General features: G+C 38.9%; 2 protein-coding genes, 1 long non-coding RNA gene and 1 pseudogene across 10 annotated transcripts; 3 read left to right on the top strand and 1 right to left on the bottom strand.

Moving 5' to 3' along the window:
* The first annotated feature begins 30,596 nt into the window (after nt 1–30,596).
* On the top strand, nt 30,597–31,438 carry LOC128869778 (putative nuclease HARBI1; annotated as a pseudogene).
* A 284-nt stretch (nt 31,439–31,722) lies between these two features.
* On the bottom strand, nt 31,723–32,613 carry LOC128869147 (uncharacterized). Its single transcript, XM_054111638.1, has 3 exons — nt 32,510–32,613; nt 31,924–32,428; nt 31,723–31,843 (listed from the first exon to the last, which is right to left on the bottom strand). The coding sequence occupies exons 1-2, from the start codon at nt 32,553–32,555 to the stop codon at nt 31,941–31,943; spliced, it is 534 nt and encodes a 177-aa protein (XP_053967613.1). The 5' UTR covers nt 32,556–32,613; the 3' UTR covers nt 31,723–31,843; nt 31,924–31,940.
* A 59,557-nt stretch (nt 32,614–92,170) lies between these two features.
* Nucleotides 92,171–270,906, top strand: LOC128870431 (phosphatidylinositol 5-phosphate 4-kinase type-2 alpha). Of its 8 annotated transcripts, XR_008455373.1 has the most exons (10): nt 92,171–92,493; nt 92,580–92,677; nt 103,946–104,195; nt 104,448–104,578; nt 104,635–104,803; nt 109,618–109,769; nt 109,829–109,923; nt 140,436–140,500; nt 238,145–238,382; nt 269,963–270,906. XR_008455373.1 is itself a non-coding variant. In XM_054113057.1 (9 exons), the coding sequence occupies exons 1-9, from the start codon at nt 92,359–92,361 to the stop codon at nt 216,291–216,293; spliced, it is 1,152 nt and encodes a 383-aa protein (XP_053969032.1). In that variant the 5' UTR covers nt 92,171–92,358; the 3' UTR covers nt 216,294–216,308. The 8 variants fall into 8 exon arrangements, 7 of the variants coding, with proteins under 7 accessions (XP_053969032.1, XP_053969031.1, XP_053969028.1 ...); XM_054113057.1 differs by lacking the exons at nt 238,145–238,382; nt 269,963–270,906 and adding an exon at nt 216,237–216,308; XM_054113056.1 differs by lacking the exons at nt 238,145–238,382; nt 269,963–270,906 and adding an exon at nt 205,618–205,698.
* Nucleotides 216,614–218,064, top strand: LOC128870432 (uncharacterized). The gene is made up of 5 exons (XR_008455374.1): nt 216,614–216,999; nt 217,054–217,133; nt 217,190–217,275; nt 217,332–217,417; nt 217,474–218,064. It is a non-coding gene; the product is annotated as an uncharacterized LOC128870432 (long non-coding RNA).
* Nucleotides 270,907–288,358: the final 17,452 nt, after the last annotated feature.

The raw sequence follows: 288,358 nt of genomic DNA, 5'->3' as shown, positions 1-288,358 counted from the left end.
CGATGGACAATATTTTGAATATTAAATTTGTAACCATTTTACGTCAATAAAGTTTCAAATTTCGAAAAAAAACCGCACGAACTTATTCATAGTCCTTTGTATCTGAATATTTTGGCGGCCACCGTAGTCGAATGGATTGGTGCGCGACCACCATTCGGAATTCAAAGAGAACGTAGTTTCGAATCTCGGTGAAAGACCAAAATGACGAAAAAGTTTTTTCTAATTGCGGTCGCCCTCGGCAGGCAATGGCAAACCTCCGAGTGTATTCTGCCATGAAAAAGCTCCTGTTAAAAAATGTCTGCCGTTCGGAGCCGGAAATTGTAGGTCCCTCCATTTGTAGAACAACATTAAGACGCACGCCACTAATAGGAGGAGAAGCTGGGCCAAACACCCAAGAAGGGTGTACGTGCCAATTATATAAATATATCTGAATATTTTCCATTTTGATTTCAATTATTATACTTAATCTCAAAACTTGTACAAACAAATTGTAATTTAAATGAATAAAATAACTTTTTCTTATCTTGGATTAGCGATAAGGATAAAAAAGGAATCAAAGGTAATCTGCTTAAACATTTTTTCGAAACTATCCCCCTTCGCTCTTCTTATCTCCTTACTATATTTAGTTAGCAGACTTGTACGTTTATCCAAGGACCCGGTGCGTGTGGCCTTATTAAAAAAACTACGAATCACTTGGAGTTTCTCCGACCACGTGCTGGTTTGCCTTCCTCTTTGTTCTCAGGACAGCTGCTCTCGAAGGCAACAGTGATAGAGCTGTTGAATCTGATCACACTTTTTTCCAACTCCATATAGTTAATAATTGTAGGAAGGTCTCTTGTGCTAGGTAAATTTAGCCTAGCAGATTCTTAAATTTATCCTGCCCGTATTAATGGGGTTCCGTTTAAAAGGTTAGGTGGGTTTGAAAATATAAAAACATCGAATTTTGTTTTGTCTCATTAAATAGTACAGTATGTTTAAAATACTCTCCTAAAATTTTAAGTCGATCCGAGTAAAATTCTAAGAGATAGACCCTTCAGAAGTTCCGCCCATTAGGCCACGTCAGTTAAGCGCATCGCTTTAAGCGTGTTTATCTCAAAACTCCATTTTTTAAGTCGGTGGACACGATATCTCGAAAAGTTATCAAGCGATTTAGTTCAAATTTTGTACAAATCTTTGAAATAACATTATCTAGTTATTGAACGAAGGATTTTCTTTTTTTAATTACAACTATTTCTTTTTGAGCCAATGTATGTCGAAAATTTCAGTAAAAAATGTGTTTTTTGGTTCAAAGCCTGTCAAAAATTCAAATTTTGATTTTTTTTTGCTTCGTACAACAACGAGATTTATCCATGTACTAACTAAATCCGTTTGGTTTTTTGATTTTAGATGAACCAATAATGAGTTATGCTGTCCACGGCAAGAGCATTTTTTTTTTGAGACGTGAAGGAAGATGAGGTACCAACGGCTGAGTTTTCGAAAATTTTAAATAAAAATTTCACAAAATACTGTTTATATATGTATCTTAGATATAGTGAATTGTTTAAATAAAATAATAAGGTTGACCAAAAAGTTTTGCTGTATTTCCGCAAGCTTGTCTTTGCAAGCGCGTAGTTCTAGTTGTATTCGTCGCATCGGTTCACGCTAGAGCTTTTTGGAAAGCTCTTTTCACGTTCTAATACGTGTTTGATTAATTGTTGTTTGCTTTTAGTCGTTCGTGAGTTATAGCGTCGCAAACATGGAGCAAAATAAAGAGAAAATACGGCATATTTTACAGTACTACTACGATAAAGGTATGATTTTATATACTAAATAAAAAATTGTCAAAATCTTCTTTTTTTCAACCTCTGAAACCCACCTAACCCCTTAAGATTCTCATGAGTGGACTCTGCCCCCAGTTCGAACTTGACGATTCTCTGGTCAGACAGCGAGCGCTCGGAGGAAATCTCCCAATCGGAGACTAGATATTCAGCCAGTCTTTTACTTGGGGTCGCAAGAACTTGCAGTTTATTTTTGGTAACAAGTCATGGTAGACATATTTTAAAACATCACAATTTAACGGTAGGCCCAGGAAATATTTAGTTTAGTCGGAAAGGGTCCTGGGAAAGAGGGGTGTTAGTTGAGTAGGTTTAAGTGTGCACGTGAAGAGGTGATTAGTGTCTTGTGGGATATATTCACATGCTGGACTTATGATGAATATGTTAGAGTCTATTCTGTAAAGGTAGTGGGTTATTTTATATATTTATTCACTTTCAGAGATTCTTACAGACTACTAGACTAATTAAATATTCTAAATAAATAAATTTTGAAGTTGTACGAGTATTACATTTAAATTAAAGTCAGTAAATTTGGAATATTTATTGTGTAATCGAATGCATCTTGATAACTTCTATCAAATCAGTTTTCTATCTAGTTATTGGAGTTTGGATAACGCGAACTTTTTGAAATTTTTTTGCGCTTATTATATTTTATTTTAATAAGTTAAGTAGTACGGATTCCAAATTATACAGCAATAATCTAGGAGGTTTCCTATCAACGAAACAAATAACGCTGTTAAAGTACAATAATTGGATGAAAAATCCCCGGAGTTGCGAAGTACTTTAGGAACTTTATGGTCTACGTGCATTAAAAAAGTTAGTTTAGGCTCAACTCATGTTAAAAAAAATTTGAGAGGATTTTGATATCTTACCCTTAAGGGGTTATATACCTTGTGAGCCCGAAAAAATGGACGATTGGCATAATTTTTTTAAAATATGTCTTAGAACTTTTATTCGAATAAGGCATATATCATACTGAAGGATAACTCTCGAAGAATACATTTTGGTGCTTTTATTTTAAAAAATTTTATTATTTATTGTTGATATCGCCCCTCCCCCGAAAAGCCCTTTTTTAGAAGAGGCTTGCGGTGATCACGGGAGCGCTTGAACAACTCAACTGAAATCAAAATAATTAAGTGATTATTGTAGAAAAATGTTTTTTACTGAATCTGAACGGTTTATTTACCAAAAAAAATGTTTTTTCAATATGAAAACAGCTTTGCACCAAAAAAACGGTTTTGAGGGGCTGAAAAATTAAAAAAAAATTAATTCCAGCGAACTATGCAAATATTTTTGAAAAGTGAACCGTTCAGATTCCCAAGGTTGTGCAAATCGGTCAAATAGTTTTTGATAAATAATGATCACCGAGACGGTAATTTTCAAAAAAACACGACTTCGAGTTAATAGCGTGTAAAGTTTTGCGTACACTTCATTTATGGATAAGGTCGTACGCTTCCACGGTCTGTAACTTTCGTTCTAGTGCTCAGATCTTTATGATATTTTGAATTTATATTTTTAAGGTGATGTACTTTTAGAATATGCCATAAAAATTTTTTCGAGTTTTTAGTTTAACACAAGGGTTATAACCCCTTAATACCGAAGGCAGCGAGTTTATTAATATCATAATCTACTTCGTCGAAGGCTTTGAAAAAAAAAAAACTGTATAAATAATATCAATAATTATAATAAGCTATTGCAGTAAGATTGGTGCAAGTACATTTTAGAGGCATAAATCCATACTCTCTTTTCGATTTAGGGGAGGAGCATAACATGTAGCTTTTCAATGAAAAATAAGAGAAACACGATCGATACACTTAAATTGCCAATATAGGTTGGAAAAAAAGAGACTATTTTAATTTTATTTCAAGCATTACTAATATTTAAAACAAAAAAGCACTTTAACTCGAAAAAACGTTGGAAAATTACATTTGCGTCTTAATAGTTGATTGTTGATTTAGCAACTTTATAAACCCTGTCAGTGCGATGTACTCGTAGTTACCGGCCGTCTTCGCCTAACTCATCTAACGGTAGGTTCAATAGGTTGGGTACAAAGGGAGAGGGGTGTTAGGCGAGTAGGTTGGATAAGGCATGTAAATACGTTGTTAGTGTCGTGCGGTGTTTCTTCACATGCTGGACATATAATATGTTCGGTATGTCAGGGTCTATTCTGAATAAGTAGGATAAGTGGCCTAGAACGTTATTGGGCCAAAGTTACGCGTGTCTCACGAGGCAGATGAAGGTCTTCGTCTGCAAATGGTTGGACTCCGATAACCGCATTCGAGGGTCGGGAGTTAAGGAAGGTGGTAAGTGTCTACCGATAAATGCCGTTTAATGGTTGTATAATGTCCGTTCCAGTGATTGTAGTTGTGTTTTTTCCTGGATCTTGTCAGTGTAGTTGAAGAGATAGCTCCTGACATGCCTGGGAGCTGGCTCAGGCTGTAGCAAATGTTTGCTTCCTAGAAGAAATTGCGTTGTGAAAGTGTTGCTGGGAGGGTATCAGGAAGCATCCCGTAATTGTCTTGATTGCAGTATTCTGACATGTCTGTAGCTTTATCCACTGCGTATCACTGATGTCAGGCGACCAGACAGGTCCAGCATAATACAGCAACATTTTTTGGCTTTGCACGAAGTACTGCCGGCAAGCGATTTGAGGACCTTTTTGTGGATTTGGACCTTAGTAGCAATTGCGGTTGTGGGCGCAGAAAAAGAGAGCAAACTATCAAAGGTGACGCCCAAACTTTTGGGGTTGTTTACTGTCGGTATTGGTGTGTCGTCGACTTTTACCTTTCGTTGTAGTTTCACCTTCTTCGTCCAGGTAGTAAAGAGGGTTGGAGAAAGGCCTGTGAGATAATCGTTCACTTTGGAACACAAGCCATCGATGTCGTTGCCTAACGCAATTACTAAACAATTGTCAGCATAGGAACCAAGTCAGACTCCCTCTGGTGATTGGGGCAGTTTCTATATATAGAAGTTGAAACGCACGCAAACGTGGGACACCTTGCTTTATTCTCCTCTGTTTTGAGTTTTGGTATCGAAAGATGGCTTACGAATGCCGACCACACAAATAGTTCGCAGACCACCTCTTTAGTCCCGGCGCCGCGGTCGACTGCATGATATAATCTAGCAGCGTGAAGTGCGCTCTGCGGAATCCATGCTGATGTGTGTCTGAGTTAGGTGTATCGTGTAGAGTGGAAATAGGACGGCCTCAAAAGTCTGCACTACTAGGGGAAAGAAGTTATCGCCGTGGTTAGGGGGCAGCAGCTGCAATCACTTTGCGGAATGCGCGTCTGATTGCATCGAACCGATGTGGTGCTTGGGTGGAGTCGTCTTTAGTAAAAGCCGCAGAAGAATACTTCGGGTCCAGGGTTAGGCTCAATGCCAGCCCTTTGTTATTCAAATGTAACAAAAATAGCTTAACCCTTTTTAAGGCAGAGGCGATATATTTACCACCTACAAAAACTTTGTTTATCTTTTTATGTAAGTTATCAAAGGAGTCCTAATTTGTTGTACTGGCAACTAAGAAGGTCTGGTTTATTATTACAAAAAAAAATGACGTTTGTGTGACATACTTTTTCTTGGCGCCACTAGCTGCCAAAAATTGCGGTAATTTTGAAAGAAAATTTGTTACTCCGTGAATCTTCATATTTTTTTTTTGAAAGGAGGTAAGAAACTGTTTTTTTATTATGTATTTATGTTTATTCTACAAGTTGTTTACTATACCTTACAAGTTACTATCGTATTTAGATGTGAGAAGACTTTTTACTCGGTGGGAAAAATATTCCCGCTGCCCGTGGCGTGTTATGTACATTTGTTGAACTAGTTCCTTCTTTTCTTAGATTTTCATGAAAAATGCCGCGCTATTTGAATGAAAATGATATTGAGCAGATGTTGGTGAGTGGAGAAAATGAGTCATGGGGGAAGGTTTTCTGGACATCCAGGCCAGATCCCGATGAATTTGATAAGGTGACAATAAAGCCTCGGTATTTATTGAATAAGAGAGCACGTCCAGTAGCGCATTTCAAAAAGTTTTTTAGTGATGAAGTCTTCGATTTGATTGTTACTCAGACAAACTTGTATGTGGAGCAGCAAAATATAAAAAATTGGCAGCCTGTTGACACACAGGAAATTAGTGCTTTTTTAGGCATTCTCATTATAATGGGTTATCATATTCTTCCACATATCAATTTATATTGGTCATCGGATCCTGGATTTCCTGTGAATGAAATAGCTGAAGTTATGCCAGTAAAACGCTTCAAGAAAATTTTAGAGACTTTGCATTTGAACGATAATAGTCAACAACCAAGTAGAGAAGATGTAAATTTTGATAAATTCTATAAAATTCGTCCTCTTATATCTTTACTTAGTCAATCATTTCAAAGCAATGCCTTCAATTCCTCTTCCCAAAGTATCGATGAGAGCATGATACTATTCAAAGGAAGGTCCAGTTTGAAGCAGTACATGCCGCTAAGGCCCATAAAAAGGGGCTATAAAGTGTGGTGCTGTTGTGAAAGTAGCACAGGGTACTTGTATAACTATGAAATTTATACAGGTAAAACAGGACAAGGAACAGAAGAGGCTCTAGGGGCTAATGTCGTAAAGAAATTGTCAAGTAAATTAGCACAAGAAGATTTCAAGTCTCATGTTACATTCGATAACTTTTTTTGCGATTTTTCTCTCATGCAGTACTTGTATGAAAAAAATATTTATGCCACTGGAACAGTAAGAAGAAATAGAGCAATTTTGCCTAACATAATAAAAAATAACACAAAAAGAAACGGCAGAAACAAAAGCCTAAAGTTGAAAAAAGGTGAATTCAAGTGGAGAACTAAACAAGATGTAGCATTTACTGTGTGGCAAAATACTAAAGTGGAAGTAATAACTGTACAAAGAACGCAAAAAAATGGCACCAGGGAAGCTGTAAGTTGTCCTATGGTTGTGAAAGAATACACCAAAAGAATGGGTGGTGTCGACCGTTTTGACCAAATGAAGGGGACGTATGCTATCGGAGGAGAAGTAAACGCTGGTGGTTGCGGATATTCTACTTCTTGGTGGACGCAAGTTTGACAAACTCTTTCATTTTATATTACCTAACGTCGAGAGAAGAACAGCTTACCAACTTAGAATTTCGGGTGGCTGTTGCCAGAGGATTGATATAGCAGCAGAAAAAGAAAATCAAGCTTGCCTACATATATCTGCAAGAAATCACGCATAGCAAGCCCAGAGGTATATCAAAAAACTGTAAATGCTGTACCTGAAGAACTGCGGTTTGTAAACGTAGGTGACCATAGGCCAGTAGAGTTGGAGACTTACCGACGCTGTAAATTGTGGAGCACAAAGGTCAAAGATAAGCGTAGCAAAATAAAATGCAGCAAGTGTAATGTCCCTCTTTGCATCACGCCTTGTTTTGCACAATTTCATAGAAAATAATGGCCTCAAATTCAGCTTGCATGTGGCTCTGTTGACGGGCAGTGGGAATATTTTTACCACCTATTTTTCCAAAACTTCCGAAATAATTAGTGTTTTTCTTTTAAGTTTATTTTTGTTATATAAATAAAAATATGCCAAAAATGTAAGCGCAAGTTATTTTATTACTCTGAATCCTTCTGCCTTATAAAGGGTTAAGATTTCATAGTATTGCACCTAGCAAAGCTAGCAAGGAATATTTTTCGATATAATTAATTGATAACATATACACAATTAAAATTGTAGAACATAACTATAACGCGTTGGCCACTAAGTCTCGAGGCTTGGTTTTTCGTAGTCTTTTTGTGTATATGGCTTCTCTAAAAATTTGAAATTTTAAAAGGTCGAGCCAAGGAGCACCAGGAGATTTGGGGGCTCCTAAAACACTCAGGCTAAAGAGCCCATTGTATTTATAGCTCTGGAAAGGGGGGTAGATAGTCAAGGAGGGAAGGAGAAAAGTATCAGAGATAGAGATAGGAAAGAATAGAGACAGAGATAGAGATAGTTAGTCCTGTGAGAATTTTCCAGATTCTTTGGCAAATCTGTAAATATCCTCCAGTTTTAGAGAACGAATATTACTCATTCTCATGACATCGCCGCGCTCTAGCAAAGGCAGGACACTCACAGAAAAAGTGCTCAGTGCTATCCGCCTCCTCCAAGCATGACAGGCATACCGGGTCCTCGATGATTCCAATGGTGGTCATATGCTGACCCCATGGGTTGTGTCCTGTAATGATGCCGACCATCAACCGAATGTCTTTCCTTCTAAGTTTTAGTAGAAAGTTTGACAGTTTTCTAGACCGGACCATCGCTCTTTATGTAGATTGCCTACATAATCGTTGATCCAATTCTTGATTCCTGCGGGACTGATTCCGATTATTGGCTCTGGCCCCTGTGGGGGCACCGCTGATCCACGGTTGGCCAATTCGTCGGCAATTTCGTTTCCTTGAACACCGGAGTGTCCCGGAACCCATATAAGTATAAGCCTGTTTTGTCTTGCGACAGAATTAAGCTTCTTCTTACATTCTTGAACAATCTTTGAGGTTTGCTTCGCGTTCTCCAGGGCCTTCAACGCAGCCTGACTGTCACTGAAGACACCAATCTGTTTCCCGCTCCATCTCCTCTCGATTATCCATTCGGCTACTTATAGGATGGCAAAAACTTCTGTTTGGAAAACAGTTGCCATTCCCCCCATAGCATAGTGATACTTATTACTATCGTTTAAGTACCATCCGGCTCCAGACCCTATTTCAGTCTTGGACCCATCGGTAAAGAAAATATCCGTCAGACCTCCCTGCATGCATTCTGGATCGCTCCATTGCTCTGACATCAAATTTCTTTCCAAATGAAACTGTGGGTATCAGGTCATCTTTAGGTGCCAAAAACAGTGGATACTGCTCCGACAGCAACTGAAAGATTTCTCTGTGTCCCGAAGTTCCATCTTCGTGCCAGAAACCATATTTATAGAGTCTACACATTGCTTTTATTGCTTCCTGTTGTATCTTAAGATCCAGGGGGAGCAAATCAAGCATAGCATTTAGGGCATCACCAGAGGTTGTACTCATGGCACCCGTGATGCATAAACATACACTTCTTTGCAGCCTGTATAGTTCCCGGATTGTGGACTTAACCATGCTCCGTCGCCACCAGACTACAGAAGCGTAAGTGATGATTGGTCTGATTAGTGCCGTGTATATCCATAGGACCACAGCAGGTTTCAGACCCCAAGTTTTGCCAAATGCTCTACGGCATTGCTGAAAAATCTTCAATGCACAATTCACCTTCAGTGAAACGTGTGTCTCCCAAGTCAGCTTCTTATCCAAGATTACTCCCAGATATTTAACTTCGTTGGAAAGACCAAGTGTCACACCTTTCAGTGTTGGAAGACTGAGTCCATCCAATTTCCGTTTTCTCGTAAACAAGACTATGGTTGTTTTGTTCGGATTAACGGAAAGACCTTGTCTCATGCACCAATCATCGATTTTGTCAAGAATCCTCTGCACTTTCGTGCAAAGCCTCCTTAAGGATTTATCCGATGTTAGCGCACAGACGTCGTCCGCATATGCTTGGATGTGAAAGCCGAGTTCCTGCATCTCCACTAATAGGGAGTCTACGACGAAGCAAAACAGCAGCGGAGAAAGAACACCCACTTGGGGACATCCTTGCTTGGCCCTGACTGTGATTTGCTCGTCATCGCTCCCACCAGCAGTTAACAGCCTCTCAGAGAGCATGGAGTATATCCATTTTATAATGGCTTGATTAACTCCGTGTCGTTCGGCAGAAGAACATATCGAGCCGAAAGTGGCATTATCAAAAGCCCCCTCAATGTCCACGAACACACCCATTGTGTATTCGTCAGCTTCCAGCCCAGCTTCAATCTTGCTAACAAGATCGTGTAAGGCTGATTCACATGATTTTCCACTCTGGTAAGCGTGCTGATTTCTACTAAGTGGACTTCTCGGCAATACCCCCACTCGAATATGTTTCTCCACCACTCGTTCCAGACTTTTCAACATGAACGATGTCAAACTGATTGGTCTAAAACTTTTTGCTAGGGAATAGTCATCTTTTCCTGGTTTCGGAATGAATACTACTCTTACGCGTCGCCATTGGGATGGTATATAACCAAATGCAAGACAGGCTGTGAAGATCCTTTTCAGGGCCTCAATCAGCCTGTCTCCTCCTTTTTTAAGGATTGCTGGATATATTCCGTCAGGTCCAGGGGACTTAAAGTTCTCAAAGGAAGATAAGGAAAACCTTATCGATTCCCTTGTCACTATCCGACTAGCAATATACCAGCTGTACCTAGAGGTTCCACCGTTGCTACCGTTATTGTTCATGCCACTCTCTGCTCTCTGTTTCGAGTAGAGCATTAAACGTTTCCCGATTTGGAAATGGTGTATGAACCAACAGGTTTTCGAATGGAATCCAGCCTTACTGAGCGGTCTAAATGAAGGACCTTGCAAAGTCTCGCTGTTTCCCTCATTTCTTCGACGTTACTGCAGAAATTTCTATAGGATTCAAGTTTGGTTTTCCGTACTTTTTTCTTATATTCTCTCTGTGTAAGTCGATGATTAGCCCAGTCCTCTTCTCTTTTGGTCTTCAAGGCCTTATTAAGAAGTTTCCTGGACCGTACATGAAGCTTCGACAGTTCAGGGTTCCACCAAGGAACCGCTTTCCCCTGTCTGCTTTGCCTGAGTGGGCACAGTTCCTCAAAGCAATTGATTAAAGTACCTTCTAATTTCTTAGTAGCATCTTCAATCATTTCTGTTGATTTGAGTTTTTTCAGGTTTGGTAATCGCTCTGTCACAAGCTCACCATACCTGTCCCAGTCCACATTTCGAGGATTCCTACCGGAAGGTATTGATATTGTGTCAATTCCCAATCGGAAAGAGAGTCCTCTTCCAAAACTCGCCATCGGTTGATTTGATTTCCAACTGACCTATTGGTAAGTGTTAAATCAATCACCTCTTGTCTCCTTCTGGTCACAAAAGTTGGTTTGTTACCAGTGTTTTGAATGACCAAATCGGATGACAGAAAAAAACCCGGTAACTTGAGACCTCTGGGGTTGCATTTGCTGCTTCCCCACACAATGCTCTGTGAATTTGCATCACAGCCCTCAATTAGCCCCAGATTATTGGATTCTGCGTACTTGACCACTTCTCTTAGCTCCCTCGAAGGAGGTGGCTGTAAAGAGTCGTAGGGTATGTAGGCCGAAACTATGATAGCTTCGACACTGTTCCCACTTTTCAAGTACTTTATTTTTGCAGCAATGATATCTCCGGAGCATAGCTCTTTTAACATCGTGTGTTCGATCAACCTCGGCATGATAATACATGTTCGCGGTCTCACATTCCCTTCACAATGAAGTATTTGTCCCCACGATTAAGCACTTAGACCACAGATACGCTTGTGACATACCCATGGTTCTTGTATAAGTATTATGTGTGGGTTTGTTTGCAGTTTTGCATGCCTACGGCACAAGAGAGCCGTAGACGCCTTGCTATGCTGCAGATTTATCTGTGTAAATATTACTTCAGTCATGAGACTGAGTATATTTACGCTTTGTCCTCCACCTTATCCTGGACACGGAACTGGATCCGCCCCAGATGTAGGTGAGGACGGCACCCGTACTTCGACTTAAGAACCTTGAGGGACCCAAGATCGATACCCAGTACCAGCTGGGAACCCGCCTCCGAAGTGGTAGCGGATTTCTGCCTGGTGCACGAGTATACTCTCCAGAGAGTCGTGTCAAGATCCTTATTCTGAACACGGATGCGTTCGAGGAGTTCTGCTGAATTACAGGAAGGACCAGGAATCCAGACACTCGCTCGTACCAGCCTTTCTTTGCTACTCTCAACAAGAATAAACTTGCTGTTTTCGCAGGCTGGAATCTTTGCTATCGCTTTTTCTAGCCATTCTCGGGAAATAGCATTGGAACAGTGCACCTTTACGATGCCGTCCACCACGCTTTTCCCCTCGAAAGTCGGCGCGTCTTTCGACTCACCGATAGCTTTCCAAAGATAGCTGTCAAGATAGTCTTGTTGCCCTTTGGACAGTAGACCATCTTGTTTGTCGGTATGTATCTCCACCGTCATTGCCTTTGCTGCCATTCTCGCGAATGATTCGACAGACGTTGACGGAAGAGTGTCATTCGACATTTAAGGTCCCTTAGCCTCTGCCTTGTCAGGCAAAGGTTTGTCTGCCTTGGATTGGGTCTCTCGACTTTCCTGTTCTTTGCCTTTCTCCTCTTCCCAGTCGTTGGCACAGACCCCGTTTCGTTTCCGGAAGAGCGCAGCGCTACAGAGGAATCCTTTGTTCTGCCAAGCTTTCCCGTTTCCGTTACAGGTGTCGCAGTTGACGGAGCTTGAGTCTTTGCCTTAGCTAGTGCTTCGGCTTGCCTCGCCTTCTGTCTTTTTCGTTTGATCTGCCTTGCGGTTAGACCAACACCTGTGTTCGACTCTCCATTAACTTCGGTCTTTTTACCGGTACTTACCTGATTCACACCAGGTTTAACCGTTGTCAAAGACTTACTCGGTACCAGAGATCCGTCTGAGTCTACTGAGAGATTGTCCGCCATCTCCACATCCTCCACAACTTGTTCAGTTGCTTCAGATCGTTTCGACGACGGTATATCGCTCACACTCACTCGGATCTCCATTGGCATAGCCAATGTGCCATGTTTCACCACTAGTAGTGCGCTTCCTCCGGAACCCTGGGTGTCAGTTCCGGTCATAGGGGAATGTGGGGCTCGGGCCTGCACATCCGATGCCGGAGCCGTCGATTGCTCGACGGGAGGATTTCCCGAAAGTGGGTTACCTCGTGCAGAGAGATCCATGGTTAGCCTCCACATTGCAAGAGAGAAATGCATTTTATACCTCCTACCAGGTTGTCGGTACGGTACTCTCCACATAGTACTTGGGTGGCCACCAATTCCGCCGTTCCGCGGATGAGTGGATACCCAATTCCTATATGGAGCTACCCTCTTAGTTCGTGGTAAGTTAATCTCCCTAGCATGGGGTTAACTCACCACTTAAGCCTCATCCCCGCGGCAAGGAGACCAACATGACAAGGTATGGCAATGATGGCTTCTCCAAGTATTGACCATACCTCTGGGCACCTTATTTTTTGCTGTTTGATGCATTCCATACTGGCTTTAAAACTTGATTCGAAAGAAGTAATTTGTTTTGTATTGACAGTTTAGAGTTTCTGCCAATCAACCATTTAAGCTTTTTTGATTTTATGTCAATTTTGTTTGCTTTTATTTTAACATTTCCACCCATTTTAGCCTGATGCCCAATGTCATTCCTTAGTATTTAGCAGTGTTACTATAGGGTACTGTAACGGAGGATGTTTTCACCGGATAATAAGTAATCTTCTTACTGGTGAAGTCAACGTGTACTCTCGTTTAGTTTAAAGTTCCAGGTTTTAGTCCACATTATAATTTCATCTACCGGTGCTTGTAACTTCCGATTTGAATCGTGCTAGTTGTCGCCAACAGCTGGTATACATGTGTCAGTAAACATGGCTAATCTGCTTGTAGTAAAAACTGGTAAGTCTGCTGTATAGGGTAAATATAATACTGGTTCAAGAATGCTGCCTTGAGGTACACCCGCTTCGATTTTTTTAATGGTTGAGTAAGCCTGATTTCGTTTTATTCGAAAATACCTATCAGCAATATATGATTCGAGTAACTCGGTGTATTGATATGGCAACATCGGTTTTAGTTTGCAAATCAAGTCTTCATGCCACACTTTTTCGAATGCCTGAGCTACATCAAGAAATATTGTTGAACAAACTTGGTTGTTTTCTATAGCTTCTTCAGTGGTGTATATTAAACGATGTATCTGATCGATCGTGGAATATTAGTTGCTTATATTCAATTATGGTATTTTATTATGCTTTAGGCATTTGGAAAATAATTTTTTAGCAAACCGGCTGTGATTAATTAACCTGGACTTTTCTTTAATTTTAACTTTGAAATTTCCTTGGCGACATCATCAATTGTAAAATTTTCAATTTCAAGAGATTCTTGGACAGTGGGAGGAGGAGAGAAACTGTTTTCCTTTTCATCTGGTTTAAAGATGTTTTGAAGGCGTTGTGTGAATAACTCGGCCTTATCCAGATCGCTTTTTGCCCATGCTTGGTTATCACTAAGATGTTTGATTGGGGGATTGTGCAAGAATGGTCATTTCATGCAAGCCAAAGTTTTCCAGAGTGAGTAATCCGAAGTTTTCCTCGCAGATAAGTTTCACAGTTTTGTATTTAATGTTTTATTTTGGTGCTCTTGTTTTTGTTGCATTTCATCTCTTTGACCAACCTGTTTAATTCAGTTTTAAGAGATGGAGACCTGATTGTCTGCAATTTTTTCTAATTTTTCTATTATTAGTTGGAAATCTGTGTTGATAAATTTTTCGCTCAGTTAATGGAGTACTCAACCATGCAACATGTTGAATCTGTGTTGTCAACTTAGCTGTTTCGTCTTCAATTTCGTCGACATTGCTGATTTTGTTTGAAGTTTTTATATAGATGTCCAGTTTGCTTTTAAAAAATTTCAAATCTGTGAGTTTGTTTGAGAGATATGAATTCAATGATTCTGGTTTCATGAATATTGGCGAGTGGTCGGAGTTAAGATCTAAGCCATCTTCTAGAATTGTTATGTTATATGAAATTTTCTTTACTATAAAGAAGCCAATCAGATCTGCAGTTCTATTAACGTCTGATCGCCAGGAATTAGGATTGCCTGTTGAAAATACTTCCTATCCACATTCTTGTGTGGCTTTCTATAATTCCCAACCTTTAGTTGTTGTTAACCACAATCCCCAGTTCACATGTATCGCGTTGAAATCGCCGCCAATAATATATTAATTTAATTGCAACAGATGTTGCTTGAAACTCTGATGTGCTAAATTTTTCTTCTTCATGTTGTTCAATTTTTTTTTTTATGATAATAGCACTCCCGCCTCTTGCATTATTAAACGGATGATTTGATCAATACACATTACACCCTTTGAGGTCTACATAAGTTTGGGTAGTTAAATGAGTTTCAGATTTCAAACAAATATCAATTTTCTACTCTGTAAGTAAGAGCTTGAGCTCATCTTTGTGTTTAATGATGCCATTAGCGTTCCAGGCCATTGTCTTTATCTTATTTTGGGAATGTCAGTATGTTATTGAAATTTGCATCCTAGTTAGCACTATGTCATTTGATATTTTTCAGTCGAGCTTATCATTATACTCTATGGCACCATATTTCAAAGGCATCTAGTCGGTGTATGCTTGCAGTTTTCAACGTCCACGCCTCGCATTCCTATAACAGTTTCGACCATACATAGCATTTTAAAAATCGTGTCCTTAATTTAGCAGTTTCTATTCCACCGCTTATTTCATGCGTATTTGAAGTTTATTACTCTTTCTATTGTTTTATTTCCCATAGTTTGTCTCGCATTTGACTAGTCTCTACCGCTTTTATTTACAATAATTAAGCTAGTTTTTTCGATAACTCCCGCTGGTGGTTGGGGGAGCTTCGAGATGTAGAAGTTGAACAGAAAGGGAGAAAGGATACCACCCTGCGGTATACCTTGCTTAATCTTCCTCTGCTTTGATGTTTGATCTCGAAAAATCACTGACGAGTGACGACCGCTCAGGTAGTTTGCGGACCACCTCTTCAGCCCTGGCGGGAGTGTCGACTGATAAATATCAGCTAGTAGCGTGGAATGGCTGACTGTGTCGCAAGCCTTCTTCAGGTCCAACGCTACTAGGACAGCCCTCTCGCAGGGGCGGTTTTGGTTAAGCCCGCGGTTTATTTGGGCGTTAATGGCGGTGAGTGCAGTGGTGGTGCTGTGCACTCGTCGCAATCCGTGCTGATGTGGGGCTGGGGCCAGGTGTGTCGTGTAGAGTAGGAGTAGGAGGGCTTCAAGTGTCTTCACTACTGGGGAAAGGAGAGTTATCGCCCGATAAGACTCCCCTTGGTTGGCGGGTTTCCCAGGTTTCAGTAGTGGGACCATTCTCCCTGCTTTCCACTTGTCAGGGATGATGAGAGTGGCCAGGGACAAATTGAGGACCCTTGTGAGGAATCCTACTCCCAGGGGCCCAGATGCTTCAGCATCAGCGCGTTTAATCCGTCAGGGCCAATTTCTTTTGATGGGGGATGGCCGCCTGAACTTCTTCGCAGGAGCAAGCAAATGGCGGACTGTTGTATTGTGAGGATGCAAAATAAGTTTCCGGTTGAAGTAGCTCGCGCATCTCTTCGGGTCCGACGAAGTACAACCGTTGAAGGTGATAGCCACCTTGTCGTTGTGCTTCGTCGGGTTCGACAGGGACCTAACGGTGGACCAGAGCTTACTCACCCCAGAGGTGAGGTAACAGGTCTTCAGGTGCTCAACCCACTTGGCCCGCTTATGTTGATTTAGTTGCCGGATCTCCAAATTGAGATCCCTTATGCGGGGATCCCCGGGATCGGCCTGGCGTAGGTGGTCACGCTCGTTTGCTAAACTGGCTGCTTCGGCTGGGAAATGAGGATGGATGTCCTTATAACTTCCAGCTGGAATGAAGCGCGCCGCAGCAGCTGTGATCATCTTGCGGAATGCGCATTCGCCCACGCGCACATCAGTGGGCCTTTGCCTTTCATTTGATCTATTTTGCGTTCTACGCGACCGACGACCAATATCATTTCTTCGCGGACGTGGCATTTCTAAAATAAAGCGATGAAAATATAAGTAATATAAATTTCTTTTTTCTATTGTTGAAATTAAATTTCTAATTCTTTTGGCCGCATAAGTTGATTTCAAATAAGTTAAAACAAAATAATTGAAAAGTAATGAATTTAATCAAAAAAACATGAAAAACTCACAATGTGCATTACAATCGCTAACAACAACAACGAAACCACCATTTATTAATAGGACTATGAATAAGTTCGTGCGGTTTTTTTTCGAAATTTGAAACTTTATTGACGTAAAATGGTTACAAATTTAATATTCAAAATATTGTCCATCGCTTACTACTACTTTTTCCCATCTTTCTGGCAATTCACGGATTCCCTTTGTGAAAAATTCGGTCGGTTTTGCCGCAATCCACGAATCGATCCATTTTTTGACTTCATCGTAATTACGGAAGTGCTGGTCAGCCAGGCCATGTTGCATCGATCGGAAGAGATAGTAATCGGATGGCGCAAGGTCTGGACTATACGGCGGGTGGGGTAGGACATCCCATTTGAGCGTTTCTAAGTATGTTTTGACCACTTGTGCTGCATGTGGCCGAGCATTGTCATGTTGCAAAATAACTTTGTCGTGTCTATCGGCGTATTGCGGCCGTTTTTCTCGCAGTGCTCGGCTCAAACGCATCAATTGTCGTCGGTAGACATTCCCCGTAATCGTTTCATTCGGTTTCAGTAGCTCATAATACACAACACCCAGCTGGTCCCACCAGATACACAGCATAACCTTCAGGCCATAAATATTCTGCGCCGACGTCGATGTTGAAGCATGGCCAGGGTATCCATACGTTGCCCGACGTTTTGGATTGTCGTAATGGACCCACTTTTCATCGCCAGTCACAATTCGATGCAAAAAACCCTTTCTTTTGTGCCGTTGAAGCAGTTGTTCGCATGCCATAAAACGGCGTTCAACGTCTCTTGGCTTCAATTCATACGGCACCCAATGGCCTACCTTTCGGATCATTCCCATGGCTTTTAAACGTTTGGAAATGGTTGATTGATCAACTCCCAAAGTTTTTGCAACCTCTTCTTGCGTTTGAGCCGGATCTTGATCGAGCAATTCCTCCAATTCGGTATCCATGAACTTTGGCGGCGCACCCTCGCGTTCTTCGTCTTCCAAGCCAAAATCACCACTTTTAAAGCGTGCAAACCACTTCTGGCACGTTCGCTCAGATAGAGCATGCTCACCATAAACTTCCACCAAGATACGATGACTTTCGGCTGCTTTTTTCTTCATATTAAAATAATGAAGAAGAATTCCCCGCAAAAACACATTATTTGGCACGAAATTCGACATTTTCAAGTGTGGTAAAAATATTGTTGTTTACGCTTCAAATAAAAAACTTATACTGACGTTTGTGCCTTACGACAGTAGCTCTCCAATGAATGTTTGGAAATGTGGATCGATGGAATAATAATCAAGTTACGCCATCTGTTGTAAAACCGCACGAACTTATTCATAGTCCTATTATTTTCACTGATTATTAAAATTTTCCACACAATATATTTTATTTTTATAAATTTTTTCCCAAAAAAAAAACAACAATGAAAACGCACTTTAAAATTGTTGAGCACTCACCAAATGGTTTTGATACAGCTGATTATGTTGACCTCAGTATATCCAGTAAACAAACTGTGGTGAAAGTCCTTTATAAGGACCAAGTTTATAGTGGTGAAGTTTTAAGTACAACACAATTTTCTGTACTTTGGCAAAAATAAAGTAATCTTTAGTAATCATAAAAAAAAGTTACAAATTTTAGAGAAATTTCTTAAAGAAAAACTAATACATACATTTACTTGAATAAGTAAACACCAAAAGTATACTAAAAGGACTATTTAATGCGTTGTTTGATACAAATTTATATTATTGCTCAAAACCCTCTGCGCGCTGTCGCTGTCTTTTTGTTTCTGTATCGCATCGCGGTGAATTCACGTTTTTCAGAAAGTTGGCAACAGAAGAAAATTGAAGAAAGTACATATTTTGCTCATATTTGCTATTTTAGTTGTTAAATGAAAATGTGGCTTTGAAACTGCTTACACTCACAAAATAATCCAACTCTTTTAAACACACATACAAATATAATTATTTATTTTGGTTTTTCCACTCGTCAAAGCAGCACATAAGGTTGCATTATTTAATTATTACCTAACACTAACTTGTTCTCTTTTAACAATGATAATATTACTATGTGAAATCAAGTAAATATGCATTTTTGTATTATATCCTGAACATTTGTCTTCAGCCCTATACCAATGCTCGAACACTTGGAGCATGAATTTTACAGAAGTATTGTAACAGAAATCCCTGAGAGCGCTATTTTAGTTATACCTGCTTTTAGGCATTTATCTCGTAAACGTATGTTTGCCCATATAAAATTGTCTACCTAAATGCATGAAAAAAGTGTTAGCATAACTTTTTCGAGTATATGTACATACAGGAGGATTTATTTTTTACATTTTGCTCGTCGTCTTTCGCGTTTTCTTTTCTTGGTTTTAGACATTCACCACAAAAAAATTACTCAAACCCATGAACAAAGTTATACTAATAGAAACCTGATCTTAATACTCGAGCTACCATCAAAATGACACATTTTATTTTTTAAAAGAACATTTATGGCGACTGTCGATCCATATTGATGGATTTCAAAAAATGTATGGATTCAACCGCTGCATAATTTCGTATATTTTAAATCCATCTAAACTTTTACATTTGCGCATTCATATATATGTATTTAACATTTAATTTAAGTAAACGTTTCAACATTTGTCCAAAAACTTTGAACTTCGAAAAAAAGAGGAAATGGAATCAAATATATTTAACGAATTTTTAATTATTTTATCTAAATCATAAAACGTTCGAGCTTCATGCTCCAAATATTTTTCCAGTTTAAAAAAAAGCAATGTGCTTTGATGCCGCGTCACGCATGCATAAAAAGGAAAGAAAAGAGAGGGCAACTATTGCGTTACGAATAATACAGTCGCATACGTCACTCGACATCGAAACAATGTTATTTATGTCTGTGTATATTCTATTCATTTGCGTGTATTCTCATTCCGTATACGTAATGCCCGTATAAGGGAAACACGCAAATATTGTATTTTTCACACTTACACAATGCACGCATACTTTTACCGATTTCTTTAAAACTTCACATAAACTATCTATGGACCAATACCAATGATCTGTGAAAGTTCGATTGAAATCGGTGAATGCGTTTAGGCGTGAATCGGCGACTAGCGAACACAAAAAAACGTCTCCATTTTTATATATAAGATTTCTTTATTCCTTATTTAAGCGCTTTGGCATAAACAATATTTTTTGTTTTTCTATTTGTTTTTGAGTAAATATATTACGTTGTTGGCTTCCCAACACGTGAACAGCCAACGTATAGTTGACCATGGGTGAATACTGGTTCTTCTAAATGCATCCCGCATATTTCTAAAGTTTGCTCTTGTGATTTATTGATAGTTATTGCAAATGCTAAACGAATGGGCAGTTGCAAACGCTTGTATTCAAATGGCAATTCAGGTGGAGTCATTGGTATTCTCGGTATTAGAACGTCTTCATTCTTGAATTTGCCAATTAAAATAGTTGCTTCGATAACATTATTCATCAATCAAGTCTAGTTCCGTTACATAATTTTAGATGATTAATATTCCGAAGCATAATAATGGTTGCACCAACTTTTAATTGCAAATAATATGGCGGAAATCCAGATATATCCAATAAATTCAAAAATTCGGTTGGATAGTTAACTACTTGATCTTGGTCGATAATTGTGTCAACAGGCCGGTATACAACAGTATCACCAGGTATTTTATCCGAGATATCTGCATTTATCTCCTTAACATCTTTATTCGTACCAGCTAATATAGCTCGTTCACTTAGCCAATTGTCATTCTTGTAATTTTGTGTTATGTCGGGAAAAACCTTTTGCACCAAATCGCCCTTTGATTCTGCTATTTGACAAAAATGATCTGGAAATTCAAATAAGCCATTATCATCAATAGGAATTTGTTCATTGCCAATTTGTAACCACTGCTTTGAAAAAACTTCAGCACTTGAATCATTTTGGAGTTGAACGCGAACATTTGTGTTTAGTGTTAATTTCGTCACATATCGCCACAAATTAGATGCTTTCAAGCACGCATTCAATTCATCAGCTGGGGTTGATCGCGGAATAACGGGTAACGTTTGTCTAAAATCACCAGTTAATAAAATCAATTCTTCATTAACTTGTAAGTTTCATTTGAACATTCGGATTTCACATTAAATTCTCAAATTTCGTAAGAAATTATTCACTGTTCCAAAATCCACTCCAAAAAAACTCAAAAAAAATTTGTACACTTTGCACTTACGTCTTCTCCTTATGGCGTCCAAATCAAAAGGAATATTGACACATTGTAACTCACACTGTCAATTTGACAGTTCAGTTCCGCCCCAAGAGTTAAAAAAGTAAACGACATTACGGCTGGTTCAAAAGAACGCTGTACGCGTTGCCAGTGTTCCGAATTACAACCAAACTTTACGAAACCCATTTTCAATACTTACTTAACAATGTGTGTAAGTTTAGTTTAATTCGGTGCAAAAACACGGCGGGTCCACGTTTTGGCATATATTTCGAGACCCTAGTCATCAAAAGGTATGAAAATTACATCGTATTAAAGCACTTATTAACAGCTTTCATTTGATACCCATATTGTACATATACAACCAAAGGTTACCCGGGTCCACGTTTTGACCTTTATCTCGAGATCCCAGTCACGGAGCGGCATGAAAAATACTCTGTACTAAAGCATTCACCAACAGCTTCAATTTGATATCCATATTATACAAACACATCCTAGGGTCCACGTTTTGGTCTCCATCTCGAGACCCTAGTCACGGAGCGGCATGAAAAATACTCTGAACTAAAGCATTCACCAACAGCTTCAATTTGATATCCATATTATACAAACACATCCTAGGGTCCACGTTTTGGTCTCCATCTCGAGACCCTAGTCACGGAGCGGCATGAAAAATACTCTGAACTAAAGCATTCACCAACAGCTTCCATTTGATACCCATATTGTACATACACATCCGAAGGTTACCCGCGTCCACGTTTTGACCTATATCTCGAACCGTATCCACCAATGGTATCCAAACTATACGGAAACCATCTTCAATACCTTCTTAACAATGTGTGTAAGTTTGGTTTAATTCGGTGCAAAGACACGGCCGGTTAGCGAACACACACAAAAAGTTGACTTTATTTTATATATGTATAAGACTAGCAAACCCGGCCCGCTTCGCTGGGCACACTAAAATAGAATAGATATCGTTTAGAACAGAAAAGATATGGTTTTCATATTATTTATTTCTTTATTCTTTATTCAAGCGACTTGGCATAAACAATATTTTTTGTTTTTCTATTTGTTTTTGAGTAAATATATAATGTTGTTGGCTTCCCAACACGTGAACAGCCAACGTATAGTTGACCATGGGTGAATACTGGTTCTTCTAAATTCATCCCGCATATTTCTAAAGTTTGCCCTTGTGATTTATTGATAGTTATTGCAAATGCTAAACGAATGGGCGGTTGCAAACGCTTGAATTCAAATGGCAATTCAGGTGGAATCATTGGAATTCTTGGTATTAGAAATAGTTGCTTGGATAACATTATTCATCAATCGTTTGACTACTTCATTTTGTTCTTGACGTTCTTCTGATGTCGCGTTATTCCGGGAATTTCTCATGCGCCTATTATTAATTGTCGAACGACCAATATGATTACGTGATTGTCTTGGCATTTGTACTATAATAAACATGATTGTAATTATGGTATTCTGAGATTTTAAAACATGTTTTTTTTTTCAATTTTGTGGATTATATTTTCGATGCATATGTGTTTAAAAGCCCAAGTCCACATGGTCAGGATTATTTTATTTTGTTATGATTTTCTTAAACCATCTCTTTTCTTCTGAAAATTGTTGACAATTTGCATGATAAGACTATTAATTTTTTCATCAAAGTTTCGGATTTTTCGTGGTCTTCTTTTTCATCCTTTAACAATTTCTTTTGTTTTTTCATTTTTTTTTTACCATTTTTTTCACTCATGGCGTATCGTAGCTTATCGCATATGAACCGAAAAACTAAATCCACAAAACATAATTTCATTTGAACATTCGGATTTCACATTAAATTCTCAAATTTTTCAAAATTCACAAAAAATGTTTACACTTTGCACTTAGGTCTTCTCCTTATGGCGTCCAAATCAGAAAGAAATATTGACACATTGTAACTCACACTGTCAATTTGACAGTTCAGTTCCGCCCCAAGAGTTAAAAAAGTAAACGTCATTATGGCTGGTTCAAGAGAACGCTGTACGCGTTGCCGGTGTTCCGAATTACAACCAAACTTTACGAAACCCATTTTCAATACTTACTTAACAATGTGTGTAAGTTTGGTTTAATTCGGTGCAAAGACACGTCGTGTCCACGTTTTGGCATATATTTCGAGACCCTAGTCATCAAAAGGTACGAAAATTACACCGTATTAAAGCACTTATCAACAGCTTTCATTTGATACCCATATTGTACATACACAACCAAAGGTTACCCGGGTCCACGTTTTGACCTATATCTCGAGACCCCAGCCACGGAGCGGCATGAAAAAAACTCTGTACTAAAGCATTCACCAAAAGCTTACATTTGATATCCATATTGTACAAACACATCCTAGGGCTACCCGGGTCCACGTTTTGGCCTATATCTCGAGACCGTAATCACGAAACGGTATAAAAACTACCCTATACTATAGAAATCATCAACAGCTTCCATTTGATACCCATATTGTACACACACATTCCAGGGTTACCCGGGTCCCCGTTTTGGCCTATCTCTCGAGACCCTGGTATCCGACTCTTAAAATTTCAAAACAAAAACATTCTCCACATGTGTCTCTTCAATGTGGCAAAGTTTGGTTAAAATCGGTTGAGCCATTCTCCGTAAAGTTCATCACAACGCGAAAAACGGCTCAATTTTTATATATATAGAGTATCCTATATTACTTCTAACACCTCCAAAAACATGTGTACAAAGTTTCATAATAATCGGTTAAGTAATTTTTGCGGGAAAGCGTAACAAACAAACTTACATTCACATTTATAATATTAGTAGGGATATAAGATAAGATTTCAGATGGCAAGCGGAAAGAAACATTTAACCTGGACGGAGAAAGACGAGCAGCCGCTAGTATTAATACACGACCGAAATTTCATTAATTGTTTTGATATTGCAGAGCAGTTTGAGAAATAGCAATGCATTTTTTTTTAATAAGTTATTATGTTTTAGTATCAGTGGATCTAATACCTGTATTTGTCGCCTGTGATCCATCCTTTACTGACAAAACTATCCAGTAAACAAATCAGCTCTTCATTAATCCTCATGAAATCTCTGTCATTCTACAATACTAATCAAAATTACCTGCGCCAGTAATCCCTATTAATGCAGCCGTCTGTCTAAGCTATAAGATAGAACGAAAAATTTCGTCAAAAGCTTTGGAAAAGTTAGTTATCGATATCATAATATGTATTCTAGATATGTAGCGGAACTGAGACTCCTCGCAATCTTCTTAAATACAGTCAAAAATTCGTCAACCGACTTTGCTTCTGAAATGAAATTCAAATGTATTTTTTTCTTTTCAGTCTTTATCGACGCTAACTTGTACAATGTAAAGGCGTTTCCAATTGGAGGTGTAATTTTTATACTTAAAGAAAAATGCTATTTTTTAGTATAAATGATCGGATGTTTATTGCATTATAAAAGAAGAAGGTATGCCGTTAATAGTGGAAAATAACATCAGGCAAATGACCACCCCGACCACGCTTACAGGACAATATCCTTTTCATGAAATTTTCCATAACCGAATTGCGAAGTGGCTGCCCTATGTCCTCGAAAGCCTCACGAATTCCATCTTTGAGGTCTTGAATCGACCCTGGGCTATTCTCTTTCTCGTGGCCCCGAAGAAAAAAGTCGCAAGGTGTTAAATCACAAGAGCTCGGTGGCCAATTGTGATCACCTCTTCGAGAGATAACACGGTCCGGAAACATTTCCCGTAAAAGATCAACGGTTTCGTTGCTTGTGTGGCACGTAGCGCCATCTTGTTGACGTTTCCCAGATCAATACCATCCGATTCCAGCACTAAAAATCGTTAATCATCTCTCGACAGCGATAGATAACACCTGTTTTTGCCCTGTCTAGTGCACCGTATCCCACCCCCAATCTCTCGTCACAGGAGCAATCCCTTGCAGCACGTTTGCTCCAAATACTTCTCTTCAGGGCTGGTGTCGAACCGAACCCTGGACAAGAGGTATTTGACAGCTGCATCTGCCACAAACGGCTCCACCCGAACTCCACCTCGGTTAGGAGCAATAAGTGCAACGGTGGTGCCATCTTAAGATCTGTTCAGGCCTTAAGACTCAAAGGGAGTGGTCCACAAGATATGTGGCCACGTGTTGCTCCCGCCACCAGGCGGCCCCTGCCTCAACGGCGCTACCATCCTCAGTGCCGGCACTTCAAACTGCCGCCACCAACAAAACCTCAACGGTAAGGAGCCCTCAGGCGCAACACAACTCCCCCACTGAGCCATAACCCTCCTGCTCCTACCCCAGTGCGGGGACAAACCAGCAGCTCTTGGTCCCCAGAACCGTCTGCTCCGTGTGTCAGACCAGGGTCCCTCGGAACCTGACAACAGTCCAGTGCAGTTCTTGCAATGGCTGGTACCACTTTCAAAGGTGGTCTGGCCTGAACACCACCCGTGAGTGGACACGCGACTTCGTTGCCCCCTGCTGCAGAGCTCTGCACCCGCAACCGCCCCTGCGACGCGGTCGTCCGTCAACGTCAGCACAGCAGGACCAACGCAGACAACCCCACGCGTCCCTCACCCGCCGAGTTACGATCACACTCCCGAGGAGTTTTAAACTCTTACAACTGAACTGCAACGGACTTACGAGCAAGGTCGACGAGATAGTTGACTTCATGAGCCGACACAGTGTCAAAATAGCTGCGGTTCAAGAGGCAAAACCGCACCTTGATTACCAGGGACGGCTACAACGTGGACAGAAAGGATCGCGAGCGAGAACACGGTGGAGGCTTAGCGTTTATAGTCCACCATACAGTGCAGTATCGTCTCATCGATGAAGGCATCGACCGCAGAGACAGGGCCTTAGAATGTCAAGGGATAGCTGTCTGGTCAGGCGATGCCGAGCTCGAAATCTATAATATTTACATACCCCCTGTCACCTGCTGCCCGGCAGGGTATCACCCTGATATTGGTGCGCTTGGCGACCTATGCTATCACTTGCATCAGACCACTTGCCCATTATCATCTCGATCGAGAAACCTGCCGACTTTGTTTCCGCGGATCACCGGTCATACATCAACTTCAACAAAGCTGATTGGACCAGATTCGCAGAATTTACTGAAGACATCTTCGCCACTCTCCCCATCCCCACCGATGTGCGCACAGGCGAACGCGCATTCCGCAAGTCGGTCACAGCGACCGCGGTTCGCTTCATTCCCGCTGGAAGGATCCGGGACATTCGTCCTAATTTCTCAGCTGAAGCAGCTGTTCTGGCGAACGAGCGTGATCGCCTACGCCAGGCCGATCCCGGGGATCCCCGCATAAAGGATCTCAATTTGGAGATACGGCAACTGGTAACCCGAAATAAGCGGAACAAATGGGAAGAGCATTTGAAGTCCTGCAACTTCACCTCTGGTGAAAGCAAGCTCTGGTCCACCGTAAGGTCCCTGTCGAACCCGACGAAGCACAACGGCACTGTGGATATCACCTTCAGCGGTCGTGCTTAATCGGATCCGAAAAGATGCGCGAGCTATCTTAACCGGCTACTTATTCTGCATCTTCCGGCCGACAGATCCAAACGTAGTGCTACCAGACGGCTGCACAAACTGACATACAACAGTGCGCCACTTGCTTTCTCCAGGGATGATGTTCAGGGCGCCATCAAACTCATGAAAACATCCAAAGCCATTGGCCCTGACGGACTAAACATGCTGATGCTGAAAAAGCTGGGTCCATTGGGAGTAGAATATCTCACCAAGGTCTTCAACTAGTCTTCGGCCACTCTCATCATTCCTGATATGTGGAAATTAGGGAGAGTGGTCCCACTACTGAAACCTGGGAAGTCCGCCAAGGGGAATCTTATCGTCCGATAACTAACACTTAAAGCCCTCCTACTCTCACTTTTCACGAAACACCTGGCCCCAGCCCCACATCAGCACGGTTTCCGTCGAGTGCATAGCACCACCACTGCACTCACCGCCATAAACGTCCAGACAAACCGCGGGCTTAACCAAAACCGCCCCTGCGAGAGGACTGTCTTAGTAGCGTTGGACCTGAAGAAGGCTTTCGACTCAGTCAGCCATTCCACGCTGCTAGATGATGTTTATCAGTCGACACACTTTTAGTTGAGTATTCACCTGCATTCTTTTGTTTTCATATTGGTCAACTAAGTTTTTCCATGCTTGTATGAAACCAGCTTCTCTATTTGCTTCTCGTGCTTCGCTTCGGGTGTTTCGGTTGAAGTGGAAGAGTCTTTCCACGTTACTTATCCTTGGTTCTGGTACTTGTAACTCTGCCTTGTTCCCAGTAACTAACAAGCCACGCTGTTCTAACTCTTTCTTAAGCTGTTGCACTTCGAGTTCGCCTAACTTTGCCATTTTCACGATCATGTCCTTGGGACATAATTCAATAATCCCAGTTCTGTCAGCAATTGTTACAAATTTACTTACGTTAAAATTCAAAGAAATCTCTTACAATATCTCTGTTAGTTCGATCACTATATTGTTGAATAAACCACAAAAAATAATGGTAACACACTTGCTTTACCTTATTTCCATCACTTTACTTTTAAATGTACACGTTCAGCTATTACTTTTCGTTTTTTCGATGACAAGTTCAACTATCTAATTGAGAACCCTATGCGCATGCACCTCGGCTTATATAATATATAATGAGCTTAATAGCTATCGTAGTTTCAATATCTGGTAGCTCGTATCTTTTGGCGAGTTCTGTTGTAGCAACAGCTGTCGTCTTCATCTAATTCATATAACGGTAGACCCAGAAAGCGTGCACTGCAGTCGGTTCCCAAAACCTCGCGATTGTAACACTATTATTAAATTGAGCGTGTGAACATAAAGAAAATTGATTAAGCATTAAAATTAAACAAACAAAGGAAAATATTGCCATTAGTTTGTGACTTCTATTTAGCAATCTAATGATTGAAGCCAGATGAAATATAAAGATACATTTGTCTGAAGTGGAATTGTAGCATAAGGTCCCATAAAATAGGATCTTAAAAATGGCAAAATTGAGTGAAATTAAGATTCTGCAACTTAACAAGTTGAGCTGCGATCACGGCTGCGCGAGACTATGGGGCAGAGGACGTCAATGTAGACTACGACCAAAGTGGAAGAGAAGTCATAGCGTCCAGAATCATCACCTTGAACGTGCTGATGGCTGCACTATCAGAAATGTCGTCAGGAATATCATTGCAAATATCATATACCATCAATATCATTAACATTCGTACTGTGTGTATCGGACGTGCTTTACTGTCGATCCGTGTTTATAAAAGATTTTTCAACGAATTCAGAGTGCATTATTGCTAAAAAAGAGATAAAGCATCATAGCAAATTGCATATAAACAGCAAATTGCGTCATCAAGTGAAAATCGATAAACCAAATCATATTTAAATTAAAAAAAAAAAAGAAAACTAAAACCAAACAATGTGGCTAATAAAATAAATATGATACGTTACCCCCCTGGGAAAGAACTTGATCAACAAGTGAGACTAAAACTTTTACTCCGCAAAGAGTAACGCTTCAAGCCGATAACTCAAATGCGTAGTACAAAACGGATCAAAAGCAAACGGGTCAATGCAGTTAGATCCCACAAGCTTCAAAAACAGTATCCGCTCTACATTATCACAATGTAGCGCAGAGAGTATGAGTTATACTGATTCCACTACCAAACCAAATTTATCAATCACCAACAATTTATTCAGCTCCTGTTCTTCAAATGATACAACAACAACAACTGCCTCAGCACAACTTACAGCTAGCAACCCATTTGCCTAGCTCTACGTAATCCGCTACAATAAAAGATCAACCTATAACTAAAAGAGAAACTCACCTATAAAGATCTGAACCTCGAATACCATTAACAAGAAACTTATAGCGTTTTCTTTCCTACATGAAAATGTTGCCCTGTGCTGCCACTTTCGAATTTTGTGTTCTTTTGTAAAATGAATGCAATCTTCCCAAGGGGCAGCTTTATCGTTTCTCCAAGGGCAAACCTAAAAAAATGTGAAAGTGCAACATTTCTTGCCCTCTCTGGTATCGACGGTGGAGATAATTGCCCTATTAATCAGCTGATCAGTAACAAAAGTAGCCCCTTATTTGACTCTTTCTTGCTCACATTAATCGGCTGTGTCCGAGCCGCACAGATAAAGTCTACACATTTTTGACATTTCATTTTAGCAGTCGTGAATTGAAAAAGCGAAAATTTAGATTATACATAGAACTATTAAAATATTGTAGCTGCCCGTGATATTTGCAAATTGAAATTAGTAAAATCAGTAAAAGAAATTGTATTTTGTCTGGTAAATGTGTTTGCGCGAAAATATTGAGTTTACACATAGTTACCTCCATACAAATAATTGGTGTCATAGGTGGAAGAACATTGTTAGCCGGGAAATGGAAAAACGGTACTTGATTTTAGCAAACAGTTTAATAAATGACCTCCTGGAGTCGTCGTCCTCTTCTTCAGATGACGAGGAACTCGGCGTACTTTTAAATCCAAAAATTAACTGCTTACGCGTAAATGACTTTGCAAATGAAGTAGTCAACTTGTACACAGGCCGCGAGGTAATTTTTTCATAGGTGCACGGTTTAGTTTTCGCATACCAAGTTTCAGGAAAGATGCATACTATGAAGAATGGTGTTAACGCTTTTTCTTTTTTCTGGGTTGAGTTTCTTGAAGATCTCTCGCCCATTTCCGCTTACCGCTCTCAAACTAGTGGGCAAAATATTAGACACCATTTCAATAATTCTGTTCAGTGCTTGTTTATATACTGTATGTTTTTATAATTTATTAACATTTACAGTTTAAGGCGGAAGTCTTCTGTGACAAGGGAAAAAACAGGCTTATTTTCCGGATTTTATTTCTAACAAAATATTGCTCGTACATAAAATCTATTTAAACTCTTATCTTTATTATATATTTAAGTTTTTGAAAAAAAAATTTTAAGTCAAAATATTCAAAATGGCCGCTGTGGCACTTCTGCAAGCGCAGGTCCGCTTTTCTTAGGTGCCTAAACGGTGTACATGAAATCTTACGTTTCGGTGATCTAAAACAAAAAAAACAAAATATTGTTATCATATACATAGTATTGACTCTCGTCTGACGTAGGATTATGTCGATAAAAAATTTTGGCGTTGAAAAAAAAATTCTTGAAATTTTTTTCTTTTTTTTACTATTGTTTATAACAATTTAACAAATAACGATATCAAAAAAATCCTATGTCAGACGAGAGACACTATTACAGAGAATATATAATTAAATTTTTAAGCTGATTCATTTATCAGAACTCGAGATATCGTGTACACCGTATACAAAAACTTAGTTTCGAGAAAAATGCGTTTAAAGTTTCAGTATAGCAGGTACGCGCTTTGGAGCGCTTCGGGAAAAGGTCGAAATTTCAATGAAGAAAAATTTAGCCAGCTGTAACACATATTGTACCTTATTTAAGAGGGTTCAAAGTATTTTTTAAGCTAATAAAAAAAAAATCGATTTTTTGAAAAATTCACAGTAGACTTCCCCCTTAAACAAAATTTTCACATTGAGCGTGAAAGTGCGAATGATTTAATCGCAAAATACACAAACAGCTCGTACTATATAAGGAGGAGCTATGAAGGAGGGAGACCACAAGCAACGCCAAACACACACGTGTTATTGTTTTTATGGTAACAATGGAATGACTCCAATGTGTGTGAATTTAATTCATATAATTTTCTTATGTAGGTTTTGCTGCAATAAAACTACCTACAGGTTAGCAACCTGTTTAATGTGTCATATTCTTGTGCCCATAACGTGATAAACAATGTTCTGTCGTTTCTGGTTGGACTTTCACCAGACATCATAAAATTCCCTCAAAGTGCTACTGAAAAAGAGATTATATCAAATGAGTTTGCGGCAATCTCTGGTTTTCCTAACGTATTAGGCTGCTTTGACGGAACCTACATTTCGACAAGGGCGCCGAAAAAAAAAAATCGTTCAACCTATATAAATAGGCATGACACAATTGCCATGACTATGAAGGGTATATGTGATGCAAATATAAAATGTTAGGATGTTTTCACTGGCGTGGCGAGTAAAGTGTACGACTCGCGTGTGTTGAAGTTATCTTTCATTGGTAAAGAACTTCCAAAGCTATGTTTACCAAAATATCATGTGTTAGGGGATTCTGCATATCCGATCCGAAATTATTTGGTTACGCCGTATAGGGATTACGGGAATTTAACTAAGCAAGAAAAGAGATACAATTACAAATTTAGTCAAACACGGGTCCGAATTGAAAACGCCTTTGGATTGTTAAAATGTCGTTTCCGGCAACTTATGCGATTAGATTTTCATGAAGAATTTTATACTAGCATGCTGCGTACTTCATAATATTTGCATAGACAAACAAGATTTTATAGAGAAAAAAGAATACTGCGTTGATCCTGCTTCCGTTCAGGAACAACATTTTCCTTTCGAAGTAAGCGACACTGTTCTTACTGAGCTGGGCGAAATTAAAAGAAGCCAAATAAAGTCATTTTTTTGACATGTTTTTTTAAAGTAAGTACCTAAATTTGTTTATGAAACTCGGAAATTTTCTACTTAGCAACATTGAATAGGTTAGTTCAAAAACAGTAAATGTTAAAAATTAACGTTCCGAGGAAATCAAAAAATTATTTTTAACTTCGTTCGGCATTTCCCCTTATTTGTACAATATTAACAGCTAAGTAACGTTTTAAGGCCAGTCAATGAAGAGACCAAATATGTAAAATTTTGGACTAGCACAGTTTTCGAACGCACTAATTGCACACATCTCGTACCTTGAAAGAAACTTCAATAAATATTAAAAAACTACTTTTTCTTTTGTTTTATATATTGTATTTATTGAAAATAAGGCAGATCATAATTATTTGCTTCGAGCAGGTACAAAGTAAAAAATAAATAGGCGAAACGTTGGACCAGGAACGAAAGGCACTTCCTCCCATTTTATACTAAATTACAGAAGCCTGCAAAACCAAAATATTTCAATTAACATTTAATGCATCATAAGCAGCATACACAATTCAAACCGGCTTTAATAACTTACCTCACACGCCCACAGCTTCAAGCTGGTTTGTTTTCACTGATGCACTTTTCCAAAAGGCTTTCGATTCTTGCAGCTTTCTCCATTTTTTCCTTGTGTCGCTTCTCTCTGGCTTCCTCCTTCGTAGCAGCAATTTCTAACATATTTTCTTGCAGCGTTTTTTTCTTTCTTTGCTTTTGTACGAGCTCTTTTTTTATTATACATTGGCTACTTATTTTTACAGCCGGCTCAATGGAATCATCTATTTTGCATGTTTTTTCGAGCTCTTCTTCAAACTGTAGCTTTTGGCGTTTTGCACCTGAGGTCCTGTTATTTTCCACCGCCACTTTTTTACGTTTCATTATGGTCTTATACCTTTCTTCACACTGCTTCCAACTTTTCCCATCGAACTCTGCACCAATTTTCATCCACATGTCCTTTTTTGTCTTTAACTGCTTGAAGGGACCAATGTCCGGCAAATAGGAGGCGTATTTATCCAGCAGAAGTCTCGTTTCGCCTTCCGTCCATACTACCAAAAAGGATCGTTTAAATAATTAGCATTTTTCACTTTTTCACATTTGATAGAAAAGTCAAGACATTCTCATTTTACCTGTAACTGTTTTGCTGCTAATAGGACTTTCCTCATTAGCTAGCATTCCTTTATTTTTTTATTTTAAACTGTCCACCAAAAATTTCTGCAATTCGTTGTCCGATTAGCGCGCGAAAAAACAGCTGATTGCATTTCAGGGTTACAGTTTGTGTTCTTTTATAAATGTGAAGGGCTGCACTAAACCTTAAAAATGGAGGCAGTTTTACAGGGTGAAGTGCGACTTTGAAAAACTTTTGCACGTCGGCATGGCAACATTTTTGCGTAGAAACGAAAACGCTATTAAGAAAACATCAACCCTGAGCCAAAGTACCAAATTACTGGATGAGTGGAACTTCTACAAACAAATTTGCAACATTAGATGTGAATGATGAATACAACTTACTTAAACTCCAACCAGTGGGCAAATTAACGATACTCTGTCACAAAATTTAAATAAAGACGATAAAGAAAAATAATAATAAGCGTCCTCCAATATATCTTCAAGGTGTAATCTTCTATAGTATTATTTTAAAACATGGCGCTTATTCTGACTAAACTACGATATGTACAGATATGAAAAATATATCAAAAGAAAGGTTTTGATGAGCATATTTCCGGAAAATTATAAAACCTAAAATTGGTTAATTTGTTCATGAAATATTTGCGTATAAAGTTATCAAAATTTTCATATTGATAACAGCGATGTCTATGCAAAGCGGGATGACACACAAATATACGCATATATATGAGTACGTTTGCTTTGTTTAGCTCTCTTTCTAATGAGCACAGCATTGTATACATTTGGACTATCAATAATTGTTTTGTTTTGTTCTCTTTACTAATAAATATGTATTCATGAACATAGTCCCAACGGGTGCAGCGAATTTTTTTCAAAATTTTGTTGTGATGGCAATAATTGGTATGAATTGACAATTGACTTGAAATTTGTCAATTCACTTAAAGCAACGGTAACAGTGTAAATTGGAAAGAGTTTTGGACAGACGCAAAATAGAATTTATTTTAAGAAAAAAGTACATCAATATTTAATTTTAAAATATGCCCAGAGGACGACCAAGAAGAGTTCGTAGAAGAGTTCCTACTTTAAGTGGAAGAATAGAGCAGGTAAGTAAGTGATAAATGTTTGAAACGTCACGTATTGGATATGATTGGTAGAAGCATCCACTTTTGTTTTCGTTCATATATGGTACAATTGAACTACAATATATAAACGTATGTATGTATTTAAAAATTTTGTGTGCGTTTGATCCTTTTTGCAAAACTCAAAATTTTAAATAGTTTTAAAAAATGAGGAGAAAGAGACAAATTAGTTATTTATTTGATACTATTTCAAAGGGAAACTGTATTTGGGCTATTCTCAGACAAATTTTATAGTAATAGACGGTGCCCAACGCCATTTAAAAGAACACTATTACCCATCAAATCAACGAACTTTTTGACACAGATATACATTTTTAAGTGTTTTTTTTCTTTGTATTGTATTCTATGTGTGTACATGTATATTTTTATGTATGCAGCCATTATCAAATCATATATGAATATGAACTTTCAAAATTTTTTTTACCATTCTTCTTAAAATTTTTTAAAACGTAAAAATCTGTGAAAAAAAGTGTCTCATATGCTGTTTACTTTCCGTGGGAAAAAAGCCCACCCGATTTTCGGGGGTTACATACTAGTACATATATATATATATTGTAAAAACATTAAAGAGGGCTTTAAATGAAGTAGGAAATAACAGGTTCACTCTTAAAAGCTTAGCAAATAATGAAGTTCGTGTTCAAGCAGAAAAAACTATTTGACCAATTACATACACCACATGCCAAGAGCGAAATTGTATTCATTTAGGCCAAAAAGTGAAAGGGACTTAAAGTAGTTTTACGTTACATGCAGCACTCTACAGACCAAGAAGAAATCAAAAATGGACTAAACTAAGTACTTAACATTACTAACATAATACAAAAAACAACTAAAAACTACTCATTATTTTTCATTGGACTTCAAGCAAGAGATAACAACAATTATAATATAAGCAAGCTAATGAACTGCATAGTCATCTTTGAGGCACCACACCATAAGTGCACCATTTCACAGTGCACGAAATGCTAGAGATCAGTATGTGTGAAATACGCTGTTAGACATCTTACTATAGAATGCAAAAACTCAATAAAGCAAGTTAAATGTGCGTTATGTGGAGGTAACCACTCCACTATTTACAAAGGATGCTAAATTTATAAAGCTCTTACAATCCAAAGATGTCCACCTCTGCGTAATAAAGAAGCAGCAATAAATCAGCAATAAGACACATAAACAACTCCCGCATTAGACGCCGTATCTTCTATTCACGACACTAGGAATCTATCTCCTCCATTTAATGCCCTTTCTGGCATATAATAACCTCGGATCAATATGATAATTATATAAAGGTGCTAAACAATAGATTTATTGCAGCTGGAGATCTTAATGCAAAAAACACTCACCAATAAAAAAGGACGTATTCTCATTAACGCAATTAGTAAAAGCAATTGCAGGTTTTTGAGTACCCGAGAACCTACCAACTGACACAAAGAAAAGTCCAGACTTGATAGATTTTTACATAACCAAAAACATAAGCTATAACCAATTAAAGTTCAGTCATGCTGCAGTCATGCATAATTTTCATCTAACCGGCGTAAATACTTACTTGACTAGGTAAGTGATATTAAATCTATAAATACATCACTTCGCATTTTTAATGACAGAACCAACTGTACAGAGTTCCGCCATCAAATTGATGATCAACTTATACCTAATCTTATATTAAAATCGCATCTTGCCATTATACACTTCAACGACGTAATCCTACACGCAGGGATCAGATCGGCACCAAAGCAAGAAAATAGATCCAATACAGCAGCCATTTATATTAAAAGAAAAACAAATTTCTGAAAAGAAAATGTTAAGAAAAAGATGGCAAAAAATTGGATCACCTGACGACAAACGAACACTAAAATTAATTAAAACTAAAGAAAATCGAAATTTTTTTGAAGAACCTGACTCCTAATCAAGATACAAACTACTCTTTATGAAAATGAACTAAAACATTTAAGCTCGAAACAAAACATCAATGGGCAGAATGAAAATCAACAACCAGAACCACTTCTATTCTGATTTTATAAAAATAAAAAGACGTATTCGTCGTATGAAATAATAACTTTCATAAAAAAGGAATAAAACATAAAAAACTCCCTGATGTTGTGACATGATAACAAGAAAAGCATTAGCGGAGCTACCAACCAAGGCACATATATTTTTCCGATACGTTTTTAATGCAATATATCGCTTACAATGCTTTCCTGTAGAAAGTTATAGAGATTATTGCATTGCTGGCACCGGATAAAGACCCAGCTTACTACCGACAATATCAAAAATTGCTGAAAAATTACTTCATGATCGACTATGTTAAAGTTTGGACAAAAAAACTATACCTTTTTCAAAAATTTGAATTAAAAAAACACTCACAAAATAAGAACTATAAAAACAAACGCAGTTAAGGAATGGTTTGATAACTGGTGCCCAAAAATAAACAAGGACACAACCGTATAGGTCATATTTACTACCAAAACAAAATTGACTGCAGTTTTCGTTAAAATAAATGGCAAAGTACTTACAATAGAACCAATCGCTAAATTCACTTGGACTCGAAACTATATTGGAATTACCACATCAAGCAAAAAGTGAAACAAATAATAGAAAAACTTCGACAACTTCATTGGTTAGTCTGCACAAAATCTATACTCAATATAAAAAACAACCTTTTGCTATACAAAACTATGATTAAACCAATCTTGCCATATGGACTACAGGCGTGGGTAGACTCATATAGCAGAAATCCAACGACAACAAGCGAGGACCTTTCGAATTTCGACCATGTCTGACAAATACATGAGAAATTATGATATCAATAGAACTTTTAATACAGCAAAAGAATCAACAAATTTCTAGAAAGGGAAATAAAAACTAAAGAACGTCTAAAGAGACCTAATGATTGATATAAAAATAAAAATATTATTGTTGCTGTTAAATTGTAGTTCTGTAAAATAAATACTGTACTGTATTGTATATTATTCAAACTATTATGGAGTTGGTACGTGACTACCATTCGAAATTCGGAGAGAAGTAGGTTCATGTCTCCGGGAAACACCAAAATGAAGAAAACATCTTTTCTAATAGCGGTCGCCCCTCGGCAGGCAATGGCAAATCCCAGAGTGTATTTCTGCCATGAAAAAGCTCCTCATAAAAAAAATATCTGCCCTTCGGAGTCGGCTTGAAATTGTAGGTCTCTCTATTTTGAAACATCAAGACACACGCCGCAAATAGGAGGAGGAGCTCGTCCAAACACCCAAAAAGGGTGTAAGCGCCAATTATATATAAGTTTATGTATGTAAATAAATAGGCTGTATGAACTTTAAGATCTCACTTTTTAGCTAATACAACGATTCAACCGCAGTTTATTGTGGAGTATGTATTTGTGTTGGGTTTGCATACATTTTAAGGAGTTATATACAGTTATAAGCCAAAAAAAAGCAAGTTTTCCAGAGTTTTTTCTGAAAAAACTTTTGAATTTATTGTTTATCTTTTAACTGAATTTTAAAACTTAGTATTAGTAAAAATATTTATTTGGCAAGGAACTACAGCTGATCTCCGGAGTTCCTCTCAAAACAGACGTTTTGCGGTGACCACTATATCTCTGAACTAAATATATATATATAATTGGCGCGTACAGTCCTTTTGGGTGTTTGGCGGAGCTCATCCTCCTATTTGATGTGTGCATCTTGATGTTGTTCCACAAATGGAGAGACCTGCAGTTTCAAGCCGATTCCGAACGGCAGAGATTTTTCATGGCAGAAATACACTCGGAGGCTTGCCGTTGCCTGCTTCATTTTGGTGTTTCACCGAGATTCGAACCAACGTTCTCTCTGTGAATGGCAGTCACGCACCAACCCATTCGGATACGGTGCCCGCCACTGGAACTGGATCCTCTGAAATTAAAAAACCAAACAGATTTCGAAATCATGTTAAATCTAGTAATTAATCGAAGGAATAAACCAACTCAATTTTTTTGATAAAATGGAGGTTTCTAAACAAAACAAATCCGATTTCGACCAAATTTTCGGCATTAAATTGTTTATAAAAAGTTATAAAATTATAAATTATGCAAAATTGTTAAGAAAAAATCTTCGATTAGCCGTTTTCGAGTAATGTTGGTCACCGACTTTGAAACTTCGAAAATATTCACCGGAACGATAGTAAATTTTCTGTATTTATTCTTAAATATAGGAAGTTTTCATCCCAGGCTTTATACATCTTTTCATTGGGGCGGATTTTTAAGTGGCGGGTCCCAAACCCAGCGCTCTCCTGGGATGCTTCGGCTTCTCACGTTGGCTCACTCCCGAACGGGTGTTCAGAAGCTACGCAAAGGATACTTGGGTTAGTCCCGAAAGATGTGAGATACTTGAACCATATGCAGAAGAATCGTCCTGGTCACTCCCAAGTGAATTGCGATCAATAACTTTCACCACTTGCGTGGACTTCAACATAGGGAACCATGCTCCAACGACGGTGATCTGGTGACTGACATCCAGAGCATACTTAAATTGTGGAGGGAACACTTCTCGATATCCCAATCGTTGACGACGGAATTGTCGTTCCGCTACCCAACCATGACGAGGTGAGAATAGCTATAACGCGGCGACAGAACAACAAACCCGCGGGCGCCGACAGACTGTTGGCTGAGCTATTCAAACATGGTGGTGAGGAGCTGGTAAGGTGCATGCATCAGCTTCTATGCAAAATATGGTTGGATGAAAGCATGTCTGTCGATTGGAATTTAAGTATGCCCTGTCTAATCCTTAAGAAGGGCAATCCTGCAATCTGTGCCCACTACAGCGGGAATAGTCTTTTAAGTACCGCCTATAAGGTTCTAGCGAGCGTATTGTGTGAGAGGCTGAAGCTCATCATCAATCAACTGATTGGACCTTACAAATTTGGCTTTAAACCTGGAATTTTGGAAAAGACCCATGAAAGAAGAATCGACACACACCATCTTTTCGTCGATTCAGAACTTAATCGCTCAGGATGATATTGACACCATCGGCCTTAACAACCGCTCTGTTAGTTCTGCCTTCTCCAAGGCAAGGTGAATGGGTCTTGTGGTGAACGAGGACAAAACAGTTCCTCCAGTGCAGTACAGACTTCGTTTATTTAGAAACCAGCATTAACACCGATAACAATGTCAGCCTGGAAATCCGACGTAGAATCTCTCTTGCCAACAAGTGCTACTTTGGACTAAGTAGGCAAACGAGTAGTTAAGTCCTATCTCGACGAACAAAACTCTCAGCATGCCCGTCCTAACGTATGGCGCAGAAGCGTGGACGATGACAACATCTGATGAAGCGAAGCTTGGAGTGTTTGAGAGAAAGATTCTGCGTAAGATTTTTGGACCTTTGCACGTTGGCGACGGCGAATATCGCAGGCGATGGAGCGATGAGCTGTATGAGCTTTACGACGACATGGACATAGCGTAGCGAATAAAGATCCAGCGGCTTCGCTGGTTATGTCCTGTCGTCCGAATGGATACAAACGCTCTGGCTCTGAAAGTATTTGATGCGGTACCAGCTGGTGGTAGCAGAGGAAGAGGAAAATCAGGTGGAGAAGGACTTGGCTTCATTTCGTGTCTCCAACTGGCGCCGGTTAGAATGAAACGACTGGCGTGCTTTGTTAAACTCGGCCAAAATCGCGTAAGCGGTTATCGCGGCAATTAAAAAAAAATTCTTAAATATATGTACATACAGAAAAAAAATCGATTGTTTGAAAATTCTAACTATATGTAACCCCTTAATATTAAATGGTGGGAATAGTGATAATTTCCGTGATTTTCGCCCTCTTGTTATTGGATTCTTATCGAAACGGCGGAACAGGGTTTCCCAGCTTGTCTATCGAAACACTTAGACAGGCTGCCGTGTTCGTAATTTAGATAAACGTACTTACGCAAGAATGAAACAAATGTATTTTTGTAAATTTTCTTACGTTAAAATCAAAATAAATCTCTTACAATAACTCCTTTGAGTTCGATTACTAGATTACACCTTATTTAACTTAACACTTTACTTTAAATGTTCACGTTCAACTTAAGACTGAGTCGCTGTATTACTTTAGTTTATTCACTGAGAAATTCAACTATTTAACTTATGTGCACGCACCCCGACTTATATACATGTGCTTAAAAACTATCTATCTGGCAGCTCGTATCTTCAGGTTGTTCTAGCAGTTATCTTAACTCCGTCTGTGCGATGTAGTCACCTGTCGTCTTCGTATAACTCAGGTTTTTGTTTCGGCATCTCGTTCGCTATTGTTGCCAGCAGGTTCGCGAAACTTCGTCATTCAACAGTATTATAGTTTAAACACAATTTCCATGAACCGCTCCGAGGAAACTGTTAAAACTCTCTCACACTTTGGGTTTGGCTGTGATAGATACGTATTATTATACTGTCGAATTTTTCGCAGATTCTTTTAAATCTCACTTTGTAAATCATAATAATAGTGTGGGCTCGTCTTTTTGCAAAGCTGCATATTAGGCTTTGGATCACTCTCCAAAACTGAATCTGATAAAATAAATGCCACTTATGTCTCTAAAATATAATTTTACTAGTGTATGCGCTTATTTTTTGAATCACTTCATTTCATCCTCTTGTAATATTTTCAATATTTCCCTACCTACTGGTATTTTTATCGATCGCTGGGAGATGGCGTATATCAATCCGGTATATGAATCATTCCTCAACCCCAAAAACTTATCTTTTCCATCCTTACTCCTGCACAATAGTCAGCGCATTATTTGCATTGTGACTGCTAAAACAAACAAAAACAAAGAAAAACACACAGTTACACATTGCATTAGTGGCGCTAGTAAGAGAAAGCGGGCAACAGCGGTAATAGCGCAGACACACCAAGCGGAAACTCCTACCCAGCGAGCATCCTGAAAACTGTTATTTCCACGCTATTCGATTTGTCCGAATTCAATACATGACTTTCAGAGATAAGAATACAGCACGACCGTTCCAGGGTTTCTTCCATGCAACATTGTGGAGATTATCATTCGTTGTCCCCTCAACGTTGTAATCGTTGACTTCAAGTCACCGAAGAAGCCCGCGACCAATTTTCGGCATCCTTTTGATCGCTACCGAGAAAAATAAACCTAGTCTCTGCCTCAGAAAATTAATACCATAATTGCGTTTAAGAAACTATTTCTTTGGTTCCATGAGCTGGAACCTCTCGTTTACCTCTCGTTGCTGCCATGGAAGTGCCACTACAAAAATTGATGCGCCCTTGCAAGCGACTTGACAAGACAGGTGAAAGGATGGAGACCTTCGTAGCGCTAAAAATTACATTAATGGTTTTTGCGATTAAGTAGGCGCAGTTCGTCAGTAGCACGTGAACAGCAGTTGGGTACAGCTGGGATTTAATTCGCAGAAGCTTACACCAACAGAGAAACGTTTAGATGCTGAACTCACTTACTTATAACTGGTCCAAAGTCAGCTTCCGGGTACGAGCGTCAAGATTATCTGCAACGACAATACTTCGTCATACGTCCAGGAGGTTTACCTACAAGTGTTATTCATTATCTTTCACGGCTTGGCACATACTGGGGCGATGGCAACTATCAAACTTATCTCAAAAAGCTTGGAGTAGTGAAGAGCGAGCGCGGGTTCGTAGTTGTCCAGAATGCCGGCATTGCAAGATATCGCCGCGCACGAACTAAAACAATTTTTGGCGTCTGGGAAACGTTTTGAACATGTTAATGTCATTAATGGGCCATGGACGGCCCATTTGTCCACTCGAGGAGTATACATTATTGTTGACTTGTGTTGATCGTTTTTCAAGATGGTTGGAAGTTATCCCTTTAGCAGATATGACGGCAGATATAACGGTTGAATAAGAACGCACTTCGCATTATTACGGATGAAAAACATCAGTTCGAGAGCGTTTTGTTTAAAAAAGTAGGGAGGTGTTAAAAATATTCATACAGTATGCTCACCCGTTACAAGTGTACGTTAGCATCGAGTGTTGATGGCATCAGATGTCACGCAGTCGGCCCGAGCTAGATTGACGTCCTATCCTTCTTTCTTTTAGGATGACGAATAGGCGCAGAGATGCTCTACGGGCAATGTATTTCGTTTACCCAGTAATTTCCTGAACCCCGGCAATAGTACACCGATTGACGACCAGAGTTTCATAGAGAGTTAGCGACAAAATGTTGAAATGGCTAGGCCGACGCGAACTTAATAGCATGGAAAGCCAGTCGTTTTCCTGCCGAAATACTCATTTATCTAGAACCATGTTTTTTTATGTGATTACAGTATTCACAAGCCATTAAGGGCGCAGTACGAGAGGCCATATCTTGTCCTTAACAGGTACCCCAAGATGCATACAATATTAATCGGATCAAGGCAAGTAACGGTGCCCATTGACAAGCTTAAACCGGCTCAGTTCTCTAAGGGCGAGTTAGCAACGATACAACAATATACGCAGTGGCTCTGGTTGCCTTTATCCCATGCTAGGTCTTGAAGCGGGGGCGGTATAGTAACATTACATTCCACCGTTATGGTGGCAACATAACAGGGTCCAGTGAAAGGACAAAGCTCTTGTGATAGAACAGGAACCAACTTCACTCTTTCAACACATTTTTTACTTACGAGAAAACTGGAATGTTCTTCGGGTAATGATTCATTTTTATTTGTTAATTTGGGAATTAACAAAGAAAGATACAGGCATAATTTCTACACACGCATAACAGTCTGCCAAACTAATTCAATATATGAGTATGGCATCTTAGTGATTGAATATTTTATATTCCCTTTGGCTGGCCACAAAATTTCTGTAATCTCAAAGATCTAATTTGGTATTCCTAAAAGACAAGGTGCTTTGAAAATAATTGGTGGTATACAATTTTAAGTATAGAGATTAAGACGATAATGTGCGTGCTTTATTGCTGCCGCTTAAATTTTTGAGAATGCTGCTGAAGTGATCATTGGCTAGATATAAGTTCAGATAGCTTCGGTTACGTAGACTGTACCGTACTGTCGTGGGAATGTGAAGATAATTTTTTAGCGCAGGGATCAGCAACACGTGGCCTTTAAACATGTTTATGCGGCCTGCCAAGCATTTTTAAAATTGCATTTATTTTATCGATTTTCTCCCATCAATATATTGTTATAAACTTAATTATAATAAACTGGTAATACATACTAAACCGAAACATATTTATGTGACGAATTACTCACTTGTCCGCCAATTGTTCAAACACTGAATGTAATACGAACGCGCCGCGTCTGTCCTTGTTTGTGATTGCTTCTGTCATACAATCAGTCGGACTGCTAATCTTATAACTAGCAATTTTTGCGTTTCTTGAAAGGAGTGAGTGCAATATTATTATCAAAACGGTAATATTACAGTTTGTTATTCAAAATTAAGCTTTCCTACATTTTTTTTTAGTTTTTAAATTTTTAATCCGTAAAAGCATGTCGGAAAAGCATACAAAAAAAGAAAGGATGCGGATAAGCGCAGGGATTTGCAAGAGAAATGGAAATTTCATTATTTTTTCAGTTTTGGCACAAACAAAGCGGTATCGCTCAGAGATTGTGTTGATATTATCGTGGTATATTTTTTCGTGGTATTAGCACCAAATTTAATATTCCTGAAGAATTGTGTTGACTGACTCCAATGCAAGGAACTACAACTGGCAAAGAACTGTGCGAAGAACTAAAATCTGTGTTGAAACATTTTTCAATTTTATAAGTATTAGAAAAGATTATTGGTGTATTGACAGATGGAGCACGAGCAATGTCAAGCATGAAGTTTGGAGTATCGGGAAGGCTATTTCAAGACATTAAGAAAGTCACAGGGAGGGAAATAACCACTGCATAATTCACTAGCAAATTTGTGAGCGAGTTTGCCAAATGTCCCAGTACTCGTGAACTAATCAGTTTTATAAAGTCGCGCGATTTAATAATCTTCGTATTGAAAACTACAAAAAATGTATTTTTAAGTCTGTCCGTATGTTGGATCAGAACGTTCTTTTATTTATTATTTTCTTCAACAACTTATTGCTAGGAATATATAGTGACAAAAGACGTTGTATGTGAGGTTTACATTTATACTAATGATAAGCTACAAATAAAGTGAAGCTATAGATAAGGCGGAGTTACAGAGCAAGTAAACTTTGTACTAATGCTAAGTTACAAACAAAGTGAACTTTGTACTAATGCTAAGTTAGAGATAAAGTGAAGCTTTAATAGTTGTGGCATGATGTCATGCTACAAAATTATGTTGTACTGTTGTTGAACCAGAGATAGGGATGGTGTTATGATGTTTACGTTTAGAGTATTAACTCCGTCCTCCTTTCGAAAGATTAACCGTCCTCTGTTAAACTATACTTATCGCATCCTTTCTGATAAGATGTCCCATGCCTTGTTGTTTAAGTATTAGTTCATATTGTAGCTGTATTTTTTCTTAAAGTTTGATTTTCTTGAGTTGTATATACATATTATACATTTTGTTTAGGAACCGTATGGTTAATATTATTGAGCATATATTGTATAAAAATAAGTATTAGGGTGTTTCTTATTGGGTGTTCCTCAAATGGGATTATAAATTTGTGTAGTTTTTGAATATTACAATATTAAATTCATATTGTGACTAGGATTGAAATAATTCTATTATTTCTATTTGTTCAATACATCTGGATTGTATGAACTCTTTGATTTCATTATCTTGGTTAAATAGGATTTTATTGTCTAGATTAATGGTAGTTGGAAATTGTACGAGATATGTTCCAACGATGGTTTTATTGTTCACAGTGTGCGTTCCATCTATTATTATATATCCATGTTTTAGAATAATTATTGGTTCTTTATTTTCCTCAGTAGAATTACAGTTCCCTGTATTAGTGTTGACTAATGGATACGCACAATTGTTTCTTCTTTGTTTCTTGCATATATAATATATTATATTTGCTAAAATTATTTTTGCACTTATTTATTCTTTGAAATGTTTTGTCACATGAGGCTATAAGTGAGTTTAGTTCGAGTTTTCCATGTCGATAAGATAAAGATGTGACGTCAAAGATTTCACATTGATGTATTATAATTGGATATTTGTAGATGATTACAAAGGTTTTCCCATATCATCCTATGTGTACTGTTGAGTATTCTACATATTTATCTATTATAGGTATTTGTATTTTCTCGGATTTAATTATTTTTTCAACCAATTCAATATTTATTGCAGCAGAATAAAAGTTTCCGTTTCTTGCAAAATTAATGGGGGTGGTTGATGTTCAAGGGTTTTGGAGTTAAAATATTCAATACGTTTTTCAGAGTTTGAATTTATCACTCCTTGTGCGTTATTGTTTTCTATTATTTCATTCAGTGTTTGTTGTACTATTCCTCTCGGAATTCACAGAGAGAACGTACAGTTAGTAACATAAATAAGTATACAGGAACTTGATTTATGGAATTGTTTGACGCTAAAGCTTTCCTTAATATATAATAAAAATATTTTACTCATGGTAATTGTGTACTCCCAGTTGGTTGGTTGGTTAGAGTGGTGATTCATCCAGAATCCAACTAGCGCTTCCGCACCATTTTGTTGCCACATCCTCGTTACCAAATTGTTTAACAGTTATTTGCAGCAGGACTATATCCAGTCTGTGCGGTTTAGGAACCTTATTAGGTTGTTGACGTCTAAGCCAAACAGTTGCTCGAGACTCTCGAACAGCGGTTTGCCCAGGGTTAACATTCTGTCTTTCCATAGGGCAGGGCATTCACAGAGGAAATGGAAGATTGTTTCTTTTTTCTCTGGTTGTTTACAACTATGACAGTATGTGTTGTGAGGGATGCCCATTTTGGCAACTTCTTCTCCGATAGACCAGAAGCCAGTTATGACTGCCGTAAGTCTACAGGTGTCCCGTCGTTTTATGTTTATTAATGTCGACGATTGCTTGAGGTTGTAGGTGGGCCATAACGTTCCGCTGATTTTGCATTTCGTCTGGTCTCTCCATCTACAATCTGCAATTCGAAGGTATTTTAGGGAAATTGCATTCTTGATCGCACCTAGTGGAGTGAATACTGGTGCTGCAAGAGCGCTATTCATGGCAGACCCCCCTCTTGCCAGTTCATCGGCTTTTTCGTTACCTTCTATGTTCCGGTGTCCCCGGACCCAAATTAAGGTTACTTTATGGTTTTCACTCAAGGTGGTGAGGCTATTCGTATTTTGCTTCACCACTTTAGAGGTTGTTGTAGCTGAGTCCAGTGCCTGGATTACAGCTTGGCTATCCGAAAGAATAGCGATACTACCCTTAAAAGAGAATTCCGTGATTAGTAGCCTACAAGCTTCCCCAATTGCCATTACCTCCGCCTGGAAGACACTGCTGGTATTAGGGAGACGCGCAGATTTTTCAATTCCAAGTCTATGCGAGTATATACCAGCTCCAACAACACAATCTATTTTACTGCCATCTGTATAGACTGTAGTATCGAAGTTCTTTAGACAGAATCCCTTATTCCATTTTTCCTTAGATGGAAAGAGAGTGGCAAAATTCCTATTGAAAGTTACCATCGGGACGATGTAGTCAGTCCTCACCGTGGTTAACTGAGCTTGTCGCAATAATAGACTATCGTGACCATAAGTTTTTTCTTTCCAGCGACACGCTTCATTTAACCTAAATGAACTCACGCTTGCCGTCTTCTTTATATGTAGGTCTATTGGAACAACGTTTGTCAGTGCACTGAGAGCCTCTGTCTAATCCTTAAGAAGGGCAATCCTGCAATCTGTGCCCACTACAGCGGGAATAGTCTTTTAAATACCGCCTATAAGGTTCTAGCGAGCGTATTGTGTGAGAGGCTGAAGCTCATCATCAATCAACTGATTGGACCTTACAAATTTGGCTTTAAACCTGGAATTTTGGAAAAGACCCATGAAAGAAGAATCGACACACACCATCTTTTCGTCGATTCAGAACTTAATCGCTCAGGATGATATTGGCACCATCGGCCTTAACAACCGCTCTGTTAGTTCTGCCTTCTCCAAGGCAAGGTGAATGGGTCTTGTGGTGAACGAGGACAAAACAGTTCCTCCAGTGCAGTACAGACTTCGTTTATTTAGAAACCAGCATTAACACCGATAACAATGTCAGCCTGGAAATCCGACGTAGAATCTCTCTTGCCAACAAGTGCTACTTTGGACTAAGTAGGCAAACGAGTAGTTAAGTCCTATCTCGACGAACAAAACTCTCAGCATGCCCGTCCTAACGTATGGCGCAGAAGCGTGGACGATGACAACATCTGATGAAGCGAAGCTTGGAGTGTTTGAGAGAAAGATTCTGCGTAAGATTTTTGGACCTTTGCACGTTGGCGACGGCGAATATCGCAGGCGATGGAGCGATGAGCTGTATGAGCTTTACGACGACATGGACATAGCGCAGCGAATAAAGATCCAGCGGCTTCGCTGGTTATGTCCTGTCGTCCGAATGGATACAAACGCTCTGGCTCTGAAAGTATTTGATGCGGTACCAGCTGGTGGTAGCAGAGGAAGAGGAAAATCAGGTGGAGAAGGACTTGGCTTCATTTCGTGTCTCCAACTGGCGCCGGTTAGAATGAAACGACTGGCGTGCTTTGTTAAACTCGGCCAAAATCGCGTAAGCGGTTATCGCGGCAATTAAAAAAAAAATTCTTAAATATATGTACATACAGAAAAAAAATCGATTGTTTGAAAATTCTAACTATATGTAACCCCTTAATATTAAATGGTGGGAATAGTGATAATTTCCGTGATTTTCGCCCTCTTGTTATTGGATTCTTATCGAAACGGCGGAACAGGGTTTCCCAGCTTGTCTATCGAAACACTTAGACAGGCTGCCGCGTTCGTAATTTAGATATACGTACTTACGCAAGAATGAAACAAATGTATTTTTGTAAATTTTCTTACGTTAAAATCAAAATAAATCTCTTACAATAACTCCTTTGAGTTCGATTACTAGATTACACCTTATTTAACTTAACACTTTACTTTAAATGTTCACGTTCAACTTAAGACTGAGTCGCTGTATTACTTTAGTTTATTCACTGAGAAATTCAACTATTTAACTTATGTGCACGCACCCCGACTTATATACATGTGCTTAAAAACTATCTATCTGGCAGCTCGTATCTTCTGGTTGTTCTAGCAGTTATCTTAACCCCGTCTGTGCGATGTAGTCACCTGTCGTCTTCGTATAACTCAGGTTTTTGTTTCGGCATCTCGTTCGCTATAGTTGCCAGCAGGTTCGCGAAACTTCGTCATTCAACAGTATTATAGTTTAAACACAATTTCCATGAACCGCTCCGAGGAAACTGTTAAAACTCTCTCACACTTTGGGTTTGGCTGTGATGGATACGTATTATTATACTGTCGAATTTTTCGCAGATTCTTTTAAATCTCACTTTGTAAATCATAATAATAGTGTGGGCTCGTCTTTTTGCAAAGCTGCATATTAGGCTTTGGATCACTCTCCAAAACTGAATCTGATAAAATAAATGCCACTTATGTCTCTAAAATATAATTTTACTAGTGTATGCGCTTATTTTTTGAATCACTTCATTTCATCCTCTTGTAATATTTTCAATATTTCCCTACCTACTGGTATTTTTATCGATCGCTGGGAGATGGCGTATATTAATCCGGTATATGAATCATTCCTCAACCCCAAAAACTTATCTTTTCCATCCTTACTCCCGCACAATAGTCAGCGCATTATTTGCATTGTGACTGCTAAAACAAACAAAAACAAAGAAAAACACACAGTTACACATTGCATTAGTGGCGCTAGTAAGAGAAAGCGGGCAACAGCGGTAATAGCGCAGACACATCAAGCGGAAACTCCTACCCAGCGAGCATCCTGAAAACTGTTATTTCCACGCTATTCGATTTGTCCGAATTCAATACATGACTTTCAGAGATAAGAATACAGCACGACCGTTCCAGGGTTTCTTCCATGCAACATTGTGGAGATTATCATTCGTTGTCCCCTCAACGTTGTAATCGTTGACTTCAAGTCACCGAAGAAGCCCGCGACCCATTTTCGGCATCCTTTTGATCGCTACCGAGAAAAATAAACCTAGTCTCTGCCTCAGAAAATTAATACCATAATTGCGTTTAAGAAACTATTTCTTTGGTTCCATGAGCTGGAACCTCTCGTTTACCTCTCGTTGCTGCCATGGAAGTGCCACTACAAAAATTGATGCGCCCTTGCAAGCGACTTGACAAGACAGGTGAAAGGATGGAGACCTTCGTAGCGCTAAAAATTACATTAATGGTTTTTGCGATTAAGTAGGCGCAGTTCGTCAGTAGCACGTGAACAGCAGTTGGGTACAGCTGGGATTTAATTCGCAGAAGCTTACACCAACAGAGAAACGTTTAGATGCTGAACTCACTTACTTATAACTGGTCCAAAGTCAGCTTCCGGGTACGAGCGTCAAGATTATCTGCAACGACAATACTTCGTCATACGTCCAGGAGGTTTACCTACAAGTGTTATTCATTATCTTTCACGGCTTGGCACATACTGGGGCGATGGCAACTATCAAACTTATCTCAAAAAGCTTGGAGTAGTGAAGAGCGAGCGCGGGTTCGTAGTTGTCCAGAATGCCGGCATTGCAAGATATCGCCGCGCACGAACTAAAACAATTTTTGGCGTCTGGGAAACGTTTTGAACATGTTAATGTCATTAATGGGCCATGGACGGCCCATTTGTCCACTCGAGGAGTATACATTATTGTTGACTTGTGTTGATCGTTTTTCAAGATGGTTGGAAGTTATCCCTTTAGCAGATATGACGGCAGATATAACGGTTGAATAAGAACGCACTTCGCATTATTCCGGATGAAAAACATCAGTTCGAGAGCGTTTTGTTTAAAAAAGTAGGGAGGTGTTAAAAATATTCATACAGTATGCTCACCCGTTACAAGTGTACGTTAGCATCGAGTGTTGATGGCATCAGATGTCACGCAGTCGGCCCGAGCTAGATTGACGTCCTATCCTTCTTTCTTTTAGGATGACGAATAGGCGCAGAGATGCTCTACGGGCAATGTATTTCGTTTACCCAGTAATTTCCTGAACCCCGGCAATAGTACACCGATTGACGACCAGAGTTTCATAGAGGGTTAGCGACAAAATGTTGAAATGGCTAGGCCGACGCGAACTTAATAGCATGGAAAGCCAGTCGTTTTCCTGCCGAAATACTCATTTATCTAGAACCATGTTTTTTTATGTGATTACAGTATTCACAAGCCATTAAGGGCGCAGTACGAGAGGCCATATCTTGTCCTTAACAGGTACCCCAAGATGCATACAATATTAATCGGATCAAGGCAAGTAACGGTGCCCATTGACAAGCTTAAACCGGCTCAGTTCTCTAAGGGCGAGTTAGCAACGATACAACAATATACGCAGTGGCTCTGGTTGCCTTTATCCCATGCTAGGTCTTGAAGCGGGGGCGGTATAGTAACATTACATTCCACCGTTATGGTGGCAACATAACAGGGTCCAGTGAAAGGACAAAGCTCTTGTGATAGAACAGGAACCAACTTCACTCTTTCAACACATTTTTTACTTACGAGAAAACTGGAATGTTCTTCGGGTAATGATTCATTTTTATTTGTTAATTTGGGAATTAACAAAGAAAGATACAGGCATAATTTCTACACACGCATAACAGTCTGCCAAACTAATTCAATATATGAGTATGGCATCTTCTTCTTCTTAATTGGCGCTATAACTGCTTACGCGATTTTGGCCGAGTTTAGCAAAGCGCGCCAGTCGTTTCTTTCTCGTGCTAACCGGCGCCAGTTGGACACACCAAGTGAAGCCAAGTCCTTCTCCACCTGATCTTTCCAACGCAGAGGAGGCCGCCCTCTTCCTCTGCTACCACCAGCTGGTACCGCATCGAATACTTTCAAAGCCGGAGCGTTTGTATCCATTCGGACGACATGGCCCAGCCAACGTAGCCGCTGGATCTTTATTCGCTGCGCTATGTCTATGTCGTCGTAAAGCTCATACAGCTCATCGTTCCATCGTCTGCGGTATTCGCCATTGCCAACGTGCAAAGGTCCAAAAATCTTACGCAGAATCTTTCTCTCGAACACCCCAAGCGTCGCTTCATCGGATGTTGTCATCGTCCAAGCTTCTGCGCCATACGTTAGGACGGGCATGATGAGAGTCTTGTAGAGTGTTAGTTTTGTTCGTCGAGAGAGGACTTTACTGCTCAGTTGCCCACTTAGTCCAAAGTAGCACTTGTTGGCAAGAGAGATTCTACGTTGGATTTCAAGGCTGACATTGTTATCGGTGTTAATGCTGGTTCCTAAATAGACGAAGTCTTTTACAACCTCGAAATTATAACTGTCTACAGTGACGTGAGTGCCGATACGCGAGTGCGCCGACTGTTTGTTTGAAGACAGGAGGTACTTCGTTTTGTCCTCGTTCACCACCAGACCCATTCGCTTTGCCTCTTTATCCAGTTTGGAGAAGGCAGAACTAACAGCGCGGTTGTTAAGGCCGATGATGTCAATATCATCGGCATACGCCAACAATTGTACGCTCTTATAAAATATTGTGCCTGAGCGATTAAGTTCTGCGGCTCGTACGATGCTCTCCAACATCAGGTTAAAGAAGTCACACGACAGCGAGTCACCCTGTCTGAAACCTCTTTTGGTATCAAACGGCTCGGAGAGGTCCTTCCCAATTCTGACGGCGCTGCTGGTGTTGAGCAACGTCATCTTACATAGCCGTATTAGTTTTGCGGGGATACCAAATTCAGACATCGCGGCATACAGGTAACTCCTTTCCGTACTGTCGAATGCAGCTTTGAAGTCGACGAAAAGATGGTGTGTGTCGATTCTCCTTTCATGAGTCTTTTCCAAGATTTGGCGTATTGAGAATATTTGGTCGATGGTAGACTTTCCAGGTCTGAAGCCACACTGATAAGGTCCAATCAGTTGGTTGACGGTGGGCTTCAGCCTTTCACACAATACGCTCGCTAGAACCTTATAGGCGATATTTAGAAGACTAATCCCGCGGTAATTGGCACAAATTGCAGGATCGCCCTTCTTATGGATTGGGCAGAGCACACTTAAATTCCAATCGGCAGGCATGCTTTCATCCGACCATATTTTGCATAGAAGCTGATGCATGCACCTTACCAGCTCCTCGCCGCCATGTTTGAATAGCTCACCCGGCAGTCCGTCGGCGCCCGCGGCTTTGTTGTTCTTTAGCCGCGTTATCGCTATTCTCACCTCGTCATGATCGGGCAGCGGAACGACAATTCCGTCGTCAACGATTGGGGTATCGGGATCTTCACTTTCGCGGTGACATGCGCAGCTGTCACTGTTTAATAAGTTCGAGAAGTGTTCCCTCCATAATTTAAGATTGCTCTGTACGTCAGTCACCAGTTCGCCGTCTTTGTTCTTACAGGAAAACGCCCCGGTCTTAAAACCTTCTGTAAGCCGCCGAACTTTCTGGTAGAATTTTCGGGCGTTGTTCCTGTTGGCCAGCATCTCAAGCTCTTCGCACTCACGTATTTCGGCCTCTCGTTTCTTCTTTCGGATAATACGTCTCTCTTCCTTTTTCAGCTCTCTGTAGCGATCCCACATGGCTCGCGTTGCGCCCGATCGCAGCGTGGCTCTATAGGCGGCATCCTTTCTTTCTGCGGCAGCATGACATTCCTCGTCGTACCAATTGTTTTTTCGGGCTCGCCGGAATCCGATTTCTTCTTCGGCGGCGGTACGTAGAGAACGAGAAATGTTGCTCCATTGTTCGTGGATGCCGGTTTGTTGGGCAGTACTCTCTGAGAGCAGGAGTGAGAGTCAAGTGGCGAATCTTCTGGCTGTCTGTTGTGATTGCAGCTTTTCGATGTCGAACATTCTTTGCGTAGGTAGATGCACGTTTTTTGCTGCACAGAGGCGTGTGCGCAGTTTGGCTGCAACAAGGTAGTGATCCGAGTCGATGTTGGGCCCTCGGATCGTACGTACATCTAATACACTAGAAGCGTGTCTTCCATCTATCACAACATGATCGATCTGGTTTCGTGTTTTTCGATCAGGAGACAGCCAGGTGGCTTGGTGAATCTTCTTATGCTGGAATCTGGTGCTGCAGACTACCATGTTTCGGGCCCCGGCGAAGTCGATCAGCCTCTGTCCGTTACCGGATGTTTCGTTGTGCAGGCTGAATTTTCCGACTGTGGGACCAAAAATTCCCTCCTTGCCCACCCTGGCGTTGAAGTCGCCAAGCACGATTTTTATGTCGTGGCGGGGGCAGCGCTCATAGGAGCGTTCTAGGCGCTCATAGAAAGAATCTTTGGTCGCATCGTCCTTCTCTTCCGTCGGGGCGTGGGCGCAAATTAGCGATATGTTAAAAAAACGGGCTTCGATGCGGATTGTTGCGAGACGCTCGTCCACCGGAGTGAACGACAGTACTTGGCGACGAAGTCTCTCTCCCACAACAAATCCGAATACCGAATTTGCGCTCCTTTACATGGCAGCTGTAGTAGACGTCGCAAGGTCCTATGGTTTTCTTACCTTGCCCCGTCCATCGCATCTCTTGGATGGCGGTGATGTCAGCCTTTACTCTCACGAGGACATCAACCAGCCGGGCAGAGGCACCTTCCCCATTAAGGGACCGGACATTCCAGGTGCATGCCCTCAAATCATATTCCTTATTTCGTTTGCAGGGGTCGTCATCAGTAAAGGGAGGTCTCATCCGAGGCTTTTTCAAACTTTTCATTGGGGGCGATTTTTAAGTGGCGGGTCCCAAACCCAACGCACAACCAGCTATCCTGGAATGTTTCGCCTTCTCACGTTAGCTCACTCCCGAACGGGTGTTCGGAAGCTACCCAGAGGATACGTGGGCTAATCCCGGCCGTTGTGAGCTGCTTGAACCATATGCAGAAGAATCGTCCTGGCCATTCCCAAGTGAATGGCGATCAGTAACTTTCCCCACTTGCGTGGACTTCTACACATGGAACCATGGCATCTTAGTGATTGAATATTTTATATTCCCTTTGGCTGGCCACAAAATTTCTGTAATCTCAAAGATCTAATTTGGTATTCCTAAAAGACAAGGTGCTTTGAAAATAATTGGTGGTATACAATTTTAAGTATAGAGATTAAGACGATAATGTGCGTGCTTTATTGCTGCCGCTTAAATTTTTGAGAATGCTGCTGAAGTGATCATTGGCTAGATATAAGTTCAGATAGCTTCGGTTACGTAGACTGTACCGTACTGTCGTGGGAATGTGAAGATAATTTTTTAGCGCAGGGATCAGCAACACGTGGCCTTTAAACATGTTTATGCGGCCTGCCAAGCATTTTTAAAATTGCATTTATTTTATCGATTTTCTCCCATCAATATATTGTTATAAACTTAATTATAATAAACTGGTAATACATACTAAACCGAAACATATTTATGTGACGAATTACTCACTTGTCCGCCAATTGTTCAAACACTGAATGTAATACGAACGCGCCGCGTCTGTCCTTGTTTGTGATTGCTTCTGTCATACAATCAGTCGGACTGCTAATCTTATAACTAGCAATTTTTGCGTTTCTTGAAAGGAGTGAGTGCAATATTATTATCAAAACGGTAATATTACAGTTTGTTATTCAAAATTAAGCTTTCCTACATTTTTTTTTAGTTTTTAAATTTTTAATCCGTAAAAGCATGTCGGAAAAGCATACAAAAAAAGAAAGGATGCGGATAAGCGCAGGGATTTGCAAGAGAAATGGAAATTTCATTATTTTTTCAGTTTTGGCACAAACAAAGCGGTATCGCTCAGAGATTGTGTTGATATTATCGTGGTATATTTTTTCGTGGTATTAGCACCAAATTTAATATTCCTGAAGAATTGTGTTGACTGACTCCAATGCAAGGAACTACAACTGGCAAAGAACTGTGCGAAGAACTAAAATCTGTGTTGAAACATTTTTCAATTTTATAAGTATTAGAAAAGATTATTGGTGTATTGACAGATGGAGCACGAGCAATGTCAAGCATGAAGTTTGGAGTATCGGGAAGGCTATTTCAAGACATTAAGAAAGTCACAGGGAGGGAAATAACCACTGCATAATTCACTAGCAAATTTGTGAGCGAGTTTGCCAAATGTCCCAGTACTCGTGAACTAATCAGTTTTATAAAGTCGCGCGATTTAATAATCTTCGTATTGAAAACTACAAAAAATGTATTTTTAAGTCTGTCCGTATGTTGGATCAGAACGTTCTTTTATTTATTATTTTCTTCAACAACTTATTGCTAGGAATATATAGTGACAAAAGACGTTGTATGTGAGGTTTACATTTATACTAATGATAAGCTACAAATAAAGTGAAGCTATAGATAAGGCGGAGTTACAGAGCAAGTAAACTTTGTACTAATGCTAAGTTACAAACAAAGTGAACTTTGTACTAATGCTAAGTTAGAGATAAAGTGAAGCTTTAATAGTTGTGGCATGATGTCATGCTACAAAATTATGTTGTACTGTTGTTGAACCAGAGATAGGGATGGTGTTATGATGTTTACGTTTAGAGTATTAACTCCGTCCTCCTTTCGAAAGATTAACCGTCCTCTGTTAAACTATACTTATCGCATCCTTTCTGATAAGATGTCCCATGCCTTGTTGTTTAAGTATTAGTTCATATTGTAGCTGTATTTTTTCTTAAAGTTTGATTTTCTTGAGTTGTATATACATATTATACATTTTGTTTAGGAACCGTATGGTTAATATTATTGAGCATATATTGTATAAAAATAAGTATTAGGGTGTTTCTTATTGGGTGTTCCTCAAATGGGATTATAAATTTGTGTAGTTTTTGAATATTACAATATTAAATTCATATTGTGACTAGGATTGAAATAATTCTATTATTTCTATTTGTTCAATACATCTGGATTGTATGAACTCTTTGATTTCATTATCTTGGTTAAATAGGATTTTATTGTCTAGATTAATGGTAGTTGGAAATTGTACGAGATATGTTCCAACGATGGTTTTATTGTTCACAGTGTGCGTTCCATCTATTATTATATATCCATGTTTTAGAATAATTATTGGTTCTTTATTTTCCTCAGTAGAATTACAGTTCCCTGTATTAGTGTTGACTAATGGATACGTACAATTGTTTCTTCTTTGTTTCTTGCATATATAATATATTATATTTGCTAAAATTATTTTTGCACTTATTTATTCTTTGAAATGTTTTGTCACATGAGGCTATAAGTGAGTTTAGTTCGAGTTTTCCATGTCGATAAGATAAAGATGTGACGTCAAAGATTTCACATTGATTTATTATAATTGGATATTTGTAGATGATTACAAAGGTTTTCCCATATCATCCTATGTGTACTGTTGAGTATTCTACATATTTATCTATTATAGGTATTTGTATTTTCTCGGATTTAATTATTTTTTCAACCAATTCAATATTTATTGCAGCAGAATAAAAGTTTCCGTTTCTTGCAAAATTAATGGGGGTGGTTGATGTTCAAGGGTTTTGGAGTTAAAATATTCAATACGTTTTTCAGAGTTTGAATTTATCACTCCTTGTGCGTTATTGTTTTCTATTATTTCATTCAGTGTTTGTTGTACTATTCCTCTCGGAATTCACAGAGAGAACGTACAGTTAGTAACATAAATAAGTATACAGGAACTTGATTTATGGAATTGTTTGACGCTAAAGCTTTCCTTAATATATAATAAAAATATTTTACTCATGGTAATTGTGTACTCCCAGTTGGTTGGTTGGTTAGAGTGGTGATTCATCCAGAATCCAACTAGCGCTTCCGCACCATTTTGTTGCCACATCCTCGTTACCAAATTGTTTAACAGTTATTTGCAGCAGGACTATATCCAGTCTGTGCGGTTTAGGAACCTTATTAGGTTGTTGACGTCTAAGCCAAACAGTTGCTCGAGACTCTCGAACAGCGGTTTGCCCAGGGTTAACATTCTGTCTTTCCATAGGGCAGGGCATTCACAGAGGAAATGGAAGATTGTTTCTTTTTTCTCTGGTTGGTTGTTTACAACTATGACAGTATGTGTTGTGAGGGATGCCCATTTTGGCAACTTGTTCTCCGATAGACCAGAAGCCAGTTATGACTGCCGTAAGTCTACAGGTGTCCCGTCGTTTTATGTTTATTAATGTCGACGATTGCTTGAGGTTGTAGGTGGGCCATAACGTTCCGCTGATTTTGCATTTCGTCTGGTCTCTCCATCTACAATCTGCAATTCGAAGGTATTTTAGGGAAATTGCATTCTTGATCGCACCTAGTGGAGTGAATACTGGTGCTGCAAGAGCGCTATTCATGGCAGACCCCCCTCTTGCCAGTTCATCGGCTTTTTCGTTACCTTCTATGTTCCGGTGTCCCCGGACCCAAATTAAGGTTACTTTATGGTTTTCACTCAAGGTGGTGAGGCTATTCGTATTTTGCTTCACCACTTTAGAGGTTGTTGTAGCTGAGTCCAGTGCCTGGATTACAGCTTGGCTATCCGAAAGAATAGCGATACTACCCTTAAAAGAGAATTCCGTGATTAGTAGCCTACAAGCTTCCCCAATTGCCATTACCTCCGCCTGGAAGACACTGCTGGTATTAGGGAGACGCGCAGATTTTTCAATTCCAAGTCTATGCGAGTATATACCAGCTCCAACAACACAATCTATTTTACTGCCATCTGTATAGACTGTAGTATCGAAGTTCTTTAGACAGAATCCCTTATTCCATTTTTCCTTAGATGGAAAGAGAGTGGCAAAATTCCTATTGAAAGTTACCATCGGGACGATGTAGTCAGTCCTCACCGTGGTTAACTGAGCTTGTCGCAATAATAGACTATCGTGACCATAAGTTTTTTCTTTCCAGCGACACGCTTCATTTAACCTAAATGAACTCACGCTTGCCGTCTTCTTTATATGTAGGTCTATTGGAACAACGTTTGTCAGTGCACTGAGAGCCTCTGTCTAATCCTTAAGAAGGGCAATCCTGCAATCTGTGCCCACTACAGCGGGAATAGTCTTTTAAATACCGCCTATAAGGTTCTAGCGAGCGTATTGTGTGAGAGGCTGAAGCTCATCATCAATCAACTGATTGGACCTTACAAATTTGGCTTTAAACCTGGAATTTTGGAAAAGACCCATGAAAGAAGAATCGACACACACCATCTTTTCGTCGATTCAGAACTTAATCGCTCAGGATGATATTGGCACCATCGGCCTTAACAACCGCTCTGTTAGTTCTGCCTTCTCCAAGGCAAGGTGAATGGGTCTTGTGGTGAACGAGGACAAAACAGTTCCTCCAGTGCAGTACAGACTTCATTTATTTAGAAACCAGCATTAACACCGATAACAATGTCAGCCTGGAAATCCGACGTAGAATCTCTCTTGCCAACAAGTGCTACTTTGGACTAAGTAGGCAAACGAGTAGTTAAGTCCTATCTCGACGAACAAAACTCTCAGCATGCCCGTCCTAACGTATGGCGCAGAAGCGTGGACGATGACAACATCTGATGAAGCGAAGCTTGGAGTGTTTGAGAGAAAGATTCTGCGTAAGATTTTTGGACCTTTGCACGTTGGCGACGGCGAATATCGCAGGCGATGGAGCGATGAGCTGTATGAGCTTTACGACGACATGGACATAGCGCAGCGAATAAAGATCCAGCGGCTTCGCTGGTTATGTCCTGTCGTCCGAATGGATACAAACGCTCTGGCTCTGAAAGTATTTGATGCGGTACCAGCTGGTGGTAGCAGAGGAAGAGGAAAATCAGGTGGAGAAGGACTTGGCTTCATTTCGTGTCTCCAACTGGCGCCGGTTAGAATGAAACGACTGGCGTGCTTTGTTAAACTCGGCCAAAATCGCGTAAGCGGTTATCGCGGCAATTAAAAAAAAAATTCTTAAATATATGTACATACAGAAAAAAAATCGATTGTTTGAAAATTCTAACTATATCTAACCCCTTAATATTAAATGGTGGGAATAGTGCTAATTTCCGTGATTTTCGCCCTCTTGTTATTGGATTCTTATCGAAACGGCGGAACAGGGTTTCCCAGCTTGTCTATCGAAACACTTAGACAGGCTGCCGCGTTCGTAATTTAGATATACGTACTTACGCAAGAATGAAACAAATGTATTTTTGTAAATTTTCTTACGTTAAAATCAAAATAAATCTCTTACAATAACTCCTTTGAGTTCGATTACTAGATTACACCTTATTTAACTTAACACTTTACTTTAAATGTTCACGTTCAACTTAAGACTGAGTCGCTGTATTACTTTAGTTTATTCACTGAGAAATTCAACTATTTAACTTATGTGCACGCACCCCGACTTATATACATGTGCTTAAAAACTATCTATCTGGCAGCTCGTATCTTCTGGTTGTTCTAGCAGTTATCTTAACCCCGTCTGTGCGATGTAGTCACCTGTCGTCTTCGTATAACTCAGGTTTTTGTTTCGGCATCTCGTTCGCTATTGTTGCCAGCAGGTTCGCGAAACTTCGTCATTCAACAGTATTATAGTTTAAACACAATTTCCATGAACCGCTCCGAGGAAACTGTTAAAACTCTCTCACACTTTGGGTTTGGCTGTGATGGATACGTATTATTATACTGTCGAATTTTTCGCAGATTCTTTTAAATCTCACTTTGTAAATCATAATAATAGTGTGGGCTCGTCTTTTTGCAAAGCTGCATATTAGGCTTTGGATCACTCTCCAAAACTGAATCTGATAAAATAAATGCCACTTATGTCTCTAAAATATAATTTTACTAGTGTATGCGCTTATTTTTTGAATCACTTCATTTCATCCTCTTGTAATATTTTCAATATTTCCCTACCTACTGGTATTTTTATCGATCGCTGGGAGATGGCGTATATTAATCCGGTATATGAATCATTCCTCAACCCCAAAAACTTATCTTTTCCATCCTTACTCCCGCACAATAGTCAGCGCATTATTTGCATTGTGACTGCTAAAACAAACAAAAACAAAGAAAAACACACAGTTACACATTGCATTAGTGGCGCTAGTAAGAGAAAGCGGGCAACAGCGGTAATAGCGCAGACACACCAAGCGGAAACTCCTACCCAGCGAGCATCCTGAAAACTGTTATTTCCACGCTATTCGATTTGTCCGAATTCAATACATGACTTTCAGAGATAAGAATACAGCACGACCGTTCCAGGGTTTCTTCCATGCAACATTGTGGAGATTATCATTCGTTGTCCCCTCAACGTTGTAATCGTTGACTTCAAGTCACCGAAGAAGCCCGCGACCCATTTTCGGCATCCTTTTGATCGCTACCGAGAAAAATAAACCTAGTCTCTGCCTCAGAAAATTAATACCATAATTGCGTTTAAGAAACTATTTCTTTGGTTCCATGAGCTGGAACCTCTCGTTTACCTCTCGTTGCTGCCATGGAAGTGCCACTACAAAAATTGATGCGCCCTTGCAAGCGACTTGACAAGACAGGTGAAAGGATGGAGACCTTCGTAGCGCTAAAAATTACATTAATGGTTTTTGCGATTAAGTAGGCGCAGTTCGTCAGTAGCACGTGAACAGCAGTTGGGTACAGCTGGGATTTAATTCGCAGAAGCTTACACCAACAGAGAAACGTTTAGATGCTGAACTCACTTACTTATAACTGGTCCAAAGTCAGCTTCCGGGTACGAGCGTCAAGATTATCTGCAACGACAATACTTCGTCATACGTCCAGGAGGTTTACCTACAAGTGTTATTCATTATCTTTCACGGCTTGGCACATACTGGGGCGATGGCAACTATCAAACTTATCTCAAAAAGCTTGGAGTAGTGAAGAGCGAGCGCGGGTTCGTAGTTGTCCAGAATGCCGGCATTGCAAGATATCGCCGCGCACGAACTAAAACAATTTTTGGCGTCTGGGAAACGTTTTGAACATGTTAATGTCATTAATGGGCCATGGACGGCCCATTTGTCCACTCGAGGAGTATACATTATTGTTGGCTTGTGTTGATCGTTTTTCAAGATGGTTGGAAGTTATCCCTTTAGCAGATATGACGGCAGATATAACGGTTGAATAAGAACGCACTTCGCATTATTACGGATGAAAAACATCAGTTCGAGAGCGTTTTGTTTAAAAAAGTAGGGAGGTGTTAAAAATATTCATACAGTATGCTCACCCGTTACAAGTGTACGTTAGCATCGAGTGTTGATGGCATCAGATGTCACGCAGTCGGCCCGAGCTAGATTGACGTCCTATCCTTCTTTCTTTTAGGATGACGAATAGGCGCAGAGATGCTCTACGGGCAATGTATTTCGTTTACCCAGTAATTTCCTGAACCCCGGCAATAGTACACCGATTGACGACCAGAGTTTCATAGAGGGTTAGCGACAAAATGTTGAAATGGCTAGGCCGACGCGAACTTAATAGCATGGAAAGCCAGTCGTTTTCCTGCCGAAATACTCATTTATCTAGAACCATGTTTTTTTATGTGATTACAGTATTCACAAGCCATTAAGGGCGCAGTACGAGAGGCCATATCTTGTCCTTAACAGGTACCCCAAGATGCATACAATATTAATCGGATCAAGGCAAGTAACGGTGCCCATTGACAAGCTTAAACCGGCTCAGTTCTCTAAGGGCGAGTTAGCAACGATACAACAATATACGCAGTGGCTCTGGTTGCCTTTATCCCATGCTAGGTCTTGAAGCGGGGACGGTATAGTAACATTACATTCCACCGTTATGGTGGCAACATAACAGGGTCCAGTGAAAGGACAAAGCTCTTGTGATAGAACAGGAACCAACTTCACTCTTTCAACACATTTTTTACTTACGAGAAAACTGGAATGTTCTTCGGGTAATGATTCATTTTTATTTGTTAATTTGGGAATTAACAAAGAAAGATACAGGCATAATTTCTACACACGCATAACAGTCTGCCAAACTAATTCAATATATGAGTATGGCATCTTAGTGATTGAATATTTTATATTCCCTTTGGCTGGCCACAAAATTTCTGTAATCTCAAAGATCTAATTTGGTATTCCTAAAAGACAAGGTGCTTTGAAAATAATTGGTGGTATACAATTTTAAGTATAGAGATTAAGACGATAATGTGCGTGCTTTATTGCTGCCGCTTAAATTTTTGAGAATGCTGCTGAAGTGATCATTGGCTAGATATAAGTTCAGATAGCTTCGGTTACGTAGACTATACCGTACTGTCGTGGGAATGTGAAGATAATTTTTTAGCGCAGGGATCAGCAACACGTGGCCTTTAAACATGTTTATGCGGCCTGCCAAGCATTTTTAAAATTGCATTTATTTTATCGATTTTCTCCCATCAATATATTGTTATAAACTTAATTATAATAAACTGGTAATACATATTTAAACCGAAACATATTTATGTGACGAATTACTCACTTGTCCGCCAATTGTTCAAACACTGAATGTAATACGAACGCGCCGCGTCTGTCCTTGTTTGTGATTGCTTCTGTCATACAATCAGTCGGACTGCTAATCTTATAACTAGCAATTTTTGCGTTTCTTGAAAGGAGTGAGTGCAATATTATTATCAAAACGGTAATATTACAGTTTGTTATTCAAAATTAAGCTTTCCTACATTTTTTTTTAGTTTTTAAATTTTTAATCCGTAAAAGCATGTCGGAAAAGCATACAAAAAAAGAAAGGATGCGGATAAGCGCAGGGATTTGCAAGAGAAATGGAAATTTCATTATTTTTTCAGTTTTGGCACAAACAAAGCGGTATCGCTCAGAGATTGTGTTGATATTATCGTGGTATATTTTTTCGTGGTATTAGCACCAAATTTAATATTCCTGAAGAATTGTGTTGACTGACTCCAATGCAAGGAACTACAACTGGCAAAGAACTGTGCGAAGAACTAAAATCTGTGTTGAAACATTTTTCAATTTTATAAGTATTAGAAAAGATTATTGGTGTATTGACAGATGGAGCACGAGCAATGTCAAGCATGAAGTTTGGAGTATCGGGAAGGCTATTTCAAGACATTAAGAAAGTCACAGGGAGGGAAATAACCACTGCATAATTCACTAGCAAATTTGTGAGCGAGTTTGCCAAATGTCCCAGTACTCGTGAACTAATCAGTTTTATAAAGTCGCGCGATTTAATAATCTTCGTATTGAAAACTACAAAAAATGTATTTTTAAGTCTGTCGGTATGTTGGATCAGAACGTTCTTTTATTTATTATTTTCTTCAACAACTTATTGCTAGGAATATATAGTGACAAAAGACGTTGTATGTGAGGTTTACATTTATACTAATGATAAGCTACAAATAAAGTGAAGCTATAGATAAGGCGGAGTTACAAAGCAAGTAAACTTTGTACTAATGCTAAGTTACAAACAAAGTGAACTTTGTACTAATGCTAAGTTAGAGATAAAGTGAAGCTTTAATAGTTGTGGCATGATGTCATGCTACAAAATTATGTTGTACTGTTGTTGAACCAGAGATAGGGATGGTGTTATGATGTTTACGTTTAGAGTATTAACTCCGTCCTCCTTTCGAAAGATTAACCGTCCTCTCTTAAACTATACTTATCGCATCCTTTCTGATAAGATGTCCCATGCCTTGTTGTTTAAGTATTAGTTCATATTGTAGCTGTATTTTTTCTTAAAGTTTGATTTTCTTGAGTTGTATATACATATTATACATTTTGTTTAGGAACCGTATGGTTAATATTATTGAGCATATATTGTATAAAAATAAGTATTAGGGTGTTTCTTATTGGGTGTTCCTCAAATGGGATTATAAATTTGTGTAGTTTTTGAATATTACAATATTAAATTCATATTGTGACTAGGATTGAAATAATTCTATTATTTCTATTTGTTCAATACATCTGGATTGTATGAACTCTTTGATTTCATTATCTTGGTTAAATAGGATTTTATTGTCTAGATTAATGGTAGTTGGAAATTGTACGAGATATGTTCCAACGATGGTTTTATTGTTCACAGTGTGCGTTCCATCTATTATTATATATCCATGTTTTAGAATAATTATTGGTTCTTTATTTTCCTCAGTAGAATTACAGTTCCCTGTATTAGTGTTGACTAATGGATACGTACAATTGTTTCTTCTTTGTTTCTTGCATATATAATATATTATATTTGCTAAAATTATTTTTGCACTTATTTATTCTTTGAAATGTTTTGTCACATGAGGCTATAAGTGAGTTTAGTTCGAGTTTTCCATGTCGATAAGATAAAGATGTGACGTCAAAGATTTCACATTGATTTATTATAATTGGATATTTGTAGATGATTACAAAGGTTTTCCCATATCATCCTATGTGTACTGTTGAGTATTCTACATATTTATCTATTATAGGTATTTGTATTTTCTCGGATTTAATTATTTTTTCAACCAATTCAATATTTATTGCAGCAGAATAAAAGTTTCCGTTTCTTGCAAAATTAATGGGGGTGGTTGATGTTCAAGGGTTTTGGAGTTAAAATATTCAATACGTTTTTCAGAGTTTGAATTTATCACTCCTTGTGCGTTATTGTTTTCTATTATTTCATTCAGTGTTTGTTGTACTATTCCTCTCGGAATTCACAGAGAGAACGTACAGTTAGTAACATAAATAAGTATACAGGAACTTGATTTATGGAATTGTTTGACGCTAAAGCTTTCCTTAATATATAATAAAAATATTTTACTCATGGTAATTGTGTACTCCCAGTTGGTTGGTTGGTTAGAGTGGTGATTCATCCAGAATCCAACTAGCGCTTCCGCACCATTTTGTTGCCACATCCTCGTTACCAAATTGTTTAACAGTTATTTGCAGCAGGACTATATCCAGTCTGTGCGGTTTAGGAACCTTATTAGGTTGTTGACGTCTAAGCCAAACAGTTGCTCGAGACTCTCGAACAGCGGTTTGCCCAGGGTTAACATTCTGTCTTTCCATAGGGCAGGGCATTCACAGAGGAAATGGAAGATTGTTTCTTTTTTCTCTGGTTGGTTGTTTACAACTATGACAGTATGTGTTGTGAGGGATGCCCATTTTGGCAACTTCTTCTCCGATAGACCAGAAGCCAGTTATGACTGCCGTAAGTCTACAGGTGTCCCGTCGTTTTTTGTTTATTAATGTCGACGATTGCTTGAGGTTGTAGGTGGGCCATAACGTTCCGCTGATTTTGCATTTCGTCTGGTCTCTCCATCTACAATCTGCAATTCGAAGGTATTTTAGGGAAATTGCATTCTTGATCGCACCTAGTGGAGTGAATACTGGTGCTGCAAGAGCGCTATTCATGGCAGACCCCCCTCTTGCCAGTTCATCGGCTTTTTCGTTACCTTCTATGTTCCGGTGTCCCCGGACCCAAATTAAGGTTACTTTATGGTTTTCACTCAAGGTGGTGAGGCTATTCGTATTTTGCTCCACCACTTTAGAGGTTGTTGTAGCTGAGTCCAGTGCCTGGATTACAGCTTGGCTATCCGAAAGAATAGCGATACTACCCTTAAAAGAGAATTCCGTGATTAGTAGCCTACAAGCTTCCCCAATTGCCATTACCTCCGCCTGGAAGACACTGCTGGTATTAGGGAGACGCGCAGATTTTTCAATTCCAAGTCTATGCGAGTATATACCAGCTCCAACAACACAATCTATTTTACTGTCATCTGTATAGACTGTAGTATCGAAGTTCTTTAGAGAGAATCCCTTATTCCATTCTTCCTTAGATGGAAAGAGAGTGGCAAAATTCCTATTGAAAGTTACCATCGGGACGATGTAGTCAGTCCTCACCGTGGTTAACTGAGCTTGTCGCAATAATAGACTATCGTGACCATAAGTTTTTTCTTTCCAGCGACACGCTTCATTTAACCTAAATGAACTCACGCTTGCCGTCTTCTTTATATGTAGGTCTATTGGAACAACGTTTGTCAGTGCACTGAGAGCCTCTGTCTAATCCTTAAGAAGGGCAATCCTGCAATCTGTGCCCACTACAGCGGGAATAGTCTTTTAAATACCGCCTATAAGGTTCTAGCGAGCGTATTGTGTGAGAGGCTGAAGCTCATCATCAATCAACTGATTGGACCTTACAAATTTGGCTTTAAACCTGGAATTTTGGAAAAGACCCATGAAAGAAGAATCGACACACACCATCTTTTCGTCGATTCAGAACTTAATCGCTCAGGATGATATTGGCACCATCGGCCTTAACAACCGCTCTGTTAGTTCTGCCTTCTCCAAGGCAAGGTGAATGGGTCTTGTGGTGAACGAGGACAAAACAGTTCCTCCAGTGCAGTACAGACTTCGTTTATTTAGAAACCAGCATTAACACCGATAACAATGTCAGCCTGGAAATCCGACGTAGAATCTCTCTTGCCAACAAGTGCTACTTTGGACTAAGTAGGCAAACGAGTAGTTAAGTCCTATCTCGACGAACAAAACTCTCAGCATGCCCGTCCTAACGTATGGCGCAGAAGCGTGGACGATGACAACATCTGATGAAGCGAAGCTTGGAGTGTTTGAGAGAAAGATTCTGCGTAAGATTTTTGGACCTTTGCACGTTGGCGACGGCGAATATCGCAGGCGATGGAGCGATGAGCTGTATGAGCTTTACGACGACATGGACATAGCGCAGCGAATAAAGATCCAGCGGCTTCGCTGGTTATGTCCTGTCGTCCGAATGGATACAAACGCTCTGGCTCTGAAAGTATTTGATGCGGTACCAGCTGGTGGTAGCAGAGGAAGAGGAAAATCAGGTGGAGAAGGACTTGGCTTCATTTCGTGTCTCCAACTGGCGCCGGTTAGAATGAAACGACTGGCGTGCTTTGTTAAACTCGGCCAAAATCGCGTAAGCGGTTATCGCGGCAATTAAAAAAAAAATTCTTAAATATATGTACATACAGAAAAAAAATCGATTGTTTGAAAATTCTAACTATATGTAACCCCTTAATATTAAATGGTGGGAATAGTGATAATTTCCGTGATTTTCGCCCTCTTGTTATTGGATTCTTATCGAAACGGCGGAACAGGGTTTCCCAGCTTGTCTATCGAAACACTTAGACAGGCTGCCGCGTTCGTAATTTAGATATACGTACTTACGCAAGAATGAAACAAATGTATTTTTGTAAATTTTCTTACGTTAAAATCAAAATAAATCTCTTACAATAACTCCTTTGAGTTCGATTACTAGATTACACCTTATTTAACTTAACACTTTACTTTAAATGTTCACGTTCAACTTAAGACTGAGTCGCTGTATTACTTTAGTTTATTCACTGAGAAATTCAACTATTTAACTTATGTGCACGCACCCCGACTTATATACATGTGCTTAAAAACTATCTATCTGGCAGCTCGTATCTTCTGGTTGTTCTAGCAGTTATCTTAACCCCGTCTGTGCGATGTAGTCACCTGTCGTCTTCGTATAACTCAGGTTTTTGTTTCGGCATCTCGTTCGCTATAGTTGCCAGCAGGTTCGCGAAACTTCGTCATTCAACAGTATTATAGTTTAAACACAATTTCCATGAACCGCTCCGAGGAAACTGTTAAAACTCTCTCACACTTTGGGTTTGGCTGTGATGGATACGTATTATTATACTGTCGAATTTTTCGCAGATTCTTTTAAATCTCACTTTGTAAATCATAATAATAGTGTGGGCTCGTCTTTTTGCAAAGCTGCATATTAGGCTTTGGATCACTCTCCAAAACTGAATCTGATAAAATAAATGCCACTTATGTCTCTAAAATATAATTTTACTAGTGTATGCGCTTATTTTTTGAATCACTTCATTTCATCCTCTTGTAATATTTTCAATATTTCCCTACCTACTGGTATTTTTATCGATCGCTGGGAGATGGCGTATATCAATCCGGTATATGAATCATTCCTCAACCCCAAAAACTTATCTTTTCCATCCTTACTCCTGCACAATAGTCAGCGCATTATTTGCATTGTGACTGCTAAAACAAACAAAAACAAAGAAAAACACACAGTTACACATTGCATTAGTGGCGCTAGTAAGAGAAAGCGGGCAACAGCGGTAATAGCGCAGACACACCAAGCGGAAACTCCTACCCAGCGAGCATCCTGAAAACTGTTATTTCCACGCTATTCGATTTGTCCGAATTCAATACATGACTTTCAGAGATAAGAATACAGCACGACCGTTCCAGGGTTTCTTCCATGCAACATTGTGGAGATTATCATTCGTTGTCCCCTCAACGTTGTAATCGTTGACTTCAAGTCACCGAAGAAGCCCGCGACCCATTTTCGGCATCCTTTTGATCGCTACCGAGAAAAATAAACCTAGTCTCTGCCTCAGAAAATTAATACCATAATTGCGTTTAAGAAACTATTTCTTTGGTTCCATGAGCTGGAACCTCTCGTTTACCTCTCGTTGCTGCCATGGAAGTGCCACTACAAAAATTGATGCGCCCTTGCAAGCGACTTGACAAGACAGGTGAAAGGATGGAGACCTTCGTAGCGCTAAAAATTACATTAATGGTTTTTGCGATTAAGTAGGCGCAGTTCGTCAGTAGCACGTGAACAGCAGTTGGGTACAGCTGGGATTTAATTCGCAGAAGCTTACACCAACAGAGAAACGTTTAGATGCTGAACTCACTTACTTATAACTGGTCCAAAGTCAGCTTCCGGGTACGAGCGTCAAGATTATCTGCAACGACAATACTTCGTCATACGTCCAGGAGGTTTACCTACAAGTGTTATTCATTATCTTTCACGGCTTGGCACATACTGGGGCGATGGCAACTATCAAACTTATCTCAAAAAGCTTGGAGTAGTGAAGAGCGAGCGCGGGTTCGTAGTTGTCCAGAATGCCGGCATTGCAAGATATCGCCGCGCACGAACTAAAACAATTTTTGGCGTCTGGGAAACGTTTTGAACATGTTAATGTCATTAATGGGCCATGAACGGCCCATTTGTCCACTCGAGGAGTATACATTATTGTTGACTTGTGTTGATCGTTTTTCAAGATGGTTGGAAGTTATCCCTTTAGCAGATATGACGGCAGATATAACGGTTGAATAAGAACGCACTTCGCATTATTACGGATGAAAAACATCAGTTCGAGAGCGTTTTGTTTAAAAAAGTAGGGAGGTGTTAAAAATATTCATACAGTATGCTCACCCGTTACAAGTGTACGTTAGCATCGAGTGTTGATGGCATCAGATGTCACGCAGTCGGCCCGAGCTAGATTGACGTCCTATCCTTCTTTCTTTTAGGATGACGAATAGGCGCAGAGATGCTCTACGGGCAATGTATTTCGTTTACCCAGTAATTTCCTGAACCCCGGCAATAGTACACCGATTGACGACCAGAGTTTCATAGAGGGTTAGCGACAAAATGTTGAAATGGCTAGGCCGACGCGAACTTAATAGCATGGAAAGCCAGTCGTTTTCCTGCCGAAATACTCATTTATCTAGAACCATGTTTTTTTATGTGATTACAGTATTCACAAGCCATTAAGGGCGCAGTACGAGAGGCCATATCTTGTCCTTAACAGGTACCCCAAGATGCATACAATATTAATCGGATCAAGGCAAGTAACGGTGCCCATTGACAAGCTTAAACCGGCTCAGTTCTCTAAGGGCGAGTTAGCAACGATACAACAATATACGCAGTGGCTCTGGTTGCCTTTATCCCATGCTAGGTCTTGAAGCGGGGACGGTATAGTAACATTACATTCCACCGTTATGGTGGCAACATAACAGGGTCCAGTGAAAGGACAAAGCTCTTGTGATAGAACAGGAACCAACTTCACTCTTTCAACACATTTTTTACTTACGAGAAAACTGGAATGTTCTTCGGGTAATGATTCATTTTTATTTGTTAATTTGGGAATTAACAAAGAAAGATACAGGCATAATTTCTACAAACGCATAACAGTCTGCCAAACTAATTCAATATATGAGTATGGCATCTTAGTGATTGAATATTTTATATTCCCTTTGGCTGGCCACAAAATTTCTGTAATCTCAAAGATCTAATTTGGTATTCCTAAAAGACAAGGAGCTTTGAAAATAATTGGTGGTATACAATTTTAAGTATAGAGATTAAGACGATAATGTGCGTGCTTTATTGCTGCCGCTTAAATTTTTGAGAATGCTGCTGAAGTGATCATTGGCTAGATATAAGTTCAGATAGCTTCGGTTACGTAGACTATACCGTACTGTCGTGGGAATGTGAAGATAATTTTTTAGCGCAGGGATCAGCAACACGTGGCCTTTAAACATGTTTATGCGGCCTGCCAAGCATTTTTAAAATTGCATTTATTTTATCGATTTTCTCCCATCAATATATTGTTATAAACTTAATTATAATAAACTGGTAATACATACTAAACCGAAACATATTTATGTGACGAATTACTCACTTGTCCGCCAATTGTTCAAACACTGAATGTAATACGAACGCGCCGCGTCTGTCCTTGTTTGTGATTGCTTCTGTCATACAATCAGTCGGACTGCTAATCTTATAACTAGCAATTTTTGCGTTTCTTGAAAGGAGTGAGTGCAATACAGTGAAATTCCTTATAACCGGACACTCACCGTCGCAGTGTTTTTGTCCGGCTATGGGAGATGTCCGCTTATAAGGGATGAAGTCACAAAATATATACCACACATATGAATTATATTGTACATAGTTTATTTAAGAAATTTTTGGAAGTAAAGAATATTTGCATACTTTAGTATTACATATAAATACGTATATGTACATATAGCGATTAAGTACAATACATTGTACAAGTCTTTACATTTCAATACTAGTTTGATTGAAAAAATTAGGTAATGCTTGATTGCTTTAATTTAAAATGTTCATTTTCAAAGTGACTCTCGATATTTTTAATGTGCTGAAAAGCTACATAGTCATTTTTTGCATATTGTTTCAAGCCCGCAACAAGTTTTAAAGCCTCATCCTATGATGTTATAGGCTCACTTATTTCTTCTGAAAATTCATCTTCTGAATCACTTATGTCCATAGTATCATCTTGTTGGTCAAATTGAACTTCTATATTGTTGTCCTCAGTGAAAACATTTTGATCCATTTGGAGAAAACCTTTGAACGCAACCATTCGCATGCAACTGACTTAACAAACTGAAACTACTCTTAATTTAAAACACAGGACTTGAATGAGTGTATACATGTTAAAAGGGGAATCACCTGTTTCATTTTTATAATGAACAACAAAGCTTGCTTGTGATATTTTTGAATTTTGTCCGTTTATGAGAAATTTTTTTATGAAAATGGTTTGAAATACCTTGTCCGCGTCCGGTTATTAGAGTGTCCGTTTATTAGGATGATATTTGTATGAAAAAATGAATGAAAAACCTGTGTGCCCAAAATTTGTCCGGTTATTGGAGCTGTCCGGTTATAAGGACTGTCCGTAATGGGGAATTTCACTGTATTATTATCAAAACGGTAATATTACAGTTTGTTATTCAAAATTAAGCTTTCCTACATTTTTTTTTAGTTTTTAAATTTTTAATCCGTAAAAGCATGTCGGAAAAGCATACAAAAAAAGAAAGGATGCGGATAAGCGCAGGGATTTGCAAGAGAAATGGAAATTTCATTATTTTTTCAGTTTTGGCACAAACAAAGCGGTATCGCTCAGAGATTGTGTTGATATTATCGTGGTATATTTTTTCGTGGTATTAGCACCAAATTTAATATTCCTGAAGAATTGTGTTGACTGACTCCAATGCAAGGAGCTACAACTGGCAAAGAACTGTGCGAAGAACTAAAATCTGTGTTGAAACATTTTTCAATTTTATAAGTATTATAAAAGATTATTGGTGTATTGACAGATGGAGCACGAGCAATGTCAAGCATGAAGTTTGGAGTATCGGGAAGGCTATTTCAAGACATTAAGAAAGTCACAGGGAGGGAAATAACCACTGCATAATTCACTAGCAAATTTGTGAGCGAGTTTGCCAAATGTCCCAGTACTCGTGAACTAATCAGTTTTATAAAGTCGCGCGATTTAATAATCTTCGTATTGAAAACTACAAAAAATGTATTTTTAAGTCTGTCCGTATGTTGGATCAGAACGTTCTTTTATTTATTATTTTCTTCAACAACTTATTGCTAGGAATATATAGTGACAAAAGACGTTGTATGTGAGGTTTACATTTATACTAATGATAAGCTACAAATAAAGTGAAGCTATAGATAAGGCGGAGTTACAGAGCAAGTAAACTTTGTACTAATGCTAAGTTACAAACAAAGTGAACTTTGTACTAATGCTAAGTTAGAGATAAAGTGAAGCTTTAATAGTTGTGGCATGATGTCATGCTACAAAATTATGTTGTACTGTTGTTGAACCAGAGATAGGGATGGTGTTATGATGTTTACGTTTAGAGTATTAACTCCGTCCTCCTTTCGAAAGATTAACCGTCCTCTCTTAAACTATACTTATCGCATCCTTTCTGATAAGATGTCCCATGCCTTGTTGTTTAAGTATTAGTTCATATTGTAGCTGTATTTTTTCTTATTCTTTGAAATGTTTTGTCACATTAGGCTATAAGTGAGTTTAGTTCGAGTTTTCCATGTCGATAAGATAAAGATGTGACGTCAAAGATTTCACATTGATTTATTATAATTGGATATTTGTAGATGATTACAAAGGTTTTCCCATATCATCCTATGTGTACTGTTGAGTATTCTACATATTTATCTATTATAGGTATTTGTATTTTCTCGGATTTAATTATTTTTTCAACCAATTCAATATTTATTGCAGCAGAATAAAAGTTTCCGTTTCTTGCAAAATTAATGGGGGTGGTTGATGTTCAAGGGTTTTGGAGTTAAAATATTCAATACGTTTTTCAGAGTTTGAATTTATCACTCCTTGTGCGTTATTGTTTTCTATTATTTCATTCAGTGTTTGTTGTACTATTCCTCTCGGAATTCACAGAGAGAACGTACAGTTAGTAACATAAATAAGTACACAGGAACTTGATTTATGGAATTGTTTGACGCTAAAGCTTTCCTTAATATATAATAAAAATATTTTACTCATGGTAATTGTGTACTCCCAGTTGGTTGGTTGGTTAGAGTGGTGATTCATCCAGAATCCAACTAGCGCTTCCGCACCATTTTGTTGCCACATCCTCGTTACCAAATTGTTTAACAGTTATTTGCAGCAGGACTATAACCAGTCTGTGCGGTTTAGGAACCTTATTAGGTTGTTGACGTCTAAGCCAAACAGTTGCTCGAGACTCTCGAACAGCGGTTTGCCCAGGGTTAACATTCTGTCTTTCCATAGGGCAGGGCATTCACAGAGGAAATGGAAGATTGTTTCTTTTTTCTCTGGTTGTTTACAACTATGACAGTATGTGTTGTGAGGGATGCCCATTTTGGCAACTTGTTCTCCGATAGACCAGAAGCCAGTTATGACTGCCGTAAGTCTACAGGTGTCCCGTCGTTTTATGTTTATTAATGTCGACGATTGCTTGAGGTTGTAGGTGGGCCATAACGTTCCGCTGATTTTGCATTTCGTCTGGTCTCTCCATCTACAATCTGCAATTCGAAGGTATTTTAGGGAAATTGCATTCTTGATCGCACCTAGTGGAGTGAATACTGGTGCTGCAAGAGCGCTATTCATGGCAGACCCCCCTCTTGCCAGTTCATCGGCTTTTTCGTTACCTTCTATGTTCCGGTGTCCCCGGACCCAAATTAAGGTTACTTTATGGTTTTCACTCAAGGTGGTGAGGCTATTCGTATTTTGCTTCACCACTTTAGAGGTTGTTGTAGCTGAGTCCAGTGCCTGGATTACAGCTTGGCTATCCGAAAGAATAGCGATACTACCCTTAAAAGAGAATTCCGTGATTAGTAGCCTACAAGCTTCCCCAATTGCCATTACCTCCGCCTGGAAGACACTGCTGGTATTAGGGAGACGCGCAGATTTTTCAATTCCAAGTCTATGCGAGTATATACCAGCTCCAACAACACAATCTATTTTACTGCCATCTGTATAGACTGTAGTATCGAAGTTCTTTAGAGAGAATCCCTTATTCCATTTTTCCTTAGATGGAAAGAGAGTGGCAAAATTCCTATTGAAAGTTACCATCGGGACGATGTAGTCAGTCCTCACCGTGGTTAACTGAGCTTGTCGCAATAATAGACTATCGTGACCATAAGTTTTTTCTTTCCAGCGACACGCTTCATTTAACCTAAATGAACTCACGCTTGCCGTCTTCTTTATATGTAGGTCTATTGGAACAACGTTTGTCAGTGCACTGAGAGCCTCTGTCTAATCCTTAAGAAGGGCAATCCTGCAATCTGTGCCCACTACAGCGGGAATAGTCTTTTAAATACCGCCTATAAGGTTCTAGCGAGCGTATTGTGTGAGAGGCTGAAGCTCATCATCAATCAACTGATTGGACCTTACAAATTTGGCTTTAAACCTGGAATTTTGGAAAAGACCCATGAAAGAAGAATCGACACACACCATCTTTTCGTCGATTCAGAACTTAATCGCTCAGGATGATATTGGCACCATCGGCCTTAACAACCGCTCTGTTAGTTCTGCCTTCTCCAAGGCAAGGTGAATGGGTCTTGTGGTGAACGAGGACAAAACAGTTCCTCCAGTGCAGTACAGACTTCATTTATTTAGAAACCAGCATTAACACCGATAACAATGTCAGCCTGGAAATCCGACGTAGAATCTCTCTTGCCAACAAGTGCTACTTTGGACTAAGTAGGCAAACGAGTAGTTAAGTCCTATCTCGACGAACAAAACTCTCAGCATGCCCGTCCTAACGTATGGCGCAGAAGCGTGGACGATGACAACATCTGATGAAGCGAAGCTTGGAGTGTTTGAGAGAAAGATTCTGCGTAAGATTTTTGGACCTTTGCACGTTGGCGACGGCGAATATCGCAGGCGATGGAGCGATGAGCTGTATGAGCTTTACGACGACATGGACATAGCGCAGCGAATAAAGATCCAGCGGCTTCGCTGGTTATGTTCTGTCGTCCGAATGGATACAAACGCTCTGGCTCTGAAAGTATTTGATGCGGTACCAGCTGGTGGTAGCAGAGGAAGAGGAAAATCAGGTGGAGAAGGACTTGGCTTCATTTCGTGTCTCCAACTGGCGCCGGTTAGAATGAAACGACTGGCGTGCTTTGTTAAACTCGGCCAAAATCGCGTAAGCGGTTATCGCGGCAATTAAAAAAAAAATTCTTAAATATATGTACATACAGAAAAAAAATCGATTGTTTGAAAATTCTAACTATATGTAACCCCTTAATATTAAATGGTGGGAATAGTGATAATTTCCGTGATTTTCGCCCTCTTGTTATTGGATTCTTATCGAAACGGCGGAACAGGGTTTCCCAGCTTGTCTATCGAAACACTTAGACAGGCTGCCGCGTTCGTAATTTAGATATACGTACTTACGCAAGAATGAAACAAATGTATTTTTGTAAATTTTCTTACGTTAAAATCAAAATAAATCTCTTACAATAACTCCTTTGAGTTCGATTACTAGATTACACCTTATTTAACTTAACACTTTACTTTAAATGTTCACGTTCAACTTAAGACTGAGTCGCTGTATTACTTTAGTTTATTCACTGAGAAATTCAACTATTTAACTTATGTGCACGCACCCCGACTTATATACATGTGCTTAAAAACTATCTATCTGGCAGCTCGTATCTTCTGGTTGTTCTAGCAGTTATCTTAACCCCGTCTGTGCGATGTAGTCACCTGTCGTCTTCGTATAACTCAGGTTTTTGTTTCGGCATCTCGTTCGCTATTGTTGCCAGCAGGTTCGCGAAACTTCGTCATTCAACAGTATTATAGTTTAAACACAATTTCCATGAACCGCTCCGAGGAAACTGTTAAAACTCTCTCACACTTTGGGTTTGGCTGTGATGGATACGTATTATTATACTGTCGAATTTTTCGCAGATTCTTTTAAATCTCACTTTGTAAATCATAATAATAGTGTGGGCTCGTCTTTTTGCAAAGCTGCATATTAGGCTTTGGATCACTCTCCAAAACTGAATCTGATAAAATAAATGCCACTTATGTCTCTAAAATATAATTTTACTAGTGTATGCGCTTATTTTTTGAATCACTTCATTTCATCCTCTTGTAATATTTTCAATATTTCCCTACCTACTGGAATTTTTATCGATCGCTGGGAGATGGCGTATATCAATCCGGTATATGAATCATTCCTCAACCCCAAAAACTTATCTTTTCCATCCTTACTCCCGCACAATAGTCAGCGCATTATTTGCATTGTGACTGCTAAAACAAACAAAAACAAAGAAAAACACACAGTTACACATTGCATTAGTGGCGCTAGTAAGAGAAAGCGGGCAACAGCGGTAATAGCGCAGACACACCAAGCGGAAACTCCTACCCAGCGAGCATCCTGAAAACTGTTATTTCCACGCTATTCGATTTGTCCGAATTCAATACATGACTTTCAGAGATAAGAATACAGCACGACCGTTCCAGGGTTTCTTCCATGCAACATTGTGGAGATTATCATTCGTTGTCCCCTCAACGTTGTAATCGTTGACTTCAAGTCACCGAAGAAGCCCGCGACCCATTTTCGGCATCCTTTTGATCGCTACCGAGAAAAATAAACCTAGTCTCTGCCTCAGAAAATTAATACCATAATTGCGTTTAAGAAACTATTTCTTTGGTTCCATGAGCTGGAACCTCTCGTTTACCTCTCGTTGCTGCCATGGAAGTGCCACTACAAAAATTGATGCGCCCTTGCAAGCGACTTGACAAGACAGGTGAAAGGATGGAGACCTTCGTAGCGCTAAAAATTACATTAATGGTTTTTGCGATTAAGTAGGCGCAGTTCGTCAGTAGCACGTGAACAGCAGTTGGGTACAGCTGGGATTTAATTCGCAGAAGCTTACACCAACAGAGAAACGTTTAGATGCTGAACTCACTTACTTATAACTGGTCCAAAGTCAGCTTCCGGGTACGAGCGTCAAGATTATCTGCAACGACAATACTTCGTCATACGTCCAGGAGGTTTACCTACAAGTGTTATTCATTATCTTTCACGGCTTGGCACATAATGGGGCGATGGCAACTATCAAACTTATCTCAAAAAGCTTGGAGTAGTGAAGAGCGAGCGCGGGTTCGTAGTTGTCCAGAATGCCGGCATTGCAAGATATCGCCGCGCACGAACTAAAACAATTTTTGGCGTCTGGGAAACGTTTTGAACATGTTAATGTCATTAATGGGCCATGAACGGCCCATTTGTCCACTCGAGGAGTATACATTATTGTTGACTTGTGTTGATCGTTTTTCAAGATGGTTGGAAGTTATCCCTTTAGCAGATATGACGGCAGATATAACGGTTGAATAAGAACGCACTTCGCATTATTACGGATGAAAAACATCAGTTCGAGAGCGTTTTGTTTAAAAAAGTAGGGAGGTGTTAAAAATATTCATACAGTATGCTCACCCGTTACAAGTGTACGTTAGCATCGAGTGTTGATGGCATCAGATGTCACGCAGTCGGCCCGAGCTAGATTGACGTCCTATCCTTCTTTCTTTTAGGATGACGAATAGGCGCAGAGATGCTCTACGGGCAATGTATTTCGTTTACCCAGTAATTTCCTGAACCCCGGCAATAGTACACCGATTGACGACCAGAGTTTCATAGAGGGTTAGCGACAAAATGTTGAAATGGCTAGGCCGACGCGAACTTAATAGCATGGAAAGCCAGTCGTTTTCCTGCCGAAATACTCATTTATCTAGAACCATGTTTTTTTATGTGATTACAGTATTCACAAGCCATTAAGGGCGCAGTACGAGAGGCCATATCTTGTCCTTAACAGGTACCCCAAGATGCATACAATATTAATCGGATCAAGGCAAGTAACGGTGCCCATTGACAAGGTTAAACCGGCTCAGTTCTCTAAGGGCGAGTTAGCAACGATACAACAATATACGCAGTGGCTCTGGTTGCCTTTATCCCATGCTAGGTCTTGAAGCGGGGGCGGTATAGTAACATTACATTCCACCGTTATGGTGGCAACATAACAGGGTCCAGTGAAAGGACAAAGCTCTTGTGATAGAACAGGAACCAACTTCACTCTTTCAACACATTTTTTACTTACGAGAAAACTGGAATGTTCTTCGGGTAATGATTCATTTTTATTTGTTAATTTGGGAATTAACAAAGAAAGATACAGGCATAATTTCTACACACGCATAACAGTCTGCCAAACTAATTCAATATATGAGTATGGCATCTTAGTGATTGAATATTTTATATTCCCTTTGGCTGGCCACAAAATTTCTGTAATCTCAAAGATCTAATTTGGTATTCCTAAAAGACAAGGAGCTTTGAAAATAATTGGTGGTATACAATTTTAAGTATAGAGATTAAGACGATAATGTGCGTGCTTTATTGCTGCCGCTTAAATTTTTGAGAATGCTGCTGAAGTGATCATTGGCTAGATATAAGTTCAGATAGCTTCGGTTACGTAGACTGTACCGTACTGTCGTGGGAATGTGAAGATAATTTTTTAGCGCAGGGATCAGCAACACGTGGCCTTTAAACATGTTTATGCGGCCTGCCAAGCATTTTTAAAATTGCATTTATTTTATCGATTTTCTCCCATCAATATATTGTTATAAACTTAATTATAATAAACTGGTAATACATACTAAACCGAAACATATTTATGTGACGAATTACTCACTTGTCCGCCAATTGTTCAAACACTGAATGTAATACGAACGCGCCGCGTCTGTCCTTGTTTGTGATTGCTTCTGTCATACAATCAGTCGGACTGCTAATCTTATAACTAGCAATTTTTGCGTTTCTTGAAAGGAGTGAGTGCAATATTATTATCAAAACGGTAATATTACAGTTTGTTATTCAAAATTAAGCTTTCCTACATTTTTTTTTAGTTTTTAAATTTTTAATCCGTAAAAGCATGTCGGAAAAGCATACAAAAAAAGAAAGGATGCGGATAAGCGCAGGGATTTGCAAGAGAAATGGAAATTTCATTATTTTTTCAGTTTTGGCACAAACAAAGCGGTATCGCTCAGAGATTGTGTTGATATTATCGTGGTATATTTTTTCGTGGTATTAGCACCAAATTTAATATTCCTGAAGAATTGTGTTGACTGACTCCAATGCAAGGAACTACAACTGGCAAAGAACTGTGCGAAGAACTAAAATCTGTGTTGAAACATTTTTCAATTTTATAAGTATTAGAAAAGATTATTGGTATATTGACAGATGGAGCACGAGCAATGTCAAGCATGAAGTTTGGAGTATCGGGAAGGCTATTTCAAGACATTAAGAAAGTCACAGGGAGGGAAATAACCACTGCATAATTCACTAGCAAATTTGTGAGCGAGTTTGCCAAATGTCCCAGTACTCGTGAACTAATCAGTTTTATAAAGTCGCGCGATTTAATAATCTTCGTATTGAAAACTACAAAAAATGTATTTTTAAGTCTGTCCGTATGTTGGATCAGAACGTTCTTTTATTTATTATTTTCTTCAACAACTTATTGCTAGGAATATATAGTGACAAAAGACGTTGTATGTGAGGTTTACATTTATACTAATGATAAGCTACAAATAAAGTGAAGCTATAGATAAGGCGGAGTTACAGAGCAAGTAAACTTTGTACTAATGCTAAGTTACAAACAAAGTGAACTTTGTACTAATGCTAAGTTAGAGATAAAGTGAAGCTTTAATAGTTGTGGCATGATGTCATGCTACAAAATTATGTTGTACTGTTGTTGAACCAGAGATAGGGATGGTGTTATGATGTTTACGTTTAGAGTATTAACTCCGTCCTCCTTTCGAAAGATTAACCGTCCTCTCTTAAACTATACTTATCGCATCCTTTCTGATAAGATGTCCCATGCCTTGTTGTTTAAGTATTAGTTCATATTGTAGCTGTATTTTTTCTTAAAGTTTGATTTTCTTGAGTTGTATATACATATTATACATTTTGTTTAGGAACCGTATGGTTAATATTATTGAGCATATATTGTATAAAAATAAGTATTAGGGTGTTTCTTATTGGGTGTTCCTCAAATGGGATTATAAATTTGTGTAGTTTTTGAATATTACAATATTAAATTCATATTGTGACTAGGATTGAAATAATTCTATTATTTCTATTTGTTCAATACATCTGGATTGTATGAACTCTTTGATTTCATTATCTTGGTTAAATAGGATTTTATTGTCTAGATTAATGGTAGTTGGAAATTGTACGAGATATGTTCCAACGATGGTTTTATTGTTCACAGTGTGCGTTCCATCTATTATTATATATCCATGTTTTAGAATAATTATTGGTTCTTTATTTTCCTCAGTAGAATTACAGTTCCCTGTATTAGTGTTGACTAATGGATACGTACAATTGTTTCTTCTTTGTTTCTTGCATATATAATATATTATATTTGCTAAAATTATTTTTGCACTTATTTATTCTTTGAAATGTTTTGTCACATGAGGCTATAAGTGAGTTTAGTTCGAGTTTTCCATGTCGATAAGATAAAGATGTGACGTCAAAGATTTCACATTGATTTATTATAATTGGATATTTGTAGATGATTACAAAGGTTTTCCCATATCATCCTATGTGTACTGTTGAGTATTCTACATATTTATCTATTATAGGTATTTGTATTTTCTCGGATTTAATTATTTTTTCAACCAATTCAATATTTATTGCAGCAGAATAAAAGTTTCCGTTTCTTGCAAAATTAATGGGGGTGGTTGATGTTCAAGGGTTTTGGAATTAAAATATTCAATACGTTTTTCAGAGTTTGAATTTATCACTACTTGTGCGTTATTGTTTTCTATTATTTTATTCAGTGTTTGTTGTACTATATGTCAATCAGGTCATCAAGGCTTCTTTTAATTTTTCTGTTTATGAGTTGATTTTTGAATGTTTCTATTCGGTTTGTTAGTGCTAAATCTGCGGTATGGTTTCTTGTTTCAGCATTGCTTTTATTTCGTTGTATGGTTTAAGTATTTTCGTCAAATTAATCATATGGAATAAATAGCATTCATCCTTGTAGACAAAGGATTGATCCGTCTCGGTGGGTATATATTTTTTTATTTTTTAGGTCAGTTAGCTCCTGTTCTTTCATGGTCTGCATTATGCATAGGAGTATCAGTAGTTTCAACATTTTGTCTGATGTTATCTTTGTGTATAATCTTCCCCCGGGTTGTTAAGATTGTGTCCTCACGATCTTCTTTTACTTGATGTTGGATGTATCTCTTTGTATATTTATCTCTTCGACTGCTTTTCTCATATATTATTTGGGCTGGGATGTATGTTTTTTGTTGTCTATTTTTGTTATGATATTTTAACATTTTGTCCTGTTTTTCTTGGATTTTCTGTTTTATTTTAGGATACTTACTTCTGTCAAAAATATGTTGAGGGGTTTTTCGTTTGTTACCGAGTGTATTGTTTTGTTGTATTCCTTTACTGCTTGCAATATTTCTTCTTCTACACTGGTTTATTTTTCGCTTGCTATAGACCGCGCGCGTTCCAGTAGTATTGAATGTAAGCGTTCGCCTTCAGCGTTTGATGTTTGGTGTTCGTGCATGCTCGGCAATATTTGTGTGATTACTTCCTCAACTATTTCATGAATGTTGCTTTTAAAAGAGGTTGTATATCATTCCATGTGCGTGACTACCTCTCGGAATTCACAGAGAGAACGTACAGGAACTTGATTTATGGAATTGTTTGACGCTAACGCTTTCCTTAATATATAATAAAAATATTTTACTCATGGTAATTGTGTACTCCCAGTTAATTGGTTGGTTAGAGTGGTGATTCATCCAGAATCCAACTAGCGCTTCCGCACCATTTTGTTGCCACATCCTCGTTACCAAATTGTTTAACAGTTATTTGCAGCAGGACTATATCCAGTCTGTGCGGTTTAGGAACCTTATTAGGTTGTTGACGTCTAAGCCAAACAGTTGCTCGAGACTCTCGAACAGCGGTTTGCCCAGGGTTAACATTCTGTCTTTACATAGGGCAGGGCATTCACAGAGGAAATGGAAGATTGTTTCTTTTTTCTCTGGTTGTTTACAACTATGACAGTATGTGTTGTGAGGGATGCCCATTTTGGCAACTTGTTCTCCGATAGACCAGAAGCCAGTTATGACTGCCGTAAGTCTACAGGTGTCCCGTCGTTTTATGTTTATTAATGTCGACGATTGCTTGAGGTTGTAGGTGGGCCATAACGTTCCGCTGATTTTGCATTTCGTCTGGTCTCTCCATCTACAATCTGCAATTCGAAGGTATTTTAGGGAAATTGCATTCTTGACCCCACCTAGTGGAGTGAATACTGGTGCTGCAAGAGCGCTATTCATGGCAGACCCCCCTCTTGCCAGTTCATCGGCTTTTTCGTTACATTCTATGTTCCGGTGTCCCCGGACCCAAATTAAGGTTACTTTATGGTTTTCACTCAAGGTGGTGAGGCTATTCGTATTTTGCTCCACCACTTTAGAGGTTGTTGTAGCCGAGTCCTGTGCCTGGATTACAGCTTGGCTATCCGAAAGAATAGCGATACTACCCTTAAAAGAGAATTCCGTGATTAGTAGCCTACAAGCTTCCCCAATTGCCATTACCTCCGCCTGGAAGACACTGCTGGTATTAGGGAGACGCGCAGATTTTTCAATCGTGACCATAAGTTTTTTCTTTCCAGCGACACGCTTCATTTAACCTAAATGAACTCACGCTTGCCGTCTTCTTTATATGTAGGTCTATTGGAACAACGTTTGTCAGTGCACTGAGAGCCTCTCTAGGACATGATCTGATTGCACCGACCGTTATTGCAGCATCTCTAGTACCGAGTAAGTCTTTGACAACGGTTAAACCGGGTGCGAATCAGAAAAGTACCGGAAAAAAGGCTGAAGTTATTGGAGACTCGAACGCAGGACGACAATGGACGGCATTGTAAAAGAGTTTCAGTGCTTTTCCCGAGAATGGCCGGAAAAGGAGATAGCAAAAGGGGAACTAAGAAAAGTAATTAAGTATGCAGAATCCAACAATCTGGGTATAATATTGGGCTGTGACGCAAATTCACAGAACATTTTATGGGAAAGCAGCAAATGCAACCCCAGAGTCCTCAAGTTACTGGATTTTATCCTGTCATCTGATTTGGTCATTCAAGACTTGTTACCAGTGTCTCAGTTTTGTGACTAAAAGAAGACAAGAGGTGATTGATTTAACACTTACCAATAGGCCAGTTGGCCGCCCTAGCAGAATGGGTTGGTGCGTGATTACCATTCGGAACTCAGAGAGAGAACGTGGGTTCGAATCTCGATGAAACACCAAAATTAAGAAAAAGTTTTTTCTAATAGCGGTCGCCCCTCGGCAGGCAATAGCAAACCTTTTTCTGCCATGAAAAAGCTCCTCATAAAAATATCTGCCGTTCTGATGTTTCTGCTGAATGTACTGATTCGTTGAAGCTGTTGAAGATTTGTCTTGTTAGTGCGTCTGCTACAACATTCTCGTGTCCAGGTTTATATTTGAGTGTTGTTCCGTATTCTTCCATTTTGTTTTTTCATCTTTTTAGTTTTGCGTTTGGATTTTTTTCAGAGATGGAGAAAATTAATGACTGGTAGAATGTGTAAATTGTTAAGTCTGCTATGCCGTATAGACAGATACTATAGCTAGCACTTCTTTTTCATTTCTTGAGTAGTTTTGTTCAGTTTGACTAAGTGTCCGTGATATGCAGGCGATGGGGTTTTTCGTTGGCTCAAGACTGCTCCTATTGCGTAGTTGTTAGCGTCAGTTTGAGGTCGAATCCTGTTTGTTTTTTTAGTTTATTTTTAATGTTTCTACCATTTTAAGTGTTTCTTCATCAAGTTCTATGTTTCCTGTTGAACTCTCGTTCTTTAAAATGTTGCCATTTTCACCGCGTAAATAAATGGCTAAAGGTTTGCATATTTGTGCAAAATTTTTTACAAATCTTCTATGGTATCGGGCTAGGCCCAATAATGATCTGAGTGCTTTCAAGTTCGTTGGCTCTTTGTATCTCTCGATCAGCTCTATTTTTTTTTGTTCTACAGTTATTCTTCCATTTTTTATTATGTGCCCTAGGAATTCAGTTAGCTTTTGTAAAATAATTACATTTTTCTTCTAAGATCTCCATGTTGGCTCTGTGTAGTGTTTGTACTATATTGGTGATGTCTTTCACGCGTTGCTCAGGTGTGGCTGAGTATATCAGAATATCATCTATATATACATATGCACATATACCAATGAAGGGTCTCTGCGGTCACTGCGGCCCAAACCATTACTTGCGTTGGGAAATTGCTTCGAGTGGCCATACATAGGCTCAAATTCTCATATGAGCGTTCGGTCAAGTAAACAAGATCGTTTTGAGTGTTTATGAACTGCTCAATTCGGAAATTGTTTTCATCAGAAAACACAATGTTAGGAAATTCGCCACGTTCGTGCAAGCGCAACAACTCCTTTGCTTATTCGCACCGAACTTTTTTTGCTGGGGTGAAAGATCGTGTGCTTTTTGGAACTTGTAAGCCTTGTCCTTGAGGTCATTTTTCAATATGCGTCGAATGCTGTCTTGCGATATTTTCAGTTCTTTGGCCTTTTTTTCCACTTCGACATGGATTTCGTTCAAGTCGAGCCTTCACTTTCCGAACCATTTCTGGCGTTGTTGCTGCTTTTTTTGGTCCACCTCCATAGCGTTTTGCAATGCTACCAGTATCATTGTAGCGTTTTATAGTGCAATACACAATCATTTTATTCACTTTGATGTGACTGAGCTTACGAACAATGGCTGGTTGTGATTTTCCAGCCAAATATAACGCAATCACACTATTACGTTTGAATTCCATCACAGAAAAAAAAAATTCAACAAAACTGACACGCAAATGCTTTTGATGGCTTATATAAATATTGAACTGTCATTAGAACAATTTTGACGTTGATGTCATGAGCTGTTTTACAGATACAAGTTGAAGTTGGTAACACTTCATATCTTTCACCCTGTAATAGAATACTTGAGTAGATTCACTTAAGCCTTTACTTTCTTGAAATTATTTTCTCCTAATATTATATAGAAATCTTTAAGTTAATCTATTTCTAATAATTAAATTTCATGTCCTATTAGGTTAATTTTTCTTTTGTGTGTTATTATTGAGCTACCATTTGCTCGGTAAAATGCTTTTAAAATATTTATAATATTTTTTCACATAACTACTTGTGGCACCTTTATCTATGAATATATTCACGGGCTTACCATCTGGTGCTGTCCTTAGGAGTGTGGGTAATCCGTGATGCTTCAGAATCGCTGGCTGGTTCATTGTATAGCGACTGTGCCTTGTTCTTCTGAAAGTTGATTGATTCGTTCCCGTTTGGTTAGTTGCTGAAATGATTCCTCTCGATTTCTTTTTTTGAGGAATGTATGTATTGATTGAGTTGATTCCCTATGAAGGGATTTTAAAATGCTGAACGTGGTGGTGGCTTTGAATGTTAGGTAGGGCTCCTGAATTGTGCAGATGATGAGTCTACTTCCATGGCTTTTGGTGCACGTGGTTGGAATTGGTTTCTTTGGAGGTCTCCATTGTGGTTTTGTCGCGCTGACCTCATTCTTGGTATGAATTCAAGTTGATGATACTGTGAGTCGTGCTGCATTGTTCATGCTATTCCGGATGCTTCTGTTAGGCTAGTAAAACTGCGAGAGTAAAGAGCGTTTTTTGTGTACACCCTTTTTGGGTATTTGGCCGAGCTCCTCCACCTCCGACTCCGAACGGCAGATATTTTTATGAGGAGCTTTTTCATGGCAGAAATATACTCGGAGGTTTGCCATTGGCTGCCGAGGGGCGACCGCTATTAGAAAAGTGTTTTTATTAATTTTGGTTTCACCGAGATTCGAACCAACTTTCTCTCTGTGAATTCCGAATGGTAATCACGCACCAACCCATTCGGCTACGGCGGCCGCCGCTCAATATATGTAGTTATGAATATTCCAACTACCTTTCACTGTACTTCTTTACTTAGAGCGTTGACAACGTACTCATTTTTGTGCGCCATTTAGATTTTTTAGAGAGCAAAATTTAATGACTGGTTGAGCTCGTCGTAGTATGCATGAAGTTGTAGGTTTTTTTGTCTCACTTTCATCACTTGAAAAAGAAAGTACGTACAGTGGTCGTTGATCGGTGTATGAATCATCTAGTCTTTTGATGATTGCTTCAAAGTTATGTTTAGTGTCGGTATTGATTAGGATTTGGGCTACTCGTCCTGTAATTTTTCCTCTTACCGTTATGAGGGCTTAGGTGAAGATGTTGTCTATTTGGAACTGCTTTATGGTGTCCATTAAGGTGCATGCTATTTTTCTCCAGCTTCGGTACTCATGGTAGTCTCCAATAAATGTATGTAATGTTTTGAATATATTTAGGTCTACTTCCTGCGGTGTATTACAATAGCATATCTGCTCCTGGATTTCTTCCAATACTAGCTTTATTAATCTTTTTTGTAGGTTGGTAACCAATTCCTGTAGGGCTGTGATTTCTGCTTGCGATGTCATTTTAATTATTATTTATTACTTTTTATATTTTTGTATAGGATTTATATCCTCCTTTATTTTATGAGACTATATTTCTTTGAGCGACCGATATAGGATTTTATTAACTAAATCGTTTTTTAGGTGGCCGGCCCGCGTTGGGCGCCAATTAATACTCTTCGTATTGAAAAATACAAAAAATATATTTTTTAGTTCTGTTTCATCTTGCATGATGGCGTGCTACAATATTATGTTATTCTGTTGTTGAGCCAGAGATAGAGATGGTGTTATCATGTTTATGGTTAGGGTATTAGCTCACGCGTTAAATCACCGTGAATGAAACTGAAAATGGAGACATGGTTTTTAATACTGAAGAACGTTGGCTTAGTAGAGTTACAATGCTAAAAAGAGTATACAATTTAAAAAGGGGTATACAATCGTTCTTGGATATAAAGAGATACATATGCCTTTCCTCATTTTGGTGATAAAGAGTGGATGTGCGATTTTGGGTTTCTTATCGATGTGATTCAGCATCTCATTAGTATCGAACTTCAAGGCAAAGAACAGTTACTTCACAATTTATATGATAAAATTCAGGGCTTTGGAAACAGCAAAAAAACACGTTACTACTTCTCAAAAATACGCGTAATATGTAGACATTTTAAAAAATTTCCGCTTTTGATAAAAAATGCAAAGCGAATGATGCTTCGGTTCGGAAGTACGTATGTTTCCGAATAAATATTCTTCACCATAAAATTAATCAAAAATGACCACCGATGTACAATTATAAAGCTGCTTTCGTGTAGATACTTCATCAATTCCGGCTGATATTGATCAGCTTGTATCGAAAAAACAGGGTTAAATTTCTCATTAAAAATTTGAAGAAAATTCCTTTTTGTTGTTTATTGGTATTTTGCATTATACTTTGTATAAGAAATCTTTACTCGTTTAATGTTATATTTTTTTACTCTATTGTTTACTATAACTTAAGTGTTGTGAATTATTAATAAGTATTATTTTATGTGCGCCCTTCAAAAAAATTTAAGATTTAAATTAGTCCGTTGGTCAAAAAGGTTACTCATCCCTATTTTAGCATATTTTTTAATATACATATTTATTTATTATTACTATTGCTTTGGATAGGAACTAGTACGAAAGACACCATATGCCTCTTTTTTTAACACGCTTTTATTAGCTCGGGTTGTATGTATGTATGTATGAATGAATGTAACGGAATCTTTGAGCTTAATTTTCACTGGCTTCTAATAATTTGATCGACTTGGAATTTTGCCTACCTATCAAGGACCAATGACAATGCAATAATTTGAGAAAAGTTTTCCATTATCCTTATTAGGATTGCCAGGACTAATATTTTCTTTTTTAGATCTTCTGTAGAAGAGTAAGAAAGACAGAGCTAACGCGCGGTCTGCGCATGCCTGCACTCACCGAGCTACTCTTACTAATTTCGGGAGTCTACGACTTACTCTTTCGAATTCGAACTTGCTCGGGCACGCGGCACTGCAGTACGAATAGAAGGCTAAAACGTTTTCAGGGTAGTTGCATTCTCACTTTGTATAGTCTTTACACATGCGTAGATACTACAAGTCTCATACACGCAAATTTACTCTATTCAATTTTCATATAAGATGAAATAATTTTCATATAAGATGTAATTTTGTTAATTACTATAAAATAATCAAAACATAAATTTTGAAATTATTTTACGGAACAAAATTTTGGCAAGTAAAGAAGGAATTTATCATGACCATAAATTCATTTATAAAATTTTATCGATTAAAGTACAATTCACAACAAAAATGAACTAAAAAAACCAAACTGGAACTTTACATCTCGTTTTGATTGTGTCAATATAATCCACGGTCTCCTTTTTCTGTGCTGAGAGTATCTATTCTGTGTCAAGGCCAATGCTGGCCTATCTTTGGACATATAGTCGGTAAAGAAGGAATTAAATATAACAAAATTAAATCGGACTATAAATCACTGACTAAACGAAAACAATAATTTTCATTCAGAAAAACAAGGCTCGACCTTCAATAAATGATCTATGTATATGGGAAAAAGTATGTAACATATTGATTATGTCAGTATATTTAGTTGTTACCTCTCCGTTTCAGGAGTGGGGTAGCCGTTTCTCAGGCTCCCTCCACGAAGTAAGTTCTTCATCCCGATTATTTCTTTATCACGGCCGATAACTGCATAGCTTTACACTCACAGTCGATAAGAAAGGAATTAAATATAACACGAATATATCGAATCATTAATTCACTGACTGCAATGATAACAATAATTTTCATTCATAATAAAAAATAGTTAAAAAAAAAACTAAAAAACACGCTTTTTTTGCTAATCGAACTAAAAAGTAGAAAATAAAAAATAGTTAAAAAAAAAACTGAAAAACACGCTTTTATTGCTAATCGAACTAAAAAGTAGAAAATAAATTTTAATGACAAAGAGACTTATAATGAAGTAATAGCAAATCGAACGATCAGTCATAGTCAACTACCTCAGAACAGAATTATAACAAAAATTAAGATACAAATAGAATAATTCAAATTAGAGTTAAAAGCGTGACTCTGAGCTGGATTCTCTGAAATTAAAAAACCAAACAGATTTCTTTAAACTAATGTTAAATCTAGTAATTATTCGAAGAAATAAACAAACTACATTTTTTTCACAAAATGGAGGTTTCTCAAAAAAAAAAATGGATTTCCGACCAAAATTCGGCCTTAAATTGTTTATAAAAAAATAATATTTGTCGGTGAGAAAAAATCTTGGATTAATTACTAAAAAATACATTTAAGTAGCTCGTTTTAAAATTTGAGACTAATCGGTTTAGCCGTTTTCGAGTAATGTTGGTCACCGACTTTGAAAACACCATTTTGAGAAAAACGCGTTTAAAGTTTGAAAAGCATTTTCAAGCACTCTGAAAGGACTTTCGAAATTTGCGTGTAACTTCGAAAATATTCACCGGAACGATATTAAATTTTCTGTGTGTATTTTTAAATATATGCACATTAAAAAATACAATATATAAGAAATCGATTTTTCTTAATTCTAACCGTATTTAACCCCTTTTTTGTAGAAATGAAGAGATGTAACGCCTTTACAGAACGTTCTTCACCAAACCATTACGGATGGTGGCCACGCTGAAGCCTTACAACAACATTTCTTGCGTCTGCAGAAGTTTTAGCATACACTTTGTCGTTTTGCTTATTAAAAACGTTCTACAGTGAAAATTTTCTCATCTGTGAAAAAAATATTTTCGTGAAGCTGCTGTTTGTAACTTCAGACGTTTGGGAAAATGATCGTGCGGTAAACAAACGTTCCCAAAATATTAAGTTTTTCTCAGTAATTCGTTGCACTTTTACTACACGTATGTAATGCAATCACTGTAGGGCCATTATATCTAGCTCCCCACTTCAGTGTTAACAAGCGAAATTTGCCACTAAACTGAGTATAATTTATGAGTAGACAATACATGCGAACAAAAACAAAAATACGGAACTTTTTGCTGTGAATTTGTTCTCTCCGTATGCATTGTAAAATTTGTCACAGAATTTATGGCAAAACTAAGAACAAGAGTGAAACAAATAATGCCAGAATTGCGTAATACAAAATTTAAAATTATCTAATGCACCACAAAAGCGCGCGCGTGTCGTCAGTATTAGAAATTGATCTAAGTATTTTACAACCTTTTGTTTTTTCATTCCAAAAAACATTATTAAAAACAGAAACTTTCTGATCACTGGTAAACCAGAAATGACGGACCAAACCAAATTAATGCGTGAGTGCAAGGTGTCCATCCGAAAAGTGGACTACTCAATGTGTCGGAGGGCTGGCAAAATTTTGTAATAGCGCCCGAGAAGATAGCAAATACCGGGCTGCAAGAGTTCGAATAATAGTAAAAAAAGATAATTAGATATTTATAGAATTTTAAAATGATAAAGAGGAAAAATATAATTGTTCAATTTTCATTTATTTGGGATGGATACGTATGATTAGTCAAGTGTGATTTGAAATTACATCAATCGTGAATTGCCGAACATGATGAATATTAATTTCATCATTGACTACAAAAAAGTATTAGGGTGAGAAGTATGTGTTCAAATTGTCGAGAAAATTCATAAGTTAGAGATACAGTGAGTCAATAAAGTTTAAGTACACACATCAGTCAGATAAAAAAATTCATATGTTTCATTCAATTTACATAAAAATTTATTAGAGCTTGTATATTTCACATTGTAAATAAAGTAAGGAACATAAAATCATTCTTTTCAATTCATTACATACTAGCTTTAAAAAATAATAAACAAAAAACTTTGCACTATCGTGATTTCACATAAAAAAAGTTTAAGTACACTTTATAAATAATATTAAAAAAAGAACAAAAACAAAAAGCGTGGAATAAATTAATATTTTGTTGGTCCTCCACCTGCATCGATAACAGCTTGTAAGCGTCTACGCATGCTTCTCACTAACCTTTTAGTGTCATTTTCTGCGATTTTGCCCCACTCCTCTGATAACGCATTTTTAAGCGATCCCTTTGAGGTTATATTATGTTTCCAAATTCTTTTTTCTAACAAATCCCAGACATGTTCAATGGGATTTAGGTCCGGTGATTGTGGGGGAGTATGCAGTTGTTTGCAGTTGTAAAGGAGCCATTCCTTAACTAAATATGACGCGTGCTTGGGGTCGTTATCCTGCTGAAAAAGAAATGTATTTTCATCGAGCCCCCAATCGCGTTGCACTTTGCTTAAGGTTGCTGCGTAAAATGCTTAGATATGAATGCTTATCCATAGTAGTTTCAATAAAGACCATTTTACCCACACCAGCTGCCGCCATACACAGTTTGACAGTCGGTATTAAATTTTTTATCTGCTTCTCCTCATTAGGCTTTCTCCATATTTTCGTCGCTCCATCCGGTCCATAAATATTATATTTCGATTCATCGCTAAATAATACGTTATCCCAAAAGGAATCTGGCTTTTCTAAGTGCTCCTTTGCAAAATCCAAACGTTTTTTTTTATTAATAGGTGATATTAGAGGTTTTCTACGTGGAACTCTTCCATTGTAACCAGCTTTATGAAGTACATTTCTAATGGTCTGAGGATTGACGCTTGTTGCAGTTCCTTGTAGCAATTCATCACGTATTTTTGGAGCAGATTTTTTGGGATCAGCTTTGATGGCATTCAAAATATATCTCTCTTCCCGTTCGGAAAATTTTTTTGGGCGACCAGAACGTGGTTTCCTTTGCACATTTCCATTGCTGTTGTGAAAGTTAATAATATTTTGTACGCTAGAATGTGTTTTTCCAACAATTCTTCCAATTTCACGCAATGATTTTTTTCCAAATACAATTTGATGATCAGTTTTCTTATTTCCATCGATATTTCTTTACCTTTTCCCATTTCGTCCACTTTGAACTAGGGCCTGTACAAATTATCAATAATAAAATGCTTCAAACGCATTTCTACACTTGTTTGCTAAAGCTCAAACAAATTTAAATCCGTTATTTTTACAAAAACAACAACGCAGCAATACATATTTGCGTGTTGTACTTAAACTTTTTTTGCGTAATTTTAGCGCTCATTGAGGGTTATTTTACGTATGCATCTAAAATGTATAACGGGAACAACAAAAAAAACCGGTTTTCATGACAACAATGTACTCTTTTAATGATACAAAGATATTGCATGAAGTTTTTTTTAACATAACTATGATAATTCTTAGTGTTTGTAAGAAATAACAAGGTGTACTTAAACTTTATTGACTCACTGTATATGTAAAATCACATGTTTAAAAATGCCTCCATCAGGGCTTTCACTTCACAGTGGCATTAAGAATGTGATAGGAGCTTTGCTCCGATAATTGTCGAATATTTCTATCATCAGTGACTATGATATGATCGGTCAAATTACTGTCATGGATGTTGCAGGCTAGTTACGTTTTTTTTTTTAATATTTTATGAAACTCATTACATTTATTTAATATTTGGCTTGAATTTTCCATTCGAACTAATTTCTGTGTTCTTTTTCAGAATTTTTCAGGTCAAATTTTTTAAATTTACCATACCCACATTAAGTTCAGCATTTCTACGATCTAAGAAATATACGGAATAGGCCCAATTTTTTACGAATAAAAATTTGATGTGGCACTTTCGACCAAAAGGACAAATACGGCGTAAAATCGATTAAACAATTTCAAACTAAGACTCCCTTGGATAGCATGGACAAGAAAATGTCTTCTTCGCAGCCGCGTATTTTGAAAAAGAAACATTTCCGCGTAAAACATCAAAAAGTAAAGCTTTTTAGAGCTAATGAACCGATTTTAAGTGTTTTCATGTGGGGTATTAATCATACGGTAAGAATCACCGCTATTTTTCCACACATCTTTGTTATATTTTCTATTAATGTTCTCTTTGTATTTGACATTTCACACAATTCTAGATAAATGAACTAAGTCATGTTAATATTCCTGTGATGCTTTTGCCGGATGATTTTCGAGCATATTCAAAAATCAAAGTTGATAATCACCTGTTTAATAAGTATGTAAAAAGCTTAATTGTAAATATTCATCCTGATTTCCTGTTTCCTACAGCTCTGATATGTATATTTTTATATTGCAATTAGTAATCAAACGATTTAACTGACATAATTATTAAATTAATATCTTTTTAAGCCAGGAACTAGTAATCGATTATAACACTAGTGAACAAAATTGTGTTTTTTAAAGGGTTCCGATATATTTTTGCGCGCTGTCACAATTCTGGATTTAAAAACAATTACATCGGATTTTGAGTCAACGACCCCAAAAATCCCCCAGTAGTTATTTTTATAAGCTAAGCTCATAATAATTCGCAATTACATCGTAATCACAGCACCTTGAAGTGTTAACCCCATATCACTCAAAGTCTTTTCTTTTTTTTTAAAAAAAACCCCGTTTTATAGAAATTCACACAAATTTTTTTCAAAACCATGACGGACACTTTGGACCTGAGTGTTCCGCGCACAAAAATACATCGGAAACCATTTTTAACAAAACAAAAACCCATCTAGACCTGCGTAATTAAAAATAATCAAAAAACAATCATGATTTCTTCAAATTAGCAGAAATAATAAAAAAAAAATATCAAAAGATATAATTTGATTGCTATTAATTTTCCCTCTTTATTTGCCTTTGAAACATAGGGCTGCTTGAGGTCTCAGTTGTAGAACAATTTTCTTTTCTCTAAATCCAAATCCGACATGCAAGTAATACAAATTTCTTTCTATTAAACTTCATTTCCCTTGTCGGCTGTTAATGCTGAGCGGGTTAACAGAAATGATTGGATCGGTGTCTTCACCTGAATATCTAACTCCCTAACTGCCAACACCTCATGTGGACTGCCGTGTGACTCTAATAGCCGGATCAGCGATTCTCACGATGTCGGACTTCTTGTGCTTGGTATTGCTTACACGCGCTTACGTTACTTTAGCTGCGCTTCTTATTTTTTGCTTTTGTTGTGGGTTGCGCTGCGTTTATATTATTTAGTTTAGGTTGTTTTAGCTGTCTATTGCTGTAGCATGTTAACTATTCTCCCGTTAGAATAGGAGACGTCCACGGATTTCTTAATAACGTGCTTAATACTGCAACGTTAACGTTTCATTTCCGGCGCGTGTTGATAATGTTGGCTAATATGGTGACAAAAAAAAAAAAACAATTGTAAAGGTGTAAACTGTAAAGGGCGCACATAAATAATACTTATTAATAATTTACAAAACTTTAGTTATAATAAACAGTAGAATGAAAAAATTAAAAAAATAAAATTAAAAAAATAAAGATTACATATGCAAAGTTCAATGCAAAATAAAAATTAACAAGAAAAACGAACTTACTATGAAATGTTTAATGACAAATTTAGCACTTTTCGATTCAAAGTGATCAATATCAGCCGGAATTGATGAAGTAGTCAATGTTTACTGAAAAACAATACATTTTTTAAATCTCATCACTAATTAACAATATTGGATTTATTCCTTGTTGATAACAGTTTAAATAGGTATCCAGTGTCGAGCTCATGTTTCTTCGGTGAATTATTTATTCTGTTTACGGTGTCAGTTAACAGGTTTGTTTTAACTTGGAGCTGGCTATTAATGTAAGTGTTTAAAGTTGGTTGAAGTAATTGAGATCCCGCTACGTATTTGAGGGCGGGATTGCAACTTCTCCATCCGATATAAGGATATAAACTGTGTCAGTATAATATACAATTGCCGCAAATAGGGACTGTGGTTCCCAAATCCGTTTCCAATACTTTTCCTGTGTATAGTTTATGTAACTCTATTAAATTTTACCTGGCTTAAGAATTTTTGTTTGCCTATTTCTAGAACGGTAACTTAGTGCAGAGTTTTACGCTTTGACTAGGCTGTTTTTAATTTCGTCCAGATATTCGGATTTTGATATTTTGGGGGCCGCCGTAGCTGAATGGGTAAATATCGAAATATTGCAATGATCTTTTACCAAATATTTAATTGTGATAGAATTTAGCGATTCGACAGTATCATAAACAAGGCTTTCAGTGTATTTGAAGAAACTCATAATTTGGGTCAACAGCTCCTTTAAATCGACGGTTGACCTAGAGGCAATGGACTGAACTACAGCAAATTTTGAAAATTTTTCGAAGCAAGTTAAGTAATGTTTATAGTCCGTTGAAAAATACCCAGATGTAGAATTTCTCCAGGCTTGGTATTGATTGGCGTTGTTTTTGTTGTGTTATGCAGATCACTGGTCGTCTTCGTTTAGCTCATCTACGGTACCCAGAACGTAATTGTGCCAAGGTTACCCGACACTCTCGGGTTAGCTGGGGCTCTTCGTCTGCTATAGGTGGTGGTTGGACTCTGATAACGGCATTCGGCGGTCGGGAGCTTAAGAAAGTAATAAGTGTCTCCCAATGAATGCCGTTTATAGTCTGTATGTACACTGTCCGGCCCAGTAATTGTCTATCTGTTTTGTCCTGGATCTCGCCGCCGTAATTGAAAAGGTTCCTAAAAGCTAACTGCCGAAGGTAACTATCAATATGTTGGGGTTATTAACAGTCGGTATTGGTGTGTCGTCGACCTTTACCTTAAGTTACAGTTTGACCTCCTTTGTCCAGGTGGTAAAGAGGATCGCCGTGGTCTTCGTGGGTGAAAGTTGTAGATTCCTCGCGGTGAAGAAGCGAGAAAGACAGGTGAGGTAGTTGTTCAATTTGGCACACAGGCCCTTGTTGTTGTTGTTTTAACAGCATAGGTAGCCCTGTCAGTGTAGGCACATCATCGTTCGTCTTCGTCTAGCTCATCTAGGGGTAGGCCCAGGAAACATGCTGTTTCGACAGGTTGGGTCCAGAGGGAGAGGGGGGTTAGATGAGTCGGTTTAATGGTGCATGTGAAGAGGTGGTTAGTGTCGTGCGGGGTACCTTCACATGCCGGACCTGTGTTTGGTATGTCGGGGTCGATTGTGGATATGTAAGAGTTTAACCTGCTACAGTATTCAGAACGTAGCTGTGCCAGTGTTACACGAGTCTCACGGGGAAGCTGGAGCTCTTCGTCTGCAATAGGTGGTGGTTGGACTCCGATTACGGCATTCACAGGACGGGAGTTCATGAAGGTGGTAACGGTCTCCCGGTGAATGTCGCTTATTGACTGTCTAAATACTGTCCGGTCCAGTGGGTTTTTGTCAGTTTTGTCCTGGATTTCGTCAGCGTAGTCTAGGAGGTGTCTCCTGACGTGCCTAGGAGGCGGCTCAGGCTGAAGCAAGTGTCTGCAGGAGTGAAACCTACGGTAACATCCAAGCAGGAACTGCTTGCTGAGCAGTTTGTTATGCTCCACTACTGGGAGCATTTGTGCCTCGTTGTGAAGATGTTGGATGGGTGACATCAGGAGGCACCCGGTCGCTGTCCGAATGGCGGTATTTTGACAAGTCTGTAGCTTTGTCCACTGCGAATCACTAGTTCCAGGCGACCAGAGAGGCGCAGCACAGTTTAGAACCGGCCAGCCAATTGCCTTAAATGTCGAAAGCAACAGTTCTTTGTCTTTGCCCCAAGTGCTGCCGGCCAGCGACTTGAGGACCTTGTTGCGATTTTGGACTTTAGTGGCAATTGCGGTTGTGTGCGCAGAGAGAGAAAGCAAGCTGTCAAAGGTTACACCCAAAATTTTGGGGTTATTTACCGTCGGAATTGGTGTACCATCGACTTTTACCTTAAGGGACAGCTTGACCTCCTTTGTCCAGGTGGTAAAGAGGGTCGCCGTGGACTTGGTGGGGGAGAGTTGGAGATTCCTCGCAGTGAAAAAGCGAGAAAGGTCGGTGAGGTAGTTTTTCACTTTGGAACACAGGCCATCGATGTCATTGCCCGACGCCATTATCGTCCAGTCGTGAGCGTATGAGATCAGGGAAACTCCCGCTGGTGGTTGGGGGAGCTTCAAGATGTAGAAATTGAACAGCAAGGGAGAAAGGACACCACCCTGCGGTACACCTTGTTTAATCTTTCTCTGCTTTGACGTTTGATCTCGAAATATCACTGACGAGTGCCGACCGCTCAGATAGTTCGCGGACCACCTCTTCAGCCCTGGCGGGAGTGTCGACTGATAAATATCATCTAGTAGCGTGGAGTGGCTGACTGTATCGAAAGCCTTCTTCAAGTCCAACGCTACTAGGACAGTCCTCTCGCAGGGGCGGTTTTGGTTAAGCCCGCGATTTATCTGGGCGTTTATGGCGGTGAGTGCAGTGGTGGTGCTGTGCACTCTTCGGAAACCGTGCTGATGTAGGGCTGGGGCCAGGTGTTTCGTGTAGAGTGGGAGTAGGGGGGCTTCAAGTGTCTTCACTACTGGGGAAAGGAGAGTTATCGGCCGATAAGACTCCCCTGCTTTCCACTTGTCAGGGCTGATGAGATTGGCCAGGGACAGATTGAAAACCCAAGTGAGGAATCCTACTCCCAGGGGTCCCAGATGCTTCAGCATCAGCGCGTTTAAACCGTCAGGGCCAATGGCTTTCGATGATTTCGACTTGTTGATGGCCCGTGAACCTCATCACCGGAGAAAGTAAGTGGCGCACTGTCGTTTGTCAGTTTGTGCAGCCTTTTGGTAGCACGACGTTTGGTTCTGTCGCCCGGAGGATGCAGTATTAAAAGCCGGCTAAAATAGCTCGCGCATCTCTTCGGGTCCGACGAAGTACAACCGTTTAATGTGATAGCCACCTTGTCGTTGTGCTTCGTCGGGTTTGACAGGGACCTGACGGTGGACCAGAGCTTACTCACCCCAGAGGTGAGGTTACAGGTCTTCAGGTGCTCAACCCATTTAGTCCGCTTATGCTGATTTACCAGTTACCGGATCTCCAAATTGAGATCCCTTATGCGGGGATCCCCGGGATCGGCCTGGCGTAGGTGGTCACGCTCGTTTGCTAAACTGGCTGCTTCGGCTGGGAAATGAAGACGGATGTCCTATAGCTTCCAGCTGGAATGAAGCGAGCCGCAGCAGCTGTGAGCACCTTGTGGAATGCGCGTTCGCCTACGCGCACATCAGTGGGGATGGGAAGAGCAGCGAAGGTGTCCTCGGTGAATTCCGTGAAGCCGGCCCAATTAGCTTTTTTAAAATTAAATTAGGATCGCCTCGGGGGCGGTAGTGGGTGCAGAGCTCTGCAGCAATACGTGGCCACATACCGTGTGGACAACTCCCTATGTGACTTAAGACCAGAGCAGGTCTTAAGGTGGCTCCACCCGTTACACTTGTTACACCTAACCGAGGTGGAGTTCGGGTGAAGCCGTTTGTGGCAGACGCAGCAGTAGAATATTTCTGGCCCAAGGTTGGATTCGATTCCAGCCCTGAGGAGAAGCATTTGGGGCAGGATTGCTGCGAGAGTTTGCTCCTGTGACGTAAGGGGTGGGATGATGTGTGTTTCACTAGACAGGGCTAGTATACTGGGGCGGCAGCCCTTGGGAAAAACCCGAGTCATTCCGGTGCGTAGAACCGGCTGCCATGGGAATGTGGCCCTCAATGTCATTGCCCGACGCCATTATCGTGCAGTCGTCGGCGTAGGAGACCAGGGACTCCCTCTGGTGGCTGGGGGAGCTTCGAGATACAGAAGTTGAAAAGCAAGGGTGAAAGGACACCAACCTGCGGACTCCTTGCTTTCTCTTCCTCTGTTTAGAGATTTGGTCTCGAAATATTACTGACGAATGCAGATAGCTCGTGGACCACGTCTTCAGCCCTGTCGGGATTGTCGACTGTAAAATTTCATCTACTAGCGTGGAGTGGCTAATAGTGGCGAAAGCCTTCTTCAGGTCCAGCGCTACTAGGACAGTCCTCTCGCAGGGGCGGTTTTGGTTAAGCCCGCGGTTTATCTGGGTGTTAATGACGGTGAGTGCCGTGGTGGTGCTATGCACTCGACGGAAACCGTGCTGATGTGGGGCTGGGGCCAGGTGTTTCGTGTAGAGTGAGAGTAGGAGGGCTTTAAGTGTGAGTTATCGGACGATAAGATTCCCCTTGGTTGGCGGATTTCCCAGGTTTCAGTAGTGGGACCACTCTCCCTAATTTCCACATATCAGGAATGATGAGAGTGGCCGAAGACTAGTTGAAGACCTTGGTGAGATATTCTACTCCCAATGGACCCAGCTTTTTCAGCATCAGCATGTTTAGTCCGTCAGGGCCAATCGCTTTGGATGGTTTCATGAGTTTGATAGCCCCCTGAACCTCATCGCTGGAGAAAGCAAGTGGCACACTGTTGTATGTCAGTTTGTGCAGCCGTCTGGTAGCACTACGTTTGGATCGTCGGCCGGAGGATGCGGAATTAATAGCCGGTTAAGATAGCTCGCGCATCTTTTCGGATCCGATGAAGCACGACCGCTGAAGGTGATATCCACCGTGTCGTTGTGCTTCGTCGGGTTCGACAGGGACCTTTCGGTGAACCAGAGCTTGCTCACACCAGAGGTGAAGTTGCAGGACTTCAAATGCTCTTCCCATTTGTTCCGCTTATTTCGGGTTACCAGTTACCGTATCTCCAAATTAAGATCCCTTTTGCGTTCGCCAGAACAGCTGCTTTAGCTGAGAAATTAGGACGAATGTCCCGGATCGTTCCAGTGGGTATGAAGCGAACCGCGGCCGCTGTGACCGCCTTGTGGAATGCGCGTTCGCCTGCGCGCACATCGGTGGGGATGGGGAGAGCGGCGAAGATGTCTTCAGTAAATTCTGCGAATCTGGTCCAATCAGCTTTGTTGAAGTTGATGTATGACCGCTGATCCGCGGAAACAAATTCGGCAGGTCTCTCAATCGAGATGATAATAGGCAAGTTTTTTGATGCAAGGGATAGCATAGGTCACTAGGTTGTGCTATTTGTCAGGCCAGCGCCAGCAATTGTGATGTCAGGCGAAATGCTGCAATTGCCCACTACCTGGGTGGGGGCATTGTTGTTGACTGTGCTGAGTCGGTTTTCATCTCTGATGAATGTACCACTTTCAGGGTGATATATTGCTGGGCAACAGGATACAGGTGGTATATATATGTTAAACATTTCGAGTTCGGCATCGCCTGACCAGACAGCTATAGCTTGACGTTCTAAGATGCTAAGATGATCGATAAGTCGATACTGCACTGTGTGGTGAACTATAAACTAGGCTTGCACCGCTGTCTCGCTTGTGATCCTTTCTTGCGCGTTATAGCCATCCTTGGTAATCAGGAAAGAGCTAGCGGGCAGTTTTGTCTCTTGGACCGTAGGTATTTTGATTCCATGCCGACTCTTGAAGTCGACTATCTCATCTATCTTCCTCATGAGTCCGTTCCAGTTAAGTTGAAGGAGCTTGAAGCTCCTCGGGAGTATTGTCGTAAGCGGTGTGTGAGGGACGCGTGTGGTTGTCTGTCTGCTGTTGCGTGTCCATTCACGTTTAGTGCGCAGACCAGAGCACCGCCGAAAGTGCCACCAGCCATTGCAAGAATTACACTTAACCGATTTCAGGTTACGAGGAACCCTGGTCTGACACACGGAACAGACTGTGCGGAAGACCAAGAGCTGCTGGTTTGTCCCCGCACTCGGATTGGAGCAGGAGGGTTGTGAGTCTGAGTTGTGGTGCAGTTTGCATTTGGATAATAATTGTTATAATTTTTTAATTTGTATCACCACTTTCAAGAACAATTTGATTTCCGAATGGGTTGATCAGGTTCCGTAGAGTCTAGGCGTCTGATTAAGACAAGGTTTCAAACTGTTTATATGTTGCCTTGATAATGCTTCAGCGACAACGTTTTCTTTGCATGTCTTGTAATGACACTTAAGGAAAAACTCTTCCACGAATTCTTTTTACCACTTAATTGAAAAGGTAAGTTTGAGGCCTTGTCTATCAGAACATATACATATATATGTATATATATGTATAATTGACGCTTGCAGCCTTTTTGAGTGTTCAACCAAGCTCCTCCTCCTATTTGTGGCGTGCGTCTCGATGTTGGCGAACGGTAGATATTTTTTATGAGGGGCTTTTTCATGGCAGAAATACACTTGGAGCTTTGCCATTGCCTGCCGAGGGGCGAGCGGTATTACAAAAAACTTTTTCTTAATTTTGGTGTTTCACCGCGATTCGAACCCGCTTACTCCGAATCCCGAATGGTACTCACGCGCAAACCCATTAGGCTACGGCGGTAGAGCTTAATCTTAAATAAAGCGCCTACAGTAACTAGACTAGCCTAAAAAGGAACACAATGCGTGGAGTGTTCTCGAAACCTTTACTTTATCCTTTGTTGTTCTAATACCATCTTTCGAAATAACAAATCCTTGCAATTCAACCTCCGACTTAAAAATATCGGTGTTTTCTGAAAAAACTCATATGCTAGTTAAATACAATTTTTCAAGCACTCGGCTGACGTCCTGTAAGTAAGTTTCGTACTCATTGGGAAATATGATAATGTCATCTATATAAAAGTGACATGTTTCCCGATTTTCTTTCTCAGTACGTCGCACACTGGGGATTTTGCGGAAAAAAGTCAAATTTGCAACATACCACCTACGCACTGTTTAATGGTATTTCTAAATTCCAGAATAGAACCAACAATAAAATCAAAAAGAATTACTAAACTCCTACTTACAGTTTTTGTTTTATAGATATGTCAAAAGTATAATTTTTTTATGGTATTGAACTGACTAAGAAAAAACTTCACAGCCCAAGGTGGTTTTTTTTCCTTTTGCTTGAGCCGACTTCGAATTTTTTATTTTTCATTTAGGGTACGATATTTTTATATATTTTAGCCGGAAGAACAAAGGCTGTGAAGCATTTGATTATTTATTTATAATTAATTTTACGAAAAAAAAAAAAAAAATCATATTCCTTCATATTGTTGTATCTGCAAGTTGAGCTACATTTACCTACGGTCAGAAACTAGTATCAACGTGTTGCTTAATAGCGTCTCTTTCAGTTTTAATCAATTGCAGGTGCCACCAGGTGCCACCAGGCGCCACTGATTATTTTTTGGCAATGATAATAACTAAACGCTTTCTAGTGTGTGCATAATGATAACGAAACACTTTTAATTTTGTTTTGACATTTTAAGGGTAATTCAGAATTATGAACTTACATGTATCCTGTGCGTAAATATTTGCTGGATTATATTACAAAAAAAAAAAAAAAAAAAAAAAAATTTATGAAAAAAAAATTTATGAAAAAAATATTTTTTAAAGAAATAGTTTTTAAGCATGTTCTCTTCATACACAAATATATACAACTTCGTTAGCAGTAAAAATGTAAATATTTTTTGGGATGTATACTTTTTTCCGCATCTCTGTACAAAAATCCCCAGTGTGCGTCGTCAATAGCTCACTGAAAGATGCTCGGCCTCGGAGCTAATCAAAAATGGATGAGAAATAGGTTTTATACCCTTCCAGTTTACAGCTTTTACATAATTTTTCGATGCACCCTTGTATACCAGAAATTTTAGTTCCTTCCTTCCTTCTTTCGAATGTCCTGGCATCCCGAATGGTAGCAGGGATTTACTTCTAAAAATTAATCTCGTCGGATATTTCCACAGGGTCTGAACTCTTGTTGTAATGTTGCACCAGTCGGCATCCTCATAATTCTCGGTTGACGGACATTGATCTAAATGGTTTATAAGGTGTATTTTGTTATTATTAAAGCGATCACTATCGCGTTGCCTTTTTTGTGCTAGTTGCATGCCGAAGCCTTTCGAGTATTGATTTCCAAAGGCTGTTCTATGTTTATGAGGGAAAAGCTCGAGGGATAGAAGGAGTAAACTGCGATGAAACTACTAGCGGTGTGGGAAGATCGTTGGACCTATCATTTCGTTGTGCGGCCCGGAGTACTAAGGAGTACTCTACCTACAGTTTCATGCTAAAAGTAATTATTTCCTCGCAGTTAAGTAATTAAATCCTTGGTTCCAGCAGGCGAAAATGGCGTTGTTTACTTCTTTGATTGGTGTTCCTCAGGTTTCTTTATATTAAACTGTATTTCCCCTGCTGTTAATGCTAAGCGAGCTAAGAGAACTGACTCACTAACTGCCAACACCTCACGTGCTCTGCCCGTGACTCTACTTAGCTGGATAAGCGATTCAGCGCTTCCATTGTTAGTCTACGTTACTTGACCAGATTTCTAGATGACCAGATGTTCTATAACATGAGGCCACTTTTAAAGTGAAGAGCAGACCCCTTTTGCAGTCGCCTGCTCTGAACTTCGGGAGGCCTTAGCTTCTGAAGCTAGCATTGCCATTACTGCAGTAGTGTTGACTCCGATTTATTTATTTATACAAAATAGAAAACTCTATTTTAAGATTCATAATTTTAACTACTATGTCAAGGCAGTGTAAATTTATCAGAGACGATGTTAAATGAATTTTAACGAATTGTTTCACGAATATGTTAATTTGAAAATAACTCGAATTTCAGATGGTGAATATGGTGTGAGTACTGAGCAAGTTTCTCCCAACAAAGACAGCATGAGAAATTTTAATCTAAAATCAGCGATTCATCGACAGCTAAGAATATTACGAGTTATTAAAAAAAGCTGCCTTGTTGAAAGCCTTTTTTCTTTTACGGAAGTGCTCCAAACGTCATTTCTTAACCGACTTTGTTTTCGAAAATTCCGTATTATAAAAACGGAATGATATTTTTGAAGGCTTATTAATATAGATTTTATGTAGGCTTTATATAATTCTGTATTCTATATGACTATAGTTAAAAATAATCAATAAAAATCGCTATTTCCGGAAAAACTATTGCCTTATTGTTTTTGATGCCGCCGTAGCCGAATGGATTGGTGCGTGATTACCATTCGGAATTCACAGAGAGAACGTTGGTTCGAATCTCGGTGAAACCAAAATTAATGAAAACATTTTTCTAATAGCGGTCGCCCCTCGGCAGCCAATGGCAAACCTCCGAGTGTATTTCTGCCCTGAAAAAGCTCCTCATAAAAATATCTGCCGTTCGGAGTCGACTTGAAGCTGTAGGTCCCTCCATTTGTGGAACAATATCAAGACGCACACCACAAATAGGAAGAGGAGCTCGGCTAAACACCCAAAAAGGGTGTACGCGCCAATTATACAATATATATATTTATATATATTGTTTTTGATTAAATCATATTTTTTTCTTTCAATGGTTAATAATCATGATTACTTTTTGATTTTTTTAAATTACATATGGTTATTGATCATTAAAAGGCAGAGATCATGTCAATTAATCAATGACCAGATTGGTAAACAAAATTTTTAATAGGTAGTCATTACAATTAATAATAATTATTTTCCACATATTGCGGAACAACTAATCTCCCAAATATTACTATAAAGGGTGTGATTAACTGCTATGATTACAGGGAAAACATGCCGTCACACTTTAAAGTCAAAGAATACTGCCCTTTGGTATTTCGGAATTTGCGTGAAAGGTTTAGCGTTGATGACGTTGATTACCGCGAATCATTAACTCGTTCTCAGCCTGTACGCATTGAGTCATCCGGAAAATCTGGTGCACAATTCTACCAAAGCTATGATAAATTTTTCATAATTAAAAGCTTGACATCCGAGGAAATTGAGCGTATGCATGCGTTCTTAAAACAATATCATCCCGTAAGTGTTGTTATTTTAACAGGAAATATAAAATACATACATATGTATTAAAAACATATCATAAAAGTAATCAGTTTACATAAACCATTTACTTCGATTCTACAGAAACTAAACGTTTCTTCCGACTTTAGTTCGCTGTGATTATATTCGAAAACAGTAACAAAAAGATGTTAATACTACATTTGTATTTCATAAATTTCAATTGATTATGTTTATTTTACATTTTTTGTAATATGTTTGTCTACTTTTTAGTATGTCGTAGAGAAGCATGGCAAAACTCTCTTACCGCAGTATTTAGGTATGTATAGGATAACTGTTGAGAGCGGGCAGTATTATTTTGTGGTTATGCGTAACGTATTCAGTTCACATCTAACGATTCACAAGTAAGTTTAAAATTTCACTAATAATACTTTAGTGTAAAACTACTACTATTTTCCAGAAAATTTGATTTAAAAGGCAGTACGGTTGATCGCGAGGCATCTGAAAAAGAGTTAGAAAAACATTTGCCTACGTATAAAGACAATGATTTTATAAAGCAAAAAATCAAAATTGAAATTGGGGAAGAAACAAAAAAAAAATTATTGGACACGTTGTCAAGTGACGTTGATGTAAGTAACAAGGTCTAAACTTTCCATTATGGCCACAAACTATTTGGGATGGGGGCGTCTCACCATCCATAATGTGTTGTGGACTACCGATTTTCTTTTCTTCAGTTGCATGTTCATTACAAACAATTTATTTTCAATATTTATTTCTAAGACATAGAAAACAATGAACACGTTTTATTCCATCTTTTGTTGTGAACTTTTTACATTTTTTTTTCTATTTCAGCTGCAACACCACAAGCCGAAAAGCTCGTGGTAAGGTTGGAACGAGTTTATCTTCCTTTAGCAAACGTTGTCTCATGTTTGGTTCAGCAAATTTTTGTCCAAGATTTAATATAATATAAAGACCTTTCTTCGAGATGAGCTTGAAAGTTTCCATTCAGGGTTCTTCTATGTAAGGATTATAAATGCATTTAGGGCATATTTATAAATATTCTAAACGGTCAACATGCAGTTCGTTTGCCACATGAGTTAAGTTTGTCACTATGGTCTATTGCTGTTTTAATTCCATTATAGTCCATAAATATAATAAGCTTGAAATAAACTTCATTAGAAACAAAATTGTCTGCATGTTCAAAAGACAGTTATATATGTGAAAGAAAATATCGAAGAATACTCCTTCCGATTTGTTATAATTTCAATTCGTTGGATCTGTCCGTTTTGTATTTTCTGACAGTATATTTTTTGTAAGAAATAACTCTGCCAGATCATAATTTGAGAAAAAATTATCAGTAGTTATGCCCCTCCAAATACAAACAAAGGCTCAGCGAGTTCTTTAACAATACGTGCACTATTATGTGTTCCTACAATTCAACTAGGAAGCTTTCCCGTATACATCTGCAGATTGTACAAATATGACGCTTTCATATCAGCAGCAACCCAATTTGCATACCATATATTTCCAATTTTTATTTTATGTTTTGCCGAAATGGACATCTTCCGCACAATTGTACCACGTAATTGTTTATCGATAGAATTGAATGACTTTCGCCAATTGTCTTCAAAAATATCCCAGATTTCTCGTATGACAGCTAACTCTAGTACTGTTACAAATACCCTTAGAAAGAAAGCACCCCTTCAGTTTCTACTTCCCAGTTTTTGTTTTACCTCTTGGGATATTCTCTATTGCACTTATCAAATACTCTTTTGGCTTCTGCGTTAGAACGCAAACGTATTTTCTCTTTCATCATTGGTGTTATAAGATTACTGAATATATCATCAATCTCGATTGTAGTACTCATGTACTTGTTGGCGGCCGGCGTAGCCGATTGAGTTGGTGCACGACTACCGTTCGGAAGACGACGTAGGTTCGAAACTCAGTAAAACACCAAAATGAAGAAAAAGTTTTTTCTAATAGCGGACGCCCCTCGGCAGGCAATGGCAAACCTCCAAGTTTATTTCTGCCTTGAAAAAGCTCCTCATAAAAAATATTTCACATTAAAAGTCGGCTTAAAACTGTAGGTCCCTCCATTTGTTGAACAACATCATGACGCACTCCACAGATAAGAGGAGGAGCTCAGCCTAATACCCAAAAATGATGTATAGTATATATATATATATATATATATATATATATATATACATATACATATACATATATATATATATACATATACATATATATATATATACATATACATATATATATATATACATATACATATATGTATAAATGTATATATATACTCATGCAACTAGTTACTCGTGGAGTTAAGTTCACAATATTGCAAACAGGGTCCGGCACTTGAAGTGAAAGCAATTAAAAAGGCCATAAATGTAGTTTGGAAAATTACTTTTGCTCGATATGACCACCTTTTGCCTTGACTATTGCCTTGAGACGGTCCAGAAATGAATCGCAAGCTGCCCGAATGTGACTTGCAGGTATTTTGGCCCACTCACGGACTATGACTTTTTTCAGCGCCTCGAAACTGGTAAATCTTTTAGTTCGGACCTTGCTCTCAAAACTCGCCCCAGGAGAATAATCCATCGGATTCGCGTCTGGTGGATTTTGCGAGCCATTGTGTGGACGTTATGAAGTTCAGAACGTTGTTTTTTTAGCTATTCCTGGTTCACTCGAGTGAGACGGTGCCGAGTCCTGTTGAAACGTTCATAGTTTGCCACCAAAATGTTTGTTTGCCCCCGGCTTCAAAACAACTTTCACAATACTTTCCCAATAATATTTCGCATTTAACTGACGCCAGGCTCGATGAAAACGATTGGAGAGCGCCCATCTGCGGTTACACCGGCTTAAACCGTTACCTGTGACGGGTACTGCCTGCTCACTAGACAGGGCTAGTTGTCGGTGGCGCATTTCGCAAGGTGCCCACAGCTGCTGCGGCTCGCCTCATTCCCGCTGGAAGGCTCAAGGAAATCCGTCCCAATTTCCCAGCCGAAGCAGCCAGTTTAGCAAACGAGCGTGACCTTCTACGCCAGATCGATCCCGGGGAGACCCGGCAACTGGTAAACCAACATAAGCGGACCAAATGCACCTAAGCACCTGAAGACCTGTAAGCTCTGGTCCACCGTTAGGTCTTTGTCGAACCCGACGAAGCACACAGACAAGGTGGCGATCACCCTCAACGGTTGTACTTCGTCGGACCCGAAGCGACGCGCGCTATTTTAGCCGACTTTTTACACTGCATCCTCCGGCCGACAGAGCCAAGCGTCGTGCCACCACGCGGCTGCACAAACTGACTAATGACAGTGCCCCACTTGCTTTCTTCAGCGATGAGGTTCAGAGGGCCACCAATAAATCAAAATCATCAAAAGCCATTGGCCCCGACGGCCTGAACGTGCTGATGCTGAAGCACCTGGAACCATTGGGAGTAGGATTTCTCACAAGGGTCTTCAATCTGTCCTTAGCCACTCTCATTATCGCTGACAAGTGGAAAGCAAGGAGAGTGGTCCCACTACTGAAACCTGGGAAACCCGCCAACCAAGGGGAATCTTATTGCCCGATAACTCCTTTACCCAGTAGTGAAGACACTTGAATCCCTCCCACTCTCACTCTTTACGAAATACCTGGTCCCAGCCCCACATCAGCATGGTTTCCGTCGAGTGCATAGCACCACCACAGCACTCACAGGACTGTCCTAGTAGCGTTGGACCTGAACAAAGCTTTCGATAGAGTCAGCCATTCCACGCTACTAGATGAAATTTATCAATCGACACTCCCGCCGGGGCTGAAGAGAGGTAGTTCGCCAACTATCAGAGCGGTCGACACTCGTCAGTGATTTTTCGTGACAGAGGAAGATTAAGCAAGGTGCTTCGCAGGGTGGTGTCCTTTCACCCTTCCTGTTCAACTTCCACATCTCGAAACTCCCCCAGCCACCAGAGGGAGTTTTCTTGGTCACATACGCTGACGACTGCATGATAATGGCGTCGGGAAATGACGTCGATGGCCTGTGCTCTAAAGTGAACAACTGCCTCACCGAACTTTCTCGCTTTTTCAGTGCGAGGAATCTCTAACTTTCCCCCACAAAGTCCACGGCGACCCTCTTTACCACCTGGACAAATGAGGTCAAGCTGTCCCTTGAGGTAAAAGTCAGCGACACACCAATTCCGACGGTAATCAATCCCAAAATTTTGGGTGTAACCGTAACCTTCGACAGTTTGCTCTCCTTCTCAGCGCAGACAACCGCAATTGCCACTAAAGTCCAACATCGCAACAAGGTCCTCAAATCGCTTGCCGGCAGCACTTGGGGCAAAGACAAAGAATTGTTGCGCCTGTCTGGTCACCTGGAACTAGTGACACGCTGTGGATAAAGCTTCAGACATGGCAAAACACTGCCATTCGGACAGCGACGGGCTGCCTCCTTATGTTCCCATTACAACACCTTTACAACGAGGCCAATATGCTACCTGTAATGGAGCATAAAAAACTGCACCCCAAATGGGACCCCGAACGACAAGAACCGCATTTTCACATGCCTTTTAAAACCCACTCATCAGACACCCCTCTCCCTCTAGACCCAACGTGGCGAAGCAGCATGTTTCCTGGGCCTACCTTTAGGTGAGCCTGACGTAGACGACTGATGATATACTCTGTACTGACGGGGCTTTTTTTACTGCTACAACAACAACAACAACGGGCGCTGCCTGGTAGCCAATCGATGACTCAAATTCTCGTATGTGCGGTCGGTCAAATAAACCCAATCGTTTTGGTAGTTTAAGAATTGCGCAATTTGAAAAATTTTCTCGTCAGAAAACACAATGTTTGGAAATTAACCGCTTGTGGCCAAACGAAGCAACTCTTTCGCTCTCTCAAGACTGCCTTGTTGCTGCCTTCGTGCGCTTTTTGGATCTTGTAAGACTTGACTTAGAGATAATTTTTAGTATGCGGCGGATGCTACGGCCAGATATTTTCAGTTCTTTCGCCATTTGATTTGCACTTCGTCGGGGATCTCGCTTCTTCACTTTTTAAACCATTTCACGTGACGGTGCAGTCTTTTGATGACTACCTAAACGTGTAACGAGAGAAAGAAGTCATTTACGAAGTTATTGAAGGAAAACTAACCTTAAGGGACCTAAAGTCCCCAACTCCGTACTCTAAGGGTTAAAGTAAGAGTAAGAGGCGTGTGTAATAGGGCATTATTTGGAAGCTATATTAGTTCTTAAAGATAATTTATAAAAAATACCATAAATCAAGAGGCTATTTGACTACATTTGTGTGTAATAATTTACACATAATTTAATTTGGTTCAGTCACCTCGGCATAATGAGAAAATTTGTGTGGCTATAATGGAAAGCTCACACGTAACTAGTTCTTACATTTTAAAGTAATTTTAATAAGCAATGCATTTTTTTAATAAATAAAGCTCCTAACAAAGTTACACATAATGGATTATTCGCTCCTAGTTGGTATACATGACTGTGTACGTGCCGAAGAAGAAGCTTTGCAAGGGGAAAACTCTCAAGTGACTGGACGAAGCGAAAATAGCGAAAGCGAGGAATGTGATAGTGGAGAAAGGTAAAATCAATAAGCGTTATTTCCTATTCTCAAATACACAACGCATGTCATCATTACAGATGGACTTATAATACACCGCCTGATTCACCGCGAGGCGCACAATATAAAGAAGTAGTCTATGAAGTTGACATCTATGCCATTCCAAGTATTGAAGGTAACAATGAAATCTTGTTCAGTTATATTTTGGATAAATCAGCTCTGAGCATGAGGTTCGTTTGGGCGGGCTTTTTTTGAAAAAATTTCATCTCGCGGCCATATTCAGCAAATATTCCCCCACTTCTATCTACATGCCATTAAACCATCTCGATCTTTTCCTGAATCGAATCAGTCACAGATCACATCTTCTTCATCTGTAGCCGCCAGGCTATGTGACGAATATTCCTGTTTCACGTTAGTAGTTCAAAGCCATATATTTGTTTTCTAGAGCCTCAGTAAATTCCACGTTCTTGGTCCATCGGCTAAAATGAATATGACACTTTGTAGATGTCCAGATAAGTCCATCCATCTGCTTTTAATAGTGGTTCTAACCGTACTCACGAAACCCAACGAAGCTATCTATTTGGATTCGATTTACCAAATCTTGCCTTCAGTTTTTTACCTGGAAAGTCGTTTGCTTCCTTATTTTCCGATGCCACCGGTACCGGTGTGATAATTATAATTGTCGCAATATACTAATGTTTGATTCACAATGATCCTTATACTTGAATTGATTTACATAGCGGGATTTACCAAAACTCCTCCTGCGAGGGGTCAGTGCTAGTAGCGTTAGACCAATCGAATAAAGTTACCCATTCCACGCTACTAAGTGATATTCAACAATAAACTTTGCCGCTGGTAGTGAAGAGGTCGTCCGCACATTACCTGTCTGGTCGAAACTCGTCCGTGACATTTCTTCCGTGCTTCCTCAACGTGGTTTTTTTTGATCTTGGTGTCCTCGGTGAATTCCGTGAAGCCGGCCCAATTAGCTTTTTTAAAGTTAAAGTAGAACCGCTGATTCGCGGAAACAAAGTCGCCAGGTCTCTCAATTGAGACGATAATGGGCATATGGTCTGATGCAAGCGATAGCATAGGTCGCCACGTTATGCTATTTATCAGACCCGCGCTAGCTATTGTTAGGTCAGACGAGCTGCTGCAATTGCCCACTACCCCTGTGGGGGCGTCGTCGTTCTGCTCTGCCAGTTGCTGTCCCCTACGATCATTTGGCAGGCTTGAATGCCAAAGATCGTGATGCGCATTGAAGTCACCTACAACCAATCGGTTTTCACCTCTGATGAGCGCACCTATATCAGGGTGATATCCTGCCGGGCAGCAGGTGACATGGGGTATATATATGTTAAATATTTCGAGCTCGGAATCGCCTGGCCGGACAGCTATGCCTTGACATTCTAAGGTGCTGTCCCTGCGGTCGATTCCTTCATCGATAAGACGATACTGTGCAGTGTGGTGGACTATAAACGCTAGGCCACTACCGTTGTCTCGCTCGCGATCGTGTCTGTGCACGTTATAGCCATCCCTGGTGATCCGAGATGACCTGGCGTGCAGTTTTGTTTCTTGGATCGCAGCTATTTTGATACTGTGGCGGCTCATAAAGTCAACTATCTCGTCGACCTTACTCGTAAGTCCGTTGCAGTTGAATTGGAGAAGCTTGAAGGTTCTCGGTGAGGTCTGTGTGATTCGGGGGTTGAGGGACGCGTGGGGTTGTCGACGTTGGACCTGCTGCGCAATCCACTGTGGTTGTTGCGGCCTGATGGTGGTGGGCGGCCGCGCCTCCGGGGGCGGTAGTGGGTGCAGAGATCTGCAGCAGGGAGCAACGTAGACAGTTGTCCACTCACGGCTGGTGCGCAGGCCGGAACACCTCCAAAAACGGCACCAGCCATTGCAATAATTGCACTGGACTGATACCAGATTCCGAGGAGGAGTTCGGGTGAAGCCGTTTGTGGCAGACGCAGCAGTATAATACTTCTGGCCCGGGGTTGGTTCGCTTCCAGCCCTGAGGAGAAGCATTTGGAGCAGGATTGCTGCGAGAGTTTGCTCCTGTGACGTAAGGGGTGGGATGATGTGTGTTTCACTAGACAGGGCTAGTATACTGGGGCGGCAACACTTGGTCGGGAAAAACCCGAGTCATTCCGGTACGTAGAACCGGCTGCCACGGGAATGCTATTCTCACGTCGTCATGGTCGGGTAGCGGAACGACAATTCCGTCGTCATCAATTGGGGTAACGGGATCTTCACATTCTCTGTGACATGCGCAGCTGTCACTGTTTAACAGGTTCGAAAAGTGTTCCTCCATAATTAAAGATTGCTCTGTACGTCAGTCACCAGTTCGCCGTCTTTGTTCTTACAGGAAAACGCACAGTCTTAAAACCTTCTGTAAGCCGCCGAACTTTCTGGTAGAATTTTCGGGCGTTGTGCCTGTTGGCCAGCATATCAAGCTCTTCGCACTCACGTATTTTGGCCTCTCGTTTCCTCTTTCGGATAATACGTCTCTCTTCTTTTTTGAGCTCTCTGTAACGATCCCACATGGTTCGCGTTGCGCCTGATCGCACTGTTGATTGGTGAATCCGTTTTTGCAAAGAAAATGAATGCAGTGTTTTTGGTTTTTTTTTTTGAAGAGTGTAGTCAAATGCAATTATTGCAAGGGCGGGTGGAACATTCGCAGGTGCTCTAGCTTGCGCACCACCCTTGACTGAATACGCGACTACGTTGCCCTCTGCTGCAGAGCCATGCCTCCTGTGGCGCGGTCGCCCATCACCATCATGCTGCAACAACAATTGCGGAACCAACCAAAACCCATTGGTAATAGGTGACTTTAATGCGCATCACGATCTTTGGCATTCAAGCCTACCCACTGTCAGGCCGCCTAGAACTAGTGTTTCGCAGTGGACGAAGCTTCAGACTTACCAAAACACTGCCATTCGGACAGCGATGGGATGCCTCCTGATGTCCCCACTACAACACCTACACGACGGAACGCAGATTCTACCGGTGAAGGAGCACAACAGCCTGCTCAGTGAGCAGTTTTTGATAGGTTGCAGACACCTGGATGAGCCTCAGCTGCCTCCCAGGCACGTCAGGAGGCACCTCTTCAATTACGCTGACGAGAATTATGGGAACACACAGTGTGCAGACATACTATATACGATATTCATTGGGAGACACTTGCCACCGTCTTAAGCTCCCTATCCCCGAATGCCGTTATCGAATTCTAACCACCACCCGTAGTAGACGAAGTGCCCCATCTACCCAATTACGTTCTGGGTACTGTAGCAGGTTAAACTCCTATTTATCCCAAACTGACCCCGACATATTAAACATATGTCCAGCATGTTAAGGCATTCCGCTTGACACTAACCACCTCTTCACATGCCCCATCAAACCCACTCATCTAACACCCTTTCCCTATGGACCCAACCTGTAGAAACAGCAAGTTTCCTGAGCCTACCGTATTTAGCTCATATGAATCATAACACTTACAGCGATAAGTATAGTGCTACAACAACTTCGATAACGACATTGGAGAGGAGATAGTTCAAGAAGATGATGAGGGTCTCTTCTTGAATTTTCTGTGTTATGGCTTCTTATATGCTGTGAGGTTCTGCGGATGTTGTACGTATGTCTGGATCTTGTAAGTAAATTGATGGAGATGTCTTTTGATGCGATTGGGAGGTGGGTCAGCTTCCAACAAGTGACGGCGGGGGTGGTTCCTATGGTAGTAACCCAACAGAAACTGTTTGCTAAGCATTGTGTTATACTGCCTAATATGGACCATACACGCTTCTTTGTAAAAATGGTGGATAGGAGACATATCCATTGCATAGTATTCAAATTAACCATTTGGCACTCTGTATTGAAATTTTTGCATTTCCTTTTTAACTTTTTATATATTCGAATTAGTGGCACTCTGAAAACTTTGGAAGCATCCGAAAGTAGCAAATTATCTATCCTGTTTCTCTAATCCTTCCTCTATAATCTATCCGGGTGTAGTACAATGGTCTTCCTGACTGAGTGCTTGGACTCGCCTAACCCTCCACAAATCTAATCGAATCTTATTGAAGATAAGGGTTCACAAACGAAAGCAAAATGTAAGTAGTTAAATATTTAACATTTATATTTGTAAACTTTTCGTTGGCTCTCGTATGAAGCTATAATCTAGGTAACAAATCAGTCAGTTGTATCATAAATACAACAAACACTTTACTCACCTTCGTAGGCTTAGCATTCGGCATTGTAATCTTTCGTTAATGCCTTCGTCATTGAACCACAATGCAATAAATTCCAGTTTTCTACATAAAATTAGAATATATATATGTATGTATATGTATATACATATGCCCTGCAACCAACTATCTGCTATTTACACTGCTACATTGTGGGTATCGTTCACTTGTGAAGTTGTGAACTTTATAGTAATTTTATGTTCTACGCCGTGCACTTGCTGCCTACTTTCAGTCTATACGTGTGATGCTTTTATTCGCTCGCACTAACAGAAATTTCTCATATACTGCTGTCCTGCTCTAATTGACATTCAAGTTGTGAATGATGTAGGTAACATGTAGTGAACAAAACCTTCTGAACTCATGAATGTTGTTGTTAACATGTAGTGAACAGAATTTCATGAACTAGTGAATTTCGTTGTTAACATGTAGTGAACAGAATCTTTTGGGCTGATGAATGTTTTTGTTAACATGTAGTTAACAGAATTTCATAAACTAGTGAATTTCGTTGTTAACATGTAGCTAACAGAATCTCATGAATAAGTGAATTTCGTTGTTAAGACATAGTTAACAGAATCTCTTCAACTGGGTAATTTTGTAGGTAATACTTACGGATCCTATATACAATAATCCTTCAAAATTACTGATACAAATGGTTATTTATTGAATATTATTTATTTAATGAGTAATTTTAATATTTATTTAGTTAATTTCTAGTTTCTAAAGAAAATTAATACAATATATAATAATTTAATGAGAAATGTATTTTTGTTTTTGCATTAGTTTAAAATCGAAAGTTAATTCAAGAGAGCATTAGTATTTAAATGTTATTTATTTGCCCAATATAACATCTAATTTAATAGGAAGGTTTTTAAGTTAATAACATATATTTCAAGTATTAAACAAATTATTAATTTTTTCAAAGTTTTAGTATGTTCTATTTATGTACAGCTATTTATTTTAGTTTACTATTTACATTATAAAATTACTTTAAGTTTTAGTTATTTATTTTAATATTTACATTCTAAAATTAGGTTTTGGTGTTAGAAAAATTAACTTTTTAGTTTTAGTTATTTATATACATGAATTAGTTTAATTATTAGAAAAGTTTAGGTTTTAGCTTTTATGTACATAAAGTAGTATAATATTTACATTCTAAAATTAGGTTTTGGTTTTAGAAAATGAACATGAATTAAAGTAATTTAACGTAATAAAATTAGCTTTAGAAATATTTTAGTTTGGGTTGTTATTTTCATTATTCATTTTTTGTTTTTGTTTCCTAACGACTTGCTTGTGTCTGTTGTGGCTCATTAGTACCGCTTACCGAATTTCTGCGATGACTTCGCTTTTCGGGGTACTATTAAATGCATCTGTTGGATATACATAAAAACATGTTATATATTATATACAATATAAAAAAAAGTATAAACGAAAAAATGTAAATACCGAAAATGAGTTCCAGACTTTTGAGGCCCAAAAGCGCCGATTTATTGGCTTTCCCCTCAAAATTGTAATGGAACATCAAGGCATCTGAGTAAACGCGCTTCATCACCCCTTTGATGCATCCATTGCCCTCAGCTTCAGCAAAATATTTAGCTAGAAAAGATAAAATTAAGTTATTTATTTTATTAAACATTTTTTGAGCTTATTTGATATTGTATACATCCATATGTATGCTTCTGAAATAAATATTCTATTGTAAGTTAAAATAAATTTTCCAATTTCTACAAATAGCCATACTTTTGAACACCCTATTGTACGTAATTTTATGTAAATCATAGTTGTTTGAGTGGAAATAGGTATCTCAAAATTTGTGAAATCTCATATTTTGGCAAATTTTAAAAACGCTATACGGAGAATTCTTAGATGTTACAATTTTAATTTTACAATTTAACTCAAGCAACCATGATCACATGTGTATATTGTATAGTAGAAATAATAGTTACCATTGCTTCGGAGTATGGCTTGGTATTCAAGAGCTCCTCCAGAGTATTTGTCGCATACTGTGATGTTATTGGGAGCATACTCTGAATCCTGATATACTCAGGACTCAGAGCATCTCCCGTGATGCGCGTAATACTCTGGTGAACTCTTGTCATCACCACTTTCACCTCCCTCATCAGCTGTCCCTGGACCTGACATTCCGCTCTTTCTGGCATCTAAATAATAAAGAGCTTATAAAGTTATAATTCATTACTTCAATAAGATACTTGTATAACCTTGTTTTCGAAGTCCTTGAAATTTCTTGGTAATGAAAGTATTATTGATTTGTTTGTAAAATATTTATTTATTTATTGCTTCAAGCCGGGCGTCCAGCTTGTAAAGCAATTGTTTTCTTTCTTGTCTCTTACATACTACGTACAAGCGTTTTTATAGGAATTTTTGTCAATGCAAGCCAATAACAATTTTTCGGTGTTTACTTATGTAATATGATTCTAGCATTCACGCGCCGCACATAAAAGAATTACGTTAGCTATGTTTGCATTTAGTTTCAAGTGTAATGAACCTTTTAAGAAATATGATACTATTTAAACGGCACAGCAAAGTGAATGCATAAGTGGACAATAAATTAAAAACCAAAACAAAACAATAAATGTTTACGAATATTAATGTTAAGGCATATCCGACTTATAATCATACTACACCTCCCTTCTTCAGAAGAATGCTCATACAACTTTTTTTTTTGTATGAACATTCTTTTACATTGAATTGTTAAAATAAAAATATGTACATAAGAGTAATCTTAATTTTATATATATGTACTAGCGTACCCTCGCCCACTTCGCTAGGCGATAAATTCAATGATTTGCTGAAAGAGAATAAAATTAATACGAAACAAAGCAAATTCTTTGATACAATTTCATTCGAACTTTATTGTAACACTTTTTGGTAAACAACGTTTTTGGTTTTTCCATCTTTCGCGTAAATGAATAATGACGATGGTTTGCCTACTCGTGAGCAAGCTGCATACAATTGTCCATGAGAAAAAATTGGGTTACCTAAATTAATGCCGCACATTTGTAGAGACTGCCCTTGCGCCTATTAATTGTCATAGCGAAGGCAAGGTGAATAGGGAACTGCAAACGTTTGAAATCGAATGGTAAATCCGTTGGAATCAGTGGAATTCTGGGTATCAAAACGTCTTCTCCTTCTTTGTACTTCCCTTTCAAAGTCTGGTACCGTTGCAAAGTCGTGGCACATTAATGTTGCGCAGCATAATAATCGGTGCTCCAATTTTTAATCGTAAATTATGAGGTGGTAGGCCTGGCAAATCGAGTGAGTTTAAGAATTCAGTTGCATAATTTACGACATCATCTTGATCAGTAAATAGTGGCCATTGACTTACTTATATGCAACTATGTCACCAGGTATTTGATCCAAAATAGCTACATTTATATCATTTACGTCCTTATTTTTCCCAGCTAAAATTGCTCTTTCGCTGAGCCAAGCATTGTTTTTGTAGTGTTGAACTATGTTTGGAAATACACTCTGTATCAATGCCTCTTTAGACTGTGCAAAAGTGCAGAAATTGTTAGGCAATGTAATCATTCCTGTTGGATCGACAGACATTGGGTCATTTCCCATTTTCAGTAATTGGTGTGAAAATTCAGCTGCTGACGGATCGTTCTGTAGTTGAACACGTACGTTTGTGGTAAGTGTAAGCATGTTTACATGTCTCGATAAATACGATGATTTTAAACATGCATTGATTTCATCTGCAGCCGTAGATTTTGGGATCACAGGTAATGTTTGCCTGAAATCTCCAGCCAATAAAATCATGGCACCTCCAAAGACTGTTTGGCTTCCTCGTAGATCTTTCAAAGTTCTATCAAGTGCTTCTAATGATTTCTTGTGTGCCATAGTACACTCGTCCCATACGATGAGCTTACATACTTTAAGAACTTTTGCCATTCCAAAAGTTTTCGAAATATTGCATGTTGGTGTTTCATTTACCTGCATATTCAAAGGCAACTTTAATGCAGAATGTGCTGTGCGACCGCCTTCCAGTAATGTAGCCGCAATTCCGGAAGAAGCGAGTGCCAATGCAACGTTATTATTTGATCGAATTGTTGCTAATAGCAATGAAATCAAAAAGGTCTTTCCTGTTCCCCCAGGAGCATCCAAGAAAAACAATCCACCAGTTCCATGGCTAACATTATTCATGATTGTATCATAAACATGTTGCTGTTGTTGTGTTTAGTTCATTACAATCATAATGGTATTCACGCTCCAGTTCTCAATTTTCATTTCATTTCATTTATTGCCCAAAATCATTTTAACATAGGAGTTTACAAAGTTATGATAAAATTAGATTATTTAGCATTATCCTATCATACATTTGTATTTATCTAGGAGTTTAAAACTTATTTTTCTTTTGATATATACAATAGGTTATGATTATTATTTTGTATGTCTTTGGCATAATTTTAAAACTTATTTATATTCTCCCAAAAAGGGCTTAAAAAGGAGATAACGTAATATATAATAAACTTCTATAATTTATTTGGCTATAAATTAATCAATGTTATAAACTAAATTTTCATCGTTGAAATTGTTCATCACGAAACGAAAACACAATCCGAAGTTCTCAATCGAGTTGTTGTAATAAATTAAACACATTTGTAATATCAAATTTAACTAAATTGAATGACCCATGTTGCTGTTGGTGATATAATTATGAATAATGTTAGCCATGGAACTGGTGGATTGTTTTTCTTCGATCCTCCTGGGGGAACAGAAAAGACCTTTTTGATTTCATTGATATTAGCAACATTGCATTGGCACTCGCTATTTCCGGAATTGCGGCTACATTACTTGAAGGCGGTCGCACAGCACATTCTGCATTAAAGTTGCCTTTGAATATGCAGGTAAATGAAACACCAACATGTAATATTTCGAAAACATCTGGAATGGCAAAAGTTCTTAAAGTATGTAAGCTCATCGTATGGCCATGATTTCAGGCAAACGTTACCTGTGATCCCAAAATCTACGGCCGCAGATGAAATCAATGCATGTTTAAAATCATCGTATTTATGGAGACATGTAAACACGCTTACACTTGCTACAAACGTACGTGTTCAACTACAGAACGATCCGTCGGCAGCTGAATTTTCACACCAATTACTGAAAATCGGAAATGGCCAAATGTCTGTCGATCCAACAGGAATGATTTCATTGCCTAACAATTTCTGCACTTTTGCACAGTCTAAAGAGGCATTGATACAGAGTGTATTTCCAAACATAGTTCAACACTACAAAAACAATGATTGGCTCAGCGAAAGAGCAATTTTAGCTGGGAAAAATAAGGACGTAAATGATATAAATGTAGCTATTTTGGATCAAATACCTGGTGACATAGTTGCATATAAGTAAGTCAATGGCCACTATTTACTGATCAAGATGATGTCGTAAATTATGTAACTGAATTCTTAAACTCACTCGATTTGTCAGGCCTACTACCTCATAATTTACGATTAAAAATTGGAGCACCGATTATATGCTGCGCAACATTAATGTGCCACGTCTTTCCAACGGTACCAGACTCGCTGTGAAGAAGCTAATGGGTAACGTAATCGAGCAACAATTTTGAAATGGAAGTACAAAGGAGAAGACGTTTTGATACCCAGAATTCCACTGATTCCAACGGATTTACCATTCGATTTCAAACGTTTGCAGTTCCCATTCGCCTTGCCTTCGCTATTTTTCGTCCTTATTTTTCCCAGCTAAAATTGCTCTTTCGCTGAGCCAATCATGGTTTTTGTAATGTTGAACTATGTTTGGAAATACACTCTGTATCAATGCCTCTTTAGACTGTGCAAAAGTGCAGAAATTGTTAGGCAATGTTATCATTCCTGTTGTTTTTGAAAAAAGGTTTATTTTTTTTGGTTAAAAAGTGTTTTTTGAAGTTTTGAAAAACACTTCGCTCTAACAAATTTCTTCTCAGTTAATTGCTGAAAATTAAATATTTTGAAAAACAATTTTTTTTTTAATTTAACGTTTTTGAGAAAATTTTGTTCTTGAAAAAATTTCATACTTTTGTAAAAGTTTAAATTGATTTGTTAAAAAAGATTTTTGTCCGCTTTGAAAAACACCCCCTCGAAAAAATGTATTCTCTATTAATAGTGGAATATGAAATGCTTTGAAAACACCATTTTTTTTTTTAATTTTGTTTGGTTTTCAGAAAATTTTGTTTTGACAAAATTTCATACCCTTGAAAAAGTTTTATTTTATTTTATTTGTTTAAAATTTTTGAAATTTTTTTTTTGTAATTTTAGAAAAACACCTCTTCGAAGAAATTTCTTTTATCTTTTTGAGGAAAATTTGGTTTTGAAAAAATTTCATGCTTTCGAAATTTTTTTATTTTACTTTATTTCTTCAAAATTTTTTAAAACAGTTTTTTTTATAATTTTCGAAGAACACCCCTTTGAAAAAATGTTTTCTATGTGTCATAGTGGTATTCCATTAACTTTTAGGATTATAGTCAAATACTTACAAATATCTACGCTTTCACAAATAGCAACAATAAACAAATTTCCTCAAAACCAAAAAATTTACTTTTTTTCTAAAAAAATTCTAAACAAACAACGTAATAAATTTAGAATTTTGTGTTCACGAAAAAACAGTATTGTTTTTATTGTATTAACTGAAAACCAAAATGTTGCAAAAAATCAAAACAAAACTAAATTATTTTTTTGTGTTCATTTGGTCCATATGTTCCATAAAAAGTTGATATGGTAAATAATATGCAGGGTCTGATACCCGCAAATTTCCATTGACCATTATAGTGACAAAATTATCGATCACCAATTCCAACAGGATTTCAAAATCAGAGTTGGAATGAGTTGTTGTGTGGTGTACTTCTGAAAAAATGAGAAATAAACAAAATAAATCTAAAAATTCGAATTCTAACTTTATCTTGTGTATGTTCTTATTACCTTTGAATTTTTCCAATGAAGCACCATTCATTTGAAATTGTCCAAGAATTTTTTTTATCATTTCGCGTTTCTTTCCTTTTTCATTCGATTCCAACATTTGTTCATAGCCGAAAACATCGTTTGCAAACGCATTCATTTCCATATAGAATTGGTCAAAGAAAGCATTGCTCAATTAAATTGAAACATTATTTTCATAAATACTTAGGACCTTAACTAATGCACCTTGGTACATACCTAACGCAGATATTCATCGCGACCTTGACATCGATACTATTGATGAAACAATACAAAGCGCTAGCAGAAGACACATAAATAGACTATTAACGCATACAAATCCTATGATGAGAAGACTACCAAATAAAGAAAAATCTACCCAAAGTCGGCTTAACCGTCAAACACCAACAGATCTTGGAAAATCCTTGTAATCAATTGTCAACTAATCGTATATATCATTGTTTGTTAACCACTTGTTTTTAAATAATATGTATATATTTCTTCTAAATGAGCTTGGGGGCATTGGCCCTTCAATATCACTCTCATTCCATCTTTTTGTAAATCAAATTACTTATTGTCTAACGACAGGTGTAATATTTTATGGAAGAAATAAAAAAAAAAAAAAAAATTTTCATTCGAATCATTTGAAATTTCTGTATACAATACATTTCTGTATCACAATACAAATACAAAAAATTCAAAAAAAGTTGTACACATAAAATGAATGTCGATTCGAAACTTACTTTAATCTAACAATCGAGCAAGTTTTGTTTTGGACAATATTTTGATTTTTTCTTTTTTTTATATGAAGCAAATATTTAAAAGAAATTTTTTTTTGCTAAAAACCTTCCCATAGTGGATCCCTATAATATGAAAAAAGAACGAATAAAATTGGCCTCGTATCGGCCCAAAAAAATGCGGACAAACGAACATCATTTCATTTTTATATATATAGATATATTGTATTAATTTTCTAAGTTTAGACGCGTCTTTAAAACTACTTATTGTTGATAAATCTTAAGCCTATTTTTGTGAACTATTTGTTCTTTTAAAGATAACTTATCGGCTATAGTAACATTATTTTTATTATCTATTGCTTTAATGGTATAAGGCCCACAATATTGGGGTTCCAGTTTATGGGCCACTTCATTCCTAAGTAAAACTAAATTGCCTATGCTAAAATTGTGATCTAAACTATTTTTATCATAAAATGTTTTTTGCTTAATTTTAGCTATGTCTATCATATTGCGAGCTCTTTTATGTGCTACTTCTAGCCTAAATCTTACTTCTCTAGCGTAGTTATCTATGTTATATAATGGAGTAATTTGGTCTACATTTGTGAACTGCTGAAACATGTTTGGTGTTTTTCCAAAAACTAATTCATACGGACAATAGTCATGTACTGTAGAAGGAGTGGTGTTAAAACAGTATTTGAAGTATTGTAGCCACTCATCCCAGTCGTTTTTGTCAATCGATATGTAAGATCTTACGTATTGATTGAAAGTTTTATGTGATCTTTCTATTACTCCTAGTGTTTGGTGGTGGTAGGCAGTTGAATTAAGTTTCTCTATTTTTAGCAATTCACATAGCTCTGTTAGTATTGAATTTTTGTATTCTGTACCCATGTCCGAAATGAACGTCTTCATTGGACCGTAGGTAAGAATAAACTTTTCAAATATTGCTTTCGCAACTGTCTTGGCATTTTTGTCTTGGATGGGTATCGTGACTAAATATTTTGTCATGTCGCATATTATTGTGACTGCATAAGTATTGCCATTAATTGTTGTAGGTAGTGGTCCTATTGTGTCTACCAAGACTATATCAAATGTACCTGTAGGTGTTGGTGTTATAGTCATTGGGCTTTTTAAATGCTTTGTTATTTTGGTTTTTTGGCATTTTTCGCAAGTTTTTACATACTTAGCAACATCTTTTGACATTTTATTCCAGAAGTAATGTCTTTTAATTTTCATGAGTCTTCTGAAAATTCCGCAATGACCGCCTTCTATAGGGTCATCGTGGTATCTTTTTAGAATGTCCATTACAGTTTTAGCATCATTAATGTGGGTTATCTCATTCAGTAGCGCAACTTTTACTTTATTTAATATCATATTGCCCTTATTTTTAAAATCATTAATCATTAATCGAGACAAATTCGAAAAATTTCTCGCTAGGTGCCACTTGTAAATTATTAATGCCATATTTGTCGGCCACTTCGTCGAGCATAGAGAAGAATTGTCCTAAGTCAATTTTCCCATTAACAAATAAGTCATCAATTTTTATATATGCCATTATAGATTTTCCTCGTTTGATGTAACATCGTGTGGGTGTAATCTTTAATTTGTTGTATTTCCTGACGTCAGTGTTATTAATTGGGACATATATTTTGGGCTTATCATATGTTTTAATGTGCTGCTGTGTAGTTGGACTGCTGTTATTTTTCGACATTGATCTAGTCACTATTTTGTATATATTTTGATTCTTTTCATTTATTCCTTTTAAGTCATTGATTGTAATGCGAGACAAAGCGTCCGCAACGTGATTATCTTTTCCTCAATTTTTTATTATGCATAGCATATAATTTTAATGCTAGTATCAATAAGGTTATGACCGTGATTATAATTAAACAAATTTCGATTAAATTTAAGCCAGTATTAACGACTACTTCGTTTACTACATTGGCATTGGGTTTATCAACTTTTGATAAAGTTTTTCCCATTTCTGAAAGACTAGCTATTGGGCTTTCGGCCCAAGTATTATTGGGGACCTTATACCGTAAATCAAATAATTTATAATGTAAGGATATATAATTTATAAATTTTGTTTTTACATTGAATTTTTATTTTTATTTTTATTTTTTTTTTTAACGACAATGTGTGTATAAACATTTTGAAAAATTTTGTTTTTACATTGGATTTATATTTATATATTTTTTTTTTCAAGTTAATTCATTCATTAAGTAAACACATTATATTTAACATATTATATCAAATTCAAACATTTTCATAATTTAAAATGACTTTCCGAATAATTTTTTTTTTTTTTTGCTTAATATATTCATTTACAGTTTCATCTCTAAATTTTTATAAGGCAAACATATAACCAACAGAAACCAAAGTTGTTCAATTCTCGCCATGTAAAGAAATAATTTATATTTTTTTTTTTTTCTGCGAGCGGTTAACGCTTGTCAGCCTATATTGTCTGCGTGAAGCACGCACATTTTTTTTTGTTTTTCTGTTTGTATTTATTTAAATTGCTTACGCTGTTGCAGCAGGAATTCCAATTTCGAGATGCGTTCCCAAATGGAGCAAGCCTTGTTCCAAGGTGGTGGTGGCTGAGTGTTGACTTCTCGGGGTAGATATCCATGACTCCAAAATCCATGACTATTTCGACTTTCTTGATCGGCTGGTTTCTTTAATAAATGGTTTCTTCTCCTATACTCCTCAATGGAGATAGCTTTCGGCCCTTCTGTGGTCATCTATCTTCTGGTCTATTGGCCAGACCAGGAACTTCACGCAACTGGTAGATCTTATTGGCTGATCAATACCAGGACTTTGTTATTATTATTAGCATATTATATTACATGCTTTCCGCCACTTGTGCAAAAAATCTTAGCACCAAGCTGGACTTTGGAATAAGCATTTGAGCTTTCCGCCACTTGTGCAAAAAAATCTTAGCACCAAGCTGGCAGGATCGCCATGTAATGAAAGTATTATTGATTTGTTTGTAAAATATTTATTTATTTATTGCTTCAAGCCGGGCGTCCAGCTTGTAAAGCAATTGTTTTCTTTCTTGTCTCTTACATACTACGTACAAGCGTTTTTATAGGAATTTTTGTCAATGCAAGCCAATAACAATTTTTCGGTGTTTACTTATGTAATATGATTCTAGCATTCACGCGCCGCACATAAAAGAATTACGTTAGCTATGTTTGCATTTAGTTTCAAGTGTAATGAACCTTTTAAGAAATATGATACTATTTAAACGGCACAGCAAAGTGAATGCATAAGTGGACAATAAATTAAAAACCAAAACAAAACAATAAATGTTTACGAATATTAATGTTAAGGCATATCCGACTTATAATCATACTACACCACCTTACTTTCTAGGTCCCTTAAGGTGGTCTTTATTTCCCCCAGTGATTCACGGATATCGCTTCGCATTTCTCTCAGCTCCTTTTGTAACGAAGCCACTGGTTCACCTGAAATAAGTGTTTTTTTTAACAACCTCGCAAAAAAATAATGGTAAGGATTGAAATTTATTAAAGTATAAAAAAATTTACTTGGAACCGCAGTAGCATGGCTGGATACCGTTGCGCTGGGGGAATGTGGGACTGCTGTACGCCTTTCGTAGGGCTGCGATACTGCAAACCGCTTGCGCTGCACGGCAGACCCCAAAATGGAATTAGTTTTAAGTATGAATATAAGTATTTACACTTCTGCTAATATATTTTTATATTTATACCTGTAAAACTAGGGGGTCCCGAGCGTGGTGGAGAGATCATTTCCGTTTCCGGAAAAAAAATGTCCTCCATTGTACTTAAAAAAAAGAACGAGATAAATTATGCAGAATGGGGACAAGAATAAGCTTATTTCTATCATTTATACAAAAATATTTATAACTTATATCACTGCGACTAATTAGGACTTCATTACTTGATATTTCACCTATACAAATACCTAGCCCTGACATAGATTCTACTGGCTCGATAAAATAATTTTCTAAATTAGAAATAAGGAGCGCTTCAAAACTGTTGGTTTCCTTATCTAATCCAACAATTTTAATGGGCCCCTTATTACATTGAAAATAACTATCTTTATCTTTGTTAAAATCTATTATAAAAAGGTCGTTTTTAGAAAGTTTGCTAGAATCTGAAATTTTTAATCTTTCCGATATTCTGAAAAACATTTGCTGTAAAATTTTATTAGGTTTATTAATTATTTTTTTTAAATGCTGCATGTAGTTTTCAAATTTGTACGCGGAAAAATTGTCTAAAGGACCAAATTCTCTAACACAATCCGAAAGGTGTAACAACCCGTGAACATTATAACTTATTAGATGATCGCCATAAATATTTCCGAACAAATCAACAAATTCCTTTAACAATTCATGGGCGACATTCGATTCTACGTTAAAAGATTTCTCACAAGAGAGAAATCGAATTCCGGCGTGTAGTAAAAGAAAATGATAATATAAATCTTCATTAATGCAGTCTTTCAAAACAAATATCCCGGTATATATTTTAATAAAAACTGCCGGAATTCAGTTGACTTCTAATTACTTATCTGGTCAAGGTCTCGGCTAAGCCGGCTAAACTCAGACGGTACGAACCTGTTAAAAAGCAAAAGCTTCTCATTCCTTTTCGTAACGTTACCTTTCTTGATAAGTAACTGGAGCAACTTTTTTGTTACACCCAAATCTACTAAATGCATGGGTTCAAGAGGAAATTGTGATTAAATGGCTTAAATACTAGATTGCTACCTACCTTAACCCCGTTCTTCCTCAAAAAACTTACTTCCTCACAAAAGTCCCTCAAAAAATCATTAACGCTACCTGGCTTACTCATCCCTGAAAAACACGCTATCGTAAATGGGCCTAACTTAGAACCTACGACATATCCTAAAATCGGCCAAAGACACCTATTACTACCCTTAAATAACTTTAACCCATCTATCCCAATATCAATATTTACTACCTCACAATTTTCCAATACATTAAATTCCGCACCCCATAAATAAAACTGAACTATATATAAAAACTCACATCCTGGAATTAATTTAATATTAACTTTTTGCCTACTTGTACCTAAAAGAGACCTAGCTGACAGTGGCAAACCTTCTACACCCATAAGTTTTAGAGTCCTAAGCAAATCGTCTACGCTATTCTGAGGAATATTATTACTAACCGCCCAGGTTGACAAAAGGAACGCATTTTCGAAATTATTATCCCTATCCTCTGAATAACTATCTACCTCAACATCTTCTACATCTAAATCTTCAAAAAACACACTGTCATCTCCGCTATCTATATCATATTCTAAAGTTTGCAAAGCTACTCTACTTGTTGATGGAAAATCATCGTCGTCTAATCTGTTGGGAAAGTTTTCATTTCCTTCTACGTTAACATTTTCATTTAATTTCCGAAATTTCGCTACATTTTCCTTATAATTTTTTTTTTCTTTTCCCTATAAATTAGACAACGTTCTTTTACTCATTTTTCTAACTACGATACTTAACAAATACGTCCGCTGCGTGTAAGTGTGTGTGTATTAATGTGTTCTGTAAGAAAAATTAAACACAAATTTCAATAATTAGAAAAAATACATATGTGAAAGATATAATATCAGACTAATAACGCACAATTGAAAAATTACAAAATACTTACTGAATCGGCCCTGGTAGCTTTGCTGGATGTTGGTAAATGTTGTATGTTGGTAAATGTTGCACGTCTCCCTTTTAATTAAATCGCTTACGAGCTTCAAGTTAAGGTTAAAAAAGATTTATTAGTTTAATAATATAGATTATTTACATATACATATGTAGATATACACAACTTTTCACAAATTGCTTATATGTATATGCATATTTCTTATACATAAATGGAAAAGTGTATGCACGTTCGTGTATATAAATATTTACATACATATATGTATATCACAATTTTATTCTTATCCTACAAACGTGCATACATTTTTTCCATTTACTTACACTGCGCAGGCGATTGCTATTAACCAAACAACAAATGGAAATTTATAATGCAAACAATTGGCTTCTTAAACTATGGCATATGCACATCTTTCTGGTTTGGATTAATCGCACTGATCCTGTGACACATTTCTTGGCCACACAATCATATCAATTCACTGCACAGTGTATAAACAAAAGCTATGACCAACCGCACTGGTCATGCCTTTCCATATCTTTAACACATTCACTGATTTAATACTTACCGAGTCAGATGCAGATCCCTTTTAAATTTCGTGATTGTATCGTTTTTATATTGCTGTATATAGTATCGCCGTTTATATTGCTGTATATAGTATAAAAAAGATGTTATTAATACAAAATGGAAAAGATTAAATTAGAGGTTTTATACATATTTCATGCACCAACCGTGCATATTTACATACAGTGTATGGAATGCAAAGTATGTACATACATATGTACATGCATAAGAATTTTACTTCGCAGTATACATATATGTATTGTACATACATATGTATGTATATTGCATATTTAATTCATTATTCGTTTATTCAGTCTACAAATAATTCTTACAGACTATATTAGACAAATTTTTAATTATTAATTAAAGATTATAAACAATTGTTGCCTAAAATTAATTATATAAACTTAGTCTAAAGTCGAGGCTAGGATAATTATTGCAGAATCGAATGCATCTCACCATTGGTTCATTGAGGGCATAGTTAGTTCTACACCGTTGGTCTACAAATAAACGAACCTGCCTTAAATCATGGTGCTTTGTTTGAAATGTAATTAGACTCTGTAACTCACGACAATTTATATTGAAATTTAAAAGATTATACACGAAGAGAATCGAAAAGTAGATTCGTTTGTCCTCAAGGCTTTGCAGTCCAATCAATTTGCGTCTGCCTATATAACTAGGGAGCCCTTTAGGCCAGCGCAGCTTACACAACGCATATTTGGTAAAGACTTTTTGGACTCTTTCAATCTTATTTATATGACATTGGTAGAATGGGTTCCATATTAGAGAACAATAATCTAGTCGGCTTCGAATTAAGGAGACGTAGAGTGCTTTCAAAGTCAAGGGATCTGAAAAGTCTTCCGTATTACGATGTAAAAATCCAATCATAGAAAAAGCTTTAGAGATAATGTAATCAATATGTTTCGAGAACGTAAGTCCTGAATCGAAGATTATGCCCAAGTCTTTGATTTCCCCTTTCCTACTAAGTATAATATTGTTCAAAAAGTAATTAAAGATGAATGGATTGGGTTTCTTCCTGTATGAAACCACGCAGCATTTGTCGGTATTCAAGGGTAGGTGGTTCATGGTACACCAATCTTGAAGATGTTTGAGATCCTTTTGAAGATTGGAACAATCTTCAATACAGCTGATTTGTAAAAATAGCTTTACATCATCTGCAAACATTAAGCATTTTACATATTGAAATATTTTAGGTAAGTCGTTTATGAATATTAAGAAAAGAATTGGCCCACAGTGAGTCCCTTGGGGTATTCCGGACTAAGCATTAATTAATAATGTAGATTTAGACGATGCTATTTTAACGAATAATTTCCTTCCCGTAAGGTAGCTTAAAAAGAATTTTAAAAGTGTTCCCTTAATACCGCATGCACTCAACTTCTTAATGAGAATGGAATGGTCGACTTTATCGAATGCCTTTGAGAAATCCGTGTAAACTACATCTAGTTGTGCGCGATTTACAAAAGCGTTAATAATATTATTTGTGACTAGTGCCAAATTAGTACAAGTGGATTTTAAGGGGACAAAGCCATGCTGGTACTCGCAGATAAGATCACTAATACGACTTAACATTTTAATTTTGAGAATAGAATCAAATAATTTCGAAATGGTGCTTTGTTTAACTATTGGGCGATAGTTGCATACCTCATTTCGGCTTCCTGACTTATAAATTGGCGTGATTGAGCATATTTTCCAAGCATCTAAGAAAATCGATTTGCTTAGACATTTATTGAAGAGAATTGAGATCGGTTTCGCTATTGAGGTGGAGACGAGTTTAAAAATACGGGGCAGAAACCTTCGTGATCGGTAGATGAGCTATTATTCAGTTTTGAAGCTGCTTGTACAACATCATTGGTTGAAACAGTAAAGTCATCATAAGCTTCAGAAGAGGATACATTAAGGTTAAAAGTGTCTAATTTGTCAAATTTTTCATAAAATTTTTGGAAAAATTTTGCAAAGAGGTCGCACGAGTCTTGTTCATTATCCGAAACATTGCCATCGTAATTTAAGCAAGTGGGGAAGCCGTTGGTCTTCCGTTTATTGTTGATATAACGCCAAAAGCTAGAGGGATTTGATTTTAAATTTGATTCAATTTAAATAAGTAGTTATGAAGACAATTGAATTCCCTTTTCAATCGGAGTAAGTTGTCTCGATCGCTTATGCTATTGGTTCTTTTAAATTTCTTGTATGCTTTATTTTTTAAATTTTTCAGATGACAAAGCCTCGAGTTAAACCAGGGGGGTTTCTTATGAGATTTCCAATTTCGTAGAGGAACAAAGCGGGAAATTGTTGATTGTAACTTGTCACATAAAATACTATAAGATGTTTTAGGATCATCGAAAGTGTCCAAAAATGACCAATCTGTGTTATCAATGTATTCGCTCATCTTTGTAACATCAGCTTTAGAGTAATTGCGTCCAAGTGTAGTGATCGACGATAGTTTATCGAATTTATAAAATTCAAAATTTATTAAGAGCGCTTTATGATGTTGACTATTACTTAAAATAGGTAAATAGCATTGTTGGCAAGATGAATTCAAGTCTGCAGAAATAAAAGCTAAATCCAATATTCGATTGTTATCGTTTATTATAAATAGATGCTAAATTATTTAAATGCTTTTCATAGATATCATACGTGGTGGAATGTAGGATAACAAAAAGAAGATACAGCGGTTTAATGAAAATTTTATCTTAACACATATTTGTTCTATACTGTTAGAGTATAAGTTTAGAGAAACATTACTACTACACAAATTAGCTTTTACTGCCCACAGTACTCCACCTCCTCTAGAAAGGCCAGAGGTTGTTGGGTTGCGATCTAAGCGATAGACGTGATAATTTTCGTCGAAAAATTCTGATGAAAATATTTGCTCGTGAAACCAAGTTACTGATAAAGCAATAATTTCGTAATCGTGTAAATGCATATCACGACGAAACTGAGCAGATTTAGTTCGCATTCCACTAACATTATGATAATATACAGCATATTTGTTAGTAGGTTCACTAATATGGTCTTTAGCAGTAGTATGTAGTCAAATTGATTTCTCTGCCGGCGCCGCTGTTTGAAAAAATTTAAAGGGCCGTATGTTTACATTGGCTGGCCATAAGTTTGGATTCATCAATTTATCATAGTATGATGAAGAGATGCCTATTTTAAAATTCACCCTCTTTAGCGAGTCAATTTTGACGTCTCTTTTGATTAATTTATAGCAAGAGATAAGGTTCTGGTCGATGTTTGCATGTTTCGCAATGTATGCTATTATATCTTCCGCTGATACCGACGGTTTAAAAAATGAGATGTGTAACCATATTGAGCGAGTAGCGACGTCAAGTTCGCAGTTATCATTTGCACCAACAACAAGAATATTATTTTCTTTTCTCTTACGCTGTATTGCTAAGCTCGGCACACACAATGAAGAGTTAGTATTACATGAAACAGCGGGTGAAGAGATTACACCTGCGCCTTTGACATTTGCAGCAGCAGTAGTATTTGGAGCGAACGGGAGAGGTGTTGTAACGGATTCAAGGTGAGCGGGAACTACAGCATTGGCTTTAGCTACGGCGGCAGTTTGGGCGTAAGAGAGAGATCCAGTGAGAGAATTAGCAGCATTAGAGGTCAACACATTAGCATCAGCAACGATTAAAGTATCAGCATCAGTATGCAGAGTGGACGGTCTTAGTTGACAGGGAGAGCTACTTCGAGAGTTTTTAGCGTTGTTTTTGGACCGAAGAGCTGGCGCATCCAGTTTTGTTGCTACGCAAACGTTGTTAGGTTCATTGACCTTGGCCTTAGATCTTGTTACAATTTTATTATCAGCAGCTTTAGTGTTGTTGTTAGAATGCATATTAGAAAGTAAATTAATAAATTCTTGAACATGATTTAGCTTATCCATGACTTCATCAATTTTTGACTGGCTAAGAGATAGCATGCGATCTTTGCAGATACCACACCTGTATACTACATTTAAATTGCAGTTGATTACATTTATGCAGCTGGCACTCAGATTTGAACATTTTATATGCGTTGATGAGCAACATATACCGCACGTAATGTACTCGTTCGCTAAGCACTTTAATTTGCATGACACACAATTAGCCATAACAAAAGACACAATTAAGCAGCTACAGCTACTTAGAGCACTGTCGATATTAATTAAAAGTCACTAAAATCACTAATTATAGCTTATTGTATGGAGAGTAAATAAATACACGTCCGATCGTGACGAATGCTGCTTTGCTATATAATTCATATACACTACGCAGCGGACTAAGGGAATATTAAAATAGACAGTTAAATAATTTTCTTTAGACATATTGAAAAGATTTGTTGCCCATAGCTATGAGAAACACATATGTATTTGAGGTTAGGATCCCCGCACTGATCCTGTATGGGCAACAAATTGCTTTTCAACCCTTATTTCTCACAAAACACACTGCGCAGTGTATGTATGGATGCAAAAGCTATGACCACCGGCACTGGTCATGCTTTTGCACATTTTATAAGCGAAAAAGAATTTTTTTACGTTGAGCAAACTTACCAAAAGAAAGATGCCCGCTTTGTTTTCTGCTTTTGATTGAAATTGAATTGCTTTTCTTTCTTTTGATTTACCTCTTGACGTTGTGAAATACGTTTTTCTGAAAATAAAAATACATTTTATTAGTTTAAATATATACATATACAATATAATTGGAAAATTGTTCAACTTACCTTTTCGCTTGCAGATTTTCACCGAATTAAACGCGATTCTTTTTTTTATTTGACATTTGCAACTTGTTTTTTGCTGTCACTTTCGCACTCACTATAGTTAAGTTTAATAAGTATCCACAAAAACTATGAGATAAATATATGTATAACCCATCAAAAATGACAACAGAATTAAATGTGATTGTGTGGGTATTATTGGAGTGAATGTGGTGGTAAAATTGAAAAAACTGGTGAACGTTGGTTTGCAGGGTGAATCACTACATATTATAAAACAAAGTCGCTTTTTCTGTCCCTATGTCCCCTTATACGCTTAAATCTTTAAAACTACGCAACGGATTTTGATGCGGTTTTTTTTAAAGATAGATTGATTGAAGAGGAAGGTTTATATCTATATAATGTGAAGAAATATATAAAGGGGGCGTGGCAATCGGTCAAAATGTGGCAAAAAAACATAAATTTTTTGTTTTCACGGCCATAAATCATAAACGAATCAACCAATTAAAATGAAACTTTCTTGAAGTTTAACTTTGAAATATTTACTTTCGTCCTGCATGAAAGAAAAATTGATTTATTTGTTATTTAACCAAAATTGTTTAAACAAAAGCAGCTCTTTTTCCAAAAAAGCTGTTTGTGTGTTTGTTCGCTGTCAACCGAATGAAGCAACAGGCGTTAAGCGATAATCTCACCACACCTCATTAATGTTGAATTACATCGTATGGTGACGTATGTATGTATGTATTTACGAGTCGCTCGCATTATTTCATTTCGGACGTATGTACATATGTATCTATGTATGTACTGAATTCCATGTAATTATATGTACATATCACTACATATTATAAAACGAAGTCGCTTTTTCTGTCCCTATGTCGCCTTATACGCTTAAATCTTTAAAACTACGCAACGGATTTTGATGAGGTTTTTTTTTAAAGATAGATTGATTGAAGAGGAAGGTTTATATCTATATAATGTGAAGAAATATATAAAGGGGGCGTGGCAATCGGTCAAAATGTGGCAAAAAAACATACATTTTTTGTTTTCACGGCCATAAATCATAAACGAATCAACCAATTAAAATGAAACTTTCTTGAAGTTTAACTTTGAAATATTTACTTTCGTCCTGCATGAAAAAAAAAATTGATTTATTTGTTATTTAACCAAAATTGTTTAAACAAAAGCAGCTCTTTTTCCAAAAAAGCTGTTTGTGTGTTTGTTCGCTGTCAACCGAATGAAGCAACAGGCGTTAAGCGATAATCTCACCACACCTCATTAATGTTGAATTACATCGTATGGTGACGTATGTATGTATGTATTTACGAGTCGCTCGCATTATTTCATTTCGGACGTATGTACATATGTATCTATGTATGTACTGAATTCAATGTAATTATATGTACATACAATTTTACAGCGAAATAAAACGCTATTTTCACGTTCTATATTAGTAAATCGCACATAATTAAAATACAGTTTTTGAATAGTTTTTATTGATTCGGAGCGCGTTTAGTTTGCTATCGATTCCATACAATAACATTTTTTGTCATTTACTTTTTACGACAACTAATAGCTTATTTTCGAAGCGATTTCAACAAATGGGTACAACATTAATCCTTATCCAATTAAATACCTTAAATACATTGTTGTTTTCATATAGATCTATATATATGGCTCTTTACAGCATATAATTAAAAAAAATATTTTTCAAGATATTTCATCAGTAATTAGTAATTGAGATCTACCGGAAAAATTGCGTTAGCTGTTGCGTCATCCGGCATTGCCGCTACTCTTTTGGAAGGAGGCCGAACCGCACACTCTACAATCAAGCTCTCGCTGAAAATCGCCAGCGATGATGATAACAGCGTCTGTAGTGTTTCTAAGCAGAGCAATACAGGAAAATTGATGCGTGGCTGCTCATTAATAGCCTGGGACGAAGCTACCATGTCAAACAAGACGTTTGTGGAAGCACTGGATAGGACAACACGCGATTTGCCCAACAAAAATTCACCTATGGGTGGATGTACAATTCTGTTCTCAGGAGATTTCCGTCAAATACTACCAGTTGTGACTCGAGTAACACGGAGGCCGAACCGCACACTCTACAATCAAGCTCTCGCTGAAAATCGCCAGCGATGATGATAACAGCGTCTGTAGTGTTTCTAAGCAGAGCAATACAGGAAAATTGATGCGTGGCTGCTCATTAATAGCCTGGGACGAAGCTACCATGTCAAACAAGACGTTTGTGGAAGCACTGGATAGGACAACACGCGATTTGCCCAACAAAAATTCACCTATGGGTGGATGTACAATTCTGTTCTCAGGAGATTTCCGTCAAATACTACCAGTTGTGACTCGAGTAACACGGAGGCCGAACCGCACACTCTACAATCAAGCTCTCGCTGAAAATCGCCAGCGATGATGATAACAGCGTCTGTAGTGTTTCTAAGCAGAGCAATACAGGAAAATTGATGCGTGGCTGCTCATTAATAGCCTGGGACGAAGCTACCATGTCAAACAAGACGTTTGTGGAAGCACTGGATAGGACAACACGCGATTTGCACAACAAAAATTCACCTATGGGTGGATGTACAATTCTGTTCTCAAGAGATTTCCGTCAAATACTACCAGTTGTGACTCGAGTAACACGTACTGACGAAATAAATGCTTCGCTAAAAAGATCCCACCTTTGGTTGCATGCCAATAAATTAGAGCTTAAAACTAATATGAGGGTTTCGTCATCTTCACGTGAGAACAGGCTATTTCCAGAGATGCTGCTAAAAGTTGGCAATGGAGAATTAACACAAAGTGAGGGAAGAATTAACCTAGAAAACCATTGTGTTTTGGTAGACAACATCCAAGAGTTAGTCAACAATGTCTATCCTGACATTGATAACTTAAGTTATAAGGCAATTTCTTGGTTTAAAGAAAGAGCTATTCTGTCACCAACAAACGAACAAGTAGATAAAGTAAATAACTTGATTATTTCAAAGATTGAGGCACCGACGAAAATATACTACTCGGTCGATACTGTTCTCGATTTGGAAGAAGCTGTTCATTTTCCTACAGAATTTCTAAATTCTTTGAACCCGTCTGGACTCCCTCCTCACAAAATGGAGCTGAAAATAGGTTGTCCTGTTATTTTATTAAGAAACCTAAATCCACCTAAACTTTGCAATGGCACGCGTTTGCTGGTAAAATCACTGAAAACTTTCATAATAGAGTGCACAATACTCACAGGATGTGGTACCGGCGAAGATGTATTGATTCCCCGAATCCCTCTGATACCATCGGATCTACCATTCCAATTTAAACGCTCACAATTTCCGGTAAAGACATCTTTTGCAATGACCATTAATAAATCTCAGGGTCAAACCTTCAACGTTGCAGGCTTAGATTTGAGCGTTGACTATTTTTCACATGGCCAACTGTATGTCGCTCTTTCAAGAGTAACCTCTGGAGAAAACATGTTTGTATTGTCTAATGACAAGAAAGCTATGAACGTTGTATATAAAGACATTCTGTAATATATTAAGTGTTGTAAAAAAAAATTAATACATATGTAAAAATGCAAAAAGGAAATATGTTAAGGTGTAGGGTATGAATTTAGATATTCCACAGATAGCAGGAAATCTTCATGCTATAAAGAAAGGGGAATTGTTTTACTCCGAATTTAACGCGTGCGGGCCACGGGCACTAATGAATAAGCCAAAACTACTGGATCGATTTTAATCATTTTTTCAGTGAGTGACATAGGGTATATATTTTATACACGTGCGAAGCCGGGCGGGTTGCTAGTCTATATATATAAAAATGAAATGATGTGCGTTTGTACGCATTTTTTTGGGCCGATACGAGGCCATTTTTATTCGTTCTTTTTTCATATTATAGAGATCCATTAGGGGAAGGGTTTTAGCAAAAAAAATTTTTTTTAAATATTTTCTTCATATAAAAAAAAAGAAAAAATCAAAATATTGTACAAATTGTGTTTTTAGTGAAAATTGCCGCAGAACTTGCTCGATTCTTAGATTAAGTTTCGAATTAACATTAATGTGTACAATTTTTTTTAATAAATATACGCATTTTTCGTTATTGTGAAACGGTTTGTGTCGTGTTGCTAAGTTGCAAATTTTTTTCGACGGAGAGTAAACATAAGCACAGAGGTTTGTACTCTCTTTATGAAGAGAAATGCTTTAGTACACATACACGATCGCCGAACTACTGATTTGTGTTTTGTGTGCAGTTCATTTGTGAGAGCAACAAGTGTGTTGACCAAGGATAATAGATTTACCAAGGTTTGCCAGACAAGAAACAGTTATTCGGCTCTCAGAGAATTTGACAGAAGTTGTTTTTGGGTTTACGTCAAACGAGGCAAGGATGATAGATTTACCAAGGTTTGCCAGACAAGAAAACAGTTATTCGCCTCTCAGAGAATTTGACAGAAGTTGTTTTTGGGTTTACGTCAAACGAGATATACATTTTGTAAGAACAAAGGCAATGTTCAAACGGTTTGTTTGCGATTTGTTTACGATTACATTGCCTAACAATTTCTGCACTTTTGCACAGTCTAAAGAGGCATTGATACAGAATGTATTTCCAAACATAGTTTAACATTACAAAAACCATGATTGGCTCAGCGAAAGAGCAATTTTAGCTGGGAAAAATAAGGACGTCAATGATATAAATGCAGCTATTTTGGATCAAATACCTGGTGACATAGTTGCTTATAAGTAAGTCAATGGACACTATTACTGATCAAGATGATGTCGTAAATTATCCAACTGAATTCTTAAACTCACTCGATTTGACATAGTTGCATATAAGTAAGTCAATGAACACTATTACTGATCAAGATGATGTCGTAAATTATCCAACTGAATTCTTAAACTCACTCGATTTGCCAGGCCTACCACCTCATAATTTACGATTAAAAATTGGAGCACCGATTATTATGCTGCGCAACATTAATGTGCCATGACTTTGCAACGGTACCAATTTTGAAAGGGAAGTACAAAGGAGAAGACGTTTTGATACCCAGAATTCCACTGATTCCGACGGATTTACCATTCGATTTTAAACGTTTGCAATTCCCTATTCGCCTTGCCTTCGCTATGACAATTAATAAGGCGCATGGCCAGTCTCTACAAATGTACGGTATTAATTTAGAATACCCATTTTTTTCTCATGGACAATTGTAGGTATGTATGTAGCTTGCTCACGAGTAGGCAAACCATCGTCATTATTCATTTACGCGAAAGATGGAAAACCAAAAACGTTGTCTACCAAAAAGTGTTACAATAAAGTTTGAATGAAATTGTATCAAAGAATTTGCTTTCTTTCGTATTAATTTTATTCTCTTTCAGCAAATCATTGAATTTATCGCCTAGCGAAGCGGGCCAGGGTACGCTAGTATATATATATATTATAATTGGCGCGTGTACTCTCTTTAGGTGTTTGGCCGAGCTCCTCCTATTTGTGGTGTGCGTCTTGATGTTGTTCCGCAAATAGAGGGACCTGCAGTTTCAAGCCGACCCGAACGGCTGATATTTTTTTTATGAGGAGCCTTTTCATGGCAGAAACACGCTCAGATGTTTGACATTGTCTGCCAAGGGGCGACCGCTATTAGAAAAATGTTTTTCTTAATTTTTATGTTTCACCGAGACTCGAACCTCCTTTTACTCTGAATTCGGAATGGTAGTCACGCACCAACCCATTTATTCAATTTCCTTCACAACTGTTTTGAAACTTCTCACAGTGTAGCTTCTTTTAAACAAATATTTCGAAAGCTAAAGCGAATTCGTCATTCGAATGACTTTGATTTTCTAATATACAGGGACATCTCGTCGCTATGCCGTACGCTGCATTTTCGTAGGCCTCTATTGCATATAACTATTCACCGGCAACGGTTCTTTATTTTTGCTCCAAGTGCTACCAGGCTGTGAGCTAAGGACTTTGTTACGGATCTGGATCTACGCGGTGATCGCGGTTGTATGCGCCGAGAAGGAGAGCAAACTATTGAAAGTTACACCTAGTAACCTTAGGTTATTGACACTTTACATTCACTTCCGGTGAGAGTTAGATCTACTCTACCCAGAGTGTAAATAAAGTTTTCATGGATTTAGTAAGTAATGTTGTAGATTCCTTGGAGTGAAAAGCAAGATAGAATTGAGAGATAACCGTTTACTTTCGAGAACAAATAATCAATGTCAATGCCGGATGTCAATATGAAATGAAGGAATCTCTCTCTGGCGGTTGGTGAAACTTCGAGATATACTAGGTTGTTCAATAAGTTTTGCGATTCGATAAGAAAAACACAATTTTTTGGTTTGAAATACTTTATCATACAGTATAGTCTCCCTGAATTCAATGAATGAAATCATTAAACTTGTTTCAACGAGATTCCAATTTAAAAACTTCCATCCCTGAAGTGAGAACTCGGAAGAGCTGCAACAAAATACGCTTCCACAGCTCTTATGACCTAATCATTTGAAGAAAAACTTTCTACGCATGCATTTTTTTATGTCTGGAAAAACGTGGAAGTCGCTAGGGGCCAAATCTGGTGAATACGGTAGATGCTGCAACAATTCGAACTTTAATTCATGGGTTTTAGCCATTGTCCTATTGAAAAAGAATGTTTTTCTTTTGCAAACTAGGTATTTTTTAACGAACTTTTTGCTTCAGCTGGTCTAAAAGGTAACAATAATATTCAGAATTTATTGTTATACCAGTTTGCAATACTCATTGTCTTCTTGTAAAATCCACGGTTGGCTAGTTCTTCTTCGCAGGTGACGGTAATAATGCTTTTTGGTCAATTTAATCATTAAATTGCATTCAAATTGGCGGTAAACACTAATAAACGGCAAAATCCTTTTTCAGAGAAGCAGTCCCAAGCATAAACCTTAACTGGATGCCTAAGAGTCCGTTGAAGTTATAGTAGCACACCTGGGCTGTCGGATTCTGTTCTGAATTTACCTTCGCCTATGCAAGTCTTTTCTATGTGTGATGATGGGGGCAGCTTTTTTTTCAATATTGTTACGAATTTCTTACGTTAAAATCCAAATAAATCTCTCACAATAATCTCACTGAGTTCGATCACTGGATTGTCGAAGAAAAACACAAATTAATTGCAACACTCTTGCTTTACTTTATTTGCAACACTTTACTTCTCATCTTCTTCACCTTAAGACTGAATCACTTTATTACTTTTCGTTTCTTCGCTTACACGTTGACTTACTAGTGAATAGCCCATGCGCATGCACCTTATATACATGTGCTTAATAACTATCGCAATTTCCAGATCTGGCAGATCTTATCTTTTGTCGAGTTCCTTCTCGCCATCTAGAGTCAAGTCGAATTCATGTTTTTGTTTTAGTATCTCATTCGCGCGATACTGATTGCCAGCAGTTCGCGAATTTTTCCGGTTCAATATGCATTACACATGGTTTTTACGGATAACTAAAAGTTGATATACTGTAATTTTATGTGTAGTTTTGTAATGATCTAAAATCGACCGATTAATGAATTCATATTAAACCAGATTTAGTTTGCTTATTGTTTCTGGATAACAAGAAAATATTTATTTAAAATGAAAATGAAATTATTACCAATTAATAGATACATACTATGAGACTCTTGACTCAGCGATACTTCTCTTTTTGTCGAATCACAGAAACGTCAGTATTTATTTATATTGGTACAATTTGTAAGCGTTTTTTGTAATAAAATATGAAAATTTCTTTAAGTGCAGAAATTTCATTAGAATTTATTGGCTTTTTTTAATTCATGCTCGGTATTCTGTAATATTATAAGTCTCGAAATTTAAAACAACGTTGATGAATTTCATATTTTTTTCTGATTTGCAGACAGACGAGAAATATACTTTATTGCCATTATAGATGTTTTAACGCAATATGGTGTGAAAAAGCAGGTAAGACCAAACATTACTTATCGTTTTACGACGGTTGTCTCTACGATACCGGAGGGACTCGCACTTACAAATTTGTGGTTGACGAACCTTAGCAGCATTCCGCAAATTTTTGGGGAAATTCTTTATATATTTGTCGAAGCATATTTCATGGATGGCTGTTTCAGAGATTGGACCCGGTCTCTCTAGTCAAGGGTTATTTCTGGTTTCCCAAGAAGATATGGGTATATTCAGAAACGCATTATAAATGCGCAGTAATTGCAGCGCTGGCAGCTTTGCCAATGTGACAAGTGTTGCAATTGATAGATTGGCAGTATTAAAATTTTTCCTGCAAATAATGCGCGACGTTTGATACAAAAATGGCGTTTTGGAACGCGATGCATTTGCAGTACTGCCATATTTGCATTTCTGAACGCATTGCCAACACTGCAAAAGTACGTTGCGCATTATAATGCGTTATTGAATACACCCTATCTTCGATAGTGCGGAGAAGGCGGGAAAGGTGTGATATTAGGGAGGTAGTCAACTGAAACGAGATAACTATGTTTTAAATAAGAATTTAACTTAACAGAATTCAATTCTGGCTTGACTCATCGAATACACTCTGAGGGAGCAAAAACACTGTCTTCTGGGTTGGCTTTACCCGAGAGTTGGAGCAAGATAAAGATGGTAATGGTAATGGCTGTACGGGTTAGGCTAAGTCTTTTATGCACTGCGACCAGATTGATCTATTGTGCGTCCCTAATTACTTAATTATAATTATTTAGTTTACCGAGGAATCGAACCAGCTCCTTAGGTGGGATCGATTGTAGGTCTTCTTCCTCTAGTAAGTACGAGCCCAGTATTCTGTGTCTCCTGTGACCTAATGCCTCACAGTTGGTGATAAAGTGTTCCATAGTCTCCTATTCATCAGGGGCAGAACCTGCATAATCTTGTACTAGATACAGCAAAGTTACCTGTAAGTGCTCTACAGAGTAATTTGAGGCCCTTTTTATCTAGGGTTAGAGCAGATTTTGCTCTGTTGGCATTAAAGTTAAAAACTTTTTAGAGTGATTAAGGGGGGAGCCTGGTTTATAAGGTCAAAAAAATCAATTTTTTTTCGTTTTAAGCGATTCCTAATATATTTCAAAATATTCACACAAAGTTACAGAGCCTAATTCTCAATATTTCCGTAGATACAAAGCCAAAGGTAGGTGAGCGTTAGGTAGTTACGCTGTGACCGGACAGCTATAGTCGAAACTTTATCTTCTTTTCTCGACTTTTCATTTTTATGATTTCTTTGAATTGGCGTACATGAATGAAAAAAAACGAATAAACCTTTTGAAATGAATCATAGCTTGTTCCCTTCAGTATTATCTTCTATTTGAACTAACAAAATATATTAAAAAAATTTTTCAAGATTTTTATACCAAGTTGAAGTGAATTTTTTTTTTATAGAAAGGCTTTTTTTTCTTTAAAACCTCCAAAAAGTTGAAATTTTGGAATTTCTCTCAGTTTTCTTAGTTCATCTAGAATAAAAAATCATGATAATTAGAAATCCATTTGAATTTTTTGCTTTAGATAATAATTACGAGCTGTATCTTGTACGCCAGTTGGAAATTCCAGCGTTGCAGCGCTCTACTAATTTCTATGTTAACCATTTTTTTCAACTTATTTTAACCAGTACAAAAACTTTTTATACTTTTTAACTGTTCATTAAAAGATAGAAAAAATGTTGCAGTGCTAAATTAATTTTTTCCTTAAAAAAAAAAATCGCAAAGGGATGCAATTTTTAAACCTCATAAACCAGGCTCCCCCCTTAAGGCCGCTTGTGCCGTTCCAGTGTTCTCTGATTTTAGTTTGGATCCATTGTTTGGTTTCCTGTTTTATATTATTTTTGTTAAAGCCGAAAAATGGGGTTGGTCCAATAAATACCCCTTCTACCCCTTTTTTGGCATACAATTTTGCCTTCTCGTTTCCTTCGTGCCCCTCATGTCCTGGTACTCAAATCAGTGAGACCTGATTATGAGTGCCCAGTTTGTTGAGTTACACTTTATTAGGAATTTTGACTTGAATGTGAAGCTATTCAAGGCTTTGAGAACCGATTGGCTGTCCGAAAGTATTGTAATTTTTCCTTTCTCAAACCCTCTTTGAGATATGATTTCCACTGCTTCCATTATGGCCAAGAGCTCCGCTTGGAAAATTGTGGTGTCTTTACCTAGTGTTAGGGATTTGTGTGCTCTAGATCCCACTATTCCTGCTCCTACTCCTTGGGGCGTTTTGAAACCATCTGTGTACCATTTTTGTGAGTCATCATATATCCATGTTGGGTTAATGTTACACTCTTCCCTAGACGGGAAGATAACCTTGTATCTCTTTACAAATTTGAGTACGGGTTCCGTATGACATACCTTCTTGTTTTATACCCTTTATTGTTCGTGGACATCGTTTCGCGGCTGTACCAGTTAGGGTAACTTCCCCCAGAGAGGCTGTGGTTATCCTTTGGTTTAGCATGTTGCTTACTCAGTTAACAATTGCTGGACCGGCTCCCCTAGTGGAGAGTGCCAGTGCTATTGCTTGAAAGTTCACGTTATCAAATGTACCCTCAATGTCCATAAAAGCGCAGAGGGCTATTTCCTTTAGGTCATGGGCCCTTTCTATATCGTGAACAATTGTGTGTAGTGCTCTATCTGTGGATTTCTCTTTTTGATATGCGAATTGCAGTTTATGGAGTGGGATTATCGAGATAACCTCTTCTCTCATGGTTTTCAACGTTAAAGACGTAAGACTGATTCGCCTATAGGATTTCGGAGATTCAGGAAGCTTATTGCCTCCCTTTGGTAGAAATACCTTGACTTCCCGCCAAATCTTAGGGACATAACCCAAACTAAGACTTGATCTGAATATATGTACCGGAATTTGTATTAATCTCAAAGTGCCCTTGGAGAGCAGGGCTAGAAAAATACCATCTGATCCGGGTGATTTGAAGGGTTTGAACAAGTTGATTGCCCACTCTAGCCTTTCGTAGTTTACTATTCTGTAGATAGTAGGACTTTTTGACTTGAACAGAGTGTGCGCTAAAACTCTTTGACCAGTGTCGCAGGTTGCGTTAAGCCCACAGTCAGGAAAGTGAGTTCTCAAAAGAAGCTCTAGTGTTCCGTCGAAACTGCTTGTAGAAGCCCCATCCGGTGCCCTTAGTGTGCCAATTGGATTTGACACTCATTTGGTCAGTGATGTTTGTGTTCTTGCCGTGGCTGGGACATCGTTTAGTTCCTCACAGAACTTTCTCCATGAGTTCCTTTTTGATTTCCTCAGTTCCTTGTTGCAGGAAAGCCCTTACCTATATTCATCCCATGTTTGACATTTCTTTGCATCGTTGAATTTTGAACTTGCTAGTTGACGAAAATTTGTAAGTTCTTTGTTCCACGAAGGAACTCTCTTTGTTAAGGTTTTTGTCTTGAGTGGACTACTCTCATGATATGAGGATATGATGGAGTCAGTCAGGTTTACAACTGATGCATCCATTTCCTCTGTCGCTTTTATAGGAAGCATGCTTTTGGTTAGTTTGGATTTAAGGCACTCTGAGTATTTGCCCCAGTAGCCTTGGGACTTCTGTACATCATTACGCTCTTAACTGGTCCTTTGCTTTTAAAAATAATATGTTTATGATCAGATTTTGAGTTCTCATCGGAGACTCTCCAGTTGTTGATCATATCAAGTGAGTGCCAAGCCAAGAACCTCTTGTCGTATAGCGTTTGCAAAGGTCGATTTTTTGTCCTTGTTTACAATAGCTAGATTTGTTTGTATTAAAAACTCACGAAGTAACTCACCTCTTTTATTTGCATCACACCCAATGATTAATATCTTGTGTGTCTTACAGTAGTTCACTAAGCTTATGCTATTTGGCGATGGTACCACGTCGGCGTCCCCTGGAAAATAAGCTGAGGCAATAACGACTTCTTGCTTCTTTCCACCAAAGTCCGCTTCGACTAGTACTGTTGCCCTGTCGCCATTCATAAATTCATTAAATTGCAAATGTTTAATGTTGGTGTCTATGATTAGCGTAGCCCTTGGATTGACTACGCTCACCTTTGTGTTTTGTGCCTCTGTTTAACCAGTGTTCCTGTATAAGCTCTAAATTGAATTTTCCCTTAGCAAACCTCATGCTAAGCGTTACGGAGATGTGCCTAGATATACTTCATGTATTGGCTATCGGGTTAGGGTTAGATGGAGTGCTTTCGTTCTCTGCATCCAACTCCACAGCCTCCATTTTGTACGCCAATGTATCAGGATTGACGGGTGCAGCATTCAGCTTGAGGGTAACTTGACTGAAACGTTAGTTTACCCTTTCAAACTGGCTGCTGATTTCTGGTTTATTGATAGAACCAGTGTTACGTTTAAGCCTTTTCCAACTCTTTTTTAGTGTACGCCAGATGTCGACGTGGAAGCCTTTATTTTGCCCCTGCAAAAAGCCCAGTATCTTCGGGGTTTCCAAGGACTGGGAATTGGGAAAGTACCTCATTGCGATCCGTGGGTGAGGTATCTTTGATTCTTCTGTGGTCCACAGTGAAGCACCCTCCCATGGTATCGCGTCAGTGATAGCCGCTTTCAACCAGTGATGGTTCCAGTCCGTGGAAGCGCCATCCTTACAATGCAGGACCATGTACTCTGCTTTGTACATACTCTGCGCACCCAAAAATGCCGGTTTTATGTTCTGGTCTTTCTCCACCAGTATTTTCCCAAGAATAAAGTTCTGGATGGAGTCCATTTACTCTGTTGTTAGGGGCTATTGGGATAGTCCCTTGAGAGCACAGTCATTTTAACACCTGTTACTACATCCTTGTAGGAGGCAGAGGGCTGCTTCTTCACGGATGTGGTGGCGGTGTTTGTTGCTTGTTTTGCAGCTGCTGTTGCTGTTATTGCTGCGGATGTAAACGGTTCATCGTCTTTAGCCCGCTTCTTCGAGGTAGCCTCTGGACCTGTTTGTTCCGACGACCTCTGCCGCCTGGCTTAATGCCATCTGTCTTCCTTGCGGCTATGTGGAGCAGAGCTTTGGCATATGCCTCCTCTCTGCTGGGATAAAGATAAGGCGGCGAAACATGTGGCCTAATCCCTGTTATGCTTAAGGCCTGAATGGACCTACGAGTATATACAAGTTATGCGCTGCGTCGTGGTTGCTTTGCTTTGAAAGCAACGCAGGTAACGCAGGAATTCGCTTTAATTACGAACGCGCTGAGATGTCAACTTAGTTGGAAAAACATCAGATAAAGTAAGTCAAATGTAAAATATTACAGCCCTATAAGGTGACTCAAGGCCTTGCAGGAATCGCACTTAACGACAGTTGAACTGAAATGGAAATTTTTCTTTCAAATTCTAGTCCAATGCCAGCCCGAACCATGCCTTGCTACTAGGCGTTGTCGAAGTGATGGTGTCAACTTATTTACAAAATTCGCTAACAGGTTACATCTCTGAAACAACAGCCTGTGATCGGGTAAAACGGAGGTAATTTCAATAGAACCAGCAATCCACGGAAATATGTTCTTTTTTGAAAATATCGGCTGATGTTATCCGAAATATGCAGCTTGATAATTATACTAATAGATTGAGCTACAACTAATATTCACCACTGATACGTGAAGAAATTATCGGGAAGTTAGGTTTGAAAAAAAAACCCCAAAGCTAATATCATATGCGGATGATATTGCCATAGTACTAACGGGGAAATGCCTTAGAACTATCAGAAGCATCATGACAAATACTCTCAGATCGGTTTAGCGCTTGACAGATCAAACAGGACTGGACCTAATGCGGACAAAGCACATACAGAACTTTGTACAGAGAACATGGCAGTGAAAATTTTAGGAATACCATAAGCCCTAAACGAAGGCTCATACAGGACCGATGGACATAACTCAATACACCAGACCAATATAGTCAATATGGTAAGCTACATTTCTATTGGGTCTAGGCTATAAGAGCATTGAAGGGAACAAGATAATAGACGATAGAGCGAAAAACGGGGGCTCTCTATCCTCGGAATGTGTCACCTAAATATCAAAATTAATACGAATATTAGACAACGAATTAAAGGAAAACATGATCAGAAAATTCAGGACTAGATGGGAGAGCTTGTCCACTTGCAGGAATGCTAAGATCATGTGTAAACATGACGATCACAGTCGTACTCGATTTATATAATCACTAATACGAAAAGATTGTAGATTTTGCTTTTTGGCTTCGCTTCGCTTTTGTCGTCGCTTTAACTGACACAATTTGTGTGAACCCCTTCTAAAAATTTGTATAAATCTTCTACGAGTTGGTAAGTTTACTAAGTTTCCTTTTAAATTAATACCTTTATTAACAAATTAATATTTATAAAAATTAAATTTCTGAAATTCGTTGTGCTCATAATGATTCAATAACGGAATTCAAGAATTCAATTTTTGCAGGTAATTTTGTTCTTGAAAATTTCAAGATTTAGGATCCCAAACAAAGGGGAATCGGTAATGATACACCCAAGAAAGCCGTTTTCAGTCTGGTGGGAACTAAAGTTTTGAATTTAAATGTTTGGGAACTAAAGTATGAATTTTCTGTATTGAATTGTATGAATCCAACGAAAATTCTCGAATTTGAGTTTTCTCTTTGCAATTATTATTGTGGGATAATAATACAATGCATTCATTTCCTCCTTTTAGTCTTGGTATTACAGAAATTCTTGGAATTTAGTTGTGTTTTAAGTATCTAGTTAAGGTATTTTTTTTATTGCAATGAAAGTTGGGTTTTAATAGAGGCGTGGTCTACTTTTGTACTTTGTGGGAGTCCAAGATATTTGTACGTTTCATGTTCTTCCATGTTTTCAAGGATTTGATCGTTTTGTTCCAGTTAGTTTGCCAGTCCATCTTCCTTTCTCTATGTATTGTGTTTTACATTTGCTGATGTCAAAGCTCATTTTTATATCGTTTGTTATTTGTCCTGTGATTTTTAAAAGTGATTAGATGAGTTCCTATTTTTGAGGATATTGTAGAGGTGATTATTTTATATACATAGTGTAGGGAGGCTGTTATTTGACTACAGTTAGAAGCCTTGGTAGTTTCATTATTTTTTGGTTTGATGTATGTTTTGCCTATTGTACGAAAATCTGGTAGGGTTTATGGTTCATCTATTTGTTGATTGCTAGTTCTAGAAGATGATGTGTTGAGGTAAATTTTGTGTACCAGAAATTTTGTATGTTGTGTTTTTGAAAGTTTTCTGTAGATGCTAATTATTTTGTTCTTTTTATTATTATTAATAATATTATGTTTAATTTCTTTAATAGGAACGGGGAATGCTTTGTGCATGGATACAGCGTTGAAGTCTACATCATACTAGCCTACCGGAGTGTGGAACATTATAACTTTCTGGTCTATCTCTTAAAATACTAAATCCCATATACCGCATTAGGCGATAGCATTACTTTAGATGCGGAGGCGGGTTACAAAAGCATGAGGGATACTCTCTCTTAATTGCGATGTTTCTTCAGGCTGTTCTTAACAGACAAGCTTCTGCTCTCTTGCGACAAAATATGCTTTTCGCATACTTCGTAACAGCTTCCCAGCAGTGACCACTTTCAGTAGAACCCGCTATCCCAAACAGCCGTAGAAGCGTTACGCTTCTGCCTGCTGTCCGCTCTCGTATGTTGACTGCGTTCGTATGTTTACTACGCTCATTTGAATTAGTTATATGTATAAACATCATAAATAAAACCATTGACATGGCGGTAAGTTCTTATCTTTTCTCCCAGAAACATTGGACTTTGTCGGCATTGTTCTGTCGAACATTGACAGAGCAGTAACCTATGCGCTGTGGTAAATAGTGCACATGAGTCCTATTTTGCTGTGCGTTGCATTTCACAATATGATGGCGTGCTATTGTTGTAATAGCAGAAAACATTCCCAGTTATTTTTTGATGAATACTGCTGAGTTGGCATTACGTGGTCAATATAAACCTTAGGCGCTCCGGTAACGCAGAATCGGCTGTTGTGGAACGCTTATAGTTGTTTGAGTAATGCTGCTGGAGTGACAGTCCTTGGCTAGATATAAATCCAGGTCGCTCCGTTAACGAGTCACCGATTGTCATCACGTACAATCGGTGGAGTGCTCACCGTAGTTTTTTTAAGAGCTTGAGAATTTAAAATGATAATACAAAACAGAAATATTTGTGGATTAATTTTTTTTTTACTCCATATAATCTGGTAGATAATTTCATGGCGTTTATTTTTTTAATATGATATCTGGCCCCGGCTACGAGTTACATGGTCCATTCGATCAGTTCCATAAATGGATTGTCAAGTGCGTTGTGTGGCAAATTGCGCCGTCCTTTTGGGCCTAAATGTGGTCGATGTTTAGCTAATTAATCTTTGAAAACAAAAATTAAGTCAGAACGACTCGATAGCGCTTCGCATTCACCGTAACGACGACCGATCCTGAAACCAGCGTTTAAACCTCACGTAAAATGGACAAAGTGCTCCTTGAACTTCAAGAAAATATTAATTTTTTTCAAAGTAAATTTCCACAATGTGAAAGCGTTGTTCTGGCGTTTAACGATTCTTGATCAGTAGCAGTCGTTGGCGTCAAAGTTTCAGCGTGCTTTGCGTTCTGCAGGGTTTGAGGAGCTGAATTACGGCACTGTTCTCTCTCCGATTGTGCCAAATCATTTTTGATTCTACGGAAACATCCTTCTGTTTTTTTAGCACTTTGCATCTTTTTCATGACTCGTCGAATAGTGGTTAAATAGCTCTCTTTGTAGCTGCATGTAGACTCGGCATTTGTGGTTATGCCTTCTTCACAGGATTAATTTTTGGATGACCTTCAGCCGTCACTTTCTTCACCTTCTGATCGACGGAGTGTTCTATTCCGCGCCGGTGGAGTTCCTTCTTCGTTACCCAGAGCGAACGTTCGACAACTTTGCAATCTGTGGGGTTGTTGTTGTTGTAGCAGTATCTTCGCCCTGTCAGTGTAGTGTAGTTAACGGTCGTTTTCGTCTAGCTCTTCTAACGGTAGGCCCAGGAAACTAGCTGTTTCGACGGGTTGGGTCCAGAGGGAGAGAGGTGTTAGATGAGTGGGTTTTATAGGGCATGTGAAAAGGTGGTTAGTGTCGTGCGGGGTGCCTTCACTGGCCGGACATATATTTGGTATGTCGGGGTCGATTCTGGATAGGCAGGAGTTTAACCTGCTACAGTATCCAGAACGTAATTGTGCCAAGGTTACGCGGAACTCTCGGGGAAGCTGGAGCTCTTCGTCTGCGATAGGTGGTAAAAAGGGTCGCCGTTGATTTAGTGGGAGAAAGTTTTAAGTTTCTCGCAGTGAAGAAGCGAGAAAGGCGGGCGAGGTAGTCGTTTACTTTGGCGCATAGGCCATCAATGTCATTGCCCGACGCCATTATCGTGCAGTCGTCGGCATATGAGACCCAAGACAGTCGGTTCTACGTAACCGGAACGACCCGGATGTATATCCGGCCAAGGACTGTCACTTCAGCAGCATTCCTCGTATATGCACAAGAAATGTTTATGCTGCTACAACAACAACAACCAGTGAGGCTTCCTCTGGTGGCAGGGGCCACCCTGCGGTACTCCTTGCTTTATTTTTCTCTGTTTTGAAGTTTGGTCTCGAAATATCACCGACGAGTGACGACCAGTCAGGTAGTTCGCGGTCCACCTCTTCAGCCCTGGCGGGAGTGTCGACTGTAAAATATCATCTAGTAGCGTGGCGTGGCTGACTGTATCGAAAGCCTTTTGTAGGTCCAACGCTACTAGGACAGTCCTCTCGCAGGGGTGGTTTTGGTTTTGTCCACGGTTTACCTGGGTGTTTATGACGGTGAGTGCCGTGGTGGTGCTGTGCACTCTTCGGAAACCATGCTGGTGTGGGGCTAGAGTCAGGTGTTCTGTGAGGAGTGGGAGTAGAAGGCCTTCAAGCGTCTTCACTACTGGGGAAAGGAGAGTTATCGGACGATAAGACTCCCCTTGGTTGGCGGGTTTCCCAGGCTTCAGTAGTGGGACCACTCTCCCTAATTTCCACTTATCAGGAATGATGAGATTGGCCATCGACAGGTTGAAGACCTTGGTGAGGAATTCTACTGCCAAAGGACCCAGCTTCTTCAGCATCAGCATGTTTAATCCGTCAGGGCCAATGGCTTTTGATGGTTTCATGTGTTTGATGGCCCCCTGAACCTCGTCGCTGGTGAAAGTAAGCGGTGCACTGTTGTATGGCAGTTTGTGCAACCGTCTGGTGGTACAACGTTTGGATCTGTCGACCGGAGGATGCAGTATAAATTGCCGGCTAAAATAGCTCGCGCATCTCTTCGGATCCGACGAAGTACGACCGTTGAAGGTGATATCCACCTTGTCGTTGTGCTTCGTCGGGTTCGACAGAGACCTTACGGTGGGCCAGAGCTTGCTCACACCAGAAGTGAAGTTACAGGACTTCAGATGCTCTTCCCATTTGGTTCGCTTGTGTTGGGTGACCAGTTGCCGGATCTCCAAATTGAGGTCCTTCGCCAGAACGGCTGCTTCCGCTGGGAAATTGGGACGTAATTCCCGGATCCGACCAGCAGCTTTGTAAAAGTTGATGTATGACCGGTGATCCGCGGAAACAAAGTCGGCAGGTTTCTCGATCGAGATGATAATGGGCAAGTGGTCTGATGCAAGCGATAGCATAGGTCGCCAGGTTATGCTATTTATCAGACCAGCGCTAGCAATTGTTATGTCAGGCGAGCTGCTGCAGTTGCCCACTACCCTGGTGGGGGCGTCGTCGTTTACAGTGTTGAACGTCGAATCGTCTATCTGCTCTGCCAATAGCTGTCCCCTACGATCATTTGGCAGGCTTGAATGCTATACCTTGACGTTCTAAGCTGCTGTCCCTGCGGTCGATGCCTTCATCGATAAGACGATACTGCACTGAATGGTGGACTATGAACGCTAGGCCACCACCGTTATCTCACTCGCGGTCCTTTCTGTGCACATTGTAGCCGTCCCTGGTGATCAGGGGCGAGCTAGCGTGCAGTTTTGTCTCCTGGACCTCAGCTATCTTAATTCCGAACCGGCTCATGAAGTCGACTATCTCGTCAATCTTGCTCGTAAGTCAGTTGCAGAAGCTTGAAGCTTCGCGGGAGGGTTCTCGTAACTCGGGGGGTGAGGGATGCGTGATGTTGTCTGCGTTGGTCCTGCTGTGCGTTCCGTAACAAAGGTTGTGGCCTGATGTCGCGTGTCCACTCACGGGTGGTGTGCAGGCCGGAGCACCTCCGAAAATGGCACCAGCCACTTCCAGAATTGCATTGGACAGTTGTCAAGTTCCGAGGAACTACGGTCTGACACACGGAGCAGACTGTGCGGGGGACCAAGAGCTGCTGGTTTGTCCCCGCACTGGGGTAGGAGCAGGAGGGTTGTGGGTTTGAAAGGGAGTTGTGTTGCTCGTGGGGGCTCCTTACCGTTGAGGTGTTGTTTGTGGCGGCAGTGTGATGTGCCGGCACTGAGGGCAGTGTAGCCGTAGAGGCAGGGGCCGCTTGTGAGCGGGAGCAACACGTGGTCACATACCTTGTGGACCACTCCCTGTGTGTCTTAAGGCCTGAGCAGGTCTTAAGATGGCACCACCCTTTGCACTGGTTACACCTAACCGAGGTGGAGTTCGGGTGGAGCCGTTTGTTGCAAATGCAGCAGTAGAATACCTCTGGTCCGGGGTTGGGTTCGACGCCAGCCCGGAAGAGAAGTATTTGGAGCAAACTATATTAGTTGCAATGAGTTGCTCCTGTGACGTAAGATTGGGTGTGAAATACGGTACACTAGACAGGGCTAATATACTGGGGCGGCAGCCCTTGATCGGGAAAAACCCGAGTCATTCCGGTAACGTAGAACCGGCTGCCATGGGAATCTGTGGGGTCTTTAAGGCCGGAGATCAGAGACCACAGCAATCTATTGTTTTCCGGAAAGCCCAACTCTTAGATTTTACTTCATTGCTTTTGAGAGTGACGTAGATTTTTCTAAGTTATATTATTTTTCCCTACTTTCTTTTCTTTTGGGTATCGGCTTCCAGTCGCAGTTGTAGGAAGACCACGCAAGGGTGGGCACAGGACCTTATGGAAGCCAGTGCCAGAGCCAAAATCAGACGCGAGTCAGGAGTTGTGTCAACTGAATCTTTAATATCAATTTAATGGCAACGTAGCTTTGAACGTACTTGAAGACCTTCCAGGGCTTTTACGAGACAGAGGCGTTATAGCATTTGCCTGTCAGGCATACCACTCTCCCATGTAGTTGGGGCACAGTTTTAGCAAGCCCTCCATCACTTCACCCGTGCTATGTAGCATTCGCAGTCTGCGGAATGATGAGGCAGAACTCGGGTCGCCCTTGCCCTTTGGCGTTGAGCTCTTCCGCGATTAATCCCCGTGCAGTGTCTGGGTTGGTGGACCCAACTTTTCCATTACAATTTTATACCTCAGTGGTTTCGATCTACTTGATATGGTTTTCTTTATTTCGGCGCGAAGGACTTTCCTAGCGTTTTTGTATGCCCTAGCCCTCTAGTCCGGCCGAAATTGGCAACTATCGACCCTGGATGGATTTCACAGCCTATTGCGAGGGACGAGAATCTGTTAGGTCACTGCCCGTGTGTTATTCTATCACCCTTAATCCATCGGCCAACCAGAGAAAGGTTAGATCAGGGACGGAATATCCAAAGTCGGGCCGGCGGTAGATGGAATTCGTGCCAGTGTTGAGAATAGTGAAACAGTTTCTTGTCAAAGTTTACATTTGTCGAAACCCAAAAAGGTCGCCTTTTATGAGACGTTTTTATATTGTAAATTTTGTGTTTGGGAGAATTTTCAACTGTTCCCACTGCATGTTCGATGTATTCAAACTGTAATTTGTTTGTTTCATTCTTGTGTATGGATATCTTTAGGCGCCAGCAGCCATTCAAACTGTCTTGATACTGACAAGCTGCACAACATTGTTGCCATTTTTCGACTACAATGCAACAACATAAGAGAAAAAATCACGTAATTGAAAACTATTTGCATGCGTCCCAAAACAAACATGCTGTGGAACATGGGTTTTAGTTATGATATTTGCATGAGATTTGACAAGTGTTTTGGTTAGTTTTTGTGCTTAAACACGCTAGCACTATCAAACCTGAAAGTAAGCTTCGGTGGAAACTTTATATTTCCAAAAAGAAAGAAATATGAGGTCTTCTTGGCGAAGGAGAAGTAGACGGCGATGGTTTGACACAAGCACGAAAGATTTTCACAAAAATGAATAGTTTTGGCGTTATTAACTCGTTGATGTCGGTGCTACGCGACAGTTGCTTTACCTTTTGCTAAATGCTATAACTTCCGCTACCTTGAGGTGTAGGGATGAATTCTGGCAAGTGCTAAGGCGGATGTAGCTGGCACAGTATGGGAAAGCCTTTATTACTCGTATGGGAAAATGACTAGCATGCCTGTTTGGGCTTCATGCTTGATGCAAGTAGCATGGAGGCTTCTATGGAGACTTTTTCAGTCCGCCTTTCTGCGTTTTCTCTAGGAAGGGGCCCTTACTTTTTCTTTCTGACCACCTTAATTTACTCTGTGGAGATAACATGTGTCGCAGATATCGACATCAAGAGGCAATGCTTTGTTGTTTTGTGTTAGGATTTACTAATGTTTCTGATTCAAAAAAGTAATTGATTTCGCCTATACTCACTGATTGAAGTTTTGTGCAATATTCCGGTTGCTGATATTATGAGTGGCAGTAGTTTCAATTCGTTTTGTTTCCAGATGTTTTTAATTTCTTGTGCAAGCGCTATGTATTTTTCAATTTTTCCTACGCATTTGCTGTGTATGTTAGTGTCATTTTACTTCATTTACTTCATTTAGTTGTGTAATTTTTTCTTTCTTGTCTTATCAGTGTATATGACTCTGTCTAAGTATATGGTTCTGTCCCAGCATAATATGAAATTTTCATGCTCTAGTATAGTTTCGGGGGTATATTGATAATACCTTGTTGTGTTATTTGTTAGATTGAGAATTGTGAATAATTTTGGTTACTGTATCGTGTCTTGGGTCTTTGTCCCCGCGAGCATTGGGCATCCTATTGTTTTTGTGCGTACGAGTATGTTGCATTTACGGTATCTGTCGGATGTGATGGTTAAATCTTTTATTATATTTATATTTTCTGTGGTTTCTTTTTGCTATAATTTGGCCTTTCTATATTTTGTCATCTGTTTTCTAGCTGCTATTTCTATGTTATTGAGATCTGTGTTAGACCAACCAATGATCACAAATGAGTATGATAGGATGAGTATGGCATACTCTTGCCAGAAAAAGTATCCGTACAAAGAAATGAAAGGAACATATTAATAAATTCAGTGTAAAAAAAAAATTAAACATTTTAAACTTTTATGAGAAATGTTTAGTAAGTAACTTTCCTACAATTTCTATACATTTTTTCCTAAGTAAATCTTCAACGAAGCAGAAAAAGTTTCCGCACACATGAAAACTGGGATTCTCCGTACTATGCAGTGGCATATTTATACCCAATAACGGTTTTATTTCAGTTTGTAATTGATTTTGCTGTGACTACATACATTACTTTGGAGTTATTTTAAATTTTTGTGTGTAAGAAATAGCGATGGCCCCCAAAACTTATTATCTTGAAACTTAGAAATGAAGGCAAATCTTTTCGCGAAATTGAGTAAATCATAGAAAGAAGTCACTGTTCACTGCAGTATGTCGTGCAAACATACAATACAACTGGTTCAATTGTGTCAAAGCCACGTTCTGGTCGACCTGGCAAGCTGACCGTACGTGAGAAACGAACCATATTGCAATCAGTGAAAAATAGTCCTCGAATTACGGCTTCTCAAATATGTAAAAACATTTCAAATTCCTTTGGCAAGCATGTGCACGACGATACTGTACGTAAAATACTTAAAGAAGATGGGTATCGCGGACGTGTAGCACGTAGGAAACCGTAAATATCCGAAATCAACAAAAAAAAATGCATGGATTTTGCAAACGAATATGTTGACAAGCCTCTAGAATTTTGGGAACATGCTCTATTTTCGAATGAAAGCAAATATAGCATATTTGGCTTTAAAGGAAGAAAACCAGTGTGACGTAAGAGCGGTACTGCGCTCTAAAAAGAAAATTTTTTACCAACTGCGAAGCGTCGTATGTATTTATGGCTTTGTTACGATTTTTGGAATTCAAATATGTTTTAAGGATTTATTCGAGGCGTTTTTTATATTATGTTGCTAGTTGTTTTTTAATAGGTGTGTGGTCTAGTTTGGTGCTTTGTTGAAATCCCAAATATTTATCGGTTTAATTTTCTTGTAAATTGTTCATGGTTTGATTACCAATTGTTTCTGGTTGTGGCACCTTCCTCTCTCTACGTATTGTGCTTTACATTTTCTAATTCCGCATTGCATTCTTATATCTGTTGACTAGTTCTTTAAGTGGAACTGTGTTGACGTATGTGTATAGTTAACTGTCGTCCATATGTAAATAAGAATTGGTTTATATATGTTCTGATGCTATTTCGTTTTTAATATTAAATCCATATGTTGTGTTGTTAAGTGTGTTAGACAAGGGGTTTAGACTGAGATAAAACCATAGGGTGCTTAAAGAATCTCCCTGTAATATGGCTCTTCGTATGAGCATTTATTCTGTTATTATTGCATTCAATGGTGGGGTTAAGAGTATGCTCGTTTTCCACTTAAACATGGTAGTTGTTAAATAATGTATATGTTTTGGGTGTATTTCATATATTTGTAACACCTTCGGAAGCCAACTACGGGACACTGAATCGAAAGCTTTTTGATAGCCTATGTAGCAGGGGTGTAGATTGCGCATTTGGGTAGTGTTTGTTTCATTACTACTGTATCTATTATTAATTTCCCTTTACATACTCTACTGTCTTTTTTTCACCCCTTCTGTTCATTTGTTAAATGTTCTAGCGTGAAAGATGTGTATATATTTTTTTACTAATTGTATTGTAGAAGTTTTTATTTTGTATTGTTTTTTAAGTTTCTGTCTTTGTCTTTAAGTTTTTGTTTTTGGGTATCGAAAATACTACTAATCTACTAATGGTTTCTTGTGTTTTTGTTTTAAGATTTCTAAATGTTTAATTATATTACTTGATCTTTTCTGGAGTTATTTATTTTGTTCTCAATCCGAACTTGCCATTTTGGTTTGCGCAGAGGATGAGGTTATTTTGTGGTAGGGTTTGCTGTTTACTGATTATTATTGTGGTTATTGCAGATATATTGTACTATACCTATATGTATGTGTCGATGCCTTATATTGTTGAATTATTATGTAAATAAGATGGTAAAATGTAATTGCTTATAATTTCAATTATATTTGTAGCATTTTTTATTATTATATAACTATTATCATATAATTAATGTTTATTTGTTGCATCCCAAAAAAGGAGCAATTTACATTAATTGTCCATGTTAGGTGCAAGCCAATAATTCTAAAAGGTAAAAAATGTTTCAAATAAATAGAGTGAGTGCCATCCCTAATAGGTTGAATTTGAAAAGGTCGAGCCAAGGAGCACCAGGAGATTTGGTGGCTCCTAAAACACTCAGGCTAAAAAGCCCATTGTATTTAAAGCTCTGGGAAGGGGGTAGATAGTCAAGGAGGGAGGGAGAAAAGTATCATAAAAAGAGATAGGAAAGAATAGAGACAGAGATAGAGATAGTTAGTCCTGTGAGAATTTTCCAGATTCTTTGGCAAATCTGTAAATATCCTCCAGTTTTAGAGAACGAATATTACTCATTCTCATGACATCGGAACCCAATACTCGTAGTCGCGCTCTAGCAAAGGCAGGATACTCACAGAGAAAGTGCTCAGTGCTATCCGCCTCCTCCAAGCATGACAGGCATACCGGGTCCTCGATGATTCCAATGGTGGTCATATGCTGACCCCATGGGTTGTGTCCTGTAATGATGCCGACCATCAACCGAATGTCTTTCCTTCTAAGTTTTAGTAGAAAGTTAGACAGTTTTCTGTTCGGACTTGTCACAAAACACTTTGCAGTTCTGCAGCGTTCTAGACCGGACCATCGCTCTTTATGTAGATTGCTTACATAATCGTTGATCCAGTTCTTGATTCATGCGGGACTGATTCCGATTATTGGCTCTGGCCCCTGTGGGGGCACCGCTGATCCACGGTTGGCCAATTCGTCGGCAATTTCGTTTCCTTGAACACCGGAGTGTCCCGGAACCCATATAAGTACAAGCCTGTTTTGTCTTGCGACAGAATTGAACTTCTTCTTACATTCTTGAACAATCTTTGAGGTTTGCTTCGCGTTCTCCAGGGCCTTCAATGCAGCCTGACTGTCACTGAAGACTCCAATCTGTTTCCCGCTCCATCTCCTCTCGATTATCCATTCGGCTACTTGTAGGATGGCAAAAACTTCTGTTTGGAAAACAGTTGCCATTCCCCCCATAGCGTAGTGATACTTATTACTATCGTTTAAGTACCATCCGGCTCCAGACCCTATTTCAGTCTCGGACCCATCGGTAAAGAAAATATCCGTCAAACCTCCCTGCATGCCTCCTGGATTGCTCCATTGCTCACGCAATACAAATCTGACATCAAATTTCCTTCCGAATGAAACTGTGGGTATCAGGTCATCTTTAGGTGCCAAAAACAGTGGATACTGCTCCGACAGCAACTTAAAGATTTCTCTGTGTCCCGAAGTTCCATCTTCGTGCCAGAAACCATATTTATGGAGTGTACACATTGCTTTTATTGCTTCCTGTTGTATCTTAAGATCCAGGGGGAGCAAATCAAGCATAGCATTTAGGGCATCTCCAGAGGTTGTACTCATGGCACCCGTGATGCATAAACATACACTTCTTTGCAGCCTGTATAGTTCCCGGATTGTGGACTTAACCATGCTCCGTCGCCACCAGACTACAGAAGCGTAAGTGATGATTGGTCTGATAAGTGCCGTGTATATCCATAAGACCACAGCAGGTTTCAGACCCCAAGTTTTGCCAAAGGCTCTACGGCATTGCTGAAAAATCTTCAATGCACGATTCACCTTCAGTGAAACGTGTGTCTCCCAAGTCAGCTTCTTATCCAAGATTACTCCCAGATATTTAACTTCGTTGGAAAGACCAAGTGTCACACCTTTCAGTGTTGGAAGACTGAGTCCATCCAATTTCCGTTTTCTCGTAAACAAGACTATAGTTGTTTTGTTCGGATTAACGGAAAGACCTTGTCTCATGCACCAATCATCGATTTTGTCAAGAATCCTCTGCACTTTCGTGCAAAGCCTCCTTAAGGATTTATCCGATGTTAGCGCACAGACGTCGTCCGCATATGCTTGGACGTGAAAGCCGAGTTCCTGCATCTCCACTAATAGGGAGTCTACGACGAAGCACCACAGCAGCGGAGAAAGAACACCCCCTTGGGGACATTCTTGCTTGGCCCTGACTGTGATTTGCTCGTCATCGCTCCCACCAGCGGTTAACAGCCTCTCAGAGAGCATGGAGTATATCCATTTTATAATGGCGTGATTAACTCCGTGTCGTTCGGCAGAAGAACATATCGAGCCGAAAGTGGCATTATCAAAAGCCCCCTCAATGTCCACGAACACGCCCATTGTGTATTCGTCAGCTTCCAGCCCAGCTTCAATCTTGCTAACAAGATCGTGTAGGGCTGATTCACATGATTTTCCACTCTGGTAAGCGTGTTGATTTCTACTAAGTGAACTTCTCGGCAATACCCTCACTCGAATATGTTTCTCCACCACTCGTTCCAGACTTTTCAACATGAACGATGTCAAACTGATTGGTCTAAAACTTTTTGCCAGGGAATAGTCATCTTTTCCTGGTTTCGGAATAAATACTACTCTTACGCGTCGCCATTGGGATGGTATATAACCAAATGCAAGACAGGCTGTGAAGATCCTTTTCAGGGCCTCAATCAGCCTGTCTCCTCCTTTTTTAAGCATTGCTGGATATATTCCGTCAGGTCCAGGGGACTTAAAGTTCTCAAAGGAAGATAAGGTAAACCTTATCGATTCCCTTGTCACTATCCGACTAGCAATATACCAGCTGTACCTAGAGGTTCCACCGTTGCTACCGTTATTGTTCATGCAACTCTCTGCTCTCTGTTTCGAGTAGAGCATTAAACGTTTCCCGATTTGGAAATGGTGTATGAACCATCAGGTTTTCGAATGGAATCCAGCCTTACTGAGCGGTCTAAATGAAGGACCTTGCAAAGTCTCGCTGTTTCCCTCATTTCTTCGACGTTACTGCAGAAATTTCTATAGGATTCAAGTTTGGTTTTCCGTACTTTTTTCTTATATTCTCTCTGTGTAAGTCGATGATTAGCCCAGTCCTCTTCTCTTTTGGTCTTCAAGGCCTTATTAAGAAGTTTGCTGGACCATACATGAAGCTTCGACAGTTCAGGGTTCCACCAAGGAACCGCTTTCCCCTGTCTGCTTTGCCTGAGTGGGCACAGTTCCTCAAACCAATTGATTAAAGTACCTTCTAATTTCTTAGTAGCATCTTCAATCATTTCTGTTGATTTGAGTTTTTTCAGGTTTGATAATCGCTCTGTTGAATTGAATTGAATTTGAAAAGGTCGAGCCAAGGAGCACTAGGAGATTTGGTGGCTCCTAAAACACTCAGGCTAAAAAGCCCATTGTATTTAAAGTTCTGGAAAGGGGGTAGATAGTCAAGGAGGGAGGGAGAAAAGTATCAGAGAAAGAGATAGGAAAGAATAGAGACAGAGATAGAGATAGTTAGTCCTGTGAGAATTTTCCAGATTCTTTGGCAAATCTGTAAATATCCTCCAGTTTTAGAGAACGAATATTACTCATTCTCATGACATCGGAACCCAATACTCGTAGTCGCGCTCTAGCAAAGGCAGGACATTCACAGAGAAAGTGCTCAGTGCTATCCGCCTCCTCCAAGCATGACAGGCATACCGGGTCCTCGATGATTCCAATGGTGGTCATATGCTGACCCCATGGGTTGTGTCCTGTAATGATGCCGACCATCAACCGAATGTCTTTCCTTCTAAGTTTTAGTAGAAAGTTTGACAGTTTTCTAGACCGGACCATCGCTCTTTATGTAGATTGCCTACATAATCGTTGATCCAATTCTTGATTCCTGCGGGACTGATTCCGATTATTGGCTCTGGCCCCTGTGGGGGCACCGCTGATCCACGGTTGGCCAATTCGTCGGCAATTTCGTTTCCTTGAACACCGGAGTGTCCCGGAACCCATATAAGTACAAGCCTGTTTTGTCTTGCGACAGAATTAAGCTTCTTCTTACATTCTTGAACAATCTTTGAGGTTTGCTTCGCGTTCTCCAGGGCCTTCAATGCAGCCTGACTGTCACTGAAGACTCCAATCTGTTTCCCGCTCCATCTCCTCCCGATTATCCATTCGGCTACTTTTAGGATGGCAAAAACTTCTGTTTGGAAAACAGTTGCCATTCCCCCCATAGCATAGTGATACTTATTACTATCGTTTAAGTACCATCCGGCTCCAGACCCTATTTCAGTCTTGGACCCATCGGTAAAGAAAATATCCGTCAAACCTCCCTGCATGCATTCTGGATTGCTCCATTGCTCACGCAATGGAAATCTGACATCAAATTTCCTTCCGAATGAAACTGTGGGTATCAGGTCATCTTTAGGTGCCAAAAACAGTGGATACTGCTCCGAGAGCAACTTAAAGATTTCTCTGTGTCCCGAAGTTCCATCTTCGTGCCAGAAACCATATTTATGGAGTCTACACGGTGCTTTTATTGCTTCCTGTTGTGTCTTAAGATCCAGGGGGAGCAAATCAAGCATAGCATTTAGGGCATCACCAGAGGTTGTACTCATGGCACCCGTGATGCATAAACATACACTTCTTTGCAGCCTGTATAGTTCCCGGATTGTGGACTTAACCATGCTCCGTCGCCACCAGACCACAGAAGCGTAAGTGATGATTGGTCTGATTAGTGCCGCGTATATCCATAGGACCACAGGAGGTTTCAGACCCCAAGTTTTGCCAAAGGCTCTACGGCATTGCTGAAAAATCTTCAATGCACAATTCACCTTCAGTGAAACGTGTGTCTCCCAAGTCAGCTTCTTATCCAAGATTACTCCCAGATATTTAACTTCGTTGGAAAGACCAAGTGTCACACCTTTCAGTGTTGGAAGACTGAGTCCATCCAATTTCCGTTTTCTCGTAAACAAGACTATGGTTGTTTTGTTCGGATTAACGGAAAGACCTTGTCTCATGCACCAATCATCGATTTTGTCAAGAATCCTCTGCACTTTCGTGTAAAGCCTCCTTAAGGATTTATCCGATGTTAGCGCACAGACGTCGTCCGCATATGCTTGGATGTGAAAGCCGAGTTCCTGCATCTCCACTAATAGGGAGTCTACGACGAAGCACCACAGCAGCGGAGAAAGAACACCCACTTGGGGACATCCTTGCTTGGCCCTGACTGTGATTTGCTCGTCATCGCTCCCACCAGCGGTTAACAGCCTCTCAGAGAGCATGGAGTATATCCATTTTATAATGGCTTGATTAACTCCGTGTCGTTCGGCAGAAAAACATATCGAGCCGAAAGTGGCATTATCAAAAGCCCCCTCAATGTCCACGAACACGCCCATTGTGTATTCGTCAGCTTCCAGCCCAGCTTCAATCTTGCTAACAAGATCGTGTAGGGCTGATTCACATGATTTTCCACTCTGGTAAGCGTGTTGATTTCTACTAAGTGAACTTCTCGGCAATACCCTCACTCGAATATGTTTCTCCACCACTGGTTCCAGACTTTTCAACATGAACGATGTCAAACTGATTGGTCTAAAACTTTTTGCTAGGGAATAGTCATCTTTTCCTGGTTTCGGAATAAATACTACTCTTACGCGTCGCCATTGGGATGGTATATAACCAAATGCCAGACAGGCTGTGAAGATCCTTTTCAGGGCCTCAATCAGCCTGTCTCCTCCTTTTTTAAGCATTGCTGGATATATTCCGTCAGGTCCAGGGGACTTAAAGTTCTCAAAGGAAGATAAGGAAAACCTTATCGATTCCCTTGCCACTATCCGACTAGCAATATACCAGCTGTACCTAGAGGTTCCACCGTTGCCACCGTTGTTGTTCATGCCACTCTCAACTTCAGAGAGAGTTCTACTACCCTAGGTTGAAATCGGTAATAAATCAAAGAGGATATTCGAGAAAATACTAGCTTTAAGAAAATTTATGATTTTTTTATGTATATATTGTAACTAAATTTAAATAACTGGGTCATTGTGAGTGGCGCGCCATTTTTCATGTGTTTTGTTCCATTCTCGTAAATTTTGAAAACTTAATTTTATTAATGAAATATGTTTACGTTTTTTTCGTTGGCTATTATCTATAATTTATGAAAAATAAAGAAGTTGAAAAAGAAAATGTAAGTTTTTGTAAAATTTTGACATGTGGGCTATTTTGAGTGGCACTCACTGTATATATATTAGTTATAAATATTATATAAAATAGTTGACAGTTTTGCAAACAATAAAACGTTTACTGTAAAAAGTTTCGGACTATATGACAGGAGTTGAGTAAATTTGGTTTCTTTCATATCGAAAATTAGAGATTCTGAGAGTTGAAGAGTTCTAACGTTATCTGCTAAGTTTTTATGCACGAGTCCATGGGCTGAGATGATAATTGGTAGTATGTACACCTTTCTTAGCCTTCACTGGCGTTTGAACTAGGACAGAATATTTCGATATCTTTTCTGCATGTTCTTGTTAAGGGGCACCGCAACATCAATTATATAAGCAATCTTATTAGATTTATCAATCAGAAATATGTCTGGCCTATTATGCTTTCTCGTGGCACTCGTTAAACTTGTTCGTTCGCAATATAGGTGGCATGATTCGAATGGAATTATATATATAATATTATTAAATAATAATTATTATTATTATGTACTGGTTGAACGATATGAAGTGTTACCTATTCAAAACGCCATAACTTTTTTGTGTAAATTAGTTTTTATTGATTTCAAAACCAAAATTGTTCAAAAATGATTACAAGTTTAACATATGTATATTCACTTTAGCTCGATATGACCACCTTTTGCCTTGACTATAGCCTTCAAACGGTCAAAAAATAAGTTGCATGCTGCACGAATGTGATCTTGAGGTATTTTGGCCCATTCTCGTATAATCGCTTTTTTTACGCCTTCCATACTGGCATACTTTTTAGTCCTCACCTTGCTCTCCAATATGGACCAGATGGAATAGTCCATCGGATTTGCGTCTGGCGAATTCGAAAGCCATTGTGTGGACGAAATGAAGTGTGGAACAGGATTTTTTAACCATTCCTGATTCAAACTACCTTTATGAAACGGTGCCGAGTCCTGTTCGAACGTCCATGGTCTACGACCGAAATGTTTGCATGTCCATGGCTCTAAAGCAGCTTCCAAAACATTTTCCCGATTATAAGTCGCATTCCCTTTGACACCGGGCTCGATAAAAACGATTGGAGAGCGTCCATCAGCGGTCACTGCGGCTCAAACCATTACTTGCAATGGGAAATTGCTTAGAGTGGCCATACGTAGGCTCAAATTCTCGTATGAGCGTTCGGTCAAGTAAACACGATCGTTTTGAGTGTTTATGAACTGCTCAATTGGGAAATTTTTTCATCAGAAAACACAATCTTAGGAAATTCGCCACGTTCGTGGAAGCGCAACAACTCCTTTGCTCTTTCTCACCGAACTTTTTTTGTTGGGGGGAAAGATCGTGTGCTTTTTGCAACTTGTAAGCCTTGACTTTGAGCTCATTTTTCAATATGTGTCGAATGCTGTCTTGCGATATTTTCAGTTCTTTGGCTATTTTTCTTCCACTTCGACAAGGATTCCGTTCAAGTCGAGCCTTCACTTTCCGAACCATTTCTGGCGTTGTTACGGTTTTTTTTTCGTCCACCTCCATAGCGTTTTGCAATGCTACCAGTATCATTGTAACGTTTTATAGTGCGATACACAAGCAATTCACTTTGAGGGGACTGAGCTAACGAACAATGGCTGGTTGTGATTTTCCAGCCAAATATAACGCAATCACACTATTACGTTTGAATTCCATCACAGAAAAAAAATTCAACAAAACTGACACGCAAATGCTTTTGATGGCTTATAAACAATGTATTGAACTATCATGAGAACAATTTTGACGTTGATGTCATGAGCTGTTTTACAGATACAAGCAGTGTGAAGTTGGTAACGCTTCATATCGTTCACCCTGTATATTACAATATTATAATCATTTAGTATTATATAGTTCCTCCATCTTGGTAGAATTCGCAACTACCGGAGATCACATGTGTTGGAAAATGCTCTGTTGTTTTGAGTTACAATGTACTAATGTAGTAATTGTTTTTTGTTGCATTTTAAAGTCTATATTTACCAGACCAGTAAAAATTATTGCTACATGTAACATGACACTTATACCAGTACCAGTCAAAATTACTGGTGCAAGTTTCTACGTAATGAGGTTACATTCTTTCTTGTTCTGAATTGGCGCGATAACCGCTTTCGCGACTTTGGCCGAGTTTAATAAAGCGCGCCAGTCGTTTCCTTCTCGTGCCAACCGGCGCCAGTTGGACACACCAAATAAAGCCAAGTTCTTCTCCACCAGGTTTCTCCAACGCAAAGGAGGCCTTCCTCTTCCTCTGCTACCACCAGCTGGTACCGCATCGAATACATTCAGAGCCAGAGCGTTTGTATCCATTCGGACGATATGACCCAGCCAACGTAGCCGCTGGATCTTTATTCGCTATGCGACTGTCTATTGTCGTATATGTCGTAAAGTTCATACAGCTCATCATTCCATCGCCTGCGATATTCGCCGTTGCCAACGTGCAAAGGTCCAAAAATCTTCCGCAGAATGTTTCTCTGAAACACTCCAAGTGACAATTGCATTTGGATAGCTCAAAATTGATAGTAGTGCAACGTTTCTTCTGGAAAAAATATTACATACTACGGAAAAACCACGATTCTGATGCAGGACATGTGGCGGTCCTTTGCTTAAACTTATTTTTTATAGTTATCACCACGCTCTGAAAATGGCAAAATGAATGAAACGAATGAAACCTTCTGCGTATTTGAAAAGTCGAATTCGCATACCTATGGAATGTACTTAAATTATTATTATTATTCCTATTATTAATTGATAATGATCATAAATTTATTTGTATATTATTATTATTATATATTCTTATATATATATAATTGGTGCGTACACCCTTTTTGGGTGTTTTGCCGAGCTCCTCCTTTTATTTGTGGTGTGCCGTCTTGATGTTGTTCCGCAAATGGAGGGACCTATAGTTTCAAGCCTATTCTAAACGGCAGATATTTTTTTTTATGAGGAGTTTTTACATAGCAGAAATACACTCTTAAGTTTGCCATTGCCTGCCGAAGGGCGACCGCTATTAGAACAAACTTTTTCTTAATTTTGGTGTTTCACCGAGATTCGAACCTACGTTCTCTTTTGATTCCGAATGATAGTCACGCAGCGGCCGCTATTTATGTATTACAATGGCTATTCAACTTGTTTTGTCACTTTTAAAGGTAAATAAAAGCTGGAAACCTTGTTAGGTCTTCTTATATTATATTTTTATGTTTGTAGTAAATTTTTCAATTATTTTTATTAATCTTTGTTGTTCTTGTTGATTTTTCACATTTAACTTATCCATGTATAATAAGTGATTTATTTTATGAATGATTTGTTTTTATTTTTTATATTAAATCCATATTCTATTTGCTCGAGTGTTTGAGAGTGTATTCAGACATATACAGAACCACAACACACGTAATGTATCTCCTTGAAGTATTCCGGTTTTTATTTTAATTGTATCTGGTGTTATACTTATGGATGGAGTTTGTAGAAATATTTTTGTTGTTCAGTTTTTCATATTTATTTTAAGGACTTGTACAATATATATTTCGGGTACATTTTATATATTTTTAGCACTTTAACAGCCAGTTATATGATATTTTGTCGAACGTTTTTCTGTAGTAAATATAACATGTATGTAGATTTCGTTGCTCTTTAATGGCCTGTTGTGTGACCGTTTGGTCAATTACCACTTGTTCTTTACAGCCTTGACTTTGTTTTCTATATCCTTTTTTTCATTTGTTAAAATGTTGTTGCCCATGAGTTGAGTGTATATTTTTTGTGACATTCATAATGTGATAATCTTGTAAAGAGTGAGTAAGCATGTGAAATATCTGTAATTTGCTGGATTATTGGCATGATCTTGTTGCTTTCCTTAGGTTTTCTATACTTAGTCTTGCCATAACTTTTGTTACCAGTTATTGTAGCACGCACATTTTCCATGGATATTGACCTCACTGCTCGAACCAAAGATTGTTTGAGACTCTCCAAATTTCTGTGAGGTCTTCTTCTGCGGCTATGGACCCAGGAATATTGTTTTTTAGCCACTGCTGGGTGGTTTTTGTCTTATGGGCTGGAGCGGAATCTTGCTAGAAGATCCAACGCTCTCTGCTTCACCACGCCTTTTAAGACATCCTCCGGGTACACTTTTCCTCGGTTTTAACCCCTTTTTCGCAGAAATGAAGAGATGTAACGCATTTACAAAGCACTTCCCACTAAACCATTACGGAGGCTGCATCGTGGCCACGCTGAACGCTTGGAATACAATTTTTTGCATCTTTAGAAGTTTTAGCATAGATCTTGTCGTTTTGATTACACAGGTCTGCAAAAAAATGGGTTCGGAATATTCTATAAAAGTGTAGTGTCATTTCCGAAGTAATTTTTCGCGTAGAATCCGAATCCGGGTTTTAAATTGCTGTATCACGTCAGGACTTTGAGATATCCTAACCTAAAAGTGCAAAAAACGCTGTTTTTGCCCATTTTTGAGGTTATGTAGCTACGAAGATTTTACTCTTCATAAAAAAGTAGACGTGGTATTTTAAATTATAAGTCTTCCTCTTTTAAATGCCGTTGAGTTTGCTCAAATATCTTAGTTTTTCACTGAGGTATCGCATTTTGTTGCATCGTTTAGTGTTTCTGTCTTTTGTTTTTCTGTCAGTCCATTGTCCGCGTTCTATATGTTGGATTTTACATTTATCTATTCCGAATTCCATTTTTATATTTGTAGTAAATTTTTCAATTTTTTTTATTAATCTTTGTTGTTCTTGTTGCTTTTTCACATTTAACTTATCCATGTATAATAAGTGATTTATTTTATGAATGATTTGTTTTTGATTTTTTATATTAAATCCATATTCTATTTTCTCGAGTGTTTGAGAGTGTATTCAGACATATACAGAACCACAACACACGTAATGTATCTCCTTGAAGTATTCCGGTTTTTATTTTAATTGTATCTGGTGTTATACTTATGGATGGAGTTTGTAGAAATATTTTTGTTGTTCAGTTTTTCATATTTATTTTAAGGACTTGTACAATATATATTTCGGGTACATTTTATATATTTTTAGCACTTTAACAGCCAGTTATATGATATTTTGTCGAACGTTTTTCTGTAGTAAATATAACATGTATGTAGATTTCGTTGCTCTTTAATGGCCTGTTGTGTGACCGTTTGGTCAACTACCACTTGTTCTTTACAGCCTTGACTTTGTTTTCTACATCCTTTTTTTCCATTTGTTAAAATGTTGTTGTCCATGAGTTGAGGGTATATTTTTTGTGACATTCATGATGTGATAATCTTGTAAAGAGTGAGTAAGCATGTGAAATATCTGTAATTTGCTGGATTATTGGTATGATCATTATTTGGTTATGAATGTTACTCCTTGAGTAAGAGAAGATGGTAAAGTGTTTTGGGGGTTTAGTGCATCGGTTTTTAGTTTTAGCAGTCTATTGTGTGTTTATGTTAGTGTTTTGTGCCAGTAGTTGTGCATGTGGTCTATTCCTGCACATTTCGAATAGTGTGTATTTTTGATAGTTGTTAAAAGTTCTGTTAGCGTTATTGTGATGTTTTCTTGTGTTGGTATAGTACTGTGTATGTCTTCTTCTTGTTTTATCTATATGAAATTTTTATTATGCCCTTCATATTTTGATTAATGGATTAATGTTTCTTTGATGGTTGTTTTCTGTTAGAGTTTTCAAGTTTTTTTGTTGTACTTAAATATCTTATTTTGTTTCTTCCTTTCATTTGATTCTGTATATTTACGGAACCTATATGCATAAACTTTTAACTTTTGTTTTAAAGTAATATATCTAGCGTGATTTTGAGAGATTCGTTCTCTTTAATAAATTGTTTGAGGATTTTGGTGACTTTCTCCGATGTATTTCCTCTATTGTGTAGTGTGATTATTGATATGTCTTTTCTTTTCTTATTAATTTTTGTATTTAATCGAATTTGCCATTTTGGAATTCGTTTGTTGGTTATTATGTGTTTATTGTTGGGTATTTTCTTGATTTAGTTCCATTACTGTTGTTGCAGCTGAGTATACCAATATTTGGCATTCTTCCAGGTTCTGTGTTCCTTCTAAGTATGATTGGTTGCTTGTTTTGTATCGATTTATGAAGGATATGTATGCCATTTCAGAATTGGAGGTCTTGTTGCTGGGTCCGTATTTTTACATTTTATTGTACTTGTAATTAATTTGTTTTCCCTTTCTTCTACTGTGTGGAGTGTGTTGGACCCGAGTGGTGTAATGTGTGGGATTGGTTGTTGTTGTGTCGTTATTATTGTCTGCTACTTCGATTGCTTCGTGTTGCTCTGTTGATGTGGCATGTGTTCTCGTTGGTTGTGTGTTTAGATCTGTTAAAGACTGAGTTTGTGTTGATGTTGGCTTGAAATGAGCTACTACTATTTGTTTACAATAATGGTCCTTTTCTGGTCTATTAGTCTCTTTGTGGTAATTATGTCTTCAAGTTGTGGGTATATTTGAAGAAATAAGTTCAAAATTTGTCTTTATACGAGTGTCCTATATTATTTGTATCCATTTTTGTTGCTTGATAATAGCATCGCATAACTGTCGTGCTCATTTCTATTGTCGATGCTAGCGGGGGCGGTGCTCCCAATCATATCTCTTTCGGTCCAATCCTTCCGGTTTAAATTGGTGTACAGTTTTCCAACTGGGTTCACAGTTTCCTTCATACATATGCACATTTTACTAGCTTGCATGTTTGGAGATTATACTTTGTTTACCTCGCGTCCGGACTAGGGACTATTTTTGGGATGCCCTTATTATAATAATTATTATTTTGTTCAAACATCCCATTCTTAGGGAGCCACTTACACAACTTGGCGGCAGCTTTGCAGTAAGTCAAATGTTTACACTGTTTTAATAAGTTATTATACTATCGTACTCTAAAATTAAAATAGAACTAATAAAAACAGGTGTAACAATAAATATGTGTTACTTATTTACTGAAGCAAATTTCTTATGATGTGGCAAGAAAGCAGCAGAGCCGCTTTTTGAAGGTCATATATAAGGTTTGAGGTTATTAAGGTTTTTCGCCAGATTTACGTGAACGAATCCGTGGGCCGATATTATCAGTGGCCATATAAAGACCTTTCTGAGTTTCCACTGTCGCTTGATGTCATTCCCCGAATCGGAGTATTTGCTGATTTTCTCTGTGTACGATTTATTAATATTTTTGTTCAATGGGACGCCAATGTCTATGACAAACGCAGTGTTGTCATTCTTAATAAAAATCTTAAATAATTCAGGTTTATTATTAGTTCTTGTAGTATTTTGTAAGAACGATGTTATTGTTTCATTAACCCCATATAACCGCAGCACAGCCATTAGCCAAGAGTGTGTCGGATAGAATCGTAATAAAGCTTGGGCTAGATGTTCCATGCTCCAGAAGATTATGAGTTTAGTTAATATTTGTATTATCAGAGGCTTCATTAGTTCTTCTCATTTTGTAAAAAAGTTCCATTTTTCACCTATTGGCAGGTCCGGTTTCCCACTATTTTTTCAGCCGTTCCTAACATAGAATCCGCCGCTGACCGAAAAGCTGCTCACTCTGAGACAGATGCTTTCGGATTTGAATCCCCATTTTGGTCCGCGGGTGGTATTTTTTTTCCACCTGCCCGGTATATCTACCGAGCCTTCCCCTATATGCCACCTGGGGACACGCCCGATGGGTGATGAGAAACCCCGCACGGGGTTTATTTACACTATACTAATTATTATTATTATTAGTAGTATTGTTATTATTATTCTTATAGTTATTTTATTTTGTCAGGTGAAAGGGTTCGAAATGCCTCACAGGTTCATGTTAGGCGAATTGCCAGCCCAAGATAAAACCCGTATATTATAGTCTTTCAAAAACCTTCCAACTCTTCTCTCTACATGGCGTGGTGCTGAATCAAGCATACACGTAAATTTCTTACCTCTTAAATATGTCAGTCACAATTGACTTTGTAAAACATGTTTACCACCTTGATCAAAAACATTAGATTATCCCACAAAAGTGATATTATCGAATTCAAGTACGCCCCATTATCTGCAACTCTCTAACGCGGCGTTTGATCCATCTCTCAAAACATTTCTGAAACTCTATTTTCGGTATAGCCATCATAATCATTTCAATTTTTCCATAACGCCCAAATAATAGTCCCTATTAACTGTCTGACGTTTTGGTGTACAATTCGTGCTATACAATACCGTTGTAACCCCTAAAATCGTAAGCATCGCTTTCTTTTTGGACTTAAAACGGCATGGTTTTTTTTTGGTCTTGGTGGGGCGGCGGTCTGTGATGTGTGGGCTGCAATGATGGCATTCGGGGCGGAAGTTTAAAAATGATATGATAACAGCATATTTTATAAGGCTCTCTCCCACGTGTTACATCTCTCTGACACGTGTTAAATATCTCTCCACTCGCTTCTATAACTCCCACAACTTTTTTCTTTCAAAACTAATAAGGCGATTTTTATTGATCTCCTTATCACTTAGCAGGCCCTGGTACGGCCAGACGACACTTCTATCAGAGCTGCCGTTAGTTGTACCAATCGTCTAATAGAAGCGTGACCGCCATAACTTCACCAATATATTCAAAATAACGCAATATATTCAATAAAATGAATAGTCACCATCATTAGCTGCAATAGTTTCTCATCTTCGAGTCATTCTTTGTGTTATTTTCTGTGCAAGTTGTAGAGGTAATCAGTCCCAAATTAACCCAACTTGCCTTGACAACTGCTTGGCCGTCCTTATATGTTTTTCTTTGAATTTATGCTTAACTATTGCCTTAACAGTTTAAATAGGGTTGGCATCAATCGATTGTGAAGGCTTATCCAACATTTCAATCCAATTTTGCTGTTTTCACTTTACCCACTTTCAGATTCGATGCTTCTTGTAAAATCTAATGTTGGCTAGTTCTTTCAACATCTTCGGAAAAAAGGCAATAATGCTTAATTTAATTTAGACGATGACGATCGGCGACTACACCACTCTGACGGAACCCAGTGAACTGCCACAACACGAACCTTAACTGGATGCTGAACAGTTTGTTCAAGTTGCCATTTTCGGCAAAAAATCAGAACCGACGTATGCAACTATTTGCCCAAAAGAAAAATTCATAAGTGAATATTGCGTTCATTCAATTCTGCGAGTCTCTTTTCAATGTTTGTGTGGATACATAAGTTGACTTTGTCACAGACAAATCAATGATTTTCCGATCTTGATTTGGATATGTATTATTTTTTGGACATCGTCAGGTGAAGTCGTCAACGTTTTTTCTTCGGTAGACCGTTGTACCCATTTTTTTATGAGCGCCTTCGACTTTTTTGCGCAGATGTACTTGACATTTTTGAATTTTCGGGGTGTGTACATGGAATATTGCTTCAAAACGCCTTTCACATGCGGAACTCATTTTGTAAAAACAGCGCACAACAAATTTTTTATAACGGTATTCTAAGTTTCAATTGTGCCGGTCACGTTTCTATTAGACAAAATTTAAGTACCTACTGTTTGAAAGTGGTTTGAATTACTTCTATATTTAAGTTGTATTTAAGTTATATCCTTATATCAGAATAAACTCTCTGCTCTAAATCTTTGCTAAGAAGTAGTTAAAAATAAACTTTCATTTGTTTGCAAAAGCATAGTTTTTTGTTTTTTTTTTTGCGATGAGGTTGGGTTAAAAATGCCTTCGCACCATATAGTAACCGTCGCTACTACGTGTGTGGTGATTCCACTAAAAATATCCCTCCTCTTCTCTTGGATTTTTCCCTCCACCCCGGGACTGCTTCCGCATTGCTTCGAGGTAGAGGGCCAAGACGGCGTCCTAAGAAGGATAGTTACTTACTCACTCTGCGCTCAGAGTCGCTTGTTTTGAGAAACCTATGCGCAATGCATTCCATTTTTCTTCGTCTATCATCATTTTCTCGATTATTTCTTCAGGTGTAAATGCACCAATAGCTCGTTGCAGACCTGTTCTCTCTATGTTCCACCTCTCGCATTTAAAGAAGGTGCGCTTCGCACCGGCATACTCAGTATCTCCATATATGCAGTTTGGTAGGCTCACTTTTCCCATTCGCCACAAATACTTGTGAAAGGATCCATGCCCGGACAAAAACTGTGTGAGGTAATAGTTAAGCTCACCGTGCTTTCTTTCTACCCACTTTTTTAGATCGGGTGTTAGTCTCGCTGTTCATCTACCGTACCGTTCAGGGTTACATCTTGCCTGCCAAAGTGTAAGCGTTTGAATTCTAATATCGGAGAAGCGTGGTACTGGCATTCCTGAATTATGGAATAACATCAAGACTCACACCACAAATATGAGGAGGAGGTCGGCTAAACACCCAAAAAGGGTGTACGCGCCAATATAACTGGCCAGTTCGTCGTGTCCATTAAAAGTTTTCGCTTGTTCTGCGTTGGATCTCCAAGGTTTGCCATGAGCTTACTTAACATGCCGCTTACTTAACATGCCGCTTACTTTGGCAGCTCTTGTGGCAGCATGAGTTGTGTGCGCCCAGTAAGTTAGCTTTGTGTCTAATTGCACTCATAGGTATTTGACCTTTTTTTTGTGGATAAAGTGGCATCGAGTACTTGTATATCTACTTCTAATGGAATATGTCTGTTGGTTAGAAGGATTAGCTCTGTTTTCTCTGTGGCCAGCTTTAATCTATGGTCTTTTAGCCATGTCCGAGCTCGGATCATTGCCTGATTTACCTTCCTTTTGGCTTCGTCAGTGTTTCGAGCGATTATTACAGATTCAGTGTTATCTGCGTATCCCACTGAATGCACACCCTCAGGCATCTCTATTCGAAGGATTTCATCGTAGCTTATATTCCAAATTTCAGGTCCGAGTACTGAACCTTGGGCCGCACCTGCTGCTATTTGTTTAGTCTTGCATCCTTCTCGCGTTTCGTATAAGATACCCCGCTATTGGTTAGATAGATACGATTAATCTTCAACAGATTATTCGGGGTCTTGAATTTTACCTTTAAAGCTTCAATTACATCGTCCCAACTTAAACTGTTGAAAGCATTTCTAATGTCCAGTGTGGCTAGTAATACTAAGCGTTTGGAGTATCGATTACCTGCCTGAGCTTGTTCTACGCTAGCTATAACATCTTGGATGGCTCTTAAGGTAGATCTGCCACTTCTAAAACCATACTGCCTGTCAGACAGGCCGCCACTGTTCTCCACGGCTTCGCTAAGCCTATGCTTTATCAGTTACTCAAAGAGTTTTCCTGCGCTATCCAGCATACATAGCGGTCTATAAGCAGACGCTAATATTGGGTCTCCCTTTCCCTTACTGATTAGTACTAGTTTTTGTTTTTTCCATATTTCTGGAAAAATTCCTTCTTTTGTTGTACCTCTTTAGCAGCAAAAAAGGGCGTTCGCCAATAGTTTCAATATTTCCGCAACTATGCCATCAGGTCCTGGAGCTTTAGTGCATTTCATTGCTTTTACAGCATCTATTAGTTCTTCTTCTGTGAATGGGACAGGTTCCGTTGCTTCATACTCGAGTTCTTTCCTTTCAGCACAATGTGTTGAGAAGAGTGTATCGACTATTTTGTTTACCACTTCAGTTTCCATATCAGCAACATCTTGGCTCCTAGCTTTTCCATAACGGTTTAGTAACCCAAACCCACGTGGGTTAATGTTTAGATCGTTTCTTAGCTCTACCCATATGTATTTTTTGCTTTGGCTTGTAGCTTTCCTCAATTCTTTCCTGCTCTTTTTGTAGTCTTCGGATTTCGTTATCGCAGGACCCAATCTTCTGACTGTAGTATACTTTCTACGCTTATGCACATATCTCTAAGTTCTCGATCTCGTGTGTCCACCAGGATACAGCATTTCTTTTTGTGTTCTTATCTATTTTAGGCATAGATGCGTTGCAACCTATTGTAATGTGTCGCATTGTAGTTTTGACTAGAGGTTTGCTTTACTATTCGTACAGACCGTCGTTTTATTTTCGTCAATAGTTGCAAGGAGCGCCGCTGGGTTTAACTTGTTTATGTTTCATTTGCGTGTACTTTTATTATTTTCACGCACTCGTTGGCTTTCCATTTCAATTCAAAATGTGATGTATTGATGGTCACTTCCATTGTAATTTTCCAGGGCCCGGCGGGCCAATTAGATGTCCTAAATTCAGTAGTTTTCGCGAAGCGTTGTAGGATGAGAAAAAAAACAATTAGCCAAATGAAGTTTTGGGGATAGTTTAATATATATTTGAACTAAAAAAAATAATTTGTACAATCTCCAACAATATATTGTTAGCCGAGTTATCAATAGATTCCCAGAGCGCCTTGCCACTGAAGTATCCAACTTCTGTACAAGATACAACTTGCAATTTTCATCTGAAAACAAAAAAAAAAAAGATTATTAATTTTGATGTAATTATCTTCGATGTGAACTAAGAAAATTGGGAGAAACACGTAAAATTCGAATTTTTGGGGAAGGTAGAAAAAAAAGTGGTTGTTCAAGGAAAAAAAAAACTCTTCAACTGGGTAAAAAAGTCGCTTAAAAAAAGTTTTTGGATGTTTTTTTAGTTCACATAGAAGAGAAAACAATACTGAAGATAACGAATTTTGAATGAAATGGATAGCTCGTTTAGTTTTTTTGCAATCGTGTACATAAATTAGGTAAAATCGTGAAAATGAAAAGCCGAGAAAACGCGCTTCAAAGACGTACACAGAAACAATACACTACAACAATAAGCGCACGGTTGCTCGACGCCGCACTACGCTCGGCTCTGTAGCTCTGCAAATACTTGGAATTTAACTCTGAAAATTTGTGTCTCATGTTCTTGAATATCTAAGCTATTGATTTCAGGAAAAAAAAAAAATCGATTTTTTTGACCTTTTAATTGGCCCGCCGGCCTTAAGTAAAGGTGACTATGCTTTCCGATGCAAAAGCATAGTGGAACCCCATCACCCCGGTTTCGATTATGGCCGTTCCACCTGCTATTCTGTTATATAAACTGTAGTGGCTTTCATTCTTATTTCAAAACTAACATCCTGTTCAAAACTTTTTGAAAAACTAGTTAAAGATAAATTTTCGTTTGTTTGCAAAAGCAAACCTATCAACATAGTTCCGTTTCTGGCCGCTCCATAGCTACCAATTTAGTGGTTCCTCCCGACCATTGTGTCTTGGCGCTTGTTTACTTATGTTATTAGCGGTTCTTTCAAATATTCCATATATCCTTACGCCGATGATATTAAATTGTTTCGGTTAATAACGTCCGATTTCCTCTATATGTAGCTTGATTTGTATAATCTAATCAGTTAAAGTTTGAGAAAGTTTCCATATGACCATTTCCAAATAACCAAGTATATTTGTTTGGAATATTTTGCATTAAACTATCTTAAACTTAAACTCTAACTATCTTCATGCAACGGCATGCCCAATCGGCCTTTTGTGGAATTGTTCCATCTTTGCCAAACTTGCATGCTGCTTTCTCTTGCCACATAACGTTCGATTTTGCTCTCGAAAAGCTTTGCTGCCTCTTCTGCCAATATGAAGCCTTGAGCCCAGTACGGAGGAAGAGAAATGCCGCGTGTGTAAATACGATTTTTTCTGTCTTCTGGGGCTTTATATTCCAGCAAACGGTCTTGAAAATAGTTTCGTATGAGTTTTCTTAGATAGAACGATATTCTTATACGGTCCAGTGTGTCTAGAGTCTTTACCCAATTGGCCGTGTTGAAAGCGTCGTTGATATCCAGGGTAACAATTTAGCAGTATTCCTTGCATCTTTCGAGCAACGAGCACCGCTTATTGCGTCCAGCACCAGCTAAGTACCTGTGCTCACGGCGTGTATAGTGGATCTTTCTTTCCTAAAGCCGAACTGATTATTGGACCTTTAGCATGCCCCTCTATCTCGAGGCGGTTGCATGTAACTCGCTTTAAAACTTTCCCCGCTGAGCCGAGCAGGCAAATTGACCTGGGAGGTTCCGAGGGAGGTCTACCGGGTTTTGGCAGCAAAACAGCGTTTGTCTCCTTCAAATTGATGAGAAAGTTCGCTTAGATAGGTATTTGCTAAACAGATTCATAAACGATGATGTCCAATTATTAATAGCCAGCGTCAACATTTAGCTCCACTACTGTCTGCATTAAAATATCTTGTGCGGCTTCGCCGTGGTTGACGTTATGTTGAAAGAACTTCATAGCGATTTAATTTTTTCAAAACCGCAAAAGCCCGGTACACTGGCACTTGATGCCGCCAGTGTGATGTTCTGTATGGCCTGTACCTCCTTTTGTATACAGTAAGAATATTGGAGCTGTGTACATGATTTCGCTATATATGACCTTCCTCTTCACATTTAAAGCACCTGCTCATGTAATCATTTTCACTGGCATTTTCTCGATATATGCCTAAAATCGAGGCAAAAAAAGCATCGTCGCGGTTTTTTTTCGAAATTTGGCCATCACTTAGTAATTTGTTGGCTATTTCTGAAGATAAGGAAATAGTGGTTATCTGCATACCACTGACTGCTTTCCCTAATGTTCGGATGTTTGAGAGGTTAACCTTGAAGTCACGAAGTTGGGGTTTCAAAGCTAAGCAGGTCTCTTACATTGTAGTTATCTCATCATTATCATGAATATTTAGAAGACACTCCTACGTAAAAGATTTGACCTCCGCTTTTCCTGTAAGAAGTTGCGCGACTGCAGTTTTCAGCTTTTCTGTATTCGTATCTGAGGGTTTGGTAAGTTTGAAATGGAGGTAATCGCTCGCTGTCTTACCAGTTTTGCGAACCATGGTTCTCATTCCTTTAGGGGAATTTTCGCTTTTGACCGCCTTCTTAATTTCCCCGCTTTTCACTATGATAACCGAGTTGACTTAACTTTTTGGCGCTTCTGTTTCGTGATTCTTGTCCACTTTCTACTTTCGCTGTTTTTTCTTTGTGTTAGCTACTTTGCATAAACCAGTAGTATTGTAAGTGTAAATTATGTGGGTCTCTATCTGCTTTATAGGAAGGGTTTCTGGAACCGGAAGAATCCCAGTTGCTTGCTGCTGTGTACGCTTTGATGGTTGCAGCTTTGCTATCTGACTCAGGGATGGGGTTGTCTAGGACTGTTTCGTTTCCCCTTGATCAAAATTTTGTGGCTCAATTCTTCCGCTGCATTGTCATATGAAATTGCGATTGCTTTCGCCAGTTCTCTAAAGCTTTGGTTAACGGAGCGTTTTCCACTACCAATGACTTCAGTCAAGTCCTTAATGAGCTTGGGAAGAGTAATGGAGGCATTCTCTTCACCTTTCTTGGTCTCCGTGCGCTGCGTTAGTGCCGAAATGGTTGAAAATTCCTTAATAGCAGGTGTTGTCGGTCGGATCGGAGACCTCGATAATTTCGACCTTTTCGCGAATGGATTCAAAAGGTCACTTCCAATTTCATCATTGGTGACGTTTTAGGGCGTACGCTCCATTACAGAATCACATGAAACATCCGCCACCTCGTTTCCGCCAAATGTCGCTACACTTCGCTTTTAGCCGAGACTGATTCTTGTAGTTTACACACCTATCTTCCATCGATAACACACCAAAAGGAGTGTATTCGACTGTGGCTTACTTTTAATATTAGTTTTCTTAATTTTTTTTGTGCTATGAGCGTAGAATTGGTCGACCTGTGGCTTCGCGTTTTGGTTTATGTGGTAGGTGGGACCACAGTAGTAGACCGTGTATCTTTCAGCTTCTCTTTTATCGGTACGCATTTTTTCCGGCGGAAAAACACCTTTGACTTTTGTAGGTGTTGTTGACTTTGAATATTTGTTTCTTGAGTGTCTGCTTTAACCACACACTGTACAAAGTGCGGTCTTGTAATAATTTCCGTGATTCTATATGCTAGTACAGGGAAACCACCTAATGGGAGCTTGTGTTCAGCACCAGATTCGACCCCAGTCAGGACCTGTCTGAACAGATCTTGTACCACCAATTCGTACTTGAAGAGCTACCAGAGTTTTAACAAGACGGAGGCGGTTGTAGTATTAGCCTATTAACCATTTCGGTGAGGTGTCGCCCTCGCGTACTGATGTGATATAATTGTACTTTCACCAACCCTATTTAATTAGAATCATATTCCAATATGCCATAATCAGGATCTTACCGTTGTCGGTTACTTCTTCTCATTCACGGGATATGATGTGAGACGCTTCTGTGATTGATGCTCATTGAATGCTCTCGTTGCGCTGTTGCCTCCCTCTCGTGAGTAGGCATCCTTCGTGGGGTATTCCAGTGTGGGTTTGGGCTGTTTATTTCGAGGGCGGCGACTACTCGGATGTTTATGAGGCCTTTTAAGCCGAACACTCCTTTCTTATCGAATTTTAGTCGTCTCTTACAATAGGCAATCCTTAAACTTTCTACAAACCTTTTGGCGATCTAGGAAACTGAAAAAAAAAAAATGTAAAAACTGACTACTTTGTATGAGAACACTTTAATTTTAGCTATTTCCATTAATTATGTTAAAATGATATTCTCAAATTGCTTATTGAGAATGGATTGAACATCATCATCATCCACAATACATCATATCGTTCTTTGCAAGTGTTTCGATAACTTTAAGTTTTCTTATTCCAATATTAATATTTGGTTTCTTGCGCTTTCTTGCAAAATTTCAGAGAGGTAACTCTTGCTGATCTGTCTACTATTTGGATTTTCTATAAGACTATTCATACTTTCCGTTAACTTATTAATTTGCTCTTGTGTGAGCGTTACTATTCGGAGCGAGTGAAGTTACTAATTTTTCCCATAACAGTCGGAATTACATTATGGTAAACCTTGGCGTAATAGTCGTACAACAAGAAGTAAATTGAAGGTAATCGTGGTGGTTACTTTTTTTATTTCATATGCTCCTTAAGAACCACTCTCCCCATAATGAGGACCGTGGTTTCTAAATCAGCTTCGACAGTTTATTTTACACGTAGAGATGTTAATTTTAACCAAGCCTTCTATTAGTTTTTAACAAAACTGTTTCACAAAAACTGGAAAGTCCTGTTTTGTCTAGCTTGTGGTTAAATAATCACAATGCTCCTTCTGTGCCTTTTTGATTTTATTCGTTATTTCATTCTTACGAAGCCGGAAAAATAATATCAAAAATAAATAAATAAGCAGGCTATCGCTTAATTGTTGAGTAAATTGATTTATTATACTCGATGGTGGCCAACAGAATGAGCTCAACAGTGTCATCGATTTTTCGGTACCTAGCGGTATTTTAAGGCACCTAGCGATTTCCAGCAAGGTGCTGGGTACTCTCTACCTGACTGTTCGATTTGTTATGTAATAGAGGAGCATTAGCCATTTGGATATTAAAATTATTTGTCAAAATGGGTTTTATTGTTTCAGAGTTCAGAGACTTGTCATTATCGTAATGAAACGTTTTCATCAGTGGGAAAAAGTTCATGAACTGATTAATTTCACATCAACGATGATTCTTGATTCTATTTGTTGAACTACCACAAACTTGGGAAACTTGTCAATACAAGTAAGAAATTATTTCTTATCAGTAGAGAAAATGTCTCTACCAAGATACTCTCCCACAGAGAATTGAATTGGGTAATTCGCGATAATGAGTAATTCGTAGTAAATCGCATTTAGAACACCGTCTTTTACCCCGTTTATGGCCATATTCAATAGCGCCTCCTTGTTTGAAATAAGATGATGTGTCTCGTTTTTTCTTCAAACATGACAAAAATGCGTTTCGACCCAATTTCTGTCTCTTAAATAATTATGGCGTATGTCATTGAAGGCTCACTGTGAGTAGTGGCTAAATCTGACTTCACCTCATTCTCCAAAGCACGGATATTTTCTAGAGATAGCTATTTCGACATAGTTTGTCTCATGTTGAATTTTTGTAAGGAGACCGGTATGATCTGATGATACCGCTTTTTAGCAGATCTCGAATTTCCTTGTTTCTTGTTAAATATTTTTGTTATACAGTTTTGATTAACCTTTGGACTGCGCTCTGATAGTAGCGACAATATTGGTGTTGTACGAAAACATTTCGTGTGAATCTGCAAGTAGAAATCTTTTACCTATCATATTTTCCGAAATTTTGCCTTCACTGTTTTGATAATTTTGTTTCACTTGTGGGAAATTAACATCTACATACTTTGAAACCGGAATAGATTCCAGACATTCATTATATACATATACATATATTGTATATAATATACCTATATATAATTGGCGCGTACACCCTTCTTGGGTGTTTGGCCGAGCTCCTCCTCCTATTTGTGGTGTGCGTCTTGATGTTGTTCCACAAATGGAGGGACCTACAGTTTCAAACCGACACCAAACGGCAAATATTTTCTTTATGAGGAGCTTTTTCATGGCAGAAATTCACTCGGAAATTTGCCATTTCCTGCCGAGGGGCGACCGCTATTAGAAAAAAACTTTTTCATAATTTTGGTATTTCACCGAGATTCGAACCTACGTTCTCTCTGAATTTCGAATGGTAGTCGCGCACCAACCCATTCGGCTACGGCGGCCGCACCTTCATTATAGTTTGGTAATTTGTGTTTTCGATTTATCCTTGTATTGATCTCCGTAAGCGAGTTGAGCCCAATTATCCCGCCAAACATTCTAAGATTGGGCAAGAAGAAAAATGAGCTCTCTTTTGCAAAAATCCTGATGACACATCTGTTATGGAAACTATGGATAGATTTAACAAGAAAGGGGAGATTTATTGGCCTTTTACTGGTTTCAAGCACCTGTATCATTCAAAAGTTTTCGGGGCGTCACTGCTAGAGTCCGCTTTACGTACGGTAGCAGTACGTAGCTAAACCATTTTCGAAGTCGTCTTTCTCATTATGTTCGTAAATGTCTGGAGTTGATTCCTCGGTTAAATCTCTGTACTCTTCACATTGCTGATCTTTATACTAATCTTCGTATTCAAGGTGGTTTACCCTTTGAAGTTTCGGGCCTCTACGTCTTTCGAATTCGTTTTGCCTCATAACTGTCTTTTTCGTCAGTAATGTCATACGCTCTACATCGTCGTAGTATTGCATGGGTGTCATACTTCCCAGTCGCAGGGTAGTCCACTCTGGTTCAACCTTAATTATTCACACAATCACACATTTTGCATTCGATAAACTGTATCTTCAGAAAAAATTAATAAATTAAAAATGTGATTCTAGGAAAAATGCATACATTTATTTTTTATTTAAAATTAACATAAGCTTAACAAAACTGTACTCTATGAATGAAAAATTAGCAAAAATCAAGAATTCTTATATTCTTAATCTTCTTCATATTTTTAAGGGACAAAATTATTCAGACAATTCAATTTCACAAATAAAATATTAAGTTCAATGAAATTTTATTTTTTAGTAGTCATTCCTTTTTGTCTGTTGACTTCATTAAATCTATTTGGCAAAGAGTTAACTAATTTCTTGGTCACATTTGGACTCCTGATTTTCGATTCCTGAGTACCTCCTTTAGTTGGGTTTTGCTAGTTATGTTAATTTTAGCCAGTTCATTCCACAATGATGAGATTCAAGTCTGGAGGCTGTAGTGGTGTTGGAAGAATGTGGGGAACATGATGTATGATCCTACCTACATCGTGGGCATTATGCTTTGGATCATTATCTTGTTGAAAATAAAAGTAGTGTGCGTCTTGATGTTGTTCTACAAATGGAGGGGCCAACAGTTTCAAGCCGACTCCGAACGGCAGATATTTTTTATGAGGAACTTTCTCATGGCAGAAATGCATTCGGGGGCTTACCATTGCCTGCCGAGGGGCGACCGCTATTAGAAAAAACTTTTTCTTAATTTTGCTGTTTCACCCAGATTCGAACCTACGTTCTCTCTGTGAATTGCGAAGAACATCAATAAATAAAAGTTTACCATTACACCCTCACCATTTTTCACTCTACTTATTCTATTGCTTTTTTCGAATTCGGTATTGGGTTTTCCCTAGACTCGAATCCGTCCGATTGAAAAATGCTGGGCTCACTCTCGTGGCTAAAAAATGACGTTGCTCCAGAAATCAAGTGGCTTACTTTTTTCCCCCTTTGCGAACTCTAACCTTTTATTTTTATTGACTCATTATGCATATGCAAAATTATTTTTCTTTCAGCTTCAGTTGTGTCTGCTTATTTCCGACCCATGATGTATTAATAACTCGAAAGTAAGACTTGGAATGACCAAATAAGTTGAGTATATTCATACCGGGACTTATTCGAAAGCATGAAAATATGAGGAATCGTATGATTTTCGTTAATATTTTATTTATGAAGTAAAGTTTTGTTAAGTTTATGTTACTTTAAAATAAAGAATATAGTTGTGTATTTTGTTAAAATAACATTTTTAATTACATTAATTTTTTCTCAAGATACAGGAAGAATAATTTTGTTCGTGTGTGTATGTAAAGTCTTAAGGAGCTATGATCGCTCTAAAGTTGAGTACGGTGATGAATGATGCTCACACTATGTGTGCTTATTATGGCGATAGCTGCCATCGAAGTCCTTAAAAAAAAAAAAAAAGTCCTTACAACTTTGCGGTATAATCTACTTGCCTCCATGAATCGTAAGATTCCCGCTTACTCTCGAAGTCCGGTAGAGACTTTACTACTTCGAGCAAATCGTCATATCTTATACCACTAACTGTCTTAGGCTTTTATTTGCACTGCCAGGGCTGCGTCAAAAGCAAATTCAATCAATGCTTTTAACCGGTCTTGATTAATGACTCCCCACCAACATCTTGCGCAAACTGTATTTATGTATCTATTGAATCATGTCTCACTACTTTCCAAACTCCACCAAACGCCAGATATAGTTCTTCCAAACTGTCGTCACTAGTACTCATAAATAATGTTTTTATAATTTATTCAATTAATACTTAACACCTGCTTAACACCTTGCGCAATGAGTTTGATTGTTTACATAACTTAAGCTGTCTGCGCATTTATGCCACTGCTCGTGTTAACTTACATACAGATGTAGAAGTAGTATTGACAGTTGTTAAAAAGTTATGTATTTGAATAAAATATAAAAAAATAGTGTATGGTTTTAAGTTTGGGGGTCAGAGAGCAAAAGATAATGATAATAGAGATGGGCGAAGAGTACGAGAAATCTCTACGAAAATCTAAGCGATGTGCAAGGCAATTAAGTTGCGGAAGGTAATCATCACTTCATATCTCTGTCGCATTCCTTTTTGTCTTTATTTGGCAATTTGCATCCCAATTCTTCTATAGCATATAGCCACATAATTGGTTTACACTTCTCAAAACATTTGAAAATCTTTCATTTGAGCCGCGCTTTTTGATTGTTTCTTGAACTGTATAGCTATCAAATAAAATTGAAAATATGTATAATATGAATAATATGTAAGCCTATGTAAAAAAAATGCTGTAGGTTTACATCGATAATGCCCACAATCGGGAAAATTACAAGTCAATCCGGTACGTTGAAATGGCTGTCGTTGCCGTTGAAATCTATATACATATATCGTTAGGATTACATTTTTACCTTTGCATGTCAGCTTCAAATCATGTTGGCTATTCTTCGTCGACCAGCTAATAGAAATTTACTTTATTTGTGTTTTTTTAGGCCGCCAAGGCAGCTAAAACTGTTAAATACGGAAGTAATGTAGATGGTATTTCCACATGTGATCCCGATCAATATGCCAAAAGATTTCTAGATTTCATGGATAAAGCAATCGAGTAATTGATTACCACGTTTGTGCCTACGAAGGCGCACACCTTTGGAAAATAAACTAACCAAATAAGTGAATTCAAATATTATATTTATGGCTATTAGGAATCGTAAACTTATGTATGTATGTCTCTATATACGCCGTGCGAATTATATATCTACATGTGCACATGCGTTTGATAGGGATTTCCGAAAGATCACGTGAAAAAAATAATTTTTTTATTTAAATAGTAATACAATAAAACAGCATAAGCTGCTTTACCACTTCATTTGTTTATTTTATTGTGGAACTCAATTGTTTACATCAGAACAACTTTTTTTACTTTACAATACTACTGGGTGGAAAATTTATTTTATTTTACTTTGTACGCTGGAAAACGCAGCTGTTAAAAATACGAATGCATTCCCTGTGTGCCTGATTTAGCTGTTAATCAATGGAAACACACTCCGTGATGAGAGGTAGAGATTATGGTTAATATTTTTTGACATTTTGTATTATCCATATATGTATGAAGTTTTCGTTTTTATTTACACTGGTCAAGAGAAACTTCTCATTCAGTTTGTCTCATAATTCTTTTCGCATTGTAATATTTTCTATTATCATTATTAGTAGAATCGATTAAGGCATATTACTTTGAATTCCGTTGTTTTTGTATTAGAACACTTTGCTAACTCTTTCTATTTGCTCCTGTCAACAAAAATAGTTATTTAATAGAAACACATGCAAATACAAGAAACTTTACGGTATATTATATTTTTTTGTATATTTTTGGTTACTGCTGCTGAGTTGATGAGCCAGGCCGTTACAAGTGATTCATATTGTTCTTTACATCGCATCAAAAGTTTTTGCAATAATGCCGGGTTATCATTAATAATTATACAATTGGTTTATTATAATTATCATAAAAGTAAAACAGCAAAAATGAAGAAACAGTGTAAAACATATAAAATCACGTAGAAATCGAAAATCGGTTATAGTTAAAACACTCCCGTGGCAAACCAAAAAAGGTCACACCAAGGCTAGAAGGGTTAATAGTGTCATCGTTAATTCTACATATGTTATTTGGCATCCTTGTATATTTATTTTATATTATTTACTTCCCATTCATTGTTCATGATATTAGCGATGGGCTGATGCTCTCAGCCAGCATTTCGGGAATGGAATGAATTTGTGGTAGCGTTTTTGACAGACTTTCTGAATGTGAGACTCATATACTAATGATGAACTCTAAAACATACAAAGACATTAGTATAACACTATTATAAAATGTTAGCGATAGGCCGTCGAGATACTATAGACCAGTGGTCGCAAACCTTTTCAATGTGTTGAGCTACTTTCAAGATTTTGAAATAAACAGCGAGCTACTTGCACAAGCCAACATAAATTAAATAATACACAGTTATATTCGACATACAATACATGTATTTATTTTACTAATATACGTTCTATATATAATAAACTTATGACTTATAGTGCTTATACAGGGTGGCTGATGAATTTTGCTACATTAAGAAACTCAAATAACTTTTTTTTTAGTGTATGGAATTCATTTATTTTTTTTTCAAGTTGAAGGTCATTAAATTTTATTAAATGTAGCTTAACTAGTTTTAAAAATAATTGAATTTAAATGCCCCCCATGCTCGTTGACACAAGTGCGGCATCTTAGTAAAAAGTTGTTCATTGCTGCTTTGAGAGTTGCGACAGGAATAGCCGCAATTGTTGCCCGAATGGATTGTTTTAGTTCATCCAAATTTGTTGGCTTTGTTTTATAAACTTCTTGTTTACATAAACCCCACAAGAAAAAGTCAGGTGCAGTAAGGTCAGGCGACCTGGGGGGCCAACGAAATTCGGAGTTTCTTGAAATCAGTTTATTGGGAAATTTTCGTCGCAACTCTGTCATAACAGTCTGGGCTATGTGAGACGTTGCCCCATCTTGTTGAAACCACACAGAGTTGAAAGGAATTCTCTTTCGGCGTAGTTCTGGATAGAAAAATTCTTTCAGCATTTTCAAATAACGGTCTCCAGTAACCGTAACGGTGTGACCATTTTCTTCAAAAAAATAAGGCCCGACAATACAGCGTGAAGAAACCGCACACCACACTGTCACGCGAAGAGGATGCAATTCCGTCTCGTGCAGTATCTGTGGGTTAGAAGTAATCCATATTCGACAATTTTGTTTGTTCACATTGCCGTTTAAATCGAAATGGGCCTCATCAGACATGAAAGGGCAGTTTAACATGTTTTGGTCTTCTTCCACCATTTGCAGGATCTTCTGGCAAAATTCCAAGCGAATCGACAAGTCTGCTGCATTCAGTTTGTTAACCATTTGAATTTTGTAGGGAAATAAGTCTAAATCTTTGTGCATTATTGTTTGCAAAGACTGTCGGCTGACACCAAGTTGAGCAGATAAGCTTATTGTTGAAACCCTTGGATTGCTTTGTTTAGCTGCGGCTACAGCAGTGATCGTTTCCTCCGTCCGAACTGGTGGGTTTCGATGATAAGGCCTTCTTGCGACTGTTCCTTGCTCAGCAAAATTATTCACCAGTCTCATTATGGTCCATCTGCTCGGGGGATCGCCGCCAAACATCCGCCTGTACTCTCTCTGTACCAAAACTACGGACTCCAGTGCGTGATAGCGGCGGACTATCCAAATTCTTGTTTGCGTGTCCCAGTTATCCATTTAAATAAATTTTAAAGATCAATCTGCAAATTAAAACAAAAATGGAACAGATAACTTAAAAAGAAAAAAAGTTATTCAATTTTTTTTTGGTAGCGACTTATGCATAACTACATCCATGTTCACACCTATCAATCGTAACAAAATTTTTTCCAGTCATAATGGCAAATCACAAGCGACTTAAAAAAACAACAAAACAGTAATAGTACATTATTATATAAATAAAATATGGGCAGATAAAAAGAGCATATTTAATGAGAAGGTTGACATTCTGACTCATCGATAATTTTTTTAATATTTACAGTATAATTTGATACAGTCATTCGAATACAGTTATCCAAATGTATATCTGTAAGCCGATTGCGGTATTTATTTTTAATGAATTTCATATTGGAAAAAGAAGATTCACACAAATAAGTTGAACTGAATAACGCTTTCACTTTCAACGCAACACGACATAAAACTGAATACTTATCTTTACTTACTAAAGTCCAAATACATTTTGTATTTGAACATAAAGATTTTAAAGTCAAGTCACTTTGAAAGCAATCAGTTCCATTTCTGTCACAGCAATGTCTTCGCCAAAGTTGTTCAAAACACAAGTTGCAAACTGTTGTATATCAATGTCCATGAAGGGTGAAACAACAAATTGCGCCACTAAAGCAATTTTGCTGAAATCCTTGAAACGATTTTTGAAGTTTTTCTTCAAGTTAGAAACTATTTCCATATGAAAATTACTGTCATAGGGCTCTAATACATATTTGGATATCTTTTCGGAAAGAATAGGAAAATGTTTAGTATCGCGGTTTTTTAGGTTTTGTTCCCAAAATTCAAGTTTTGTAATAAATGCATTTATATCAGAAATCATTTCCGCTGATTCTTTATCCCTGCCTTGAAGCTGCAAGTTAAGCTCATTTAATTTCTCTGTAATGTCCACAAGAAAACCAAAATCTCTGAGCCAAGTCCAATTTTCCAGTTCAGGAATCGGTTCATCGCGTTCTTTGAAAAATTGGAGTATAGCAGGCAGGACATCATTGAAACGTTTGAGCACTCGTTCTCTGCTTAACCATCGCACTTCAGAGTGAAGAAGTAGCTCTCCGTATTGACAGTCAATTTCATCAGCCAAGGTTTTAAATAATCTTCTTTGTAACGCTTGAGCTCTAATTTTGTTCACAATTTTCACCACCAGTTTCATAACGTTGTTCAAGTTTAGAAAATTTCCAATTAATGTTTGCTGATGTATAATACAATGGTAACTAAGAAATCCAGTGCTGGAGAAGGCATTCGAACTCCCGCCATCCCACTTAAGATTTGTCTAGGATATGTGCTCGACAATCACCAAATGGGACGTCGCAAAAACGTTCGCGGCTACAGTCGTGACGAAGCTCAACCGCATTGACTGGGAGAGGAAAACCCAGAACCGACAGCAGCAGTTGCAACTGCAGCAGCAACAGCGGCAGCAGTACAAGCTGAATGATAGGTCAAGTATTTAACACTATTAAAATATTTAATTAATTTGGTAGCAAGGCCAGGCTGATTATTTTTTACGTAATGTACTTAATCAAGCTAAGTCATAATTCGACAGTTTTGAGGGAAAAAGGAAGAAAAAACAAAGCTTATATACTATTGTATATTATATTTCCTTTATTATTTTTTTTTGTAAGCACCTTTGCTAGCAGCTGGATAGTGGAGATGACTTTTTTTAGACAAACCGACGACAGATAAGGACGCTTGAGTCAAACACTCACAACAGTACCAAAAAGACATTAGTTTGTGAGCATCGGACTATTGCACATTCTCCGATGGTTCATTTTCCCTTGAAAAAGCAGTGGGAGGAGTGAATACTATCGATGGCGTAAAGTCTGCATACGCCCACAGGAACGAAAGCTGGACGCAGAAGCCCGTTGTGTAAATTGACATAAACGCGGCTCCACCTTGAAGAAATGCTAACGCGGTTTCAGGGAGGAAATCAACCGAGGAGTAGGTGCCTTTGCTGATGATTCTGACATTTTGATTTACGCGTCCTGCCTAAAACAAATAAAGAAAAAAAAATGGGTAGTAACAAATCTTCCGTGTTGCGTTTCCTAGTCAAAAAAACCAAGGTCCTTTTTATAAGATTCACCAAAAGTCCATGGAATTCGCACCAATGGTCAATCTTGTTTAGAGCTACCTGCATTTTATTGCATATAGCGACTAGGGGCGGTCCTAAGATTAGTACGTGGACGTGTCCAATTTCCTGCAGATTGTTAAAAAGAGAGTCCACAAAAAGCACCAGCCTTGAGAAACTACACCGCCTTGTGGGACGCTCTTCTTAACTTTCATCTGGACTCCTTCATCGCTTCCTCCATCTGTGATAAGGAATCTCTTGGATAGCATAGAGTGAATCTATCTGCCAATAATTTCTTCTACTCCATCTGATAGAAGAGCACATAGAATCAAAGGTAGCATTATCAAAAGTTCTTTCAATGTCCACAAACACACCAAGAGTGCACTCTTTTGTTTCCAATCCTTTTTCGATGATGCTGACGCACTCGTGTAGAACCGATTTACAAAATTTTTCACTTTGATAAGCGAGTTGTCTGACATTGAGAGGGTTGCGACTTAGAACCCTCGTCCTAATGTGCTTCTCGACCATACGTTCCGGACTTTTAAGCATAAACGATGTAAGACTTATAGTTCTGAAACTTTTTGGTAAGGCATAGTTGTCCTTGCCTGGCTTTTGGACAAATACAACTTTCGCCAAACGCCACGATTGTGAAACATAAGACAGGTCGTAAAGATTCTTTTCAGAACCTTCATTGGTTGTTCTCCGTCACGATGTCCCATGATTGGGTAAATGCCATCGGGTCCTGGGGACTTAAAGTTTTCGAATGACGAGAAGGTGAACCTTATCGTTTTCTCTTTAACAATCATAGATACATACAGTGAACCAATCAAGTCTCCTGGTAGTTATACTGGCCTGATCAGATTGATCGATGGAGACTTAGCCAACAACATTTCTGCAGCCAGGGAAATGTGATGAAAAGAGAACATCGTACACTTCTGATTTTGAGTCAGTATAAGTACCATCAGGTTTGAGCAGTGACTCCAAACTAGCCGTCCGGTCTTTTTGGAGGACCTTGCTTAACTTCGCTGAACTCTTCCGTTTCTCCAGTTCACTGCATAAGGTTCTATATAAGAGTCCAATTGAGATGATCTAATTTTCTTTTTTATATTCCTTCTTCAGTTTACGGTAGGCAGTCCAATCCTTCTAACTGAGTTTTAATAGCTGTGTAAAGTAATTTCCTGGAAGTTTTCCATAATTTCGTGAGTTCGGTGTTCCACCAAGGGACTGTCTTACCCTCTCTTCTCCTACGTTCCGGGCACACCTTATTATAACACTCAATTAAAGTTTGCCCCAATGAATCTGTGGCTTCTCTAATCGCAGTTATTGTTCGGAGTTTGGGAACGTCAAGGATTTCCTCCTTAATGAGTTCCTCATATCGTGTCCAATCCGCTTTTCTGGGATTCCGGCCCGCTGGGGTCTCTGCCGCAAGCCTAAACTTTATTTAACGATGGTCCGAACGGGGGAATCTTTATTGAGTACTTTCCAACTAGTGATATGATCTGGTATTTTGTAGGTTGATAATGTCATATCAATCACTTTCTGTCTCCTGCTTGCTACGGAAGTCGGGTTGGTGCCAACGTTCTGTATAACTAAGTGAGATGACAGAATGAAATCCATGAGCTTATGCTTCTTGAAGTTACATTGCGTGCTACTCCAGAGTGTGTTCTGTGAATTTGCAGCACATTCCACAATGAGACCTAAACCCATGGTCTTACGACTTCCATAGCCTCTCTCGTGGGGTAGAGAGAATAGAGTCGCAGGGAAAATAGGTGAGTCTACGTCTGGATAGAGCAGAATAGTGGAATAAAAGGTGCGGGGTCGTCTCTTCCTCTTCCTCATCTAGGCAATTTCTGCATAAGCCATGTGTTTGCATACCCATCCTCAGGGCGTGCCTGCCGATTAGGCAATGCCCCGTTATTACTGAAATCAGTGTGTTAGGACTGTGCATGTTTCGTCTTAGCAGTGGTTTCACTACGCCCTTCTTCATTCACTGCTCTTACAATTTCCTGAAAGATATGCACTTTACATGGTTGCAAGGATATGCCTATATCATTGTCTATGTACTACTCGGTCAATTTGGTGCCCAGTTTCGCTAGTTCAATTATGTCACAATGCCCAGGAACTCATGTTACCTCTAGTTCAAATGACACAGCCATCTCGGTAAGAGATGTGCGGCATTTCATGACTATCTTGGATGTTGTTAACTGTTTTGTGCGGGATTTTATAGCCGCCTGACTATCAGTGAAAATGTAGATATCATTTCCAGATATCTCATCAGACTGTACCAGTGTTGCGGCTTTAATTATTGCCATCAGTTCGGCCGTAAAGATACTGCAGTAGCCGGGAAGTCGAAAACCGAAGGATATCCCCGAATATTCGGAATATACGCCTGCGCCCACCCTCCCCTCGAGCTTTGAACCATCTGTGTATACATGGATGGACTCGCCCTATCTTACCCCGTCCCGTTCCCACCCTTGCCTCGAGGGTAGGCGGGTCATGAACGTTGTATTGGCAAGTGTAAATGTGACTGCATAGTCCACCTATTCTCCAACATGCCATATAGGATTTTATCGTGGCCGTATTCCGTGTTTGAGCACTTACTTAGAGTGTTATGCCTTATTGCCGCACTGTGCGCGATAGGACCGGAAGGAAGTCTAATGTCGCATATAATGCTTTCGATGGTGTGGTTGACATTGCACAGGTTATGAGAACAGATGTGAGTACTTGAAACTGGTCAACTCTTTTAATGTTCATGCCCTTCTCAAAGTCATATTACAGATACCATATTGCAATACCATAGTAAATAACTGGTCTAAATAATGTAGTGTAGTGTAGCGTATCATTCTGGGTTCCAACCTACATTTATTCCCGTTTTTCCGGATTTACTTTTAGTCCCCGACTTTTACACTAAAGTCTGTTGAGAGGTCTTTATTGCAGATCACACTGTGTTGGAAGGTGTTTACCCGAAATCGCTATAACAATATCATCGGCATATGTGATTATCTCACCTTTCATTTTTTCAAGTTTCTGAAGAATACTATTGACAGCCAGGTTCCACAGAAGGGGAGAGATTACCTCACACTGGGGTGTTTCTTTGACTGGAAATTTCTTAATGGATATTACGCCCAAATCTACGCTTATCGTCTGCCCGATTAGGGTTAATTCGACTGTATGCTTTCGGTTTCGTATGAGTGGTATTGCTCCTTTATGAATGGATACCACTTTTACTTCAACCCATTTTTTGGGGATATATTTAAGTCGTGTTGCTGCCTCAAAAATTGAGGCGAGTCTAAGTGCAATCATATCTATTGTATGTTGCAGATCAGCGGGGATAATTCCGTCTGACCCCGGCGATTTGTAAACTATAGGATGAGTTCTACGGTCTTTGTTGCAGAGACAACCTGGAAAGTGTGTCAGCATTAGTAATGCCAGTGTTTCTTCACGATTAGCTGTCCAATTGTCGTCCTCTCTCAGGAGGTAACTAGGGTTGTTGGGGCTCATTGATGCATATTTTCGTTGTCTACTGGTCTCGGAGGAGCTTTCTATCTTTTGACAGAAAAGTGTACTCACCGCGTTTGTTTGTGTCTGAACTTCCCCAGCCATGATAGTGGGCATAATCATCTACTCCCAGTATAAATGGAATACCATGTGTCGCGTCATGTAGGACGAGGCAAACTATATGGGAAGGACAATATTGGCTCTCCACTAATATGACTACGTTATCCGCATCGCTAAATTGTATCAATAAGTACACATTAATACGTTTTTTCACTAGTTTGCACGACCTGGGCTTACCTTTGTCGGTGACATATACCAGTTTGTACTCCTTGTTGCTCTACACGCAAACCCGATGTTTTACGAACCATGGTTCTTGAATGAGCGTGATATCTTCGTCTATTTCAGAGAGATGGAAGATGAGTCCGACTGAGGCCGCCTTTCTGTGGTGAAAATTGATCTGTACAACCCTCACCATCGCTGGTATACTTTGTTGGATGACAGCCAAGCATGGTTTGGTCAGCGTTCTCCACGTCGGAAGTAGTATATCCTCTAGGGCAATCTTTCGGAAATTGATGCCTCGTCGCCCGGACGGTTGTCTAAAGCAACCGTGGACTCCTCCGTAGCTGAGGTCTTGTTTCCTTCTGAGTTACTCTTACTGGCTACATCCGGTCTGTAGACATAGATTGTCAGTGTATGGAAGCCGTAATTTACCTTTAATTTTTGGCTGGCGAGTGGGTCCAGTGATTCCTCATTCAAGATGATCACAACTAGCCTTCTCTTGCCATTCACTTCGCCAATCTTTCCCACCTTCCACTTGTTGGTAGGTAGCACAGGGTTGCCTCGTTTGATCAGTTCCAGCCCTTCCTCTGGGTCGGTGTAAAAGTCTGGTATCGAGGCTTTGGATCTTGGCCCTCGGAAAGGCTCCCCTATGTGTTTTACTTCCAGGGTGTATAGGCACACCAATCGTTCATCAACGCACCTTAATTTGACGTGGGGTTGGAACTAACCCGCTTTCACGCAACTGGGTGGAGGTCCGGGCTTTCTTTCAGGATATCCCTGTACACTTTCCAGAGGGGGGTCTACGGGGTCTACTTCTGGCACCAGATGTGGATGGAATGTCATCGCCAACTTATTTTGAGACAGGGTTGGGATTGTTATTCTAGTAATAGGCCTCGCTGCATTCAGTAATTTTTGTAAATGGATCGACCTGGATCACAATTTTCCGCTTCGCGATTTGAGTGGAAATAAGATATTGGCGGTGCTGCAGACGGACGATGAACAACCACAGATGACGCGGGACATAATGAAGCAATTCGTAATATCAAAGCAGCTTATATGGAAGGCCAAATTTGACGCTAGACATAGGAAACCAGTGCCATATAAGGAGAGATTTTTGGTCCTCATAGAATCTCCGCCACCAAGTACAAGAGAAACGCGAAAACTCCAGCCAAAGTAAAATGGGCCATACATTGTAAAGAAAGCCCTATGGTATGCAACGCTCGCAAAGAAAGTACAGTTCAATTGCAACAGCAGACAAGATGAAACCATGGTGTGCATAATTGTGGTTGTCGTAGCAGCAGTACAAGCCCTGTCAGTGTAGTGTATATGACCGGTCGTCTTCGTCTAACTCATCTAAACGGACATATGTTTAGTATGTGAAGGTCAACTCTGGATAAGTAGGAGTTTAACCTGCTACAATATCCAGAACTTCATTGTGCCAGGGTTACGCGGGTCTCACGAGAAAGCTGGAGCTCTTCATCTGCTGTGGTGGTGGTTGGACTCCGATTACGGCATTCGGCGGTCGAAAGCTTAAGAAGGTGGTGATGGTCTCCCAATAAGTGTCGTTTATTGTCTGTCTAAACACTGTCTGGTCCAGTAGATGTCTGTTCGTATCGTCGTGGATTTCGTCGGCGTAATTGCGGAGTCATCTTTACTGGGAGCATATGTGCCTCGTTGTAAAGATGTTGAAGAGGGGATATCAAAAGGCAACCCGTCGCTGTCCGAATAGCAGTGTTTTGGCAAGTCTCGACCTTTATCCACTGCATGTCGCTAGTTCCAGGCAACCAGACAGACGCAGCATAGTTTAGAACAGGCCGACCAATTGCATTAAATGTCGATACCAACATTTCATTGCTTTGAGGACCTTGTTGCGATTTTGGACTTCAGTGGCAAATGCGGTTGTGTGATTGTTTTGTGATTGTTAACAGTCGGAATTGGTGTGCCATCGACTTTTAACTTGAGTTGCAGTTTGACTCCCTTTGTCCAGGTGGTAAAGAGGGTCGTCGTGGACTTTGTGCGGGAAAGTTAGATATTCCTCGAGTAAAAAAGGGAGAAAGAGAGTGAGACTTTAGCACCAGATCTCCTTAAAATTCGTAGACACAGATGTTCGAATTAAATGGCTAAGAGAATTAGTGAAAAGTAGTAGGTGGAAAAAGATAGGTAAAGGGTGTTTTTTTAGAGGTTAGGTTTTCAAGATGAAATAAAACGTATATAATTTAATGTTATGGCCAAGAATTTAGCTTTATTATAAAGATAAGGGTTTGCCATTATGTTTTAAAAATAATTTCGGGCAAGTGGTCGCCGCGGCTGACTCGAATAAATTCCAGCCGAGAGGCCCAATTTTCGACCACTTTTTGCAGCAATTGGGGCCGTATGTCACCAATAACGCGCCGAATATTCTCTTCCAAGACGTCGTCTCGGGCTTATCTGCGTAGACAAGCGACTTCACATAGCCCCACAAGAAATAGTCCAGCGGTGTTATATCGCACGATCTTGGAGGCCACGCCACAGGTCCACGGCGCGAGATAATGCGCTCACCAAAAGTTTCCTTCAATAAATCGATTGTTGCGTTGGCTGTATGGCATGTAGCGCCGTCTTGTTGGAACCAAAGGTCGTCCCCATCAACATCGTCCAATTCAGGCACGAAAAGGTCATTAATCATGGCTCTACAGCGCTCTCCATTGACTGTAACATTATGGCCGGCTTCATTTTTAAAGAAATATGGACCAATGATTCCCTCTGCCCATAGAGCACACCAAACAGTGACTTTTTGAGGATGTAACGGCGTCTCAGCAATGGCTTGTGGATTATGTTCACTCCAAATGCGACAATTTTGCTTATTGACATACCCATTCAACTAAAACTGAGCTTCATCGCTGAACAAAATTTTCTTGTGAAAATCGGGATCGGTGGCCATCTCGTTTTGGGCCCATTCACCGAACGTGCGACGCGCTTGATGGTCGTTCGGCTTCAATTCTTGCACGAGTTGGATTTTGTAAGCCCGCAAATCAAGATCCTTCCGCAAAATCTTCCATAAAGTGGATGGGCACATCTCCAATTGCTGCGCGCGATGGCGGATGGACTCATTCGGGTCTTCTTCGATACTCTGCTCCACAGCAGCAATAGCGTCTTCGGTGTGCACTGTACGACGTCTCTGAGGATGCGTATTATTCACTAGAGCAAACGTGGTGCGAAACCGATCCATGGTTAATCGAATTAGTGACTCTGATGGACGAATCTGTCGACCGAATATTGGACGCAGCGCGCGATGCGTCGCGCGAACCGGACCATTATTTTCGTAATAAATTTGCACGATTTGCAAACGTTGTTCAGTTGTAAGTCTATTCATTATGAAATGGCAAACCAATCTGAGCATAAATCAAGTGACAGCTGTCAAAAAGACCATCTACGAAAAAAGTAGTGCCAACTTGAAAACCTAACCTCTAAAAAAAAACACACATTGTATGGGCACTTTCTCACGTCAATATGTTGAATTGGAATAGAACGACAAATAAAATTGAGAATTCCTTACACAAATAATGTACCGTGATTTATTCGTCCTATTCAGAAATGTGGTTTAACTGCTCGATCTCCTTTACGGAAGAAAATGTCTACAGTGATAATGCTCTAAACGACGGCGAGGTGATGGAATTTACTAATATAACATGAACCAGGAGCATGGCAGCCATGGGTACAATACAATTTATGCTGGGTCTGCTCTAATCTGTAAAAGCGCTCTGCGAATGATGGGTGCGAAACTAGCCAAATAGTAAAATATTATGAATAGTTATAAACACGTCAATCAATAAATGAAGAGCGTACCGTCACTAGGTCACTTACTGAAAGTAACTGGGCTAAAGAATATGCCCCGTAAGGAATTGGCATGCGTGTTAGGCTTTACTGCCCAAGGACGTATGGCCAAAATTTGCAAATTTTTGGCCTAAGAGTACGAGTATATTATGTTCGAAATGTGCCTTGGGTGGTTCAGACCATCCTATGGGGGGTTAGAAATGTCCTAAGTATTAAGAAGCACGAGAAGTACGATATCAAAATAAATAAAAAATTAGGCTGTCGAAGCTTAACCTAAAAGTTGCTCAGGATCTCCCCAAGTGAAATTTTCAAATAGCGTTATCACGAAAACTGGAGTCAATCTGACGAAAAGGGGACGCCATTGAATGTCTAAGGTCCTAACACTCATTTTTTAGGCGCTGTTAAAATATGGATTTCATTTTCTTCAGTTCTTCAGTGTTTTAACTAGCAGGCTTATTGCATTAATTATTGAGCGCTCATTGCATCCTGAGAAAACATTTTGTATTTGTAAATAATGGCACACACTGGAAATTTTCGATATCTAAATAACACAATTTCCGAGATAGGAGGAAAAACCACGTATTATCAATAGTTTAAAAATACAAAAAGACCTGTATTTTTAGTTCTATTTATATCAAAATGGCACAGGGTTATATCAACCCACTACTTACTCATGGAATGACAGTACCCAGGATACAGCGTTGAAACAACATCGTACGAGTGCAAAATATGTCAACACCTAGAACAGCTACATAGTGGCTTTTTATGAAATTGATCAGTCATGCTAAATTGCATACAACGAATTGATAGCTTGATGGTTCAGCCGAAAATATTGCATAATACTGTATATATATGTATGTCTTATAAAGGGTGATCAGATTGGAGATACTTGTTCCAATTGGGGGTTTTTTTGGACAGATCTCGCGTGATTACTGTAAAATTAAATACATAAGTATTCATTGACATTTCATCATGGAAAGTCTTACTCCTCAACAACGTTCACAAACCGTATAATTGTATTACAAAAATTGACGCTCTGTGAAAAGTGTTTATCTCGTGATCAGGCCAACTTATGGTGTACATAACCGTCTTACCGAACGCACTGATCGGCAAACCATCGGCAAAATTGAGAATAATTTAACATTACTGGAGGATACTTACAGCCCAAAGTGAAACAAATATTACGGCTGTAAATGAGAGTTTTGCCGAAGACCCGGAAGAATCGATTCGGCGCTGATCTCAACAACGTGGCCTATCTTATGGCACTACTTGGGCGAATTCACGCAAAGGTCTATAAAATACAGCTAGTCCAAGATTTGAAGCCGGCTGATCCTCAAAAGCGTCATAATTTCAGTCGTTGGGCTCTTGAAAAACTCATCGAAGATCCCCATTTTTGGACCAGAATTTTGCGATTAGGCCCGGTAACCCGAAGTCTTTCAAGAACAACCATTACATCCATTGCAAACAACCGTTTGGTGTGGCCTATGAGGTGGGGAAATCATCGGCCCATATTTTTTCAAAGACAAGGCTGGGGCCATTGTAACAGTAAATGGCGAACGCTATCGCTCCATGCTAAACCACTTTTTGATTTCGGAAATTGAAGCCCGGGATCTCCACAGCATTTGGTTCCAACATGAAGGCGTTACTTGCATACAATCCGTGAAATGGATTTATTGCGTCGTCGTATCGGTGAGCAATTTATCTCTCGTCTCGGACCAGTGGATTGGCCACCTAGATCATGTGATATCACACCTTTGGACTTTTATGTGTAGGTGTATGCAAAGGCGGCCGCGGTAGCCCAATGGGTTGGTGCGTGATTACCATTCGCACTTCACAGAGAGAATGTCGGTTCGAATCTCGGTGAAACACCAAAATTAGCAAAAACCTTTTTCTTATAGCCGTCGTCCCTCGGCAGGCAATGGCAAACCTCCGAGTGTATTTCTGCCATGAAAAAGCTCCTCATAAAAAAATATCTACCGTTCGTAGTCGGCTTAAAACTGTAGGTCCCTCCATTTGTGGAACAACATCAAGACGAACACCACAAATAGTAGGAGGAGGTCGGCCAAACACCCAAAAAGGGTGTACGCGCCAATTATATATATATATATGCAAAGTCTAAATGCTTTGTGGATAAACCAGCTTCGATTGAGGCATTGGAAGCCAACATTACTAAAGTCATTCACGAGATACCGAGTTGAATTCCTTTAAATATTACTACTTGGACCTATATTAAATGGAAGGCTTTATTTAGGCAAAAAAAAAATAAATACAGGACCATAGTTATGTAGTGCAACGTAATTATTTTGAGTATTTATTTATTCCAATTTATTTAATAGTTACATTTATCATATAACAATAAGAATTTTTACAGATACTTATTTGTATTACCATTTAGAAACCTGCCGAATACGATGAATTTGCGTAAATGATGTGATACGTGAAATAACGGGTGATTTTTTAGATATTATCTTTTGAAACAGTTGGTTTAAACAGCTGACGCACGTTTCGAATCTTGTTTCACTGTCAAACATCTTCAGTTTGGTCTATAATTTAACCATGAATCGTCTTACAAACGAACAACGCTTGCAAATCATTGAATTTTATTATAAAAATTCGTGTTCTGTCAAGAAAGTTTATCGCGCGCTTCTTCCATTTTATGGTCAGTTTAATCAACCCACTGAAGCAGCTATTCGAGCTATTGTGACTAAATTTAGAACCAAATTTACATTATTGGACATCAAACCACCAACACGCTTACGTAGAGTGCGAACTGAAGAAAATATCGCAGCTGTATCGGCCAGTGTTAATGATGACCATCAATTATCGATTCGTCGCCGTTCACAGCAATTGGGCCTCTGTTACTCAACAACGTGGAAAATTTTGCGAAAGGATTTAGGTGTGAAGCCTTTCAAAATACAGCTGGTGCAAGAATTGAAGCCGAACGACCTACCGCAACGCAGAATTTTTGGTGAATGGGCTCTTGGAAAGTTGGCCTAAGATTCACTTTTTTATCGAAACATTGTGTTCAGCGACGAAGCTCATTTTTGGATCAATGGGTACGTAAATAAGTAGGATTGACGATTTTGGAGTGAAGATCAGCCAGAAGAATTGCAAGAGCTACCAATGTATCCAGAAAAGGTCACAGTTTGCTGCGGTTTATGGGCTGGAGGTATCATTGGACCGTACTTCTTCAAAGATGCTGCGAATCGTAGCGTAACTGTGAATGGTGAGCGCTACCGTGAAATGATATCCAATTTTTTTTTGCCCAAAATGCAAGAGCTTTACTTGCATGACATGTGGTTTCAGCAAGACGGTGCCACATGCCACACAGCACGCGTAACAATGGTCTTGTTGTGAGGCGAGTTCGGTGCACATTTCATTTCACGTGCGGGACCTGTCAATTGGCGGCTCAGATCGTGCGATATAACGCCTTTAGATTATTTTTTGTGGGACTATGTTAAAACTCATGTCTATTCAGACAAGCCTGCTTCAATTAACGCATTGGAAGACAACATTAAAACATTTATATGTGAGATACCGGCCGAAACATTGGAAAGAGTACGCCAAAATTGGACTAAGCGGATGGACCATTTGAAGCGCAGTCGCGGTCAACATTTGCATGAAATAATCGATTTAAATAAAAATGTCATGCATTTTTCTGAATTTTACGTGTGTTTTTTTGAACAACTTTCCTATAGCTCTTAAAAAATCACCCCTTAGTTTTGTAAACTAAACAACATTTTTATTTAATTTCTTAATACTAATTATTTAATTTATTAAAATAAAATTAAAAAACAAAATCAAGCGAAAAAAGTTTGTTCGCCATATTGTATGTGTGGCTGACTTCCTAAACGTCGGTTTGAAATTTAGCGCTGCGATGTAATTTTTTAATCTCATTGCATCATAAAATTCTTCGATGAGCAATTTGCGTTTGTGACGCGAATCAATAACTTTATGCATGCTTTTGGGAACGTCAAATGGTTATGCATAATAAACTGGTTTTGCTTAGGAACATTTAACTTTGTACTAGCGAACCGCAAGTGACGTTTGGGAAGTCAGGTGTGGGCACGAAACACCAATAGCGATGGGAAATTTCTTAGCATATTTCTGCCAAGCTCCTCATAAAAAAGCCATTTCCTGTTCGGAGGCGGCACAAAACTTTTGGTCCATCCATTTGTGGACCAAGATCAATAAGCACATCACAAATTGGACACTGCATTCTGTACACTTAGTAGCGGCAATGACAAATGGGCTTGCAGATGTGATCTGTCGAGTGAAAGAGAAAGGGCAAATCATGGCGACAAATTTTTGAAATAACATCCCAAGATGTTTCTTATCCAAGGCGTAACTATACTAAACACTTGTACAAAAACAAAAAGTTACATATATTTTATTCTTGCTATTTTGGCACAAGTGTCAAAATAATTATTTCCAAAGCGAATTGGATTGTGAATAGTAAATAAACACAAACAAAGTTTTTCGAGTGTCGCTTTAAATTGTTCGTAGTACATTTGTGTTATTAATAGCAAAAATAATTAGCAGCGATTCTTATTTACTCTTGAGCAAGAAGTTACAGCATTTATACTAACAAAGTGTTCAATTTTATTATTATATGAAAATGTAGAGCAGGTAAAACGAAATTTGCGGAGACATAGGTATAAAAGTAGATTTTGAATTTTATTAATATATTGTAACGTAACTGTAAATGGTGAGCGCTACCGTGAAATGATATCCAACTTTTTATTATTTTTTGTGGGGCTATGTTAAAGCGCATGTCTATTCAGACAAGCCTGCTTCAATTAACGCATTGGAAGACAAGATTAAAACATTTATACGTGAGATACCGGCCGAAACATTGGAAAGAGTACGCCAAAATTGGACTAAGCGGATGGACCATTTGAAGCGCAGTCGCGGTCAACATTTGCATGAAATAATCTTCAAACATTAAATTATATGGACTGTACTATCGATTTAAATAAAAATTTCATGCATTTTTCTGAATTTTACGTGTGTTTTTTTGAAAAACTTTCCTATAGCTCTTAAAAAATCACCCTTTATTTCGCCAACGTATACATAGATATATTTAAATTTTACTCGTATAATTCAATGCAAAGCCGCATTCAGCGGCTAAACAAGCCAAACGTACACACACATATATTTAAATTTTACTGGTATAAGCTGCTAAACAACATTTTTATTTAATTTCTTAATACTAATTATTTAATTTATTAAAATAAAATTAAAAAACAAAATCAAGCGAAAAAAGTTTGTTCGCCATATTGTATGTGTGGCTGACTTCCTAAACGTCGGTTTGAAATTTAGCGCTGCGATGTAATTTTTTAATCTCATTGCATCATAAAATTCTTCGATGAGCAATTTGCGTTTGTGACGCGAATCAATAACTTTATGCATGCTTTTGGGAACGTCAAATGGTTATGCATAATAAACTGGTTTTGCTTAGGAACATTTAACTTTGTACTAGCGAACCGCAAGTGACGTTTGGGAAGTCAGGTGTGGGCACGAAACACCAATAGCGATGGGAAATTTCTTAGCATATTTCTGCCAAGCTCCTCATAAAAAAGCCATTTCCTGTTCGGAGGCGGCACAAAACTTTTGGTCCATCCATTTGTGGACCAAGATCAATAAGCACATCACAAATTGGACACTGCATTCTGTACACTTAGTAGCGGCAATGACAAATGGGCTTGCAGATGTGATCTGTCGAGTGAAAGAGAAAGGGCAAATCATGGCGACAAATTTTTGAAATAACATCCCAAGATGTTTCTTATCCAAGGCGTAACTATACTAAACACTTGTACAAAAACAAAAAGTTACATATATTTTATTCTTGCTATTTTGGCACAAGTGTCAAAATAATTATTTCCAAAGCGAATTGGATTGTGAATAGTAAATAAACACAAACAAAGTTTTTCGAGTGTCGCTTTAAATTGTTCGTAGTACATTTGTGTTATTAATAGCAAAAATAATTAGCAGCGATTCTTATTTACTCTTGAGCAAGAAGTTACAGCATTTATACTAACAAAGTGTTCAATTTTATTATTATATGAAAATGTAGAGCAGGTAAAACGAAATTTGCGGAGACATAGGTATAAAAGTAGATTTTGAATTTTATTAATATATTGCATACACAAATTATACATGTGAGTCTGCGAATTACATTTGTTCTGTACTACACACATAAATTGGTTTACATGTAGGGAAAAAATGGTTTGTTTATTTATAAATTAAAATGGATTTGTTCTAGGTAGGTACATCAAATTAGGTTAGGTTAGGTTGAAGCGGTTGTCCTGTGGGACACACTCAGGCTCATAGCCCATTGTGATGCCGCGTGGGGAGCTTGCCCCTATCTCTCCTAAAACCAGTGTGTGTTTTTCAAAAATTTTAAAATATCTCTGATTTTTATAGTACTGAGGTCTTCTAGCTCATTAAAAAATGGTCTACCCAGAATAGTAAACCTGCGTCTGGATAGAGCAGGGCAGTGGCACAGTAGGTGCGAGATTGTCTCTTCCTCGTCCTCATCTAGACAACTTCTACAGAAGTCATGTGTTTGCACACCCATCCTTTGGGCGTGTCTGCCTATTAGGCAGTGCCCCGTTATGACTGAGATCAATGTGCTAAGACTGTGTTTATTTTGGCTTAGCAGAGATTCTGTGCGTTCAGCATTTAGAGTTGGCCAAAGTTGACGGGCGATTTTGCAGGTTGCTTCATTTCGCCATCTTTCGTTTGCTTTCTTTACAATTTCTTCAAGGATGTGTAGCTTACATGTTCGTAAGGGTATCCCTATGTCATTATCTATGTGCTCGTCAGACAGTTTAGTGCCGAGTCTTGCTAGTTCATCGGCTCTACAGTTACCCTCAATGTCGCGATGTCCAGGAACCCATGTTACCTTTAGGTGAAATGTCTCAGCCATCTCGTTAAGAGATGTGCGGGACTTCATGGCTACCTTGGAGGTTGTCGACTGTTTTGTGAGGGATTTTATCGCCGCTTGGCTATCAGTGAAAATGTAGATATCATTTCCGGATATCGCATCACACTGTATCAGTGTCGCGGCTTTTATTATTGCCATCAGTTCAGCTTGAAAGACACTACAGTAGTCGGGGAGCCGAAAACTGAAGGAGATCCCCAGATGTTCAGAATATACACCTCCGCCCACCCTGCCCTCGAGCTTTGAGCCATCTGTGTAAACATGGATGGACTCGCCCTGTCTCACGTCGTCCCGTTCCCACTCTTCCCTTGAGGGTAGGAGGGTCGTAAACGATGTAATGGCAAGTATAGGCGGGAGTGCATAGTCCACCAGTCCGGGAAGCCCCGAAGTGCCAGCCAGGATTTTACCGTGACCATAATCCGTGTTTGACCACTTGTTTAGAGTGTTCAGCCTTATTGCCGCACTGCGTGCGTTATATATTGCCTGCAGATCTACCGGAAGGAGTTTTAGTGTCGCATATAATGCTTTCGATGGTGTGGTTGACATGGCGCCGGTTATGAGAACAGATGCTAGTCTTTGCACCTTGTCAAGTTTCTTGATGTTCACACCCTTCTGAAGGGCATCCCACCATATTACTATACCGTAGTAGAGAATTGGCCTAACCACTGCTGTGTAGAGCCAATGTATCATTCTGGGTTCCAATCCCCATTTCTTCCCAATAAGCCTTCCGCAGGAGTACATTGCGGTCATAGCTTTCCGTGCTCTGTTTGCGACTGTGAGCCCCCAATTTAGCTTCCTATCTATACCTTTTCAACTTCAAATTGGGACTAAACACATTCAAATTGGGACTAAACAATTTCAAATTTGGAATAAACACATTAAAATTGGGACTAAACACATTCAAATTGGGACTAAACAATTTCAAATTGGGAATAAACAATTTCAACTTTAGTAATAAGAATTTTAAGTTGGAATTTAGCATTTTAAGTAGAAATTAAGCATTTTTAAATTGATGCAAATTTGAAGTTATTTATTGTAACATACTAAACATTATAAATCATCATAACAAATAACACAACTAATAATTGAAAAGGTATATATATATAATAACACAACAAATTAAATTGATTAATACAAATAATTATTACATATGATTAAAAAGACATGTCATTCATATTTAACGCATCTGGTATAAATCTTTGGACATGGGCGACATATTTGGCACAAGTAGCTATATTTAATTTGGCGATGTTCGGTTGTATTACATTTTCTAGCCGTTGCAGGCGATACTCAGTTTGAGTCATATCTACTCTATTTTCGCCAGCCAAAATTTGTGGCAGTTCAATTGCCAGCTCACGTTTTACACCAGCTTTCAGGGTTGACCAGGCAAGCTCAATTGGGTTGAGCATTGGACTGTATGTTATCTATTACCAATATTACTGGTGATTATTAAATATTTCGAGCATTACGAAGACAACGACGAACAAACTCATTAGCTTCTGCTTTTTTAAATGCACCTCTTCTTACTTCATGATGAATTAAACCCAGATTTCCTATACATCCAATTAGGTGAATATTAGCTCCACGACTTCCAGCTGAAATAAACGTACAACGGCTTTTTTTTTTGGACCGGCCTCGTTTTCTGGATATAAATAAGTTAAAATTGGTTTCATCCATATAAATAATAGGTTTATTCTCCGATTGATATTCTAAAAGTTTCTGAACATACACACATCTTTTTCTTTTATTTTCTTCATTATTTGCTCTTTCAGGTTCGTTTCGAATCTCTTTCCATGTATAGATTAAATTATCTAAATGTTTGCGGAAACATTCTGTAGAGGCATTAACGTGATGATGGTGCTGGAATTTTTCTTTAAGTTGTTTTAGTGTTATTTTTAGATTTTCTTCAATATATTGTTCCATTAAAAAATGATGTTCATTTGTTATTTTATTTTTCCTTTTTCCTCCACGTTGTTTTTCACTTTGTGGGTTTTCCTTAACCCACCTATGTATATGCAGTAGACTTTTTTACTTCTAATGTGTTTGATAGTGCTCTCCAATCTTCATTCTTGTTGTACATTGCTTGAATTTGTTTTTTAATATTATCAGCTTCAATTTTTTTAATGTAAGCCATTTCACGGTGTCATATTAATTAATAAAATATGAATAAAATAAGAAAAACAAAATTCAATAAAAATATCGGTTTTATGCACAGCATTCTTTATTTATTTAATTACAATCCTTATGACTAAAGTTTAAAAGACATTCAAATTGTTTATTCCCAATTTGAATGTGTTTATTCCCAATTTGAATGTGTTTATTCCCAATTTGAAGTTGTTTAGTCCCAATTTGAAGTTGTTTAGTCCCAATTTGAAGTTGAAAAGGTATAGTATAAGTCCTAGATATTTTGCCCTTTCTATTACTCTAAGTGGTTTCCCTCCTAGGAATATTTGTTGAAGAGTAGATGTTTTGTGTTTCCTACTAAACAAGTATCAGATCAGTTTTTTCCGGATTTACCTCTAGTCCTCAACTTTTACACCAAAGTGATAGTCTGTTGAGAGATCTTTGTTGGAGGTCACATAATTTTGGAAGGTGTTTCCCCGAGATTGCTATTATAATATCATCGGCTTATGATATTATTTTACCTCCAATTTTTTCCACTTCTTGTAGAAGATTGTTGACAGTTAGGTTCCACAGAAGTGGAGAAATTACCCCACCTTGGGGTGTACCCCTGATCGGAAATTTTTTAACAAATGTGTCACCCAAATTTGCGTTTATCGTTCGCCCAGTTAGCATTCGTTCTATAAACGAGACTATTGCATTGCTTACTCCCACTTCCGTTAGCGAAGTGGTAATTGCTTCCGGATATATGTTATTGAAGGCACCCTCGATGTCTAGAAAGGCAGGGAGGGTAAATTCTTTGTAGTGAAGTGATTTCTCGACTGTGTGAACAACCTTTGCTGTATGCATGTTGGGAAGGGGATAGTTTGTCGCTAATCCTTCCTTTGATATGCACATCTAGCAACCGCTCTAAAGATTTTAACAAAAAGGATAATAGGCTAATTGGCCTGAAGTCCTTCGGTTTCGTATGTGTGGTTTCCCTCCTTTGGGAATGAATACCACTTTTAATTCTGCCCATTTCTTGGGGATATAGTTAAGACGTATCGCTGCCTCAAAAATTAAGGCGAGTGTAGGTGCAATCATATCTTTTGTGTGTTGCAAATCAGCGGGAATGATTCCATCAGGTCCCGGTGATTTGTAAGGTTTGAAGCTGCCAATGGCAAATTTTATGTTGTCCTCCGTTATGAAATCTGTTGGGGGGGTTCTCGTAGTGAACTATAGGGTGGGTTCTACTGTCTTCGTTGCAGAGACAACCTGGAAAGTGCGTCTGCATTAGTAATTCTAGTGTTTCTTCACTGCTGGTTGTCCAGTTGCCATTCTCTTTTATGAGGTAGCTAGGGTTACTGGGACTCAAATTAGTTTATTATATAATATTTAAAATGTTTATTTTCCTTCAAAGTGCCTCTTCGCAAAGTGATCCGTATAGGAAAACAAGCACATCGCCTTCCGCAGCCTAAGATGCTTTCCATTTCAATTCAACCGGGCTATTCGGGTCATGTTCTTCGATTTCGATGTAACTTAAATATGTTGCTCTCTGGTCAAAATAATGAGACACGTATTTTTTTGTTCGCCCGAAAAAAATTTTTTTCAAGAGTTATCGGCAATTTTGTTTTTCGCCTCAAACTCGATTTTTTTTAATTATATAAGAAACAATTTTTTTTAAATGCCCATAACTTAGTCAAAAATGAACCGATTTAAATAATTCTGGGTTCAAAATGATCGTAATTACTTACACAAGCGACTTCATGTAGAAACAATTGCAAAAAAGTAGTTGCAAATTTTTTATTTAGCAAAAAAGAAAAAAAATTTAAATTTTTTCAAAATTCAATATTTCAAAAAGTGTATTTTTTTTTTTTTTATAACTTTTTCCAAATCAAAAAAACATCTCAAACTTTAATTGAGCTGCATGCCTAGTAGCTAAAATGAGTTGTTTTTGAGTAATGAATTTTTGAGTAAACACCCTGTTTCGCACTTTTTGTTTTTTGCAAAATAAAAAATTTTCAACTACTTTTTTGCAACTATTTCTACATGAAATCACTCGTGTAAGTAATGACGATCATTTTGAACCCAAAATTATTAAAATCGGTTAATTTTTGACTAAGTTATGGGCATTTAAAAAAAATTTTTTCTTATATAATTAAAAAAAATCGAGTTTGAGGCGAAAAACAAAATTGCCGATAACTCTTGAAAAAAATTTTTTTCGGGCGAACAAAAAAATACGTGTCTCATTATTTTGACCAGAGAGCAACATATTTGAGTTACATCGAAATCGAAGAACATGTCCCGAATAGCCCTTTTGAATTGAAATGGAAAGAATCTATATAAGAAAATTTTTTTTAATTGCTCATAACTTAGTCAAAAATAAGCCGATTTGAATGATTCTGGGTTCAAAATAATCGTAATTACTTACACGAGCGACTTCATTTAGAAATAGTTGCAAAAAAGTAGTTGAAAATTTTTTATTTTGCAAAAAACAAAAAGTGCGAAACAGGGTGTTTACTCAAAAATTCATTACTCAAAAACAACTCATTTTAGCTACTAGGCATGCAGCTCAATTAAAGTATGAGATGTTTTTTTGATTTGGAAAACGTTATAAAAAAAAAAAAAATACACTTTTTGAAATATTGAATTTTGAAAAAATTTACATTTTTTTTCTTTTTTGCTAAATAAAAAATTTTCAACTAGTTTTTTGCAATTGTTTCTACATGAAGTCGCTTGTGTAAGTAATTACGATCATTTTGAACTCAGAATTATTAAAATCGGTTAATTTTTGACTAAGTTATGGGCATTTAAAAAAAATTTTTTCTTATATAATTAAAAAAAATCGAGTTTGAGGCGAAAAACAAAATTGCCGATAACTCTTGAAAAAAAATTTTTTCGGGCGAACAAAAAAATACGTGTCTCATTATTTCGACCAGAGAGCAACATATTTAAGTTACATCGAAATCGAAGAACATGACCCGAATAGCCCGGTTGAATTGAAATGGAAAGCATCCTAACATAAATTGAAAAACATAAGACCAAAATATTGTACACTCGTTAAGAACTTTTAAAAATTCTTAGGCATAAACCTTTTTCATTTTGTTGAATATCGTTTCTAACTGAAAGTGGACTAAACATACCAAAACCAAGGCAAGGCGCCTTAGCACAAATTTTTGACAGAAGTGCCAATTCGCCCAAGGCGAATTAATTTCCTCTTCTAATGATATCGATGGAACGATGAGCTGTATGAGCTTTACGACGACATAGACATAGCGCAGCGAATAAAGATCCAGCGGCTACGTTGGCTGGGTCATGTCGTCCGAATGGATACAAACGCTCCGGCTTTGAAAGTATTCGATGCGGTACCAGCTGGTGGTAGCAGAGGAAGAGGGCGGCCTCCTCTGCGTTGGAAAGATCAGGTTGAGAATGACTTGGCTTCACTTGGTGTGTCCAACTGGGGCCGGTTAGCACGAGAAAGAAACGACTGGCGCGCTTTATTAAACTCGGCCAAAATCGCGTAAGCGGTTATAGCGTCAATTAAGAAGAAGAAGAATGATATCACCTTGAACGAAAAGCAAAAATAAACTCGCATACCTGAATTAATATAGGGTAGAAGGGGGAGGCTTCGACATGAGGGAGGCTTCGACATTTTCAAATTTGGCTCGCATTGTAACTGCTATTTCTTTCACTTCAAGAATGAACAACGGCGAAGTTGAATTCGATGCTTGCATATGAATTGATCAGTGATTGCTTGAACGCGGTAGTGAATAGATCAATTTTTTTTTTTTTTTGGTAAGTGTACATATAAAATAGTGCGTGCAAGTATTAGTCTGTAAGAAGTGCAAATTACGACGTATAGGTTTCGTTTTTTGCCAAACAATATTATATTAGATGTGTGATTTGGGGTTTTTGGTGATGTTTTAAGAAACATAAGCAAATAGAGTTTTAAGCGGAAACTTGAAACAGGTGCACGAGGAAGGATTCGACAACGATTCGACAACAAATTTTCGAAGCCTCCCTTCTGTACTATTTTACTCAGTAAATAATATTTTGCAGCTACCAAGATGCCGAATGTATATAAAAGGAAGTGTCCTGACAGAGTGATCGACGAGGATAATATGGAAAAAGCCCTGGAGGATGTTAAGAAAAAGAAAGAAACCCCTTCAAGTGCTGCTCTATGGAATAAAGCGGACAACTCTTATATCCCGATTATTAAAGCAGAAAACAAATATGGGAGTTTTAAAAGATTTTCAATCCAAATTTTCGTCGAACCAAGTTCTTACGGCATCGCAAGAAAGAGATTTAGCAGCTTATTTTAAAAAATGTTCAAATGCTCATCACGGACTAACTTACGACTTAGCTAGACGATTTGTTTACGAATTCGTGTCTAGATACAAAATAAAACATCCAGCAAACTAGGACAAAGAAAAGAGAGCTGGGGTAGATTTGCTGAAGTGTTTCATGCATAGAAATAATGATATAAGTCTACGAAAACCTGAAAACACAAGCATATTGCGCATTTCTGGATTTTCCGAGGAAGCGGTTTCAATATTTTTTTCAAACTTAAAAAAAGTGTACGAATCACACAACTTTACTTCTGATCGTATATACAACGTAGATGAGACTGGAATAACTACTGTGTTAGATTCTCCTAAAGTAAGCATTGCTCTGTTTTTGTGTTTCAAATACACCTAATGTCAGTACATATATAAAAATTCTTAGGTTATTGCTGAGAAGGGAAAGCGAACGGTGTCTCAAGTCGCATCCGCAGAGCGGGGAACTTTAATAACTATGGTAGGGATTGTCAGCGGGTCTGGTAACCATATTCCACCGATTTACGTTTTCCCCCGGAAGCTAATGAACCCGCATTTTCTTAATGGATCAGTGCCAGGGTCAAAAGCACTTTTATCGAAGAACGGATGGATGAACTCAGAGCTCTTCGTAGATGTGCTTATCCATATTAGAGGTTACGCTCGCTGCACTATCGACGATCCTATACTGCTTTTAATGGACAATCATGTTTCGCACTGCAGCCTAGACAGCATAATTTATAGTCGCGATAACGGAATATGTCTAATTTCTTTTCCACCACATGCCTCACATAAACTTCAACCACTGGATGTATCAGTTTTTGGACCTTTCAAAAAATATTGTAAACAATCCTTTAACGATTTTATGGTAAATAATCCTGGAAAGAAAATATACATCTCACATATCGCAGAGCTTACAAAAAGTCCATTTTTGAGAGCTTTTTCTCCCGAAAACATTGTAAAAGGATTTTCAGCCACTGGGATATTTCCCTACAATTCATTAATCTTCCCTCAGTCAGACTTTTCCCACTCCGAAATCGAATTAAACTCTGATATTGCCGCCGAAACTCACCAAATCGAATGCTTGTCGTCCGAGAATATTCAGAGGCCGTCATTTCAACCGAATTGTTTTTCTCCAGAAATTATCCGTCCAATTCCCGTATTGAGGAAGAAGAAAATCTTACCCAAAAACCAAGGAAAGTCGAAAATGTATACGGATTCTCCAGAAAAGTTACGGTTAGAGGAATTGAAACAGCAAAGCATTGATAAATTTAAGTTACCAAAACTAAAATTGTGTAAGAAAGTCAAAACACTGCGAACTCCAAAAGCTAAGAAATACCGAAGAATAAGTTCCTCACCATTTAGTGAAAACACTTCCTATAGCTTGGCTGATTCTGATAACTCATTTGACTTTGGTGAGGATCTCAGCAATGAGAAAAGAAGAAATTCATAAATTCAGAAATTCATATTCAGGGCAAAGATCCTATGAAGGAGCAACTATGTGTAGAGAACGAAATGCAAATTGAGGAAAACAAATTTGTACTGGTTAAATTCACAGACAAAGCCGATTTCTTTTACATTGGTGTAGTCGTAGAAGTGGGAATTACTACGTACATAGTCAAATTTCTTAGACGGCAGCTCAAAACACAACTATTTTATGAATCCCTTATTGAAGACAAAAGCTTGGTTTCAAAGCAGGACATATTGCGTACTTTGCCAACATCTGAACATCCCCCAGGAACTTCACGGGCGCACAGCAAATTTATTTTTGACTATTTGAAATATAAAACACATAATATGCAAACTCGTTTGAAATTTTTATTATACGGAATATATTTTCCAAAAATTCCACTTAAAATTCATATTTTACTAATATGTTTTATAAGTGTCGAAGCCTCCCCTTCGCTGTCGAAAGCTCCCATAAGGCTGACGAAGCCTCCCTGAAAGTGGGAGGTTTCGTCAAATATTCCCGTGACAGTTTTTTTGATTAAAAGGTTGAAAAAAAATTAAATAAGAAAAGTAACGACAAATTGAGAGTGGCACAAACATGCATAAAATCAATAAATATGAAAGAAAATAACTGCTTCGTACTCCAGTTTCTCTAAAAACAGTATTGTTTCTTAATCTGTCGAAGCCTCCCCCTTCTACCCTACATACGTACATATGTACAATACATGCAGGCAAACTAACGCTGAACTTTTAATATATGCTTCTAAACGCAGTTGGCACACAGTAGCTAAACAATAACCAGTCGCTGCGACAATATTTCGCTTGCCTCATATAAGAAACTTATATCTACATAGATAGTAGATCTACTTATATCGTCTGTAACTTCTACAATTTTAGATTTAGAATTTTGGTCTTTCTCCACAAAAGTTGGCATATGGACCGCTCAGGCGCGTGCGGAGGATGTGGTGCTCTTATTTTATTAATGAACGTATTTTGCTTTGCTTTATGAATGAACATGTATTTTTCACACATACATACATATGTATTTACTTTTACCGTACGCTTGCTCAACGCTTGAGCAAAGACAAATCCAGACGGCACTAGATTCATCGTGATTTTTGATGTCCCAAATATAGCCGTATTTGGTATGAAGTGCTTCAGAAAGGAAAATACACATGATTTCCGGGTTCCGCGTACTCTAGTCCACTCCAAATTTTTAGCAAAATCCATCCGTTTTCCTATTTTTGCCCACTTGCTATATGGAACCCTAGCACTTAGCATAGACTACACTTTGTGCACAGAACGTTAATGACATAGAGAAGTCGCTCGAGCTACGAATTATCAAAAATGAAATGTAACCGCGAAGACTTTTTCACCACGCCCAACTCGACAGCGGGGAAGTTTTTAACAAAGCTGATTACAGTGAATTCAGTGTTGTACATTGGCTTCTGTATGAAATCAAATTGCCGACGGCATTTCGGAAGGCATTTGAATGTGCATTTAGTTTTTCTTTTGGCAACCAAATCGTATTCAATTTAATTACAGTGAATAATATTTGTGTGCATTTTCTAGATAATATAAATGTTTGAAATTTAAATTAAATAAAAGAAACATTCAAAGAGACATATTTGCATATATTTGGGACAACTAAGTTCAATTGTGTATCCTTAATAAATACAGTGAAACAACCATAACCTACCTCACAAGCGCCGCCTTATCATATTTACATACAATAGTTTAGAAGTAAATACCCGAATGATCGAATTCTTGCTTAACAAATGTCAAAGTCTTTTTCCGTACCTGCGTTTATTCGATGTTTTACTTCGGACTTTGTTGATCCATATACTCTACAGTGGTTATATACGTCTCTGGTACGTTCGAAGATGGAATACGCCGTCTTTATTTGGAGACCATATTATGCTCGTCATATTAGTAGGCTTGAACGTGTCCAGAAAGCTTTTGTGCGTTATGCTTTGCGTTCTTTAAATTTCACTGATCCAATTCCATCCTACAAAAGTCGGTGCTTGCTCATAAATCTAAAATCACTAGTTATTAGAAGGACTATTCTCCTCATGACTTTCCTTTTCGATTTGATAAATGGCTCGCTACTTGAGAAAATCAATTTCAATATTCCTCAGCGGAGTTTACGGAATTATGATTTTTTCTGGTTAGTGATGGTAAGAACTAATTATGCTTCCAATGCTCTGATTTCTAGATCTCTGGGTGATTTTAATTCGCTTTCAAATCATACTGGCCTGGATTTTTCTTCCAGAAAGAATCACTTCAAATTGGTTCTAATTGAATTGTTGAACTAAATTTTTAGTATTATCTAATAATCTTACTCTGTAAATTATAAGAAATGTTATCTTTTTCTTTCACTCATATTTCAATTGGAACTAGTTAATTATAGTGGCTGCTAGCAATCTTCAAAGGTTGCTTTCTTTACGGTCATATACCTCTTAAGTGGGGACAAGTCAAAATTGTTTTCCTTCCAAAAGCTGGTAGAAACTCACATACCCATCCAAAAGACTTAAGACCGATATCTCTTTCTTCCTTCCTATTGAAAACTTTGGAGAGGTTGATAAAATTTCATTTAAGCCTAACTATAGATAGAAATCTTATCTCTACGTCTCAACATGCCTACACGAAAGAGAAATCGGTAGAGACAGCTCTACATAACCTTATTTATACGGCAGAGAGTTCACTGCACAAACAGGAATTTACTTTAGCCGCTTTCCTTGTTATTGAAGGGGCCTTTAACAATGTTGAAGGGGGGGCAATTACTGCAGCACTCACTGATCTTGGAGTAGATGGATAGAAGCCTTGGTAGGCTTCATTGGCAAAATGCTAAATAGCAGAATCATTGAAGCGGAACTAGGAGAATCGGTGCTCAGGAGATTGGTAAGTAGAGGTACACCGCAAGGTGGAGTCCTCTCACCGTTTCTATGGAACGCAGTTGTAAATAAACTTCTGTTAATACTGGAATCGGTGGGCTGTAACGTGATAGCTTACGCCGATAATGTTGTCATTGCTGTCTCTGGTAAATGTGTATGTACATTAAGAGACCTAATAAAAAAATGCTCTAGACATACTTTCTAGGTGGGCAGAAAAGTGTGGTCTAGGAGTCAACCCAGACAAAACACAACTCATATTGTTCACTAGGAAACACAAAATCCCTCAACTAAGTCCAATTGTGCTCAAGGGGGAAGCTCTTGTGATTTCGGAAGAAACCAATTACTTGGGACTAATCATAGATAGGAAACTGACTTGGAAGTCAAACATCTTAGAAAGAGTCAGGAAAGCGAACCTAGCTTTTTATACCTGTAAGAGAGCTTTAGGTAAGACCTGGGGAATTAAACCTAAGGTTGCTCATTGGCTTTACACTGCTGTCGTCAGACCCATTCTTCTAAATGGAAATGTTGTCTGGTGGTGTGCTATGCAGAAAAAAGCAATATGTGGCGTCATGAAAACCACGCCATCCATGGCTTTGGATATCATACTACATCTGCCACCCCTAGATCTCTTCTGCATATACTCAGCGGCCTGCTCCGCTTTAAGGCTCAAAGCGAGCTCACAATGGAAAACTGTCACACATGGACATTCAACCATCTTAGACTCCTACACGGATATACCCAGTGACTGTGATTATCACCCTCCCATTCTCTGCTTCGAAAGGAATTTCCTAATGCAAATCCCTTCTAGACTGGAATGGTTTGAAGAAGATCCAACACCCAACACACCCGTTAAGATCTGCACGGACGGGTCTTAAATGGACACCAGTGTAGGATCAGGGTTATTTTGCGAAGAGCTTTCTATTAGTGAATCCTTTAAACTACCGGATCACTGTAGTGTTTTTCAAGAGGAAATAAACGCTATTCATGAAGCCTTAAAATGGTTAAAGATAAACAGAATATCATCAACGGATATCTGCATTTTATCAGACAGCCAAGCTGCCCTACGAGCCCTGGATGCATTCCAAACAACATCAAGGAGTGTCTTACGTTGTCGCCAATCTCTAAATGAGATGGTCAAACAATATCGTATAATCTTATGCTGGGTTTCAGGCCACAGAGATATACCAGGGAACTGTAGGGCAGACCAACATGCAAGAGAAGGTACCTGTATGCCAGACATGAGTAATTTTATGGAGATACCTCTCGCAACTTGTTAGCTTCTCATTAAAGACGCATTAATCAGGTCTGCTAATCAAAGATGGATTAGCGTTAACACCTGTGAAACTGCTAGGCAAACATGGCCAAGGCTAAATTTACGTCTGTCCAAGAGTATTATAAAACTGAATATACTTCAAATCAGGACCTTAGTAGGGGCCCTCATAGGACATTGTCTCATAGGAAATCATGCAAAGAGATTAGGCGTTTACACGCCTGATTTCTGTCGTAGCTGCAGAAATGAGGAGGAGTTGGAAACAATTCAACACCTTTTTTGCACATGCCCAGCTCTAGCCAGAAGCAGGAACCGATTTTTAAAATCCTACTTCTTAACGAATATAGATAATCTATACATTTTAGGTATCAACAACCTTTGTCAAAAGCTCAGGATGGTTTAATATGGAGAGGGAAATGTAGCTCAGCCCCCGATGTTCACAACGGACTCATTTCGTGGTCTAAGTTGCATCGTTGTCTCTATGTGCGATGCGGCTGCCAAACTTAACCTAACCTAACCTAAGTTTAATTTTACTTTGAGTAATTTATTCAGCATTCATCTGTTTTTATAGTCTGTTAGAAATGCTGTATTTTTTAGGCTATTAATTAATTAAATAAATAAATAAATGCTAAAACAATTATCTTTTGCATATGCATATATACGTATGCAAATTTCGAAACAATTCTGGTTCACTGATAGTAGTTAACAATTAAATTCATTTACGTATGGGTTCTCCAAAAACATACCTACAATATATACATAGCTGCAAAGTTAGAAAATTACTCCGAAACTATGGTGCGGCTTATTTGGGGATTACTGTAAATATGATACATTCAGCCTTCGGATGAAGCCTACAGTGTCAAATATTTAATATTGAAGCATGATTCAATTATAGAAGGTTAGGTAAGTAAACAGCTTTCTCGCTCCCTCTTGACATATCGGCTCCCTTATTTGAAAACGTGTTGCTTCTTTACAAAAAAAAGTACCTATTTCACAAAAAAATTTTTGAATTGTAGTAAAAACTAAACTTTTGGTGCAAATTATTTGGTCGGCAACACTGTTTCCATTTTTGACACGTTGCTTTATTCATATTCGTTAAAAACCGTTTATTTCATTGGAAAAATTCAAGTAAGTAAATTCGTAAATCGTAAATAAATTGTTTTTAAAAGCTTTTATTTGCAGGTGTTCATATATGTGCAAGTGCAGTATGTATTTCAAAATAATCATTATAGAATTCCAGCATCGTTTTCCTGTAAATATACGTAAGTTATAACATTGTATTTGCAAGTTATCTATTTCTAATCCTTCTGATTTGCAGATTTTTGATTTCTGAGCAAATTCAGCATTCATGCACCTGCACCCCAGTGTCTAATATTCGTACGCGTTTCGTATCGTTAAATACTCGTAAGTTATAATATGGTATTTGTAAATTATCTATTTCTAATCCTTCTGATTTGCAGATTTTTGATTTCTGAGCAAATTCAGCATTCCTGCACCTGCAGCCCCGTGTCTAATATTCGTACGCGTTTTGTATCGTTAAATACTCGTAAGTAATAATACTGTATTAGTAAATTATCTATTTCTAAGATTTTTGATTTGCAGATTTTTGATTTCTGAGCAAATTCAGCATTCCTGCACCTGCAGCCCCGTGTCTAATATTCGTACGCGTTTTGTATCGTTAAATACTCGTAAGTTATAATATTGTATTTGCAAGTTATCTATTTCTAATATTTTTTGGAGAACAATTATAAAGGGTTTTCCAATAGGAGGTGTTATTTTTATATTCAAAGAAAAATGCTATTTTTAATGTAAATGATCGGATGTTTATTTCAGTTTAAAGAGGAAAACCCTTTAGTATATGTATTTTTTTGTTAATAATTCGCGCAAGAACACATTCAATTAAAAATATTTAAATAAGATTATGAATTAATTAATTAATTAATAGGACTATGAATAAGTTCGTGCGGTTTTACAACAGATGGCGTAACTTGATTATTATTCCATCGATCCACATTTCCAAACATTCATTGGAGAGCTACTGTCGTAAGGCACAAACGTCAGTATAAGTTTTTTATTTGAAGCGTAAACAACAATATTTTTACCACACTTGAAAATGTCGAATTTCGTGCCAAATAATGTGTTTTTGCGGGGAATTCTTCTTCATTATTTTAATATGAAGAAAAAAGCAGCCGAAAGTCATCGTATCTTGGTGGAAGTTTATGGTGAGCATGCTCTATCTGAGCGAACGTGCCAGAAGTGGTTTGCACGCTTTAAAAGTGGTGATTTTGGCTTGGAAGACGAAGAACGCGAGGGTGCGCCGCCAAAGTTCATGGATACCGAATTGGAGGAATTGCTCGATCAAGATCCGGCTCAAACGCAAGAAGAGGTTGCAAAAACTTTGGGAGTTGATCAATCAACCATTTCCAAACGTTTAAAAGCCATGGGAATGATCCGAAAGGTAGGCCATTGGGTGCCGTATGAATTGAAGCCAAGAGACGTTGAACGCCGTTTTATGGCATGCGAACAACTGCTTCAACGGCACAAAAGAAAGGGTTTTTTGCATCGAATTGTGACTGGCGATGAAAAGTGGGTCCATTACGACAATCCAAAACGTCGGGCAACGTATGGATACCCTGGCCATGCTTCAACATCGACGTCGGCGCAGAATATTCATGGCCTGAAGGTTATGCTGTGTATCTGGTGGGACCAGCTGGGTGTTGTGTATTATGAGCTACTGAAACCGAATGAAACGATTACGGGGGATGTCTACCGACGACAATTGATGCGTTTGAGCTGAGCACTGCGAGAAAAACGGCCGCAATACGCCGATAGACACGACAAAGTTATTTTGCAACATGACAATGCTCGGCCACATGTTGCACAAGTGGTCAAAACATACTTAGAAACGCTCAAATGGGATGTCCTACCCCACCCGCCGTATAGTCCAGACCTTGCGCCATCCGATTACTATCTCTTCCGATCGATGCAACATGGCCTGGCTGACCAGCACTTCCGTAATTACGATGAAGTCAAAAAATGGATCGATTCGTGGATTGCGGCAAAACCGACCGAATTTTTCACAAAGGGAATCCGTGAATTGCCAGAAAGATGGGAAAAAGTAGTAGTAAGCGATGGACAATATTTTGAATATTAAATTTGTAACCATTTTACGTCAATAAAGTTTCAAATTTCGAAAAAAACCGCACGAACTTATTCATAGTCCATTAATATTAATATTTAAATAAGATTATGCATTAATTAATTAATTAATATTAATATTTAAATAAGATTATGCATAAATTAATTAATTAATATTAATATTTAAATAAGATTATGCATTAAGATTTTGTAGTCAGTATAGAAAGACTAATAGTCTAAGAGCTGGCTACATAGATAGTGCCCGCATCAGGTACATGGCTAATTTATATTGAAAATAATAGTATTAGTGTAGACGAATATAAAAATGAATGTCTGCCATTGCAAAACTGGGGCGCAAAGGGGGGATACGCAGTGAAAGGGGTGAATTTTGGGTGGGAAAAAATTCATAAGGTACAGGGATTCTATGTACGGGAAAAGTTTGGTTATATATTTGAGAAAGTGTAAAAAAAATTGACAGACATTTTGCGAGGGGCTAACTCGCCGGCAGACAGCGCTGAAGATTGCAAAAATTAATTAAAAAAAATTCATAAGGTACATGAATTCCAATTATTGTATTTTAAAGTTTAAACATTCCAAAAGCCATTTACAAAATGGCAGACAAAAAAGTGAGGGCTAAGGCCGCGGCAGACGACGTTAAAAAGTGCAACATTTTTAGTCACATTCTTGATATTTAAGTGCAGAAGAATTATTATCGATATTTATGAAATATATCAATGAAATTCATTATTTTATAACTTTTATTTTTAAGGAATTTTATAAACAATTTGTTTTTTTTTCAACGTTAATATTATGGTTGTTTATAAGTATATCAATTTATTTTAAACGATTAATTAATATTAGTCAGTATTTGGTTTCTTCACTTGTGAAAAGTGAAGGTAAATGCTCACAAAATTTTGAAAGGGAAAGTAGCCACTTTACAAACTCTATCTCAGCGCGGCAAAGATGGGCTAAAAGCCATGGCATCCGATCAACTATTGTATCACATACACTCGATGTAACAGGCTTCAAAAGAAGTCAAGATATCACCGGAGACTTAGAAAAACACCAAATTATACTCAGTTGCAAAATTTTATAACTATATTAAAACAAAATATGAATCCTTTCAACACCGAAAATACTCAGAGCAGCGAAGACACTCAGAGCAGCGAAGATACTCGGAGCAGCGAAGATACTCAGAGCAATGAATTGTTTAATATTGCAACTGGACGAGCAGCATCGAATGAAGTGAGCCACTTTTTATTAAATTTGGAAAGAACTGGCCGTGGTTTAAGAGAAAAGTTTATTTCTGAATGTGCTGCGTCTGATGATCGTTTCGAATTAACTATTAAACAAAATAAAATACTGAATTTCGCTACATCAACCCAGAAAAGATTTGTCTCGATAAATAATAAAGTTCAAGAAGTACGACTACAGCGTGACTTGTTCGGCCGAAAGTTAGCTTTTTCAATGAATGACAATGCTAATGTTGAAAAAATATTGACTTATCCTCTAACACCCGTTCCAATGTGTATGTGTCGCTTGGATGGATCGATTTATAAAACAGATAAATCTGTTTTGTTGAAGTCGTTGGAAAAAGATGTTCAAAGTACAGCCCCAAGCTACACTGACATTTGTTTAATAGACGGATTCTTTCTCATACATTGTATCAAGGAAGTATCTCCAAAAAAATACTTCAAATGGTGACTAACAATGCAACCCGTGAAATTCATGTAATTTTTGATAGATATTGGTCACCATCTATCAAAGATTACGAAAGATCTCAGCGAAGCGGTTCCTCTAGTAATCGTATGTACGTGATTTCTGGACCTGAACAATCAAGACCATCAGACTTTAATAAAGAACTCCGAAATAGCTTTTCAAAGAGACACTCGTGAAATTTTTAATCGTCAACTGGCAAAATCAGTAATTAATTCCATTCTTTCAAAATAAAAAAAGTGCTACTCAATTTTGATAATTGTTATCAATATGAAGCTGTGAATGAAAGCATATTATTTTCAAAAAATGATAAGTTTACTCTCGATTTGCATGAAGAGGCGGATTCAAAAATAGTATATCATGCGTGCAATATCGAGTCAACAGCGAACATTCTAATAAAATGCTCAGATACGGATATTTTAATTATTATGTTGGCTAATAGGATTCACGTACAACACCATAGCAAAGTTTATATTCGAACAGGGGTTTGGAATAAGCAACGAATAATTGACGTATCGACGTTTCATGAAAAGTTAGGCGAGATAATGTGTCAATCTCTGCCAGGATTTCATGCTTTAACTGGCTGCGATTTTAATCCCGCATTATTTCGCAAGGGAAAGCAACGTCCTTTACAGATTTTAAAGAAAAATGAAGACTTACAAAAAGCATTCGGTCAAATTGGACATGAAGACTGTGATGAAACCGCTGTTTTCCCGATTCTTGAAAAGTTTATCTGTAATTTGTACAACTTTCCGTTGTTGAGCTCCGTAAATGATGCACGATTCGCCTTATTTTTAAAAACCTATAAGGCCAACGATTTGGAATTTTGACTCATCCACTTTGCCTCCTAGCCAGGCTGAATTAACGCAGCATTTATTGAGGATCAAATATATTGCTACAATATGGAAAAATGTTCATAAGAAAATTCCATCATATTTACGACCAGAAACTTGCGGATGGATATTAGTAGAGGGAAAGTATACATTTAAATGGTTCGACGGACCACAGCTGCCTAGTACAATACAAGATATTATTGATCCTGGAACAAACTAAGGTAATATATTTATCCACAGAACATATAACTATTCCATTCTATTAAATGTCTAAAAATAATTTTGCTTTGTGCTTTGTTACAGGCGATGAGATATCACGTCCGAATGAGATTCCGATTGCGAATGTGACTAAAAATGTTGATGTGTAGCGCACTTTTTAACGTCGTCTGCCGCGGCCTTAGCCCTCACTTTTTTGTCTGCCATTTTGTAAATGGCTTTTGGAATGTTTAAACTTTAAAATACAATAATTGGAATTCATGTACCTTATGAATTTTTTTAAATTAATTTTTGCAATCTTCAGCGCTGTCTGCCGGCGAGTTAGCCCCTCGCAAAATGTCTGTCAATTTTTTTTACACTTTCTCAAATATATAACCAAACTTTTCCCGTACATAGAATCCCTGTACCTTATGAATTTTTTCCCACCCAAAATTCACCCCTTTCACTGCGTATCCCCCCTTTGCGCCCCAGTTTTGCAATGGCAGACATTCATTTTTATATTCGTATACACTAATACTATTATTTTCAATATAAATTAGCCATGTACCTGATGCGGGCACTATCTATGTAGCCAGCTCTCCGTCTATAATAAAACATGAAATGAAATAGAAAACTCATTATAAGTATTTTTTCTTACATCATTTAATTCAAAATATGAATTGCAACAATTTTAACTTTTGGTTGAAATATTTAAATAAGGTTATGCCAAAAGCAAGTTGTGCCTTGTGTCATAAAACATGGACTCAAGAAGCAATCAAGATGTTCCACGTTCCAACGAACGTAATAAAAAGAAAAATGTGGTCGAAATCGTACGGCGTCGATTTAAACCCATATTCGAAAATTTGCTCTTTGCATTTTTCACCTATGGACTATACATCTGGTTCAGATGCAAAAAGGGTTAGGTTATCAGGAGATGCGTTACCGATAGCAGTGGAAACCCTATCTGAATGGGATGAAACTCAAGTGACTGCTTCCAAATTTGTCGATGCCTCGACCCAAACCGAGTAAATATCAATTATATAATAAAAAGCTCTTGAAGCTAATCTTTTGCTTTAGGTCTTATGAAGATTGTCGTGTGGCAGATCTTCAAATGCAAATTGAAGAATTGCGAACGCGAATCAAAGAGTTCGAAAAACTTAAAGCGAACTTATCATTAATTTTTACGGAGGGACAAATCAGAAAAATTGTAGATCCGCAAAAGAACGTCCACTGGTCATGGCAAGACATTTCCTCCGCGATTGCTCTTCACGCAGCTGGGCCAAGGGCCTATGTCCACTTGTGTAAAAATGGTTTTCCGTACCCTTGCGAATCCACGATTCGAAAATGGTTGCAAAAGTTGAATATTGATGATGGAGTACTGAATTTCTCCTTGAATGTCATGCGAGCCGCGAGTGGCATACCCGTCGCAGATAAACTCTGCATAATGTGCTTCGACGAAATGAAAGTGCAATCCGTATATGAATACGACCAGTCAAGCGACACTATTCGCAAACCGTGCAACTACGTGCAATTAGCCATTGTACGTGGACTTAAGTCTTCATGGAAGCAGCCGGTTTTCTGTGCGTACGACTGCAAAATGACAAAGGCAATTTTGGAGAACCTCATCATGAAAATTCAAGAGTCTGGGTTTACAGTGGTCGGTATTGTGTCGGATATGGGAGCAGGAAATTAGTCCTTGTGGAAGGAGTTGAAAGTGTCGAGTGGTATGTGAACTTGTTTTGAAAATTTTCCGTTTCGTTTTGTAACCATATATAATATTTTTTCTTAGAGCAAACGTGGTTTTCAAATCCAGCAGTGGATGGAAAAATATTTGTGTTTGCGGACGTTCCGCACTTACTTAAACTGCTTAGAAATCACTTCCTCGACACTGGATATATGTATAAAGGCAAACTGCTGACTTCAAGAACCATTGCTCAGTTGCTCACCTTAACGTCGGTGTCAGACGCTTCCATAGCTCACAAACTTAGTGAGGAACATCTCACAGTTCATCATGCTGGGCGTCAAAAGGTGAAATTGGCTGCCCAATTGTTCTCACACAGCACTGCAAGCGCAATACGACGGGTTTATTCGCTAGGTCATGAGATATATAACGCTGCAGAAACAGCGGAGTTCGTGGAAATTGTCAACGACTGGTTCGATATTTTTAATTCGAAGTTTACAACAATCCAATCAGTGCCAACGAAAAGCCGTTTGGGATGGATTTGTTAAATCAAAACGAATTCATCGACAAAGTTGACGTATGTGTGAGAAATACAAGGGCCTTTGGACGCCAATCACTTTTACCCTTTCAAAAGGGAATCCTGATGAACAATAATTCGCTCAAAGGTTTACATCGCTATGTTAAGGAAAGGTATGGCATGGAGTACATCTTGACATACCGATTAAATCAAGATATTATTGAGCACTTTTTTGGAGCGATGCGAGCGAAAGGGGGTATGTTCGACAACCCAAGTCCACTTCAATTTAAATATAGATTGCGGAAATATTTGCTAGGTAATATTTAAGCATATTATATAGTAAATGTTTGACATAAATGTATTTATCAACATGATTTAATTATAGCTCGTAATACGGAAAGCTTTGCTTCCCGTGGAAACGTAGAAAGGATGCAACCGAGTGGCTTCGCCTCAATGACGTTTCAACGGAACGCTTAAAGACTTTCCTTACTGATGATGAGGTGGTTTCTGAGGAATTTTTGTTTTCCACTGAGCTGGCATTTCCTAATGAAGTAGGACAAGAAGAAAATTTTAATGGCTTGCACGAAGACGCCTTAGAATATATAGCAGGCTATATCGTACGCAAACTAGGCTTAACGGAATATGTTTCCAATGAGCCCACGTTTACATGGATCGACGAATTATCAAGGGGGGTGCTTTAACAAAGCCAACAACAACATTCCTAAATTTAATAAAACAGATCTAATCTGTATTTCGTAATTTGAATGGCGACCAAATTTCAACGTTTCCAAATTATTTGGAGCAAATTTTAAACCTATCTTCACACATAAGTGCCAGCATGGACATAAAAAAACTTTTTTTCAAAATGCGCATGTACCAACGAATAAAAAAACTTAACAAATCATTAAGAAAATAGGAGCCCAGGTAAATATCAGTGCATAATAAAACATATAAAAGATGCTAAAAGTCAGTATTTATATCAGGAATAAAAGTGTGTGAAAACAGTTATGAAACGTACATTTACGTATAGATGACTTCTGTGTGTCGTTTTCTTTTTAATAAAGCTACACAAAAGCTTATTTTGTTTACTAGCATTGCCATATGTATGTGGTTCTTCAGACAATTTCATGGATGACATTGAGCGTGCTGTGGTGATGGTGACGATCGTTATGTGTCTGGTGCTGGTGCCTCTGAAGTCGACTTGGTTTCCGAACTGGCTGGCTCCGCCGATACCGTACCGGGTCTAGAACAGTACGCTGTACGTAGATCTGCGATCAAATCTTCGCACTTTCCGTCTACAAGGGACATAAGTCGTAGTTGTATATGTATTTGAAGTTAACAATTTTTAAGACTTCTGGTTTACAGGTTTTCGGTTTCTGCGCAAGTTCAACGTCCCTATATCTGCTCGAATCAGAGCAGCGTTGCAACACCCATACGAGCCACTTTCCGCAATTTTTCTCATTGCATTTGATTTACGTAAATTTATGAATTATATTAGCAATATATGAAATATTTGTTTTAGACCATATGAATACATTTTCCCAACACTTACTAATATTAGGGTCAAGTGTATTAAGGTAAACGAACTTTAAACTATAAACTGCTAAACTTGTAATAAAAAATATACTAATGTTTATTTCAAAACTACGAACTAACTTAAAACACATACTTCAGGAACAAACCATGGTTCTGCGTGCTCTTGTGTTGGTAGATAAACATAGAAAATATTCTAAATAAATATTACATTTGTTTAAAGAAAAAACTATAATTTTTCTGTCGTTTTGTTTTAATGTAGATTAAATAACCAATATACTTGTTTTTCTCTTATTACAGGACTAATTAGTTACTTTACGTACTTTTTTACTACCTTTGGGCAAGAAGGGGAAAACATTTTTCCCTTTTTCCCATCCTTGGTAAATGCAGCCCTAAAATAAGGGAGTGTCTAAGCGCCCTTGTCACTACTTATCTAACCTTCTACAATATAATTGAATCATGATATTGAAGCTTCTGTGAGCTGTGCAGCGCTGTTCTTAACAACAGGGACCAAAGTCACAAATTGTTAAAGAAATATTTTTCTGTCAATATGCATTTTTAATTTCTAAATTTTATGACATACTTTTCCTATTGAACATTAAAATTCACATATCGAATAATAATGTACTACTTCATAATAAAGACATAAAAAGTGGTCTTAGTAAATTATGAAAAAATTTTGTTGACGATTTATAATTCACATTTTTTGGCACAATGCTGTCCCTATGACTGTGCGCTGGATCCCTTGCGAATCGTGATATTTTTGCTGTGGCAAGTGCACGCAGCCGCATCTATATATATAAAAATTAAGCCGAAAAAAAGTGTGCATTTGTCGCCGGTAATCTCAGCAACGCGTGTAAGGAAAACAATGAAGGTTTCACACATTGTTGGTGTTTCTTTGGCAAAGGTTTCTGTGAAGTTTGGTTGACATCCGATAACGCGTGTGTGTGCGGTGCGTCGGTTAAGTGAGTGTGTTTTTGCTATTTGCCGCACGTATTTTTTGTACCGCACATAGCATTTATTAGAATTTAATACATTTTGGTCGTGTGTGTCTGGGCCGATTATTATGAAATTTGGTATATATATATATTTTTCTACGGTGAAGGTTAGTTAGCCACCAGGTGGGGCTGCCGAAGGCCAAAACGAGGACCCGGGTACCCCTAGGATGTGTTTTTACATTGTGGGTATCAAATCAAAGCTACTGATGAGTGCTTTAATACAGAGTATTTTTTAAATCTCTGAGTGACCAGGGTCTCGAGATATAGCCGAAAAGGTGGACCAAGGTACCCTTGGATGTGTTTGTACAATATGGGTATCAGATGGAAGCTGTTGATGAAAGCTTTTAAGTGAAGTAATTTTTAGTGCCTGTTTCCGGGATAAAGAAAGGAGATGGAGCTGGAGATGCAAGAGGAAAAGGAATAGCTACAGGAAGAGGAAGAGGAAGACCACTTATTATTAAAAATTAAAAAAAAAATTCTAAAATGTTACATATACGCTTATTATATAAACGTTAATCTGAAATCAGTTATAGTGAAAAATTCATTGTATCATTGCCGGCGTGATTGGTGATCGTTTCCTTAATTTTTTGCAGAAAGGTTATGCTAATATGAGATAGGTATTACCTATATCATTCATATATTTATGTATTACCTGTGTACTCACAAATATACGGTTGAAGCAAATAGGTATATGTCAGTTTTTTTACTTCGCCTGGAAAAGTTTATATAAATTTAAGAAGAGTAAATAGAACTTCTTTTATATCAGACTTCACGCAAAAAAGTCATTTGCACCTCAACACATAGCTGGGTTAAAGCGGGGGGGAATAGAACAGTTCTCTTCTCCTTCTCCGCTTTTTCGCACACGTAATTGTATGGGATGAGTGCACGATGGCACATAAAAAGTCACTGGAAGCGCTTGATAGGACATTACGAGATTTACGTAGTAAAAATGAAATGTTTGGTCGTGCCTTAGTGCTGCTGGCAGGTGATTATAGAAAAACACTGCCTGTTATTCCTCGAGCAACTGTAGCAGATGAATTGGCTGCATGTTTGAAATCATCATATTTGTGGAGACATGTTCAAACACTCAAACTAACTACAAATATACGCGTTCTAATGCAAAATGATCAATCAGCTGCTGAGTTTTCACAGCAATCATTGGATATTGGAAATGGCAAAGTTCCTGTCGGTAATTTAACTGGTTTAATAACTTTACAACCAAACTTTGGCTTAGTGAACGAGCCATCATGGCTGGCAAAAATAAAGATGTGAATGAAGTGAATGCGGCTATTTTGGCTAACATACCAAGTCCAGAACAAACATATCGATCCGTTGACACTGTTACAAATCAAGATGATATTGTAAATTATCCCACTGAATTTTTGAATTCTCTTGATTTACCTGGATTACCGCCACACATGCTAAACTTGAAAATATGAGCACCGATTAATATGTTGAGAAACATAAATCAACCACGACTATGTAATGGCACTCGATTAACAGTTAAGAGATTGATGAATAACGTCATTGAAGCAACAATTTTGAATGGAAAATACTCTGGTGAAGACGTTTGAATTCAAACGGCATATCGGATGGTATCATTGGTATTCGCGGTATTAATTTCCTGTTCGCTTTGCATTCGCGATTACTATTAATAAGTCACAAGGCCAAACTTTATCAATTTGTGGTATTGATTTAGAATACCCATGTTTTTCTCATGGCCAACTTTATGTTTCATGCTCAAGAGTTGGTAAGCAATCGGTATTGTTCACTTATTCAACAACGCATGGAAAAACGAAGAATATTGTATACCAAAGAGCATTACAATTAAAAAAGTAATAAAGTAAATCACATCAAACGTTTTTTAATTGCTACTACTATTCAAAACTTCTTTCATTACTATTCATGCGCGAGAATTTTTATAAAAAACACACAGTATTTTTCGGCTTAATTTAATTAATTAATCTAGGTTTTTTTAAAGACGACCAGCGGAACGGGCGGGTTTTCGCTAGTATGTATATAAATTCACATATTTGAATTTGCATATAACATCTCCTTGCGTGCCTGGTAATGAAGCGTTTCCCTATAAAAGATTTTGATTTGGTTGAAGGAGTTTCAACAAAATTGAACAGTTGGTATATAAATATTTTTGAATGATTTGCTGCTTGCCCCTTGAATTTGGCATACTTGTTTTAGAAAAAAGTAAATACATACATATGTATATTATTATTGATCATATCTAGCCCACAGCGGTAACATATTTTGTTTTTAATCACAAACAAGTTCTACTCGACTGCTGCTAAAATTGCATAATTCAGTCTATTGCTGTTAACTTTTGGTAAGAAATGTATGTGTGGTGATTGGTCTTCGTCGGACGAGTATTTCTCAAAATTCCATGCGTTCCTGTCTTTGAGACTTCTCTGTACATTAACGTTCTCTGCTTTGTGTACAAGCAAAGACATCGTTGCCCGCCTCTATATCTCACCGTGATGATTTGACTTTCCCCTTCTTTTCTAATGAGACGCACAACATTCTTGAGTTCCAGTAGTGGCACCAGGGATTGAAATTGCGCCGTTACTTACTAGTTTACATTTTTTACTCTTGATACTACTCCGAACTTGAACAGATGAGTAGTGGAGCAGTGGTTTTACTCCGCTCCAAGCTACGTTTCGTTACTGTCAGTAATTCAGAGTACTAGTCAAAGAAAATTTTCAGTACTCCCTGTACTTGAAGTAGTGCACAAAATTTAGAATTGGCCGGAGCGCTACGTGCGAAATTATTCATGTGTACTCCAGCTAGAAGTTATGTCAGTCTACTACTACTCCCATAGCTCTCCCTAGTTAGGTTAGGTTTGAATGATTGCCCAAGGAATGAACACTCTGGGGCGAAGATAATCGTCCTTTGTGCTACCATTACGAAGGAGGTGAGGTGCATGAGAAAATCTATGGGATGAAAGGAGAGGGCGGGTAGAGGTGGTTGTGGGATGGGTAAGAGGGCGGGTTTAGAGTGTGTGGATTATGAACGATGACTGTGCTGCGTTTGCGTCAACCGTTTTGTGTTGCTGATGAAATTCATGAGATTTTTTATGTCAACGCCACCTATATCAGCAGGCGTAGCAAAGAAGTAAGAGCCAATATGTCTGGATCTTAACCCCGCCAGAGCAGGGCAGCTAAGGAGAAGGTGCTGAGATGATTCCACCTCATCCTCCATACATCCACCGTAAAAAGGTCTCGAGGTAATTCCAAGTCTCACAGCATATCCATGCTCCACTCGTGGCCAAAAGAATTTCGCGACCTTACAAGTTTGGGTACTTGCCCAACACTCGCTGAGTTGGCGCGAAGCCCATTTTTCCAGGAGCAGACCGCAGGTAGTCGGGGGATCCTAGTTCTCTCCCTTCGCGGGGAAATCACCTCACTTGTCCCTTGTCTAGTCAGCTAATCTACCTCACAGTTTCCCGCAGTGTCGCTGTGACCAGAAACCCAGATGAGGCTTATGCCAAAGAATTCGAACGCAGTCGAAAGTGAGGCCAGGCATTTCCTGGCCAGTTTTGAGTGCACCGTCACTGACCTGAGGGCCCTTATTGCCGCTTGGCTGTCGGAGTAAATATTTACTCTCTTGACTGTTAGTACGCATGTGAGCAGCCAATCAGCTGCCTCCTTGATTGCGGCTACCTCTGCCTGGAACACACTGCAGTGGTACCGGACCTTCCATTAATGGAATTTGAGTGGAGAAAGTTCCGGTTGGACTAAACGAGGGAATACATTGATCCATTGACAGGGGGATGAACTCGAAGCTCCTAAGTATACCTGAGTGCCCATAAGTGAACTTGAGCCTGTAGCCCGAACCCCTCAGTCTGTTTGCGGTACGTGCAGCGGCAATTCTGCCTGTGATGTCTACGGGTACCACATATAACATTGCGTTGAGCGCTAGAGTAGGAGTCGTTCGAAGCGCCCCACTGATTCCAATGAGTGCCGACCTCGGAACTCTCTCCAGCTTCTTCACCAATGTCGTCCTCTAGTGAGTTCCACCAGACCATGACTCCATATAACAAGATAGGCTTTACAATAGTATTATATAGACAAAAAAAAACAACTCTAGGCGAAAGGCCCATTTTTTGCCCTTGCACCCATACAAGGCGATTGCTGCCTTCCTCACTCTTTCCTCAATATTAAGGCTTCCATGTAAGCTTGCTGTCAAGAATAATACCTAGGTACCTCACCTTGCAAGGAAGCAAGCAGAAAGCAAGGAGGAAAGTTGAGCTCTGGGTATCTTATATTTCCTCGTAAACAGGACGAGCTCCGTCTTAAGAGGATTCACCGGCAGGCCGCAATCCGTTGCCCATCTAACAACTACGTTCAGATATCCCTGCATAAAATTGTACGCAGTACCCACAATTTTTCCTCTTACAATTAGTGCCACGTCATCCGTGTAGGCAACTACCAATTACCCTGCAGCCCCCTCTCACCAGCTCTTCCAGCAAGTCCTTCACAACAACAACCCTGAGGAATGAGTAGAGAACTCCACCTTGCGGAGTACCCCTCCTCACCTGCCGGCGGATGGAGATGCCGCCCCACTCTGCCGCGACTATTATGTCGCTAAGCATTTTGTAGATAGATCTTATGAGGTCGGTTCCGACCCCCAGTTTACCCAGAGACCAACGAACTGCCTGCGGGAGGACGTTATTAAAAGCACCCTCAATGTCGAGGAAGGCGCTCACCGCAAACTTCTTCTGAAAAAGAGACTCCTCAATCTCTTTCACAATTGCACCGATATACCCTTGCAATGTTGGGTATGCGACAACCGACCCCGAGGAATTTCGCTTCTTATGTGCAGGTCAATCAGTCTCTCAAGGGGTTTCAGCAAGAAAGATGAGAGACTGATCGGCCTGAAATCCTTAGGGGAGACATGCGAGCTCTTTTCTGCCTTGGGTATAAAGACAACTTTCAGGGCCCTCCATGGTCTTGGTATATAGCCTTTGGCAATGCAGCTCGTTTAAAATATAATTAAAAATTGACTCGCCTCTTGCATTGAAGTTTGAACTTCCCTAGCAGTTGTGATAGGAGTTCGCGTCAGTGCCTATAATAACGCCGATTTTCCTGCGTTTTGCTGCAGCCAGGGTTTCCCTTAGTAGGACCGGATGTGGTACCACCTCGTCGGCATGCGCCATGTAGACGGACATTAGCCATAACTTTCCAACAGGGCCCTCCAGGCTCACTGTCACAATGTCTCCATTGCTGAAATTAGGCAAAATAAATGCGTTAAGTTCCTTCCTGATGAGCATACAGGATCTTAGTTTACCTGTCCTACTATTCGCCACCAGTTGTAGATTTTCGTCCTGAGCCCAAAAGAGCCGTTGCTACTCAGCCACGGCTCTTGGATCAGGACTATGTCAGCTCTACTTTCCTCAAGGTGGATTAATAGGTTGGCGGACGCCGCCTTAGAGTGCTGAAGATTTATCACTACCCTCATAAAAACTGCGGAGATGGCGAACGCTGCTCACTTCCATTCCTTCCTCGAGATAGCGCCGTCTTCCCTACCTGCCCCTACCCTGTCCATCTCTCTGAGCAACTGACTCATGATCTAACTGAGAGTCATTTTGACCACTATAGCGATCCAGGATCTTTGTAGCCATACGAAGATCAGAGAAGGACCGTGTACTCAGCGCTGTCTGCCGTTTAAGCCTAGTGGGGGGGGGTCCTCGAAGAGATACCCTCGAAGTCTCCGGAAAACTAGGGGAAAGCCCTTTGCTGATGCTGGCTCCCCGTCCAGCCCCACTAATCTAGGAATCGCAGACGGTTCCGTCTGTGATCCGCTACCTATTAAAGACGGTTTCCCACCTCTAACCCCCGCATTCATGCACCGTTCAGATTTCCAAAGAAGGAAGGCCGATGATGCCGCAGATCATTTAGCGCTACCCAGGGTGCACCACGCGGAGGCGATCTGCTTTACACCTCAGCTGCTACCTGAGAAGTGTTCGTTTTTGTTATGTTAGGTGCATATTGTAAGCGATTTTGCGGTGTTACACTCAAAATATAACCGACAAATTAGGTATGTCCGTATACTGCAGGTTGCAGGTATGATTGAATACAACTTAAAATTATATTTTTATAGTTCCTGAACCCTCTAACTTTTCATATTAAAACAAACCATAAATGTATGATATCTACTGATATTTCAACTATTATTTAAGAGCTATTTCGATGGCACGATCCTTGAATACGACTACGACGACGGACCTCAGAAATACACAGTGACGGGCGGAGTACCGCAAGGCTCGATGGCATCTTCAAAATGGTGTTGCCTATGAATGCGACACTGGTGGGATATGTAGACGATTATTGCTCTGGTTGTAACGGGCAAACCTGCCCTTGATGTGGAATTCACCTGCAACAATGCCTTAGCGAGGACTGATTACACAAGCCAATCTCCAGCTTGCAGCGCAAAAATATAAGCAGTTTTGTTTAGCAAAAGGAAAAAGAGGGAGAGTTTGACGGTAAATGTCGGAGGTCTCAACATTCAGTCTAAACCGGCTAATGGGTTATGATTGACTCGCGCATGACCTTCAGAAAGCAGGCGGTCAAAGTCAGTACGAAAGGCGCCGTAGTTACAAGTGCTCTAACACGGCTGCTGCCGAGCATTGAGGGAGCTCAAGGTGCAAGGAGGAAGCTTCTATCTACTGTGAGAGACTTCATCCTGTTGTATGGCGCTCTCATTCAGTCCCAAGCCCGAGAAACACACCTATGAGAGGCCAGGCAGGTTTATAGGGTGAGTGCTTTGCGAGTAACCTGTGCTTATTAAACAGTACCGGATGCAGCAATTTGCGTGGGCCGCGTTTGATCTCACCGAACTTACCCGCAAGTGCTAAATTTAACATGAAACAGTGTTCCAGAGGAGGTCGACTCAGCCAGCTTTAGTGGAAGCATGCCCCACATATCACTGGCGCGACGGCATCAATCGAATGTTTTGACATTTGACATTTTATCTTCCCTTACCATTTCTATCTTCCCCTATCAAAACAAATATTTTTTACACTTATTATTTATATACATATGTTTATTATTCGGAATATGGCGCTATATCACATTCAATGCCAAGTGATATATGATAAGTAAATATATGTAAAGTATGTATGTATGCACATACACAAACTAATGTTTGTACTGGAATGTTTTCGGATCTTTGGGTGTCCAAATTTCAGTGTCCGTACATATATATCGAAGTATACATATATATTATATATATATATACAGTTTGTCAAGAATGAGTTTTGACATTGAAAATAAATTCAGTTTTTGATTTCAATAGAAAAAATAGCACTCTTTATTTATCTTTGACCTCTGGTTTGTATTAATTCATATTTTTTCACAGAATTTAAAAGGAATTAATAACAAAAATTTGAAGTTCTTTGAATAAAATAACAACGAAAGCAACAACAAATAACTCACTATTTCGGCACTGTCAATGAACTATTTTTACAAACTTTAATACCGATTTTTTTATATTAATATGTGTTCAGAGCGCCACTGCATAATTATGTGGCATCACCCTACTACATTTTTTTAATTTTTCAAACAGCAACCCTATGATTCATTTTACCTCGCTTTATAAGAAAGACGTAAAATAAAGACACTTTGACTTTGATTTCAGCTTACACCGTGAACAACTTCACGTCAGAATAACGTATTTTGTTTTGCTTTAATTCGCTATTCAATCGAGCGCAAAACTCTTGCGCGGAGACTACAATTTTTGGTGACCTCGACGTGATCACATAGACACCGCTCTTTGCCGTTGTGATTTTGCTGTAAATTGTGAATTACTTATACATAAGCACCGTACACCAATACTTGACAGTCGCATTCGTGACGCAGCTGTGATCGGTGTGTGTGTTTTTTTTCAGTGCTCTGGTTCATTTAGCAAAAAGGTAAGGCGTCGTGAAATTAAAAGATACAATAGATATCTAGTGACATTTTTTTTCGCAGAATTCGGTGTATAGCGTTGTAATAGTTTTGTCTGTGAAAACCACGTATTTTGTTTTTATTTCTTGGAATTTCTACCTGAAAAATTAACGTATAGAGTTTTCTTACCGCAAAAGTGCCTGCGGTAAGCCGCAAAAAAAGTGATGCGATGCCGTCCTCAATGCCTTCGGTATCGTGCTCAGCAGAGGATTTTGAGGAAATTTGCGCTAGCAATGAATCTCTGATCCATAAACGCGATGGTGTCCTCAATGCCTTCGGTATCGTGCTCAGCAGAGGATTTTGAGGAAATTTGCGCTAGCAATGAATCTCTGATCGATAAACCTGCTAGCGAAAAAGTGGATAAAAATCTGCGAGATTTTTAAGAAAAAAAGAGTGAAACATATCCTTGATCCGACCAAGCGACATCCTTCGGTTGAAAAAAGTGGAGTTCAGTCGGATGGAAATGAGAGTGAGGAGATGATGTAGTTTGAGTTTGTAAAATCTTCGAAAGACTCCGTAAAAATGCAAAATATTTGTAATGCTGAAACGGGTACAGTTGAAAAAAATGCAACTGCCGAAAAAATCAAGAACACAAATAAGTCCGATAGCTCCGTTTACTCTCCATCTAATTTTATTGGCAAACCTTTTGTTTTGGTAAACAGCTCAGAGTGTGACCTATTTAAAAATATTAAAATTGGAAATAGCATTAGTCTATATCAGCATATCCGTCACTTAAAAATACAGGATATCGATATCATTGAAGCAGTTGGCGTCACCTTATATAAGGGGTTCTTCTTCAATCCCAGATCGGCAAACAATTTCGTCACCAATAATGACATTCTAAAAATGAAACTAAAGCCTTTCATTCCCAGAACGGCCTTTGAAGCGGATGGCGTAATTCGAGGAGTTGCGCTTTACCTTTCAAATGAAGAAATCCTGAAAGAGTTAAAGTCTACTAGCCAGGTAAACTTCGTACAACGTTTCCTTAGACGTGATCCGGAGAATTCAAACAAATTTCTCCCAACCCTCTCAGTTAATATACAAATTTTCAAGTAGAACATTACTTTCCGTCTATTAGACAATGCTACAACTGTGGGAGATTGGGAGACACACAAAAAAGCTGCAAAAGTAGTAAACGCTGCTTTCTCTGTGGTAGTACAGAAGTCTGTATACCACCCTACAAAATAAGTCAATGCATTCTATGCAAAGCTAAGGACCATAAATACTCTGATAGAGAGAAGTGCCCAGTATGGAAGAAGGAGAATGAAAAATGCAAACCAAAGGCTTGATGGAATGAGGGACTAGCCAAGTCCCATCGACTACTTGTTACTGATTTCAAAAAAGCTAAACACTACCCATCTCCGGAAAATTTGGAATTAGCTTTGGAATGCAAGAAGGTGTGACAAGCTGATGTAAAAGAGACCAAAAAAGAAAATTTTGAGGAAAAAATAGCGGAGCTGAATTGTAATTCAAATTCGAGAGAGGCGTGGAATCTTGTAAAATGCCTTAGAGGTGTAAATGGCTATTCTGCAGATATTAAGTGGAACTCAGACAATAATGATGTGTACCTTAGGCATTTGAAATCACAGGTACCACCAAGCTCTGCTGCCTGGCAGGAATTACCCAATACAACTCCTGTATGCAGGCTAACCTTTCAGTATGATGAACTGGCCACGGTGCTTAATGCCAAAAAACGGCGCTCAGCAGGAGGCTGTGATGGAATAACCTATGACATGATTCGCGCTCTCTCTGACAAAAGCTTATGCAACCTTTTAATAGCTCTAAATGATGAGAAATCTTAAAATTAAAACAAACAAACTCTAGCATTTACAAAATGATTGAAAACTCTGCAGAGGTTAAATCCAGTTATAGCTTTGTTTTCAAAAAATTTGAAGAGATTTTTGTGAATACCAATGTAAACTTAATGACTGTAAACTGTGAAAACTTGGTGGTGATAGATGACTCCTTGTCTAGAGCTAAAAGCAAATTTTCTAATCATGAACTTAAAGCTATTTTTGCTGAAAAAATCGATGAATTCAAGCGCGATGGTGTCGATCTTCTGGCAACTGATGCGTCTGCTGTGCTTAATACCGTTGGGTGTGGCATTTTAAATGTTACAAACAACACGGGGCATTTGTTTAAAATAAAAATGCGAACCTCCTCCACTTTTGGTGAGTTGAGGGCCTTGATTAAGGCCTTAGATATTGCGAAAGAATGCAAAATGAGTAAGCTCTGTATTTTTACTGATAGTCTGAGTTCATGTCTGCTGCTCAAGAAAGCAAGCTCCAACAACTGCTGTGCTACTCTTTTTAAACAAAAGGTAAATGAATATGGTTTTGACAGTGTTTGGGTGATTTGGTCGCCTGGGCATATTTGCATTGCAATAAATGAAAGAGCCGATGCAAAAAAAGCTGTTTGCAGCCGATTGCAAAAAAAGCTGTTTGCTACGGCTCAATATCGAGCGTAGAATTCACTTTTGAAGAGGCACTCAGAATTATAAGAAATTTAATATTCAAGGATTGGTATGACGGCTTTCGTTCATTCTCAGAAGAAAAACCAAACCTTTTAGCCAAACTGCATGATTGTTTGCCGAAAAAACCTTGGTTTTTTAAAGCTTCATTTGATGTCAAAATTATCAAAATTGTAAATAGAATACTGGTAGAATGTACTTATGACAGCGTATATTTTTACAAAATATTGTCCAATAACACTGATCTTTGTATGTGCGATTAAATTAACTCATAGAATCTTTAACTGCCCACTCCTTGATCACATCGGAACAAACTACACCTTTTTTGATTCATACACGGACCTCATTTCCATATTTAAAAACAATGTAGTCTTCAAGTCTTTTATTTCATTTCTTAGTTCTGCCAACCTACCGAAAATAGGTATTTTTCAATACCAAACGTTGAACACCCTGACTTTTTGTGGATGTAAAATCCCGCCAAACACTTCTTAAATTCCAAAAAAAAAACCGTAGGTACACAAATCTCGCGAACAGTGACCTCAGGCGAACCGTTTCTTTTTGTTTTTCGGTGTTTGCCATGCAAACAGGTACCGCGTACAAATAATTTGAAATAATTAAAAAACTTTTGCAGTTTTCAATAAAGAGGCGAACAAATTTTTAAGAAATGTCGTTCTTCAAACGGAAAAGCGTAGCCTTAATACGCCAATTTAACTTAACTCAACCAACTGCACGTCATGGATCATGCAGAGCTATCAGTGAGAATGGAGCAGCTGGATCGCATTCAAGATCAATTCTACTCAACTCAATTTCAACTGGAGGAGGAAGACCCTAACGAACTTGACGCCAACAATCGTAATGAATTTGCAGTCACATTCATTCGGAACAAGACAGCATTTACCAGGGAAATAAACAAGATGGATTATCAACCAGGAATCAACCATCTCAGGATCAGCAATCCGTCGTCATAGTGAAGCAGCCAAGGTCGTGCCTACCCGAATTACAGCTATCAACATTTGGCGGGGCATACACAGAGTAGCCGAATTTTTTTTGGCATGTTTCAAACGGTTGTTAACAATGACTCTGAGCTATTGAATCGGGAAAAGTGCAGCACTTGCGATCCTGCTTAAGGGGTGGAGCGCTGGACACCATTCAACCTCTTGAAATTCATGATGAAAATTATATAACTGCATTGAATTTACTTGTTGAAAATTTTGATAACTGTCGTTTAATTTTTCAGGGCACATTCATAAGCTGTTCAAGTTGCAAAGGGTGAGTGCTGATTGCCAATCAGGAGAACTACGGTCGCTTGTGGACCGCATGTTCGAGCTTTGCAGTCTCTGGGCTCCATCGAACAAATAGCCGATTGTTTGATCCAACGCATTAAGGCACAGAAATTGGATGCCAGCAGGCATAAGCAATGGGAAGTACGAGTTTTCGCTGAAAGGCTGCCCACTTGGAGCCCACTTAGCACTCAGGTGAGCAATGTCAAGTATCGAAAAACCTCATTTAACCTCGTATAAAAACTGGTCACAAAATCTGTGTGGTGTGTTATAAGCATGATCATGCCATCTACTCCTCTCCCGTGTTTTCCAGTATTAGCCCGAATGAACGCTGGAAGAAAGCAAAAAAAAGCCATCAGGTTCAGCAGTGCAATTCGTCTACATATCGCCGTTGCTCATTGATGCCCCACACGCTACTGCATTTTAATCATACGGATCAAAAAAATCTCAGACAACCTGAAGGATTACCTAGTCCAGCACAGTAAGCACCGCGCATAGCCATCAGCAACTTGTCTTCTAGTTCCAGTGAATGTGTGCTCCATGCAACTGTTTTTGTTTTAGTTCGTAATTGTCTGATTCCGCTTCCCAACTTAATTTTATAACAACTAGACTCGCTAGGCCATTACAGGTTAAAAAATCCAAGTCATTAGTTACAGTTTCGGGCATTGGAGATTCAGAACTCGTAATCAACTCCAGCGTGAACATCTTCATTTAGTCCTCACATATCAACTTCACTGCGACAATAGATGCAGCCGTAACTCCAACAATCATCGATTGCCAACTAAACTATTCACTTGACATCACTTATTGGAATATTCCGGCGCACATAACGGCGTCCTGATCGGCGCAAGCATGTTCTTTGACCTGCTATGTGTTGGTCAATTTCATTTAAGAAATAATCATATTGGGTATGGGAATAAGTTTCCGCCCTCGTAAAAGAGGGGTCACTGCTGATACAATTTTTGTGATCGGTCTAGTAATATACTGGTGATTTGAAGGTGTATATGTAAGGTCTCGATGGCAGTAGTTGACATTCGTTTGAAGCGTAAAGATCGATTTTTATCTGACTTCAAAAATGTCTACGTTCGTCCTGAAAACCAGCATTTGCGAGAAGTCATGCCTCATTATTACTTTTTAAGCAAAAGTCCAGCTGAAACGTGTTGTATATTGATCAATATTTGCGGTAATCACACTTCATCAAATACAACTTGTGGTTTCGACGTTTCCAAAGTAGACACCGAAAAAATTCGAAGATACTCAACTACAACTATTATTGGATGAAGACGCATGTCGAACCCCTGATGATATGTCTAAAGAGCTGGATGTTGACAGACTAACAGTCGGTAAACGTTTGCATGCGATGGGAATGGTTCACAAAGCAGGTAACTGGGCGCCATATCAATTGAAAGAGAGGGATATCGAGAGACGTTTGGTGACGTGTGAGACGCTTCTTGAACGGCAGAAAAGAAAAGGTTTTCTTTTTATTATGACAACCTAAAGCGTCGAAAATGTTAGAGCCTGCCAGATGAACCAAGTCAATCGACAGCGAAAGAAAATATTCATGCTTAAAAAGTTATATTGGGCATCTGATGGGATCAGAAGGGTGTTATCTATCATGAACTCCTTAAACCATCTGAAACCATCACTGGCGATCGTTACCGAGTGCAGGTAATGCGTTTGAATCGAGCTCTCAAAGAAAAGCGGCCAGAATGGGACGGTAGACATGACAAGCGGATTTTTCTGCATGACAACGCTAGGCCACATCGGTTCAGAAATATTTAGAGGGTTGGTTGGTTGGTTAGAGTGGTGATTCATACAGAATCTAACTAGCGCTTCCGCACTATTTTGTTGGCACATCCTTGTTGTTGTTGTTGCTGTAGCAGTATCTTTGCCCTGTCAGTGTAGTGTAATCACTGGTCGTCTTCGTCTAGCTCATCTCGGAGTAGGCCCAGGAAAGTAGCTGTTTCGACGGGTTGGGTCCAGAGGGAGAAAGGTGTTAGATGAGTAGGTTTGATGGGGCATGTGAAAAGGTGGTTAGTGTCGTGCGGGGTGCCTTCACATGCTGGACATATGTTTGGTATGTCGGGGTCGATTCTGGATAAGTAGGAGTTTAACCTGCTACAGTATCCAGAACGTAATTGTGCCAAGGTTACGCGGGGCTCTCGGAGAAGCTGGAGCTTTTCATCTGCAATAGGTGGTGGTTGGACTCCGATTACGGCATTCGGGGGTCGGGAGCTTAAGAAGGTGGTAAGGGTCCCCCGATGAATGTCGTTTTCGGCCTGTCTGTACACTGTCTGATCCTAGAGTGGTCTGTCTGTTTTGTCCTGGATCTCGTCCACGTAGTCGAGGAAATGCCTCTTGATGTGCCTGGGAGGTGGCTCAGGCTCAAGCAGGTGTTTGCATGGGTGAGGCTCACGGTGACACCCTAGCAGAAACTGCTTGCTGAGCAGTTTGTTATGCTCCTTTACAGGAAGCATGTGAGCGTCGTCATGCAGGTGTTGTATTGGGGACATCAGGAGACATCCTGTCGCGGTCCTAATAGCAGTATTTTGGCAGGTCTGGAGCTTCGTCCACTGCATATCACTGGTTCCGGGAGACCAGACAGCCGCAGTATAGTTAAGAACCGGTCGGCCTATTGCTTTGAAAGTCGACAGCAACATTTCTTTGTCTTTGCCCCAAGTGCTGCCGGCAAGCGACTTGAGGACCTTGTTGCGATTCTGTACTCTCGTTGCAATAGCAGTTGTGTGCGTGGAGAAGGAGAGCAAGCTGTCAAAGGTGACTCCCAATATTCTGGGGTTATTTACCGTCGGTATTGGGGTATCATCGACGTGCTCCTGAAGTTGCAGCTTGACCTCCTTTGTCCAGGTGGTAAAAAGGGTCGCCGTTGATTTAGTGGAAGAAAGTTTTAGGTTTCACGCAGTGAAGAAGCGAGAAAGGCGGGCGAGGTAGTCGTTTACTTTGGTGCATAGGCCATCAATGTCATTGCCCGACGCCATTATCGTGCAGTCGTCGACGTATGAGACCAGTGAGACTCCCTCTGGTGGCTGGGGGAATTTCGAAATGTAGAAATTAAAAAGCAAGGGTGAAAGGACACCACCCTGCGGTACTCCCTGCTTTTTTTCTCTCTGTTTTGACGTTTGGTCTCGAAATATCACCGACAAGTGACGACCAGTCAGGTAGTTTGCGCTCTACCTCTTCAGCCCTGGCGGGAGTGTCGACTGTAAAATGTCATCTAGTAGCGTGGCGTGGCTGACTGTATCGAGAACCTTTTGTAGATCCAACGCTACTAGGACAGTCCTCTCGCAGGGGCGGTTTTGGTTTAGTCCGCGGTTTCCCTGGGTGTTTATGACGTTGAGTGCCGTGGTGGTGTTGTGCACTCTTCGAAAACCATGCTAGTGTGAGGCTGGAGTCAGGTGTTCTGTGAGGAGTGGGAGTAGAAGGGCTTCAAGCGTCTTCACTACTGGGGAAAGGAGAGTTATTGGACGATAGTTTCAGTAGTGGGACCACTCCCCCTAATTTCCACTTATCAGGAATGATGACAGTGGCCATAGACAGGTTGAAGACCTTGGTGAGAAATTCTACTCCAAGTGGACCCAGCTTTTTCAACATCAGCATGTTTAGTCCGTCAGTGCCAATGGCTTTAGACGGTTTCATATGTTTGATGGCCCCTTGAACCTCGTCGCTGGAGAAAGCAAGCGGTGCACTGTTGTATGACAGCAACCGTCTGGTGACACAACGTTTGGATCTGTCGACCGGAGGATGCAGTATAAATTGCCGGCTAAAGTAGCTCGCGCATCTCTTCGGATCCGACGAAGTACGACCGTTGAAGGTGATATCCACCTTGTCGTTGTGCTTCGTCGGGTTCGACAGGGACCTTACGGTGGACCAGAGCTTGCTCACACCAGAGGTGAAGTTACAGGACTTCAGATGCTCTATCCATTTGGTCCGCTTGTGTTGGATTACCAGTTGTCGGATCTCCGAATTGAGGTCCTTTATTAGAGGATCCCTGGTATCGGCCTGGCGTAGGCGATCACGCTCGTTCGCCAGAACAGCTGCTTCAGCTGGGAAATAGGGATCCGTCCAGCGGGTATGAAGCGAGCCGCGGCGGCTGTGATCGCCTTGCGGAATGCGCGTTCGCCTGCGCGTACATCGGTGGGAATGGGTAGGGCTGCGAAGATGTCCTCAGTAAATTCCGCGAATCTGGTCCAATCAGCTTTGTTAAAGTGACCGGAAACAAAATCGGCAGGTTTCTCGATCGAGATGATAATGGACAAGTGGTCTGATGCGAGCGATAGATAGGTCACCAGGTTATGCTATTTATCAGACCTGCGCTAGGAATTGTGATGTCAAGCGAGCTGCTGCCCACTACCCTAGTGAGGGCGTCGTCGTTTACAGTGCTGAATGTCGAATCGTCTATCTGCTCTGCCAATAGCTGTCCCTTACGATCATTTGGCAGGCTTGAATGCCAAAGATCGTGATGCGCGTTAAAGTGACCTACTACCTATCGGTTTTCTCCCCTGATGAGCGCACCAATATCAGGGAGATATCCTGCCGGGCAGCAAGTGACAGGGGGTATATAAATATTATATATTTCGAGCTCGGCATCGCCTGACCGGACAGCTATACCTTGACATTCTCAGGTGCTGTCCCTGCGGTCGATGCCTTCATCGATGAGACGATACTGCACTGAATGGTGGACTATGAACGCTAGGCCAGCACCGTTGTCTCGCTCGCGATCCTTTCTATGCACATTGTAGCCGTCCCTGGTAATCAGGGGGGAGCTAGCGTGCAGTTTTGTCTCCTGGGCCGCAGCTATCTTGATACCATACCGGCTCATGAAGTCGACTATTTCGTCAGTCTTGCTAGTGAGTCCGTTGCAGTTCAGTTGCAATAGCTTGAAGCTTCGCGGGAGAGTTGTCGTAACTCGGGGGGTGGGCGATGCGTGATGTTGTCTGCGTTGGTCCTGCTGTGCGTTCCGCAAAATTGGTTGTGGTCTGATGTTGACTGGTGGCCGCGCCACTGGGGGCGGTTGCGGGTGCAGAGTTCTGAAGCAGGGGGCAACGCAGTCGCGTGTCCACTCACGGGTGGTGTGCAGGCCGGAGCACCTCCAAGAATGGCACCAGCCACTGCAAGAATTGCATTGAACAGTTGTCAAGTTCCGAGGAACTACGGTCTGATACACGGAACAGACTGTGCGGGGGACTAAGAGCTGCTGGTTTGTCCCCGCACTGGGGTAGGAGCAGGAGGGTTGTGGGTCAGAGAAGGAGTTGTGTTGCTCGTGGGGGCTCCTTACCGTTGAGGTGTTGTTGGTGGTGGCAGTGTGACGTGCCGGCACTGAGGGCACTGTCGCCGTTGAGGCAGGGGCCGCCTGTGAGCGGGAGCAAAACGTGGCCACATACCTTGCGGGCCACTCCCTGTGTGTCTTAAGGCCTGACCAGGTCTTAAGATGGCACCACCCGTTGCACTGATTACACCTAGCCGAGGTGGAGTTCGGGTTCGTGGCAAATGCAGCAGTAAAATACTTCTGGTCCGGGGTTATGTTCGACGCCAGCCCGGAAGAGAAGTATTTGGAGCAAACTTGCTGCAATGAGTTACTCCTGTGACGAAAGATTGGGGGTGGGATACGGTACAGGGCTAGTTTACTGGGGCGGCAGCCCTTGGTCGGGAAAAACCCGAGTCATTCCGGTAACGTAGAACCGGCTGCCACATCCTCGTTACCAGCTTGTTTACCAGTTATTTATGGCATGACTATATCCGGTATGTGCGGTTTAAGAACCTTATTAGGTTGTTGGCATCTAAGCCAGAGAGTTGTTCGAGACTCTAGGCAGCGGTTTGCCCAGGCTTAACATTCTGTCCTTCGATAGGGCAGAACATTCATAGAGGAAGTGGAGGATTGTTTGTTTGTTAACAGTAATAGTAGCCCCGTCAGTGTCGAGTATATCACCTGTCGTCTTCGTCTAGCTCATCTCGGAGTAGGCCCAGGAAACATGCTGTTTCGACGGGATGGGTCCAGAGGGAGAGGGGTGTTAGATGAGTGGGTTTTAGGGGGCATGTGAAAAGGTTGTTAGTGTCGCGCGGGGTGCCTTCACCTGCCGGACATATGTTTGGTATGTCGGGGTCGATTCTGGATAGGCAGGAGTTTAACCTGCTACAACATCCAGAACATAATTGTGCCAGTGTTACACGTGTCTCACGAGGAGGCTGGAGCTCTTCATCTGCTGTAGGTGGTGGTTGGACTCCGATTACGGTATTCACAGGATGGGAGCTTAAGAAGGAATTACGATCAATTAAAATCAATTCATTTTTGAATAAGTTATGAGGAATTAAAAAAAAAAATTCTTATATAGGGTGGGCCATGTAGAATTTGCTCTTTGAATCGGCTATAAAAAAAAATACCAGTCTAACGGTTAGACGCGATAGAAGTGAAAACTTCCGTAAAACAAACTGAGAGAGAATGAGACGAAAGCAGCATTAGGAGCGGGATAGTTATAGGTTCATTATAATATTGCTATAAAGTTCATATTTTATTTTCTTCACTTTATTATTATTCATCCTCAATGTTTTCAATTTCAACAAATGATACGAGTGGCTTATGATAGCTAAAATATGATACAAAGGCTTTGGTTTCGATGTTGTCAACATATCTTTGAAATACCGCGTCAATTGTTGTTTTTGATCGTGTTGTCGATTCAGTGCGATTGTTACACATTTTTAAATTGAATCTTGTAGAGAGTCAATTAAAGGAACCGCTGTGTCCAATGCAAAATTTTCGTTAAAATCGCCACTTAAAATCTTTTCTAAGTGTCCGCGATACTTCTGGTGTATACTTTATTAAATTTTCGTGAATAAATTCCGTGATGCTATTTATTAATTGATTCGGTAAAATATAAATTGCCACAATTAAAACTGTTTTCCCATTGCTCAATCTGGTTTCGCATGCACATATTTCTCCCACTTTAGAGAGCTGAACAGACAGTGATTCTAGTTGCTGTCCATTCAGATCTATCTGTGGAGTTACAATACGAGCACCGTCATTTTGAATGTGGTAGATTGCAACACCGCCTGCAATTGCGGTAAATATTTAAAAATGAAAATATTTACGAATATAAAAATACGGACGCAATACAGCACACGCGGTTGTTATTATGAGCGTCGTAACGCGTATATTACACAGACGTACTAGGTTAGGTTAGGTTAGGTTAGGTTATGGTGGTAGTCGGTCTGCACGACCAACTCACTTTGACCTTACAGGTCCGTTGTGATACCACTGTGCTACACGGGAACCTGATTTATCTTCCTTCGTGGAACCATTTCGTGGCTCTTATGAAGCGTAGTATTGATGCCAACCCCACGCCAGACAGTTCTGTAAGAGAATTAAAAAAGTATTTACCTAGACAACCTGCTCTGATTTTAGCTAGGGCTGGACAATTGCAAAGGAAGTGCTCAACTGTTTCTTCCTCTTCCTCATCTCTGCAGCTTCTGCAATATTCATGGGAGAAAACTCCTAGTCTCGAGGAATGCCTGCCAAATAGCCAGTGACCGGTTAAACAAGCCACGACCTTCGAGATATTGTCTCTTGAGAGACTAAGCAGTTCCTTTGTTCTTTTCTTGCTTATTTGCGGCCATAGTAGCCTAGCTGTTAGACACGTATCTTCATTTCTCCATGACCTATTGGCCTCTTGGATAAAGTGGTTTTTTATTATTAGTTTACTCGTGGCCATGGGTATTCCAATGGTACTTTTATCACTCAGCAGTTGGAGAGCGGTACCCTTTCTGGCTAGCTCATCTGCTTTACAGTTTCCCTCAATATCTCTATGTCTCGGAACCCAAATAAGGCTGACCTTGAATACGTCACTAATATCATTTAAAGCTGTCCGGCATTCCTGTGCAACCTTCGATCTTAGTAAAGCCGCATTCATTGATTTGATGGCCGCCTGGCTATCCGAGAATATATTTATAATCGTTTTTGTTACGGCGTGCGTATTTAGGTATGTAGCCACTTCTTTTATAGCTAGTACCTCTGCCTGATAGGCGCTGCAGTAGTCTGGTAGTCGAACGGATAGTTCCAGTCCTAATTCCTTCGAGAAAACTCCGTAGCCAACCTTATCGTCTAGCTTGGATCCATCTGTATAAAAGTTTAATTCTCCCCTTCTCCATGGCCTTGTTGTATGCCACTCCCTTCTTGACGGTATACTCGTCTTGAAGAGCCTTTCGAAGGTAAGTCTAGGGATAGAGTAGTCTATTTCTTGTTTATGACTATTCAGAGAGTGCAAAATGGAAGCGTGGCCAAAGCACCGGTTTTTCCATAGCGCCATACTTTTTAGTCTGAGCGCCGAGGCGGCGGCCACGTGTTTTCCTACCAGATTTAGGGCAGGTAAGTTGATTAGCACTTCCAGCGCTTTGTTTGGAGTAGTCCTTAGAGCGCCAGAGATGCATAAAAAAGCTGTTTTTGGACCTTACTCATGATTTTAGCGTAAGTCGCCTTTTGAGCAGATGGCCACCATACAAGTATTCCGTACATTAAGATTGGCCTAACTACCGAAGTATAGAGCCAGTGCGTAATACGGGGTGTTAGTCCCCATTTGATACCGACCGCTTTTTTTCAAGTGTATAATGCAACGTTGGCCTTCTTTACTCTTTCCTCAATATTAGATTTCCACGTGAGTTTCCTGTCTAATATGAGTCCTAGGTACTTGACATCCTCTTTCAAAAGAATCTCCACACCCTTAAAAATTAGCGGGGAGATTATAGGGAGCCTATGTTTCCTTGTAAAGAGAATTGTTTGAGTTTTTGAGGGGCTTATATCGAGTCCCCTGCTCTCAGTCCAGCTTCTAAGCGTGGCCATGTTAGAGCGCAGAATATCCATAAGGGTATTAGGATATTTGCCTTTAACGGCGATTGCTACGTCATCTGCGTAAGCTGTGACGTGGCAACCCCCTCTTTCCAGGGTCAGTAACAGGGAGTTTACTGCCAAAATCCAAAGAAGAGGGGAGAGGACTCCACCTTGCGGTGTGCATCTGCAGACCTGTCTGCTTAGAGTAGTGCTTCCTAATTTAGCCGTTACCTTTCTTTTGATGAGTATATCTTCTATCAGGGCTACGACATGTGGTTCAACTCCAAAATCTTCTAATGAATCTACTATAGCGTTTGCATTTATATTGTTGAAGGCGCCTTCTATGTCTACGAAAGCAACCAATGCAAACTCTTTGTCTGATAAGCTTTTTTCCACCAACCCGACGAGTGAGTGTAAGGCGGTTTCTGTGGACTTCCCTTTAGTATAGGCATGTTGCGCCGAAGAGAGCCTATTTAAAGGCACGACACCCCGTATGTATTCATCTATTATTCTCTCCAGGATCTTGAGAAGAAAAGACGTTAGACTAATGGGTCTGAAGTCTTTAGGGTTAGTGTGTGAGGACCTACCTGCCTTGGGTATGAAGGAGACTTTTGCCTCCCTCCATCCTAGCGGAATGTAGCCCATGTTAAGACAACTTCTACTGACAATTTTGATAAACGGTAGTACAATGCCCCGTGATTGCTGCAGTTCAGCGGGGTAGATACCGTCCATTCCTGGCGATTTATAAGGACCAAAAGTATTAATAGCCCATTCGATTTTTGAGTGTGTAACTAAGAGATTTCCTAGGTCGGATTGCCTTTCATTATTGGCGGAATGGTTTTGTTCCACCGGCTTGTTTCCTGGAGAGTGTGTGTCTAGGAGAAGACCTAACGATTCCTCACTTGACGTAGTCCATGTATTCCCTTGACCTTGTAGGTAGCCTAGGTTGCATGGCGTCTTTGAGAGAATTTTTCTTAATCTGGCCGCTACTGAAGTCTCTTCAATTTCTTTGCAATGATTTTGCCATGATTCACGCTGCGCAGTTCTAACTGCTTTTTTGTAGTTTTTCAATTCAGCCTTATAGGCTTGCCAGTCCTCTGACCTTCTCGTGGCCTTGGCCAGATTAAATAGTGTTCTATGGGATTCTCGTAGCGAGGTTAGCTGCTTGGACCACCAAGGTGGTTTAGACTTCCCTCTGGGCCGGACAACCGGACAGCTGGCTGCTAACGAGCTATTCATTGCTTTAGTTACCTGATTAACCAGTTTATCCAACTCCCCACAAGTAGTGGGGTTTTTGGGGGCTTTCTTTGGCAGTAGAGCTCTTAATTTTTTATTGTAAACTCCCCAGTCAGTTTTCCGTATATTCCTGAACTGGCTAACTTGGGGAGACCTAGTGTCGATTTCGAATTCAATATACCGATGGTCTGAGAACGAATTTTCGTTTGAAACTCGCCATCTTTTAATGTGATTAGAAAACATGTCGGAAGCCAGGGTGATGTCCAAAACTTCCTCTCTGTTCATAGTAACAAAAGTCGGCTCTGAGCCTAAATTCAAAACACTAATTTTATTTTCTAAGATAAAGTCCAGTAGTGACTCACCTCTAGAGTTAGTGTCGCTGCTCCCCCACAGGATATTGTGAGCATTTGCGTCGCAGGACAAACCAAATGTTTGTTCTTCCGGGCTGCCTCTTGCACCAGAGTACGGACTTCGTCCGGCGGAGCTTCTCTGTCATAGGCCATGTAGGCGGAGGCTAGCCAAAAACCGGTTTTCCCGAGCTCGATGCTTGCCGCCACCATGTCGCCGCTACTAATCTGTGGGAGCAAGAAGATATTTATATTATTTTTAGCGAGGATGCAGCTACGAATCTTACCTCTGTGTTGTACGGCAATCATTTTAAATCCCTTCACTCCGAGGCCGCAGATTTTATTGCCGTATATCCACGGCTCTTGAATGAGGGCTATGTCAAGTCCACCGGCAGCCAAGCGGACGGAAAGATGCGCGGACGCAAGTTTGGAGTGGTGGAGATTAATTTGGATCAGCTTCATGAGAATCTGTCCGTTTCATCTCCACCATCGTGACCTCGACGTCCTCCTCCGAGATCTCCCCACCCTCAATGTCAGCGAGGAGATCATCTTCGTTAAAAAGCGGCCCCACACCGGTCAGCCTCTCCGAGTCGGTTGAGCATTGGCTGTTGGCCAACCCTTCTGCAGTATCGCTCCGCAAGCTGGCTTTGTCACTCTCCTCATCTGAGTTCAAAGCTGGCTCGTCGCTGCGATAGATTCGAATGGTTGCATCAACGAACCCGAACCTCACGACATTGTTTTTCTGCGCCAGTGGGCCGAGCGATTCTCCATTGAGGATGAGCATCACCTGTCGTCTACCTTCTACTGGCTCCTCTATTCTACCTACCTTCCAATTATGTGTTGGCAGGTCTCTGTTGCAGGACTTGAAAATTTCTTCAATTTTCTTTGGCTCTGCCGGCTTGGCCGGAATCCAAACTCGAGCTCGAGGCCTGCTTGGAATTTCATCCTTGCTGACCGCATCGAGTTTGGCACCCGGCCAAACCTCTCCTATCTTGTTTACGGCCAACCTGTAGAGCGTGGCTGACCTAGTGTCTTCGCAGGCGATGAGTTTAGCTCTACCTTGATACCAGCCTGCGTCATGACAAAGGGGAGAGGGTCCGGGGTGTTCCTCTAGGATCTGAAGGTACACATCGGCGATAGCCTCCTCAATCCACCTCCATTTTTCCTTAGGAATCACTCCTTCCTCCTCTCCTTTGTCGATGACGGCCAGTATCTCACCGCCGCCTTTTACCACCTCACTAAAGGTTGGATATTTTTGGCCACCTGCCTTCTGTCTTTTGGCGGCCCTTTCCATTGTCTGCTCTGCAGACCGTTGTCTTTTGGGAGTAGCACCCGCCGGTTTTCCCAAGTCGGATATTACTCCCTTTGCCCACTCTAGCGATTTAGCCTGGTCTTCGGTTAGCTGGTCTGTTGCTACCTCTCCTAGTCTAAATAAAACCCTGCTGGCCGCCTTCTTTTCATAATAGTTTTGTTTGGAATGACGGACATGTTTAGTCGGCCCCCCCCGTTCTGCGCTTATGAACTGCCTAGAGGTACTAGGCCCTTCTATGGCAACCTGCCGGTTAATCCTAGAAGCAGGTGCCGACCCCCGTCCTCTATAAGAGGTTGAGGTGGGATGGGGGTTATTTGTCCTACGCAGCGTTGCCCCCGCAGCTTCTGCCATTGACTGATTTGAGGCCGGTTTACCCAAGCCTCCTCGCCCCCCGCTGCCTCCTGCAGTACTCGTACTGGGACCAGCCCTTTCGCTTATGCCCCCTCTAGCTCCTAATAGCGGCGGTCTGACCACTGCCTTGCTCTCAGCTGTAGCAGTAGTCGAATCCACCTTTGTTGGTTTTTTGGGAGGACCGACCTCCTTGTAAAAAATGTTATTTTTTTTGTTTGACATGTTCATTTTGGTCCCACGAGTGTCGGACAAGAGAGGTCCGCCTGTACAGAGGTCCGTGTGCACAGGTAAGGCTAGATAGAACCGGAGGTCGCCAGGTATCCGGAGCACTCCGTTCAAGACTGGGCTATTTTTGGTCTGGGTCCCCACCCAGGCTGAACCTCGGCACGGGTCGTATAACACCTTGTTCCGACCCAGGGCAGAGCTTGGTCATCGTTCAAAAAGCAGCCCGAACCAAGGGAATGAAGTGCATTCGCTCAATACTGGAATGTATTCAAGTGACAACACTATCATCCATTGGTAAGGTCTGGTTAGTGATTCGACTAAGCCTCCGCACCACGGCAAGGTGTCTGCCATCGCGAAGGACATACACACAAACATTCGTAGGACGCTTGGTCTAAGCAAGTATTAGGGAGTGTAATAGGACTATGAATAAGTTCGTGCGGTTTTTTTCGAAATTTGAAACTTTATTGACGTAAAATGGTTACAAATTTAATATTCAAAATATTGTCCATCGCTTACTACTACTTTTTCCCATCTTTCTGGCAATTCACGGATTCCCTTTGTGAAAAATTCGGTCGGTTTTGCCGCAATCCACGAATCGATCCATTTTTTGACTTCATCGTAATTACGGAAGTGCTGGTCAGCCAGGCCATGTTGCATCGATCGGAAGAGATAGTAATCGGATGGCGCAAGGTCTGGACTATACGGCGGGTGGGGTAGGACATCCCATTTGAGCGTTTCTAAGTATGTTTTGACCACTTGTGCAACATGTGGCCGAGCATTGTCATGTTGCAAAATAACTTTGTCGTGTCTATCGGCGTATTGCGGCCGTTTTTCTCACAGTGCTCGGCTCAAACGCATCAATTGTCGTCGGTAGACATCCCCCGTAATCGTTTCATTCGGTTTCAGTAGCTCATAATACACAACACCCAGCTGGTCCCACCAGATACACAGCATAACCTTCAGGCCATGAATATTCTGCGCCGACGTCGATGTTGAAGCATGGCCAGGGTATCCATACGTTGCCCGACGTTTTGGATTGTCGTAATGGACCCACTTTTCATCGCCAGTCACAATTCGATGCAAAAAACCCTTTCTTTTGTGCCGTTGAAGCAGTTGTTCGCATGCCATAAAACGGCGTTCAACGTCTCTTGGCTTCAATTCATACGGCACCCAATGGCCTACCTTTCGGATCATTCCCATGGCTTTTAAACGTTTGGAAATGGTTGATTGATCAACTCCCAAAGTTTTTGCAACCTCTTCTTGCGTTTGAGCCGGATCTTGATCGAGCAATTCCTCCAATTCGGTATCCATGAACTTTGGCGGCGCACCCTCGCGTTCTTCGTCTTCCAAGCCAAAATCACCACTTTTAAAGCGTGCAAACCACTTCTGGCACGTTCGCTCAGATAGAGCATGCTCACCATAAACTTCCACCAAGATACGATGACTTTCGGCTGCTTTTTTCTTCATATTAAAATAATGAAGAAGAATTCCCCGCAAAAACACATTATTTGGCACGAAATTCGACATTTTCAAGTGTGGTAAAAATATTGTTGTTTACGCTTCAAATAAAAAACTTATACTGACGTTTGTGCCTTACGACAGTAGCTCTCCAATGAATGTTTGGAAATGTGGATCGATGGAATAATAATCAAGTTACGCCATCTGTTGTAAAACCGCACGAACTTAAAAATAGACCTATTAGTATAGGTATACATAATGCCTTCTCGCTCACCGTAGCTCCGTAATACGCAGTCGCGCACACATACTAGCATACATACGTATGACGCTTGAATTAAACACCAAAGCAAGTAATAGGCAGTGTAGTATACATACCTCAATACTCACTATACTAGCGTGGCTCAGTAGTACGCAGCCACACACATATACGTATATCAACATATAACGCTTCGTAGTGTCGCTTTTTCGTTTCATCGAATCTCAAATCACTCCCAACGATTCTAAAGAAGTTTTCACTTCAAAAAGATCGAATCTGTATTTTTTGAAACTTTTTTTTTGAAGAATATTGTCATTTATGAATGAAAAATAATATCGTTGAAATGACTGCCATGACTTTCTTTACAGTAGGCCATTCGATCAACCCAATTTGTAAGCACATTTTCGATTGTTTGGGCTCCAATTTCATGAATGGCAACTTCGATTTCGTGTTTTAAAGCATCAATCGTCTCTGGATGGTTCGCATAGCATTTGCGCTCCCCCCACAAAAAATATTCCAACGGGCTTAAATCACAGCTCCGAGGCGGCCAATTGATATCGGAATTTCGGCTGATTATATGGTTTTCAAAAACGGTAGCCCAAATTTCGAGTGTAACTTTGGCAGTGTGACCAAATGTCGTCCATGTCATCCTCTTCAATATTTGGAAACAACTCGTTGATCATGTCACGGTAACGCTCGCCATTTACTGTTACCGCGGCTCCTCGCTCTTTCTCGAAAAAAAAAAATGGTCCGATGGTGCCGCCAGACCAAAAACCGCACCAAACAGTGACTCGTTGTGGATGCATTTGCTTCTCTACAGTAACGTGTGGATTTTCTGAGCCCCAAATCCGACAATTTTGATTATTGACGTAGCCACCGATGTGAAAATCAGAAAAGAAGAAGAAGACTCACCACTTTGGAAATAGGTTTTCAATATTTCCCAATTTTGAAAATGAATGTTTGAAATCCAAAACTACTAGACCGATTATTATAAAAATTGGTATATATGGTATATGTATTTTTCCACGGAGAAGGTTTGTAGAATATGCTCATTGATGCCACTATCCACCAGGTGGCGCTGCAGAGTAGCAACTTCTGCCCGGTTTAACCGATTGTCATAAAAATTAGTATGACCATGTATTCTTACACAGAGGAAATGAATATGATATGTTCATAGATGTAACTCAACACCACGTGGCGCTGCAGAGTAGCAACTTCTGGCCGATTTTTTCGAAATAAACAAATAGAATAAAACGGTTCAGAATGAATTGAATATTTGTGTACTGATTTTTCTTTAAAGTTATTTTTCTTAAATTTATTTTAGTTGTTGGCGTAGCAACGTGCGAGTTATTCTATTTCAATAGAATAGAGTAAAGAAATATTATATGCTGCACAGTCACGTGCTTTCTTTATTAATAATAATTCAATACTGCTCTACATTTTGTATATTTAGGGCTATTTATAATACAAGGATGCGGTGGGAGATTTGCAGTGGAAAAATGTTTATCAATCCATTATCCATTCCTTATGTTATTTACTAATACTTATCTATTGTTTGTTTTTGGAAAATTCCGTTTCGGTTGCTGCCTGATACGGTTTGTATCGATAATGCATTCGTTGCATGTTATAACGTGTTATGTGGCGACGTCAGCAGTGGCGTAGTAAACATTCCTTACTGTTGTTGTGTTCTAAGGCGGATCAATTCCACTTCGTATATTTCGTTAGTGAGTTTTCTCCTTTTTTCTTCCTGTTTTATTTTGTAGCATTGGCATATTTTGACCGACGAGTACACAAAGAGTACTGGTACTGAGAATGCTATACAATGTGAACTTTACCGGATGTTCTTCTATAGGTATAGCGTATTTGTACATTTTTTGTATATTTGTAAATTTGTAATCTGACTCGGAAGTTAGAACTTTTAGGATCTCTAATTGTTCGTTAGTGTGAGAATGGGTTGCATTTTTTGTTTCTTTTTGATGGTTGAGGAATTTTTTTTCATCGATGTTTGTGGACATGTTGAATTGGATAAGTTTCGGTCCTTTAATTGTATATCCCTTCCACGTATGTTCTCCATCTGTGATGATATTACCGTGATCTAATACTAATATAGGTTTATTGTTTTCTTGAATGATGTTACATTTAGCTTCCTTATTTTCCAAAAGTGGTATAGTACAATTACATCTGCCAATTGTTGACACATATTCATTCCTACATAGTTTCTACATCTAGCTACTCTAGTATATTTGTTGTTACATTCAGCAATATGTTTGTCAGTAATTATTTTTCCATGTCTATACATTAGTGGTGTTATATTATACAATTTACATTTGTTTGTTATAAATGGATATTTATAAATAGTTATTACGGAGTTTTGGTATAGGCAAATATGTATATTTGCATATTCTAGTATATTTATTATGGGTGTATCAAATTGTTCACTTGTAATTATTTCTTCAATATCATTTAAATTTAAAGTGTTTGAATAAAAATTTCCATTTTTTCCAAAATTGATTGTATTTGTAATGGCTAGAAGTTCTTGATAGACTTCGTTTACTACTATTTATTTTTTCTGTTACTGATTTAAGATCTAAGGTGTCTAAAAATGTTTGAAATTGAGAATTAATCTTTTGTTGTTAGTTGTTGCTTTTAATAAGTTCATTGAGTCCTGTCTTAATTTCTATTAGGTCGTCGTGGTCTGGTGTTCTTGTTATAAATTTTAAGGTTGAACATAAGAAATTTATCTTCTTAGCTCTAAGTGAAGTTGATATAAGTTGCGATTTCAAGGTTTCTATCCTGTTTATTATGCTTGAGATGAACAGTATATATATAAGAGTTGTGGGGCATTGTTTAGAATGTGCAATAACAGCATTTCGTTGAGCAAATACGGCTGATCAAACAAAACAAAGCAATATCTCGGCCACTTAAATTTCCCAACCCGTTTCTAAAGATTCATGGTGGCTTTCGTCTACTACTAGTGGGTGGACGTATTGAGTTAGCAGACTTGGCAGATTGTCATAAACATCGTATTTTACTACGCACTAGCTGTACCCGCGTGCGTTGCTACGCCAACAACTAAAATAAATTTAAGAAAAATAACTTTAAAGAAAAATCAGTACACAAATACTCAATTCATTCTAAACCATTTTATTGATTTTGTTTATTTCGAAAAAATTGTGACATTACAAAGTTTAGTTTCAATTCGATGTTTATTGAAGTGCTGTGGGATACACAATATTTCTTGTTTTTCCATCTGGTGCTTAGACGAATAAATCAGAAGGTTTTTCGACACGTGTGCAAGCCACATAGAGCTGTCCATGTGAGAAGCATGGATTCTCCAAATTTAATTCACACACTTGTAACGATTGTCCTTGTGCTTTGTTAATAGTCATTGCGAAAGTGAGTCGCACCGGGAACTGTAAACGTTTGAATTCGAATGGCATATCTGTCGGGATCATTGGGATACATGGAAACAGTACGTCTTCACCTTTGAACTTTCCAGTCAAAATTGTTGCCTCGATAACATTGTTCATCATTTTCTTGACTGAGAGTCTAGTTCTGGGAGTGTTCGAGCCACAAATGTTGCGGCAGTGTTACCTTTTATGACAGAGCATCACTAGCTAATCAAGCACAACATACACATTTTCAATGCGCAATCGAGAAGGAGGAGGAAAAGTAAGTAAATTTTGTGTTATATGTTATTTTTATGTTGTAATATTGTTAATTATTTGTTTTTAGCATAAAATTAAGCGTTCTGGAAACCAAATTACTGGTCAGACCACGATTAGACATGGAAAATGCATTTGGTAGCGGGAGGAGGGAGAAATCGGTCCTTTGGGGCAAAGTACTGGACAAAATGAAAACCTATGCTCCAGATCTTAGCGCTACAAGAGATCAGTTGCAACGCTATCAAAAATGTGTGTTCGACGCAAAATAAAGTCTGCAATATTGCTGCACATTATCAGCTAAGTATCAGCAACAGAGTATCAATAAAGCAACAGGGTTGCAGTATTGCGGTAATTATTGAGCGGATCGAACACACCCTCTGTTGCAAAGTCGTGGTGGATTTATGTTTCGAAGAAGGATGATGGTTACGCCAATTTTCAATGTAAGAACGTGCGGTGGCATGCCCGGCTAATCAAGCGAATGGAAGAATTCAGTTGGAAAGCTGACATGCTCTTCTTGATTCTCCACAGTATCGATGGACTTATATGTTGTCGTTTCACTGGGTATTCCATGCTGAATTGTGAAGTTGATGGTATTGACATCGATGTTTTTGGCTGCTAATATAGCACACGTACTGAGCCACTGATGGTTTTTGTAGTTTTGTGCAATGTTTTTGAAAACTTTTTGCACCAATTCGTCGATGCTTTCTGTGATCTTACAGAAGTTTGCTGGCAGGGTGATACATTGTGTAGATTCATCAATTTCCATTCGCCCATTTCCAATATCCAATAATTGTTTTGCAAAATTTCCAGCCGATGCATCCCGTTGTAGTTGTACGCGCATGTTAGTTTTCGAAGTCAATTTCTGTAAATGACGCCATAGAACTGATGATTTAAGACATGCATTAAGTTCATCAACGGGTGTTGAACGTGGTCTAATGGGCAGTGTTTGTCGAAAATCACGAGACAGTAAAATGAGTGCGCCACCGAAGATCCGTCTTTTTTCTCTCGAATCTCGCAGTGTACGGTCAAGCGCTTCCAATGCTTTCATGTGAGACCTTGTACATTCGTCCCATGTGATAATTTGACACGTTTGGAGTATTTTTCCCATTCCAGAGTTTTTGCTGATATTGCTCGTTGCTGACTCAGTGTTTTCCAAATTCAACGGAAGTTTCATGCTGAATGCGCCGTTCGGTCACCATCCAAAAGAGTTGCCGCAACTCCATATGATGCAATAGCCAGTGCAATATTATTTTGTTATCGTATGGTTGCCAAAATTAGTGAAAGCAGAAAAATCTTGCCTGTATCACCGGGCGCATCTATGAAAAACAGTCCACCGCTTTGTTCTGTGATGGCACGCATAATTCTGTCAAACGCAATGCGTTGTTCTGGAATCAACTGCGGAAGATCATATTCGTTTCCTCTGTGTAAAAATATATGGTCATACTGATTTTCATGACAATGGGTTGAACGGGGCAGAAGTTGCTACTCTGCAGCGCCACCTGGTGGATAGTGGCATCAACGAGCATATTCTACAAACCTTCTCCGTGGAAAAATACATATACCATATATACCAATTTTTATAATAATCGGTTTAGTAGGTCTTGAGTTCATCGATGACATACAGACAAACATTCATTTTTATATATAATATAAAGATTACCATGCAGGTGCTGAAGCACTGGTGGCATTACTACACCTTCCATTCTGCGTCATTGATGCAAGAGAGGTGGTACGCCACATTGTGTAAGATATAAGTCGAAATTATTTCAACAGGCGATGGGCAATCTTTCTTTAGCACGTCTTACGCCATCAAGACCATTCGCGCGTGTGGTGTAGACTTTTCCGGACCAGTTGAAACATACCTGCACATTCTGGGCAAGACATCGTGCACAAATTATATAGCAATATTTGTGTGCTTCTCAACGAAGGCAGTGCAGATAGAAATCTGACCTGTCAGCAGATGCATCTTTCGTCGCACTGAAGCGTATGATCAGCAGACGAGGATTGCCAACTGATATACAAGTATACTTAGATAACTCGACTAATTTTGTAGGTGCACGCAGAAAACTTCAGGTGTTGAAGATGTCTTTATTTCATGGAAAAAATCAAGAGTCAATTATAAATTATTGCCTAATCAGTTTATAGACTTTCACTTTATTACTCCCACAGCCCCACACTTTGGAGGCCGCTGCGAAGTCAGCAAAGGGACTTTTGAACCGCAGCGTGGCGAATTGTTGCCTTCCCCAAAGGAACTGAACACAGTGATGATTTGTATCGAAGAGATACTAAATTCACGGCTAATTTCACCTTTGTTATCAGACCCGAACGACCTTGAAGCATTGACTCCAGGCCAGAGAAAATGTGCACCAATATGGGGTTTGGGGAAGACGGTCGCACAAATACATTAACAGCTTGCAAGCGCGAACCAAATGTATTCGAAGGATTGCTAGTGAATATCCCAGACGATAACGCACCTTTACAGCGATTCACTATGGGACGTATCATTAAATGCATTCCTGTGATAATCGCATTAGAGTTGTGGATATTAAAACTTCAAGAGGAATCTTACGCCGATCAGCTCATAAAATAGCTATACTACCTGCTTGAAATAAATTGGGTGTTTGGTCATGTTAGATGCGCCCTTGAAAGGGACCATTGCAGCATTGCATTGCAGTTCCCGCAATCATTGAGCAACAGGTGATCTTGTTATTTTGCACTAAAATTAAGTATGTGTGTTGGTGTGTAAGCATGCAGGTCTAATTGCAAAAGAGAATGTATGTATATTTACCGGTAATTCCTGCATAAACATGTTTGGGGGGTAGTGCCAACCGACTCCAATTAAAAACGCCCGCTTAAGAGAAGTCATTCTCCACTTGGTCTCTCCATTGCAGTAGAGGTCTTCCTCTTCCCCTGCTACCACCTTCGGGCATCGTATTGAATACTCCTCGGATGAAGACATTGTGCACGCTTCAGGCATGATAAAATAACTATAAAGTGTTAGTCTCATCTAGAGAGGACTGTACTGATCAATTGTCTACTTAGTCCGAAATAGTACTTGTTAACAAGAGATATTCTCCGTCGTATTCCATGGCTGGCGCTGATACCGTTGTTAATGCTAGTTCCCAAGTAGACTAAGTCTTCTATTTTTTCTTATGACTGCCCACAGTGTGGTGGTTACTATATCGCGAATATACTGAATTTTTGTATGATGACAGGAGATACTTCGTTTTGCCTCATTTACCTTACCTTACCAGATTGGAAAAGGTGGATATAACCGCATCGTTGTTGAAGCCGAAGATATTGATATAATCGGTATACGTCAGTTACGTCGTTCCAGGTCTACAGACCGTACTATCTTTTCCAGGACAGTACGATCTGCAGGCTCGGATAAGTCTTTCCCAATTCTAACGGTGTTAGTGAACAAATCCATTTCGCACAGCCGTAATAGTTTTGCCAAGTTCAGATATCGCGACATATAGGCAGTGCTATCGAAGTCGGGTTTGAAATCGACAAGGCTGTGGTGTGGATCGAGTCTCTTCCCGCGGGTATTTTCCTATTTACCAATAAGTAACAATCCATTTATTGACAGTGAGCTTTAGTCTTTTAAACAGTATGCTCGAAAAGATCGTATATGTGATATTGAGAAAACTAGACCCCCGCAAATGGGAGCATATTGCAGGATCATCAGTTTTGTGGGTTGGGCAGAGTACTTTTGCATTTTAGTCAGCAGGCATACGTTCATCCGACCAAATTCTGTAAATGAGATTATGTATGCTCGTGCTTGTATAGTTCAGCTGGTAACCCGTCAGTTCCAGCTATTTTGTTATTTTTTAATGGCAATATAACTTCAGGGCTTGGCGGCGGAGTTTCTCCCTCACTACAAATCCAACGTCGAACTCGTCCTGCTTTACATGACAGCTGTAATAAACGTCACAAGTCCCTTCTATCAAATTTCGTGGGTGGTGCTGATGTCACTCTTAGTCTTTTCGACGTCATCAAGCAGACCAAATCCAGTGAACAACCGGAGATAGTGGCAGTTTCACTTTCTCACATTTGCTCGCTGCTAAACTGGTGTTCGAAAGCCACCTAGAGGATACTTGGGTGAAACTCGGGAGTTGTGAGCTGCCGCAAACGTATACCCACTTGAATGGCGACCAGAGACTTTTCACACCTACATGGACTTTTACACAAAGAACCCTCCTCATCTCATATGTATATATATTTCGATTAATAACGAAATTTGTTGCCTTAAATCTGTTATGTACAGATTGTCTAATGGAAGTGTGATGGACCAAAATTCAAACATACAGGCATGTTCTGCAAATCGTTTTCGGGCAATATGTTCGCATTTTCTGTTTTCAAATCGTTTGACATGTCCTGTAAATCGTTCCGTTTTCGTTTTTTTTCCTACATCAGCAAATCGTTTTTTCACCCTGTTCTGGAAATCGAAATCGTTAAAATTTTCCAGTTAAATTTTCGGCAACTTAAACGTTAGCGGGTTGTGGCATTCTTATAAACTGTTTGTTGAAATAAATTTATCAAAATGTGAGTATTTACTCAAAATAACTGCATATATTTATGTAAATAAAAGTGTTTATTTAAAATATTTAAAACTTATTCAAAAACTTTTAGGGGAAAACACAAGAACTCCAAGCAAGAGCTAATTTTAGTCGAGCTTATGGAATCTCATCCAGATTTGGCGAAGAATTTTTCGAAGGGCGACAGAGTTGCCTGGAAAGGAGGTGGACCCTTTAATAAGCATGTACTGACGAGCAACGAAGAATGTGTTACAAGAACTTGTAGAATTTTTGCAGCCCTTGAGGGCATAAACCATTTCAGAAGCTTTGGGACAGAAGAAAATAATAGCGCTATTGAATCTGAGGAAGAACGTCCCCAAACAAGTAGGGAAGCGGTGGCTACCCCGAGAGCTGCAAAAAGGCCACGAGTGTCAACGCAGGACAGCCTTCAGATGTGTATGGCAACGCAATCTACTTGTATGGAGAAAATATCTACCGCTTTAGATAACATTTGCGAAAACCAACACAAGATTGCAAAATCGCAGGAAGATGAAAGGGAAGAGATTCGACGACTTTGTCGTGCTGTTGAGAAACAAAATGAATTGCTGGCAGAGCAAAATCGCTTGAAAACTCAAAGTATAGAGCAAAAGCAAAGACATTACCTCAAAATGGAGCAGTTGCAACATGAAACAGTTAAAATTAAAATTAAAATGCTTGAGATAGAGACTAAAAAATAAATATAAAAGAATCTTATTGAACTGTTATGTATATATTTACTTTTAATATGAATAAATTTTATGTTTCATAATATTAAATTTCTAGCTATAGCGTCTCTTATATTTCTGCCAACACTATACAGTATAAACTATTGTACTATTTTCCTCATATTCAGCAATTTCCTCATCAATTGAATTGTTTTCTAATACGCTTTCCGTTTCAATGTCATCTATTTGATTACTCCTACATATGTTATGTAGTGCGCAACAAACATTTATTATCTTCACTACCTTTCGCTGTTTCGGCTGTTTCGAACTTAAATTCGAATTTAAATGAAATCGGACGAATTACAGAACACCTAAAACAAAATCGTACGAATTGCCATTTCGGATTCGAATTGAAATCGCGCGATTTTCAGAACATGCCTGATAGAGTTCCATTATAAATAAATATACATAATAAATAAATATAAATATAAATAATAAAAATGTCAATTTGAATGCAGTTTTGATGAATAAAATTTACCAAAAAGCATCATTGGCATCAGCTGCAAAGATATTTGGAAGAACCAGCCAACCTTGGGTCTTTCAAGAGGGCAACGATCCCAAGTATCGCAGCCGAAGGTATCTAGAGTCGAAACAGAAAACTGAAAGTGTATGGCCAAGAGTTAAGCAAAAACTCAAAGGAAAGCAAATGTGAACGGTCAAACTGGTATAAAGACAAACTCAATTATTTTGGGGGCGCTTACTCCCACAAGCTTCACAGAAAATGAGATAAAGGATGTCTATGGCCATTATAGCTACAGGTGGATACTATACATGTTATTGAATATATTGCCCGGTGTAATAATACATATTGTGGCAAAGCACGAAAGTTCGTGAACGAACTGGCAACAAAAACCGAGATATAAAATATCTAGAAATTACGATGGTTATTAAGACACACAAACTAATCGCTCTTAAGTTAAGCGTGTGAACGTGTAAGCGTAAAGCAAAGTGATAAAGTTATTAAAATTAAATAAAACACCCAAGTTATGCCACCATTTGCTTGAGGCTTTTATTTAGCAATCCAGTGATCGAACTCAGAGTAATTAATGTGAGCCTTTTTAGTGGAGGAAGCGTAACAATTGGTGTCAGAAGTGGGATTCTTGAATAAAGTCTCATGGAACAGGATCGCAAAAAAGGCAAAATTCAGTGAACTTACGATTAAGACAACTTTTTGCGAATAACTGAAAAACTTGGAAGAAGTCCTTCAATGCATTGTCTACGGGACTACGATTGAATCCGAAGCAGTACAACTTGTTAAAACTGAAGACATGTATTTCGACAAAAGGTGACAACGGAAGACGTCAAGACAGATGAGTAAAAATATAGTACAAGCAGTAAAAAGAGGTCACGACCAAAAAATGTGCACGCAGTGCGGGGCTTCCTAAGATTACGCACATATTACAATTGTTTCGTTCCTGGATTTGAAAATGTTTTCCGGAGTCTTCATAATCTCACTAAGAAGAATTGCGCTTTCGCGTGGCAAGATAATGGACCATCTAAAACTGAAATGGCGAAAGAAAGTCCTGTGGCTAAGGCGTATTGTGTACAGTGGACTAGTCTTAAAATAATTGATGGAGTTTTGTCTCGCGTATGGGAAAGTGAAGATGAAAACCATTCCCGTGATCTGATTATAGTTCTTGATTCCAGAATTACATCTGTGTTAGAGGGATTCCACAATGGGCCAAGTGGCGGTCATCTGGGTATCACTGAAACGCTAGAGAACATTAAGTTGCGAAATTGTTCAAATTGTATGGCAGCGAAATGTCCATGAGAGAGAACTTGTGGGTCAGCAGAACAATGCGGGTTCCCCATTTGAGAGAGAAATATGTGCTCGTTGTTATGAATTTCTTCAGTAAGTGGCCAGAACTGTACGCTCTGTCAAATTAAGAGGCAAAAACCATTGCTGCGGATTTGGTCAGAATTGGGTCACTCGCATAGTGGATCTGATATGGACGATGTATGAAGGAGGCGGTATCTAGTAGGCATTTATGAATCGACAATTTGGCGGATTTTGTTTGTAGACATACTCTTGGTGAATATTTAAATAATGTAGTTTTTCACATATAATTGTTGAGAATCGTATGTTGAATATAAAAGATTTTGTTTCTTAGAAAAATTGAGTACGGGTTCCGTGTGGTCACGTTTCTGGGTCATGCATGGTGCGTATTTAATACTGTTTAGAATATTGAAGTGTTCATTATGGTCCCCTGGCTTAAATTTTCCTTTCATATGAAGGAGAGTGTTTGCATAGCAGCATCCTCTTGTATTGCTAAGTGTTACCGGTGGTAGATTTAAAAGCTCTTCCATCTCACCAGCAGGGGCAGTTATCAAAGCCCCTGTAGCACGTCATTTCTTTTTGTACTCTACATTGTTTTTATATTGTTATAGTTTGATTAGTTTTGCTCACCATACTAATGTTCCATATAATAGAATAGGGCTAACCATTTAGGTGCAGATCCAAAAGGTTATTTAGGGCTAAGGCTCAGGATTTATCCAAAAGCTGTTTTGTTGACGATGCTGTTTTTGTTACCCTTTTTTGTACTGAGTTGAGGAGGGCCTCCCAGGTGAGCTTTCTTATCCAGCATAATTCCTAGATATTTAACCTCTCTTTTTAGAGAGTTCCATTTATTTTCAGAGTGGATATATTTACAACCCTTTTCCTGGTAAAGGGGACAATAGTGGTGTTGGAAGCGTTTATTGATCGTCCCTCTTTCTTACACCATTCCCAGGTTGTATTTAAGGCGTCTTGCAGCCAGTTCTTTGCGGTCTTTTCGTGGTTGCCTTAAATTATTGCAGAAATGTCATCTGCATATCCTATTGTTTTGTCCTCTTTATTATTAAGGGTTTGTACTAGGTTTTCAGCCAGGAGAGACCAAAGCAGTGGTGATAATACCCCCGTTTATTCCCTTATAGAACTTTTGCCATAAGTTCGTTTTTGATTTCCTCAGTTCCTTGTTATATAGTGTAAGGACTTTCCTATTATTATCCCAACAGTGATATTTCTTTCCGCTTCGACTAGTCCCGTGTGCTGACGCCATCAAGAAATTCTGTAAAGGGAAAATATTTAATATTGGTTTCTATAATAAGCTCAGCCCTTAGGTTGACTGCGTCCACGTCATAAATTACCTTTGTGCTTGAACTTTGAGGCCATTAATGTGGTCTCTGTGTAGCAAGGGCTCCTGAATAAGCTCTATGTCGATGTTTCAACTGACAAGCCTCGTACTAAGCTCGGCCGATGCGGTCTTAGCGTGATGAAGATTTTCCTGGATGCACTTCATTCACTGACTGCTGGGTTAGGGTTGGATTGGATACATTCGTCCTCTTCATTCAACTCCACAGCTTCCATTTTATCCATTAGTGGATCTGAATTTAGGGGCGCAGTCATGAGCTTGAATGTCACTTAACAGAATTGGTAGCTTACCCTTTCCTTGTACTATATCAAGCTGGCTGCAGATTTCAGGTCTGGTGCTAGAACCAGTGTTACATTTGAGCCTCTTCCGACTGTAAAAAGAGTACGCCATGTGTCAACATTGAAGCCTTTTTATTGCCCCTGCAAGAAGTCCAGTATCTTTTTGGTTCCTAAGGACTGGGGTCAGGAAAGTACCCCACTGCTGTCTGTGAGTGAGGTATCTTGGATTCCTCTGCGACCCTCAGTGAAGCACGTCAAGGTGTTGCGTCAGTAAGAGCCGCTTTTAGCCAGTCCGTTGAAGCGCTATCCTTGTAGTGCAGAACCATGTATGCTGATTTGTAGATCGCGCCCAAAAATGCCGGTGTTATATTCTGGTCTTTCACCGCCAGTTCTGTTTCAAGGATGAGATTCTAGATGGAGTCCATTTGCTCAGTTGTTAGAGGGGTGTTGATATAGTTCCTTGAGAGCACTGTGATTTTATCTCTTATTAGTGACTAGATACCCCATAGCCACTTATCCATCGACATATGCAGTTCCGCTTCGGATTGGGGATTTGTTCTACCCCCGATCATACTAAAGATACTCCGAATGATACTGTACTATTGTAACGTGTAGCGAACACCATACTTTGTATATTGAGCTAGGTACCTCCTTATTCAGCCGCACTGCTTCAGATTCAATTGTAATCCCGTAGAGACAATGCGTTGAAGGACTTCTTCAAAGCTCAAATTTTTACCCATGACGATGATGTAATACTGATACACCAAACACGTTTTCCAGTGTAGGCCCCTCAGCGCAAGCTTCATCAGACGCTCAAAGGTTGCTGGTACATTACATAATCCGAATGGCATCACAGAAAACTGCCCCAACCCACCTTCTATGCCGAAGGCTGTCTACCTGCCAGTAACTACTTTTTAAATCAAGCGTGGAAAACCATTTCGCGCCAGATAAAATGTCGAGAGTGTCATATATTCGTGATTATGATTCGCTGACCTTTTTCGTGACTTCATTCAGCTTTCTATAATACCCATAAATCGGGTGCTTCCATCTTTCTTTCTAACCAGCACAACCCCTGAGCTCTACTGGCTTATTGATGGCTCACTAACTCAACTTTGCTGCATTTCTTGGATTATCTTATTTGCTTCTTCGTGCTTTGCTAGTGGACTCGACGTGGAACTTGACGAATTGGCTTTTCATCTTCTATAACTATTCAGTGTTTCACCATCACAGTCCTTCCAGACTTTCCACAATCACCGTTGAATAGGGAGCCGTGTTTCTCCTGGAATCTCTTAGTTTTTGTCCTATCTAGCACTCTAACTTCCTGCAAATAAATTCTTATGAAATCGGAGGTTTTTCTTCCTGCTTCCCAGAATTCTTCTCTTTCCCATTGTGGTTTACTATGACTGACCGACATTTCTCTTTCTTCTATAGTCCAACATTCCCCAATTATAGCTGATATATCTGAAATAACTGGTAACTTGAAATTATTTAGGATTCTTAGTGGAACCCTCGTGTTCGCCGTCTCCTTAGTAGCGTCGATAGCCTACTCTTTTACCCAAATCCAAGGAAAATCCGTGCAGCAGCATGAAATCAACTCCAATTATTACTTCATCCGTGATTTGAACCAAAAAAATGTGTAAATTACTCCAATAATGACTTCACAAACTACCTTTCCAGAAAGCGTAGTTCTCTCTCCTGTACCTGTTTGAAACTTGTAGTCAACCAGTGGATCCACATTACCGTTTGCTAAATCTGACCGGATAACCGAGTTCGTTGCACCTGTGGCCAGAGTCAGTCTTAGCGCTTCGCTTCCTTCTACCTGGGTTCGTCTTCAGTTGGCTGCGCGGGGTACTGAAATCGCGTGCCATATGCCCGGTGTTACCGCAATTGCCACACTTTATTCTCGAACTGCTGGGTCATGGCATTTGAGTAGAGGACTCGCGTATTATTCTCTTTATTGTTTCTTCTTCTCGCGTACCCCTCATAAAACCTTAGCCCTTCATCTTTTCTACGAAATCTTCTGTTTTCTTTGCATACGCCAAATGCGCTGAACGTTCAATATCAGTTGCGTATTACCGAAAAGTCTCATAGGTCGTTTGGCAGCAATTCGTCAGTTCCATCTGGAACATTTCTTGCCTGTGGTCACTCCCGTAACGTCTCTCTACATCGACCGGCTTCTGGAACCACCAGCAGTACTTCAGCAACGGCACCCTTAAGCGACTTACTCCTCAAGAATTAAAAGTATTACGAAAATCGACGATCGTTTTTGGCTTAATGTCTACGTCCGTAAGCGAAATTGCCGCATTTGGGCTGGGGAGCAACCCAAAGCCATTCAAGAACAACCATTACATTCATTGAGAACAACCTTCTTCAGAGATGAGTCTGGCGCTAATGTAACTGTGAATGGCGAACGCTATCGCGCAATGATAAACGACTTTTTGATGCCGGAAATTGAAGCCCGTGATCTCCACAATATTTGGTTCCAACAAGGCGGCGTTACTTGCCACGCAGCCCGTGAAACAATGAATTTACTGCGAGGTTGTTTCGGTAAGCAATTTATCTCTCGTCTCGGACCAGTGGATTGGCCACCTAGATCATGTGATATCACAACTTTGGACTTTTATTTGTAGGGGTATGTAAAGTCTAAATGCGTTGTAGATAAACCAGCTTCGATCGAGGCATTGGAAACCAACATTACTTTTTCTTCACGATATACCGACCGAAGTCCTCCAGCGAGTCATTCAAAATTGGTGTTTACGGATAGCCAAATTACGGTGCAATTGCGGCCAACATATGTAAGGAATTATCTATAAAAAGTAAATGTTATGAATGGCTCCACACAAAAATATTAAATATTGCCCAATGAATTTGAACTTTCGTTGTTTTATTTGAATTGAAAATCGTATACCTCTAAAGTGATCACCCTTTACAAGCTCGAGTGATTTCATCAATATTAGATGTTTGGCACTGCGAATATGGCCATAGCGAAGGATGGTTGTATGATTTCGGCTAATATGTATTTCGAAGAAAATATAATATTTGTGGAATTATTCTTGTAGTATTGAATTTTTCCTTTTAATTTTGTAATATTTTTCTTTTTAATTTTATTTAATAAATAATGAATAAAGGGCATAACTCTAAGTGAAAAAGAAAGAGAAAAAAATAAATATTTTGTAATAGAAAAAAAAATTAATTTATTGGTATCTAATATTTGAAATCATATATAATGAAATAATAAATAGACACAGCGAAATGCTCTGCCCCTCAAATATAAGCACACATTTTATTTAAGCTCTAACCCTATTATTTTCCCTCCCTTCCTTGTTGCGTTTGCCCTTATTTTACTAAAGTGTTTTGACAAAAAGTCATTCATCGAACATTGTTGGAAAATTGACGCATTATATTATAACCCGGTTTTTGACAAAATGTCTACAGGGTGAACCATATGAAGTGTTACCAACTTCACGCTGCTTGTATTTGTAAAACAGCTCATGACATCAACGTCAAAATTGTTCTAATGACAGTTCATATATTGTTTATAAGCCATCAAAAGCATTTGCGTCTCAGTTTTGTTGAATTTTTTTTTCTGTAATGGAATTCAAGCGTAATAGTGTGATTGCGTTATATTTGGCTGGAAAATCACAATCGGCCATTGTTCGTGAGCTCAGTCACCTCAAAGCGAATAAAATGTTTGTGTATCGCACTATAAAACGTTACAATGATACTAGTAGCATTGCAAAACGCTATGGAGGTGGACCCAAAAAAACCGCAACAACGCCAGAAATGGTTCGGAAAGTGAAGGCTCGATTTGAACGAAATCCATGTCGAAGTGGAAGAAAAATGGCCAAAGAACTGAAAATATCGCAAGACAGCATTCGACGCATATTGGAAAATGAGCTCAAGGTCAAGGCTTACAAGTTCCAAAAAGCACACGATCTTTTACACTAGCAAAAAAAGTTCGGTGCGAAGGAGCAAAGGAGTTTTTGCGCTTGCACGAACGTGGCGAATTTCCTAACATTGTGTTTTCTGATGAAAAAAATTTCCCAATTGAGAAGTTCATAAACACTCAAAACGATCGTGTTTACTTGACCGAACGCTCATACGAGAATTTGAGCCTACGTATGACCACTCGAAGCAATTTCCCATCGCAAGTAATGGTTTTGGCCGCAGTGACCGCTGATGGACGCTCTCCAATCGTTTTTATCGGGCCCGGTCTCAAAGTGAATGCGACTTATTTTCGGGAAACTGTTTTAGAACCTGCTTAAGGTCGTGGACACGCAAACATTTCGGTCGTAGACCATGGACGTTTCAACAGAACTCGGCACCGTCTCATAAAGCTCGTGGGAACCAAGAATGGTAAAAAAATCATGTTCCACACTTCATTTCGTCCACACAATGGCTTTCGAATTCGCCAGACGCAAATCCGATGGACTATTCCATCTGGTCCATTTTGGACAGGAAGGTGAGGACTAAACAATATGCCAGTATGGATGCGCTAAAAAAAGCGATTATACGAGAATGGGCCAAAATACCTCAAGATCACATTCGTGCAGCATGCAACTCATTTTTTGACCGTTTGAAGGCTATAATCAAGGCAAAAGGTGGTCATATCGAGCTAAAGTGAATATATGTTAAAATTGTAATAATATAATTTTTGAACAATTTTGTCTTTGAAATCAATAAAAACTAATTTCACACAAAAAAATTTTGGTATTTTGAATAGTTCATAGTTATCGTTCACCCTGTATAATCTATACTATAAAGGTGAATGTCTGTACGTTGTCCGCGCATCACTACGAAACGACAACACCAAACGACGTAAAAAGTTTTATACATTCATATTTTCACCCAATGAAGGTTATAGGCATGTTTTATGCCACAGCCCCCAGGCCGCACCACCACTCTCATTCGTCACTAATAATCGAATATTCGCTTAAATTTAATTTAAAAAATATTAGTTTTTCCTATTTCCCACTATTTATAGCACACTCTATAGTTCATAATCCGCATAAGCTGTTCAACTATGACCCAAATGCAAAGTTCAAAAACGGTTTGAGGTAGAAAATTAATTAAAATAATTTTGCTTGATATTTTTCTGATTGGTTGTTTTGATTTTATTCAACGACGCATAGCAACGGATGCCGGGTATTGTAATATAATGGTTATTAAAAAAAAAATATTTTCTATGAAATTATTGTTTGTAGTTCTTTTATATACATATCCTAAATCCCTCAAAACTACTCCTGCGCGAGCGGGGCCGTAGGTTAAAGCTAGTATGTCATATAACAGATTCTCATAAATTTAACGCTGTTTGCATTTGTATGATATTCAGCCTTATAATTAAACTTTTTTTTTTGCAAAATTAAACCACTTATTAACACCACGCTCTCTGTATATTCCAGGTGATACGATCGTTGTCGATGAATCTCCAATCAACCTTCAAGGATGTTCCCTTCTAAATTTAGCAAAAATAGGATGAAAATATATAAAATATGTTCCGTAAATAGTTACACTTGGTCTTACAGTATATATGCTGAAACAACTTCCGCCCTTGACAAGCCATGCTTAACTGCTGTATAATAATACCTACCGTGGCCCACGATACGCGTAATGTGTTTACGATTTCTACCTTTCACGATAGCGGAATGGTATCTGAATTTAACTGACATTAAGCTTAACCGTAAAGCCTAAAACGACTACGACGGCGTTACTTAAGCCGTTGAAGTCGTAGACAAGCTTATTTTCTATTATTCTCCTCTTAAAAAAAGTATGACATGGTACAAAAAACTCGCATACGACCTTTTGTTTCAGACTGCTTAAGAAAACAAACGCGTCTTATACAACGAACTTACACATAAAACTTTTATTATACTGCAAATTCAGGAAATAATTATTCGGTCTTGCTTCGGCAAGTTAGCCAACAAAAAGCATCAGCTACGGCTTCCAATACATGGAAATTACTACCGCTGGCCAAAGCCAATCATAAACCCCGAAGAATAATGGAAAGCTTGTTCAGATAGCTCTACCTGCAATAAAAGTAAACGCACTGCCTGAGGCATTCTCCTTCGAGTCAAACAAGTAAATATGGAATGCAATACGAGTATAAGTTCCAAAGTCTTTTATCTTAATTGTTTCAATCAAAATCATTCAAAAATACTACAATGCATTGATTTATACGCAATGAATATAAAAATAAGAAGCTCACATTCCCGCCAATTATTTCTAAGGCTTTTCACGCATATTCAAGCAAGTATTTGAAAAACCCCAATTTTTTTAGTTTATAATTTATATACAATATTATAGTATTGTAACAAAATGCGAATATTGCCCAAACGACAAATATGTATAGTTTGTCAAGAATGACTTTTGACATTGAAAATAAATTAAATTTTTCGACTTCATTGCAAAAAATAGCAGTCTTTATTTATCTTTGACTTCTTTTTTGTGCCAATTCTTCAAGTTCTTAGGAAAAACAACAACTAGAGCAACAAAGAAAAAAAAATTTTAATAACACACTATTTCCATCGACACTTGGATAAAAGTGTTCAAAAACTGTCTGAAATGTTTTCTGTAATACGTCAGTTAATTTATAATGTTATAAATCGAGCAGAAAAGAGGGTACAGGTGGGTAGATAAGTGAAATGGTTGAAGTGCCAGTCTGGCACTCCTCAAGTAGCACTAAAGCGCCGTTTTGATACCATTATGGGACCCCCAACAGCCAGATATCTATTGCCAGCCAGAGCTGTTGATATAATGGAGAAGATTGATGGGATTTAGGTTGGTGCACTGCCCCAGGCTATGGAAGAAAGGAGCACTCAGTGCTCAACAGTCTCCTTTTCTGAAAGATACCCACAGCTTTTGCAATGGGGATTAAATGGTAACCCTAGCTCTTCCGCGTGAGTGCCGATCATCTAGTAACCGGTAAACACAGCTATGAGTTTGGAAATTGAATGGCAAGGAGTCCAAAGAACTTTCTGAGTTCTTCGTACATTGTACTGAAACCAAAAGGTTTTCGAAATAGTACATGAAAAAATGGAGCTCCATCTTTTCCGCGCTTTCCTGAAAAATAATTTGTGCAGCTCCCCTTTAACAACTGTCAGGGGGATACCGATGACGGGGTAGGAGGTTTCTGAGGCCAATTCAGTCCCCTTCCTGGCAAGCTCTTCAGCAATTTTATTTCCCTCTGCGTTCCTATGTCGTGGAACCCAGATCAGAGAAATGTTACCTGCACACCCACGAGATTTGATCTCCTCCTTACAGGAATTTACTAATTTCGTTCTGCACCATAGCGTCGTCAGAGCCTTGATCGCTGCTTAACTATCAGAGAAAATGTTAATATCTCCCTCGTTCCCTAAGCATTTTTCATGTCTGCAGGATCGCAAAGACTTCTGGTTGAGAAACACTAGCAGTGTTCGGCAGTTAAAAGGAGAAGATAAATTGGCTGATTTAGAAAAAGACCCTGCTCCGACTCCCGATTCCATCTTGGAACCATCAGTGCAGATTTTCCCCTTGATCCAATCCTGCTTATTTGGAAAGATTGCCCTAGCACGACGCTCAAACTCTAGTTTGCGGATAGAGAGATCTGTTCGAAGTTCGGAGAAATATGGTGCTAACTGCGCGAAAATGCTAACATGTCTCTTGAGAGATTGTCTCCAGAGGCCATCCTTCTTTAACCTGATTGCACTTTGAGCTGCGGTGGAAATAACGTAAAAGTCGATAGGAAGGAAGTAAATAAGGACATTCAGGGCAGCACTGGGGCAAGTTTTACATGCTCTGGTGATGCCAATGCATGCAGTCTTTTGCACCCTTCCCAGTTTAGTGGTATTATAGCTCTTCCGAAGAGCCTCCCACCAAACCAGGCACGTTACAATTGGCAAAAGCACTGCGATGTACATCCACAACATGACCTGTGGCTTGAGTCCCCATTTTTTACCGAACATAGATTTGCAGGAGTATAAGGCTATACTGGCTTTCTTTCCCCGATTTTCAACTTCTAATTGAGCTTAGAGTCAAGTATCACTCCAAGATGCCTACAGGTGGCGATTGAATACAGGTGGGTCTAAAAATAAGATTACTGGACGTGCAGAGCTTTTGATGATCCGAAAATTGGATGAAAAGCCGAGAATTTGCTTTAAAAACGTGCAAAGGAGCTTAGCGAGAAGTGTGGTATTGTTCTCTCTCATGATGCAGCGCGTCACGCTATATGTGGTGCAGTATAATATCATATTCATCGATAGCAGCACACCATTGCTGTCTGCACAAAATGTTGAAAAACTCCTGTCTTTGTCTTTGAACTACATTTCTGAACCAAAAGATTATTTGGACGACGTTATGTTTTGCGACGAGACAAAGATAATGCTTTATTGCAACGATGCACCGACTAGAGTATGGCGCAAGCCCTTGACAGCTTTACAAAATTGTAATAAAATACTCAAATTTAATTATGGATAAATTTCCGTTATGGTTTGGGGATGCCTTTCAAGTAAAGGAATAGGAGACTTGGTGCTTATTGACGGCACAATGGACGCCAAACTGCAATTAAATATATTGAAAAATCTTCGTCGGCAGTGCTAAAAAATTTGGTGGTAAAGTTATAAATACACCAGCTCTGAGTCCCGACATAAACGTGAGTGAAAATTTGTGGCCATTTTTGAAGGAAAGAGTCCATAAAACATCCAAAGAATGCAGCAGCATTAAAAACTTCAATAATGGAGGAATGCCAGATTATTCCGAACGTATGCGACACAAACAAATTGGTCTATTCCATGAGAAAGCGCCTGCACAATGATATTGAAGCTATCGGTTATCATACCCAATAAAAATTTTATCAAAAAATTACGTAGTCACATTATGTATTTAATAAAACAAGCCGGTATTAAAGTTCGTAAAAACAGTTTATTGGCAATGTCGAAATAGTGTGTTATTTGCTTTTGTTGCTCAAGTTGTGGTTTTTCCAAAGAATTTGAAGTTAGTTTTTATTAATTTTCTTTAAATGCTGTGAATAAATATGAATCAGTACAAACAACAAGATAAATAGAGAGTGCTATTTTTGCTAATAAAGTGGAGAAATTCAATTTATTTCCTATGTCAACAGTCATTCTTCACGATGTGTATGTCCAACATTGCTCATACATACATATGTCTATGATATACATGTACGTATCAGACACGGTACAAGCTTGGTGATATGAATCAATATGATTCATCGGACATGGAACCTGTTATCATTTGTGTTAAAGGAATGTGGTTGGTTCAATTAGTATAGAACGATTTTTGTCGACATTGTTCCCAACAGATTTGGACTTAAATAAAAGCTTAAAGGGACAGATTCATATAAACGGCCATATTTTCCCTGATTTTCATTAAAATTATTTAAAATGAAGAAGTCAATATATTTTTTTCAAAATTGGCATACATTAAAATAATATAAATTTGTTTTTATTTTAATCATTTAAAATGGCGGATGTACACTCAATTCTTCCAGGAAGGTCGTAGCGGGGCTTCTCAATTGGCGGGCATTATAGCATCGGCGTCAGTGACCTGATTACAAAAAGCCAAACATTTTTTTTTGTTTACTAATGTCATAATTTCTATATGAAGTAAAAAAAAAATGGAGAAAAAATTCGCTGAATAAAATGAATAAAATGAGTTCACATAGAAAGTAATATCATAAAAAAGATGTGTGCAAAATTTTATGGAGATTGGTCAATAACTTTTCGAGTTATCGTGTACGCCAATTCGAAAAATATAGTTTTGAGAAAAACGCGTCTAAAGTTTGAATACATCGTAGCTATACCTCTCCCAGCGTTCGAATGCAAAGAATAGAGTCGTCACGGTTGACAATCTATAACACTGCGTTACAAAAACGAACTTTTTTCTGACCTATGAATGAACCAAATATACTTTTTCGGAAAGGGGAGAAAAAATAAAAATACACGTGTATCGGCGATTTTCATGTACACGTCAGAATTTTTTTTTTAATGTATAAAATATAGAGCTCGTAGTCCGCCTGTGTGAAAAACTTTGGATCAATTTTTAACCCTTTTTCCGTGATCCAACCGCGCTGAATTTCTGCAGGCAGACTCGTAACAGTAGCACCAACAATGCTATCAGCATTTCTTGCATCGAATGCGAGATGCAGAGAACCAGAAGTATCGGAATTTGTACCAACAGCTAGTGAACTTGGGACTGCAGTACCGCATTTAGTAACGCAAGCCAACTTCAATGACCTTGTACGAGAAGGAAATTTGTCAAAGAGAACAGCCGAACTCTTTGCATCACGATTTAAGCAGTGGAATATAGTGGCGGCTGATTTTAAAATAACAGCCGCTCGTGATCGACGTAGCAGTATTCCATATGACGATTTTTTTAAATTGCACGAAGATCGGGGAAAAACCTGGCTTATTGTTGTGATATTGATTCGATGTTTGAAAAAATGGGTTACCCTCATATTTCAGATGAGTGGCGACTTTTCGTCGATGCATCGGTCAACAGCCTTAAATTAGTGCTGCTTCATATCGGTAACAAACATCCAGTTGTCCCGATCGCATATGCCACCAACCTCAAAGAAACATACGAAGGCATGGAATTAATATTACAGCTGATAAACTACTAAGAGCATAATTGGAAAATATGCTGCGATCTAAAAGTTGTCGGATTACTCATGGGTGTTAAGCGTGGATTTCCAACCCACCAGTGCTTTTTGTGTACATGGGAAGGTCGCAAAAGAGATCAGCATTACACTGAATTTAAGTGGAAGCCGCGAACATGCTACAAAGTAGGCGTAAAAAGTATAGAAAATCTACCATTAGTGCTCAAATGATCTCAAATCATTTTGCCATCACTACACATTAAGCTCGGTGTCGTATAAAATTTTGTTAAAAAATTGGATCGTGAGGGCGAGGCGATTGCAAGTTTGCGCAATATTTTTCCGAAAGTGAGCGGCGCAAAGATTCATGCAGGTATTTTTTTACGAAGGCTTTCAGTAACTTTATTTTTTTAATGATGTGTATAATTTAAGGTGTTTTCAGTGGTCCGCAGATAAAAATAATAGTTGCAAGTTATGAATTTTCATCAAAATTGAATGCTATCAAACAACATGCATGGAAAGGCACAGGTGCCGTTATTGAGCAGTTTCTTGGCAACAAACGAGCTGACAATTATAAAAATATTGTTGCAGAAATGATTTCGGCATATGGTGAAATGGGCATATTAATGTCGCTAAAGATCCATTTCCTTCACAATCATTTAGATTGTTTCCCTGGTGATTTAGGAGCTTGTAGCGATGAACATGGCAAAAGGTTCCATCAGGACATTGCGGCTATTGAAAAGCGCTTTAAAGGACAAGACATTACGCATATGCTTGGCGAATACTGTTGGTCTATTTGTCGCGATACTGACACAAATGCTTACAAACGCAAAAATAAAAGGCCTAAGTCTCTTTAAAAGCATTACAATTTTTAATGTAACAATTTTTAATTTTAATATAATAAAAAATTCGGAGTTTTATATCTCTATTGTAATGCGGAGTGAAATAACTTTTTTTTGATACCCACATCGGCGTATCTCATGCAATTTTTTTTTTAAATTTCGAACAGGTGGCAACCCTGTGAAACATTGTCAGTGGCAACACCTAGGTGAAAAGTCTAGAAATGTGATACACTATCTGTGTGCTCAATTTCATTCAAATCCGTTAAGCTAGTCCTGAGATCGTGGGGCTATACAGATATGCATAAAAGAATTGCTCGTTTAAAGTTATAAAATACAAAAAAAAAATTGTGACGTGTACATGAAAATCGCCGATACACATGATTTTTATTTTTTATCCCCTTTCCGAAAAAATATTGTATATTTGGTTCATAGGACAGAATGTGTGTAACGCGCTGTAATATAAGAAATACTTAAATTTACGTTCTAAAAGTTTTTTGACATATTCTTAAATGATTATATTAACATTTTAAGAAAATTTTGTTTTGTTTCGAAATTTTACAGGTATCTGTGCCCTTCAATGATATAGGTAAAAGTACCGCTATTCCCGGTGCAAGTTTCAACAAACGAATTTGTATTTTTAGTATGCAAGAGTTTGTAGAGTGAGTTTAACATAAAGCAATATTACATTTTATGTACGCTTGTTTGTTTTTTCAACCAGGGACCGTGTTTTTTGACAAAAAAGCGTGAGTTAGTTTTGGAGCATTTTAAAAAAGGAATGTCATAGTTGAAATTCTACATTTAAGTTCGTTAACAGTCCAGCACAATATTTAATAAAACTTTCAGAGAGAAAGAGTGTCAGTGGTTAGTGTGCCAAATGGAGAAAAATCCAGAAACAAGCACTCTAAAGGCAACTGAAATGGCCAAAAAGGTTTTAGGTAAGACTTGCCATCCAAAAACTGTTCAAAAATTTATGAGCGAAGCAAATTTAAATAGTAGAATAGCCCATAATAAACCTTTCGTAATGTTGTTTTTTTATGGCTGGAATTTAGAACAATGTATATTTTGGAATTTCTGGCAAACTATAATGTTTTTTTTAATGAAACTTGGTGGAGATGTTAGTGAGGTGTTAAGGAACACTCTTTATAACTTTAAATTATTCGGGAAATAATAATTTTTTAATTATTTACACTCAAAATCCCCTCGGGAACTTCACTATAATTTGCCACATTACACTCTATATTTTTTAACATTTCACTAAAATTCACCAAATATACACTCCCACGCGTGTTTGTACCGATTTTTATGCTAATATTCTAATTATATCTATTAAAATTAAATGCAAATTCATTTGCCTATGCAATCACATTCCAATTTTAAGCGCGAATAAGAAGAAGATTGGAATTACAACAGTATGGTGTTGCCGGATGCCTGCAAATGAAAACAAAAATTAAGTACTTGAGTTTAGTGTTAATGATGGGAATGGGGGTTATTGTGCCTGCTTACTACATACACGCATATGACGTTTTAATTTTGGGTTCAATGGTTTTAACACGGAAAGGAGTTTTACGCAAAAATACTGTGCATTGCGTAGCCGGAGTTGGACTGATGAGGGTTATTTTTTTGAAGCGCGGCCGAAGGCCGCCCACGCGAAAAGGAGTTCTACGCAAAAATACTGTGGATTGCGTAGCCGGAGTTGGGACCCCCAACAGCCAGATATCTATTGCCAGCCAGAGCTGTTGATATAATGGAGAAGATTGATGGGATTTAGGTTGGTGCACTGCCCCAGGCTGTGGAAGAAAGGAGCACTCAGCCAACAGCCAGATATCTATTGCCAGCAAGAGCTGTTGATATAATGGAGAAGATTGATGGGATTTAGGTTGGTGCACTGCCCCAGGCTGTGGAAGAAAGGAGCACTCAGTGCTCAACAGTCTCCTTTTCTGAAAGATACCCACAGCTTTTGCAATGGGGATTAAATGGTAACCCTAGCTCTTCCGCGTGAGTGCCGATCATCTAGTAACCGGTAAACACAGCTATGAGTTTGGAAATTGAATGGCAAGGAGTCCAAAGAACTTTCTGAGTTCTTCGTACATTGTACTGAAACCAAAAGGTTTTCGAAATAGTACATGAAAAAATGGAGCTCCATCTTTTCCGCGCTTTCCTGAAAAATAATTTGTGCAGCTCCCCTTTAACAACTGTCAGGGGGATACCGATGACGGGGTAGGAGGTTTCTGAGGCCAATTCAGTCCCCTTCCTGGCAAGCTCTTCAGCAATTTTATTTCCCTCTGCGTTCCTATGTCGTGGAACCCAGATCAGAGAAATGTTACCTGCACACCCACGAGATTTGATCTCCTCCTTATAGGAATTTACTAATTTCGTTCTGCACCATAGCGTCGTCAGAGCCTTGATCGCTGCTTAACTATCAGAGAAAATGTTAATATCTCCCTCGTTCCCTAAGCATTTTTCATGTCTGCAGGATCGCAAAGACTTCTGGTTGAGAAACACTAGCAGTGTTCGGCAGTTAAAAGGAGATAGATAAATTGGCTGATTTAGAAAAAGACCCTGCTCCGACTCCCGATTCCATCTTGGAACCGTCAGTGCAGATTTTCCCCTCGATCCAATCCTGCTTATTTGGAAAGATTGCCCTAGCACGACGCTCAAACTCTAGTTTGCGGATAGAGAGATCTGTTCGAAGTTCGGAGAAATATGGTGCTAACTGCGCGAAAATGCTAACATGTCTCTTGAGAGATTGTCTCCAGAGGCCATCCTTCTTTAACCTGATTGCACTTTGAGCTGCGGTGGAAATAACGTAAAAGTCGATAGGAAGGAAGTAAATAAGGACATTCAGGGCAGCACTGGGGCAAGTTTTACATGCTCTGGTGATGCCAATGCATGCAGTCTTTTGCACCCTTCCCAGTTTAGTGGTATTATAGCTCTTCCGAAGAGCCTCCCACCAAACCAGGCACGTTACAATTGGCAAAAGCACTGCGTTGTACATCCACAACATGACCTGTGGCTTGAGTCCCCATTTTTTACCGAACATAGATTTGCAGGAGTATAAGGCTATACTGGCTTTCTTTACCCGATTTTCAACTTCTAATTGAGCTTAGAGTCAAGTATCACTCCAAGATGCCTACAGGTGGCGATTGAATACAGGTGGGTCTAAAAATAAGATTACTGGACGTGCAGAGCTTTTGATGATCCGAAAATTGGATGAAAAGCCGAGAATTTGCTTTAAAAACGTGCAAAGGAGCTTAGCGAGAAGTGTGGTATTGTTCTCTCTCATGATGCAGCGCGTCACGCTATATGTGGTGCAGTATAATATCATATTCATCGATAGCAGCACACCATTGCTGTCTGCACAAAATGTTGAAAAACTCCTGTCTTTGTCTTTGAACCACATTTCTGAACCAAAAGATTATTTGGACGACGTTATGTTTTGCGACGAGACAAAGATAATGCTTTATTGCAACGATGCACCGACTAGAGTATGGCGCAAGCCCTTGACAGCTTTACAAAATTGTAATAAAATACTCAAATTTAATTATGGATAAATTTCCGTTATGGTTTGGGGATGCCTTTCAAGTAAAGGAATAGGAGACTTGGTGCTTATTGACGGCACAATGGACGCCAAACTGCAATTAAATATATTGAAAAATCTTCGTCGGCAGTGCTAAAAAATTTGGTGGTAAAGTTATAAATACACCAGCTCTGAGTCCCGACATAAACGTGAGTGAAAATTTGTGGCCATTTTTGAAGGAAAGAGTCCATAAAACATCCAAAGAATGCAGCAGCATTAAAAACTTCAATAATGGAGGAATGCCAGATTATACCGAACGTATGCGACACAAACAAATTGGTCTATTCCATGAGAAAGCGCCTGCACAATGATATTGAAGCTATCGGTTATCATACCCAATAAAAATTTAATCAAAAAATTACGTAGTCACATTATGTATTTAATAAAACAAGCCGGTATTAAAGTTCGTAAAAACAGTTTATTGGCAATGTCGAAATAGTGTGCTATTTGCTTTTGTTGCTCAAGTTGTGGTTTTTCCAAAGAATTTGAAGTTAGTTTTTATTAATTTTCTTTAAATGCTGTGAATAAATATGAATCAGTACAAACAACAAGATAAATAGAGAGTGCTATTTTTGCTAATAAAGTGGAGAAATTCAATTTATTTCCTATGTCAACAGTCATTCTTTACGATGTGTATGTCCAACATTGCTCATACATACATATGTCTATGATATACATGTACGTATCAGACACGGTACAAGCTTGGTGATATGAATCAATATGATTCATCGGACATGGAACCTGTTATCATTTGTGTTAAAGGAATGTGGTTGGTTCAATTTGTATAGAACGATTTTTGTCGACATTGTTCCCAACAGATTTGGACTTAAATAAAAGCTTAAAGGGACAGATACATATAAACGGCCATATTTTCCCTGATTTTCATTAAAATTATTTAAAATGAAGAAGTCAATATATTTTATTCAAAATTGGCATACATTAAAATAATATAAATTTGTTTTTATTTTAATCATTTAAAATGGCGGATGTACACTCAATTCTTCCAGGAAGGTCGTAGCGGGGCTTCTCAATTGGCGGGCATTATAGCATCGGCGTCAGTGACCTGATTACAAAAAGCCAAACATTTTTTTTTTGTTTACTAATGTCATAATTTCTATATGAAGTAAAAAAAAATGGAGAAAAAATTCGCTGAATAAAATGCTTAAAAAAATGAGTTTTGGGGCGAATTTTCCTACTATTTTTGCTTTTTTCGAAAACATGTGAGTTCACATAGAAAGTAATATCATAAAAAAGATGTGTGCAAAATTTTAGGGAGATTGGTCAATAACTTTTCGAGTTATCGTGTACGCCAATTCGAAAAATATAGTTTTGAGAAAAACGCGTCTAAAGTTTGAATACATCGTAGCTATACCTCTCCCAGCGTTCGAATGCAAAGAATAGAGTCGTCACGGTTGACAATCTATAACACTGCGTTACAAAAACGAACTTTTTTCTGACCTATGAACCAAATATACTTTTTCGGAAAGGGGAGAAAAAATAAAAATACACGTGTATCGGCGATTTTCATGTACACGTCAGAATTTTTTTTTTTTATGTATAAAATATAGAGCTCGTAGTCCGCCTGTGTGAAAAACTTTGGATCAATTTTGAACCCTTTTTCCGTGATCCAACCGCGCTGAATTTCTGCAGGCAGACTCGTAACAGTAGCACCAACAATGCTATCAGCATTTCTTGCATCGAATGCGAGATGCAGAGAACCAGAAGTATCGGAATTTGTACCAACACCTAGTGAACTTGGGACTGCAGTGCCGCATTTAGTAACGCAAGCCAACTTCAATGACCTTGTACGAGAAGGAAATTTGTCAAAGAGAACAGCCGAACTCTTTGCATCACGATTTAAGCAGTGGAATATAGTGGCGGCTGATTTTAAAATAACAGCCGCTCGTGATCGACGTAGCAGTATTCCATATGACGAATTTTTTAAATTGCACGAAGATCGGGGAAAAACCTGGCTTATTGTTGTGATATTGATTCGATGTTTGAAAAAATGGGTTACCCTCATATTTCAGATGAGTGGCGACTTTTCGTCGATGCATCGGTCAATAGCCTTAAATTAGTGCTGCTTCATATCGGTAACAAACATCCAGTTGTCCCGATCGCATATGCCACCAACCTCAAAGAAACATACGAAGGCATGGAATTAATATTACAGCTGATAAACTACTAAGAGCATAATTGGAAAATATGCTGCGATCTAAAAGTTGTCGGATTACTCATGGGTGTTAAGCGTGGATTTCCAACCCACCAGTGCTTTTTGTGTACATGGGAAGGTCGCAAAAGAGATCAGCATTACACTGAATTTAAGTGGAAGCCGCGAACATGCTACAAAGTAGGCGTAAAAAGTATAGAAAATCTACCATTAGTGCTCAAATGATCTCAAATCATTTTGCCATCACTACACATTAAGCTCGGTGTCGTATAAAATTTTGTTAAAAAATTGGATCGTGAGGGCGAGGCGATTGCAAGTTTGCGCAATATTTTTCCGAAAGTGAGCGGCGCAAAGATTCATGCAGGTATTTTTTTTACGAAGGCTTTTAGTAACTTTATTTTTTTAATGATGTGTATAATTTAAGGTGTTTTCAGTGGTCCGCAGATAAAAATAATAGTTGCAAGTTATGAATTTTCATCAAAATTGAATGCTATCAAACAACATGCATGGAAAGGCACAGGTGCCGTTATTGAGCAGTTTCTTGGCAACAAACGAGCTGACAATTATAAAAATATTGTTGCAGAAATGATTTCGGCATATGGTGAAATGGGCATATTAATGTCGCTAAAGATCCATTTCCTTCACAATCATTTAGATTGTTTCCCTGGAGATTTAGGAGCTTGTAGCGATGAACATGGCAAAAGGTTCCATCAGGACATTGCGGCTATTGAAAAGCGCTTTAAAGGACAAGACATTACGCATATGCTTGGCGAATACTGTTGGTCTATTTGTCGCGATACTGACACAAATGCTTACAAACGCAAAAATAAAAGGCCTAAGTCTCTTTAAAAGCATTACAATTTTTAATGTAACAATTTTTAATTTTAATATAATAAAAAATTCGGAGTTTTATATCTCTATTGTAATGCGGAGTGAAATAACTTTTTTTTGATACCCACATCGGCGTATCTCATGCAATTTTTTTTTTAAATTTCGAACAGGTGGCAACCCTGTGAAACATTGTCAGTGGCAACACCTAGGTGAAAAGTCTAGAAATGTGATACACTATCTGTGTGCTCAATTTCATTCAAATCCGTTAAGCTAGTCCTGAGATCGTGGGGCTATACAGATATGCATACAAGAATTGCTCGTTTAAAGTTATAAAATACAAAAAAAAAAATTGTGACGTGTACATGAAAATCGCCGATACACGTGATTTTTATTTTTTATCCCCTTTCCGAAAAAATATTGTATATTTGGTTCATAGGACAGAATGTGTGTAACGCGCTGTAATATAAGAAATACTTAAATTTACGTTCTAAAAGTTTTTTGACATATTCTTAAATGATTATATTAACATTTTAAGAAAATTTTGTTTTGTTTCGAAATTTTACAGGTATCTGTGCCCTTCAATGATATAGGTAAAAGTACCGCTATTCCCGGTGCAAGTTTCAACAAACGAATTTGTATTTTTAGTATGCAAGAGTTTGTAGAGTGAGTTTAACATAAAGCAATATTACATTTTATGTACGCTTGTTTGTTTTTTCAACCAGGGACCGTGTTTTTTGACAAAAAAGCGTGAGTTAGTTTTGGAGCATTTTAAAAAAGGAATGTCATAGTTGAAATTCTACATTTAAGTTCGTTAACAGTCCAGCACAATATTTAATAAAACTTTCAGAGAGAAAGAGTGTCAGTGGTTAGTGTGCCAAATGGAGAAAAATCCAGAAACAAGCACTCTAAAGGCAACTGAAATGGCCAAAAAGGTTTTAGGTAAGACTTGCCATCCAAAAACTGTTCAAAAATTTATGAGCGAAGCAAATTTAAATAGTAGAATAGCCCATAATAAACCTTTCGTAATGTTGTTTTTTTATGGCTGGAATTTAGAACAATGTATATTTTGGAATTTCTGGCAAACTATAATGTTTTTTTTAATGAAACTTGGTGGAGATGTTAGTGAGGTGTTAAGGAACACTCTTTATAACTTTAAATTATTCGGGAAATAATAATTTTTTAATTATTTACACTCAAAATCCCCTCGGGAACTTCACTATAATTTGCCACATTACACTCTATATTTTTTAACATTTCACTAAAATTCACCAAATATACACTCCCACGCGTGTTTGTACCGATTTTTATGCTAATATTCTAATTATATCTATTAAAATTAAATGCAAATTCATTTGCCTATGCAATCACATTCCAATTTTAAGCGCGAATAAGAAGAAGATTGGAATTACAACAGTATGGTGTTGCCGGATGCCTGCAAATGAAAACAAAAATTAAGTACTTGAGTTTAGTGTTAATGATGGGAATGGGGGTTATTGTGCCTGCTTACTACATACACGCATATGACGTTTTAATTTTGGGTTCAATGGTTTTAACACGGAAAGGAGTTTTACGCAAAAATACTGTGCATTGCGTAGCCGGAGTTGGACTGATGAGGGTTATTTTTTTGAAGCGCGGCCGAAGGCCGCCCACGCGAAAAGGAGTTCTACGCAAAAATACTGTGGATTGCGTAGCCGGAGTTGGGACCCCCAACAGCCAGATATCTATTGCCAGCCAGAGCTGTTGATATAATGGAGAAGATTGATGGGATTTAGGTTGGTGCACTGCCCCAGGCTGTGGAAGAAAGGAGCACTCAGTGCTCAACAGTCTCCTTTTCTGAAAGATACCCACAGCTTTTGCAATGGGGATTAAATGGTAACCCTAGCTCTTCCGCGTGAGTGCCGATCATCTAGTAACCGGTAAACACAGCTATGAGTTTGGAAATTGAATGGCAAGGAGTCCAAAGAACTTTCTGAGTTCTTCGTACATTGTACTGAAACCAAAAGGTTTTCGAAATAGTACATGAAAAAATGGAGCTCCATCTTTTCCGCGCTTTCCTGAAAAATAATTTGTGCAGCTCCCCTTTAACAACTGTCAGGGGGATACCGATGACGGGGTAGGAGGTTTCTGAGGCCAATTCAGTCCCCTTCCTGGCAAGCTCTTCAGCAATTTTATTTCCCTCTGCGTTCCTATGTCGTGGAACCCAGATCAGAGAAATGTTACCTGCACACCCACGAGATTTGATCTCCTCCTTACAGGAATTTACTAATTTCGTTCTGCACCATAGCGTCGTCAGAGCCTTGATCGCTGCTTAACTATCAGAGAAAATGTTAATATCTCCCTCGTTCCCTAAGCATTTTTCATGTCTGCAGGATCGCAAAGACTTCTGGTTGAGAAACACTAGCAGTGTTCGGCAGTTAAAAGGAGATAGATAAATTGGCTGATTTAGAAAAAGACCCTGCTCCGACTCCCGATTCCATCTTGGAACCGTCAGTGCAGATTTTCCCCTCGATCCAATCCTGCTTATTTGGAAAGATTGCCCTAGCACGACGCTCAAACTCTAGTTTGCGGATAGAGAGATCTGTTCGAAGTTCGGAGAAATATGGTGCTAACTGCGCGAAAATGCTAACATGTCTCTTGAGAGATTGTCTCCAGAGGCCATCCTTCTTTAACCTGATTGCACTTTGAGCTGCGGTGGAAATAACGTAAAAGTCGATAGGAAGGAAGTAAATAAGGACATTCAGGGCAGCACTGGGGCAAGTTTTACATGCTCTGGTGATGCCAATGCATGCAGTCTTTTGCACCCTTCCCAGTTTAGTGGTATTATAGCTCTTCCGAAGAGCCTCCCACCAAACCAGGCACGTTACAATTGGCAAAAGCACTGCGTTGTACATCCACAACATGACCTGTGGCTTGAGTCCCCATTTTTTACCGAACATAGATTTGCAGGAGTATAAGGCTATACTGGCTTTCTTTACCCGATTTTCAACTTCTAATTGAGCTTAGAGTCAAGTATCACTCCAAGATGCCTACAGGTGGCGATTGAATACAGGTGGGTCTAAAAATAAGATTACTGGACGTGCAGAGCTTTTGATGATCCGAAAATTGGATGAAAAGCCGAGAATTTGCTTTAAAAACGTGCAAAGGAGCTTAGCGAGAAGTGTGGTATTGTTCTCTCTCATGATGCAGCGCGTCACGCTATATGTGGTGCAGTATAATATCATATTCATCGATAGCAGCACACCATTGCTGTCTGCACAAAATGTTGAAAAACTCCTGTCTTTGTCTTTGAACCACATTTCTGAACCAAAAGATTATTTGGACGACGTTATGTTTTGCGACGAGACAAAGATAATGCTTTATTGCAACGATGCACCGACTAGAGTATGGCGCAAGCCCTTGACAGCTTTACAAAATTGTAATAAAATACTCAAATTTAATTATGGATAAATTTCCGTTATGGTTTGGGGATGCCTTTCAAGTAAAGGAATAGGAGACTTGGTGCTTATTGACGGCACAATGGACGCCAAACTGCAATTAAATATATTGAAAAATCTTCGTCGGCAGTGCTAAAAAATTTGGTGGTAAAGTTATAAATACACCAGCTCTGAGTCCCGACACAAACGTGAGTGAAAATTTGTGGCCATTTTTGAAGGAAAGAGTCCATAAAACATCCAAAGAATGCAGCAGCATTAAAAACTTCAATAATGGAGGAATGCCAGATTATACCGAACGTATGCGACACAAACAAATTGGTCTATTCCATGAGAAAGCGCCTGCACAATGATATTGAAGCTATCGGTTATCATACCCAATAAAAATTTAATCAAAAAATTACGTAGTCACATTATGTATTTAATAAAACAAGCCGGTATTAAAGTTCGTAAAAACAGTTTATTGGCAATGTCGAAATAGTGTGCTATTTGCTTTTGTTGCTCAAGTTGTGGTTTTTCCAAAGAATTTGAAGTTAGTTTTTATTATATTAATTTTCTTTAAATGCTGTGAATAAATATGAATCAGTACAAACAACAAGATAAATAGAGAGTGCTATTTTTGCTAATAAAGTGGAGAAATTCAATTTATTTCCTATGTCAACAGTCATTCTTCACGATGTGTATGTCCAACATTGCTCATACATACATATGTCTATGATATACATGTACGTATCAGACACGGTACAAGCTTGGTGATATGAATCAATATGATTCATCGGACATGGAACCTGTTATCATTTGTGTTAAAGGAATGTGGTTGGTTCAATTTGTATAGAACGATTTTTGTCGACATTGTTCCCAACAGATTTGGACTTAAATAAAAGCTTAAAGGGACAGATACATATAAACGGCCATATTTTCCCTGATTTTCATTAAAATTATTTAAAATGAAGAAGTCAATATATTTTTTTCAAAATTGGCATACATTAAAATAATATAAATTTGTTTTTATTTTAATCATTTAAAATGGCGGATGTACACTCAATTCTTCCAGGAAGGTCGTAGCGGGGCTTCTCAATTGGCGGGCATTATAGCATCGGCGTCAGTGACCTGATTACAAAAAGCCAAACATTTTTTTTTTGTTTACTAATGTCATAATTTCTATATGAAGTAAAAAAAAATGGAGAAAAAATTCGCTGAATAAAATGCTTAAAAAAATGAGTTTTGGGGCGAATTTTCCTACTATTTTTGCTTTTTTCGAAAACATGTGAGTTCACATAGAAAGTAATATCATAAAAAAGATGTGTGCAAAATTTTAGGGAGATTGGTCAATAACTTTTCGAGTTATCGTGTACGCCAATTCGAAAAATATAGTTTTGAGAAAAACGCGTCTAAAGTTTGAATACATCGTAGCTATACCTCTCCCAGCGTTCGAATGCAAAGAATAGAGTCGTCACGGTTGACAATCTATAACACTGCGTTACAAAAACAAACTTTTTTCTGACCTATGAACCAAATATACTTTTTCGGAAAGGGGAGAAAAAATAAAAATACACGTGTATCGGCGATTTTCATGTACACGTCAGAATTTTTTTTTTTTATGTATAAAATATAGAGCTCGTAGTCCGCCTGTGTGAAAAACTTTGGATCAATTTTGAACCCTTTTTCCGTGATCCAACCGCGCTGAATTTCTGCAGGCAGACTCGTAACAGTAGCACCAACAATGCTATCAGCATTTCTTGCATCGAATGCGAGATGCAGAGAACCAGAAGTATCGGAATTTGTACCAACACCTAGTGAACTTGGGACTGCAGTGCCGCATTTAGTAACGCAAGCCAACTTCAATGACCTTGTACGAGAAGGAAATTTGTCAAAGAGAACAGCCGAACTCTTTGCATCACGATTTAAGCAGTGGAATATAGTGGCGGCTGATTTTAAAATAACAGCCGCTCGTGATCGACGTAGCAGTATTCCATATGACGAATTTTTTAAATTGCACGAAGATCGGGGAAAAACCTGGCTTATTGTTGTGATATTGATTCGATGTTTGAAAAAATGGGTTACCCTCATATTTCAGATGAGTGGCGACTTTTCGTCGATGCATCGGTCAACAGCCTTAAATTAGTGCTGCTTCATATCGGTAACAAACATCCAGTTGTCCCGATCGCATATGCCACCAACCTCAAAGAAACATACGAAGGCATGGAATTAATATTACAGCTGATAAACTACTAAGAGCATAATTGGAAAATATGCTGCGATCTAAAAGTTGTCGGATTACTCATGGGTGTTAAGCGTGGATTTCCAACCCACCAGTGCTTTTTGTGTACATGGGAAGGTCGCAAAAGAGATCAGCATT

This window comes from Anastrepha ludens, chromosome X (assembly GCF_028408465.1).
Source record: "Anastrepha ludens isolate Willacy chromosome X, idAnaLude1.1, whole genome shotgun sequence".
Taxonomy (NCBI): Eukaryota; Metazoa; Arthropoda; class Insecta; order Diptera; family Tephritidae; genus Anastrepha; species Anastrepha ludens.
This window is presented reverse-complemented; position numbering and strand designations above follow the sequence as displayed.

Bases quoted from the DNA above. Each gene is read 5' to 3' on its own strand.
- LOC128870431 (XM_054113053.1), top strand. From the start codon at position 92,359: ATGGACAAGAAAATGTCTTCTTCGCAGCCGCGTATTTTGAAAAAGAAA. The intron at 92,494-92,579 runs GTAAGAATCACC...ACACAATTCTAG, and splicing joins TGTGGGGTATTAATCATACG to ATAAATGAACTAAGTCATGT. The intron at 109,924-140,435 runs GTAACAATGAAA...TCTGATTTGCAG, and splicing joins TGCCATTCCAAGTATTGAAG to ACAGACGAGAAATATACTTT.
- LOC128869147 (XM_054111638.1), bottom strand. From the start codon at position 32,555: ATGCTAGCTAATGAGGAAAGTCCTATTAGCAGCAAAACAGTTACAG. The intron at 32,429-32,509 runs GTAAAATGAGAA...CCTTTTTGGTAG, and splicing joins TAGCAGCAAAACAGTTACAG to TATGGACGGAAGGCGAAACG.